Source organism: Eulemur rufifrons, chromosome 28 (assembly GCF_041146395.1).
Source record: "Eulemur rufifrons isolate Redbay chromosome 28, OSU_ERuf_1, whole genome shotgun sequence".
In the NCBI taxonomy this organism is placed as follows: domain Eukaryota; kingdom Metazoa; phylum Chordata; class Mammalia; order Primates; family Lemuridae; genus Eulemur; species Eulemur rufifrons.
This window is the reverse complement of record NC_091010.1, coordinates 29,256,310-29,544,667: the sequence shown is the minus strand read 5'-3', so window position 1 is coordinate 29,544,667 and position 288,358 is coordinate 29,256,310. Positions and strand designations below refer to the sequence as shown.

The window sequence follows — 288,358 nt, the reverse complement described above, 5'->3', positions numbered from 1 at the left end:
CAAGCCTCGGCATTCACCAGAGAAGCTGCAAAGCCCAGAAATGTAGCTAGATGTTAAAGGGACAAAATAGTTACTAATGAGTCACCACAGTTATCTTCAAAACACTTTGGGAAACAGCCTTTCCAATTCAGCAACACAGTTCTTTATTGTACAATGGCACTCAAATTAACTTTGGTTCTGTCTCGTTCCCCTACTAGACTAAATCCAAAATGTATGTTAGGGACAACTTTGTAGTATTTTCCTTTCCTTAACATTATCTGAAGATGGCAATAACCAAGCACCATCTGATCAAATAAATACCAAAATAATGTATTTCATATTTTATTTTAAAGCTCTAACTCCAAACACTAGATCATTTCATCTGGAATTAACATATGTTGTCAAATACTAGGAACATTTTATTCTGAGAAAAATACTACCATCTACTCAAAACTGAAAGCATAGAACTTTCATGTGACTGGACTTTCCTCTTCCCAAGAGAGGAAACTCAGGAGTAATTCCCACAAAACATCAAAGAATTGGTTCTATTTTGGTGCCACTAATCTCACTTCCATGGTCAAACAGGAACCTGATTAGTTCCTGGAAAAATCTATTTAGAATGGACAAATCCATTAGGGAGATTTAGTTTGTCCACTTTCAAGCATGTGGAGACAAGTGTATCCAGGGTGTATTTCAACCACGATGTAAGTTTTGGAGAAGTTTCCACATCTTTTACAGTCTAATCAGGAAAAAAGATACATGGTCCTCAAACACTAGTTTAACACTAATAAAACTTTTCTATCTATAACTAACAATAGCTGGGCTTCCAGTATTTAAAAAAAATGTCTAGTAAAAAGTTGACAACATCAAAATAACTTTAAAAATTATATCATGGTTAGAAGGCAATTTAAAATTTCTAAGCTGTTTTCACATGTTGACACTGGGTTAAAGTGAAAAATTGCAATTAAGTGGCTCTATTATTCCAGGTACCTTAGCATTGACCCAGCATCTCACTGAAGATCCAAGGGTAGAGTTATGTGAACAACAGCCCAGTCAATACAAACAAGGAAAAGTTACTTCAGACCTGATTAAGTCATTAGTATAACAACCTTGATCTTTTCAGAAGGGTAACCTTTGCTAATGTAAGTTTGGGGAAGTTGTAGTGAGGTTAAACATTACAGTTAAAACCCATTAAGTGTTCTAACTCAGAATAATTTTTGTGTAAAAGCATTGGGTAGTTGGTCTCACCAGTTTCAGGTGTTTAGTTTATTCAAAAAGACAAAAATGTCATTTATATAGGCTACAATTTCACATAATCTCCAAGTGGGATTATATGGATCTCCTATAATTACAAAAACACATTCTACAAAAGATACATTTTGTGCATTAAAAATGGATAATTTTTAAATAAAGAACTCATTGGAGATCAACTTGGGGAAAAAAACACTCAGAGTCCGGAACAATTATATTCTTTTCAGTTACCAGAATATTATTCTAGAATTAGGCACACTCACTTGCTCTATAAACTCATGAACACTGTAAAAGAGGGGAAAAAAATTTAAGTACTGAAGAAAGGAAAACCACAGTCCTAATATAACCATCACCACAAAAATGCAAACAGATTTGGAATCCACACTGTTTCCTTGGATTCCAAAACACACCACTGGTCTTTACATTGTCTGAAGGACATGGAGCCACATTCTCTGCTATGGAGCCTAACACATCACTACGCAGATTAGGAAACAGATACTTATTTGTGCCTTAACAAAAAGAACACCGAGAACCATCACAAATTACAGTCTACCTACAGTCCAGATTCATAGCTCACTTATTTACTCTCCAGTGATTTGAGACATAAGAAATTGGCACTCTAGATATCAGTAGCTGAGTTGGAAATACTCAACTGATTGCTTCGTCTCAGTCAGTTTTTGTTTCGGAACTGTGGTTTATAACTTTAGATTCACTTTCACTATAGAAAATTCTCTTCCTTAAAGATGCATTGGTTTCAGCCCAGGTCAGCAAATTACAAGGAGGCCTGAATTGCAACAATCCATGTCCACTGTCTCCCTCTAGTCTTCCTATTAAAGTCTATCTGCAGTGCCAAGTCCCCTGGAATAAGGTCTAGCATAACACTAGGATGACTCCCCTATACTTTCAAGAGGAAGAGGCCTCTTCCAAAATTGGCAAGCCACACTTATTCTCAAACAAGCAAAATCAAAACTCAGAATCAAGGTAGCAATAAAAACCACTATTGTATTGGTTAAGACTTAAGAGTCTTCTTTTGAAGATTTCCCCTTGATTCCCTGAGAATTTTTGGAAATGACAACTAAAAGACATGACAAGACATAGGCAAGAAGATTTGTGTTTCAAGGGCAATTCGACATAATTTGAAACTAGGTAAACTACTGTTTTCAAGGCCATTCACACGTGCATTTTTTTCAAAACGCAGTATACTTTTTTTCCTAAAATAGATAATGCATGCACATGATTAAAAAGTCCCAAAAGGTATGTGAAAGTCTCCCTTCTCTCTCACTCTTCCCTGCCCCCCACAACCCCCTTTCCAGGACAATTACTGTTTCTCAGGTACCCTTCCGTGGGCATTATATACGCATGCAAACACGAGCGAGTGTTTTAAGCCGATGATTCTGTATTACACACACAGTGGCAGCCCCAAAATTACTATTAAACGCCTCCGGGCTTAAAGGTGGCAATCTGCTGTGGAATGGGAGGAAGGAGACTTATCTTGACGCTGCGGTTTTGCTCATCAAGCACCCGGCTTTGCTCTGTGTTTTCCTCGCATGCCTTTAGAAGGCTCTCGGAGATCAAGAAGGTAAACCCACCAAGGCATCCCCTGGCCCTGCCACTACAGCCTCCCTGCTCTGCACTTTCATGTCCCAATCTGTAAAATACATTTTATATCTTCACTGGGTTAAATGAAGTATCTCGACTCACCTCCAAAACAGGAAGAAAAAAAAAAAAGCCTGACTCTGAAGGTAACTTTCAGAACCAGGTGATTTCCTCCCCGCCACACGTGCAGCCTCCTTCGGTCGTGTCCTTACGAAGGGCTCAGCCTGGCACGGAGTTGGAAAGGCGAGCCAACAACAGAGGAGCCCCCAGACGAGAGACAGAGGTGAGAGCGCCCTGAGCCCTGGGCCTCGCTTTTCTTTTTATAGACAAACGTTTGCAAGCAAAGTCTCAAATTTTGGGGATGCTCGGCCGCTGGGGCAGATTACCAGCTCACGCCTCTGTCCCGGCCCACGATTTCGGTCCTTCGCTGTCCCACGCAGCCGGACCCCCACGACCCGCAGGAATCGGGACCCCCTCCGCTCGCCCTCCCGGAGCCGCCGGGCACCCCCAAGAGGACAGGACTCCAGGCAGCACCCCTGCGCCCCCAGGGATCGCGGGATCCCCCGCCCCGGGCCTTCCGCCCGCCCGAGTCCCCGCGTGCCCCAGCCGGGAAGGAAGCCACAGGTAGGGGCCGGCGCGGCGCTCACCTGCGCAGGAGGGGCGCTCTGGGCGCCCGCTGCAGAGGAGGAGGTGGAGGAGGCCATGTTGTAGGGCCGCTGCCGCTGCTCCTTCCAGGAACTCCGCGCTCCCCTCCCTGTCCCGCTCCTCCTGCCCCCAAACGTGGGACTTCTTGGGGAAAAGTTCGGCGGCGGCTCCGGGACGCCAAGCGCGGCCCCGCGGCGCCCGCCCCGCGCGGCGTCTCCTCCCCCTGCCGTGTCCGCGGCGCCGCCAGGTGTCCGCGCGGCCGGTGCGCGGGGGGCGGGCCCGGCCCAGGTGTAGGCGCTGAGCGCTGCTCCTGCAACTCGTGCTCCTGCCGCTCCCCGCCCGCAGCTGGCCCTGCGGGCATGCCCGGGCGCCAGCGCCCGCGGGGCCGCTCAGCGGCGGGGACCAGGGGCAGGAGGTGAGGGGCGGTGACCTTACTCGGACTGGGGGCAGCGAAGGTAGCCCCAGGAAGAGAGGGAGGGCGACTCCTGTTTCCTCCGGGCTGCTGAATAGAGTTCCAGTAGCCATCCCCATAATAATAATAAAATAATATTCTTGGATTAATGGATGTTTATTACAGTTTAAGCGAATAAAATCATCGTTTGGCAATTTTGCTTTTGCTTTTTTATTATTAATTTGTAGCGTGCAATCTACGTAATAGCAATGCTTGCCAGGCAGACAGCTTCGAAGCAACATCCACCGCGTCCCTTCCACCCCACCGAGGTCCCCCCAGCACTCAGATTGCTTCAGCTCTGTGCCCTGTTAAAAAATAAAACCCTGGAGCTGTCCGGGGTGTGAGGTAGGCACTGAGCCTAATCCAGCAAGGGAACAGGGAGCAGGACCTCTGAGCGTCCTTGTTTCCAGGAGCTCATGTGACAAGGGTTTGCAGCGCGCTCCTGTCCTGGGCAAGCGCGGGTTAGTTAGATACCAGGCTGCTGCCCCCATAGAAACTATTCTGGTTGGTGGGGGGTGAAGGGAGCAAGGCAGTTGCTGTCACATAGTGTCTCCCAAAAGGAGAACTTCCCACTGGAGTCACGGGAGATGCGTTTAGTGGGTGCGCCTAGCAGGGTCAGGGCATTAAATTACTGAGAATCACATGGCGAGAAATTTATTCCCTTTCAATTCTCTTTCAGCTGTTCTGTATACAAGGAGAAAGTATTCTCTCTCAAACAGTAGTTAAACTCCCGTTCATTAGAGAGTAGGCCCTAGGCTCAAAGCCCTAAGTACACACTGTTACCTAATCAGAATTTATAACATTGTTTCATTTTCGTTGTTTAGTTTCATTGTTTATTGTTACTGTTACTTTCTGTTTATGGCGACAGAAAGCAGTTTTCTATTTATGATAGGGACCCAAAAGTTCTTTTTTACACAAATATGTAAGTCTTTTAAAAATGTTTAAAGAAGAATAATAGTTTAGGTGGGACTTGTTTTAAAGCAAAATTTCTAAAGTTAGGTAGGGAATGACTAAAGTATGGGAAACTGACAACGTTTTGCCAACAACTGACAGCTAAAAACTGGAATAACTGCATCCCCAGAGACACTGCAGTGAGTTAGCCATGCCTCCGATCTAACACCTCACTCATTTCCTCTATAGCACACATAAAACTGAAATAACATTCACTGGGCATTAGCTCTCTGTTGGTCTCTGGGCTAAGCACCTTATTCATATTATCTCATTTAGTACTCGCCAAATCCTTTCAAAACAGGCAGCAAGATCTGGAAATTGAGTCTCAGAAACATTATTTAGCTGAGGTTACAAACTAAGAGAGCAGCAATGACTCTATAGGCAGGCATGGTAAACTTGAGTTTTTAATAAACCACTTCAGAATTTAACAAGTCCATAAATCTGATGTATTGTTAAACTGTGCTGTTTCATTTGGAGAAGGTAAATAGTTTTGATCAGCTTTTCAAGAGGTTCTTTGTGTCCCTAAAAAGTTTAAGAACCGTTGTTAATTCCATTTACTCAGCTGTCCCATGCCTTGGATTTTAAGGTCCATGAGGGCAAAGGCCCTGTCTTCTTGTACCCTCCTCCCCACTGTTCCTAGCCTAGTTTTTTATCCCCTCAGGCACTCATAGGAATTGGTTGTGCTAAAATTGAATGTGTGGAGTAGGCAAGACAGGCTGCAAGAAACGGGTGCGGGTGGCTTGGGAAGAGTATCACCTTGGTAAATCCTGCACACACACAGGTATTTTACAAGTCAGCTCCCTGGCACTGATACAGCCACAAGAGCCATCTTAAACAAGAGGCGAGCAGCCAACCAGGTAGACAATAGAGGGAGAAAGAACTCTAAAGTTAGCACAAGCAGCACCTGCGAGACAAGCCCAGAAAGAGGCGCTTCCCTGCAGAGCTATTCCAATCCAGTCTGTTTATCTGGAGTCTGTTTCTGAGAAACACTTGTGTTTAGGAGCATCAAAGATACTTCTTCCCCTCCTCCTGAGGCAGGCTGCAACACAGCTGAAAAAGCTGACTGCAAGCAGTAACTGAAAGTCTGGCAGCATCTCTCCTACCTCTAGAAACTAAAACTAAACCAAAAACATTTCCATGTAGCCTGACTGCATCTACTTCTGTCCTCATTTTCTCTGTCTCTCTTTGTACAGCCAAGCGTCTTAGAAGGATAGTGGTCGACACTGGGGGCCCTGCTTTCTCATTTGCACACTCCTTTATTCCTAGTCTTCAGGCCTCTGCCCTTCCTCACCTACTGAAACTGCTCTTCTCCAATCATGGTTTAACTCCTATTTGCCACATCTGTTAAAAATTTTTCCAGATTGCATTTCAGTTCTTTCAAGGCATGTGATAATGGTTGACCATCACCTTGCCCTTAAATATCTTGCAGGATTTTTGACCTCACTCTTCCTCACTCCTCACATCGTGCACTCTCTGTGATCTCATTCACGTTAAAGCTTCGGCTATCACATAATATCTCCCAAATCAAAGTAAAAACAAATCCAACTTGAGACAGTTTCCTGAGTCCCAAACCCATATTTCATCTCATCCAAAATGGAGCACATCATTTCTTTCTTTTCTACCCCTGAAGACAACAGAATCATGTTCCCTAGCCTAGTAGTGGCACCACCAAACAATATAGACCTCAAAGCCAGGAGCGGAGACTCTGCCCTCTACCTCTCAGTCCAATCAGATTCTGAGTCCTAAATAATTTTTTAAAACATTCCCTTTTATACTTCTCACTACATCCCCACCTTGATCCTCTAATTGTTATGATTTATTGAGCAATTACTATGTGCCAAATCATGCCACCTTGCATTTTCTGGTCTCTCACCTAGATAACTACAACAGCCTCCTAATTTTGTGTAGTGCATCAGCTCTGTCTTCCAATATTATGATTTGTCTAAAATTTCAAATCTGTTCACATGACTATACAATGTTAAAAATTATTTAGTAGCTCACTCTATCTTTCAGAATAAAGGTTAAATTTAGCCTGGGTCCCTGTCCATTTCTCCCACTGAATCTCAGTTGCTCTCCATCAGCACTTTCATCTCCATCCCTTTGTCCTTCTGTCTCAGGCACTTCACACACACAGACAGCCATTCTGCAGTACTTGTAGTTTCCCCCATACACCAAGCCCATTGTCTTTCTACAGCCCATTCCTTCCACCTACAAAATCCGTATCCCCATCCTCAGTCCTTTGCCTCCCCCATCTTCTCTGTCTGGTTAACTCCCACTCATCCATCAAGACTCTGTTCAGAAAATACATCATCAAGGAAGCCTTCCCTGACCCTTTTTCTGTTAAAGTGTGGCTCATTGCACTTTCTTTTTTTTCTTTTTCTTTTTTTTTTTTTTTTTTGAGACAGAGTCTCACTCTGTTGCCCAGGCTAGAGTGAGTGCCGTGGCGTCAGCCTAGCTCACAGCAACCTCAAACTCCTGAGCTCAAGCGATCCTCCTGTCTCAGCCTCCCGAGTAGCTGGGACTACAGGCATGCGCCACCATGCCCGGCTAATTTTTTCTATATATATTTTTAGCTGTCCATATAATTTCTTTCTATTTTTAGTAGAGGTGGGGTCTCGCTCTTGCTCAGGCTGGTCTCGAACTCCTGAGCTCAAACGATCCGCCCACCTCGGCCTCCCAGAGTGCTAGGATTACAGGCATGAGCCACCGCGCCCGGCCCTGCACTTTCATTGTTCTTCCAAAACACCCTGCAGCACATCTGTAGTTATTCTGAAAACTATGTTCACACTTTTCTGTAATTTAGAAATCTATAAAATGACAAAAACCAAAAACACCTAAAGAGAATTAATATAAGGCTATTTATAGTCTTTATTCCATTTAGTGTGACAGTTATATGTTTTAATTATGGGGTATTACCCCAGGCCCTTTTATAGATATTATATAATATACAGTTTGTATATCATATTACCATTCTAAAAATTCAGAATTGTGAACACATCTGTCCTCAAGACTTTCAGATAAGGGATATAGACCAGTACCAATATTGTTTTCCTTATCTATGTCCCATTTTAATCTCAAGATTCTTGATGCTTTGGCTTTAATATTTTTCATGTCCAAATCCCCTGTACCTCATGCAGCATCTAGCTCACTAGAGGATTACTGAATAAATTAAGGGTATATTTATGAACTTGGACTGTATTTCATAGAATTGATTCCCAAGGTCGAAACCTGACACTTTCCCTTGCTTCCCAAATGACTATTCCTCCTCTGGGCTACACTATACCTTGCATGCACATCAAATTTCTCACAGTATAATAATTTTTTGCACATCTGTCTCTTCAGTGAGACTGAGCAGGTTGAGAGGGAAGATGATGATGTATTAATCTTTGTATTGCTGGGTTTGCAGTACCTAACACAATTTCAGGCACCTGATACATTGTGAATATGTTTTGTCAAATGACAGAGGATAGAAAGGAAGAAGGGAGAGAGAAAAGGAGGAAGGGAAGATTTAATAAAGATGAAAGAAGTGTGGTAGAATGTGACTTAGCTTCTATTTAAAGAACTCTAACAGTATGTTCCAAACCCAATCATTTCACAATATTTGTCATATTCTTCCATCACCTTTATTACTTTAATCAGATAAAGTAATAAATGTTTTTATTTAAATTAATTTACTTTTTATCTAGACATATTTATTTATTTATTTATTTATTTTTTTTTTTTTTTTTTGAGACAGAGTCTCACTCTGTTGCCCAGGCTAGAGTGAGTGCCGTGGCGTCAGCCTAGCTCACAGCAACCTCAAACTCCTGGGCTCAAGCGATCCTCCTGTCTCAGCCTCCCGAGTAGCTGGGACTACAGGCATGCACCACCATGCCCGGCTAATTTTTTCTATATATATTTTTAGCTGTCCATATAATTTCTTTCTATTTTTAGAGGTGGGGTCTCGCTCTTGCTCAGGCTGGTCTCGAACTCCTGAGCTCAAACGATCCGCCCACCTCGGCCTCCCAGAGAGCTAGGATTACAGGCGTGAGCCACCGCGCCCGGCCGACATATTTATTTTTAAAAGAAATTTTATCTTAGCATCTTAGGGGAAAATCTCTTTCACTTGCATAACACACATAGGATGAAAACAAAATATTGTTATAAATTTCTCATTTTATTTTGTGTTCTGATCGAAGCCCTCTCTCTTTGTTAGAAAGGAAACTTAGTGTTAAAGAAGCATGAAGACCAAAACCAGATGCTAACTTTCTCCTTGAGGTTAACAGGAGTGAAAGAGAAACAGAAAGGTAACAACATATTATATGATTCAATATTACTTAATCTGCCCTGTCCTTAACCCACTGAAATCTCAAAAACCACCAATAGAAGGTGACTATATGAACTTTCTTCTCTCTTTCCCTCCCTCAGTTTCTGCATTTATGACTTTTCCCCATGACTACAATTAGATACTCTATTCCTTCCAGAGTAGTTTCTACTATAATTAAACTCTAACCAACAATTATGTTTAAACAGTAGGATTTTTGTACCTGGCCATTGGCAAGAAAGAAAAGCCATTGTCTCACCTAGTGTCTATGAAATCTCCAACAAACAAGGAAACAAGAGTTAATGCAGAAAGTTTTAGCCTGTGAGAAATGTTGTTTAAAGTTCAGATGAGGGTTAGTGAATGTGTGTTTCTTTCATAAACAAGTAATGGAAAAGCATTTCTCAAGTAGAGGAGATATATTCGTTTACCACTAATCATGGGAACTGTGATCATATGTAGAAATATGTCCCTTAATTTGTAAAATTTATGAGAGAAAACAGCTCACCAAGCACAAAGTTGAACCAAAATGTTTTCTCTCCTGTGGCTTTTGGCCCTTCCCCTCAAATATGGTCTCAACTGGGTAGAAACTCATACTTCTAAATCCACAATAAAGATCATGGTTTAGCAACATTTTTATCAAGGTCAAGTGGAATGAAAGTATAACGTTTATTTATTGAGTTCATTTTGCAATCCCATGTAAAATATGGTTAAGTAACTTATTTTAGTGTCTATTTCCATTTCTTAATCCCTTAAGCTTTTTAAACATTTGAAAGGAAATAGAGATTATTCTGATACCTCCTATGAAATGACAAATACTGTCTGACTCAACATATTTGAGATAACTAATTGTTGATTTTAAAAATCTAATCACAAAGTAGTTTATGAAATGGGATAATAAACTTCACAGTAGAGCTATAGAAGAGAAAAAAAAATCAGTGTGGTTCATTCTACTTTATCTCTATATTTTGATTATAACTTTTTTCTTATCACTTCTTTTTATTCACTTTGGTCTGGGATTTCAAAAACATAAAGTGATGGTAATATAAATAACGGTAATATCAATCCTTAAAAATACACATAAAAAGTTAACATAAAACAAAACTAATTAGCAATAGGAAATTAATAACTTTTGGCCACTTATTAATAAGGAAAAGCAAACTTCCTTTATTACTCCTGTCTGCATTCCCAGTGAAATGAACTGTGTTCATTCTAGTTGAAGGTGCTTAGGAAAGAAAAGGAAAGAGAAACTTTGTTTTGTTCATTGGCATGGCATCTAGGACACAGGGGAAAAGGACTGAAAGAAAGTGACATCTTGAGAACAAAATTTGGGAGAATAAGGAGGGCCAGACTTTCAATTAAAATATTTTCTTCCTTCCCACATAATCCTAGCTCTCTCTTGCTTCACTCTTTACTCTCCTCCATTCTAACTCTGCTAAACAAGAATCAGCCTCTCTTAACTTATGAACGTTTTCATCTTTGTTCTGAACAAAGGGCAAAAATAATCATGAAGCTGCTTGACCCACCCTGAGCACACTTTGATTCTAGCATCAGTGGAGCTGCCTGTTTTAGTCCTTGTGATTGATAACAGTTTCTAATGGCCTTGTGTGGGACTTCTTCACCTAGGAACTCTAATCATATACAACTTATGTGATATAAAACATTGAAGTTCAAATCTGGATTTTTAAATTCAAACCAGGAAGTAGATTTAAAAAATTAAATATAATGAAAATGGAGACATACCAACACAACTTCCTGAGACTCTGTGCAAACCAGCTCCACCCTTGGGGAGTCCCAAAAATGTTTGGTTACTTGGATATCCTATAACTGATCATTTTATTTTGCCACACTCTTCCCTTTTTACACTCTTTCAAGTACAGTGTATAGCTTGCTTAAATTTCACATTCGAAGTTTTGGAAAGCCATATGAAATTCTTGTGGATACCCCTAGAGTGCTGATAAAATCATAACTGGGGACACCAACTTAGTAAAATTTGATAATTAGAGAAATGATCTTCACAATCTTCAGCCCCAGATGGTCCCTTCTTTATATATTGTCATTGCTTTCTGCTCTGAACACACACTGTTGGTGCTTCTGCATACAGTTGATCAAGTTTCTATACTATAAAAGGGTGGCATACTCAAGTGTCATTCACATCATAATTACAGTAGCATTGAATATTTAGATTAAATCATTGAATATGTATATTAAAATTGTTGGCAGATGGCAATGAAGGACCTAAGAAAATTCGTATTTTTTGAAATGTTTTGTACAGATGAAGATAAATTGTCTTGAGGAAAAAGGAGAAAGTCTTTCTTCATTCACACAAAGATATTCATACGAAACTGGGGTCAGTCCTGCAGGCCTTCCCTGAAAGGAAGCATTAAAGTCAGAGTCCCCTGGAAGCAGGGACTGTGACTGTCATGTCTACCATTGTATTTCCAGCACCTAGCACTTGACCTAGGATATGTTTTGTGCTAAATTAATATGTTGTTGACGGCATGGATGAACTCTGTATTTTAGTGATGATTCTTCCAATTTATGGCTATATCTCTTTTCCATTACTTACCCTTTCTTACACTGAGTTTATGCATGCAGAATCAATTATTTTAATAAAATTATTGATGCATATAATGGAATATAGGGACACTATATAAATGTTACATGATAGTATTGGTTGATTTGTATGACAAGGACATTTGAAGTTTATTTCAAATGCTTCCTTTTATTAATCATATCTTTATACCTGGGGACTTCTCTTTCGCAGAGCACTTGAAAAATAGAGTTACACACCTCTAACATTTCTCTGAATGCTCTGCCTCCTCCGTGTACAGGGTATCTCTCTTACATTCCTTCCTCTCTTCATTACAATCTAGATCAGGTCAGCAAACTGAGCACTCTGTTTTATCTCATTTAATCCCCAAAACAAATCTCTGAAAGGACATTATTATATCTTATTTATGGGTGAGAAAATTAAGGCTTAGCAAGCTGATTTGACCAGCTTCACCTAGCTAGTGAGTCAAGTAGCCTGTTCTATGTGACAGCCCCATGCTTGTTCAGCCGCCACCACCTCTCATGGGCAATACTGACATTGCATCCTAACTTGCCTCCGCGCTTCCCTTCCGCCTCTCTACAATTCACTCTCCTCACAGCATCAAGAGTGAGCTTTCAAAAATGTAAATTAGATCACATGACTTCCCTGCTTAAAACCCTGCAATGGCTTCTATTGCCTTTGGAGTTAAAACCAGACTCCATACTCTGCCTGCCAAGCCTGATATTGTCTGCCTGCATCTCTGACCTCAGCCTTTGCCTTGTTGCTTTTCTCCCGCAGGCCCGAGACACACCAGCCTGAGTTCTGTTTCTGAAACATGCCGGGGCCTCTCTGGCGTCTGCACACGATGCTCCTTCTGCCCAGAGCATCTTCCCTGCCCTTCCCCCAGATCTTCCCCCTTTGCTTCCTTGGCCATTCAGGTCTCAGTCCCCAAGTCCCTTGCCCCCTACCCCCAGAAGCCTTTCTTGAACCTCCAGTCTAGGTTTTATTATCACTTTCTTTCTTTGCATAGTAATTATTTCAATGTGCCTTTTCTAGTCTGTTGTTCATGGGCTGTCTACCCCACTGGAATAGAAGCAGGGATCTCTTTTCTCTCTTGTTCACCACTGTATTGACTCAGATTATATAATAGTGCTTGGCATATAGTAATGACTCAAGAATTATTTATAAATATCTGCGGAGTGAACGTTTACTAACAAAACTCTCATGCTCTTCATCACACTTTAGAGCCTCCCAGGACAAGCCAAAGCCACTTTCCATGAGACACATCACAGCGTTTGGTTGGGGAAGCATCTGGTTTCTGTTGTTCCATTCACATTCCTTAAACGTATAGCCCCAAGGATGATGAGATTGTTCTCCATTTAAAGAACAATAACCTTTAAAGTGACAGCCCACCTTGATGTGGCTAAAATTCAATTGTTTAGATAAACAGCCTTGCTAAAATGAGTTAGCTTTTAAAATGCCATTCTTCAAAGGTCTCATTTTAAAAATAAAAATGAAAATAAATGAAAAAATTGTGGTCTAGAAGGGAAACAACTTTTATTTCACACAGAATTCAGGAGAAATCAACAGAATTTTTTAGATAATTATGACCTGCCATGAATAAGGTCATGTGTGTTTCTATGAACCTATGTGATCATAAGTTCTTGATCATAGGTTCTATGAACCTATAAGATCATAAGGGCAGTATCATGTTTCTTTGCCTTCCCCTTGGTGTTGAACACACAGGACATTTAATAAATACTCCAAAGTCTTGAATGTAAAATAAGGGGTTAGAAGTCTGTTGAAGTGATTGATTTCAAGGCACATAAAAGGATTCTGAGCCTGTTAAAAGAAAACGATAAGTATTTGTCTTACACTACGAAAGAGTACAGCTGTGGTAAGAGGCCAGGATCAGGATTTAAAAGAGCTACTCTAAGGCCCTGGACAAATCACTTTAACTTTTTCAACCCCAATTTCCTTATCCACTAAAAATTTTGAAAAGATTGAACTATGTGATTGTTAGGGTGTCTCTCAGTGCTGCCATTCTACGATTTCACTAAGACTTTAATCCCAGAAGGCAAAAAATAAGGCTGAAATTCAGTCAAATCAGCCACATTGCTATTAACATCATTAGTACAAGAAATATGGAAAAGACCAACCATAATATTTGGAGATGTTTGGACCTATCTTCTTCACTCACTTGTTCATTCATTCATTAAATGGTATATCTTTTAATTCTTATAAGCATTTTACTAGATGTTGCGAGAGGACTGAAACTTAGGGATATCTATCAAACACCCAGTACATTCTGAGCTTCCTAAACAGGAGGGAGAGTATGAGTCTTAGAGTACATTTTTCTGATTCTACTCCAGGCTTCCTAGGTAAGTAACTTTATGGCATTTTTCTTTTCTTTTTTTTTTTTTTTTTATTAGGAATAGGGTCTCACTCTATTGCTAAAGGTAATCCAATACCTTCAGCAAATTGAAAAATGGCATGGCTAGGCATGGTGACTCATGCCTGTAATCCCAGCACTTTGGGAGGCCAAGGCAGGAGGAACACTTGAGGCCAGAAGTTTGAGACTAGCCTGGGCAACATAGGGAGACCACACATCTACAAAAAAATAGAAAAATTAGCTGGGTGTGGTGTGGTGCACCTATTTTCCCAGCTACTTGGGAGGCTGAGGCAGGAGGATCACTGGAGCCCAGGAGTTTGAGGTTGCAGTGAGCTATGATGGTGCCACTGCACTCCAGCCTGGGCAACATTGACACCCTGTCTCATTCATTTATTCATTCATAAATAAATAGATAAATAAATGGATAAACAAATAACTAAGAAAGGCAGCTATAATGTTGAAGGGCAGGCAATGTGGGTTCATTGGAAGAAGGGGCCCCATTTGCCATGCCTCCAATTTAGCAACTCCAGCCATCCCTGTTGAAAACTTTCACTTTGGGAACCAGGAGAGTGTCATACAGTTCTAAGCTTGATGTATTTGTTTCTTATGGCTGCTGTAACAAATTACCAGAAACTTGGTGGCTTAAAAAAAAACACAAATGTATTCTCTTTCAATTCTGGACATCAGCAGTTTGAAATGAGTCTTACAGGGCTAAAATCAAGGTGTTAGCAGAGCAGGTTCCTTTTGGAGGCCCTAGGGAAGACTATTCCTTGACTTTTCAGCTTCTAGAGCCGTCCTCATTCCTTGGCTTGTGGCCTCACATCATATTGCCCTTTCTCCCCCTGCTTCTGTCATCACATGGCCTTCACCTCTTCTGCTGTCAGATCTATCTCTGCCTCCCTCTTATAGGGGTACCTGTGATTACAGTTAGGGCCCATGTGGATAGTCCAGGATAACCTCCCCATCTCAAAATCTTTTTAAGATTAATCTTTTAAGATTTGATTACATCTGCAAAGTTCACTTATCACAAAAGGTAACATTCACAGGTTGTAGGAATTGGGATCGGAGTATCCTTGGGATCATTAGTCAGCCTACCACACTTGGTATGTTAAAAGATGACATGAACTGCCTCATTTTGAGCAGTGATGCAGGAGGTGCATTTGAGCAGATTCCTTGGAACAAGTCAGCCGAGTTCCAACACCAGGGCCAGGATCCCATCCATGTTTCTGCTCACGGAAGTGTTTCTAGAATCATAGGACTTGTGCAAGGGATCTCTGAGAATAAATCTAAATCCCTTATCTTCTAAGTATTTTGCAAATACTCAAAAGACTGAGTATTTGCAAAGTGGCATGGGGTGACTTGCCCAGGTTATTCAACAAGACTGGAGCCCAGGTGTTTACACTCCAAAACTCATGCTCTCTCCTTGATTTCTTTAGAGAGCTCTGAATGTAATTGTTAATTAATAAATATCCAAGTTTCCAAATAAGCAAATGTTCTCTCTTTCATAGGAAGGACTGTGGCAAAACATCCCTTTACAAGCCAGTGCAGGTGGAAATTCAACCTGTCTGGTGGCAGAACTGAAGTGGATGTGAGTAGTGTGAGCAGGGCCATGTGTTTTAGTTTGAGCCCACGTGCTTTGTTCTCTGAGGTCTGGAAACTTTCCCATAGCTCTTCTCAAGCTCAACTGGCATTGCTGGTGGGATGGAACTTGTCAAAAAACATAGATCTTTGGAAAAGGGGGGAAATAAACTAATGATTCTGTGCTAGGTGGGCACCCTACCTCAATCAGATTCACCTGGAAGGCTTTTTCCTCTGCCATCGTACCTTACAGTGTGGTGTCTGGAGCAGAAGCATCATCTGAAACTTGCTAAAAATGCAGATTATCGGGCCTCACTCCGGACTGGAAGTCTGTGGTTAGGGCCCAGCAATCTGTGTTTCAGCAGGCCCTTTAGGTGATTCTGATGTAAGCTAGCGTGACAACCACTTCCTTAAGGGAATACCCAGCTTCTCAGGTGAAGAAGGTTGGTGGGCAGAAGGAAAAAGTGAGAGCAGGGCTTGCTTCCCAAGTGGAGAAGGTCATGGAAATGATTATGGTTAAGATGTGTTTTCTACTCAGGTGTATTTGGGTGGAGAGTTCTGACCATGATTTATAGGCCAAAAGGAATTGACTAGCAGCTCACCAATAAAAGGATGGAAGAGTGCGGATAATACTGTGTAATATATTTGGGAAGATTCAGGAGTGTGGTTTTGGGTGAGAACAAGGAAAACAATTTCAACCAGTATAACAGAGGGACTTGCAATATAAAGAAAAAAGATTTCACTTCCCAATAACCCAGAGACCTGAGAAGTAAAATTTAAAAAAAAAAAAAGTTCTATTTTTGGACAAAAGAGTAGGGAAAGGAAGATGGATTCCTAGCAACAAAATCATTAAAAGAGAAACTGGCAACTTCCTGGGTGATAGCAGCAGAAGTTTGTTAAATTGGTGAAAAAAAAAAAATTTAGGAGCCTTAGTACTCTTCAAACTTACCAGAAAGCAGAAATTCCTCCTTATATCTGATGGAACATAGATGAAGAAAAGTGGTTTTCAACTGGGGCCTATTTCTTCCCCAGGGCACATTTGGCAATGTCTGGAGACACTTTTGATTGTCACAACCAGGTTGCTACTGGTGTCTAATGAGTAGAGGCCAGAGATGCTGCTAAACATCCTATAATACATAGGACAGTGCTCTATAAGAATTATCCAGTTCCAACACCAAACTAAAAAGCTTTTGCACAAAAAAAGGAAACAATCAACAGAGTTAAGACACAGCCTACAGAATAGGAGAAAATATTTGCAAACTATGCGTCAGACAAGGGGTTAATATCCAGAATATACAAGGAATCAAAACAACTCAATAGTGGAAAAAAAAAATAATCCAATTAAAATGAACAAAAGACCTGAATAGACATTTCTCAAAAGATGACCTACAAATGGCCAACATATATTTGAAAAAACTCTCAACATCGCTAATCATCGAGGGACTGCAAATCAAAATCATAATGAGATATCACATCATCCCAGCTAGAATGGCTATTACACAAAAGACAAAAAACAACAAATACTGGTGAGGATGTGGGAAAAGGAGAAAATTCATACATTGTTGGTGGGAATGTAAAGTAGTATAGCTACATAGAAAACACTATGTGGATTCCTAAAAAAATTAAAAATAGAACTACCATACACTCTGGCAATCCCACTACTGGGTATTTATCCGAAAGAAAAGAAATCAGTATATCAAAGGGATACCTGCATTCCCATGTTTATTGCGTCTCTAGTCACAATAGCCAAGATATGGAATCAACCTAAGTGTCCATCAGTGGATGAAAGGATAAAGAAAATGTAGTATAAACACACATTGGAATACTATTCAGCCACAAAAAAGAATGAAATCCTGGCATTTGTGGCAACACGGATGAGCCTGGAGGGCATCATGTTAAGTGAAAGCCAGGCATAGAAAGAGAAATGCCGTGTGATCTCACTCAGTTGTGGACTCTAAAATAGCTGACCTCACAGAAGTAGAGAGTAGAACAGTGGTGACCAGCTGGCTGGGGAGAGTTGGGGGAAGGGAGGGAGAGGGACAGATCACTCAACAGGTACAAAATTACCATTAGATAGGAGGAATAAGTTTTGGTGTTCTATTGCACAGTAGGGTGACTATAGTTAACAATGTTATGTTGTGTATTTCAAAATAATTAGAAGAGAGGATTTTTGAATGTTCTTACCACAAAGAAATAACAAATGTTTGAGGTGATGGATGTACTAAATACCTTGATTAGATCATTACACAATGTATACTTGTATGGAAACATCATGTTGTGCCCCATAAATATGCACCATTATTATGTGTCAATTAAAAATAAAGTAAAACTTAAAAAAAAAAAAAAAAGAAGAATTATCTGGTTCCAAATATCCATAGTGCTGTGGTCAGGAAACCTTGGTCTAGGTGACGTGCTCTGCCAGCCCCGTCTCCATCACATATTAGAGATCAGTCATCTTAGTGACAACCTCATGTCAATAGGCAGCATAAGTTGTACCTTTGAGTACTCAGACTGAGTCCAGGTGACTGAGGAGCACAATTTTGGTGGTTGGGAGACCTGAGCATGATGACAGAGACAGAGGTGAGGACTTATGGCTGAACTCAAAAGAAGAGAAAATAATCTCACTGGGTGAGATGTGCAACCCCCAAGATTCTGCATCTCAAGGATGTTGGTACCCTAACATCCAGTTACCTTATCCCAGCTCTTTCCCCGTGTGTGGGCAAGGACTGTCTTCACATGAGCAATTCCAGCCTTGCAAGGGGTGGTAACAGAGGATACATATAGCTTAGGGATGGCAAATGTACTATTTAACCAACCACTCTGAACATCAGACACAAATTACACCCATCCTGAATCACCAGTACTCCTTCGTCATTGAACTAGCAAAAGTAATACCTATTCATTATAAAAGAAGCCTTGTAATGAACTTCTCCATGACCTTGCGTGATGAGAGATCCAAGAGGCTAGTATTTTGCATTTAATGTGTGCCAAGAACGCACGCACTGTGTATTAAACAGAGATCTACCCACTTCCTGTCCAGGATTGCCCAAGGCTACCAGCTGTTCAGTTAAGAGCAATTTGAAAACAATTCAGTAAAGGCATAGAAGAAATAAAAATCTGATTTTACCTATCTGTAATACCTTTTCCCCAAATTGTTCATATGTAAACATAACTCCCCCCCCCCCCGTCCCCCACCATACACCTTTCTTTTGTGTGTGTGCACTTAATTAGATACTGATGATGTAAAACTTCCTTTGCAGGTAAAATGTAAGGTTATTGAATTTCTTTGTAGATTTTTACTGCTCTTCTAATTAGAGTTGGGTAACAATTCAAAGTTTGTTTTGGTTTTTTAACTGCTTAATTAAAAAGTGGCTGGAATTTAATTAACTTCTAATTAATTCCTACTATAACAAGAAAAGTGGTTGAGGTAAAGAAATTTGGGGGGTATGGTTTTCAATAGGTAAGCTAATTAGGCTTTAGAAAGGGCCTTATTAAACAAAAAAGAAGAAATCCATATGTAAGCTGAAATTAAGTCAGTTGTTTTTTTAAAAGATTGGTTCTGGGAAGAGGCTTTTTTTAAAAAAAAAAAAATTGGATGATTTGACTAAATGAACTTGGTCCTCTCTCAGAACATTTTTCCTGGGTCCTCACCTGGTCATCTCCTACAGCACTTGCAATAATTTTGCTTTGGCCTCTGGGTACCATGAAAGATGAGCCCAGTCACTTCCCTTGTTTTAAAGATATTTTTAGAATTAGAAAGAAGATGTTATATATTTATTTGGTTTGAAATAATAAGGGATAAAATTCTAACTGTATTTTTTTGAAAAAAGACATATTTCAAAGCTTGTTAATTTTTTTCCCAGTCACTGGGTAAATGAGTCATAATAAGGAAATTACTCTGACTCTGCACAAGGCTACCGGAGTCAGTGAAAGGAATTCATGTGCCTAAGCCAACGCAGAGGGGACTGGCCTAGTCACAATTACTGCAATTACTGTTAAGAATGTCAGAAAACAAAGATGTGATCTGTAACAAGATTTAGTGTTCCCCTAAATGGAACTGTTCTTTTTTCTTTCATCTTGCACACTCACATAGGCTTGTACTTCTCTTTGCACATAGTTCCTAAATCCTCCTTCTCCTGGCTTCTTTAATTAACCCATCCACATAGAAATGATTAGGATTCTTATCAGAAAAGTCTTTTCTCAAAATTTTAATTGATAAAGTAGGTTTCCCTTGACTTCAAGCTCCTGTTGAAAGTCTTGCCCGGTTCCTCCTGTCCAACCCTTACTGTGAGCCTCATTCTTACACATCCTTTAAAACTCAGCACAGCCACTGCCACCTCCTCTGGGAAGACTTCCAGGATGCTCCATCCCAGTTGGAGGAAGCTATTTCTCCTGGCTCTCTGGCCATCTCTTTTGTAAACATGTTGATGAAGTATACCCACTCCCCAGCTTCATGTTCCAGCCTGTGAGTTTCTTATAGTCATGAACTGAGTTTTTATTTTTGTATAGCAAGTGCCTATGACACAGCCTGCTATATGCTAGGCACTTAATATATGTGTTATCATCACGTTTCCTTGGCGGGCATAGTGATAGAATAAAAAATGACTCCTCAACTACACAATACAGGAAGACATGACTATCAAAGACATGGAATTCGGAGTAACATGTCTGGACCATTATTCCTGATACGAAACATAGAAGAGAACCAACTGATATGATTAGGAACCATCATGTTACACTAGATAATATTCAGGGAGCTGCTAAAGCAGAACAACTTTACCAGCTCAAAACAAATTCATTCACTCATCCAACAAGCATTAAGTTGTGTGTTCAAAGCCAGATTCTGAGCTAGCTTGCAGGAACCCAAAGATTAAAGAGAATGCCAGGGGTGTGTATAGTTACAATGACGTGAGACTAGAGCCCAGTAAAGGTTCCTGTGGAATGTTGCAGCACAGTATGGCAGCCATAAGCCCCAGAGTCAGACTATCTGGGTTCATGACCCGCACCACTGATCATATCCCTGTGACATGGGCTAGGTGATGTGACCTCGCTAAACCTTACCTGTAGAATGGAAATAGAGTTAATCCTACCTTATGATGCTGTTCGGATGATTAAACTATATAATCCTTATGAAGTACTTCCACCAATGCTTGGGACATGGTAAACACTCAATGAATGTCACTGTTCCTACTACTGCTATGCGCTAGCAGTAGGACATCCTACTGAATGAGTAGAAAGGAACAGTGAGAAAAACGAGTACTTTTTTCAACTTTTATTAATACATAAAAAAATTAACTCAGCCACATTAGAAACTAAAGTTTAAATAAAAATCACCTGTATTCTCAAATTAACATTTTGGTGTATTATTCTACAATTTTTTATTTGCATATAAAGAGATCATACTATGCATACTAGCTGGTATCAGATTTTCCCACTACTACTGTTAATAAATATGTATTTACATCATGACTCTCAATAACTCCATGTATCCACTGGATAATTGCACATTATTGTGTTTAGCCAGTTGCCTGTCAGGGTTATTTTCCTTTGTTCTGTTAGAAACAACACTGTAATGAATCTCTCTCTCTCTCTCTCTCTCTCTCTGCCAATTCTCTGATAATCAGTTGTCTGATAATTTCTTTCTTAAATGTTTCCAGAAGGTAACAAGTACGCAGAAATGGTTAAGTAGTTTTATTTTATTTTAATAGATAAAACATTTGCATATTTCAAATAGCAAAACAATATCAAAAATCATAATTAAGGTATCTTGCTAATACCCCTTCTCCATTCACCTTGTTTTCTGTTTCCTGTCATCATAGGAAACCATTTTAATTAGGTTCTTATGTAACTTTTTAGTATTATTATGCAAATATTAGTAAATACTCCATATATATTCTTAGTTTCCTATTTCTTACACAAAAACTAGCATAGAATATTCTCCTTTCTGCATCTTACGTTATTTACATGTAACAATATATTGAAGATGACATCATTTTGGTACATAAAAAAACTCTCTCTCTTCTCTCTCTCTCCCCCCTAACTCCCTCAAACATTATTTTTTTAATAGTATTATAGCATAGGACATACAATTACATTTTGAGGAGATATCATTTATTTAACAAGTTCCTTACAGATGTCAGCTCCCTGCTCTAAGCCCCAGAATAGGTTTGGATGGATTTGACCCTGCCCTTTCTACCCTATTATTTCCCCCTTACCTCAAAATGGCAAGGACAGGAAGAGCAAGTCAAAAGTAAACCACTTAGATTGTTCCAAACCTACAGTCTTTCTCAAGTTTAGATTCTTGACTTCCGGGGTTTCCTTCCAAACAGCAACATACAAATAGACTATAAGAGACACTTCTAACCACATGCTTTATTAGCTTACACTGACTCTGACCAAAAACAGTAGGGAAAACACAGGTGTGTAGCACCACAGAGCTCTTCCAAGTGCAGGATCAAGTTAATCCTGTATATACATAAACCATTTTCTTCCCCTCCATGACTGTGTTTTTTGTTTGCAGCATAGACCCCTCCCAACATCATCCGATGACTTTCTTCTAAGGAAGTGCTGACTAATCTAAGATCTCTAATTATTGTTTATTTCATTTGCATGTAGGTTTTCTCATGATGGTCTGATTGCCATAAGATGATGTTTGCATCCCCAGGTCAACAAAAGTGGATAATGGACAATGGAACTTTAATAGTTCTGTTTCCTCTCCTTGTTTTGCTTCTCACTCTGCAAGGTTACTACTCTGTCTCACATTCTGGTTGACCTTCAAGCTTCTCTTGAAAATACTGAAGCTATTGCTTCCATTTCTACCTGCTAAACTTGAGGTATTACTCTTGCCCGTAGCCAGACCATTGCCGACCCTTTTCACTCAAAGGGTAAAGCAGGTAGACAATTCAGACAGAGAGAATGCAGTATGATGTGTTTGAAGCATCCCAAGTTGTTTGAACCTACTGGAGCATAGAGTAAAGCACAGGGAATATCAAGAGACACGATGGCTCAGATAGATTGGAACAATAGTGTCAACAATGTGGCATTGTATGCTCACAGGTTTAGGCTTTATTATCCCCATGATGGAGAACTACTGAATAATTTTCAGGAAAGTAATGGCCTGGACATGGGAGGGTTGATTTAGGAGAGACTGCAGAGAGGACAACCAATTAGGCAGTTACTGAAATGGTAGACTTAAGAAATGATGAGAGCCCAAACTAGGGAAGTAATAATAGGGAGAATGGAAAGAAAGAAAAAAGTAAAACGGGCATGTTGAATTAGGTATGGCTGGGGAGAAAAAATGGTCAGTCAAGGTCAACACTGAGATTTCTAGAGTGGGTAAAAATGTAACAGTTACTGAGATGGGGAGACTGTATTTGGTGGGAGAAGATACTGGAGGTGAAGATACAAGTGGGAACATCAGGTGGAGAAGTCCAGTATGTAGTAAGTCCGGACCTCAGAAGAGAGGTGAGGATTGGAAATATGCATTTAGACATCACCATTGTGTCGGTGGTAGCTGTAACCTCTGGGCTCAGTGACACAATGGAAGGAAAGAGAACAGAGTGAGAAGAGAGTGCCTGGGACAGAACCCCGGGACCCCTGGTGGAGAGAAAAGAAATCAGCCAGCAAAGGACATTGGGAAGCAGAAATCAATGGTAAGAGGAAAACCATGAGAGAGGCTGGGATTGGAAAGAACTCACCTTTTAAAAGAGTTTCAAGAGAAAAAGTTTTGCCAACAGTATTAAGTGTCTCACAAAGGTCACATAAAATTATATATATGTGTGTATAGAAAATAAGTACTTTTGGTCTGACATTTCTGTGTATATGAATAATGAACCGAATAATTTTTATTTCTGTAGAAACTGATGAACTTACATTTTTTTCAAATTCTCTTTCTAGCCTAAACTTCTATCTTCAATCTTTGTTAAATTGCCAACATGTGTTTGCAGTGGATATGTAAATAGCATTCCTGTGCCACCCTCGGTCCAATTCATCACTATTTCAGGTTATTTCGCTATAAAATTATCTACTGGATTCTTACCAAGCGCCAGACCCTATCCTGGTCCCTGGGGATGCAGAGACAAACAGTCTCTGTCTCCAGTGTCACATAGTTTGCATTCTTGACATCTTAAACAACTAGAAGTCACAAGGGACTGGGGAGAAACGCTGGAGCAGAGGGTGGCACAGAAGAGTTGTGAGAGTGAAAAGCAGAGAGAACAGGTAGGGCAGACTGGTCTTACGCAGTTGCTCCCCCTTGATACTTCTGGGCTCTGTTATACCATCTAAGGAACACTTATACTAAAAACAGCCTCCTCCTGCCAGCCATGGAGGGAGGAGTAATCTATTGTGCTTTTCTGGTGCCTACCCTAGGACTCATCACACTTCCTCAATACCCAGTAAGGGATGGACTTTGGCTTTTCCCAACACATGAAGCAGGTACTACTTCCAGGAGCTAGGAAAATAACCAGATACCTATTTATAAAAGAAAACTAATAAGTGATCACAGATTTCCTTAGAAGCAGTGTTAGAACAGACAAAGAATTTAAAATAAACATTAAACATATATGAAACAAGACAAAGGAAGAAATATTTACAGTATAAAAAAAGGAAACTATTTTAAAAAGAAAAACAAGCGGAAAATTTGTTATGGAAAATACAGCAGATAGGATAAATAGTACACAGTATGTGGGATAAATATTATGAGGATCCAGCCGAGGAAATTAGCATATTGGAAGAAAGAAGGCAGGCCAGGCAAGAGGATCACCTGAGCCAGATCCAGGCTGCAGTGAGCTATGATGGCGCCACTGCACCCTGGCCCCATCTCAAAAAAAAAAAAAAAAAAAAAGAAGAAGAAGAAGAAGAAGGAGGAGGAGGAAGAAAATAGCAAAAGGTAGGTGATATTAAAGAATATGATTGTTAACATCTGGTAAAAAGAATCACCAAAGTAGAGAAAAATAGACACAGGGAGGAGTAAATATTTAAAGACCTAGTGGACACAAAATCTTCAAATTAAAGAAACATGAAAGACCTAGAATGAAAAGACCCACAAAGCCACAAAAATAAGAAATAAGAAAAAAAAAATACTTCACCTAGATCTATTAAGTAAAAATATAAAATATCAAATAGAAAGAAAATTCTAGGCCAGGCATGGTGGCTCATGCCTCTAATCCCAGCCCTTTGGGAGGCCGAGGTGGGAGGATTGCTTGAGCCCAGGAGTTCGAGGTTGCACTGAGCTATGATCAGGTCACTGCACTCCGGCCTAGGTAACAGAGTGAGGGGGGAAAAAAAAAGAAATTCCAAAAGCTTGTAGAAAAAGTAGATTTAAAAAAAAAAAAAAAGGAAAAATAATCAGGAGCTAGAAATTTTTATACAGCTAAAGTATAAGGGCGTGGGAAAGATATTTTCAGGCATGTAAGGCCTCAGAAAACTTACCATACAAAGATCTACCCTGAGAATAGTTTTGGATGAAGCACTCAAATAAAAGGGAAACAAATCTAAAAAGTATGAAAGATATACATGAAGCAAAGCTCTTCAAATACTGGATAAAATTCGTATTTACTTTAAAATTTCTGTATTCGTTTTCTACTGCTGCTGTAACAAATTAGCACAAACTTAGTGGCTTAAACCAACACAAATGTATTACCTTATAGTTCTGTAGGCTAAAAGTCCAATGCAGGTCTCACTGGGCTAAAATCAAGATGTCAGAATGGCAGTATTCTTTTCTGGAGATTCCATTTCTTTGCCTTTTCCGGCTTCCAAAAGCTGCCTCGTTCGTTGGTGCATGTCTCTCTTCTTCATTTTCAAAGCACCAACTTGCTTCCTCCAACCATTGTTCAAATTAGTCACCTCTGACTATTTTGAAGAACTCTCTGGCCCCTTCAAAGACTTACCACAAAAAAAAAAAAAAAAAAACAAAAAAACACACACACAATATCTCATTAACAATTATTATAGTGGTTATATGTTTAAGTGCTAATGTTTTGGGTATATTGGGTTAAATAAAATGTATTACTAAAATTGACTTCATCTGTTTCTTTTTACCTTTTTAATGTGGTTACTAGAAAATCTGAAAGTCTATATATAGGTCCTACATGTTTCCATCAGACAATACTGACATAGACTTTAAGAAAAAAAGCATTATTAAGAAAAAAGATGATCACTACATAATAATTAAAAGTTAAATTCACCAAGAAGATATAGAAATACTGAACATGTAGGTACATAGTAAAGATCCTTAAAAACATGAAGCAAAATTTGATATAACTACAGGTAGAAATTGATAAATCCAACTATTAAACGAGAGATTGGAACACATTTGTCTTAACTATGGATATGTGAGGCTGTCAGAAACGCAACAGTGATAAAAAGAACTGAACAACACAATTAATGAGCCTGAATTTAGTGAACATTGATCATCATCAACAAAGTTTAAATGTCATAAAGTATATGTTCTCTGTTTTAAGTTTAAAAAATTTAAACTAATAAAGAGTCCCTGCCTATTTACAAGTTTTAAAAACATACTTCTAAATAACTCTGGGTTAAAGAAAAAAAAATCATACTGGAAATTTAAAAAATAAAATCTACGACATTATAGGAGCCTCTGCTTCGAAGCTTGGAGTGATAGGTACTGAATCTATCCTCCCACCTCAAAAAATCATAAAAAAGTAATGAAACAGACAAAATACATGAAACAACACTTCTCAAAGCACTGGCCATCAGCGACCCATGAGAGACGAGACTTGAAATCCAACGATTGCCCAGTTTACTATCTTGAGAGAGTCTGCGGTGCGGGGAGGGAGGACCTGGCCCAGCGGGAGCCCTGAGTTGAAGAGGCGAAGCCGAGAACGCAGGGAGGCAAACCAACGAGGCTGGCATTCACAGGACAGAGTCCTGGAGAGGAGAGAGGCGCACAGAGGACCCTGAAAAGATGAAGATGGTCTCCCTGGAGGATTCAGCTGAACAAACGACAGAGGGAGGAAAAGAACCACCGGGTTAGTTCACTTCATGTGTCAACTTGACTGAGCCATGGAGCACCCAGACATTCGGTCAGACGTGATTCCGGGTGTGCCTGAGAGTGTTCTGGATGAGATTACCGTTTGAATCACTAGACCGGGTGAAGCAGACTGTCCTCCCTACTGCGGGTGGGCCTCAGCCAATCAGTCGAAGGCCTGACTAGAACACAAAGGCTGGGTAAGAGGGGCCTCCTCCTGCCTGACCGCTTGAGCTAGAACGTCAGTCTTCTCCTGCCTTTAATTCAAACTGAAACACCAGTTCTTGGGTCTGGAGCCTGCCCGCCGCGTCCAGACTGGAATTTATGCCACTGGCTGTCCTGGGTCTCCAGCTTGCTGACTGCAGATCCCGGGACAGCTCAACTCACGTAATCACGTGAGTCAGTTCCTTCTAATGCACACACACACACACACACACACACGCACGCACGTGCCCCTACACACATCCTATTGGTTCTGTTTCTCTGGAGAACCACAGTGAATGCGACCATCCTAAAGGATTAAAGGGAATAGTACCTGCTGCTCACTCAGGGCCAGACGTAGTGTCTGCTCCCACATGCCAGACTAGAAAACCTCATAATTTCTGGGACAACAGAAAGAGTACCCACAAGGGTCTTGCCTCAGTCACAGGGAATAATTAGCTCTAGACTAAACATAGCTCTGGCCCTATCTAACAAATCATAAAAACAGGCCTGGAAAGGATCAAACTGTTTCCAAGGAACTTATCTGCATCTCTGAACAGTTTGGAAATATTTCTTGAAATACAAAAGGATCCAGCCTCCAACAAGGTAAAATTAATAATGTCTGACACAGTAAAAATTACCAGGCATGCAAAGAAGCGCGAAAATATAACCAATAATGAAGAGAAAAATCAACGAAAGGTGAAGTAAAACACACACATATGTAAAAATTAGCAATAATATTTAAACAGTTATTTTTATTATATGCTCAAATGTTCAAAAAGTTAAAAACCCTTTGTAGCAAAGCTCATTTGGTACAGCAAAAATAATATCATGAGGGACATTTTAGATATTATTAGGAAAGACAAAATGCTAAAAATCAGTGTGGACGAGGAGAGAGATAATACAAATAAAAGCAGAAATCAATGAAATACAAAACAAAGATGCAGTAGAGAATGTTAACAAAGCCAAACATTGGTCCTTCAAAAAAAAAAAAAAAAAAAAAAAACCAAACAAAATAGATAAAATTCTGGCAAGACTGTACCAGAAAAAAAGAGAATAGTCATAAATAAATAGTATTATGAATTAAAACAATCCATTGACCTACTGGAGATGTAAAATGTAACCAGAGAATACTATTATTACCTGTGTGTCAAAAATTTGAAAAATTGGACCCAATGGCCAAATTTCTTTAAAACAATATATAACTTAATAACCAAATGCCGGCACAAGATCCACCTGCAAGCTCATTCACTAGCAGAACTAGTTCATTGCTGGCTCCTGGCAGGAGACTTCAGCTCCTCACCCAGTGGGCCTCTCCAAGGGCCTCTCCTAAGGGTCCTCATGGCATGGCAGCTGGGGGAGGAGAATGAAGACCCACCATACAAGCAGAAGAGTATCAAAGAATTTGTGAACATACCTTTAAAATGAAAAAACTTATTTAAAAGTTACCAGTTAAATGAAGTGGGCAACCTGAGCATGTCACTCTCAATAGAATACAATGTGAAGTGCACAACTTCACTATTAAGTATCCTTGCCAAAAACATTTAACTTGAATTTAATCAAGTCTCTAACAAGTATACAATACACAAAATATTATACAAATACAGGGACATTGGAACAAGAAGACACAATCAGAAATAATACCATAAAAAGACATAAAAAAACTAAAGACAGAGGACTGTTAAAATAGACTAAGGAGATATAACAAACAAATAAAATTAACATATCTTGACTATATCTCAGATTTTACTTCTTTTAAAAATCTAAAAGACATTTTTGGGAAAATTATGGATCTTTGAATTTGGATAGTACATTAGAGAGTACTATGGGATTAGTGTTACTTTCCTTAGGTGTGATGATGGTGTCTGGGTTATGGGGGAAAATGTCATTCTTAAGAAATGTGTGGTGAAGCATTTGGGAGAAAGTTGTGATGTCTGCAATTACTTTAAAATGGTTCAGGAAGAGGAGAGAGAGAGAGAACAGAAGAAGAAGTTGGGGGAGGAGGAGGAGGAGAAAGGGAGGATGAGATAAGAAAGAAGAGAAGAAAAACGAAATCTGGTAAAATGACAATAGGTGAATCTAGGGGAAGGGTATATGGATTTTATTGCTGCTACTCTTTCAACTATTTGTAGGTTTAAATTTTTTTTAATAAAATTTGAGGGCACTTTTTAAGACTATACATTTTTTAAGACTATACAGATAAGACAGAACTAAATAAAAATGTAAGCAAAGGAACGATGATTCAGGATGGCAGTAGTTACCTGGGGTAGGGGCGGAGGCAGAATGAGATGTTGCGAAGAGGAGCACACACATGTAAGTTATCGCTGATAACTTATGCCAGTTGTAATGTTGAGTTCTGGTTTCATGGGTGCTCTGATCATCATTACTATGAATTAATAATTATAGAAATAAGAATGCCCATAAATGCACCAGTGATGAGAGTATGTCAGGAACGAGGATTACACTATTCCACTTCTGTGTTATTAAGGAATCCCCTACCCCTCACTCCCACAAAAACACTGAAAATAAATAATTATGTATCTCAAGTGGAAAATTCTAGTGATGGGAGGAAAGCTGGACCTGTAGCTATTTGAGAATAAGCTCCAAATTTTTTCTTCCATTTCATCTGAAGCTAATAATTGTGTTCCAATAATAATGAACAACTATTTTAAATACTCTACTATTAACCAATGGTTCAACCTTCTCTAATCACATTCTTATTTAAAGAAAATGATACACTTCCGCTGTTCTTTAGAGAAACACGGATGAGAATGAAATTATATTCAGTATAAGAGTACTAAATATATAATTCTTATTTACCAAAATTAGTGTTAATAATATTTCAAATAATTTATCATCTTAATAGAGTGCCATGTATTTATTTTATCACAAGTAAGTGGAACATTGTATGCTGGTAGAGAAGATGGGCTTTGGAGTCAGAAAAATCCTGTGTTCAAGTATCTAGTCTGCCCTTTATTAGCTGTCTGGCATGGAACAAATGATTAAAACTCTCTGGATGTCAGTTTCCTCATCTGAAGCTGACTATGCATCAGCAGAATTATTGCATCTTTAAAGATAGTCCATTTAAAGTTGTTAGCACAGTACTTGGCACATTTTTAAATGTTATAAAAGGTAGCTTTTATTACTATGTTAAAACATTTAAACTGACTTACTTTACCTATTGATACACACACATATATTAATATATATATATTTCCTACTGATAAAGTTACACTGTTTACTATCAAGCACTTAAATAACAAATTTAGTAAGCACATGTAGCTTTGAAAATGGGAGAAGTATAAACGCTTAGTCTCCTTAACAATCTCTTCACTGTTCATTAGATGATTTCTAAGGCTCCATCAACTCTAACATTTTATTATTCTATAATTCTATGATTATTGTTGCCTTTGCAAGTGTTTAGAAGCCGTTAAAATGAAGATGAGTTTATTTTTAGTTTAGGGGTTTGTTGTGTTTTTAAAGGTGAAAGAGGATGTTCAACTTTTCAGACATTTTCATGACTGAACAAGTTTACAAAGCTTCTACTTCCCATAGTAGGACATGCCCATTCGAAATTTAGTAACACACAGTACCTCTGGAATATGAACAAATTTCATTTTAGATTTCTGTTTGCTCTGCTGGCCCCTTTACACTCCCTTCATTAAGCTTTGAGGAAGGTACAAGTTGAACATGCCAAATCCGAAAACCTGAAATCCAAAATGCTCCAAAATCTGAAGCTTTTAGAGCACTGACATGACACTCACAGGAAATGCTAATTGGAGCATTTCAAATTGTGGATTTTCAGATTAGGGATATTGAACTTGTATAATGCAAATATTCCAAAACACACAAAAAATCCAATCTGAAACCTCTCTATCCCAAGCATTTTGGATATAGATATTCAACCTACATTTATAAATTTTTAAAAATACTATAACTTACTCCAGAGATATTTTGATTGTAGATATATTAACAGATGTATTCTAGGAGTCTTGATTTAGGCCAGCTGTACATCTCTCCCTCCCTCTCTCCCTTCCTTCCTTCCTTTCTTCCTTCCTTCCTTCCATTCTCCTTCCTTCCTTTCTTTTAACAATATAAGGTAATTGAAGAAAGTTACTCTGATTAAAAATTTAAGATATAGTGGTCTTTGGACTGTGAGGGCTTTAAAGGTGTTAGTTAAATGGCAATATCTTAAAACTATAAGTAAAATATTACTGGCAGTATATTCCCCTTTTTGTGTGTGGTCATTATAAAAACAACATAAAACTAGTTGGAAGAAATGTTTTTCAATGACCACTCATCCCATCACACTAAGAGAATAATTCTGTGTCTATTTACTTCCAGTATAAATTCATGCTTTTTCAAACTTGCAATCACAGTATGTATGTCTGGGTGTGTGGTATTTGATTAAAGCAAGTATTAATAACACAACTTACCTGTTTAACCACTTCTCTATAAGATTCTAGGTTGGCTATAAGCTTTTATTATTATAGAAAATGCTGCAATTAGCTTTTATTCATGTACAATTATTTCCTTCTAATAAATTAACAGTAGAAGAAATGCTAAGTTAAAAATCACAGTATGGGCATTATAGCTCTTTATTGCTATATTACTTTCCAAAAGAGTGTGTGTGTGCGTGTGTGTGTGTGTGTGTGTGTATGCATACTAAAATATAGCTAAATATATGTAGCAATATATATTTTAGGATATTATCTGTGAATATACCAAAGAAATGCTTTTTCAGTTTAAATTACTAAACCAAGGGAACACATAAGAATTAACTTTTACCAATATTTTTTTCTTTCACTATAATCAGTAAGAAATGTGGATGCAATCCTCAGAATTCAATTGTAAAGAAGAGTTTCAATTCGAGGCCATGATGAGATATTGGTTATTGTAAAAAAGCTAAATGGCTTCTAGTTTTCTGATCTTGTCAATCTAACTTTATTATCTTCTAAAAATTAATATCTTGAATTTACTAAATTGTCTAGAGCTACAACATGCTATATTTATATACTTGTCATATTTTTCTTAGCCATGGAATAACTAAATTTTGCAACCATTACAAAATGTAGACAAGAAGAAAAACACTTGGCTTATAGCAGGTAAGGAAGATAGCAGCTTCATCTATTTTACCAATTTGTCTCTACTACCCTCTAGTGGAATCACAGCCACAATATCCTTATAGCATTGCCTTCAGATTCCTCTCTCTCTCTCTCTCTAGCATTGCCTTCAGATTCCTCTCTCTCTCTCTCTCTCACTTATGGATTTCAGTTTTAGAGAGTTGGTCCCAGCCATATTATGAAGTCCTAGAGGAAATTGCCTTTAACTGGCTTTCTTGTTCCTCTGTCTTTCCACATTAATCCTTTCTGAAAGTACTATCAAATAAATCTGTATAAAGGGAAAATTCGAATCTACCATTCCCCTGCTCAAACAAAAAGAACCTTCTGCTTGAAGTGCTGCTGGTAAACTTTCCAGAGCTCTTCACAACATGGATCCAATTCTCCTTTCTACCCTTCTAATCCCTTTACTCCCTGTACCCACCCTACCCTCCAGGCAAATGCTGCCCCAGGCTTTCCTTTTTATGTCTAGAATGCCAACTACCTAGCCATCTCCACCCCACCAACTTCCCTCTTCCATTTCTATTTGCCAAAATTGTGCTCAGATTTCAAGAATTATTTCAAATGCACCCTTTTTTCAGCTTCAGCAAACTCCTATCATCCATCCCAAGCAAGCCAGGTACATTATGACACTGCACTGTTGTTGCATACGCTGTTCCCTTCACCTGCATGTTGAACCCAGTCCCCCTCTCCATCAGTTCCCATCTAAGTGATAACATTATCTTTCCTTCCAAACCACTGCTAGGATCACACCATGAATGAAGCTTATCTGCCTCTCCCAGAGTTCTTTTCCTCTCCCAGGTGACGCCCTAGCAATTTATGCAAGTTTCCGTTCCAGTATCCATCACTAGAGCTATTTTTTGTGAGAGACAGATACTAATTAATGCGATTCAGAAGAAGAAATCATGTGTGGAGTGCTTAGATGATAGCATGAATTAATTAATTAATTACTTTTTTGAGACAGAGTCTCGCTCTGTTGCCCAGGCCAAAGTGCCGTAGCATCAGCCTAGCTCACAGCAATCTCAAACTCCTGTGCTCAAGCTATCCTCCTGCCTCAGCCTTCCAAGTAGCTGGGATTACAGGTGCATGCTACCAGGTCCAGCTATTTTTTTATATTTTTAGTAGAGACAGGTCTCACTCTTGCTGAGGCTGATCTCAAACTCCCAACCTCAAGTGATCCTCCCTCCTCGGCCTCCCAGAGTGCTAGGATTACAGGTGAGAGCCACCGTGCCTGGCCGACAGCATGAATTTATATTTTTTAGAAACACTGCATAGAAGTTGGAAACTGTATCTGCTAAAATGATAGCATGAATTTATAATTCATGAAACTTTAAAAAGAAAGATAATTGAGTTAAATTGAAAAACCTAGCATTATAGCATAGCTATGAATGCTCGTGGTCTTCTTTATGTTGAATGTAAAATGGATATAATGAATTACTTGCTGTTTTTTCGATTATCTAAATTGAATTCCTTGCTTGAGCCTCTCAGAAAGGCGTGTATATTCATTCATTAAAATCAGTACCCTAAGCTACCACAGAACAGCCTGCATCTCTGCAGCACTTCTCTGGGGCAGTTTTCATTTAAAAAGCAAAATTTGGATTAGAAAAGTAAGTTTTAAAAGTTATTAGGTTCAGGCAGGAGTTCTCAAACCTCAACTTCCACCATGAATCCCAAATATTCTGCCTTTGTCACCTAGGAGCAAAAAATTGTCAAGACTGAGCATTCATGCAATCTATGGGGCCACATGACAGACTCAGTGGCTTATTGTGCAAAAAAGTATTCAACACTTAAATGCATGCGATGTACTAGTTCCACTCTTCATTCTAACACATACTTGTAGAGGGTGAGTTAATCTGTCATATATCTTTATTAGGGTCAGTGCAACCTAAAATCCTTAGTAGGGGGACTCATTATTTCTGATTCTGTTTCACTGTGTTTTGTTTGTTATTTTTAAGATTTAAGAATGATGTTTAAGTACAGAAATCTCTCTTAATCTCTCTCTTGAAGGGCAAGGAAGACAGAGTTTTTGACACTGGATTACTTTAGTATAATTCAGATATTTTTCTCCCCTTGTAGAATTGTGAATTTTTGTGTTCTTTAAAACATTTAAGGCTGGGCATGGTAGCACGTGCCTGTATTCCCAGCAGTGAGGGAGGCCGACGCGGATTGCTTAAACACGGGGGTTCAAAGCCAGCTTGAGCAACATAAAAAGACCACCCTTCTGCCCCATATATAAAAATATATATTTATTTAAAATTCCGTGGAAATATTTAACATTTAAAATATTTTTAAAATTTTTCAATAAATAAAAATTCAAACAAAAATTGTAAAATTTAAAAATGAGGTAAAAACAAAGCACAGCTATATGTATATTATATACTATATATAATCAAAAATTTTTCTTTACATTTTTGCGGATGTCTTTTGAGTTTTCCATTATCTCCCTCTTAAAGTAACTGAAAAGGCCTCTTCGGGCTTAGCCAGCAGATCACTTATTTAGAAAAACGTAACTATACACTCTTAACTTTAAGTATTAGAAATAAAAGTAATGGAATCTCTATGTAAGTATAATATCACTTTTCTGAGGAGCTATTTGAGCGCAATAAATTTTAATTGTGCCAATACAGGGAGAAAAAATTAAAAAGAAAAATAGAGGGAACAGTCGATTCCTGATGACTAGAAACAGTATGACGACGCTCTCTTGATATGAAGGAGAGCGCTTGCGCTCAGATTCAGTTGGCGCCCGCCCGCCTGCTTTTTCTCCAGCCGCCGTTTCCTCTCTCTTTCGCGCTCTAGCCACCCGGGATGCCCTGCCCAAGCGTAGCTGGGCTCTGATTGGCTCCTTTGAAAGTCTACGGGCTGCCTGATTGGTGGACCCGGGACCCTTTAGCGCGGTGAGTTTGAAACTGCTCGCACTTAGCTTCTAAGCTGGCTCTTGGAAGTTGAGAAAGGAGCGACGGTGACGTGGTAGTTGCCACTGCGGCCGCCGCGGGATAATAAGCCGGGTAAAGTTGCTGGGGTCAGCGTCATGCTTGTGGGCCGGCCCGGGGGCCTCGGAGGGCGAGTATTGAGGAACGGGGTGATCTTAAGAGGCCGGGCTGGGGAGCAGGGGGTCTGCATGGGGCAAGGCCGGGCTGGGGAGCAGGGGTCTGCGTGGGGCAAGGCCAGGATTCTCGAGGATGGCTGGCCCTTTCCCTGGGCCCGGGTTCCGGGCCTGTGAGCATGGCCGGGCCCAGCTTTAGAGGGAGGCTCGCGGGGGAGTCCAGGAGTTGTTGAGGCTGCCCTGGCCTCGGAGTTGCAGTCTGGGGTGGAAGGACAGCGGTTCTCTGGAAGAGGCGCCGACCCAGCTAAGGAGGCTTTTGGGTCGTGGTTGAAGCAACATCCCCGCGTTGGTTCGAGCAAGCTGAGCGCCTGCTGCGCACCAGGCTCGGTCCTAGGCCCGCCCCCGGCGTGCTCAGCGTTCCGGCTCCTGGGGTGGAAAACACGACCGCGTTGGGGCCAGGTACCGACGCCAGCCCCTAAAGCCAGGCCGCCTGGAGAAACCCATCAGAAAGCCGTGGGCTTTCTCGGGCTTGCCTCTGTGCCCACAGCCCTTGCCCACTCGGAGCTTTTAAGAACACTTAGCCAAGACACAGAGCCAGAGGGAACATGGGTGTTTTTGTTTTTTACTTGTTGGTTGTTCTATACTATGGAATTGTCAAAAAGTGAAAAGCTAGGAAATGCCGAGAGATGGAAACGTGTGGTTTAATATCCTTTAGTCATTTTTAACCTAATACTAACGTTGCTAGTGTGCATGTCTTGTGTCCTCTTAAAGACCTGGAGGTCTCTGTGGGTGGAGAGGTGAAGCTATAGGTATTTTCCATCCTGCACCTTGTCGTACAGAGCCCCGGAGACATTCAAAAGGCATCCTTTATTTAAAATTGTTAGAACTGGAAAATAGTGGGAGGGTAATTGAACCCAACTTTGAAATTGAGCTAAATTTTAGCTACTGTTCGAAGTGAGCTCAAGAATTTATTGTGCTTTAGGTATATTAAATCTGGTTATTGAGGAAAAAGATAAGTGTCTTAATTGTCTCCTGCCATTTTGTAAAGCTATAAATTCTTAAGATTGACACCACACATGACAAGTGTAGTGCAATTTTGTTCATTAAAAAATTATTAGTCTCCACTTCTTTTTGGATTTTTTTTCTTTTTTTTTTTTGAGGAGGAATGTGAGAGAGAGAACTTCTTAAGGGTCAGTTATTCAGGTGACCTTTATAATGATTTTGTTATCAGTGATAGGTGTGTTAGAAAAATAAAGGTAATTATGAGTGGGCTTCTGAAGTTATGTTGGCAAATTTACCATCTGAGGAAGTCTTGAATGTCTGGTTGTCAGCACTTTTTCACTCTATACTTGATTCAAATATATAGTTTTTTAATTGGTTCTTGACATTGGGTAGGGTATAATTAGAATTTGATCTGTGGATTTGGACTTCTTCTTTTCTTCTAGGGTGCCTAGTGATAATTCCTACTCTTGCAAAACGTACCTTGAAAGTCTTGAGCATGTTTGTTTATATGACTGCAAAAAAGAGAAAGATTAAAACTCACTTGAGCAACTGTAAACACTTTGTTTTTGCAGCTTTAAACAAAATCTTTCTAATGGGTAAATCTAATGTGTGAACACTCTGATCACATTTTAGTTCTGTACTCCTGTCTTTAAAAAAGTGTTTTGAATCATCTTAAATATCATAAAGCAGTACAAATTCAATCAAATAACATTATTTGTTGAAATATTTGGGTCTTAGTTTGTCACACGCTGCTACTACTTAAAAGTGTTACATTAAAAATGTAATTTTGGTTTTTGTTTTGGAAGAATAGAGAAGTTGATGTCTGAATTTGAGGGTTAATTTGATTGAAGGAAGCTAAATACTGGTATAGAATGAACAAATGTTTCCAATGTTTTAGGAGCAAGGAAGGGTGGTAAAGTCTTATTGCAGGAGTCCTTACCCTTGTAAATATAGTTTTAATAACTAATATTTATGGAATACTTAACACTGCAGTAAGCACTGGACAACACTTTACAGATCTCATTAAGACTTAAAACTGCCCTTTTAGTTAGTGCCATGTAATCAAATCAGTTTTTCCCCTCATTTTAGGATCTGCCATACCTATTGATTAACTATGGAAGATTATACCAAAATAGAGAAAATTGGAGAAGGTGAGTGGTTTTAATAATATGTTTATATAATGATTTCATAATGCTATAACTTTTATGACATGAACACATGTAAATACTTATTAAAATTCAACTTTTAAGGTATATTGTACTAATGTGCATTATGTTTTTTTACAGAATAAATTAAACACAAATTGTTCACATTTCAAGAGAATTGAAACTGTAATATATTTTTAGTCTCATAATTATTTTTAGGATGGTAAATATTTTTATCTGAACTTTATAGAGAAGATACCATAATTGACTGTTAAACTAATTTAACTTAAATTTCTGTTTGGTTACCATAGGTATAAATGACCTGTCATGTGTACATGTAAGCTATTCTAAAACTATTTTTGTATATAGTCATTCATTTCCTTTCTGTAGGACTTCAAGGAATATTTAGATCTATGTGGCATAAATTGAGGGGTAAAAATATCCTTTTGCCTGTTCATTGTTTCTTTTCCCCCATCAGGACATCCAAGTTTCTAAGTGGAAGTTTTGGCATTCTCAATTCTCTAGAAACCAATGCTAAAACTTACACAAAATAATTTGCTAATAGAGTCCAGTTTATGTAGGTTCTACTTGAAGAACATTTCCCTCTGTATTTTTAGTATACTCAAAGGCCCTACTTGACAAAGAACATTAAAAAACAAGGTGGAGAATACTGGAAGGATTTAGTACGATAGGAATAACAAGTTAGTGTGGTTGGGTTTGGAGGCATGTTCTTTTTTTTTTTTTTGTAAATAAATTTCAATTAAATACCTTAGTATGCCCATTTTACTAAGCTAATTTTGCTGCTGAATTAAAAATAAGTTTGATTAGCATGTCTAATGCTTTGTGTAGTATGTGTTTCTTAAATCTCTAGAGAATTTAGTGAGTCTTGGTTTTAGTTTGGAGTAAAAGGAGGCATTCTTAAAATATAAATGTATTTTTCTTTAAAACTTTAGAACTCCAAACAGGAGACTTAAAGATTTGACTCCTGAGAAAGGTATTTAATTGCTACTAAAATAGCAGTTAGAAGCAGTTAGAAGTATAATTTTAAATTTATTTTTTTATAAGTATATAGGGGAGTCATAAGACCCCGTTCTTCATTTCTAACAGTGTGACAGTGGTAAACCTTTTATCTGGATCTGAGACAGTGTATGGAAAATATTTGAGTGTTTAATTCAGAAAACCCATTGTCTCCATAACTATCTCTTTACATGATAGCCCTCTTGCCAGCCTCATGTAATGCCGTTAAACTCTAATTTGGATTTCTTTGATATCCTCACATATGCCCTGCTATTTGGCTTATGGCAATGCTGTTCTTTCTACCTGGAAACCACCCTTCTCTACAGCTTCGCTTTTCATCTCACTAGTCCAAGACCATTTTGTAGTCCCTTTGCTTCATCCTTAATATCCTTTTTAATTTCTATGCAGTAAGCTCTGTGAGGCTGGGTGGTTGTCTTGTTTACAACTATTTGCCCACTGCCTGGCAATAGTGCCCAGGCCACAGGTGATACTCAAATATTCCATAATAATACCTGTATTCCTTATGTGATTTTCCTGAACTCTATTGTTTCCTCTCTTTCTGGCTTATATTGTCTTGGCTACTCCAGTGCCTGGTTGTTTTGGATTATGTGCTGGATACTGTTTTTGAAAAATTAACCTGTGGAAATAATTTGAGGCCTAGATGACATTTTCCACACAGAATTTTCTTTTATTTCTGTCAGGTATCTGATCAAAGTCTAGTATTAAAATACTAATTTGAAAGTTTTATGTTTTTTCCTCAACTTTTTATTTTAAACATTTTCAAAACTACAGATAAGTTGAAAGATTTATACAATGAACGGATAATACTTTTACCAAGTTGTTAGTGTTTTGTCATATTTACCTTATTATCTGTGTATTAGCATTTTGTCTGTCTGTCTGTCTGTCTTTCTTTCTTTCTTTTTTTTTTTTTTTTTTTGTTGAGGCAGAGTCTTGCTCTCTTGCTGTGTCGCCCTGAGTAGAGTAGCAGTGGTGACATCATAGCTCACTGCAACCTCCAACTCCTGGGCTCAAGCAATCCTCCTGCCTCAGCCTCCCAAGTAGTTGTGACTACAGGTGTGCACCATGACGCCTGTCTCATTTTTCTATTTTTTTGTAGAGGCTTGCTCTTGCTCAGGCTGGTCTTGAGCTCCTAAGCTCAAACAATCCTCCTGCCTTGGCCTCCCAGAGTGATTAGGATTAAAGGTGTGAGCCACTGTACCCCGTCTATTTTTCTTTTTTTTTTTCAAATTTACACATTTTAATTGTACATATATTTATGGGGTACAATTTGATGTTTCAATGCATGTGTATGTTGTATGATGATTAAATCAGGGTAGTTAGCATATCTATCACCTCATGCCTTAATCATTTTTTAGTGGTGAGAACACTCAATTGGTTTTATTTTAATCCATTTGAAATAAGTTCTAGAAATGAACTTTACCCCTAAATACTTCTTTCTGCATGTATATTCGGAAGATCCACCCAGTCACGCCTTTCATTTGGCAGTTAATGCCTCCATTGTTTCTAATCTAGAAAAATCCCTGCATTTTCTCCCTCTTGACATTTGAGTTTTTTGACAGTCTAAATCATTTCTTAAATACATGCATACTTATTTCAAATATTACAAAGTTGTCTGTTTTCATCCAAATTATAAAAAATCTTAGTGTTGTCATACTAGTCTTTGAACTCCTTCCTGCCTCAAGAAAATGTCTTTTTGGTTCATAAAGAGTAGTTATGTCCATGATGATGGAGCCTTTACCTTGCATTTAGTGGGCAGTCTATCAATATTTGTTGAATAAAAGTTTTCTGCTTCAAGGCCTACATAACCTGACCATGTCCAACATTATTTGTTCCTTTGTTTTGTGGGATAAAGTCTTCCGTTAGTTTTAGACAGATCGCCTTCCAGGCTTTTCTATGTTGTGCTTGCTTTTACTTCTATAATACCATTAAGCTAAAATTTTTCTTTTGCCTCCTTAGTTATTTAGTAATCTCCTTAAAATATTTCTATATTTAGACTGCTTAGGTCATTTCAGAGCACATACCATATTTTTCATAAGTAATTTTTGGTGATTAACCAGTAGAATGATTCTACTTTGTTTAACTAAATGTTGAGTGTTGGCCATTAATTAATCAATTGTTATAAGTTAATTCTGAAAATTATTTACTACTGGATGAGATTGTACACTTGAGGGAGAGGAAAGAATATTAGAAAAAAATTGTTCTGAATTTTTGGTCAAATAGCATTAATTGCTATTTGACCATACTATGCAAGTAAGTAATCTTCCTGAGACTGCTTTAACAGTGTGCCAGATGAGTGTGCTATTGGTGTACCTACTTTTTGTATTGAATGCAAGAATAATTTATAACCCAAAAAAATGTACAGATTGTAAGTGTACAGAAGGCTACCTACTTTTAAGGATGGCTGTGAGGATCAAATATAATCAATTCTCTTTTAATCTGGAATAGTTCTGGTTATTTAAAAGTCACATTTAATCCAAAATTAATTCAAAGTAGAATAAAGTAGTTTTTATGTCAAAGTATATTTTTAGAATGACACCAGTATGTAGGAAGACATAGATTTGTGTAGAATTTCTTTAAAAACAAAACAAACACATGAGAGCTGGGTGTGCTGGCCGAGGTCTGTAGTCCCAGCTACTCTTGAGGCTGAGGCAGGAGGATCTCTTGAGCCCAGAAGTTCAAGGCTGCAGTGAGCTATGATGATGCCACTACACTCCAGCCTGAGTGATAAAGCAAGACTTCATCTCAAATAAAACAAAAAACCCCATAAGTTAGAACAAACTTTATATAACTTCAGTTTATCACTGACCAAACTGCTTAATATTATAACTAAGCACTTAATAATGTGTTAGTGGTTCTTGGCCTTTTTTGAAATATGCTACCTTTGGAGAAACTCATAAAAACCATAAAATAGACCTTCTTCCTAGAAAAATGCATTGTAATCAATTTTGAAGTTAAACCTGTCATCGAAAGCAAAAGCTATTCAACAAAATTTTATGTATAGTTAAGGGGTTCAGGACTTTCCTAAACTCCAACCCGAGTTTAAAAAGTACTTATCTAGGGAATTGAGTGCTGTATGTGTATGATGTTGGCTAACTAGTTTTCTCTCTTATTGCCATTTCTACTTCCTGTATCCACCTCTCCCAACCCCGCTATCCCTTATGTTGACACCGTTCATTATCTGAAGCCCATATATCAGTGTTTTCATCAACTTCTGAATAGGTATGAGGCTTTCCTAGTATGTAGTAGATAATGTGATCTTTATTAGGTTTAATATTTAATAAAAACACATGACCTTTTTTAAATCTCCATTCCCTTCATGGATAAGGATTGTTGCATATGTATTTTGAGATACATATGAAATGTTTTGAAAAGCATAGAGCACTTTGCAGAATTTTCTGAAAGTCTCAAGGTGACTCTTCAGTAGTATTTCCTGAGCCCAAATCTTTACACTGTATTTTATGCCTGTTTTATTGTTGGGTAGGATATTTGGCAGGAGGTAAATTTCAATTTGCAAGAGACCCATTTACTTCTCTAAAATGTGCTGGAACATTAATGGTAATTTAAATGTATGGGAAACTTGTGATGACTCCATGAATTTTATTTCTAAACCATATACATGATAGGTTGTAGTTACTCTCCATTTCTTTTTGGAAGCAATGAGAGTATAATTAGGAGTAAGATACTTCCATTTGGCCACAGCAGACATTTCTATCATGCGACACCTTAGGGGATTCAATCACTAAAAAAGTCTTAGTTTATGGGGTGTGTTACCTAGCAGATATTTACTTTGTTTCAGGTACCTATGGAGTTGTGTATAAGGGTAGACACAAAACTACAGGCCAAGTGGTAGCCATGAAGAAAATCAGACTAGAAAGTGAAGAGGAAGGGGTTCCTAGTACTGCAATTCGGGAAATTTCTCTATTAAAAGAACTTCGTCATCCAAATATAGTCAGGTATGGTATAATATCTGAATTTAAACCATTTTCTGCATAGTATTTCAAATGTGAATTTCAATGGGGAAAATTTTACATTTGCTTAGTTTTTGGTCTGACCTTGCTGAGTTGAACATAGCCCTACTATGTTTGTAAATGAGAATGCTGGGCATAGGTGTAAGAGAATAGGCTATTAAAGCAGCAACAGTTAGAGGAGCTTGGTGAGTAGACTTGGGGCTGGAAAAGCAAGGTAAGAGGCCATGGGAGGAAAGGACGCCCTTTCCATAGAGCTTTGTCAACTCTCCCCCTCTGAGAGCTCTAGTCTCTATTGACTCCTTAATGAGAGGCCTAGGACAGGTAGCTCGGTTAGATGAAAAAGAAAGAAAGAATTGTTTTTTCCTGAAATATTTGGATTGGGTGTTTTGGGGGAGAATTGTCTTCCTAACAGTCAAAGTTAGAATTTAATTGTATTTTGCTGGCTCTGGAGATAGGGAGTAGCTCTGAAGGTGAGGTACTACTTTAAACTTATTTGTGTAATTTACTTCAATGAAAAGACAAAGTCTGAGCAATTAGTAGCTAACCTAGATAGTTCTTTTGGAATACAGACTGTTTATAAGTTAGCACCTCCTTATGAGACTTAATTTTAAATTGCTGCCCTGAGATTCCTTCCTAAAATTTTAGTTTTTTATTAAGGTGTTCTCTATTAGGGAAGCTACCATCTCTTTCCCCAGTTTTTATTATAGCCACTGAAATTTGTGGAAGTAGTTTTATTTTGTGAAAGAGAGGGGTCAAAAATGTTTGCTAGATTTTTCATAAAATTATTTTATTTTTCAGTCTTCAAGATGTGCTTATGCAGGATTCGAGGTTATATCTCATCTTTGAATTTCTTTCCATGGACCTCAAGAAATATTTGGATTCCATCCCTCCTGGTCAGTTCATGGATTCTTCACTTGTTAAGGTAAGAAGCTTACCTAATTTTATGAATACTTAAGCACTGAATGTAAAGGGTCTATATAGAAGTCTCTGTGTTTTGTGGGATTATGCTTGGAAAAAGTGTTAGAAAGTAAAATGAGGAAGAATTTCATATTCCTCCCTCACAGTCTACACAGGTTAGAGTTACCTATTTTATTACCAGATAATGCTTCTAGTAAGTGAAAAATAGTGCCTGAGATAACAGCACTGATGAGTATGGTATTTTATTGTTGGAAACTAGAGTACTCCAGTCTTTCTCTGGCTGTCAAATATGTGTAAAACAGAGTAACAAAAGCCTGGGGCAGGGTGGTGGTAACAGGTCGTTTAATTTTATCTTGGTTTTGAATATGCTTTGGTTAATTTATTGTAGACATTTATTACATTTCAGTTAAATTATAAACATATAGTTTTTTTTTGAAAGTACCGAAGTATATAAAAGTGTCTTATTCTTACACCAACTCTACCAAACCACTCCTGAGGTAGCCATTGTTTTATTCATAATCTTGCAGACACTTGTACGTCCACTTTGTATGTGTATAAATGTATTTTACAGAAATGGGATAATTTATGTATGCACATATATACATACATCTTTTCCTTTTGCATAAAACATCGGACACAGATCTACCTATGTCTGTTTGCATTTTTGATATAATTATTTAAACCAGTTCCATACTGATGGACACTTAAGTTATTTTCCAGCTTAAGTCATTGTTGGTCTTAGGAACAATGCTGTGGTGAATATCCTCTTTGTATGCAACTTTACAGGATAAATTTTAGAACTAGAAAGATGAGTTGAAGATGCTTATTAATATTTAAGGTCTCTATAGATACTGCCAGTTGCCCTCTAAAAAATTGTAGCAATTTATTCTTAAACATCCATGGTATGTAAGAGTTTTCTTACATTATTGCCAAACCTTGGTTTTATCAATTTTTAAGTAATTTATCTATTATGTGAAAAAGGCATATTAGTTAGCATTATTTTAATTTTGTATTTCATGACATTTAACATTTTTAATGTGTAGCCATCTACAAACAGTCTGTATATTCTCCACTGACTTTTCTATATTGAAATTGTCTTTAATAATCTTAATATGACTGTTGAACTTTCTGTTTTTATGTCTTGCTTAAGTCTTCCTTACTGAAAGGTCATATATGATCTTCCATGACAATATATGACGATATTTTTCTGGTCATTTCAGTAGATATTTTTTCCCTCCACACATACTTTTTTGTCTTCAATTTTGGATGGATCAAGATTTATTTTGGTTTAAAAACTGGGGTGCAGATCCAAATATTAAAAAAAAAAAACACCTTTTTTTCCAAATGGCCAGCCAGGTCTGATTTTATGTACAGACAGTCCCTGGCTTATGGTTCGACTTAAAGTTTTTCAACTATAGTATGGTGCAAAAGTGATCAGTATTCAATAGAAACCATACTTGGAGTATCTGTACAACCATTCTGTTTTTTCAGTATGGTATTTAGTAAATTACATAAGGTATTCAACACTTTATTATGAAAAGGCCTTGCGTTAGATGATTTTGCCCAACTGTAGGCCAATATAAGTGTTTTGAGCATGTGTAAGGTGGGCTAGGCTAAGCTATGATGCTTGGTAGGTTGCATTAAATGCATTTTTGACTTATGATATTTTTAACTTACAATCATCGGTTTATCGAGATATAACCCCATCATAACTTGAGGAGCATCTGTATTATTTTCCAATTTTAAACTTTGTCAGTATTTTCTTATATGTACTTTACATTTTTATAATATCCATGTTACTTCAAATGTCAATTACATTGCCTTTGGCAAAAAGTGTCTTGTAAAGCACTTATCTCTGAACTATTAAGCAGCATTTAATTGTAGCCATTTAAATATATAATCATAATGTCTTTGCCATTTCTTTTGGAATCAGACCAGGTTTTCCAATGAGGAAATAAATGTGTAAAGTTGAAAGATAGAAAAGACCAACCTTATTCAAGATAGACATAGAGTTGGTATAAGTATATGGAAGAAAATTCAAGAAACTTTTATATAGAAAACTAACTTGTAACTTAAGGATGAGGGACTAAAACTAAGTCAAAGAAGACTAACTGAGTTAACATGGACATAGATATGTCCATAAGGTGAATATCTTTTTCTTATTTATACAAATATGACATTGTATGCAAATGGGCTTCCCACCCACAAATGTTTGTTATAAAATGGCCTGAAAGCTTTGGTAGTCAAATTATTTCTCTATATCATAATTTCTTATATCTTTGAAACAAGCTAATATTATAGAAAATCATATGTATGTGATATGGTTAAGTTTCTAACTTATATTTCCTTTTTCCAGAGTTACTTATACCAAATTCTACAGGGGATTGTGTTTTGTCACTCTAGAAGAGTTCTTCACAGAGACTTAAAACCTCAAAATCTATTGATTGATGACAAAGGAACAATTAAACTGGCTGATTTTGGCCTTGCCAGAGCTTTTGGAATCCCTATTAGAGTATATACACATGAGGCAAGTAGAATAGTGTTTTTTGGTGCTTTTGAATGTGTGCGATTGCTGAATTATTTTCTGTATTTGTTAAGTGACAAAAGAAATAAATAATATTTCTACTTTGTACCAGTATCAATTTATTGCCTTTCAGCTCCAGATTCACCCTTCATTGTATGCTATGTGAAAGGAACTAAATCCTTTAAGTATTTTTTCTTTGCCAGCTGCTATGAAGCTAAGATCAGTAGAGCGTATTGGAGAGGCATTGCAGGAGGAAGGGGCTTTCCTTGCTGTAGTCACCCCCCCCCAAAATATTAAGCGAGGACAAATGTTTTTGTTACATGAATAGCTTTTATAATGCTTGAGTCAGGGCTATTAGTGTGCGCATCACCTGTATAGTGTACATTATACCTGTTAGGTAGGTTTTTATACTTCCTCTACACCCCCATTCTGATTTCTGATGACTTTTACTTCTCTCTGTGCCCGTGTGTGCCCATTAATTAGTTCCAAATTATTAGAGAGTACATGTTGTGTTTGTTTTTCCATTCCTGAGATACTTCATTCTTGCTATAGTTTTTAATATTCTCCTTATTTCTTACTAGTCAATCTCATCCCATTCCCTGTTAATAGTTTAATTCTTTATATTAAATTCTCCCCATTGAAATCAATCACCATGTGGTTTCTGTCTCCTAATTGGACCCTCCCTGAGATATACTGAGATTGATTAAAAGACAGATTTTGTTGCTTAAGGAATACAATTTCTGATACATTTAGAAACTACTAAATATAATTGTTTTATTGATGTTGTATTGCTGGCTTGGCATTTTTGGTGTTTCTGGAAGGAAAGGGAACATTGTAAAGGATTATTGAAAAACCATGCTGTGGAGTTGCCAACCTTGAGCCCAAAGACTGTCTCCAGATCAAAACTTACAACAGTGCTCATCTGGTTAGAGGTCTTGACTTCTTGTTGTCCCTTTTATTATTTTTCCCATGGCTGTACAAATAAATTAAGATTAATTGGTTCTCCTTGGTTTAAATGCTATTGACCTCATTAGCTTTGGTTAAGGGTGATATTTTTATCATTATGATAGATTAAATATACTAAAATGGTTGGTTAGTTCTAGACCACCATTAAACTTATTTGACTTATTCATGTTTCTTTTTTCTTTAATTTTAAAAATTGTTTTTAGTTGACATATAATTACATATTTATGGGATACAGTGTGATATTTGGATACATGCATACAATGAGTAATGATTAAATCAGTAATTAGCATATCGATCACCTCAAACATTCATTATTTCTTTGTACTGAAAACATTCAAAATTCTCTATTCTGGTTATTTGAAAATACACAATAAATTATTGTTAACTATAATAACCTTTACAGTACGATGAAACACTAGAACTTATTCCTCCATTAACCAACCTCTCCTTCTTATCTTACCCTTCCCAACCTCTAGTAATCATCTTACTTTTTTAGTTCCCACGTATGAGAGAAAACATGTGGTATTTATCTTTTGGTGCTTAGCTTGTGTCACTTAACATAATGCCCTCCAGGGTCATCCATGTTGTTGAGAATGACATGATTTCATTCTTTATAGCTGAATAGTATTCCACTGTGTGTGTGTGTATGTGTGTGTGTGTATATATGTATACACCACATTTTATTTATCCATTGATTCCATATCTTGGCTATTTTGAGTAGTGCTGCAATAAACAAGGGCTTGCAGATCTTTCTGACATAATGATTTTTTTTTTTTTCTTTTGCATATGTACCCTGCAGTGGAATTGCTAGATCATGTGGTAGTTCTGCTTTTAGTTTTTTGAGGAACTTCCATACAGTTTTCCATAGTGGCTATACTAACTTACATTCCCACCAACAGTGTATAAGAGTTGACCTTTCTCCACATCCTTGCCAGCATTTATTATTTTTTGTCTTTTGGTGATAACCATTCCTAACTGGGATGTGATATCTCATTGTGGTTTTGATTTGCATTTCCCTGATGATTAGTAATGTTGAGCACTTTTTCCATATGCTTTTCTGGCATTTGTGTGTCTTCATTTGAGAAATGTCTGTTCAGATCATTTGCCCATTTTTTAATTGGATTATTTAGGGTTGTTTTTTTCTTTTTGCTGCAGAGCTAAGTTCCCTGTGTATTCTGGATGTTAATTCCTCGTCAGATGAATAGTTTGCAAATATTTTCTCCCATTCTGCAGGTGTCTCCTCTGTTGTTTCCTTTGCGGTGCAGAAACTTTTTAGCTTGATATAATCCCATTTGTCTACTTTTTGCTTTTGTTGCTTGAGGTTTTGAGGTCTTAACCATAAATTTTTTGCCTGGATCAATATCCTGAAGTGTTTTCCCTGTGTTTTCTTCTAGCAGTTTCATAGTTTCAGGTCATTACATTTAAGACTTTAATCCATTTTGAGTTGATTTTTGTATATGGTGTGAAAATAGGGATCTAGTTTTATTTTTCTACATATGCATATCCAGTTTTCCCAGCACATTTTTTGAAGAGATTGGCCTTTCCCCAATGTATGTTTTTGGCATCTTTGTCAAAAATCACTTGATTGTAAGGACATGGATTTATTTATTTCTGAGTTTTCTGTTCTGTTCCATTGGTCTATGTGTCTGTTTTTGTGCTAGTACTATGCTGTTTTGATTACTATAGCTTTGTAGTATATTTTGAAGTCAGATACGTTGATGACTCAAGCTTTGTTCTTTTTGTTCAGGATTGCTTTAGTTGGCTATTCGTTTTAGAAATGTTAATTCTTCCAGTTCATGAAGATGGGGTCTTTTTTCTTTTTTTTTATCCTCTTCAATTTCTTTCATCAATGTTTTATAGTTTTCATTGTAGAGATTACACATCTTCATTAAATTTATTCCTGGGTATTTTTTTTGTAGCTATCATAAATGCGATTGCTTTCTTGATTCCTTTTTCAGCTAGTTATTAGTGTCTAGAAACACTACTGATTTTTATATGTTGATTTTGATTTTGTATCCTGCAACTTTGTTGAAATAGTTTACCAGTTTTAAGGGGTTTTTTTGTTGCAGTCTTTGGGCTTTTCCATATGAGATCATCTCTGCACATAGGGACAGTTTGACTTATCATATCCAATTTGAATGCCCTTTATTTCTTTCTCATGTTTCTTATTCATGTTATAAGTCATTTACTGTTTTAGCATGTAAACAATACCTGCACTTTGTACAGTGTCATCCCAAATCTATTATCAGTGTTTTTGGTTTTTTTGCCAGGGGAGATAAGGCTCTGTTTAACTCTTTTGATCCCCTCACTTTAGTGATTTGAAAAGCAAGAAAAGATTTATTTATACTTTTATCTGTTTTTTTCTTCTGATGAATAGAACTTAGAAATGAACTTAGAAATTCATCTTTAATTTTGTGTATTTAATTGACTAAAATAGTATTGTCAGTGGCAATCACAGCCTTCTAAAGGACAGCCCTAATATATAAATGTTTAAGTTTAGGTAACTTAATGCACCACATTTATTCAATGTAAAAATTTGCTTTATAATAGGTAGTAACACTCTGGTACAGATCCCCAGAAGTATTGCTGGGGTCAGCTCGTTACTCAACTCCAGTTGACATTTGGAGTATAGGCACCATATTTGCAGAATTAGCAACCAAGAAACCACTTTTCCATGGGGATTCAGAAATTGATCAACTCTTCAGGATTTTCAGGTATTTTTGTTTTATACCTAAGCTGTTAAAAACTTTTAAGTTAAATAATAAAGATAACATATATGTAACAATGAGATTATATTTATGCTTTAACTGATAATTTTTTGTTTTCCTATGGTTTTTAGAGCTTTGGGCACTCCCAATAATGAAGTGTGGCCAGACGTGGAATCTTTACAGGACTATAAGAATACATTTCCCAAGTGGAAACCAGGGAGCCTAGCATCCCATGTCAAAAACCTGGATGAAAATGGCTTAGATTTGCTCTCGGTAAGGTGTGGGAAATAGGAAGGAAACCAACATTTATTGAGCTAGATGTCTGTTACGTCTATTGTATTACTAGCTCCCATTTAGATATCAAGAAACACTAGTAGTTCTGACAAGAGGATTTAGCATTAGTATTTTTTAGGGTTTTGTTTGTTTTACCGGTAGGTATGAGCACTGAAGGAGAGGCCAGAGTGGGTACACCTTTTTGTTGTTTGTAAGTTGCTGAAATATAGCGGCCTAGAGGCCTTTCTAACTTTTTTGTCTCTATTGATTTATCCTAAACATACATATTTTCCTTATTGCTTGATATTTTTTTTTTTTTTTTTTTGTTGAGACAGAGTCTCACTTTGTTGCCCAGGCTAGAGTGAGTGCCGTGGCGTCAGCTTAGCTCACAGCAACCTCAGACTCCTCGGCTTAAGCGATCCTACTGCCTCAGCCTCCCGAGTAGCTGGGACTACAGGCATGCGCCACTATGCCCGGCTAATTTTTTCTATATAGATTTTTAGTTGTCCATATAATGTCTTTCTATTTTTAGTAGAGACGGGGTCTCGCTCAGGCTGGTCTCGAACTCCTGACCTTGAGCGATCCACCCGCCTCGGCCTCCCAGAGTGCTAGGATTACAGGTGTGAGCCACCACGCCCGGCCAGCTTGATATTTTTAATTATTAAAGCTATTTGCTTCATGAACTCTATTTCTCCCTTTGTGCCTAATTTCTCCATCAGCAAGGTTAGAGGGACTAATTTAGTTAAAAATCTTTACCCTATATTATATTGCTATTCCCAACTAACACTCGTTTTCCGTATAAATAAGACAAAAAATAAAAACTGTTAGGGTAAAAACGAAATTGTCCTGGGCTTGCTTCAAGAAGCTTGTTTTAGAATAGTATTTAAATTTTGAGATTTTAGGAGGAACAAATTTTTATAAATTCCAGCAAATAAAGTTTTGTTAGGTGTAAACAAAAATCTATTGCTATATCATCAAATACATATTTTGATTGGTCTTTGGGCTTCTTTTACAATTAAGAAATCATTATGCCACCAAATTAAGCTCAGATTTCCCAAATATCAGATTCTTCAGTCTAGCCACAATTGACATCTTGGACTGCATAATTCTTTGTTGCTGGCACTGCCCTGTGCATTGTAGCATGCTTAGAAGCATCTTTGTTCTCTACCCTCTAGATCCCAGTAGCACACTTTCCCCAGTTATGACAACAGGAAATGTCTTGCTAAAAGTCCCCTGAGGCACAAAATCTGCCCCAGTTGAGAACCATTACTGCAAATCATAAATTAGACTTGGTTTCAAATTTGAGCTTTACTGTACCATAGCTCTATAAGCTTGGGCAAGTTCCCTTGACAAAGCCTCAATGTCTTCATTTGTAAAATGGGACTAATATCTACCTTTTATTGTGAGGATTAAATAGCATGATTTATGCAAAGCACTTCATACAGTGCTGAGTACATGAGTGTTCAAATGTAACTAATAGTAAAAATAACTCTAATCTTCTGCTTGTTGATTTGGTTTTCTTTAAGCTTAATATTTCTTTAAGATCAAGTACTAAGCTTTATCTAGCTTTTTCTAATGATATATAAATTAACTTTAACATTAATACTAAGTTGTCTGAACATAATTCATTTAGTGACTCATTTTTATATGTTTATAACACATTGTGCTGTGGGTTTTTTTTTTTTTTTCACTTGAAACTTGTTGGGTGCTATATCAGAAACCACTGTAGCTAATTGCCACCATTTCAAGAATGTTGTAAATAACTCAGATGGCCATTTAATTCTCAAGGTAAATGGAATTAACTAGGCATCTTTCCTAAATTTATGTCTTGATTTTAAAGCTATCTCTGAATGCTTGTGTCTTAACATTTTAACAAAAGTTTACTGAGGTATCTATGATTTATGGAGATTATTCTAGAGCTAGAGGTGAAATGTGGGGGGGTGTTTGGTTTTGTGTTAAGCTAATGGAAATGCTCATTTAGTAGATTTTCACTAAAATTATTAGTTTTGGTTTACTGATAGAAAAGTTAAGGCTTTATGGAGATTTTTAAAAAATGGTTTATTTCCTAAATATCTTTTTTCTTTTTTTCCCCCCAGAAAATGTTAGTCTATGATCCTGCCAAACGAATTTCTGGCAAGATGGCACTGAATCATCCATATTTTAATGATTTGGACAATCAGATTAAGAAGATGTAGCTTTTTGACAAAAAGTTTCTGCATTATATTGAGAACAGATAGCTGTATTTTTTACTGTTAACTCTGTCTGTTTTTGTCTTGTATATTTTTCTTTTCTTTGTTTGTAAAACTTAAGCTGTGCTTCATCTTCTAATTTCAAAAGTATAACTTAAAAATGTAAATATTCTATATGAATTTAAATATAATCTGTATATGTGTGTAGATCTCACTGTGACAACTATTTGTTACTATAATAAAACTATAAATCTAATATTAATGTCAGGAATTGGGAAAAATTTGAGTTAGCTTAAGTCATCTCAATCCTTACAACAGTTCTATTTTCCTATAGTCGAAGTACTAAAATTTAGGAAAGTGTGCTGAGTTCAGTTTCATAAGCTTTGAAGTATTTTTATGCTCTGTTTGTTTAAATTTTCTTGTCAGTTTCCTGCCATGTGGTAACTATACAACTGGCCTAAAGATGAGTATTTTTCTACTGGTATTTCAATTTATGACCTAAATATTTAAGTATTAGGGATGAGAACACAATACAGATTTGAGAAATGATGGCTAAATTTACAGGAGTTTTCAATAACTTATAAAACTAACATTAGAGCATGCCAAAGTTTGCTAAGTTTTACAAAGATCAAGGGCTGTCCACAGCAGGGTAAAACAGTTTTGAAAATTTATGAACTATTCTATTTTTAGGTAGGTTATGAAAGCTTTTTGTCTAAGTGAATTTTTATGCCTTGGTCAGAGGTAATAACTGTAGAGGAAAGAGTTGCTAATCTTGGCTTTCAAGTGTGAGTTAAAAATAATTACAAATTTTGACATAGTGTTAGTAGCCTTCTAAAAAAGGTTCTAATGTACAAGTATTTAGCTAAAATCACTAGCTTTAGGAATTAAATTGTTTAATTAATAATGCTGCTCATTGTGATTCTTACTTATAAGCAGCCTAATTTAAATTATTTACCACAATCAAGAGAAATATAAAGTAGTTTTACACTCTGTAGTAGAATGTGTGGGTCACTTTGCTTGGCAGTGGGGCCTATAAAATATGTGATTTGGTTGCTTTGTGCCAGGGTCTTTGGTAGAAGCCAGTCTACTGTAAGAGAATGTAGAGGCTATGGGTGGAAGTTATTTGGGGTCCTATTGTAGAGGGTTCTTTAAGATTTCATGGTAGGAATTTGATAAATGAAAGGTCACACAAAGATTGGAGATAGTGCAATGGCATATCTACAGGATTGTGTTTCCTTATCTGTGAAGTGAGGCATTGAGCAAGATCTCATTTTCCAAATGTGGATTGCAACCCTTTAGTGATTCAGGACGAGCATTAAACACCAACTCATCCCCCACCCCAGTGTAGAATGGAAACTGTCAGTGTGTCCTATGTAGTTAAGTCTGAATACTTCTTGTTACTTTTGTTTCACTAATTACATATTAGTGGGTGGTACAAATGTTCGGGATGTTAAAGATATGGTAGAAGCAGCCTACAACCTCACTGCATTTGTTCCATGGAGTCTATAATTGTTTGAAAAGTCAGTAATGCATCCATTTAGAGCTGACATGGTAGAAGTAAGATAGGGAGGTAAGATAGGATGGTAGAACACTGTCATCAATTGCCATTATGAGTGACCTACTTTTGATCCTGTTTCAACTTTGGTAACTACGTGAAAAGCTACTGAATTAGGTCCTCATCTAACGCATATATTTTTAAATTAGTGTGTGCGGTGATACTTCTGGTCAATTTAATTTTAAAAGAGCTTGACTCTAGGCCAGTGTTTCTTAAGTCTGTTATATGCTGGAAACATGGAGCTAACTCTGGCACTACCCTAAACAATTCTGACTTCGAAAATTGGGAAATGTATCCCAGAAATCTATTTTTTAAAAATTTTTTATTGATACATAATTGTACATATTCATGGAGTACATGTTATATTTTGATACACGCATATAACATAATGATCAAATCAGGGTAATTGGGACATGATTCACCTGAAACATTTATCATTGCTTTATGTTGGGAACATTTGAAAACTTCTAGCTATTCTGAAATATAACAAATTATTGTTAACTATAGTTGCCCTATTGCACTATTGAACACTAGAACTTTTTCCTTCTATTTAACAGAATTACCCCTTCACCAACACCTCTTCATTACCCTTTCCCACCACCCTTACCAATCTCTAGTAGCCACCATTCTATTCACTACCTCCTTGAGATCAATTTTTTTTAGGTTCCATATATGAGTGTGAAAATGCAATATTTGTCTTTTTGTGCTTGGTTTATTTCACTTAAAATAATGTCCTCGAGGAGTCTATTTTTTAGAAAGCTCCCCAAGCTGGTTTTGATGAAGCCAGTTATCAGTTCGGTGGTGAGTTTGACAATTTTGGGCTTATATCTAGTTTTATTTATCTTAAAACTTCATGGCATCATGTAATATCTTTAACCTATTCTATTTTTTTCATTCTGTACTCTTTAGTGTGGGAGAAGGCTGTATATTTCATTTGTAGTCAACAATATAAGACTCACATACTTGAGCACAACACTGTGATAATTGCTCTAAAGAGAAAATCTTTAATGTTATTCCTAGTTCTAGAGGAGAGTTTTTATTTTTTAATTTCAAATACATAGGCTGTAATGATGCAGAGAAGTTAATACATAATGTATTATATAACAAAATCTTACTAATTTATGTGGGCATGGCATATACAAATTAAAAGTTTTTATAAGGTAGTATTTTAGAATTAATAAAATGACCCAATAAATAATTTTTAATTAATAAAATATTTTAAAGTATTTGAAAAGACTTGAAAGCTCTACTGGATGGAATAAATTTTTTTTTTTTTTTACTTTAGTTCCTTTAGCAAACTATAGTTCATAATACGTCAACTTTAGTCTCATTCATGTTTCAATAGTTGCCATATTCAAACGAGTCAGTGAGGCTTCATCGGACTATAGAATCATTCTGCATTGTGGACATTGAGTGATATTTGTGGGATGTCGAGTGAAGAGAGTAGGGGGCATTGTTTAAATAGGTTTGGGAGAAGATGGATAAAATGATGAATGATGAAAGGGAAAGTGAAGGACCCTCAAGAGGGAGAGGTATTTCAGACTTAAAAATAGGGCCCAGGAGAAGGCAAAGGTGGGTGGGATTGTGATGATATTTACAAGGATTGTGACTTTGGGAAAGGAGGTGGCATTTAATGAAGGTTTTGGAAGCAAGAGTAGTTGTCAGTCCCATGCCATGGTGTAAATACCAAGTTTCTAAGACACAAGCTTCAGAAGAAATGTATTTGGGAGTCATGGGCCTGGTCGAGGAGGAAAAAGGCATCACAAGCAATAGCAGCATTACTCTAGAATGCTGAAGGTCAGTGGTTTTCAAACTTGGATTAGGGTCTCCTGAAGAGCTGTTAAAACGAGATTTCTGGGCCTATTCTTAGCGTTTGTGATTCAGTGGTTCCCGTGTGGCCTAAGAAAATACTTTCTAACCAGTTTCCAAGTAATGATGCTGGTGGTTCAGGGACCAGGCTTTGAGAATCACTATGTAGGTGGTTCTCAATTCTAGGGAGCTGAAGAGAAGCTTAACTATTTGGTCAACTTGTCAGGTTTGTAGAGGAAGCACAGAGGTACTGAAGGAGAAATTAACCTAAGGGCATGCCGACGTTTAGAGGTTGAACTGGAATTGGAACCTAAATCTTCCATTGTCATTGTTGAGAAGATTCGTATAATGTGAAGATTCCACGCTTCCGAGCCACACAGATTAAGATTTGGTTCCTGGTTCTGCCATTTATGTCTGTAACTATTTCCTTCGATTGTACAATGGAGGTAATAAATAAAAATCCTACTTTGTAGGATTGTTGGGGGTGGAGATAGGGTTGCTAGGCGTCCTGTGCATATAGGACATGTCCTGCATTTGTCAGGATGGCCTAATGTCCTGTATGCAGCTTTTTTCAATACATTACGAACATGAGGCAGTTAGAGCTATTTTTTTCTGCCATAGTAACTACGCTTAAATCCCTTAAATGGAAAGTAAAGTTCTTGGCACATGGTAATACTTTGAACTCTCATAGCACTTTTTTCCTCATTAGCGTTTATAACACTTCTTTTGTCTTTCATCAGACATAGGCACATTTATTTTCTCCCTTACTAAATTGGAAGTCCAGTGAGAGCAGGGGCTATGTCTTGTTCTTTCATCCTTACTGTCATGGTCTAGTATCTTGAGCATTAGACACTATTCTTTAAGGTTGTCCGAAAGTAGAGGCATTTCATCGTCAATAGTAATAGCTGCTACTTACTGCTCATCTATGAGCAGCTATTATGCTTTGTATGTATTTTCTCTTTTTCACGGCAACCTTGGGCACCATTTTACAGATGTGGAAACTAAGGTGCATAGATAGAGTTTAAGTAACTTGCTGAAGGTCACGAGGCTAGTAAATGCCAGAGCAAGTGATTTCAGAATTTCTGACTTCAGACTGTTCTCTTTCCATGTCATCATGTTGGTTTCCTAAATAAAACATGTATTTAGTTTCCAAGGCTTAAGAAAGAACTGAAGAAACAGGCAAATGCTAAAGCCAGTGCAGCCCAGACAGGCCAAGGAGCACCAAGTTCAGGGTTGTCAAAACCAATACTACAAACCTCCTATTAGCACTGGAGCTCCTGACAGATTATCAGGTACTTCTACCTCAAGGTTGAGAGGACCAAGGTCACCAAAATAAGATACAATATTGAGTCTATCTGCTTTTCCTATCCCACTTAGGTAGCAATATCCATTTTTATTCTGGGAACTCTACCGCTTCATGTGATCCTAGTGGGTGTTCCCCCTCCCCCGCCCCCACACTTCCCACTTAACAGAATTAACGGGGTTAAATTCTGGCTCTCCACTCCTTGTTCATAAAGGTGGCCCAGATTGGACTGGTCACAATAAACCATAACCCAGCATCAGTAATTTATCCAAGGGGTGGTCAAATGACCTCACAAGATCCATCAGGGCCCTTTTGCTATAGAAACCTTGAGAGAATGAAGTTCTCTTCATGCTGACATTGCTAAACTGGGATGACATGACTGGCAAGCCTGAGAGACTTCTGGAGAGGGCTGAGATAAGGATTCTTAGGGCCATGATGTTCCTGGTTTTGGTCCTGAGGCTCTGGTTTCTGCAATACTGCCTTAGAATTTGCTAGCTACCCCATATCCTTCCTAGGTGCAGGAGTTGTGTTCTTGCTTAACCTACTTCGGGTTTCTGTCATTTAAAGCTCAGAGTCACAACTAATACAGCCATCAATACTAAGACAACAATTGGATAAATAATTTTAAAGAAACCTTCATTTTAAACATCCTTATAGTTATGAATTCTTTCAAAATTAAATATCTCTTCTTTAAAAGTTTTTTTGTAGCTCATAGTCATTGTTTTTACTGCAGCTTCTAGTGTTGGTTGTGTATAATGGTACTGATATAAGTATACTATATGCCTATTGACCTTTCGAAGGACCTACAAATCTGAGGAATGTTTATATATGACCCCTACTCTTTACCAGTCAGGAGTAGAAATCTGTAAACTATATACCTTTCCATGGGTAGTCATTCCTTTCCTTGAGGTAGGATTTACAAAACCATGCTATATTTCTCTGTAATAACAAAAAGCAGAATGTATTTGGAGAATTTATTTGCTAATGAGTATTAGTAGTTCTTTATATTTGCAAAGAGCTTTATAGTAATTAAGTAGCATGTGCTATTTCAATAGACAAAAGCTTACTGTACTATAAAAATGCTCTGAACTATAAAACCACAAGAATAATTATAGCATAATACATTCTTTCTAATACAGAAAGAAAAGATACATTTCCCAACTGAACATAGCCATTTGTCTCAATGGTTCTGGTATCACACAAATGTATTTATGTGCAAGAAAATATAAATGTATTCTTCATGAAGTGTTCACTGCTTCTAGGATCCAAATGGGAAGCAGAGCATTTTGCTCCATCTTAAATCTTCTTGCTGGAATCTGAAAAGTTTTAGAAATGTGCTTCATCTTCTTGTTTAAAATACTTCTCATGCACAAGCACTAATGGAAAATGGCTCAGAACATAAAAAGATTGCAAGTTCCCAGATGAGCACAAAATGCTACATTTTTAACCAGTCAACATCAATCTGAAGCCCCATGAACTGGATGACAAATGCAATGTTTGGGAGCTCTTAATTACCCATGCTAACAGAAGGTCATAGCTTGGACAACCCCAAAGAACAAACACCTCATTACTCCCACCACCGCCTGCTTGCCCCAAATTTTGGCGTTCACCATGTAACCCACCTACTTTTGGCAATAAATCTCATTTCCTAGTTAGTGAAATCATAAAATTTTAGAATTGAATCGATGTTGGACGTCATTCAGTTCAATCTCTATTTTCCCAATGAGTCTGCAGATTTTTGGCAACACAGGGAGAAATAGAACCTAGGTTTTCTGATTTCCTATTTAAAAAAGATTTCTATTCTTTTTTAAATTGGCTCAGATAGTGAAGTTAGAATCAATAATGGAGTCAAGGAAGAAATTATGTATTTTCAGGATAAAACATTCAGGCAGGAGAGGACCAGTGTGGAGAAAATATAAGTCAAAGAAAGCTGCACAGAATGGGTTTCAGTTAGAAATCAGAAGTGAAAAGGCCAACAGGGCAAGCAGCTATAGACCAAGCGTATTGTGATGCTAGGTGTGGGGTATGTTCTCTGCAAGAACAACTGTTTTCATTCTCTACTTCCCTTCGGAGGGTAATTGGAGATTTAACTCAGGTACTATAGGTATTTTTAAATAACCCTATTCCAGATAAAGCAACAAACAACAACAAAAAACTATCCAACTGCAGTTTAATTAAAAGCATGTATCAGGTAATAAGAAATATGTTGTGATAATTAATATTACATATTCATAAGGTCTCTCGCACAGAAATATCTAACGTGCGTATAGTAAAGGAAAAAGGCAAAAAGTCAACTTCATCTTTTATCCCTTTTCAAGAGAAATATCTCATGTATTATCATGTTTGGAGTATTTCCTAGCATGGCCAAAAAGCAAGGAATAAACAACAATAATTCAGTGTGCCTAATAGCATAAAATAAAAGGATTATTCACAAACAGAAAACTGGACTTTTGAGCAGATGTTTATTTAAATACAAACAGCAACTCCTACTTTTCCTGTTATCTCCAATTATGTGATGCAACATTTTTACCAGAAGAAGCACTTTTTAAAAACAGCCTTCCAGGGAGTGAATAAACAATACTATATTTGGCTAACAGCTGCTTTTGGAAAATGAGATGTCAGCAAAGCTGAATGTTGTTTAAAGAAAACTAATTATCCAGCTACCTTTGACTTGGATCAAAGTAAATAAAGCACTTCCTGATTTGCACTGAAATGTTTTGTCTAGGATTTAAATATTAGGTATTAGTCAGACATTTCACTTCTTCCATCATTTGCCATGTGGATCAGATGGGCTTAAAGAAAGATTCCTGTGCTTGGTTGTGCTGCCAATACCTCTGAAGATTTTCTGGAGCTGTACAAAGCTATTGCTTCTTTGCTTATTCACCATCCACTAGTTATTGTGTTCGGTGTAAAGCAATGTGTTTATGGATACATTAAAATCTAGATAACCTATGATAATACAGCATGCTTGCATTTGTATGCATTTAATTATGCAAATGTAAAATGATGTAAAGTTTATGAGTCATGTCTCATTCTGTGTGTAAAATTTGAAATAATGCAAATGCCCCCAATTTTTGAAAATTAATTTCAAGGTGGCAAGGCAAATAAGCTATAAACTGGTTTATGCCATTGCCACGTGGCACTTTGGCCGGTAAAGAGAAACACTGCAGCTCTGCTGGGGCGTCTGCATCAGCCTGGGGTTTCCTTGGAGGTACCTGTGGTGTTGACTTTCTACTTGTAACATTTGTGGTTATCATAATCCGAAAATCTTTATATTCTGAAGCCATCTCCTCTGAGTATTCATTAAGTGGGGGTGACAACACTGGTGCTGAAAAGTGGGCCTGAAAATTAGGAATTTCTGAACGAATTTGAGATGAGTTTTTAATGTCACAAAGAAGGCCAAACAAGTCCCATGGTACATTTTAGAGTAAGTACGCCATAAAACAGTGATAACCTTGAGAAAATAAAAAGCTGCATTAAAGCATAAATGTGATACAACAGTTACAGATTTCAAAGAAGTTTCTCCCTACTTAATAATACTTATTCCTGTGGAAAAATCTGTATTGAATTATGCAAGTTCTTCAACAATGCATCCTCTGTATAAAATCTGGTAGATGTTTTTCATGTTATTAGAAAACAATTCTGGGACAAGCACAGATTTAATAGTTCTATGAATGTTTGTTTATCCAATGAGTATTGAGCACCCATTATGAGCCAGAGATGTGCTAGGACATGAGGACATAGTTCTGAACTAAATAGACTAACAGTCCTTGCCTTGGTGGACTTTATGTGCCTTCATAGGGAAGGCAGATTACAAGCAAGTGAATAAATGTAATAAGATTTTATAATGGGACTCTTCCCTGCCTCGGATTTGGCTAAGGCCAATAAGACAATTAGCAGAATTCCATATCTGATATGCATATTTGTAAGGAAATGGCTCTAAGAACAACTCTTAGGCCCAGGGCAGGCTACATAATTTGTGGGCCTAGTGCGAAATGAAAGTGCAGGGCCTCTCGTTCAGAAGTTATTAAGAAATTCCAGACAGCAGCAGCAGAGCGTTAAACCAAGCATGGGGCCCTTCTAGGTGCGAGCTCTGACTGCACAGGTCACACACGCGTGAAGCTGGCCCTGCTTGGATCCTTCAGCGGAAGGAAGAGATGGTTGCCTCACTGTCTATTTGACTTCTTAAGTTTTCAATCCCCAAATAACTTATTGCATGGATTAAAGTCCTTCTGTTTCAATACTTAGAATGATTTTTGTTTTGGTTGCATCCTAATATGTGGGTTGTGTATATCTTCAACTCCAAATTGCTCTCCAAAATCACATACCTATCAAGACCTCGACCAGCAATGTATGAGTTCCCAGTGTTAAAATCTTTACCAATATTAGGTATTGTCAGACCTCATAGGTTTTGCTAATCCAATTGATCTGAAACAGTATTTCACTGAAGTTTTACTTTCTTTTTCTTGAGACTAAGGGTCTTTTTGTATATTATTGACCATTCAGGTTTTCCCTTTGGTGAATTTGCCCATTTTTTGATTGTTTGGTTCTTTTTGATTTCTAGCAGTTGCTTCTGTCTACATACAAATCCTTTGTTCATTATACATGTGGCAAATATCTTCTCCCATTTTTTTTCTTTTTAAAGAGACAGAGTTTTGCTTTGCTGCCCAGGCTGGAGTGCAGTGGCCCTATGATAGCTCACTCTAGCCTCAAACTGCTGGGCTCCAGCAATCCTCCTGCCTCGGCCTCCCAAAGTGCTGAGATAACAAGTCCAATCCATCACACCCACCTTCTTCTCCCATTTTTTGTTTTGTCATTTTTCAATGATATCTTTTCATGGACAAAAGTTTCTAATGTTAGTATGGTTCTCAAATAATTTTAATGTTTCCCAGAGTGGCACAGAACATTGCTGATGAGACAGGATCTGTCAGTCACGAGCTAGGTGGTCAGACCAGACTACCTGTATTGATAATCTTCTGCAACCCAATCCCCTAGACAGGGCATGTGCAGAGAAGTGGTTCACAGCTGGCTAGCCAAGGAACCATAGGTCAGCATTTCCCAGCAGTGCAGATGGCTGGACCCAAAAGAGGAAATATCCTACTCCATTTGTTGCAGAGCTTTGCCAGGAGACTGGAGGGTGCGTGGCTTCGCTGGGAGTACCTCCTAGGCTCTTCTAGCCCAACTTCAGACTCAGCTGAACTCAAGCCTATAATGGGAACATGTTTCTTTCAATTTATACTGAGCCTGGCTTGGAAAGTTTATGGACAGGGAAAGTCCCTGAAACATAACCAGCTCTGTTCAATGTGGCCAACTGGCAGCCAAAAGACACGCAGGGCTGGAGCAGAGAATACACAGGCGCTGTACGGCCAAAGCTTGGCACTGCCGCAGGAAGCAGATAAATCCAAGCACGACTCCTCAGCAGGCTGAGGGATGAACTTGGGACCAGCCTGATGCTTCCCTGGCTGCGCAGGCCTGTGCATTCGTCTCTCCACCAGCAACGGCACCTCCAGCACAAGACCACTGTGAGGACGACTCCCCAGAACGTAGGTCGGGCGATTGTATAACACAATCCTTACTCGCATATGGTATTTTATTTATTTATTTATTTATTTATTTTTTTGAGACAGAGTCTCACTCTGTTGCCCTGGCTAGAGTGAGTGCCGTGGCGTCAGCCTAGCTCACAGCAACCTCAAACTCCTGGGCTTAAGCGATCCTACTGCCTCAGCCTCCCGAGTAGCTGGGACTACAGACATGCGCCACCATGCCCGGCTAATTTTTTGTATATATATATTTTAGTTGTCCATATAATTTCTTTCTATTTTTAGTAGAGACGGGGTCTCGCTCTTGCTCAGGCTGGTCTCGAACTCCTGACCTCCAGCGATCCACCCGTCTCGGCCTCCCAGAGTGCTAGGATTACAGGCGTGAGCCACCGCGCCCGGCCAGCATATGGTATTTTAAAAATTCAAACAATATAACAAAAAGTACACAAAGTCGTGCTTCTTTCTTTTCCTTATCAGCTGGGTTCTCACCTCTTATCCTTCCTCCCTTGTAACATTTTCTTTATACAAATTCAAGCAAATTTCAATATATGTTGTTATGCTTTCCTGTTTTATGCAGAAACAGCATATTATACAAGCAAGTTTTTTTAAACCACAGACGTAAGAGATGTTTGATCAAGAATTTTAAGCTCAGGTTTTAGTTTAATATTTTCTATGAATTGACTGTGCCATTTGGATGATTTTTTCCTTCCTGATCTCCTACAACAATTTTAGAGTATTACAAAAATCTGTAGTCAGCCATTAGTCCAAGACAGAAGTAAAACTGAGGTATAAAGAGGGTGTTTTTTTTTAATATTTCAGAATCAGAAAAAAGTTTGTATGTGTTTAGTAAACAAAATTTGGAGAAAAGAGAAAATCATAAAAAAGGGAAAAAATTTAAGAGTATTTCTACTACCCAGACATACATGGTTATCACCATTGCAGTGTTTAGGACTCTGATACTTTATAATAGATATATTCAATGTCCCAATAAAACACACATACAATTAACATTTTAAACTGTAAAATGAGAAAGCATTAATTTACCATGAAATCACAAATGTTCAAAATTTCCAAGTTCATTGGTGACAGCACTGTGATGTGTTGATGTATGCTCTCTCTATATTTTATTTTTATCTCTCTATATATATTCTCTATTTTATTTTTTAAAGGAGTCTTAAATAGAGGCACATATTGATTGTGTGCCTACTCTAAGGAAGTATATCACCTCTCTATTCAGTTCAAAGTACTTCAACAAGTATGTATTTACTACTTTAATTGTAATAGTATAAATAGTATAATTATATTTGTATCTAGTACCACAGTTTGCAAAAGTCTTATTTGTTCCTCTCAACTTCCCTTTGAAGGAGGTTGTACTATTCTCCTTGGTTGGATGAACAGACTGGGAATCAGAGAGGTTCAATGCCTCAGCCAAGGCCATCTAGCTAGTTAGCTAGAAGAGCTGGGGGTTTGGACCCCAAGCCTAATTTTCATTCCGCCAGACCACGGTGGGGGCAGAAGAAAGCAGAAATACCCTACATTCCCAGGCTTCTTTAGGTTTACAATGTAGTTGATGAGACAAGTCCCCAAACCATCAGACAGTCGGATAAGAAGAACATTTAGCTGCAGAGAGGTCAAGACTTCCACCCTCATCAGACTCTAAGCATGCTCGATTTTGCCAGTTTCTTCCATTTCTCCCTGTTGCTCTAGTTGGTCTTCTTTAGGCATACACATGTGGTACCTGCCTAGACCTTAAAGCCCTTTGATGGAGAGCTCCTGATAAGAAGTGAGGAAGAATTTTAGCTGAGTTCTGGTCCTGGGAGTTCAAGATTGTAGACAAGGCAGAAGCTGTGCGTTGCATCTGCCATGGAGATTTTTCACTGACAGGTGAGAATTGCATCTTAATTGTGTTTTTCCTGTGGCTAAAAATGTTTTTCACATATTCTATCACTCATTCATTCATGTTTGAATTAAACAGGTGTCACTGACGACCCACATGTCCCCTAGGGGACCCTGCTAGCCCTAAAGGGAGACAAGATAAATAAAACATGGCTTATTCCCTTAAGAAGCTCTATTTTCTCACCATTCTGGTAACTTGGGCAACAGACTTCAAGTGTAACATTATTAGATAATATGCAATCCACACTTTTAACCCAGACACTCAGGGACAGCTCCTGAAAGGTAGCACTTAGCTAACACATAGGCCAAGAGTCTTTCATCTCTTCTTGAAACCACAATCACTCTTATTAAGACAAGGTCTCTGTTCTAGGACCAGGATTTAAGGCAGTGGTGCCCAACATGAGATGTATGAGAAAATTCATATGCGGCACAGGAAGAAAATATTCTACTTTCCCGTAATGTTTCTCTTAATGGGTCCTTTTAATGTTTCTATTATTGGGAATGTGTTTTATACCATGTATAATAAATATGTTAGTATAGAAGTGTACACATAGATGGTACACATAGATGATTTATGAATAAATAAATACATATATGTTATGCTGTGTGTTCAATAGCATTCTATTGATGGGCTGGACAATCAAGAATTTGGGGTTTACTGCTGTTAAGCCACAGCAACCCTGCCTCTTCTTTCTGAACAGTTTATAAAACTCTGCCAAAAGGCTCATTTGGGAAGCTTTCCAAAGTCATTGAGATCAGATTTGGCCTGATGGCCGAGGAGAGACTTATACAAGGTTTCTAGAAAGGTAAAGTTCGAATGAGGTCTGTAGGCTGTGCCCAATCTTCTCTCTCACACAGAGGAAGAGTAGATTTCCTCTTACCCAAATATGCCCCTTCCCTGCTGTCAGGATCCAGAGTTTTAAGAACTGGCTTTTTCCCCTTATACTTAGAGAATTCATTTTTTGTTCATTTTGTTGTTGGGGCTCTTCTCCAGAGTCACTTCCCAGCTGTTTTCCCCAGTAAGTGACACACTTCTTCACTGGCCCTGGAGCCTTTGCTCCTCCTCTGGGTGGAGTTAGAGGGGCTCATCATTTGGGCCCTGAATTCTTGTCTACTATGGTCACCAGACATTTCCATTTGGCTATAGCTGTCCAGCAGAGACCCCAGTTGTCAATTCCAGAGCACATCCCACCAAATTCACTGACAAGTGTGACTTCTCATCACCCTGATATCTGTGTGTCAAATGCTCTTTGCCCGCTTTCTTGCCCCGGAATTCTTTCTGTGGTACTATAGTTGATTTCTGGACTGAAGATAATTTTTCACTTCCATCTAAAGTGTTCTGTTATCTTTTTCTTTTCTTTCTTTCTTTCTTTCTTTTTTTTTTTTTTTTTTTTTTGAGATGGAGTCTCGCTCTGTTGCCCGGGCTAGAGTGCTGTGGCATCAGCCTAGCTCACAGCAACCTCAAACTCCTGGGCTCAAGCGATCCTCCTGCCTCAGCCTCCCGGGTAGCTGGGACTACAGGCATGCACCACCATGCCTGGCTAATTTTTTTCTACATATATAATTTTAGCTATCCAGATCATTTCTTTCTATTTTTAGTAGAGATGGGGTCTCGCTCTTGCTCAGGCTGGTCTCGAACCCCTGAGCTCAATCTGCCCGCCTCGGCCTCCCAGAGTGCTAGGATTACAGGCATGAGCCACCGCGCCTGGCCTCTTTTTCTTCATTCTGCCCCTGCCCAGCTCAGTGGAATCATCCTTGATAGCTTCTGCAAAATATAGGTTGTGTTTCCCTAAAAGAAATTCTGAATTCATGATAATTCAAAAAGTGCTTAGGCAGAGAAAGTAGATTGTGATTATTTAAACTGCAAGAAGATCTTTAAAGACAGATTCTTTTTCATCTTCTTGCTATGTGACCAGGTTCATAAAAATCTCAATTTTGTTCACGTGTTCTGGAAAACCATCTGTCCTGTAATGTGAATTTTACTTGAAGTATCCCTTTCTGCTATTTCAGGCCATTACTAAAGCCTTTGTGTGGAGTGTCCATGTTTTGAGACAGAATTTGGGAAATTTCCTCATCTACATCAGAGATAAACTAAATAATCCTTGCTAACATCCACACCTGGCTTTAGAATGGTAAGAATGATGAGCTTATCGACACCCAGGGCCTCCTGGGGGGCAAACGAGGCTGGCAAAATGGTTTTTGGAGAGGTCATTCTGGGGGATCTTTTCTTCCAAAGCAAGTGAGGAATTCCTGTCCTTGATGCCAAAGTGTAATGACATGTTAATAACATTTGCAATTAGATAGGGAAGACTAAGTGCTGTAAGAAATAGACCCTTTGGTGTATAATGGCTCAAACACAATAGAAGTTTATTTCTTGCTTTTGTGACCGCACTGGGCAATACAAAGGATAGCAGGTGGCTCTCCTGCAGACAATCTCAAGGTCCCAGACTGGTGGTGCTCCAGTATCTTCACCGTGTAGCTTCCAGAATGTCCCCAGGAGGTGTCTCCATCCAGCCACCGGGAAGGCGGATACAACATGAAGAAATGGGCATGGCCAGGTCTGAATGTAGCACCCCTCACTTCTGCGCACATTCCACAGCCAGAACACAGTCACACACCATTCCCAGGTGCAAGCGAGGCCAGGAAATGCGGGCCAGTTACACACTGAAGAAGAAAAGGAGAATATGGGTGCTAGTTCCTGCCAGAGCATGTGTACTCTTTTGTTCATGGAAGAATTTATTTCTAAGTCCTCCTTTTCCAACCAGTGAGAACAAATTGTGTATTCAGAGTTTGGGATCATCATAAAACTCTTCCAATGGAGCTAAATGGCTCAGAGTGGATTTGGGTGTTTCACAAAAGGGTTTCCGATGACAGCAGATCTCTACTGGAACAAGCAGGGTGATCTCTCTGGAACTGTACACGCCGGCGCAGCCTGTCTCCTGGCCCGAGCCTGTGATTCAGTGCTGCCGAGTGTCTGGAAAGCCGATAGGCACTGCCTTCTCACTTGATCAGGGACGTTCTGGTTTTATCTTTACAAATAAAAATAATTCTTTTGCTGAAATTGCCTACTTGTTATCTGGAAAGACAGCAGGCATCTCTTAGCGGGAAAGGCCCCGGCAGCCCTGCCTCTAATACGGGCCGAGAGATGGTCTGGGCAAAAGCAGGGAGACTTTCCTCTTTTAGAGAAACTAATACACAGGACATCAGCTGAGTTTCCATTTCAGCGCAACTTAAGCCTGAGTGATAAAGGCAGCGTGTCCTGTGAACCTTATATTACATAACCCTCATGTGATTCGGGCTGCTATTTATAGTTTTCCATTGTGTGGGGCTCTGGACTGGGCTACAGGGACGCAGCTTCCTTCTCCAGCCTCCCAGGAGGAGCTCAGCGTGACTCTGCAGTTGCACCCAGCCTCCGCCTCGCTTATGTCTTTCAAGACTGCTTTCGTTTTATTGTCCAAACTAAGTTTTGGCTTCTATCTTACCCTAAAGTTTGATCATTCATTCATCTATTCATTCAACAAATATTTAGGGAGTGCTCGCTAGTCAGCGGAGATACAAAAGTTGAATAAGACACTCCTGGGGTGGAAGTGAGGGGTGGAAAAATACCGATTCCTAGACCTCATTCCACATCTGGGTGGTGAGTTCTGGGCATAGGTATGTTTTGAAATCTCCCCAGGAGAGTCCAACCACAGCCAGGGTGGAGAACCGCTAGAATTTGTAGGCCCTGAAGCCAAGAGGAATGTATAAAATTTAATGTTTCAGGGAGGAGGACTAGAAAAAGAAAAAAAAGAGAGAGTCCTAAGTGGGTATCAAAGAACAGTAGAGAGAGAATTGGGGAAGTTGCTTGATACAGAGAAAGAGAAATAACTGTGGAGTCAATTCAACCTGTGAATTCAATCAATTCAGCCTTTCTACTTTTTAGCTTTGTGTGATTTTGGAAACGTCGAGGAACCTCTCTGAGCCTTTGCTTCCTCATTTTAAAAATGGGAATAATAAGAATCTTTACATCCTAGGATTGCTGTGAGCATTTAAGCAAAGAGCCTGGTGCACAACAAATCTCAGTTGTTTTTGGTATCATTGGGAGCTCAGGAAGAGAGATCAAGGAGAAAAGGTAGACAATTTAAAGATGAATTTGGGTCCTAAGAAGCTCTCTCTTGCTTCCAAAATTGGGTAAAAGACCATCATTGTTTTTTTTTTTTAATCTTAAAATTAACACAAATATATTGTTAACTAGAATGCAAATTTGCACCAATTAAGATAAAAATGAGACTTGACATGTTTGCAAAAGGCTCTGTTTTGGAGGACATGTTAGGGAGTGCTCTGACCTCCCTGGAGGACCTTTCACTCCCCTGCTCTTAGAGGTGCCCTGGCGGTCAGTGCAGAGCACAGCTTTGAGCATCATGGAAGTTCTCATCATTTGAGTTAAAGCAGCAGATACTGTGTAGGTGGGATATTCAGACATTCCTCTTTCTGCATATGTAACCACTGTTAGCATAGTGACCAACTATGTACACACAAGCAGATGTGTATATTCAGTGTATTCCTTTTTTTCACTCGGAACACTGTTTTAAGCCCTGCTTTTTACCTTAACAATGTATCTTGGTGATTATCCTTATCAATCCATAAAGAGCTTCTTCATTTTTTAAAATAACTGCACAGTATTCTTTTATGTGGAGGTACTATAATTTATTTAACCAGTATTCTGTTGATGGATATGTGGGATGTTTTCAGCCTTTAGTTAGTTCAAACATTGCTGCAATGAATGACTGTGTACATATGTCATTTTGTACATGTGAGCATCTTTTGTACTATAAATTCTTGGAAATGGAATAGCTGGGTCAAAGGGTACGTGCATTTACAGGGTGCCCTTCACAGAGGTTTCCATTGTGTGGGGCTCTTGACCTAATTCCTACTTCCACCAGCAATGCAAGAGAATGCCTGTTTCCCCACACCGACCGCTACCGAACTTTGATTTCTGCCAACGTGTGTGGTACAAAATGATACCTCCTGATAGTTGTGATGTGCATCTCTTCAATTATGAGTGACACTGAGTCCCTTTTTATAGGTTTTAACACTCATTTGAGTTGTTTTTTTTTTTTTCTGGCAAGAGTTGGTTCATATCCTTTGTCTATTTTCCATTTGAGTCATTGGTTTGTTCCTTGTTGATTTTTTAAGAATTCTTTATATTAATATATTTTGGAAAATTAGCACTGTGTCTATTGCAAATATATTTTTCCTTCTAGTTATGTCCTTTTTTTCTGACTTTGATTTTCCTGCAAAATCTTGTGGCTTCTGTGTTCTGTATGTCACAAATAGAAAGATATTCTCTACTCTGAGGTTATTAAATAATTCTTTTATGTTTTCTTACATCACTGGTACTATGCTAATTCTTTTTTCATATTAAAATTTTTTGCAGTATCTGGCATTTTTCCTGGTGTAAGATGTGAGATATGGGATCCAACTTTATTTATTTTTAAATGGCCATCCAGCCATCCTAAAGCCTTTAATTGAATAATCTACCTTTTCTTCATTGATTTGAGATTCTGTTCTTTCACAGACATCAAACCTCTGTCATATACTAAATTTCCATATGCCCTTTTGTCTATTTTTGGACCTTCTATTCTTTTCCGTTGATCTCTGTCTATTCACGCATCAGCACTACACATTTTTAATCACTATAGTTTTATAATACACTTTAATTTCTGGTTTGGAAAAAATCTGATAATTATTCTTTTTCAGAATCTTCTTGTTTATTTTTCCATTTAAACTTTAGAATAAACTAATTTATTTTAAAAAGTTAACATTTTATTGCCATTATATCACTTACAAAAAGGGGCCCGACAACCTTATGTGTGTTACCTTAACGGTGTAGTGGCCCTGCCCCTCGGGTAGTGTGACCCAATGTCACCCATCTGCCTAAGCTAAGGGGCCTAGTGAGTGGGGGGAAAGAGAGGCAACCAGGGTGTTTATCCCCATACTGCCCTTTCCGGGGGGCAAAGCAGAAAACCTCTCCCTTCCCCGGAAACATGAGAAGCAAGTGGATAACAGGCGCTCACCATGATGATGGAAAGTGCGGGCACCTGGCAGGGATTCCGCCTCAGGATATATTTCAGTGGCTCTTAAAGGAATTTGGTGTTATGATTCTGGAGGTCTGGGTCATTACGAGTGGGTGTGGAGCATTTCACCTGCTGAAAAGGACAGTGAGAAGCAAGTGTGGTGTAAAGAGCTTGGGCCCGATGGAACTGAGTTGAAATCCCAACTTTACTAGTTGTGTGCTTTGGGGCACATCATTTCTCCAACTCTCCACTTTTCTTATCTTTATCAAAATCCTTGTCGTTGTCAGGATTAGAATTAATATGTCAAGATTCTAGCACAATGCCTGGCATACATTAACTACTGAATAAATATTAATAGTTAGATGCACATTTTGCCCCAAAGACAAACCTGAATGACTTTATAGTTTCCGTGAAGGCGTTGGCAAACCTCCACTACAGTGTCCTCCTACACCACAGAGAGACCTCCTACCCCTCAGCTCCATGGAGAAGGCACTTAAGAGACGGGACAGACCTTTCTATTTCTGGAATTGCAAGCATTTCAACTCTTCCTGAATGACTTTGCTCTTGTCCTGTGGTTCACTCAGGTTCTCTCATCTCAACGCATTCCTAATGCATCTCATTTGTAGGAAGTTTTTCCTGTTTCTGTGTCATCCTAAAAGGCAGATATTATACACATAAACAAAGAGAACCCTGGTCCTTTAAGAAGCGCTGAGCATTTTTCCTGATTATGATTTTAATGTATGCTCAGTTAAGAAAAAATGAAAAATACAGAAAAACATAAGAATATAAAAGTTATGATGCCATGAAACAGAAAAATATTAATTAGTGTGTATAATTCTTTCTGGCTTTAGTTCTGTGTCTACAAGCTCCCCCATGTGAACCTTGATGTTGACATTTACATCCACACTTGTATAGATGTCTACATCCATGTAGGTGTTCACATTGATGTGTACATAAAATCATACCTTATCTGTAATTTGGTATCTTGCCCTTTTAACATTACATCATATCTTTTTTCCATGTTATGCAAAATCTCAGTAAGCATAATTTCTGATTGTTGCATAATATTTTGTATAGTTTTCTTCTGAAAGTCAAGAATGATGCAAGCAGATTTTATCTCCACTGACACTAGTTAGGGAGGGGAGATAAAGATTGTGGTTATACATTTTCATTAAGTATTAAACAAGTAAAGAAACTATCGATTAATTTCTGAAAGCTTAGAATCAGAATAATGAATGAGAGCCCATTTAGAGCCATTGTGTCCTGTTACTTTTTTAGAGAAAATATACGAATATTTTTCAGAGTTACTACTGAGTAACTTGCACAACACTTTTTACAAGGAGTCTAACAAAAGCCAAAAGCAAGAGTTATGTCCTTCTTTTTGTATCCAGAATACAGCGTGTTTATCCTTTCTATGGGGGCAAAGTTGAACATTTTCTGTAAAGCAAAACAATGTGGAAATCTAGAGCTATTTGAGCCAAATGATAAATAAAAAAGCAAATAAAGTAAATCAAGAAATACTTGTGGGAGAATGAACTATTTTCTCATCCAACCATGATGACTTTTTGCTGTGTCTCTGGCAGTTGACCACAAGATGTCACTATGGCATCTTTAATCCTAGCAGTCCTGTAGCTAGCTGGGGGTGGGGAACGAACAGAGAAAGAAAGAAAATCTTAAAGAGTTCTATGCAAAATGGAATAATACTTTTTTTTTTTTTTCTGGCAAGCAGCCAGGCTAATAAAAAAAAATTTTTTTAAGACCAACACTATGAATTGAAAAGACTTTCAAGAAACATCTCCACAGTGAAACTATTAACTCCAAAGAAGTCCAACATCGTATTTATACTGTATAAATTAAAATGGAAAATAAAAACCCATTTGGGCCAATGTGCAACATCTCCAAAGCAAGAGAAAAATACTTGTAAAGTCAATCCATTTTCAAAACAATGGCATTAAATATGGAGGACGTAAGAGCTGAAAACAACTGAAATCCTGCACAGTGAAGCTTCAAATAACCAGTTTCCAAAAACAAATATTGTTAATTAACCAAATTTCCCTTCACAGACTCAAATTTTAGGAGAAAGAAACAAATCATTTTAAATAGTGCAAGCTCCATTCTTGTTACTTGGGGAAAATGATTTTCAGAGATGACCAGAGCAGTCAGCTGTGCCCCCTCCAGCACGACACATCTACAGGTCAGTAGAGGAGAGTTGATGTTTTGGATCATGGTTCTGAGGAACTGAAAGTTCCTTGGTCATCAAAAAAATTCTATTTCTTAATTTACATAGAAGGCAAGGAAGCCCTTTTAAAAAGCAGCCGCACATAAAATAAATCCCGGGATTTGAGCATCCATCTGTTGGATGGTTGGCCCAGCCCCTCACCTTTATGTCTTGTCTATAGTGCATGCCTCCCTCCACACGGTCTCAGTGTGACTGGCGCAAGATGTGACCCATCCACTGACCTCACCGGTGGCGAGTAGCCCGGCCCAAATCCCTTCCTCAGGAATTTGCAATTGAGTCCGTTGAGTTTCTTTCCAGATGACAGGACAAACTCTGGAACAGCTGGTCACCATATTTGTCATCTTGTGGACCAGGATGCAAAATAATAGGTCTACAGGGAGAGAGAAGATTGAAGGGGCACTGGGGATCATTGAGAGGGAGGCTTGATGGCATCCAGGTGTCTGGTTCCCACTTGTCCTTGATGCTCAGAGGCATCCACTCTTGGATTCCGAGAGAAAGCCCTCACTGGAAATAATCATTTCATTCAACCAAATGACTATGGTGCTTGCAATTAATTGCTACCAAAAGAGTTTTAATTTATGAAGAGACTTTTCAAGATAATCTGGAGTTGAAGTCACTATAATTTTTCCTCTTTTCACCCTGTCTCCTGCCCCCCATCATTTACCCAGACATTTAGGTTATGGGATACTTTATTTGGTCTTTTGAATCAACTCTTCTGGCTTTTTGAGGGACAATGGTAGTAATCTAGAAGCTCCCCAAGGAATGCTCTGAAAGATGACTTTCAACATGATCTTTGGCTGAACTGGATCTGTAAGTCAGGATTCTACGATAGCAGTTCCCAAAATTTGTTCCTTAGAACTGTGGTCTCCAACCCCGGGACCAAGGTTAGGGACTAAGGCCACAGAGCCCCGCCCCGCCCCCCCAACCCATGGAAAAATTGTCTTCCATGAAATTTAGGAATGGGGTGGCGGTGGAGGGTGCACAGCAAGAGGTAAGTAGTGGGCGAGCCAGCGAAGCTTCATCTGTATTTACAGCCACTCTCCATTACTCGCATCACCGCCTAAGCTTCCATACCCAATTGAAAAATTGTCTTTCATGAAACCAGTCCCTGGTTCCAAAAAGGTTGGGGACTACTGCCTTAGAACATTAATTCTTAAAGTATTAAGAAAAAGCATTCATAGTAAAATTAGTTTTGGGAAAAATGCACAATATAGCTCCCTCCTGGGGACTCATAAATCATGTTAATGTATTAAAGGCTCTGACAAGTCCTGCAGTAACAAAAGGGGTCTAAATTTGTTTCACCCAGGATTTTCCAAACTTATGTGATAAGAGATTTATTTTCTTTGAGTTAATCCTTATTTGCAACATTTCAGAATGTTACTTGAGGTGTTCATCTAACCCTGCTTTACAGCCAAACTGAGGCTTTACAGCCAAACTAGGCCTACCTTAGGAATTTTTGATATAATACTGAAGACTCTGAAAAAATCTCAGTCTCTCACTCCTCCTACCTCATAGCCCTTAATTACTAAGGCAATTAGTTACCAGACCTGGGGAAAGCCTCAGACATTCAGTACTGTGGGAAAGACTGCCTTATGGTGGCTCCTTTTACAGTCCCTGCATTTCCCAGAGACCTGGCTTGATGCCTTCATTTTATGCATTTTTCAAAATATAGGATACACAAAGAAAAGTACATAAATCACAAGTGTACAGAGATGAATTTTCAAATTATCTCGTATGCTACTGTAACCAGCATTATATCATGAAACAACATTCCCAGCTCTCATAAGCCCCCTCATGCTCTCTTTCAGTCACCCCCCCCCCAATTCCTGAAAGATGACCACTATCTGACCTGATGCCTTTTTTTCCCAGCTAAATGGATAAATCCTGGAGGACAAGGATCAATCCTTGATTTTCTTGTATCACTTCAGTGCCTGGAATAGGACTTAATGAAGGACAATTAACTGTGTTCATCTACAAGCATGAACCACAAAGGCACAGCTGCCTGTCAGACTCTTGTGTGGGGTGGAAGAAGGCCCTGGAGTCAGAATGCCTGGGTGCAAACCCTGCCTCTGTGACTCGCTACCTGTCTGACCGTGGGCAATTGCTTAACCTTTCTGGATCTATTTCCTGATTTGCAGAAAACAGAAAATTTGTTTTACTGAAATGTTCTACGGATCAAGTGAAATATTGCCGGAAAGCTCCTTGCACAGAGCCAAGCACATAGTAAGTGCTCAACACAATTGTTTCTCAGACCTGTCTCCCATAAATGTTCCTTCAGCAGCCCATATTCCCTTTGTAAGCCAGACGGTAATGAAAGGGTCAAGTTAGTCTCAACTGCAAATTTTGCAGAGGCATGAAGGCAAGTGTCCACATGTAGGGCTGGTGCCAGTGACTCTTCCGGCTGTGATCTTCCTGTTGATGCTCAGTGCAGGTCGGAGGGCCTCTCTGGGTAATTGCTTGAAATGGGGGAGGGGGATGGTGAATCTTTAAGGGGCAGGGGGTAGGGGAAGATGCTTCCTGCTCCTGTGGAGCCTACTATTCAAAGAAGAACCCAGCATAATGATAAATGATACACTTACACACACACACACACACACACATACACACACACCTGTATAGTAAGATATTAGGATTGGATCCATTGCAGTTTTCAGTGTTTCTCAAACCTATTTTGTCTGAACAAAGAAAGCAAAAGCTTTTTAGGAGGAGCCACTCCAGGTAGGGAGCTGAGGGCTTACACGTGTTTGCCAGTACATTTGTTCGTGCCATTATTAGCATGATTTGGAAGAAATTTTCAAGTAGTTTGAAATCAGCTGGGTATATGGAATAATTCATTTATTTAGCCACTACATCTTGGTCACTGTGGTAGGCTCAAAATACCCGCCCCTGCCTCTAAGATATCAAGACCTAACCTCTGGATGTGTAAATGTTACTTTCCAGTAGTTTATATTCTCATGTGGAATACAGACAATAAACAGATACATAGATGCACAACCTAACATCAGATCCTGATGCACATTGTATGCTAAAAATAAAGCAGGTAGCTGAAGCCCAGGGATCCTGGGAGGGGAGCGGGGAATGGTAGGAAATGAGTTGGACCGGCTCAAATGGCTCTGCCAGGGTGCATGGTTAAGGGGTTAAGGGCTTTGTATTGCATCCTAAGTACGGCTTTGGGAATTCTCAGCATGTTTGGGAAGCCAGTGGGTTCCTCCTCAAGATGTCCCAGGGGTTGACTGATATTCCTGTCCTGGTGTAGCCCTTAAATTGCTCTGTGACCTTGAAAGATTTCTTTAACCTCTCTAGATTTTAATGTCCTTAACTCGGGTTAGAGTGACTATAGTTTATAAGGTTCTTGCTCTTAAAAAAACAGGAAACCAGTGCTCATGACCCGACTCTGAACAGGGAAGCAGCAGTCAGAAGCACAATGGCTGCTCTGGCCAAGGCGATCTTGCTCAGGGCCACTAGAGGGAGGCCGGCGAGGCTACCTTGGCAGGATTGAAATGTTAAGACTGAAGGCCTGTTTCAAAAAAGCCCTCGCTCACTCTCAAGATCTCCTTCTAATTAGACATAGGGCGAGACTCGTAGCCACACACGTTTTCAGCCAACCCTAGAAGGCCCAGGCTCCTTTTCCCATCTCAAAGCAGTCAAGCCACAAGCGAAGCGCTTCAGACCAGAGAAAAGGAACGAAGGCTCACGGATACAGCGTCCTGCCCCTCCCTGGCAGCAGAAGCCTGCTCAATTGGGAAGCAGCTTCTGTTCACGGTCCCTGCCAACTGCCCCAGTTCCTGGTGACTACAGAGCTAAGATGTGACTCAAGTGTCTCTCGATTCTTCCAAGAGTAATTTTATAATTACTTTCTTCTCTTCAGGTTCAGTGTTTAGAAGCTGACAAAACATCCTCTTGCCCCCACATCAAAGTAGAAACAAAATAATTTGGAGTTCAGGTGATGAAAACGTCAACTACAGGGGCCTAAAGGCCCTTTTAAGAAAAATTAAAAGGGAGGTAAATTCTGGAGGCATTTTTAGTGCATATTGTTAATGCAATATAAGGATATAATAATAACTATTAAGACAATTTTCTTTTTCCTCTACTTCATCCTTCAACACCTAAATCCAGAAACTAAAGATGGAGTTTCTAGAAAAAGATTCTCTCATGTATTCATTTAGTAAACTTTTTTTAAAACTTTTGACTCTTTATTTTGACATAATTTCTGACTAATGGAAAAGTTACACAAATAATACAATTTCTGAATACCTTTCTCCCGGATTCCAAATATAAACATTTTACATTTGTTTTCCTCTTCTCTCACTTTCATATTGCTTTCTGAGTGATTTCAGAGTGAATTGCAGAAATTACATCTTTTCTCCCATTTAGTGTACATTTCCTAGAAACAAGAACATTCTCTTGTATAACTGCTGTACCATGATTAAAATCAAGAAATTAATATGAAAACAATATATATTCTAATTTACAGAGTTTATTCTCTTTTAAATTAAAAAAAATTTAAACATTAAGCCTCTGTTAAAAATGTATTTCTTCAGCCTGAGCAAGAGCGAGACCCTGGCTCTACAAAAATATACAAAAATTAGCTGGGCATGGTGTCACATGCCTTAGCTAGGAAGGCTGAGGCAGGAGGATCGCTTAAGCCCAGGAGTTTGAGGTTGCAGTGAGCTATGATGATGCCACAGCACTCTAGCCAGGGAGATGCAGAGAGATTCTGTCTCCAAAAAAATAAAAAGTATTTCTTATTTTAGGGTACAGGATTAAAGGACAAGTAAAGAAAATTTACAAGAAAAAACTTGACAAAAGTTTTTCAATAGAAGTATTATAACATTCAAATTTGACTTAAAACATAACAAAAGAAAAAAGATTGCAAACAAAAATGTTTATGGATTTTCCAAACATAAATAAATGAAATAGTGTTTGGGCAGTAGGGCCTATGCTGATGGCTATCAGGAAGTAACAGAGTGTAAACTACTTGGAAAAAAATCTTTAATGTACAAATAACAAGCCCAAATCATGGACTGCAGCAATTTAATCATCACTGCCATTTTGTTTACTTCCAAAATAAAGCCTTGATTAAACCATTCATACCCTGTATTATTTATACCTTTACTTCAGAGATTGAGGAACTGCATACAACAAATGAATTTATTTTCAGCATAGGGATAACATATTGTACCTCTCTGCTAATGCTACTTAAAAACCTTCCATGTCAAAACAATTTGACAGCAGATATAAGCAATTAAATAAATATGCAATGATCTTTCATTACAGTCCTTTAAAGATGCATGTTAATTCATGCTGTTAACCTTAGGATCACAGTGCATAGAATCCAAATATCAACAGTTGGGGTGACTTTCAAAGTAATGTTGGACCCCTCACTTTATTTGTAATCCCACTACAACCAATAAATTCGTTTCATAGGCCCTATCATGTATTAATCATTGAGTAGCAGGAGTTAATGAAAACTTTTCCTGTTACAACGTCCATTGCTGGCAATGAACGTCCCAAAACCTCCAAGGAAGTAATTGTTATTGTACAATACGTGAGGACCTGGAACTTTTCTGAAAGCTTAAAAAAATAAAAATTAAAAATGAAATTATATTTGACATTTCCTGACACCTGCATTCATACTGTGTGACTAATAAAAGCATGTCAGTTGCCTGGACTGAACCAGTAATCAACATGCGCCCAGAATGCTCATGAATAAAGATGCAGTAAAGTGAAGTAGTCTTCATTGCCTATGGGTCACTTCCAGTCAAAGGCTAAAGTTCCAAGACTGAAGGATCTAAGTGCTCATTTTCTCAGTAGGAATACCTTCTGTTAGGAAGATGATGACAGTGGCATCAGCAAGTATCATCATGATACCACCATTTTGTTTCCTTTGGATTCTTGTCGCATGTTTGCACATAAAAAGAATTGTCTGGTGGTTGTCTCTTTTCTTTGCAAGTGGAAAGCATGCTAATAATGCTAAGACAAACTGACTGGACTGAGATCGCTGGGGACCAGTCTTCTGTTAGAATGGATAAACAGATGTGACTGTTGCTATAAACATGAGGATGAACAGGAATATTTTCACCAGTAAACATGACCTGAGGAGAGTCAAAAGGATATTGACTACTAAACTTAAATACAAGTTGAAAATTTTCCCCTTCAAATAAGGTACCTGGTGCACTTTCCTTGTCTGCAATCTACCGTGTAATTGAATTTTGAACACTCTTTTCATTTAAAGTCTTCCCAGGAGGTGGGTCATTTTGCAAAGCCAACAGTTCTTTTTGTAGTCGTTTCTTCTCTTCAATTATACTTTGATACAGCTAGTCTTCATCTGTGAATTAAATTCAGGCTATAGACAATGCACAATCTCTACGAAACTACAATTGTGGTTGCCGTCTTTGCCTGCCAAAAAAAAAAAAAAAACTCCCTGCATCTGCATTGATGCTATGAAGGAACCTACGATTTTTTTATTTGCACTAATCAGCTGAATTTAAGAATCATACAGGCTTTATTCTTATTTTTGCCATATTTGCTATATTCTTATTAATTGCCATTAATATATTTTTTATAGTAAAATAAACTCCTGGATGATATATAGCATTCAGTTATCATATCTCTTTAATCCCCTTTATACTGAAACCATTTCTTGGTTTTGCTTTGTCTTTCCTGATATTGAGATTTTTGAAAAGTACAAGCGAAATATTTGGTAGGATGTCCCTCCAATTGGGTTTGTCTGACGTGTCTTCATGATTAGATTCAGGATGTGCATTTTTGCTAAGTAAACCCTAGAAATGATGTTGTGTCTTTCTCAGGGACTCACACCAGGAAGCACATGATATCAATTTGTCCCATTACTGGCGATTGCTTGGATCACGTGTTAAGGTGGTGTAAACATACTAGGAAAACTCCCTATATTAGGAAATGTGCTAGGTTAGTGGTTCTTAAACTTTTCATCTTAGGAATATTTACACTCAAAAATTATTGAAGCTCTCAAAGAGCTTGTGTCAACGTTAGTTGTATCTATCCATATTTACTATATTAGAAATTAAAACTGAGAAATTAAAAAAATTGATTTGTTAATTTGTTTAAAAGTAATATTAAGCTTATTATATAGTAACATGAATAATATATTTTATGAAAAGTAACTTTTTTTCTTTTTTCTTTCTCCCTTCCTTCTTCCCTTCCTTTCCTCCTTTTCTCTCTTCCTTTTTCCCTTTCCCCAATAACAACTTTTCAAAACAAAAAAAACTAGTGAATAGAATGTCACTGTTTTGTATCCTTGCAACTCTTTTTAATGTATAGCTTAATAGAAAGTAGCTGGATTCTCATATCTGCTTCTGGATTCGATCTGTTGCAATAAGATTTTTGGTTGAAGTGTTAATATATGAAGAAAAAATATACACATGTAATTGGAAAAGGAAGGGGTATTTTAGTAGCCTTTTCAGATGTCTGTGGATAAATTTTTTTGATACTATTCCAAAACTCCAAAACTCAATAAGTGGTAGCATTTTAAAGGTTAGTTGCAATGTAAAATCTGAAACCATATCAATTAACCCCCGCCCCCAAAATCACAACTGTTAATATCACCATGGATCTCATCAGAAAGCACTTAAATATTGGGAAGCTGTGAAATTTACGATGATGGATACAAATTTTGCAAAATTTGAGTTTTCACTTGAATGTCAAATTTTTATTATTGGCAACAAATATTGTTAGTTGTTTTCTTTGAAGTAACAGGTTTACTTGTTTGTTTTGAGAAAATGCCCACTAAATTCCCAAGTCTGAATAACCAATGCTTGGTCTGTCATTTGTTCTTTCAAGTAAAAATGGTGTTAACATGAAAAAAGTGACTAGCTCACAACTCAAACAATTGCATGAGTGCTTTTTTTGGACAACCATCATACTTCCGTATGCAGCAGATATGATTTATGCATACTCCGTATTTATTACACAGACTGTTAAAAAAGTGAAGCTTTCAACAGTCAAGATTAAATAAAATTAATACATTTTAGTGCTTCATCAGGGACATTTTAAAGTAAAACTTGAATTTTTTTTTTAAACCAAAATTGCACAGCATTGAAAATTACAAGAACTACTAGTAGAGTTTAGTACACCTGCCTTGATTTGTGCCTAGGTGCCGGCAGTTTTACACGCCATTGCTTCTGTAATTTGTGCAAATGTCAACACAGTGAAAAAGGCAAGTAATGTCTTCATATTACTGTAAAAATACTTCCGACCTAAAAGTGTCTCAGGGACCCCCAGGGTCTGGGGACCACGCTTCGAGAAGACAATGAGACACTAACGTCTGTGTACTATACATATTCTGTCTTTCAGGAACTCAAAATCAAGTTGAAGACACAGACCAGCTGACCAGAAGCAGGGTGAGGGGAGAGTCCATAAATAGATATAAATTTTTATTGGTTGTGAGTTCAGGGGTTTGGATATACTATAAATCTATACTAATATGATATTGATCACATGAAATGTAAGCAGATCAAATTAAGATATGCTCTAAATGTAAAATACATATGAGATTTCAAAGCTTTCATATGGAAAAAAGAAAGTAAATATCTCATTAATAATTTTTATGTTGATTACATATATAGTAAAAACTTTATAATATAATATATTAAAATTAATTTCATCTGTTACTTTTTACATTTTAAAATGGAGCTACTAGAAAATCTAAAGCTATATATGTGGTTTGCATTATATTTCTATTGAGTGGTACTGTTATACATAAATACACACATAAAATGAAATACTGATTATAAAATAAGGCCAAGCAAAGCAGTGATGATAATGCATTCACTGCAAAACTAGGACTATTTTCAACTGATTTCATGGATTTGAGGTCAAGGGCAAAAAAGGACTTTATTTAAATAGTGTGGCAAAGATTATTTACATCATTTGATACAGACTGAGATCGCCAAGGGAACACAGAGGCATGCAACTAACCCAGGTTTGGGGAGATTGCAGAAGGCTTCCCAGAGAAAGGGATGTGTCAGTTGCAACTGAAGGAATATTAGAAATTCTTCAGGTGAATTAGGTGCAAGTGGGAAGGAAGGAAGAGGGTACCCCAGGGAGAAGGAATAGAATCTGCAAAGTCTCAGCCTTTGCTCAGAGCTTATTTGGAGAACTCCAAAATTTATAGGGGCTTGTAATACTGTTACATCACCACCTGCAGCTATTTACATAAAGTTCTGTTTTCCCTGAAGCACTTGTATATAAAAGAGAAGATTTATTTTACTTTCCTGCATTTCTCAAAAGAACCATGAATTTAAAACTAGATATTTAAAAATCTGGGAAACATCTTGGGCTCATAATAAGAGATACTTTGCAATTACTATTTGGTTTTATAGACAGGCACAGGGTTTTGCTTATCCACATCCTGCCAAAAATTCAACCTTTTGCTTCCAGAATAGTAAGAACTTGACTCCACAATGCATAGAGCTGCACATGGCTCTCAGTGAGAGGAAAAGTAAAAAAATAAAAGCCTATAAAGACGTAAAAATGATATTAACTTCATTCTGCAAAGATATCACATTAATATTACATTTATTGCCAAATTGAGCAGAGGGATCCCAGAGTGTTGGATTGGCAAGGACTTTGATAATTAATGATCCTCCAGGCCAATGACTACCTTGTCAATTGAGGGAACACCCCTGGTGACTGGTGGAGCCAAACTGATCGTTGGACCTCTACCTTGACCTCTCCTCTCCTCTTTAGATGAAAAACATGTCTGAAGTTCTCAGTCTTTCAAAAACTAGAGACTAGAAGATCTTCAGTGTGAACATAGCATATGCAAACCCCAAACCACCTACCTGAGACCCCTCATTTGCCTTTGTAACCATCTCTCTGAGGCTGCACTCTGCAAACATGGTCCTAATTCTCCGTGCTTGTTTGTTTCTGGTTGTTTCTCCTCCACTGGAATGTAGGTGCTATGAAAGCAGGGGCCTCATCTGTCTTGTTGGTGGCTGTCTCCTCAGTGCTGAGGACAATATCTGTCACACAGGAGGTACTCAAAAAGTGTTGTCATACTTGTTTAGTGCACTGTACAGTGTACTTTTTTTTTTCTGGGACAGAGTCTTGCTCTGTCTCCCCTGGTAGAGTGCCGTGGTGTCAGCCTAGCTCACTGCAACCTCAAACTCCTGGGCTCAAACAATCCTCCTGCCTCAGCCTCCCGAATAGCTGGGATTACAGGCGTGCGCTGTGACCACCCCCAGGTAATTTTTCTATTTTTTGTAGAAACGGAGTCTTGCTCTTGCTCAGGCTGGTCTCAAACTCCTGAGCTCAAGAGGTCCTCCTGCTTTGGCCTCCCAGAGTGCCAGGATTGCAGGCGTGAGCCACTGCGACTGGCCCTACACAGTGTATTTCTTGACTGGTAGACTATACAGACATTGTTCCATTTGGCATGTTTGAGAATGATACTGTGTCCACTTAAACCAGATCTCTCTGTTCCCCCGGAGGCTAGATGAGGGCAAGACTTACCAACTGGTCTTCAGGGGTTAAACCATCCCCAACACTGGACGAGGAGGATCTGTGCCTTGTCTCCCACCCCGCCTTTCCTCCTCCTCAAGGGAACAGCCATAGACTCAGCACCTCCTTGGCCCTGGGCATTTTACAGACATTATTTCCAGTCCTGACAATCACCCTACAAGATGGATTAATACTGTCAGAATCTCCGTTTTACAAATGAGGAAACTGAGGCTCAGAGAGTCCACACCACTTGCCCGAGGCACACTGCTAGTATTGCTGGATTTAGCTGCCATTCTAATGCTGCCCTGTGTTCATTCACCCCAAAGTCTGGCCTTGCTCTTCCATCCACGAGGAATCTGGTCTTGGGTTCTGCAATGCGGGCAGCTTGAGGAGGAGAATCAGTGTCTTTGGAGCACCTGGAAAAAAGTGAAAGTGAAGAGCAAGTAGAACTGTGGACCCTAACACCTGAGCACATATCGTGGGCCAGCGCCACACCAACACGTTTCTGGTGTGGCTCAATTACTGGTGGACAGGATTTTCATGGAGAGGGGAGCCTTAGGCTGGTAGAAGTTATGTATTATTATGCACCTTCACACTTTGCTCTTTTCACTTAACGGTATGTAATAGTAACTAACACCGATATGGTCCTTCTCTGCTGTGCGCCACACCCAGTTCTAAGCGCTTGATGCATATTAACTCATTTAATGCTCTCATCAACCCTATAAGGTACATAGTGTTATTTTCCACTTTATAGATGTTTCTATTGAGACACTGGAGAGGTTAAGTGACTTGTCCAAGATCATACAGCTGGTAAGAGGTGAGCCATGTTTCAGACTTGGGCAGTCTGGCTCTGGAGTCTGTGTTCTTAATTTCTACTCTAAGCTGCTTTTCTCAAACTATATATTGTATGTAAAGAAGATACAGGCCAGGCGCGGTGGCTCACGCCTGTAATCCTAGCACTCTGGGAGGCCGAAGCGGGTGGATCGTTTGAGCTCAGGAGTTTGAGACCAGTCTCAGCAAGAGTGAGACCCCACCTCTACTAAAAATAGAAAGAAATTATATGGACAACTAAAAATATATATAGAAAAATTAGCCGGGCATGGTGGCACATGCCTGTAGTCCCAGCTACTCGGGAGGCTGAGGCAGGAGGATTGCTTGAGCCCAGGAGTTTGAGGTTGCTGTGAGCTAGGCTGATGCCACGGCACTCTAGCCCGGGCAGCAGAGTGAGACGCTGTCTCAAAAAAAAAAAAAAAAAAGCAGATACATCATGAATATATAATACAGATCACATATTATAAAAATCAATTATCTTTTATATGTGATTTATATACTTGTATATTCTGTATGTAATGTTAAATATCTACCATATCAGTACATAGAGGACTTTCTCACTTTTTAAATATTTGTATAGTATTCCATTATGTCAATGTTGTGTAATTTATTTAACCAGTCTCCTATTGATGGACATTTTGGCTGTTTCTAAATCTTTTGCTATAACAACAATAATAATATAGAATATAGATTGAAGCTCTGACTCGGGTAGGGCAAGGGCAATATACGTAACCTAAACATTTGTACCCCCATAATATGCTGAAATAAAAAAGAAAAAAATATAGAATATAATTAACATATACTTATATAATATATAATTAAAATATAATTTATAATTTGAATAAAATAATATAAACATTACAATTAACATCCAGCACATGTTTATTTCCTATGCGTACAGGTCTATCTGTGAAATAAATTCCCAGAAGTGGAATTACTGAATCAAAGGCAATATGTGTTTGTAATTTTGCTAGATACTGCCAACTTGCATTCCAAGGGACTTGTATCCTTTACCAACTCCACCAAGTGCAAACATAGCCACACTCACAGAGTGCTCTGTCAAAAGGTTCACTGTCTCCCAAGGACAAATGAGTGGGAAAGCTGTGTGAATCCAAGGAAAATTAAGTTATGTAAGAAAAGGTCAGCAACTTGACCTGAGTCAAACGTCTGGCAAAAAGTATGACAAACCAGAAGCAAAACAGAAGGTACTTGATAATTATACTCAAGGGAAACTGTATCAGGACATTTATACCAATAATTAAGTTCCCATTCTGGGGAGCCTGGATTTTTAAACTATCCTCTTCCTCTGCAGAGAGAGGAAGGTAGTTGAATTCCAGGAAATGCCACCGAATTCCAAACACAGACAGGAAGTGTGTTATCTTCTAACCTACAATGGGGAAGACCTGATCTGGGTGGCCAAAAGCCTTCTGAGCTTACATGGAATAAAATTGCCTTCTCTGCTTCTAATTCTGATGACCTAGTTGAGTGCAGATTTCTGGGAGCTGATCAGAAGGGAATAAGGAGGACCCAGCTTCTCCCATGGGTGGCAGCCTGTACAGGAGCTCAAGTGAGGGTACGGGGTGTTCAGAGTTCTCTTGGAGATGCACTGAGCTGGGTGATAATAATCCTGGTGATTGTGGTTCTTTCTTTATTCATTTAGAGATAATGTTTTCCACATTTTTAATAAGGAACATATATTACTTTTATAATCAGGAAAATGTCTATTCAGATCGATTGCCCTATTTTTATAATCAGATTTTTTTTTTGTCTGTTGAGTTCCTTGTATATTCTAGATATTAGTCCCCTGTCAAATGAATAGTTTGCAAATATTTTCACCCATTCAACAGGTTGTCTCTTTGCTCTGTTGGTTATTTTGCTGTGCAGAAGCTTTTTGGTTTAATTAGGTCCCATTTGTTTGTTTTTATTTTTGTTGTCTGTGCTTTTGAATCTTAGTCATAAATTCTTTGCCTAGACCAATGTCTAGGAGAGTTTTTCCTAGGTTTTCTTCTAGTATTCTGACAGTTTGGGTCTATTGTTTACATCTTTAGTCTATTTTGAGTTGATTTTTGTATATAGTGAGAGATAGGCATCCAGTTTCATTCTTCTGCATGTTTCTATCCAATTTTCCCAGCACCATTTATTGAAGAGGGTATCCTATCCCAAATGTAAGTTCTTGTTAGTTTGGTCAAAGGTCAGCTGGCTGCAAATATGTGGCTTTATTTCTGGGTTCTCCATTCTGTTCCATTGGTCTATGTGTCTATTTTTATACCAATACCATACTGTTTTGGTTACTATACCCTGGTAATATATTTTGAAGTCAGGTAATATGATGCCTTCATCTTTGTTCTTTTTGCTCAGGATTGCTTTGGCTATTTGGGCTATTTTTTTAATTTCATAGGAATTTTAGGACTGTTTTTTCTAATTCTGTGAAGAATGATGTTGGTATTTTAATGGGTGTTGCATTGAATCTGTAGATTGCTTTGGGCAGTATTGCATTCTTATGACATTAATTCTTCCAATCCATGAGCATGGGATGTTTTTCTATTTGTTTGTGTCATCTACAATGTCTTTCATCAGTGTTTTGTAGTTTTCCTTGTAGACATATTTCACCACTTTTGTTAAATTTATTCCTAAACAAATTTTTTGTAGCTATTGTAAATGAGATTGCCCAGAAGAGAAAATCTTGATTACGAATGAGTTGATGAACCATCCAGAGTAATCCACAAACACATACATCAATGGAACAGAATAGAGAACTCAGAAATAAATCCGCATGTTACAGCCAACTGATTTTCAACAATGGAAACAAGAAGATACACCATGGAAAGGACAGTCTCTTCAATATGTGATGCTGGGAAAACTGGATAACCATATGCAGAAGAATGAAACTAGACCTCTATCTCTCACCATATACAAAAATCAACTCAAAATAGATTAAAGACTTAAATGTAATTCCTGAAACTATAAAACTACTGTAAGAAAACATAGGGAAAACACTTTAGAATATTGATGTGGGCAAAGATTTTTGTGGATAAGACCTTTAAAGCATAGGCAACAAGAATAAAAATAGATAAATGGGATTATATCAAACTAAAAAGTTTCTGCACAGCAAAAGAAACAATCAACACAGTGGAGAGACAAAATTCAGAGAGAGAGAAAATAGTTGCAGGCTATTGATCTGACAAGGCATTAATACCCAGAATATACAAGGAAATCAACAGCAAAAAGAAAAAAAAAAAAAAAAGACCCTGATTAAAAAATGGGCAATTGATCTGAATAGACATTCTGAAAAGAAGACATAGAAATGGACAACAAGTATATGAAAAAATGCTCAGCATCACTAAATCATCAGGGAAGTGCAAATCAAAACCACAAGGAGACACCATCTCACTGTAGTTAGAATAGTTATTATCAAAAAGACAAAAAAATAAATGCTGGCAAGGATGCAGAGAAAAGGGAACTCATACACTGTTAGTGAGAATGTAAATTAGTTCAGCCATTATGGAAAACAGTGTGTAGGTTCCTCAAAAAACTAAAAATAAAACTACTATATGACTCAGAAATCTCACTACTGGGTATATATCCAAAGGAAAGGAAATAAGTATGTTGAAGAGCTATTTGCACTCCCATGTTTATTGCAGGACTATTCACAATAGCCAAGATGTGGAATAAACCTAAGTGTCCATCAATGGATGAATAAAGAAAATGTGGTGTATTAGTGGTTACTAGAGGTGACAAAGGGTAGAGGTAGGATAGGGAGAGAGGTTGGTTAACAGGTACAAAAGTACAGCTACATAGGAGAAATAAGTTCTAGTGTTCTATAGCACTATGGGGTGACTATAATTAAGAACAATTCATTATATATTTTCAAATAGCTAGAAGAGAAGATTTTGAATGTTCTCAACACATAGAAATAATAAATGTTTGAGGTGATGGACATGCTAATTATTCTGATTTGATCATTACATGTATTGAAATATCACTCTGTACCCCATAAATATGTACAATTATGTGTCAATTAAAAAACTTTTACATACAGCAGTAAAAAAAAAAAAGAATGAATTGTTAAACCCTCATTGCCGGCAGGAGTTAAAATCAATCCAATCTGGATGGCAGTTTGATAATACAAGTGAAGATTCCAACAATGTAATTCTATTCTTGGGAATTTACCCTGAGGACATAACTTGAAATATGGAAAAAGTCGTTTACCAAAATAATTGCAGCGTTATTAATGAATCTGAAAAATAAGACATAAATGTTCAACAATACAGAAATAGTTATATAAATTAGTGTGTGTACACACAATGCAATATTATGCAGCCATCACAAAATTTAAGTTATAATTTTAAATGGAAAGCAATATATAAAAGTTATCAATTTTATGATTAAAATTATGAAAGAAATATCCACAGAAAAAAGACTACAAGGAAAGATACTAAAATACCAAATGTTAGTCTTTGGGTGGTTGGGATTGTGAGAAATTTAATATTTTTTCTTTTAATTTTTTTATGATGAGTATCAATTTTAAAATATTAAAGATATATTTATATAAAACAGTAGATTAAGGATTTAGCTTACATGTATGTTCAATGACTATATGATTAACTGTATTTCAATGTATGTACATGATTAATATAACTCTGTATGTGAAAAGTGGGCTAATTTTCTGAACTGCTAGTGAATTAGTGAAAGGTTGGCTTAGAGTTCAGTATATAATCACTGAAGTTAATACCATGGGTCAATAAAATGCTTCAAGGGGTTTATTGGAGGTATTTTAAGTAAATGAAGATTCATTTTAATCAGTACAATTTTCACATAAGCAGTAATAGATTCCATAAAGCCCTAACATTTTTTCCCTGGTAAGTAGATTAAACAAAGCCCTGCAAATTCCATTTATGCTGGTATTAGGTTATTAAGTATGAAGTGTCCAATTTCCTTAAGTACTAAGTTTGACAGCTGATATCTCTGACATTTCACTTTGACACTTCTTGTTTTATTTTTAAACAAGAAGTCTTTCAAACACATGGTTTGGCTTGTGATTATCTTTCAAATTTTTTTAGAGCAATTTTTGTGAAACCGTGGATAAGTAAAAAATTCGTGTTATTTTCAAATATGCCTCATAACACAGCTCACCTATAATAGTGGAGAGGTAACCATTCAGGGTTATTTATTGTGCCCATGCTATTTATCAGATACTGTCCACATGCTAGGGATGCAAAGATGATTAGGACATGGTCCTTGCTCAGGGGAAGTGGTTGGTTACAAACTCTATTATCCTGCCTTATGCAGGTAGCATAAATTAGCAAAGTGAGCTGAATAGGGTACGATAGGGAGTCGTGAGGACTGTGGCAAATTGGAGAGGGCTTCCCAGATTTAAAGGCCTTGGGCCGATCTTATCACAGGGTCCTCTGATTTAAAGTTTTTAAAAATACTGTGACTTTGGATTAAGCAAAAGAATTCCATTGGACAACGTTAGAACTATGGGGCCCATATGTGCAAATTCTGTCTTTGAGAATAGTCTTATTGAATGGCAAAGCACTGAAAGATGTGTCCAATAGCAAATCAATATAGTAATAGTTAGCTCACAAGTTTATTGAAAATATTAAATACAGTACTTGGCTATAAAGTACTTGGAAAATGCCTGCTATTAATTGTTATAAATTGCTGATAAAATTCATGTACGACTTTACCATGGGATTAGCTTTGGGAAAAACAAAAACAAACAAACGAACAAACAAAATTCACGTACCAAGGATAGAAGTAATCAGAGGGTGGAGCTAGAGAAGGACAGAAACCAAAGAGTGTTCCCCAGAGGTGGTGTTACATGAGCACTGTTGTTTTGTAACAACTTTACTGGGAGGTAATTCATATACTATACAATTTACTTACTAAACTGTATGATTCAATGGCTTTTAGTATATTCATAGAGTTCTGCCACCATCACCACAATCAATTTTAGAACATTTTTATTGCCCTAAAAAGTAACCCCGTGCCCATTAGCAGTCACCTCCCATTTCCTCCAACTCTTCCAGCCCTAGGCAACCACTAATCTACATTCTGTCTCTGAAGATTTGTCTATTCTGGCCATGGAATGTAAATGAAGTCATATAATATGTGGTCCATCGTGACTGGCTTCTCTCATTTGGCATAATGTTTCCAAGTGTCATCCATGTTGTAGTGTGTATTCGTATTTCATTCCTTTTTATTGCCAAATAATATCCCATTGCATGGATATGCCACATTTGATTTATCTGTTTATCAGTTGATGGCCAATTGGGTTGTTTCCACCTTTTGGCTATTATGAATACTGCTGCTATGAATATTTGTATACAAGTTTTTGTGTGGACATGTTTTCATTTCTTTTGGATATGTACCTGGGAGTGGACTTGCTGGGCTAAGCATTGTTTTGAATGATAAATAGAAGTTTTGAAGCTGAAGAGGCAGGAGAGTCAGAGGAGGGAGAAAGGATAGGGGAGACTTGGGTGGTTACTTTGCATTTTGAGCACAACCATGGAGATATAAAATAAAAAGGCGTACGTAGGAAACTCGAAGTTGTTCTGAATGGAGAAAGTGGTGTGAAATAAGACTAAAGGAGAAAGCAGGGTTTAGGCCACGAGGAGCTTGTTGGCCCATACTTTTTTCTGAAGGTACTCCAGAGCCGGTGAATGGCTTCCAACAAGGCAAGGGGCAGGATCTCTGGAGGACATGCAGAGGATGGGTTTGGTTCTACAGCTGGGATCCTAACTGACAGGCAGCTCTGTCAATGTAATGCTGCTCTTCAGAGCCATCACATGAAATATTTGGGCTGGCTTCTTGCAAAATAGTGTCACTTGGATTTATGATATTTGATACATTTATAACATGGTTAAGGGAGCTTTAAGATAAACCATTTTTTTAAAAAGACATTGCAAAACTAGGCAAGTCTTATTTCTGTTGGTATCAAAGTGTGTTTAAGTTTTTGAAAATGAATGTGCCAATTTGCTTAGATTCTTTTTTTTTTTTTTGCAGTAAGAAATATTCATTTCACCCAATAAAAATTAGAGCAGAATTGTGATTGAAATGGAGAAGATGATTCATGATTTGAACTAGAGTTTTCTGAAATGAAAAGCCCTTCTGCACTGGTAGCTCTTACAAAAGAGCATTCTGAGGGTGCCCCTGGTTTCCTCCAGGTTGAAGAACGAGAGCCTCAGTTGAGATGCTGTCATTCAGAATGAATAGCTTTTGTGTCCCTATGCTATAAGAACTATTAGGTATTATTAAGAATGCTGTTGTGTGTGTCTTCTCTCAAAGCCGCAGATACTAGGCTACGATTCTCTTCTGAGTTTATTAGATATGTTTTCCAGTCCTTTTCAGTCACGGGCCTTCAAAGATAATATTTTTCTGTGCTGATTCCAAATGGAATTTAAGTGTGACTATTAAAACAGCTCGTAGTTGCTTTTTAATTTTCTTATTCACTTGGTAAACAGCAGAAGTGGAGCAGTACGAAAGGATTTGCAAAAGTTGTATGAAACCTTCTGTTTTCTAGCATTTAATTTATTGGATTTGATTCCTTCATTTTGAAATGAAATATAAGCTGGTAAAGTTTAAAATGTTGTCAATATACATTCAGTTCACAAATATTTATTGATTTCTGTGTGTCAGATACTATGGGAGGCACGAGGGATAAGCAAAGATAAAGGCCCACTGAAAGGGGTTTACAACCTACTAAAGAAGGTAAGAGTCATACACAAACGGCTGCTGTGAGATAGAGTGGGGCAAGGCCTGGGAGTGGCATGAGCGCAGTCCTGAGAGATGTAGCAGTGACAGCAGTCCTTTGGGACCACTGTCATGGGTTGCTTAAAGGGATAATTTCTGAGAAATGCATCCTTAGGCGATTCGTCCTTGTGAGATCATAGAGTGCACTTACATGAACCTAGACGGTGTACCCTACTACACACCGAGGCTGCGTGGTATGGCCTATTGCTCCTGGGCTACAGACCTGAATGTTACTGTTCTCAACACGGTAGACAATCGCAACACAATGGTAAGTATTTGTGTATCTAAATGTATCTAAACATAGAAAAGGTGCAGTAAAAATGCAGTATACAAGATAAACGGTACACCCGTGTAGGGCACTCACCATGACTAGAGCTTGCAGGATTGGAGCTGCTCGGGGTGAGTCAGTGAGTGAGTGAAGAGTGAATGGGAAGGCCCAGGACATTACCGCACACTACTGTAGACTTCACAAACACTGTACACTTAGGCTACACTAAATTTATAAAAAAATATTTTTCTTCAATAATAAATTAGCCTTAGCTTACTGTAACTTTTTTACTTGATAAACTTTTAACCTTTTTAAGCTTTTCAACTCTTTTGTAATAACACTTAGCTTAAAACGCAAAAACATCGTACGCTATAGAAAATTATTTTCTTCCTTTACATCCTATTCTATAAGCTTTTTTCCTATTTTTAAAACATTTATGTATTTATTTGTTACTTTTCAAACTTTTTTTCTTAAAAGCTAAGATACAAACACACACGTTAGCTTAGGCCTACACAGGGTCTGTATTCTTAAGATGTCACTAGGCAAAAGGAATTTTTCAGCTATATTATAATCTTATAGAACCACCGTCGTATTTGCAGTCTGTCTTTGTTATACATATTGTTATGTGGCACACGACTGTGTTTTTATGGGTATTTGAAGGGTTATGCAGAAAAGGGGTCTGTGATTGACTATGTTAGGAAGCCCTGAATGAAACAAAATTAAATGGGCAGTGTGGTGCAATGGCTGAGAGTGTCTGGGTTCAGATCCTGTATTTTTCACTTATCCGTGGTGGGATTTTGGTCATATTAGTTAACACTAGATTTTCCTCATCTATAAAATCAATCTACTCCATAGGTAGTAGAGAGGAGTAAATGAGGTAAGACCTGTAAAGAATTCAGAACAAGCTCTCAATAATGAGTATTCTTTGATTGTGGGACTTCTCAGAACCCAAAGTACTAATATGCATTTTGAATGGAAAAGTGAGAGAGAGAGGGAGACATGGAGAGAGGAAGTGGGGAGATGGGGAGGGGAGAAAGAGAGGGATAGAGGGAGAGAAATCATGCAATTTCTTCCAAACCCTTTTGACTGCACAATACTTTTTTTTTTTTTTTTTTTTTTTTTTTTGAGTATCTCAAAGGGCTAATGTTCTAAGGAACAGATCTTGAAAACCCTAGGACAGGGAGATCAGAAGGAAAGAAGGCAGTAGTTGGTCTGGGCCTTGTAAGATGGGTGTGACTTGATCAAATAAGAATGGGGTACAAAGTAAAAAAGAGCAAAAGTAAAACCACAGTGTTATTATAATTGAGAGCAGCAAAAATATTTTGGAGAAGTTATATTTGTTTCGAGGGAAAAAAACCCGACTTACTTATGGAAAGGGAAACAGGCAAAATGATCACCGTGGACAGCTACTGTTTTTGCCTGTCAGAATCCATTCCCCCTTCTCCAGGTGACAGCATCGGAATTTTCCTTGGGGAACCACCAGAGGTGGATACGCTGAGAAACTACTGCAGGTTAAGGCTTCAGGCCTCTCCCCTGTACAGGCCCTTTCTCAGGTCGTGGGCGGGGCCGTGGCAATGCATCACAAAGTCTTGAGTGTTGTAAAATGTGCCAAAGTGGCGTACTTTGACCTTAACTGATTAAGACCGCTGTCTCTTTCCATTCTGATGTTTCCTCATTTATACTTTCCATTGTGTTTGAGATACTTGGAAGGGCTATGGGTGTATTTTTGAATCCATTTGAGGGGAAGTTGAGTTGGGAATACCTTTAGTTTGAATTTTAATGTATATATTTATGCAACTCACAGTCACTCCATGACAGTTCAGTTTTTGCTGGCGTCCTAATGTAGTCCCTAACTTCCAGCGATGCCTCTACTGCCCTGTGATGCCTGTTCTGATGTTGCAACAAGAGGACACCAATAGCAAACTGGTTAACGAGTGTCATCGACTCAAAGAGTATTTAAGATTAGTCCCTGGACAGGAAAACTTAGAATGTCTGGAAATCTTCCAGCTCATATATAGGAGAAATTTGAGAGGTCCCAAATTTGGCCATAATCATAAAAATATACAGAAAAGTATAAATAACAAGTTGTGAATCTGAAATAACATTTTAAAGCTATCAGTAACCAGAAAAGCCCCCAAACGACAACAAAAAAAACAAATTCTCTTCAACCATGGTAGAGGAAAGACTTTCTATTCTCCTTAAAAAATGATATTTTGAAGTCATTGTTGCATGAAGAAGTGATTGAAGAGTATTCACCCAAAAAAAAAATATCGAGGGAGGGAAAAATATTATGGAGATATGCCAGGGAGGATTTTGTGATGATTTCTTAGCTGTTATATATCTGTGATTTGTTTTATTTGAAATATTTCCTTTTAATATCTAATTTTGTACTTACAACTTTCTATTCCTTTTCTAAAAAGGATTCCTCGAACTGAAAAAGAGAACTCACAAAACTTGATCCGCCTCTGGGAGTGACTCTTGCCATCTCGCCTCAGGAGGTTCAGGTGGTGCCGAGTCACCCCAGGCTCTGGAAGGGCAGGTCTTTCCAGGATGGCTGAGAGATCATTGCAATCAGCGGGCCTGAGAGAAGCGCTCAGGGCTGGGCGCGTGAGCCAATCAGAGCCAGAGACTGTTCTCGGCTCCTGCCAGGAGCCGGGTGGCTGGGAGGGGGTCCTCCCCTGACATGCGCAGGGCTGCAGCGAGGACAGATGGAGGCTGCATACTTTGTGTCTAAAAATGATAAAGTATTACAGTAAATCAAGGTACCAACTTGGTAAATAAAATATAATCTATCCTAATGTGACAAATATACCTTCATAATGACAAAATCAAAACATAGGTTTAAAGCTATGGTTTTCATATGATTGAAAATTATCAAACAATCAAAGACAAATGAGCATGATTGAGCATTGTTAGTAAGCTGGTGGTGAGTAGGTGAATAACAAAATAGACACATTTAATCTCATAAATTATGTAGTTATTCCATAAAATGTATTTTTTATTTATGTCAGTAAAAATCACTACTTTATGATCAAAGTTTTCGTATCACTTAGGTTCTATTGATAGTAATGATCCAATGGCTTAAAAAATAAAATTTGCATATATTTTCATAAAAAATATAGAATTAGGGAAATGTAAATTTTTAAAAAGTAACAATACTTTTCAGTTATTTTACTTATAAGGTTTTAAACAGTCTATTAAAATAAAATATAAAATACATATGATAGTTAATTAGTATCAAAAATTAAATCAAAGGTAGATAAATATAGCTTAAATTTTAAATGAATTTTGAAATCTAAATTCAATCTTATTAAATTTAAAAAAAAACCTATTCACAATTCTAATGTTCAATGTTCTTCTAGTTGCCATGACATTAAATCAGGATCACATTTTATGCATGTAACAACCTAGACCCATGTGTAAAAAATTTAAGAGCAATATGAATTCCTTAATATTATTAAATGTATCTCAGCCACAACATGCAAATATTGGAAATACTTCTTTAATTGTTGGCTTGCTATGCAGCTGTAAATTGGGACATGAAGAAATGCAAAAAAAAGAAAAAGAAAAAGGAAAAAAAAGGCTTGGCATTACTGGGAATTAATATTTCATCTGCAGGATTCTATTGCATCCATATTAATTAGAAAATGACTTGACAAATGAATTAATTTGTCTTTTCTCCTACCTAAACTCTCGCTCCTCACACTTCTAAGCAGTGTCCATCTCTGATTGTCAGCAGGACAACTCACAAAATATCCTGGCATTCAATGCAGTTAATTTTAGGACACAGAACAAGAGGTGGGGAGAGGAATTTCCCCGGGGCCTAAACGTTATTATTCACAAGAACCGATGTTTAGGATGCTCTTTACTGAATATATACAGTATGCAGTTTTGTGTGTGTTTGTGATAAATGGCATCCTCTAAAGGCCCAGGGAAGACAGAACTCCCTAGAGGACCACCATTCTGTGGCTACCCAGAACTCCTGGGGCTCAGTCTCCCTGGTGACTGCTCCTCTCCTGTGGGGGCGGGGGGGGGGGGGGTGTGGCGAGTGATCTTACCCCTCACTCTGTTTCCAAAGCTGTTTCTCCTCTCTCTCTCTCTCTCACTGTCTACCCTCTTTAATGACTTCAATATTTTAAAAAGACTTTGACTCTACTAGCTTCAGATTTCTTCTGCCCCAGGCAGTGGGTAGGAATCCCCGAGTCAAGGAATGATGAGGACTGGCTATCTGCTTAAAACAGGAAGAGGGAAGAATTCAAGAAAACATGCACACATTAATATCCCAGTAAATCCCTGCCACAGTGGCAATAGCTACTTGCTTTCTAGGCGGTGGGAAGTTATGTTTTAATTGTTGCCTTCAGCCCTTAAATCACAATGGAAGCCATTCTAGAAACCAGCTTAGAGAAATGGAAACAGATATTAGAGGTAAAACCTGCGAGTCCTCCCTGAGAGTGATACAGCTTTAGAGGTAAAACCTACAAGTCTTCCTTGAGAGTGAGACAGCTTCATTAAAGGCTGTCTGACAAGGAGCGGAGGCAGCGGTTGGGGGGCGGGTTGGGGCCAAGACCTGGAGATTTTCAGTCTGAGAGCTTTTTGCAGAAGCATGGAGAGACTATTGTTTCCATGAAATGGGTATTAAATAGGACAGTGACTTATGTAGCCAGGTTGTGTTTTAGGGAGCCTAGCATGAAAAGAGGGGATGTTTTGCGTAAGACTGAGCAGGCATAATTACAATATGGGTTAGAAGAGTGGTTAAAAAAATTAGGCCCAGAGGAAAAAAATATCAAAAGTAAATTGTAATTTTATGTTGTGAACTAATTGGAAGCTTAAAATGGCAATTGGAATTCTTTCTGGGCCTCAGGGAGATGAGGCGGTCTTCTTCAGGATGTTTGAACTTAATTACCAGGTGCAGCAAGAGCAGAATGGATTTTGTAAAAATTACTTAAAATAATCCTGTTGGGCACCAGAAATGGTTATATTTATCTAAGGGCCTTAGCACATCTTTCAAGTTGAAAGATAATTTGTATCATTGAAAATTTAGTAGAATTTTAATGCATCTGCAGATGAGTGGGAGCAGGGTTTGAAAAATGTGCTCTGTACCCTGTCAGGAATTCATTTGAGTTTAAAAATGTATCTGGATGCTTCTTTAGTGGTATACTGGTATACTGGCAGCAACCAGTTTTTATGGTCTTAAAAATATTTTTAAAAGCTAAAATATAAAACATTACAAAGTTTCAGAAAAATAGAAAAAAGTCAGCTATAATCTTACCAACCTACGGCAAGAACTCTTCTTTTCTTTTTATAATCCTTTGTGGGCATATAGTTTTCATATTGTTACGCAATTTTGTATCATGCTCTTTTTTCTTCATTATAAAATAAGCATTTTCTTATGTTATTACATATCTCACATTTTAATTCAAAATTTTAATGGCTGCATGGTATTCCTTTTAGGAATCGTGCCAAAATTAACTTAATAGCAGTCTCTAGGATAAAACATTTAGATTGTTTCCACTTTTTGCTATTAAACATAAAAATGCAGTGAATACTCATGTGGAAAGTGCCCTCCTTCATGTCTTGTCCTGGGTCCAGGTTTTAAATTATTTTTGTGAAGTGGGATTAGTGGGTAAAAGGAGATAGGACATTTTCTTGGCTCTGGTTACATATTGTTAAATTATTTTGCAAAAGAATTTTTCCAATGACATAAAATGCTACAAATGTATCAGACTGGCACATACATTCATTGTACTCATCAGCATTTTGTCTGTATTTTTCTTTCCTTCCTTCCTTCCTTCCTCTTTCTTTCTTCTTCTCTCTTGCATAAACTCTAATTTAATATCAGCTCTCTTTTATGTTTTTTTAATTATGAGCAGAGCTAAATGTTTTTGCTTATGTTTATTTTTCCTTAGGTCCTTTATGCATTATGTATTCGGGACTTAAAGAATAACCTCTCTGATGTGGGCCTGAATTCAATTGACGATAAATTCATTAAAAGTCTTGAAAACTTGTTAGATGAAAGTAATTATATGCCAACTCCAGTGAATGAAAGGACACTTTTAGTTATATTTAAATCAGAAATTTAATGTTTCTAATGAGAGTTATTTAATACTTTCAGGTAACTGTTTTCTCTGGTTACCTTGAACTAAACTAATTTCCTTCAAAATGTTAATAAGGAGTTATAGAAAAGAGTTCCATGATGAAATAAGTTGGGATATAACACTTAAGAGGATAGTGGGCAAAGAGAGGAGCCTTTTCTCTAATTGACACTAAAAGAGCCTAGACAAATTAAATCATATAATCCAGCATTTCCAGTTTGTATGATTCCCAAACTCTGTTCCAAGGGAACCAGACTCCAGCCTCCTCCTGAGGCTTCCAAAGCACATTAGCTAAAGAAATCTGTTTAACGAATTGCTTGATCATACAGTTTACATTCTTCATGGATGTGATCACGAGAGATACCTAGGACATTTTTCTCTTTGAAAAGAGGAATTCTTCTTCCTCCTTCCTACCCTAGAAAGCCAAATGAGCAGCAAAGGATGTGTACAAGCAGGGGATGCTTATCTGGGACTTAGGGAAAAGACTTCATTGCCTTGGGTCCTTGTATTTTTTCCCTTTTTGTCATTAAATGGTAAGATCTATAGCAGTGGTTAAGGTTGAGGGTGCTCAGGGGTACATAAAAAATCCACTGGATCTTTAAAAATGTAATAGAACCTCTAACACTGTTTATTTTTCATCTTATCTTTTGGATACTTTGATTCCTCTGTGTGTTTTATATTGTAGAGTAGCATATATTTATAATACATAGACATGTATGAGGTTGCATGCTAAAGTTTGGATACCAGTGATCTAAGATGGCTAAGAATAGGTTGTGGATTTAAAAGAAAATAGTTCAAGAGGCTGGTCATTTATTCATTCATTAAAAAAATATTTATTGAGCAAATAGTGAGGGTCAAATATACCAAGCACTAGCACAGAGGATACTATAACAACCAAGGGTCCCTGTCTTCCCAGAGTTGGCAGGACTTGGGCCAGAGGGACAAGAGAAGTTCTGGAACCTCACGTGTGATTATCAGACAAGGACACTGGGATTTGGAGCATACTTTTACCTGGAGTTTCTTCTCTGCATACGCCCATCTCCAACCTGTGGTGGCAGCTGATGATGCATTAAGAATTTGGAACTGCTATTTCCTATCCATCTCTTTTTTTCTATGTCTTTTTATATTAAAGATACACACAATAATGCTTGACTCTAAAATCTGTGATTCTCAAAGCTGGGTGCACTTTAGAATTGGCCTAGCTAAAAGGTTCATCATTATATGACTTGTCCCGTTGATTGATATCAATTGGGGGTCATATAATGGTATATTTGCTGGGGCTGCTATAACAAAGTACCACAGGTGGAGTGGCTTAAACAACAGAAGGTATTGCCTCCAGTTCTAGAGGCTAGAGTCGGAGACGAAGGTGTCGTCAGCAAGGCCGCTTCCTTCTGTGGGCTGTGAGAGAGGATCTGTGCCATGCCTCTCACCTGGCTTCTAGTGGTTTTCTGGCAACCTTTGACATTCCTTGCCTTGTAGATACATCACCCTGATCTCTGCCCTTCATCTTTACATGTTATTCTCCCTGTGTCTGTCTCTGTGTCCAAATTTCTCATTTTTATGAGGACAGCAGCCCTACTGCACTAGGGCCTACCCTAAGGACTTCATCTTAACTTGATCATCTGCAAACACCCTATTTCCAAAGCAGATTAACCTTCACAGGTCTGGAAGTCAGAACTTCACCATTATTTGGGGCACTGTTCAACCATTACAGATGGTTAGAACATGCTAACCATCTGGAAGGATGGGTTCACAAATGCCACCATGACGTACAACGATTCTATACTACAATATTTTAGATTTAATCAATCTGCCTTCCTTACAGGGATCACTTTGCAAAATATACAATTCCAGTCTACTTAGGTAAAGAGTGGGTGTTGATGCGATTTCAATTGCAACTATTTGATAGTTTGGGATTCTATTTGGTGGTGCTTGTAGCAAGACAAATGGCTGCGTGATGCCTGGCTCGCTGCTGCTGCGTGACACCATCCGTGGAGAGGAGTCTGCTCATTGTGGAAGTTCACATTTCCAATCTGACTCTGTCGGTCCAGACTGTTCCTACCCTCTCTAGGTCCAGGCAACCAGTTCTTATAGCTCTAAGTCTTATCCTTTAAGATTTACCTGCCCCCTGGGGAGTTCACATTAACTGCTTTTGCTTCCTCTACCCTGGCCTCCAGGTTGGCCCCAAATTCTCAGAGAAGACTTTATGACATGCTTGAAAACAGAGGAGAAACACACACAGAATAGCAATCTGATAATATGGTTCCTAAATGCTGCTTTATCAGTTGGGTGCAACAAAATCACTGAGGGGAATAAAAATGCTGATTCCAGGCCCCACCTATGGACATTGATTCAGAATGTCTGGGGTTGGGCACAGAAACATGTGATTCAGAAACCAGGAATTTAGGAGAGGAAACAGCCCCCAGTGTTATCAGCGATCATCTCTGCTTGGTGAACTTGCTTTTGTTTTCTTCGATAGAAGTGTCTATTTATTTTACAAGTTTTCTGCCTGTATTTTTATGTTCTGAGAGAAATTGACAGACAGGATTAAAAAAATATAAGCTAAGACGCCCCAGTGAAGCGTTGCAAAGGCTGTTCTCATGGGGGTGGTGGCCGGGGGGGGGGGGGGGGGTGGGGTGGCGGGGGAAGTTAAATGATAAGTAGGATCATTTGCTACTCCAAGGTAAAGTTAGAAATGTGTCCTCAGGACCTCTGGGCCTTAAAGGAACCCTCCTCTGGCTCCTTTCTGAAAGCAACTCCTTGGAATAATCCCACATGCCCCAGGATGACCTGGGCCAGCCTGGCTCTTGGCTCATGAGGAATAGCAGCTGTTTGCAATTTTCCTGTGTTCTCCCTGTTACAGTCTAAGGTGCCTCAAATACCAGAACTCTGTGCAGGGATGTCCACAAGTGGTGGCCTCCCTTCTTTGTCCACCAAGACAGATCCCCTCTTCTGGGGTGTGGACAATCTCAGGGCAGAGCAGAAAACATAATACAACCATGTGCTTGTGCAGGGCAGTCTGTCTGGTCACAGTTTAAAAGCCTTTCATGCAAATGATTGCTCATTTAGAAAGAAAAATAATTACTGCAAAGATTCTTAAATGAGGGCTATTGACACATTCTGGGGCGAATTTAAGCACAGAGTGGGGTTGCAGAATTGACTCTGATAGAGGAAGATGAGGAATGGACTGGAAGCATCTGCAAGCAGAGGTAACCGAGCAGAGAGGGAGAGGAGGCTAAATTTATACTCGGCATCTAGGTCACGCCGGCTGGCTTGGGAAAGGGAAATTGAGCTGGGGGTTGAGCGAGAATGGCGAGGCAAATGCATAAATAAAAGTGGCTTGGGCCAACGCTTCTCAGACTTCCACATGCACACAATCGCCAGGGATCTTGTTAAGTGCAACTTCTGATTCAGCAGTTCTGGGTGGGGCCTAAGAGTCTATGCTTGTAGCAAGCGCCCGGGTGCTGCTGTTGCTGGTCCACAAACCCCACTTGGAGAAGTGAAGCCTTCAGAGCTGGAGGGGACACAAAAGGGGCTCCAAGGGGCTGAAAGGAGTGTGGTTTACTGTGTTGTCTGAGCACACAAGGCTGTCTAGGGAGGGACTTCCTAGGGATAGCAAAAATCATTTGATCAAGCAGGAGGGAGGCCATCTGTTTACAGCCAGTAGTATTTGCTGCAAAAGAGATCAGATTTTGAGTTGCATTGACATGAGTGTGAATCCCACGAATCTTGGTGTTTATCTTGTAGGGAATGGGAGGCTTTGAAGGGTTTAAGCTTCTCCTGGTCAACTCCTTCCTTAGCCTGCTGGCTAAGGGCCTCGTTCGTGCTTGAGACGTGGCTGGAAGTTTCAGTGGAAATGGCCCATTGCCACCCTCCTGGCCAGGCTGAGGGATGCCTCCTGCCCAGAACCACTTGCCCAGAAAGGGAGAAAGGTTCGCAAGGCCAGACCTCTAGCTGCAGTCAGGGTATACAATGGACACTCAGAGCCCCTTCCCATAATGAGGCTGGCTGTTGGTGTCTTGCACCTTGGATGCTCAGAGTCTGGTCCGTGAACCTGCAGTATCTGCGTCGCCTCATTAGAAACTCAGAATCGTTGACTCTATCTCACTCAGACCATCCAAATCAAACCTGCATTTTAACAAGACTCCACGGTGATGCGCATGCACATTAAAGTTTGAGAAGCACTGCCTTACATAACTCTTCCATCAGCACTTTTCAGGCCAGGGAAAGAAACTCAACTAATAAGTTAAACCAGTGCTTACATAGCCTTACTGTGGACCAGGCAATGTTCCGAGCACTTTTCAAATATTAACTCTTCTAATAAGCCATCAGCCACATCGTTGCACTCTTCTCTTACCTAATGCCCGTGTCAGAGCTGCCCTGCAGTGTCCATGAGGGTGGTACATCTCTGTTGTGTAGAACCCCTGCACCCACCTGGCCACCGGGGAGGTGACCACAGCCTCTTTCTGGGGCTCAGCAAAAAGGAAGGCTTGTGGGGGAAATTTGCCTGTGAGGGGACACTCCATCTGGAATAGTCCTTTGTTGGCATCTTGGAAAGTGTTCTGGGTTCTGACAGTGACTGCATTCCGGAAATGGAGTTGGTACATTGGCTTCTAGCCACTGTTTGGACTCCAGAAGGAGAGAAAAGATAGCTGTTTGAAATCTTGATCGAGCCTCTGTGGTGAGTCTCTGGAGGGGAAAAGCTAATCAGGCACTGCCAGCACCTCTCTCTCAGGATGTGGACTTTTTGCCACTTAGAGCAGTGGTTTAGATTTTGGACCCTGGAGAAAGACTTCCTGGTTTCAAATCTAAGTCTTCCTCTTGCTAATTGTATGGACCTTGGATAAATTACCTAATGTCTCTGTACCTCAGTTTTCCCATCTGCAAAAGGGGGATATAAGTTACCTACTTTATGGGTGTGTGGTGAGGATTAAATGAATTGAGATGTGTTAGGAGCCCTCAATGTTACCTATTGCATGGTTCTGTCTCAAGTTAGACTTAACCTTTCTTTCATCCAGACAGGGCTGGATGGCCCTGCTGTTCAGAAGGGCCAGAACCAGGCTGGGGATTCCAGGGATGTCCCAAAATTGAGGAGGTGGGGTTGGCAGATCTTCTAGGGTGGAGAGGAATTAAAGGCTGTATTAGTTTCCTATTGCTGCTGTAACACATTATCACAACACGGTGGTTTAAAATAACACAAATTTATGATGTTACAATTCTGGAGATCAGAAGTCTGAAATGGGTTTCACTAGGCTGAAATCAAGGTGCTGGCAGGGCTGAGTTCCTTCTGGAGGCTCTAGGGGAGAACCCATTTCCTTGCCTTTTCCATCTTCTAGAGGCTGCCTGTGTTCCTTGGCCCATGGCCCCTTCCTTAAACCTCAAATCCAGCAGTCTAGCACCTGCAAATCTGTGTTGCGTGGCCTGATCTCTGCTTTGGTCTCAACCTCTCCTTCTCTGACTCTCCCTTCCCTGCCTCCCTCTTTCACCCCTCAAGACCCTGGTGATTGCAATGGGTTCACCTGGATAATCCAGGCTCACTTCCCTATCTTATGAGCCTTATCTTAATCACACCTGCAAAATCCCTTTTGCCATGTAAGGTAATATTCATAGGTTCTGGGGATTAGGATGTAGACATTTTGGGGAGAGGGGTATTACTCTGCCTACTACAAGGGCCAAAGAGATTCAAAAACAGTTTAATTTGCCCTTATTAATGCTTAGAAGAGGTTGGTAAAAAGAAGAAGCTCTTGGTAATCGGAGGGCACCACTGTTACTGGACATTTATTTGTGCCAAGGCCTACTGGAGGTGCTCCTGTGGTTTTACCATTTAATTTGCACACTAGCCCACTTTGCAAAGGAGCAAACAGAGGCTGGGAGAGACGGGGTTACTGCTGCAGCAGCAGGGCTGGTGTTTGGACTCAAGTGCATCTGGTTGCCAAGTCCATCCTTTTCCCACCACACCATGCACTTCATTCGGAGTAAACAGAGCCCAATGGGGCATGGCCATTTAGGAGGCTTAATGTCCACAGTGGAATCCATTTTTACAAATCTGGTTAGAGTAGTTCTGTAGCTGGGAGCTGGCCACAGTGGAATTGGCAGTAGCCTTTGGAGTCTCATTTACCCACTCCAGGGGAAGGCTTGGGCGCGCCCTGGGCCAGGGTTGTGGGGGGCGGGGGTCAGTGTGCCCCGAGCTCTTCTTGGGCCTCAGCTCAGCGCACTATGGTTTCCAAGGAAATGTGGCCCAGAAACCCAGTGCCCTGCACTGCCTGGCCCAGTGCAATGCCCAGCCCAGGGTACAATCCTTTCAGATAAGTAAATGAGAGCATCTCAAAGTGTGCAAACTACTCCACAAAATCAATTCCATGCTTCTGGCAGCAAAGCTTTTGGCATTAAGAAAATTAGAAGAGTTCATGAATAATAGAGCTCACACTAAATGGCAAGGGAGGGAGAAACATGGTCTAGTGGAAGTGCTGTTTTGGTCATCACAGCCCTCGGAAGTGGAACATTCAAGAAGACAAATGCACCCAGGCAAACAAGCTCCCCGATGGGAATATGGGCAGGGCAGAAGCCCCAGAGGTGACAGTGCTGGAGGGGCTCTTGTCCTGGGAGGGGACAGTGTTTCTTTCACATATGCTTACATCAGTTTTCTTATATTCTTTTGAATCATCCTGCTTGTTGATGTCACCTGCCTCCAAGTTCCTTGAGGAAGACACCTCACGCCCATTGCTGCTGCTGGTGGCTCCATGATGATGTGCCTGACTGTCAAAAGCTTTATGTGCCAAAAGTACTGTATTCCCAAAGAATGGGAAGAAGGCAGTAGGGTTCTGGTAAATGTTTACTCACTGGCTCTCCAGAAAATAAAAAAGAAAGAAAAGCTCTGATCTGTGGTGTTTTCCAGTTTCCAAGGTATAAATACTCCCACCATGGCTGAGTTCAAGCTGCCAACTTGGTGTCTACCGTCTTGCAAATTCCCCAAAATGTAAGAATTTGTTCTCCTAAATTGGGGCAGGCCAGCACCAGCACAACACTGGAAGTAAGTTTTCATTTTGTGTCTATCATTCAGGGGCCCTGCTACTTGTGGCCAGAGTCCATTATGAGAGCAGCCACTTGGTTTCTGCACACTTTCCCACAGGGGACCAGACCAAAGTTCTTGGGGGCAGGCTGGAGATTTACACGGTCCCCTTCCTTCTTGCTCACCACTGCACAATGTCCTGACTCCAGGCAGCTGAATATGAGCTCACCATTTCAGGAGGGACCTTCCCACATGTGTATCAATTGTGCAAATAGATACCTTGTAAAGTCTCCAGATCTTCCTTCAATTTAAGTTTAGCTTGTTCCCCACAGTGGCCCGTCATCAGAATTTAATGGAGAACTTTTAAAACATGTAGAATCCTGGGCTGCCCTTTTCTCCAGAGATTCTGATTTGGAAAATCTGTCATTTTCAAAGTTCCTTGAGTGATTTTCATGTTGATATATATAGGGAGAGTCACCACACCTTTCTGCTTTGGGAAGGAGGTTATTTAGTGGAAACCTAAAGACCAAGCAGACCAAGCTGTCTGCTGCTCTGCAGGGGCAGATTTAGGGGCAGAGAGGTCCCTGGAAGAGGGTCCCCAATACTCCAGCATCGTGGAGAGGGTGTTATGGACTGCACGTTTGTGCCTTCTGTCTCTGCCCCAGTTCATTTCCAATGTGATGGTACCCGGAGATGGAGCCTTTGGGAGGTAATTAGGTCATAAGGGTAGAGTCCTTGTGACATATTAAGTCATCTCTGTCCTTTAAGTCTTAGCTGAGGCTCCACACGTTGTGGAGTAGAGTGTGTCCTCTCCAAATTCTGACTCACTTAATTCAGGTCTCTACTCAAACAAAACCTCCTTGGAGAGGATATCCCTGACTACCTTTTTGTCTAAAATGGTATTCCTAAAAAAATAAATAAATAAAAGGTATTCCTTTTTGTATTTTATAAAGATAGGGTCTTGCTATGTTGCCCCAGCCTGGACTTGAACTCTTGGGCTCAGGCAATCTTCCCACTTCAGCCTCTGGAGTAACTGGAACTACAGGCACGTGCCGCTGTGTCTGGCTGAAATGGTATTCCTCATCATTTTCTATCCTCTTCTTTTTTTCCTTCATAGCACTTATCTGATAATAATACATATTTGTTAGTTAGTTTTCATTGCATGCCTCCCACAATGGAATGTAAATTTCATAATGATAGGGACATTGGCACTTTGAAAAGTGACTAACACAGGTTAGGTAGGTATCAGCGTAATAAGTATTTGTGGAATGAATAAACCCCTGACAAATATGTTCCTCGTCCCTTTTTCCAGAGCCACATCAGATGCTGTTAAGCAATCTTAGTGCTCTTTGTCCTTGGACCTGGACTGTGCCTCGGAATCCCTCACAACATACTCACATATTACTGATCTGAGTCAGCAGATGAGACGAAACCAATTTTTCGCACATGGTCTATAGGATTAATTTTGGTATGTTCATTTATTATCTTATTGTTATCATTTGGGTGTTTGCAACCAGATATTAAATGTCCTCTGAAGCCAAAGACAGAGTCTCATACTATTTTTGGTACATAGAAGTTCAAAAAGTCCTAGATGAATCGAAATGATTTGTAATAATTTTCAGATCAAGCCTTTGGAAAGGCAGGAGGAGGGCTGAATAGACATATGATCACCAGGCTTCCCAAGATAAGAGGTACGTAATTGGTACCATGCTGGTTAAAGAAATTTCCAGGACTGAAGGAAATGAAGTTCCCTCCTGGCAAAATAGAATGCGTGAGAAAGTCAGTTCTGATTGCCAGAGATTTTGGGTCATAGGATATTCAATATGAACCTCTGTGAGATTTGAAAACTGGACGTTTTCTGCCTGTCCCATCGCAAAACATCTAGACCTTCATTTGCATCACCTGTTTGCATATGGTGTGATGTTGGTCAAATGGAATTTCTATGGGGCCAGGCCTGGATGCAGGGGTCAGGCTTGGGAGTGGAGTGATGGAGGGGGGTGGGATGGAAAAATGACAGCTGTAATGTGTTCTCCAGACTTAAAGAGCAAAGGGTGGTTTATCAGGTGGGTTGTTTTAGTAGAAATGAGATCTGAAATTATCTTCCACCTGGAAGGCCTTGACTTCCTAGGTAGATTTTGGGTCAAGACACTCTTAATGGGTGTATCTTTTCATGGCTGTCACCTGCGGGCCTTGCTCATACCAAGTGTTTTTAAGACAAGTGAGAGAGAGATTCTGATTGGTTATGAATGCAATCATTTCTGCTAAAGCAGAATGCATAAAGGACATACATAGTTGGGAAGAGCATCCCAATGAAACTGAGAGAGGAATGCCGTTTTTGGAAGGAGCTAGTTTAAACAAAGATTACCATTACACATAAAGACATCATTCACCCCTGTTTCCAACCAATGCATCCATCATTCAGAAACAACCCAAACTATGAAAAAATAATAAAAAAATACCCACTAGGATGAGTTCAGATGTTTATTCTTCCTATCTTCCTTCAGCAAGTTGAAAGAAGATCTGTGGATCAATAAAACCATTCTGCTCCCTACATAATTGTATGAACAAAACCAGAAAAATGATCCAAGGAAAGATGTTGCTGTGTGTCGCAGCTGGCAGGGTTGCTTAGGGTTTGGACAGTTAGAGGAAAGCTCCACTGATAAAGACCAGGAGTCAGGTCTAGATTCCAGTACCTGGGCTTTGAGCAATGACCTTTTTTATTTTATTTTATTTTTATTTTTAGGTCATATGGTAGGTGAAATAAAAATCAGGCAGTGAATCCCATGGAAATCAGACAGTTGGTCTTTAAATAAAAAATTTAAAAGTCTACCTCAAATCTCTAATTTTTGATTAGTTTCTCCTGGACTTAATTGCTTCTGTGCGTGTGTAGGGGGGTGATGTGGGTGATGAGGGAGAATCTGAATTGCCATCCTGAGCCTTTTTCAGAAATAAATCTGTGAAGGTCTATAAAACGTTGCGTGGCAGAAATTTGTTTAGGTTCCAGTACATCATTGCAAAGTTTGATTTCACAAATTCAATGATGCCCTTTCAAATAAGTCTTGTGTACATTTGGGGGAGGAAAAAATGTTTGAGGTTCTATAATTTTGAAAAATTAATTAAAATGAATTTTCTTGATGTTCTGCAAATGGATTTGAGTTTTTATTGACACAGCTGCAAAAAAAAAAGATGCATTTTTTTTTCATCCATATTTTCCTGTTGGTACACAAAACTTCCATCAGTGCACCCTCATCAAATAGTCCAGCTTGTTTTTCAGAATTTCGAAATAGAGGTTAGTGGGGAGATCACTCTGCGCTCCTTCCAGGTGTCCTTACATTCTTTTTACTTTTCTGGGTGCTCCTTCCCAGCTTCCGTGTTCTTTGGTTTGCCTTTAAGAGATGGCATCTGCGACTGTCATTGGAGGATGTCCCCGTCGCTGCTGGGGCCACTTTCCCAACTCCCCAGCCTGAAATCCCAGCGGTTACCTTATCCCCTCCCCCTCCACTGCCTGAACACCTACGCTTTGACCCCCAGTGCAGGAATATAAAAAGCAACTCTATGGTGTGGTCGTGTTTGTATTCCTCCAGAGCACCCCTTGAGACCACGTTGAGTTGGACTTCCCGAAACTTACCCCCCTTCCCTGTACCCACTGCCACCCTCCTTCTCCTCTCATCTAAGGGCACTTCCTAAATAAACCACTAGCTTGTGAATCTTCCCCGCGAGAGTCTGCCCTGGGGAACCCTTATGCTCCCCAAAGATGTTGTGGAAACTCAGGGAGAGGAGCACATGCCAAGTACTTACAGTGCTTGGCCACAGAATATTTGCTCAAATCTGTGAACTCACGGTTCGTGCATCCGTGTTTTCGACTCTGGGAAAGTGGTGCCAAGATCCGTTTGGAACATTATGGATCCATCCAGTCGGGCATGGAGACATTTGAATAAAACGGAAACGTTTGAATAAAACTGAAAGAGCATGTATGAAGGTGCATCTTACTATACCCGAGGCCTCACCCCCTGGCTAACTATGCAAATGTTATGCAAAAGAAGAGCCCAGCCGCTGGCAGCATGCGGTTTGCTGGGGAGATAGTGCACAGCAATTTTCCCTGCCTTTTTTTTTAAAGATTGGTAAGCCTGTTTCTCTAAGAGTTGAGAATTTCAAGTGTCTGGCCATTTATTACAATTACTTATTTTGAGAGAAATCTCTCAGGTATATATCTCAGGGATGGTGGCAGTGGGGTCCAAGCATGTTAATGGGGGTGGGACAGAGAGAAATCACGGCAGTCTGAACACCCGCCATCTAATTAGGTGGTGGTGAAGCTAGGAGAGAGGGAAAGCTTTACGTTCAAGAGAGGGTTTGTCCAGGACTTGCGAGACAGTTTGAACAATCCACAGAATTTATACTGGCAGGTTACTTTTTCTTTAGATTTCATATGCAAAAGAACAAAATTAGAAGGTAACCTTCAATGCATGTGCACAAGCTCACTAGGGAATTTTCCCTTCCAGCTTTATTAAGGTATAATCGACAAATAAAAAGTATATATATTTATGGTATAGAACATGGCATTTTTATAGTTGAATACATTGTCAAATGATGAGATCAAGCCAGCAGATTTTTTTTTTTTTTGAGGCAGAAAACTAGGAATTTTAGTATTCCAGCGGCTCTTAAGAAATCACCTTGGCCTCTTGTCTTGCATCAGATGACACAAAATGCCAAGGCCAGATGGGATGGAATAACTCACACTAATAGCCGATTCCTTTCATGACCAGGAAAGCCTCTGTAAGTCTCTCAGGTGACAGGAAGCTAAATCTAATTTCTCTTCTTGCTGGTCAGAGGGCAGCTAGAGTCTCAGACTCTCGAATTCTGTCCAATCCTACTGTCTTTGTGCTGGGGTAGGGAAGGATTTTCATCATGGAGTTCAGTGTCCCAACACAAGCCCATCAGCTCAGGAGGTTTGGTTCAGTACATCTGGAGTGGGACCTGGAATCTCTTTTGCATCTGCCCCCCCCCCCCCAGGGCATGTACAGGGAGGGTCACTGCAGGGCCAAGGAGCCAGGATTGACTAGTGGTCCTATCACCTCCAGAATGGGAGAAGAGAATGTGGCAGATGCCATTTAGGGGACACTAAGCCATGGACAGGCATATTGTAACGTGGTTAGATTTCCAAAACAGTGTGGAGTTAGAAAAGCAAATCACAAGTCACAGAATAGAATTTGTTGCATAACACCATTTGTGTAATGATTGTGCTTGTGAGACAACACTGTATAAAGGGAAGCCCACGTGCTTAAAGGCATAGATTGAACACAAGGTGGGAGTGGATATTGTGGAAGAAGAAGATGAAAAAGGGAGGGTCTTCATTGACCGAGGGTGGCCATGTGCCAAGCACTGAGGAGCACGGCTAACTAGACTTTTTGCATCTAACCTTCGAAAAAAAACGAAGGAAAAAAATGATTGGGAACAATAAAGAAGAAAGTGCCCCAAGTGGATCAGAGGCTCAGCCAAGCTTAACCCTGAGGTGGCCCAACCTTACTCAGTAGCACAAGAGAGGCCCAGTGAGGGGAAATGCCTTCTTAGAAAGTGCCACCCTCCTCTGCCCATTATTTTTACTATTTTTACCTTCCCACAGCTCTTAGTTTCTAATTCTTTAACCACTGTCATGAAGCACTCAGCAGCAAGGTTGGTGCTTAGTTGAAGAAACTGGCAGCAAAAGACCACATTGTTCTATTTGGTAACATGCATGGTTGCCTTTCCTCTCAGATTTCTTGCTTTGGTTTTCGACGTGCTAAGTATACAGGTTCACCTTCATTTCTGTTTAGCTTCCAATTACTGAGTACTTACTATGTGCAAGGTACTATGCTAAGTGCTTTACCTAATTATCTCATTTAACCTGTACTGGGAACTCGGTGAAACCTATTCCCATTTTCTAGATGACTGAAGCTTAGAGAGTTTGTGTATCTTTTCACACAACAGTCAAACTTAACCTTCCATGGGTGTATCAACCCAAATGGGACTCCATAGCCACGAATTATCAAATCAGGTGAAACTCCTTTCATCAGATTGGGAGGGAATGAAAAAAATGCCCAAATTTTGGTTGGCATCTAAGCAGAAAGAAGTAAATCAAGTTCTTTTCTCATTAATTGCTTATAATATCTAACCATTCTTGTCTTTGGGATTGAGAATTTATTCAGGCTCAAAGAACTTAAATATTCCTTCCATGGGGGCACATTTAGGTAGCACTCATTACATCTGTGTTCTACTGGAAATCCATGGCACTAAGGTGTTCTGTTCTGCGGAAACTGTGAGCAGTGGGTGAGGTGCTGGCAAGTTGCTTCATGTCTGCTACTGTTTATAACACTCTGTCTATGGGTGTGCAACTGCATGATTTACTGGTTTCCATCCAAGAGTTTTCTGTTCATAAATTATTTCCTTATCTTATAGACTACAGTGTGTAAATATCTGATGAGCATATTAACCCAGTAAAAAACGATGTATCTAAATAGCTTAAGTAAAAATATCCAATTTACAGCATGGGGTGTAGGGCGGGAATTTTCAAATACAGCCAAAGGGAATGGCATTGCTTCTACAGAAGCATTGCTTTTACAGGAGGTCACCAGTGATCCCACCATAGTATATTCATGTCTAAGTCTAAACCTTTCATGTTGCATATATCCCCTGCTTCCTAACTGGAAATTCAAGAGAACAAAGTCTTTATCAGAGAATGAATTAAGTCATGAGATATGTGGTAATCTTGTAAATTAGCACTTTGAAAGAAAGTACATCCGTGGCTCAGAGTGCTTAATTCAACTCCGTGGCTTTGCTCTATCGACCTTCTCCTTCCTGCCTTCTTTCCCTGCCTCCTCTCCCCTCCCTCCCTCCTTCCTTCCTTCCTAATTGTCTTTAGCCTTTTTTCCTTTGTTATGCTGTTTTTTGATTACTTACACACCTATACACATATAATGCATTCTCCCTGGTTAACTTTCACCTCTACAACTTTTATGCACTAATAACATTTTTCTAGATAAATGTTTGTTACTTGTCCACTAGCAACCATTAAGAGATATTAATATAACTATATCTATATCTCAATTCATGAGATATCTAATTCAAGAAAAGGGCTGGCAGATCTTCAGCTTGCAGACAAGCATTCATTTCAGAAATGCCGTGCACACAAAACAGTTTCCAAACTCCGGATTCACTTGTTTTTCCCTATGACTAGTAGAATTCATTCTACTTAGCCAATGTCAGAGCGATGAAAGACTGAATCAATTCAACAACCGAGAACTACCCTACGATGGAAGCACATGTGATAAAAAGTTTTGGAAACATTGGACTTTTCCTTTTGAGTGTCCACAATGAAAACATTTGAGTTCTCTCTAGACCAGTAGGATTTGTGATTCTCCAAATGCCAATCCAGGGGTGTTGAAGTCCCTGATGATTTTCCAGGCATCACCGTAGGAGAAACATAGACCAAGACTTTTAACAGAGACTCCACTGGTATGCCTTATGTAAAGGGTGCCATAAATGGGACCACCCACCTTGAAATGGTGTGGGAATGTGTTGGCAATTGCATTGTCTTCTTTTTACAGCTGTTTCATAGAGTGGTCAATTCCTTCCCATTGGAGTTACAGCTATTAATACTTGTCACTCAGAAGTGCCCCTGTGAAATCTGAAGACTCTTTCCCTCTGAGCTTGGGTAACCATTGTACTATGTAGGGGTCCTGATATTGTTTACAATGTTTTCCTAAAGCCTTTCTCAGACCTTCTTCTGAAGAAAAGACTTCTACATGAGCCCACCAACTCTGACCTTTCACTTAATTGCTGGCAGAATTGTCCAAACCCAGATTATAATAAGTCCATTAGGATAGAGGCGTCTATCTCCCAAGGCTGCACTGTGCCTAGTGATGTGTGTATTAGTCAAGAGCAAAGAGCCAGACACCTTGTTTACATTATGGCATTGGAATATCTGCTGACAATACTAAAAATGAAGATGACAAGTCATTCAAACTGCTCTGTGACTGGCACACACACAAGCCCCCATGACCCAGTACCAAAAAGCTATTAAATTACAGGCATGATATGATGGAAGTCCTTAAAACAAAACTGGAGGCATTTTATAGCTAAACAATTTTATTGGCTTTTTGTGAAATAAAAAACACACAAGAAACCACCAAGGTTAAAGGCCATAATCAGCATCAACCAAATGAACCAGCCACTTGGTTACAGCAGCTGATAACAACGCTAGTGGATATTATTGCTTATACCCCAAGTTCACTTATATGTCCATGACATTTTGGCAAGATTACAATCAAATGGGAGCTTTGGTTGTAAAAAATTCACCTATGACTACTCATTGAAAACTCAACCTCTACTATTTTATGATGGGATACATGCCAATTCTTCCTGAGTCTTGACATTTATCCTCTCATTCCATCTCCTTTCTTCTTGCATTAATGATTTACAACCCTATTGAAAAAAAATTAAGGTGGCTGCATTTACAACTATCTCTACTCCACTGCCACCTCTTTTGTCATGAGAAGGTGACACATTTCTGGGCCTCTCCAAGCTCTCGTATCTGGTATGTTTCCACTGCCAGTAATAGAGGGCCACCTGTAATCTAAATAGATTTGCAAATGCATACGGCTGTCAACATTGGGGTTTGGACTCAGCTATCTTTTTTCCATCTTCTCTGAAAAGTTAAACAAACGAAAAAAAATAAGAACAAGAAACAGCCCTTAGCATCAGTAAGTTGACCTTCCAACAGAATGAGCAGCAGCCCTCGTCACACAACGTCCCACGGCAGGTGTGGAGCTGTGGCCTTAAAATGCTGTGTGTGTGTGTGTGTGTGTGTGTGTGTGTGTGTGGATGTGTGTGCTGTAACATTTTACTTTACACAGAAGTAATGATTGACTGCCTCATGAAAGCTCCCCTGCCCTACGCTTTCTAGTTTAACACTGAAAACTCAGAATGACAAAGGGTCAGAACTAACTCACAATAGCACCATTTCTTAGACTCTTGGAATTAGAGTCCTTTCTGTGTTGGAGAGTGCAGGGACCCGGCCTCCAGCTTTGTGCTTTCACAGGCCCTGCTGAATTGCAGCAGGAGTGGGTGGTCTGCCTCAGCCTACTTCTGCGGCGACATGGATTTTCCCTGGGAAGAGTTAAAAAGATGGGTCTTATAAAGTGAAGTTGGCCACAGGTGAGAGACCTGAGGAAGCCTGTTTTCGGTGGTGAGATGTGACAAGCCTGTAGATGGCGGGACGGAGTCGGGGGACTCTTGCCCATCTCAGTTCAAGTCAGTGGAGAATCTGCATGCAGAGGCATGGCAAGATCAAGGAACACTGAGAGACACAAACCCTGACACGGCAATCCAAACACCAGTGCTCTAATGGTATCTTACGTATTCAGGTCCACCAGCGAGCTTGCCCTGGATAATGCTGGGATTTAATAAGCCCTTCTAATGATTACAAAGATTATCCTTTTGAATCTAACATTTGAAACAACAGAATATTTGATATCACTATATTTTACATGGCACGTATAACCATATAATTAGTAGCACTTACACGGCAAATATTGTAAATACACATTCTTGGAGTTGACTTGGTAATGATACCGATGTTATTCAGCAGAACAAAGATTAAACACTCTCCAGCTTGCACTTTGGGGGGATGTAAGTCCCACCCTTTACTTCACAACAAAAGGATAACCCTCTAATTATGTAACAATGCTTGGTGGTCACGTGGGCAAAGAGAAATCACAGGGCGACTTTGTAGTCAATTTGTGGCCTGTAAAATAAAGTAATACATAGTATTTTCATTTCAACAAAATACAAGAGACCATATAAAAATATTTTCCAATTTGGAATCAGAAACATGAAAGCTGGATTTTTTTTCTTTGTATAAAAAAAACCCAAAATAATGGACTAAAGTTTATTAAGCCTCCTAACAAAAAAAATATATATATACATATTCATTTAAGGAATGCAGTGAGTCAGCTTCCCTTTTTGTCCAGGCTCATTGATGGTGAGCTTGTGCTTTGATCCTAACAAGATAAATGCACAAAAGTGGAGGAAGGTCAGTGCCTGAAACCTGAACTACATCATATCGCTAAGAAGAAGACTAATTTTACAGTAGTGCTTTGAAAAGTGGCATATCAGATTACGGATTTGTTTTTTTTTCCTCTTCCTCTTCAGGCGACCGCTGGAGATGAATTCCAAAAGCACCACTTTCGTCTCGAGTGATGTTTCTTTAGTGCAATATCTTCCTTCTCCCGTTCCCTTTTCACGCGCTGGTAGTGGTCTTCTTCCTTCAGGTACCACACGGGGGGCCAGCGGTGCCGCTCAAAGTATTCCTGGTTGTCTGGGGAAGCAAAGACGCAGATGATAACACCTGCTGCTCATTCATCGTTTCTGTGTGCTAGGCCTTGGGCTTAACGCTTCTCAAATATCCTCTCACCAACTCGATGGGGCAGTGACTATGATTAGGACACATTTGCAAAAGGGGACATTAAAGTTCTAAGAGGAAGAATCTCTTGCCTCTAGTCATGCAGTTGGGCACAAAGAACCTGAACCCCGGGCCACTTGATTTCGGAGTCTGAGTCTGCTCCCATGCATACCTCCCCAGACAAGGGGCAGCACCGCTACTTCAGCATGCTCTGCGGCGGGCACCCTGAGCCCCAGCCCACCCAAATCCCCAGGTCGACAGTTCCTTGTGTCATATCACATGAGTATGTGACTGCCCACCAGTTTCAAGGACTTGTCCATGAGCTGTCTGCTAACCACGTCCTTCCCAGGGACATGGAAGGTAAATGCTTCAGCCAGAGGGGAGGAAAACTGGATGAATGGGGGGTGGGGGAGGGGGAGGGGGAGGTGTTGTTCTGTGCATAGTCTCACCTGCAGATTTTGATTTGATTTCCTTGCGGAACTTGGAACAAACGCTGTTGTAGTTGGTGCAGATGTGGTGCAAACACCAGGCAGCCAACTGGTGGGCATTGTGAAACTGCAGACAAAGTGACCAAAAGGGGGTCAGACTGAATTTTCTAAAGTGTGGCTACAAAGAAATTGGAAGCCATTGTAGGGGTGAAAAGAAATGAAGGGCTTGTATAATTAATTCAGTAGACCTTTGTTTTGATCTCACTGTTTCGACTTTGGCCATGGCTCTGATGACAGCCAGTGTCATGTTGGGCACACCCTTCCCTTCCCCACTGTGATAGATGCACCTAAAATAATCACGGTATCAGATCACCAGTTTAAAGTCAACCTCGCCCTCCCACCCTCCCCCATCACCTGGCCCTCTAGTGATAAGCCACTTGGCCTCTGGAAGGCACCGGCCAACAGCAGAGAGCGGCGATGTCATCTCTGTTTAAGGAAGCTCGGCAACGGAATACTCCGTGTCGCATGTCAGAGCTCGGCTTGCTGGGGCCAAAGATCCGAAAGAGGAGACTGTAGTATGTGTGACTGTCCTATACCTGTCCTTTGGTTACATAAGAGCAGGCGGTCTGGGCAGGATGGGAGGGATCCAAGCGCTCCACCCTTTCTGAGCAATGCTCAGGAAGGTGGCGGCTGAGGTAGCTGTGACTAAAAAAGGCCTGATGCTCAAAAATCAACAGTCAACTCCCCCTTCCCTCCCCAGATCTGGGACTCTCCTGACCCCTCACCCTTTCTGTCCACACTCATCTCAGGCCTCCCTTCTGTTATCTGTTGCTCTTGATGTTTCTTTGGTCAAGTGAAACCCTGGAGTCTACAGCATGGTTCCTCTGTGGCCCGTATCTCTACTGTGAAGGCCAGTGGTTGCCCGGGCTAGAGTGCCTTGGCATCAGCTAGCTCAAAGGAACCTCCAACTCCTGGGCTCAAGTGATCCTCCTGCCTCAGCTTCCCGAGTAGCTGGGACTACGGGTGCGTGCCACCATGGCCAGCTAATATTTTAAGAACATTTTTTGTAGAGATAGGGTCTTGCTCTGTTGCTCAGGCTGGTCTCAAATTCCTGGCCTCAAGTGATCCTCCTACCTCCGCCTCCCAAAGTGCTGGGATTACAGGTGTGAACCACTGTGCCCGGACTCAACCTATCTTGATGTTAGATTTCTTTCTGAAAGCAGACGGGGCAGTGGTAAGCCAGGTTGGCTTGTACTTGCTCCAGAGAGTCAACTGTGTGTATTTCTTCCCTGTTCTGAGTTCAGTGACTTCATGTTGTTACATTGGTTGTGGTGGGAGTATTTACACCACAGAAATTGAAAAATGCAACAGATCAGATTCCCACCTGTCCCCAAGCTGACTGTTAAACACTTGTCAGCACATCACTGGGCTAGGGTCTAATAAATGAGCTAAGATGTGGGAGACTCTACCCTAAACTCTTCCTGCCAAAGGTCGCCAGGGATTAGCAGTACAGTAATTATATTATTTTCTTGCAGGGCGTGTGTGTGCGGCTGGGTGGGGGAGACAAGGCAGAAACACAGAGCAGACAAATAGACACACCACAAATCATTACCCCAAGTGGACTGGCCCTCTGTGAAATTCTGTGTCATTTCATTTTTCTCCAGGAAGAGTCCTTCCCAGAGGAGCACAAGTCAGTCATAAACTGTCCCCCAGGCCTGTTTCAAAAGACTGAAAATTCCAAATGTGGACAGCCAGTTTTGACGGGGACTTGATGGTTTTACTGCAATACCTGTCTGTTCTCACAACTTCTAACTTTAACAATTTGTGTTCGTGTCTGTTTCTCTCACTTGCTTATGATTGCCCCAAGGGCAGAGAATCTACACTTGTATGTACTTGTCCTCTGCCTAGGGTACTTGGGGAGACAATAACAAATATTTGTTGAATGTTAAAATCCGAATGAATAGGCCGCCGTAAAGTTCTACTCTACCTTCCCTCCTTTTGAACCTGAGCCGTCTCCTATGGCCACAGTTGGAAGGGCCTGAGCAACACCTGCGATATGCCACCTCCTCACCCTTGATTGAGAAATATTGGTTTAAACTGCCTGCCCCAAGGCTTCATAAGCCACTGCCCTACCCAAGAGAGGGAGCAAAGGAAGCCAAACCCAGCAGGCTGAAGAAAAGACTGAAGAATTTATTCTTAGTTCTCTCAGAGTGCAAACTCATTGTTAATCAGTCTATGCCGGGCACTAGATAATTCCACATTAGTGGAATTCCACATTAGCTTCCACTCTTTAGTGCTCTTTCTTGAACATTCTCTCCCTCTTGATTCTCACAATAATCCATAAGGCCGGTGGGGTGTGAATTGCCTCCCCCATTTTTTATGGATGAGGAAATTGAGGCTGTGTGCTTGGAGGAAGTTATTCAGTGATGAAGCTGAAACTGCATCTTGGACCTTCTCTGGAAGAAGAGGGCAAGTGTGCACTGGGATTATGGAATTACGATCTCAAGATTAACAACTACTGACTTTAGAAAACTCCAGCAGGGGGGCATTACAGGGCTTCACGGAATTCTAGAAACTGTCTGTTCTTGGCCAAATACATGTCCAAGAATCCAAAGAAGGAAGAGAGACAAAAACCTCCCCCCTATCATGCCCCAAGTGGTCCTCCCACGAGTGAAGCTGGTGCCTTAGGGGACAATGGGACTGGTGTGGGGCAGGGGTCCTTGTTGTTTTTTCAAATGAAGCCCAGCAGGCTGAACGGTGCATGAAACGTAAAACTCTCAGATCTTCTTAGCGTACACAGGGGGCCTCTGTGACTCAGTGGTGACATCTTTATTTAGACAGATGCAGCAGTGGAATGTTTTATCAGCATTAAATGAACTGATTGAATACACTTAAAAGGTGAAAAGCAAACTGTTACAAACCTGGGCCAGTTCCAAATAAGAGAGCACTTCCCCGTCAATGCCCACGCCACTCATCGCGGCCTTGGTCAACTCCTGAACAGCGTGCTGCTCTGGGGAAGAGAGGGGGGCGGGAGAATGTTAAACCACACCCTGCAAGCAGATATCTTGCCTGGAGGGGTTGCTCTGGAACCACTTAAGAAAGGAGGGACTATGGGACATGAGCACACATGCAAATTGCATCCAGGGTCTGTTCTGACCGCCTTTTTTGTATGCGGAGTCCTGGTCGCCAGCCATTGTACCGACATCTCTGCGGACTCTTGTTCGTGCTTCTGAAATAGCCAGAATCCTCCCATCCTGTACTGTCCTGTCCAGGATGATAACCACTGGCCACATGAGACTAAAATTAATTATAATTAAATCAAATTAAAAGTTCAGTTCCTCAGTCACGTTGCCTGCATTAAGTGTTCAATGGCCACATGTGACCACTCTACTGGACAGATGTAGGATGTTTCCCTCAGGGCAGAAAGTTCTGGACAGTGTGGTTCTGGACAGTCTACCACCTTCCTGGAATCCTCTAGATTCTAGACACGTTCCTGTTCGACAGTTTCCCACTCACATTGCTCCAATTCTCCATAACCTCTGCCAGTGGAGAGACTGAGTGACAGAGGAACAAGTCTATTTAGGGAATTAGAAATGGGACTGCGTACGTCTGTCTCAACAGCTACAGGTGGATGCCGTATTGTTCAACCTCTTGGATTCCAAAGCCTGGGGAGACCTTCAGTCAGAAGGAACAAAATTCCAGCTGGGAGAGCCATGTCTGTCTGGGAGCTTGCGTTCCAGGCTTCCAAGCCGAATTTAAATTATGGTCTGAGGCTGAGCTCACTGTCTCTTGCCTCCGTGTGGGCTGTCACCTGCCTCTGGGATAGACATGTGTGGGTACAGTCTCAGCTCAGCATTTTTAGCTCTTTGATGTTGATGTCATCTCTAGCATTGCATTTGTTCTTCTAATCCAGTATATTGTCCAAAGCATGCTTCCTTTTTGGTCTGGCTCCACGTGCTTGTAAGTCAGCGTGCCTATATCTGGTCAGTATGGCATCTGGAATTGAATGGTTTCTTTGGCACAACCCTCATCAGCTGGCTTGACAAACACAGAAACCACATTTCCCAGAGCAGTCACCTGGCCTTTTTAATTTTAAGTAACTGCAACATTTCTTGACATTCATTTAATGCTGGCTCGCAAAGCATTGTCACCCCAGAAACTGATTTTTAAACATCATATTCTAAACACTCTACGCTAGACAGTATGAAACGAGGACTAAAAATCATTAAAGGAATCATCTTGGGAAGCTGTTTTTATATTAAATGATCATAATAGTAATAACAGCATTTAGTAACAAAACTGTATGTACATAAAAGTCTGGAGTTCCCACAAGAAGCTTTATCTGGGTCAATTAAAAAATAAAATTTCATGAAGAAATCAATGCCATGTTTTTATTGCCAGACTTCATATTTTAGCAAAAATGGTACTACTCTGAAATTGATCACAAACATTTTTTGACAGATTTGGCTCCACGTTACTTTTGACAATTAGAAAAAATCAAATTTATCCTGAAAGGGCAAATATTATAAAACCTGTGGATAATTTAAATGGATTGGAACTCATATTTCTGAAAAAAGTAATTTTCCACCGTAGCCTCCTAGAGTTAGTATTTAAAAAGTAGTGCACTCACTTGGATCTATGGCTTCAGGTATATTAGTTAAAAAGTTAAAAAAAAAAAAAAACAACTAATAGGGATTTAGAGGAAGAAGTAGGGCAAAGAGAGAATTTTGATCTCCAGGTTGTTGTGTGTAGCAGGAACATGGAGGACAGATAAATTAGTCTTTTTTCTAAAGACATTGCCAGAAAGTCAAGTGCAGATACGACTGGTTGGTTTGTTCATACATTCACTTGCATTCATCAATTATTCAACAACTATTTATTGAGAACCTAATACACTCAGGCATTTTTCTATGTGCAGGAGAAAGGCCAGTGAACAAAACAGGCACTGTCTCTGCTTTTATGGTGATAGTTAGGAATCAACTAAATATAGTGATAAACACCCAAATTGTGAATTAACACCTTCGATAAATGATATTGAAGGCTTAAATTCAAGAAAAAGGTGTTTAAATGAATATATTTTATTTAGACCTGTTTCAGCTTACCAACTGAACAAATCCAAAAATGATACAAAAGATTTTGTGAAGTTAAGCCAAGTCTCCCTTTTCTCTCTTTCTCCCAAAATGAACTTGACAATGTCAGAACACTTTCTAAAATAGCTTTAAGAAAACCACTTACATAACGCTTACTATGCGCCAGACACTGTTCTGAGGACTTTATATATTCCAGCTCATTTAATCTTCATAACAACTCAATGGTACAAGTAACATTATCCCCATTTTAAAGAGCGAGGAAGCTGAGACAGAGCTAAGGTCAAGAAAAGGACAAAGTCACCTAGTCAGTAAAAGGTGGAGCCAGGGTTTGGACCTAGGCAGTCCGGCTCTGTTGTCTCTGTTCTTAACCACTGCGTCTACTGCCTCTTTCTTAAAGACTGTGTCTGCGCACATATTAAGGGGATAATGTTGACAGAATAGTTTTATTTCAAATTCCGAGGAGCACAAATGATTCAGCATGCACAGAGCGTGTGCCTCCAGGGCAGGGGTCATGCATTGCTCAACTTCGCATGTGCATCACCTAACAGGGCCTACCACAAAGGAGGTGCTTAAGCAATATTTGTGGAATTGAATTGGGCGGTCTGATACAAGTTGATCCACTCATATCACCCTGTACGAGCCAGTCCTATTTCTGGTGATAAAAAATAAATCTTTATTCCCTGGAAATCTTATTTTTATTTAAATGTGATTCTGATAAATATGACAGACACTGTATGGCCCCGAGTCATCAGCCTTACCTGCAAGTGCAACCAAGTGTGGCAGGCAAAATCTGTTTGCCAAGGCAATTAATTCCAGTGGGTCCAGGTCCAAGTTAGGTGACAACTGCTTGGTATAGAGATAATCCAATACCGCTTGCATTGATATCTTGTTTATGTTCGGGAGATAGACCTGAAATGTTATATGAAAAGCTAAATTCTGCTGAAGAAAGCAGGGAGTGGGCACATTTTCAGGCTATGCTGCTTATAAATATCCCAACTGTGTGATTCCATATTGATGAGTCTCGGACACCTGCTTTGAGGCTGTGCATGGAAGTCATTCAGTATTTATGGCTTTTAGACATAACAGTTTGATTTGCAGATGACAAAAGAGTGGAGCTGCCTGACAAAGCCTGATTTGGAATTTTTAAATGGCCATTTGGACATATAAATCAGACAAATGGGCTGGAAATGTACGATGGCATTAGGGGCCCTCCTTGCCAAGCACCTTATAATACCTATTGTGGGGAAAGAAATCTCCTAGCAACATGACAGGTGGCGGGGGGAGCTGCAAACCACACTGTGGCTGACACACGATAGAGCCCAGCTCCCTACCGCATCAAAACAGGATGAGCAAGCGCCCTGGCTGCCACAGCGACCTGCCACAGTGACCGGCTTGATTTCCATGTTCTGTCAGGATATGCTAGTGTGATATATACCCTGTATTGTGTTTTCCTCCAACCTCAGAAATTCAGAACTCCTGGTACATTATCAGGTATCAGTAGATTCAGAGAATCCAAAGGAATCCTTGCCTGGGACATCTGGGGGAGTATGACTGAGTCTGGGGAACTGTCCTCTGTAGGATTCCCCCAGCCTCCCTCCCGAGTACCTGCAGTTGTTGTCCATATAAACGCACACTAGAGTTTGCTAGAGAGCCAGGACTGCCTGGGACGTGCAGTTCTGGAAGGGTGGGCATGAATCAGTGGGGACATGGACTGCACAGCAGCTACTCGTTAAAGTCTCTAACTCACTCCACGAGAGAGGCCCTGGAGTAGTATAGAACGGTACCGCTTGTGTTTATTGTTAGAATGCTGATTATAAAATTAACATTCAATTAAGGAGGCCTTAATTGAAGGCCTCCTCTGCACCAGTCACTGAGCTAAGCTTTCCACACACATCATCTGACTTGATCCTTGTATCCACCATAGGAGGAGGAGACTTTTATTTTTGCCATTTTACAGACAAGGAAATTGAGGTTCAGGGAGGTTAATCAGGTCTGGTGTCTAAGGTCACAGAGCTAGGAAGTATTGACTTGGATTTAAACCCAGGGAGGGCCAGGCATGGTGGCTCAGGCCTGTAATCCTGGCATTCTGGGAGGTGGAGGCGAGAGGATTGCTTGAGCTCAGGAGTTTGAGACCAGCCTGAGCAAGAGTGAGACCCCCCCGTCTCAAAAAAACAAACAAAAAACCCCCCCAAAACCCTGTGAAGTACTAGAAACCCTTAATGCCAAGGAAGGAAAGGTTTGGTTTACAGAACAATAAAGCACCATATTTTACTATCAGTTTTTAAAAATTAGATCTCTAATTCAAAAGGATGAACAGTTATAAACTTAATTCTGGTACTTACTAAACCTCTATATAGCATATAATGATATACATCTATATATTATATATGATACATCTCTATATATATATGATTATATCTAAATAGCATATGATTACATCTACATATTACATATGACTGCACCTCTGTCTCTCCATAAATACACACACACACACACACACACACACACACGTATACAGTCAGTCCTCCATATCCATGGTTTACACATCTGTGGATTCAACCAACCATGGATCAAAAATATTCAGAAAAAAATTGGATGGTTGAGTCTCTACTGAACATGTACACATTTCTTTTTGGTCATTATTCCCTAAACAATACAGTGTAACAACTATTTACATAGTATTTACATGTATTAAGTATTAAAAGTAATCTATAGATGATTTAAAATATATGGGAGGGTGTGCATAGGTTATATGCAAAAACGATGCCATTTTGTATGACAGATTTGAACAACTGTGGATTTTGGTATCCAAGAGGGGTCCTAGGACCAATTCCTCATAGATACCAAGGACAACTATATGTGTGTGAGAGAGTGTGTGTGTATATACATACATACACATATATACACAAAATAACCGCACACTCTACAGGGGGCTCATGGCTTAAGCACCCTAGCGGTGTGGTTCCAGAATTGCTTAAGCTATAGCAACCTTCTCTATTATTCTCCTGTGCAGCCACCAGCCACCTCAGAGAGGGAATGTCCTTTTAGATAGGTAGATCCATCCCTTAATGTATCAGAGGGAAAGCTGAGAAAAATTCCTAAAAATATTAAGAAACTTGATCTTCCCCCACCCTTTCAGACACAGTTGGTGAAAATGACGATTATGATTCCATAAATAAGCCGCATGGGTCATTATCATCACTGATTTGACAAGTTTCTACCACAACCTCCTATAACGGATAGAACGTGATGAGTAGAAACTATTACTGATATTATTTTAAAATAAAGAAGCTGTTGTACATGCTGGGTCATCTGCAATATTCAGATGTTACAATGTTATTCTTCCCTTCAGCCAGCTGTATCAACATATGAATAATTAATTTCTATTCAAGCGATTCTAACACCTGTTACACTTGTGTGTATGCTTACATACTTGTATGTTTATGTATACTTGCATTTATCTTATATAGACAATGAGTTTATTTACAGATACACAAACTTGTTTCTGTGTGTATGAACACATGGTAAAATTTCATTGCTTTAGAATGATGTTTGGATTAGTACAATTTTCTAGATAATTAAAGGTTAATTAAGTGGAGGAGCTTTAAAATTTGAACCATTTTGATAGTGAAAGTACCCACATTTTACAAAGTGCTAAGTACTATAAAATGTAAGTCATTGTTAATATAAGGAATCCCAGAGCTTCCTGTGAACGTCTACTCTCTCAGAGATGGGATGTCTGCTGCTTCTGAAAACAATACCGCAGGGGACTGGAAATGCTGTGTGACTTTTGATAAGTCACTCACCTTCTCTGACCCTCATTTTCCTTATCTGTTATATGGGAGGAATTTGGAATAGGTACTATCTCAAGTTTTTTCTTCTTCACAGAGACTCTGAGTTTTGAAGATCTTCAGATTACCTTAGTATTTTTTGGCAAGAATGTGTTCTAAGTCATTGCTTAAAGAAAAAAATTCCCACTAGAAATACAAATAGCAAAATGGACATCCTAAATAAAAAGTTATTTCTGGCAGCAGGAGATGACAGAGCCCAGTGAATGATCCTGCCCCAATACTCCCAATGTCCTCGAAGTGTTCTGACGTTTGTAATCACCCGTGATCTGCTGTTTCCTTTTAGCTTAACATTTTTTGAAGTGATGGCTCTTTTTGGCAAATAACATTATAAATAACTGTCAAATAAGAACAAACTAAAACCACTTTCAGAATATGAATTTTTTTCATCATGGCTGATTTTTAAAAAAAGCCTGTTTCTGTGATTTCAACAGTTATAATTAGCTGTATAGCAACAGAGAGACCCTTTTATAGCACTTTAAAAATAAATAAAGCTACACAAGAAATGGAATAAAAAATTTTGCATCTTACCTGCTGGATATAGCTTTAAAAAAAGTAATGAAAGAGAATATAATGCTCCCCTAAACAACATCCTATATTCCAGTTTAGTTGGTTTAAAATTTTAATTGCAAAGATTAGCTCAGACTATTAGGCTTATAATTAGAGATAGTCTTACAGAGAATGAGAAAGTATTCCAGATCCAAAGCATTGCTTACTATAACCCGGGCATGCATTTTTAATGAACCACTTGCTGAGTACCTCTGGGGAGAGAATTATGCTTACTGCTACATTAAAAGTAATGAGAAAAAATATAAGTAAAATGCAGTATCTTTTTGAATATTAAATGACAAAGAAGTTAAAGTAAAATCAATGAACCTGGACATATTTTATTCTTTTCTGGATATACACACACAAAAAGGCTGAATTTCGTGGGGCAGTCAAATTTTCAGATTTTTCCTGAGATAATTAAATGGTGGCCTTGAAAGGCCAAGTGTGAACATGCACCTAAGTCAATCATGGAGCATTTATTGAGCGTTTAACTGAGTGCCTCATCCCTATACCTGTAAGTACCTCCATCATAGTTTTCTAATTTAGAAAGGGAAATGGGAGCTTTTTACCTTAGGGCTTTCAGGGGAAAGAGACTTTTAACCCCACATGGAGAAAATTTAACAAGAATACTCTAGCATAAGAATCACTAGTATTTATTGAGCATTTGTTATGTTCTCGGCACCAAACTCGATGCTTTACACATGTAATCGCATGCCTTCTCCGCCCTCTGGAGAAGGTTCTCTTGTTATCCCCGTTCTGTAGATTTTACAGAGAGGGTCAGTCACTTGCCCAAGGTCAAGCTGAGACCTGAGTTCATGACCCCTATATTGTAGTCTACACTGGAAGTAAAGAGAAGGAACAGGAGAGGGCAGAAATGTCAACAGCTCATGGCATTAATATACCGGCTAAAGGAATTTTGGCAGAGACCTTCGGTTGCTTGGTTCCCCGGTCTTTGTCTTTTGATCTGGTGTGAATGTACCCGTACCTAACAGCCTCAGCTACGGTTCTAAGCGCCGAGTGACGGAGTCTGTCCAGGAGGGTGTGCTAAACAGGTGGCCACGTCCAGGAGAGGCTATTAAACAATCATATACATGTGCACTCACATTTGCTGCCAAGTTTTTGTTTTGGTCACCTCTCCTGCACATTTTAATCTGGAGACGATTACAGTCCATTCTGGGAAGGGATAAAGAGGATTAGCATCCGTGAGGTCAGCTCTGACAGTGTCCCTTTGTGCCTGGGTTCCTGACCTCGATCAACTTCCCCCTGCTCACTACTTAATAGCAGGTTCTCTGCCGCACAGTCAGCGTGCGCTGCTGGGAGCTGGGGAAACGAGGGGAGCAAGCCTCTACCTCTCCGTTTCTGGAGATTACTGAAGTCGGTACAATACCAGTTGGATGAAGTTTTGAAAATCAGTGGCTACCCCAAATTTTTCGTGGAAGTAAGAGGGGAAGAATACCATCACCACCAACAACCATCAAAACACCAGCAGCAGCAGCTACCATTTATTTAATGCTTATGCAGGTGCTTTGCAAGTATTGACTCTTACACCCCCACGATAACACTATGGGGAATTATCATGTTTTCCAGGTGGGGAGACTGGAGCTCAGAAAGGTTAAGTCACTCTCCCAAAGCCACACAGCTTGTAAGTGGAAGAGTTGTGATTTGAGCCCCATAGCCACTTAACTGGGAGGCCTCCACTCCACTGCAGTCTTCTTAGAAACAACGCTCCAAAACACCTTTGACTGCACGGGAAAGACTGTCATGAGTTACAGGTGAGAACCTTCTGGTTTATAAAGGCTGATAAACAACAGAAGAGGTCATCGAGATAATTCTAGTGTCTTTTCCCCAAACAGCAGATAGCCCTTTGCTGGGGGTTGGTTTAGGAGCAGCTGCAGTTTGTTCTGGAAGCAGGAGGGTGGCCTAGTGACCTTTTCAGCCTGAGCCATCCCAGGCTTGTGATTCTAGGATTCTGTTTCCCTACTTGGGGATGCAAATGTAGGCTCCTGGGTCACAATGGGAGTGCTCAGATTTCTCATGTGAGGGTCCCTTTTGAAAAGTTAGCTATTGTTTTCTGTATTTCTTTTAAAAGCGTGGAGAGATGCTGAGATAAGCAAAACAAGCCCCCTAGGACAATAAACTTGATGGGGTGTCCCCATGTTTTCTATAAAAAAAAGATGCTAAAAAATACTTGCAAAACTGAACAAAAGTGCTTGCTTACTCCTAAAGTTAGAAATGCCTGAATGGAATTTTTTTTTTTTTTCCAACTGAGCTTGTAAAAAGATAAAGAGATTGGCTGCACCTCCACATTCATGGCAGCACTATTCACAACAGCCAAAACATGGAAACAATTTACATGTCATCAACGGATGGATGGCTAAGAAAATGTGGTATCTACACATAGTGGAATACTATGCAGCGCTAAAAAGAAGGAAATTCTGTCATTCAAGAAAACATGGATGAACCTAAAGAACATTATGTTGAGTGAAATAAGCCAGGTACAGAGAGACAAATACTGTATAATCTCACTTATATGTGGAATCTATAATCACTGAACTCATAAAGCAGAGAGTAAAGTATTGGTTTGTGGGAGGTGGTGGGGGAAAAGGAAACTGTTGGTCAATGGGTGCAAAGTTACAGTTAGACAAGAGGAATAAGTTCTGGAGATCTGTTGCACAGTGTGGTGACTACAGTTAATAATAACGTATATTTTAAAATAGCTAAAAGAGAGGATTTAAAATTTTTTCACTATAAAGAAATGATAAATATTTGAGGTGATGGATAGACTCATTAGCCAATTTGTTCATTCCACAATGTACACATGTATCAAAACATCACATTGTACCCCATAAATATACACAATTATTATTCATCAGTTAAAAATAAAACTGAAAAAAAGATAAAGACATAGTGTCTCCAAGATACTGTTCGCTTTGCTCCAAGAATATCCCTCTTTTGGAGACAGAGCCAGTGGCTGACAAGTGACTCAGCTGCTTCCACTACACCTAAGTACGTTGAGAGGTGTGTTCAGAGGAGTAACCATTTGCTCCACTACTGTTTCCCTAAAGTTAACAAACACTTATATCCCCTAACACAGGCAGAGGGGTCAGGGCAGAGCCTTAGAGAGTGTGGTAGCTCATGGTGACCTCAAGGACAACCCAGTGTATCCCTCATTTTACAGATGGGGAGACTGAGGCTTCTCAAGGTCCCCCGTATGGTTAGGGGCAGAGCTGAGTCTAGGACTTCAGTGACTGAAGAACTCTTTTCACTTTCCTGAACTACTGGAAGAGAGGCTCTGCTCCTCTTGTATGTGATTTTGATGCACCTTGCCTGGTGCCATTTGTTAACAAGTATAGCTGATTATGTCTTTATAGACAAGGAGAGCGGTGAGAATGAAAGGATATACTGCATGTGATGCACCCAGGGGCTCACAACAAGTGGCCAGTAAACAATAGCTCCCCATAATTAGAGACTTAAGAAAAGGGTGACCTAGCACTCAAGCACTACTGCTACAGAACTATTTCATGAAAGCAGTAAAAGAATTGAAGTCATTCAGTTAATTAAACGCTTTATATAAATACACATGCATATGCACCCTCACAAAGATAGGACTAGGCTCTTAGGAAGGCACATACCTCACTGTTGGCACTTTCCACAAATGACCCCCCGAACATGGCGGCCATCCATTCGCAGCTACAGATCAGCAGTGGCTTGTGGGCACTGATGGCTCCATCATCCAATTTAAATGTTACGTCTGTCAAAGGATTGAGGGAACAGAACTGTCAGCTGGCTTCACCAAGAGCTTCCACCAAGGCTTCTGCTCCAATGTGTCCGTCAACCTACACCTCTTATTCTCTCTTCCATGTCTTCACTTGCTGATTTTTCGTCAATCCTCACCTTTGGCACACCCAACTCGAGCATTGAGGAGCAAGCATTTATGATTACACATAGGGTCACTACACAAATCCTCTGAACCAGAAAGTAACAGGAAGGAGAGGAGTATTTTCTCCTCCTTCTTAGGAAAAATTTCAAGCATATGCAGCAGCAGAAAGAATAGTATAACAATCACTCATTTATCCATTGTTGACATTTTGCTATCTTTGCGTTAGCTGTATGTGTATTTTTATCTATTTTTAGATACGTGTATAGACTTTTTCTTTTAACAGATAGCATGACACCTCACTCCTTTTTCACTCCTACTTTACCATAAATTTTCTAAAAATAAGAACATTCACCTAAATAACCATAGCATGATTATACCTAAGAAAATTAAAAATAATTCCCTACTATCATCTACTATCTAGTTCATATTCAAATTTCTCCAATTATCCCTAAATTGCATATAATAGATTTTTCTTTTGAACACAATCCAGTGAAGACTCCCACCTTGTATTTGGTTATTATGTCTCTGCAGTAAGGAGAGGGTGATTTAATTAACTTTATTTAAAGTCCCCTGTTTAATTTACCATAGGTTTGTAACATATTCTTTTCATTAACTTTCAAGACAGTTTCTATACCACGGTGGCCAGTGTTTGGAGTAAATATTACTCATAAGCTTTAAAATTAATGAACAGATTCAGCAGCTGCTTACTAAATGTGTAGGACCATGGCAGGGATCATAAAAGGTAAAGACAAAAATGGAGCCGTCCATGTAAATAGAAGTCAGGAAGTCAACTTACAATGAAATTACACACACTCACACATGCACATGCCCACCAAGAGGATGATTTCAGAGCAAAAATAGTAAAGTGTGTAAGACAGTACCAGCATGGGTCAGGAGCCCATACTGGGTGCAGACCACCAGTGTGCCTAAGCCGTTATGGAGGGGCGCTGTGGGCAGCATACAGCTCAGTTACCAAAGGCAAAGGAGGGGCAAGGAAACCATAGAAGAGCAAGGCTAAGGAGCACATGGACAGAAAAGGAGAGGGGATGGAAACAGAAGAGACACCCCTCGTGGGAATGTGGAGGGCCACCAAAACTGCCTCGAGGACTTCAGTGGCCTCAGGACCTGGGGTCACTGATTTTTGTCATGGGAAAGTGCTGAAGGGTTGATGGATTAGAGAATCAGGGAATGGATCCTGCAGGGGAATTGTAAGCAACAAGCCCACCAGAGATAGGCTCAGGTGTACCCGATCTGTTCTTGAGAAGCAGCATGGTACCATGGTGGTTTAGGGAACAGGTTTTGGGAGCCACTAAAGCTTGGGTTCAAATCCTGGCACTATGACTTATTATCTGTATGACCACCGGCAAGTTATCTAACCTCTCTGTTCCTTGGTTTCCCCATTTGGAAAATGGAGATAATAATATTTAACCCTTAAGTCTGATGAGAATTAAATAAGTTGATACCTGTAGCTTAGAAAGGTTCATAGAAAAAAAAAAAAAAAGCACTCATAATGTTAGCTATGGTTATCCTTTCCCCTGCTGTGTCTGGCTAATGTTTGATAAAACACAACCAAAGGTATCGACGGCTCTGCCACATGCCCGGCTCACCTGAGAACGTCCCCTTGCTGAGACACTCTTTTATCCGATTGGCTTTCCTGACATGAAAGGCTTTCGTAATCTCCTGGTTCATGAAGGCTTCCTTGTTCATGATGTTTTCCACCATCATCCTCAAATCAAACATCTCCAGGACCTCTGCGATCTGAGCCAGGCCCACCAAATCCTTTTCCTTTTCATCCAGTTGCCCCGTATAAAGAAACTGGAGCAGGGTTCGGAAAGGGCCCGGCTGGACCGAGGAGTCCATCCTGACCACAGTCACCGGGCCCACCCGCTTCGAAATGGGATTGACTTGCATTTCCTTGTGCATGCCAATGAAGCCCTTACTCCAGCCCGACAACGTCTGCGTCTCGGGGACCGAGCCCTCGGCTTCCAGACCCAGAGTCTCCAACAGGCTCCTGCTCGAGGACTTCCACTGCTCAGCCTGCGGGGTCCTAGGGGGGCCTTCCTCCCTTTCCTCATCTGGGTTCACACTCAATGTCCGCCCCTGCAAATCCCTGCTCTGCTTCTCTTTCTCACAAGCTCCTTCACCCCAACTTGGGGATTCTTCACATTCCATTAGAAACAGATCATAAAATTTGGAAGAAGAGGTAGCGAGGTAAATTCGATGTGCAAAGATGGGTTCCTGGTCCTGAAGGATGAACAGGACATCGGCACACAGAGGATTGTCCAGTAAACAGGCAGCTTCATTTGTCCCCGTGGAAGGACACGCTGGAATTTTGATGACCGGTGGAGGGGCTTTTGGAGGTAGGAAGGGTGCCTGAAGTAAAGGTTTCTGGACTTTCTTTAAGTGGGATTTCCAGAACTGCAGGTGGCGGCGGGAAATCAGCGCGGCTCGGATTGCGTTGTCAAACACATCCTTGATTCCAAACTGGTCAAACACGCTTGTTTCATAGTAAGGTATGCCAAGTTCCTTTGCAACCTCTCGGCCTTTTTCTGGGGGCAAAATATCCCCTCTCTTTATGGGCCTGAAATAGAATATTTTAAAAATTATAATCAGCCTTAATTTAGGAAAAAAATAGTAACCAGGGCCTAAGCACCTAATCGAATTATACATTTAAAATCCTTTTCAAGCTTTTACTAAGCCTCTGGAAAAATCTACCACAACCCTCCAGTCTTTCAAATGTAAAGGAATTATGATTGCAGGAAAAAAATGCTTTCAAATATTTCATAGTTTCAGTGCACAGATTTTATACACAATTTGTGAAACATCCATAAATATTCATGTTTTTATGTTATAAATGGTATTGTTTTTTAAATTTTATTTTCCAATTGTTCATTTCCTAGTGTATGAAAATACAATTTATTATTGTGTATTGACCTTTTATCCTGTGGTTTTTGCTAAATTGCTTTTTTGTAGATTCCTTAGGACTTTTCATTGATATATGACCATGCATCTGTAAATAGGGACAGTTTTACTTCTTCAAAAAAAAAATACATTCAATAGTAATCATAGTAACTGAAGTATCAGCCGTTTACTGGCTCTTTGATCTTAGGCAAGTTACTTAAACCTCATTAAGCCTTGCTTTTCCCATTTCTATAATAGCGATAATGAGTACCTATAACCTTAAAGGACTATTGAAAGCTTTAAATGAGATAATACACTGAGCATAGTACTTGGGCCACAGTAAGTGCTTGATAAATGTCAGCTGTTATCATCATCACTACCATCATCATCGTCTTCAACTTCATTATCAACATCATGACCTTATGCTTAAATTTTGCTTTGTAACTTTAAAATGCATTCATATACATTTTTTCATTTGAGCCTCACAATAACCCTATGAGGTATTATTTTTGTTCTACATTTGGAGGAAACTAAGGCAGAAAATTTAAAGGGTTTGTCTGAGGTCACATTTGCAAGTTGTTGAGGGACCTCTACTAAGCAGTTAAGAGTCGAGACTTTCCCACTTCTCGTTACACAATCTATATCCTGCAGCTCATTTTAAGTATCCTCTGTTGTATTCAGGAATATCCTTTCAGTTTTCCCCTTCACGTTTCTTCCCCTGCCTTCATCAGGCCCTGGTATTAGAAGGAAAAATCATCTTTTGCTTGGTCTGGTGCATTAGCCTCTTAACTGGTCTTTCATCACACTCCTCACATTTGAGCCCACAGTCCTTATTGCTGCAAGAAAAGTCCCTACCTAAGTATGACTTGGTGGCAGTTCTGATTTAATTTCCTCTGATTCCACAACACCCATGGAATAAAGACCACATTCTTTAGGCTGGCACACGAGGCCCATTTATAGTCTCATTGAAGCCAGGGAGGCCAGATCTTTGGAAACAGCATAAGCAGTACAGTGCTATGGTTACGGCAAAACCACGGTAAAGGAACAGGTGGATTCCAGAACATGGGAGGGATGTGATTGGTCAGCATACTCTTCACAAGCACATACTTGATTCTGAAACATATTCTCAGGAATTTGATCTTAAGTAAATATTTTGCCTTCAACACCAAAGGTAATGTATGACAGGCCCTGGTCTTAGAAGGAAAAAGAAGATACTGGATAGAATTTGGATTTGAAGACTCGGATGCAAAAGAGGAAAAATTACAGAGTGTTGGCAAAGGAGGAGGGGAAGTGCAGTGAAGAAGGTTTAACTTCCCGGGTTCCTCCTGTGGGCATTGTGTTCCTTTTTCCCAGGACTGACTTGAAATTGACCAATTGATGAAACTCTTCAAGGCTTAGCTCCAACACCAATTCCTTCATAAAATCTTCTCAGAATTGCTCTATAGAAGAGCCTGTCCCTTCCTCTGTTCTCTCCTACTCTGTAACCCTCCTCCAGTCCTTCCCACTGCCATGCTTGCGAGGCCTGATCATCTTAACCTATTATTTTATACAGAAAGTTCCTGAGGCCAGGACAGTCTCTCATTCTCTGTGACTTTTCTTTCCCTCTATGAGGCTCCTAATATTTAATTCTTAGTCCATACATTTAAGAGTAGGAGGACTGTGAAAACTGAACATAAAATGCTTTTAGAAATTTTATGCAAAATGTACCTAGAACTTCAGAAATTGTCTAAAGAAAGTACCATTTGCTTTTGCTATGAGAGTATCAAAAGTTGTATTCATATAAAATGTTGTAATAAGCCTGTTAAGCAAACATCAAAGGAAGGTTTTAATAGCAAATTTTTTTGAAAAGCTATGTTCTCCAGCAAAAAATGTCAACATAAAAAACATGCAAAATTGTTTTTTATAAAGGGAATTATAGGGAGCACACATTTTTAAAAACACTTCTTTTCCCCCAAATTGGTATCCACATTTTATATATAGTGAAACAAATTCTCCTTCAAGCTGTATTTTAACTTTGTCATTCTTTAGAAACATAACCACTAGAGACATTTAAAAAGCAGTGTTTGTTTGTTTTGCAACTCTAGGTCCAAGTGATTTTTAAAAAGTGGACACTGTCATCTTGGGCATGAAACACTCCTGCAGTTTGGACTGAGGAATATGAGGAAGATTAAAAACACTTGGGTATGAATGTTTTCATGAATAAGATGTTCCCTGGGACCAAGAGCCCTCTGAGTGTTAATTACCTTTATTATAATAATCATAATTTCAAGGGTAACATTATTATAGGTGTGGGTAGTCAACATTTTCTCTAACACTTCACAAATTTCAAAGCGCTTTTATACACATCATTTCATAATTAGATGAATTTACTTCAAGTGCTGGCTAACTGTTTTTACAAAAATGAGTTGACATCAGAGACGATAGTGCATGTGAGAAGGGGTCAGGGCATGCCCCCTGTGACCCACGGGCTAATTTAAGGCCCTGGCTGATAGATGGGTTCCCAGAACCACTGAAGAGCAGAACTCCAGGCTACAGAGACACCTGCTACCTCTAAATTTTAATTTGGCCAGGGCAGGGAAACACCGAGACCCTTGGCTTACCTTGCTAATGGGCGCCTGGCTCGATTAACAGCTTCCAGATCGGCGTAGCGGAGATCAAGCTGGCAGCCAACGAGTACAACAGGTGTTCGAGGGCAAAAGTGCTTGATTTCTTGATACCACATGGTTTTCACATGATTTAGGGAATTGGGATTAGCAATGGAAAAACAGAGGACCACAACATCGGACCTAAAAGGAAATCACAAAAGCAGCTTGTATTCCCTTTTAACTTTTTTCCCTACCTTTACGGTTCCTCCCCACTCCTCCCCATCTAATACCGTATCATGTCACCATTAAACCCCCCCAGCCCCCAGATATTAAAACACATCTTGGAGTCATGCAAACAGCCTGAGAAGCCCCCACATTCCAGCACCGACAGTTCATTTCCATATGGCACTGCAGAATGCTTATGCATTGAGAAGTTTCCGATGAAGCTATCTTACAGTAGAGATGGTCACCCAAACTCGACTCAGTCCTGGAACCACAACATGCTGAACTATTTCTGTTCATCACAAGAAATAGTTTCGAGGTAAAAGAAAACAATAAAGACTACCTTTCACCGGTTTAAACAACATAAAGGTGACGATGACTCATCCCAATGAGATAAAGCAAACAGTTTAAACATTACTGAAAATGTAACAAGTATTTGCTGTACGGGGTCAGCAAATACGCAGAAGGATTACTGCCCTTCTTCCCGCTTATGCACACATGTAGAGAGCACAACCACTTATCTGTTTCCGAAAAGAAAAATCCTGAATTTGCAGCAATTTTCACTCTTTACTAGGTAAGGCAAGAAGGTAGTATTTAACATATAACTAGGCAAGAGCTAGATTGATGGCTAATAAAATGAGAAAATATTGGAAGCAGGTTTCTCAAATGTTATATGAGACACAGCAGGTATATGGGGAAAAGAAAAATTGCTTTATAGTCAATTTTGACATAAGGGTCTTCTATTTTTACATAATAACTTACCATTCTAGAAGTCAAAGAACTGTTTTACAAAACAGTTGTTCAATTATGGTGTTTGATGGATAGCTGCTAAAAGGTATCTTTAATAGAAATTATAAATCATTGTTCTAGGTTAAAATGCGCTGAATGATAACTTTTAAAACATTGAGGCAGAAGGATATAAAAGAATAGGAAAATTTATGCCAAAGTATTCAAAACCATCTCGAGGCTAAATTCAGAAATAAACTCTTACAATTTATTACATGTTAATTTATTGCCTTGATTGTTTATGTAATGAGAAGAATCAAGTCGATGAATCAAAACACCTTCTTTTTAAATCATTAATGAGCGTTTCCCCCTACATATCAATGAAGACAAAACAAATATATGCAGGCAACCATAAAATTTCTAAAAATAATCATTTGCAATGCAGAAAACTGCAGGGTGCTTACATTAAATGTAATTCACAAGTTGAGTCTTTAAATTTATATCGAAGAAAACCTGCAGCAGACCACAACAAATAGAGGGGAAAATCCTGAGATTAAAATATTTCCAAATTATAAAAGAGGACCTAGGACTCAAAGTAGATGAATGTATTAATCTGAATGTTTAGCATCTTCTTGAAATAAAGATATTATCAAAGATTCTTGGATGCTGGAATAATATGAGTGAAAATATGTATAAATATATAAATGAAAAGGAAGCATGTCTTGCCTTTGGGATTCTGATTTAGTTAGTGGAATATTCTGTGCTCAGTCTTACTTCCAATCAGCATAAATAACAGTATTCAGTAAAGCCAGGAATGCTTTGAATTTTACATTTTTTACGGGCTGAGTTTTCTATTATTCATAATCCTATTTATATCGGGTATCTGATGAAGCTCTGCTATAAGCTTCGTCCTGATCATAAAATAAAGCCACCATGAATTTTGGCACAGTGAGAATAGTATGACAATATCTGAGGTTCAATATCGCAGAGAAAGAATTGAGGAAATATATCCAGCACCAAAATGTGTTATAGTAAGTATATATATATATATAATTGTTCTAATTGGTGCCTTCCATTTCCATATTAAGGCACATGGCTCTAAAGAAAATCATTCTCAGAGCTTAATTTATATGACAGACATGTAGCTAAATGTCAATTCTGTTCTCTAATTTTATGATACAGCATGTGAGGTTTTGAAATCAGAGCTAGCCTGGTTGCCAAGGTTACCGTGATAACACTCATGCCATTGAACACATACTAGTTACTATCCAGATGACCTGTAAACAAGTACAGACAGGACCTTGGGGGTTGGAAAAAATGGAATCTTGTGATGATAGTAGCACAATGCCATCACACAGCACAGGTCCGGAGGGCCCAGCTTCTAACTGTGCCACGTCAATATCTAAACGCATGAAATGCCATTGGAAAGCTAGAAAAATAATTCAATGTTCTGGAAATATTTTGCCTCGAAATAACGATTTAAAGAAAAGAGGTTGTACTGAGAGCAACACTACCTCTAAAGATAAAATAACTTACTGAACCGAAATTCTATTTGTATCCTGTAATAAAGCTCTTTTTTTTCCTTTTGTGTTCACATTTATGTGCTATGAGAATCTGTCCCCATTATTTTACATTGAAAGCAGTTATAAGATCATATTTTTTGATCAAAAGACATTTAAACAAGTACCAATCTGCCTAAATGTCTCTTGTTTAACCCTTGTTGTTTTAGATACAAATGCAAGTTAAGAAAACATTATATACAGATTATACAGAATTCTATTTTTAAGGTCTGCCAAATGAATGTATTAATAGTACCCTAAACCTGATTTTAAGCAAAAGGCCGAGAATTAATGGGTGCAATGATAGAGCTATGGGAAGATGCTGCTTGCACACATCTCTCCTTACCAATATTCTTTTCTAATTCCTAATTGTCAACACATCAGTATTCTCTGTGATAAAAACACGTATACAATCAAGTAACTATTCTGGGAATACCATTTATTTGTTCTAGATTTTGAGCATTTTTTTTTTTTTTTTTTTTTACCTAGTCAAAGAAGGCATAGGATCTGCAGCTAAGAATATCTCCAGCTTTAGGCAGAATTCCAAGGAACTAGAGATATTAAATAATTTTTAATCAAAACATTCATTCTCATGTGGAGACTGTTCAACGTCTGACATAAGTTCGTGTTTAAAATGGCATTGCTATGCAAGATAAGAAGAAAAAGGCAAGTTATAGCATTTCTATTTCTATGGCTCTGTTAGTTTTTTTACTTTGTGGAGTGAGTTTAAAAATAATTGGGAGTGAGGAGTGTGATGAGGACATTCTCACATATTAGGCAGTAGGGTTAGTCTGGAAATGACCTCGGGCGTCCTATTTCAGCTGTAAAAAGAATCCAATAGGATTTAAATGGAATCCTAAGGCTATCTGGATAGAAAGCATAAGAATTTGAGAATGCAGAGGCAAAGTATAGGATAGACAAGAGTCTAAACTCCAGAACCTGAATGTTGAGAAGGGCTAGGAAGAAGTTTGGAACGTTTACTTTATTTATTTTTATCAAAATAATTTTTTGACTGGATTAAACAGCTTTATTAGAGAAAATCAGAATTACAAAGGACATAAGGGTGTCTGGTCTTAGTTGCTTGCCTATGGAATATTTACTTTTTCAGGGAAAAATAGGATTTCTTCTTCCTAAGTGGAAAATATCAATAAAAGTTTCAATTGGGTACTAACACATCAAATGATGTCCATGAAATTATGTTTTGATTAGTTAAGTAAAAAACAATCCAAAGTGAATTGATGTGTGGAAACAATTGGGAATCTCCAGTTTCACAGGGGACTGGGAGTGGATTAGAGAGACAGAGTCATCCTAAAATGCTTGAGCTGATAAAGCCAACCTCAGTTCCATCAGTTTTACTTCAGATATGAAACAAACAAAAAAACATATTTTCCAGTTATCTTTCAAGGGGAAAACTGACCAAAGACAGGATGTGAAAGATAGGCAAAGATATTTGGATAACATAAGGAATGCATGCAAAGCTGGGAGCAATCTTTGTTGGAGGATTAAAGAAAAAAAATCTGAAAAAAGTGCATCTTATCCACATATCTTGGCCCGAGCTAAAATCTGAACAGCAAATACCACACATGTTCTCAAAACCTGTATTTACAATGTCTGCAGTCAAATATAGCAAAGTTGGTGGGAAAAGATCGGAGAAGCAACTAGAAGCGAAACTCTCTCTCCAATCTGAAATACCAAATTCATCCTTTGAAGAAGTGGTTGAAAAAGTTTAGATCATCAGCATCAGACTTTTATTGTTAGGAATATGTTTGCTAAGTTCTTTCCTATCACAAAAGTGCTGTCTGTCTTCTGAGTTTATCTTCCCTTTCCTAGTCCCACCTACTTGGTTATTATTGTCCAGCTGAGGAGCTGTGGGCCTTGGGTTTTCTTATTTGGTTAAGAGAAAGTATAATTCTGAACTTATCCTCTATGTAGGAGCATCACATCAGGTAGACGTGATGGGCAGTATGAAGGACAACAGATGCCACCCAGTCCTCCAGAAAGCTGTGAGTGGGACAGCCCCGTGCCCTTCTCCAATGTGCCCAATTCTGGTTGGGTGTCTTGCTACACTAACACTTGGTGACCAAAAATAAGCCAACAATTATATTTACCTGAGTTCTGCTTGGATGTATCTCCTTTTTAAGGTACATTTGTACTTTTAAATCTTTTGTTCTATGGTAGGATCCCACCTTTTATATGTCATCACTAGCTATTATTATTTATTTTTTTAAGGAGACACTCCTATATCCTTTATATTAGTAGAGTCCATGGTCACATTTTAATGGGCTTCTTTTCTTTGTCAATGTGCACAAGTCCCCCTCTTGCAAAGGATTCAAGTAGAAGTCCCTGATCTCCACCTATGGGGCTTCAGGCTTCCTTTTCCTTGCTGGTAACTGATGAGGTAGGCTCTTTACAGAGACATTTTCAAAACCATTCATATCGACAACACACCTTTCATGCATATAGTCTGACAGTGCTATGCAAACACACAGATCAAAACAGCACAAAACAGCTGGGGAGCATGGCAGAGAAAAGGAATGTGTAACACGTGGCTTTGGAAAATTTTAGTAGGGGAGCAGCCCGGTGTGTATGAGATGCAGAGGAAGTTGTCAGTGATGGTTGGTGCACATAATCACCCGGAGATGAATGGCCGTGTAAGCTCATACTCATGGAGGATGGAGAGGCCTGTGGAAGAGCGCCTGGCAGGGGATCTGGGACAACAGGGCAGAACCATGCAGCGCCCTGAGTGTGAGCAGAGAAATCAAGTCAATACTTTACCAATAGCATGAGGCTTCTTAAGTACAGATGTTATGTGGGGAAAACTGTCAAAACATCCTGAAATATATCCAGATTTGGGAGTGATTAGCATGCGCAACTATTTCTTCCAAGCCCATAACTGTATGTTTAGTAGGAAGCAACATTTTAAACCAGTCTTCCACCACCCTCTGAAAATGGAGTCAAAGCAATGCACACTCGTATGCGCAGGAAAGCTGCATCAACATCCCACCAATGCCACCAGACCCTAAGATACATGACACCTGACTCTTAAGAACCGTTGGTTCTACCACCATAGAATAAATATCACAGGTGGCAATGGCCCTGCCATGGAAGGTTGTGGGTTATCATTCAATGGAATCAGGCTGTTTTTCACGAGACATTCCATTTTCTATACTTGGTAAACTATGCTCCCTTTACTAAATTCTTCCATCTCACACAATCATCAGAAGTTGAGTGCATGTGAAATTGAATGAAGCACAATTAATTTATTAAAAGAAATAGTTTAAATGATCTCATTGAACTCCTGGTCAACGAACACAAGAAGCATTGACAGAAAGAAGGCTTGCTTAACAGGAGGAGGTGAGCTTGTGGTGATAAATTCCCTCCCAGCTCCACCTCCAGTTCTCACTCCTCTTTGGCATTCTTTGAGGCTAAATCACTGAGGAACTTCCCTCTTATACTTTTCATGTTTTCTCCTGAGGGCAAAGCTAGCTGTAGATATAAGAGAACTTCAGTGTCGGGTAGAATGCCAGATGGGGGAGTCTCTGGGATTCAACTCCCTGACTCCTCTGAGACCAAACTGTGTAAACCAGCAAGATCATTTGACTCCAGTGAGAAAGAGACTTTACCCAGGACTCCTGGCAATCTTCTTTGAATCAATAAAGGTACCACTTATCTAATACCAATAAGCAATCATCTAATCATTTATTCCAGAAATAGTAACTGATAACCTACGTGTACCAGGCATTCTTCTAGACATCGGGGATAGAGCAATTAATGAATGACACAAACCACTGTCCTCGTCGTGCTTACATTCTAGTGGAGGACAGAGATAGTAAAGATAATACAATAAAATATGTAAAATAGTAGTACGCTAGGTAGTGACAAGTGCTAATGAGAAAATAAAGCAGAGAAAGGGGATAGAATATTGGGGAGAAGTTGCTGTGGAAAATGAGGTGGCCAGGGAGGGCCTCCCTGGGAAAATGACATTTCAGTAAAGCCCTGAAGGAAGGGAGGGAGGCAATATGCTGCTATCCGGGGGAGAAGCACTGCAAAGGAGCAAAGGGCTAGTGCAAAGGCCCTGAGGTCGACACATGCCTGAGATGTCTTCCTGAAGGAAGAGGCCATGTTGCTGGAGCAGAGTAGTGAGGGGGAAAAACAGAAGAAATGGAAGTTTTTGAGCAGAATGTAATGATGGAATTTATATTTTAATAGGATCACTCCACTGCTATAATGAGAACTGACTAAACTGGGGCGAGGGATGGCGGCAGGAGCGGCGTGGGGGGGTAGTCAGTGGATAGGGAGGGAAAGGCAGACAGAAGCAAGGGGCCATGAAGAGGTAATAATTCCAAGAGAGATGATGGCCTGGGAGGGGTACGGTGCAGGTGGCAAATGGTCCCATTTTGTGTACACACGATGAGGGCAGAGCTCACAGGGTTTGCTGAGGGACTGGACTCGGGCACGATCCAGACAGGTCAAGAATGATGCTAGATATTCTGGCCTGAGTTATTCTTTCTTTCCTGTTCCTGGAACTGACACACCTTCAGTTCAGCATTGTTAACACTGAACTGTAATTATTTATGTTGCTGTCTTCCCCACTGCACTATGGCGTCATTTTCAGGGATTTTGCCTTGTTCCTATTAGTTTCTCTCCCATTGTAAAAAACACAGTGTTTGTAACAAAAGAGGCCCTCAATTGATGTTTATTAAATAAAAAGGCCTTGTAGATATTGGAAGGTGAAAGCTGCAGATACAAATATGTCTGCAGACTTAAAGTCTAAAAGAAATGAATTTAAGCTTAAAATCAGTTAGTGGAGCAGTTGGAGTTTTAAGAAAGCATGAAAACAGAATGTGAGCCATTATGTTTTTTCCATACTATTATTGCTGTAAGACAGCCATATAATGTCTCTGGTATATAGCAGGGGTTAACCAGTTAATATATATTTTTTAATTATTTGTATTGATCTATTAATAAAAAATGCATTTACCCCATTTAAAACACCAGAATAATAATGGATTAATGATTTCTTCTAGGAATTAGATTATTAATATCTCCAGAAGCAAAGGAAATGTAACGAAATGGACAGGTGACTTTCATGGCTAATTCTAGGTAAGTTACAACAGAATTAAGGCTTAAGGAGGCCGGGCGCGGTGGCTCACGCCTGTAATCCTAGCACTCTGGGAGGCCGAGGCGGGTGGATTGCTCAAGGTCAGGAGTTCGAGACCAGCCTGAGCGAGACCCCGTCTCTACTAAAAATAGAAAGACATTATATGGACACCTAAAAATCTATATAGAAAAAATTAGCCGGGCATAGTGGCGCATGCCTGTAGTCCCAGCTACTCGGGAGGCTGAGGCAGTAGGATCGCTTAAGCCCAGGAGTTTGAGGTTGCTGTGAGCTAAGCTGACGCCATGGCACTCACTCTAGCCTGGGCAACAAAGTGAGACTCTGTCTCAACAAAAAAAAAAAAAAAAAAAAAAAAAAAAAAAAAAGGCTTAAGGAAACCCTCTATTTCACAGACCATCTTGCTTTTTAAAAAACACACAAAGCAAATGAGCAAAAAATCACTAAAAAGATAACCAAGCTGATCAATTTAAAAGAGAATTTGTTAATGAGCTTTATCTTTCTGCAATTCAGAACTTTGTCCTTCTGACTATACTGCCTAGGCTGCGGGCAGAGGCATTTTGGGGGGAGAATAAAGTGTTGAGATAATTTTGGAAATCTAATCATGGCCAATATTAAAAGTTATTGGTAGGATTGTTGCTAAGATTCACTGAGAAAAATATCTGTGAAAACATTCTATAAACTGTGAAGTATGGTTAATTATATCTGTCAGACAAATATAATTATGGGTTCCAAAATCACCAAGGACGTATCGTGTAAGTTGAAGCTAACAAGAATGGCAGAACATTTCATCAAGAGATCTTTTCCTTTTGGCTTACCAGCTGCATCCTTTATCGATAATGGAATGGCTGAAAGGTAATAGAATTATCCACTGAAGACACTGTGGAATTACTTAAGTCTCTTTCTTTTTACCACCTAATTTAAAAGGGAAAACTGTATGGGCTGAAATATATTTCTTCATCCAAAGGTTTCAGTACAGAAATATCACAAAGTGATGTTTTCACTTCTTCCATGATGAAAAGTAAACACGCTTGGCTATATTTGACCCAACTTGTCAAGCTTGCTGTTATTAAGTAGTAATAGGGGGAAAAAAAAAACATAAAAGGCAGGCAGAACACACTATGTTAATGCACTGAACAATGAGCATGTTCCTTATTCTCTTTGCCCATCGTGGTGGCCTCATTATTCATACTCCTGTGGCCTCTCTTGGACCCATCAATGCTTTTCTGGGCCGAGCCACAAAGGCCCAAGCCATGTGACCCGTGTTTGGGCAGCAGCCAGAATCCTTCCAGGTCCTGGCACATGGGTGAGCCTCAGGCATCAGTCAAGCCCTGTTGCTATCTCATTTGGCACTCCTGCTTTCCAAGGACGATTTCTTCCTGGGGACAGGGCTGGGTCAGGCATGGGAATCTCAGCTCTTCTGATGTTCTTTTCTTCTGGCTACAATATAAGACGTACCAATTCATAGCAGGGAGGGCGATGTGGCACAGGAGACTGAGGGTGGCCCAGAGCATGGCACAGTGATATCTTCTGTGTGCCAGATTATTCGGCTCCACTGCAATCCTATGCTGGACTACTTTAGTACAGAATCCATACATTTCCACCCCAGATTTAATTTTTTGAATTATTTGTATGCATTTAGTCTAATGTATTTTTGTTTGTTTCGGATGATCACATAACAGTAATAATCTACTTTTAATTGTTCCACTTAATGCTCCGATCTTTAGGTAAATGGATTAAAAAGATATATAATATATATATATAATTATTCTTAAAAATTATTCTTATAAAGATCTTGGAAATGATACCCAGAGGAGAAACAACCTATAATTGGAAAAGCATTATTAATACAAATAATTCTCTGCTTAAGAATACTCATTCAAACAAGGCACTACCAAGAAAATTTACAAATCTAAAAACTGGGGGAAAACAAGGGAGGTTTGGAGGGTGTGGCTGAGCGCATCCCTCTCCTTTTTCTCCTGGCTTCACAGCTCAGCTTTCTGTTTGCTAATTCACTAAGGCAAGGCTGAGCACGGTGTTTTGCATCTTCATCACCTTCAGCTTGGTATGCCATTTGTTCCTCTTACAATAAAAGTACACACATAAAATTCAACCTAGTAAAATATAATAATTTGGAGTTTGGTAGATTTCCTTGCGAGTGCCTTAGAAGATCTTGGTATATATGAGAGATCTATCGATAGATTCATTCACTCATTCAACTAACATTTATCAAGCTCCTATTATGTACTGGGCCCAGGCACTCAGGCTATAGACTAGAGAGACAAAATCTCTATCTTAAAGAATCTGGGAATAATAGGATAAGGGGAAAAGGAGAACATTAAGGAGCCAGTTTTCACACAGTGCAGTCATTGCTATAGTAAAGATCTGCAAAGGTGGGTCATGGGAACTTAGATAAAAGTCACTGCACCTGGATTCCGGTGGTGACAGGGAGGGTGGGAAGAATGTATGGAGGACATCTGGGAGTATGTGGCACTTGTTCTAATTTGTAGACTATGAGTAGTGATTAGCAAGTTTAAGAATAGGTATGGGGAGGGCCTAATTTCTATATGGACATAATGCATGTTTGTGGGACTGCAGGGTCCAGGGGACCTGGAACTATAAATATTTTGTTATATCTGGAGCAAGAGATGAGGCTGGAAACGCAGGCTGGGACTCAACTCGGAGCAACCAACAACGGTGGAGTCTCATGCCTACGATGTAGCTGCCAACCAAGTGAGAGGACACACCCAGTCACTTAACTCTGCGCCCAACTCCCAGCTAGGTGACTGCGTACAAAATGGGGGTCCTTCGCCTACTCTCAGAGGTCATGACCACACTCTCCAGTTCCAGAGCGAACCAACCACAAAGGAGAAAATTGTTACTATTTGACGGAGAAATGGAAAACTTTCACAGAACTTGGTGTTCTCTATTCGGCCATCACAAGGTATGTGGTGAAACGTCTCTCTTAGAAAAAGATCTAAACTTAACCCCAGGCAAAGAAACAGGCCACATGGTCAGACTGTGACCCACTGGGCTGGGGGTTGTTGTCTCTCTGACAATAGGGAAACAGGGTGATTTTGTGTCAGAGCATGACAGTGTCCCATCATTAGCTTTGAGATTCTATAAATATCTCACTTCTCCTATTAAGCTATCAAGGATCTGGTTCCATTTTCTTTTCTAAGTTCACATAAATGATTTATGTTTTCAACGAGAACTAACTTAAAGTCCCATAAATAATTAAAACATAGCTAGTCTAACATGCAAGCTTTTCCTCACATATCATAGACTACTTTGAACATAAAGATATCTCTCTTCCTGAAACAATTTTATTAAGATGTAATTGAAATACACCAAAATTGCATATGTGTGGTATTTAATTTGATTTGCTTTGCCGCCCATAGTCCCCCTGAAACCTTCATCGCAATCAAGATAACGAACATGTCCATCACCCACAAAGCTTCTTTTAGTCCCTTTGTGTCCCTCTGTCCTCTTCTCTAGGCAACCAGTGATCTATTTTCTGTCACTATGGATTAGACTGTGTTTTATAGGATTTTATAGAAATGGAATCACACAGTATGGGCTCTGTTTTTTTTTTTTGCCCGGCGTCCCTTAGTCAAAAGCTCTCTCTCTAATTGTCAGGGATTCTTTCCTTTTGGCTGAGGTTTGGTAAAGAACATTGTGATGATCCCAGGATGGTGTTTACCCAAGTGTGGCCTGAGCCCCGCCTGCTCCATGGTCAGCCAGGGCCTGGCTAAAATTGGCCTCCCCGCCTCCCCCCAGCACTCTTACCTCAGAATAACTGCTATGCTGAGGCTTTCTCGAGCATGAAAGCTAACGGTTTCCATCTGACCTCTCAGGGAACAACTATTCCTGTCCCTTGGTTTCAAATCGCTGCTTTTCTTATGTCCTTCCACTTTTTTTTATGACCTGAGCAATTTTTAGTTCTTTTTGTTACAGCAGCAGGCAGGACTGAATGTCTTCAGGACATACGCTGCAATAATCCTCCTAGACCTTTTGGTGCCACACATTTAAAAGTGTGGGTTTGAATTGCTTTTCCATAAAGTACATGCATGACTCACTTTCTTCCCTTTGCTGCTCTGCTATCCATTTATAAAGTTTAACATCAGGGCTAGGACTTGAGTGAAGAAAACAAAGCACTTGCCTCAAGTGCAAAATGTAAGGAGGCATCAAAAAAAAAAAAAAAACCCTCAGTAATCCAGATGAATAATATTTTTTTAAAAAATCAAAATTAAGGCAAAAAAAATCCATGAAAGACAAAATATCAACATTTTAAATAAAGGCAGGATCAGTAACAGTGTCACAAGTCTGAGGTAGAAGGAAAAAAACCAGTAATATGGCTGGGCGAGGTGGCTCACGCCTGTAATCCTAGCACTCTGGGAGGCCAAGGTGGGTGGATTGCTCGAGGTCAGGAGTTCGAGACCAGCCTGAGCAAGAGCGAGACCCTGTCTCTAGTAAAAATAGAAAGAAATTAGCGGGCCAACTAAAAATATATAGAAAAAATTAGCCGGGCATGGTGGCACATACCTGTAGTCCCAGCTACTCGAGAGGCTGAGGCAGGAAGATCGCTTGAGCCCAGGAGTTTGAGGTTGCTGTGAGCTAGGCTGATGCCATGGCACTCTAGCCCGGGCAATAGAGTGAGACTCTGTCTCAAAAAAAAAAAAAAAAAGAAAAAAGAAACCATAATAGTGATCCTGTCTTTTAAAAGTTATTATTGTTTCTTTCTATTTTATGCCCAAGGTGAGTGACTTATCAAGTCCCCTGGTCCATTCCCACTTGACATTTTTCATTGTACTACAGGCTGTTTTCCATCTTGAAATCATCATTAGAATGTTACTTCTGGCCCAGCATTTAGACTTTGCTATGAACAATGAGAGCTAACTCAAAATACTCTATCTAGATACATTCATTGTTCCTTACTGTTTCCTATGACATAAACTACAAGCACAGGCAATCCTAGGCAAAGACACAAACACCAGTCACCATAGTCCTGAATTTTTTAAAGGGCCTCAACCAAGCATTCAAGATGGGGTGTGTCCATGCTGTGTCTGATTCCATGTGCCTACAACATGAAACTAGACTCATCTTATCTAAACAGACACCCAGAAACCACGGCTCTGATTAATGTTATCATCTAAAACACGTACCACACTTCTCATAGGAATTAACAATATTTGAGAAAAATAAGTGTGTAATAATAAACTATATAATAAATGCATTCCAATTGGACTGAAAATATGTCTGGGAACTCTTGGGGATAAGGGCAAGTGCAGTGGTTCTGAATGTTTTAGTTAAATGTTTTGGGTGAAACATGCCAAACAAATTACTCAAGATTCCTATTCACTCTCAAAAAGTTTGCTTGGATGTGTCACTTTTACTGAAAGTGAAAGGACTCATGTTTAGCTACTTATGGCTGCATATAAAGAATTAAGTTATCTGCTACAGATTAAGAATTTAAGAGGGGCACTGGAATATCGGAGCTGGTGACAGATGGTGAGTGCTGGTCTTCAGGGTCCATATGGGACCGTGTGAGATTTAGACTGTACCACGGGGAAATTTAAAGTAAGTTTGTCATCCATCATCATCACCAGCCACAACAGCACGGTGGAGTTGGAAGATTTGGGCTTTGGAGCCAGACAGACACAAGAGGAAAGTTCAGCTCCACTCTGCCCTAGCTGTCTGACCTTGGCCCCTTTTTTGTGCCTGTTTCCCCAGCTGTGAAATGAGCCTACTTTGCAGGCTTACTGCAAGCGTGAAGCAGGACAGGATACACGGGGCACCTAGCACAGGCCTGGTCATGGGGCACTTTGATTAAACTGCAGCTGTTGTATCACCACTTTTGCCAACCTTGGCTTTTTTTTTTTCTTTTTTAGTTTTAAAAAAACTTAATACAAAGTTTAATTGTTAATATCACTTTGATCCATCTTCAACAGCCTAGCAACAGAATAGCCCGACGTTTTACTGGGGTAGTTTAAGAAATCCATTCTGTACAGATACTGTTACGTTAATCCCCCTAGAGTTTAAAACTTTACAATCAAATCACTTTAGCTTAAAGAAAACTTTTTAAGGCTTGCATAATATCCTGCAAAGGACTATTTTATGATGTATATCAATAAAACTCAACTCCACTTTCTCCAATAATAAAGAAATGTTTTTTTGAACTGTTACTTTTTAAATGATGTGAAATTCTTTATTAAGTGTCTGAAGGTTATGTGACCCTCACACTGATCAATGAAGGAGGTTTTTAGGAAAACGAAACAATAAAATCTATAAGTATTTCCATGTGTGTGACTAGAGGAGAGGGACTGAGGGACCCAGATGCCCTGTTAAAGGCAGAGCCCATCCTATTTGTCTACATTTTCAGTGCCAAGTATCTAAGTGTAAATATTTCTTTCTTTTAAGGGTTCCAGGGGACAACTCTTGAGTGATATCCCTTTAAGAAGAGATTCTTTCCTTGCCAAAAAAGAGCAGCTGATCACAGTCACTGTTGCTATGTATGGTTTTGTTCCTGACATTTTAAAAGATCCAGAAAAGAGCTTCAAAAGTTCATCCAAAAGTGGATAGAAAGTAGGTGGTGGGAAGAAAGACCACGAGAGAGTTGGCATCATTCACTCCAGAGAAGAGAGGGCCTGACAGGTTTGAAATCCATGAGGGGTTACGATGCTGATGGTACACTGTTCCCTTCATCTCCATGGAATACAAGGGCTCCTACTGATACTTTTTCTTAGATGGATGGATCATTTCCCTTCCTGAAGAAAATGGGTCAACCAGATGACCTTTTGAGATCTGGTTCTAAGCCTTTGCACAAATATGGAAGAGCAGATAGAAACCCAACTCACCAGTGTGGTGTAGTTTTCAGTCGTATCCTATTTAAAATGAGGTTGAGGTACCTTGGCATGGCAGAAAGAGAAGGAGCCAGGAGAACGGCAGAGCCAGGTTTGAATCTGGCCCTGAATCTCACTGTTGGGCAAGTTACGGTGGTAAAAGAACTTTACTCAGTTGTAGTATGAAGACAGCCTCTGCCTCCTAGGGTTCCTGAAAGGGTTAACTCATGCTGGCAAATCACTTCATACATTGACTGGCACATAGTGGGTCTTTGATAAATTGGAGCAATTATTCTAGTTAGCTGAAAACATGGGCTGAATCGTTGCTTTTAAATCATGAGGAGAGCAACGGCTTTCTGATTAGAGTTATACCACACCAGGAAAACTGCAAATTCAAGTGGGCAGACTGCCTTCCACTGACACTGCCTTGACCCCCAGAATCCACTCTGCAAGATAGAGTTTGTCCGTGCCAAAAAATCTTCGAGGCAGCAACTTATTAACCACCTTTTTGCTAAGAAACAAAGGAAAACTGAAGGCGAGGTCTAAGACATCTTGGTATAAATCTGGTTTCTCTCACTGTCACCACCAGATTCAAGTTAATTATTTGAAAAAGGTTTCAAATATACTTCCAAGGATAGGGAATACATTCCACATGCCTAAAAGTTATGTCCGTGCACATCCCACTGACTTGGAATTCATACCAAGTATAGTAAAAACATCAGTCAAAAAAACAGGTTTGCAAATCAGACTGATTGGCAGAGGCTGTAATTAGGACTTTTCTCCTTTACAAATGATAAAAAGCCAAAAATGGAAGTCAATAAGAAATTAAGCAGCTCTCGGGGCAATGAAGTGCACTGGTCAGAGCCCTATACTGAATAAAAGAACTACTGCCATCAGATTTTTCCAAAAAATGTAACTTTTTGGTACGGCACCAATGTGGTATTATATATGTAGCATGTGTAGAAAGACGCTGGAGTCCGGGAGAGAGTGCTCTGGTTTTTGTTCCTTGCTAGAGGTGAGGGCTGCGGCAGGACACCCAGAGGCTGTGGAGAACTGGGAGAGACAGAGGAAATACGAACATGCACACAAAGTGAAGGTACAAGGAGATGTGGCCAGAAACACAGGAGTGTTTCCTGAAGCCCCTCTGTGTCGCCAGAGGATCAAAACAGGCTTGGGGAGCACTTCCTGTTTCCATCAAAGGGGGAGTGGGTTACAGTTGACAGAACCAAGCATTACAGACAGGAGAGCAAGAACAATGCACTTTGAACCAATGGAGCCACAGGAAAGAGCAGCTTATTTTTGCTGGAAGGGAACAAACACAGGCATGACGTGTTGTAAAAATGACCCCGGCTACGTCAGGGAGCTGGCCGAGGCCCAGTGTACATCTACGAAGGCCATCGCACCATTAATTACATAAATGCTAAGCAGGAATCTCACATGATAAGGAAGCAGCCCTTCTATTACTACAATACAAGTTTTACGTTGTTAAAATTCGTTGTTAAAAGTCACTGTTTCAAATGTGTACATTTCAAGTGGCAACAAACCACTGAGCTGTTGAAATATTTGTCAGGGCCTTCCAATGGCACCTTTATTAGAAGTGGGGATACAAAAAGTCCTTTGGAATCTATTGCGTCTAGCCTTACATGGCTTAAAGTCATCATTTTAAAATGATGCTTCGTTAAAACCACCGATATTAGAAATCTGACTACACGGTATTGACAAGCAGTTTCATTTATGATTATTTTTAAATGTAGAACAGTTGGGCAAAAGATAAAACCCAAATGGCAATTAAGATAACAATCAAGAACATCATGGAAAGAAAAAAAAAACCCCAGGAAATTTAAAGAGAGAAAAGTATCTATGGTGCTAGATATTAAGTTCAAAAGTCCTTGTTACCAAGGGGACATTAAAATCTTGCTTTACTTCCATATGTCTTTTTCTGAGTCCCCTTGAAAAAACTGGTCTAAATCGTAGATTCTTTCAGTGTGTGAGCTACTCAGTATTTTAGACCACTTGGATAAATGCCAATAAAAGTCTGTTCAGAGAGCTAGTGGCTTCGAGAAATAGAGGAACTTTCAGAAATGCTTATCTCAATATCAAGGAGTAACTCATATGCTTGGAGTATCTAACTAGTCCAACCCTGGCAGTTAACATGATGTTTGGACAACTAAGCCATGACATCTAAATTCTAAATTTAAAATGAAATGTGTTCACTTACAATTAAGCACTTAAAAAAAAAAATCTCTGCTTATCCGGATTTTAATAGCTATAACCCCTTCACTGAGAGAGACTTTAAGTTATGGTGAAAAGGACAAGTTGCTAAATATTTTAAGGCACCATTGACCATGTTCCTACCCATATTATTGTCCTTCTAGATTAATCTTCCTATGACTCGATTTTTACTTCTTCTTCTTCTTCTTTTTTTTTTTTTTTAATAAAAATAGACATTCGTGCTTCAGTTCATTTTGAAAACATCCTTTGTGAAGGACTTCAGAGATATTTTTCTTTCTTTTAAAAAATGACCTTCAAATAAAAATAATAGACTTTTCAGATAACACAAAGCACAAAGCAAATAACAGTAGACGCTGCTAATATGGTTATGAAGAGACCAAAGAGACCTTCTGAAGTAGGGTGACCAAGTGCTAAAATAACTTAAAACAGTGTAAAAGAAGGCAAATGAAGTATCATTCAGGAAACCAGCAATCAAAGCAGCCCAAGGCTAGAGGGCGTTACAAAATCCTCATCTAGCAAACTTTCCAGCCTAACTAGCACTGTTTGTTTTAAACAAGGATCTTTTTCAGTAGCAAGGCATGCTCTGCTTTTTTTTTTTTTACATCAGGAAACCATACCGCCCTTTTCTTTCTTTCTTTCTTTTTTCTTTTCTTAGACACAGTGCAGAACCCAACACATTTCAAGGCCATATGATGTGGTTTTTGTTGATTTGTGGACCAGTTGCTGGTTTTGAAAAGGAAATTGTACTCGAGCTCAACCGTGTGCACTGGTCTTGGTTTACCTGCCATATGCAAAACGTCTGTCTTTGTGATGATCGCCAAAAGTGTCCCAAAGCCTTAGAGAAACGCTCACTTCATCAACGACATCCCGGGAACGTTCCAAGACCTGCAGGAGAGAGCGAGCATCCGTGTTAAATCAGAGGCTCCCCAGGAGAGCACATCCAAGTCAACTTGCATTTAATTTCCTTTTTCCATCTAACAGGACTTAACTTAAGTCCTAATTCTCCTCCTGGAATCACATGACTCAAACTCTCATGCAGGATACCAGAGCCACACTCCCAGGTTTGCATTTTGCTTTTGTTTTCTCTTTGGGTACTAAAAAGCTTAGTTTTGTTTTGAATGTGAAATTTATCCACGCTCCTCGGCCCTGGAGGGGCCGACAGCAAGGATATGCCTTAAGAATTCTGAAGACGCTCTGCACATCTTACCTCCTGGCAGACACGGTACTGGTCAATCGCCCACACGGTTGGGACGTGGGTGGCCAGCAGCTGATACCGCGTGAGCGTGGTATTACACGCCCTGGCACAGATCAAGCGCGTCTTCCCCACGGCGTTGTCGCCCACGACCACACACTTTATGGTTTCAACGTTGGGTCTTTCGTAGTCCATGTCAGTTTCCATTTATAAAACTCTGTAAGAAAAGGGTGGATACTACATTAAAGACACCACACTAAAGACACTGAGGCTTTCTAGAGCAAAGAGGTGAGGGGGTCAGGCAGTTTTGCCCTTGTCCGGCTGCTTCTTTGGAAGTGCCCAAGCACAGGCAAGAAGTCTGGAAGTTCACACTAAGCCCAATGAAAACTCAAGTTTTCTTTTTATATCTCACCCAAGTACAAAAACACCAGTCTGTTATTTTGACCCCAAACGGTTTATTCCAGTTAACGTGTTATTTTCTCCTTGGTTTTCTCTAAACACAACCTGCCTGTTGGAGCTGCATCCGGGCGCTGTCAGGACAGCTGACACACATTTATAGCTCACTGGCTACTCGTGGTGACCCACTAGCAAGACCTGTCACCTGTAGGGCTCACCTTTGACACCGGGGCATGAGCTGCCTTGGCAATACCAGTGTCCGCGCCATCGCAATCTCTCAGTTACCCAATATCTGTTGTTCAAAAGTAGTTTTCTACAGGTTCAAAACTATTACGGTGACTTAGAGGAGAATCAAAAGTGCAGGCTGAAAGACTACCTGTCTTCAAAGAAGAGTAAACTGTAAGTCTGAATTTAATCATAAAATACTTATTCATTCTTTTAAATTAATTGAATTCATAAAAAAGGTATTCTCAAGAGGGCCCAATATAAAGCAAGATTTTGAAAAAGAATTCTCTTCCCATCTGTGTTTTCATCAAGAAATCTGGAGCATATGGTAAAGAATGATTTCACCAGGAAAAGGAGCTACTTTGGAATCTTCCTGAAACCATCCAAGAAGGTTTAAAGAGGGTTTCTGATAAGGGGTCGAGAAGAAGAGAAAAAGCTATTGCCAGCTTGGCATCCCCAAGGACAGGGCCCCCATAAACTGGGGCACAGACTGCTTCCTAGCAGCAGCTGGACAGGAGACCAACCATGTATGATTTCACGATTTTAATTAATTGTAATTGCCCCTCTGAGGAAGTCTAAACAGATAGTACACTTCGTCTTAGCCAGAAGGCTCAGAAGTGATGGAAGTCTTATTGTTAAACTAAGAAAACTGGTTAGACGGTCATTTTTACAGAGCTGATAATGATTTTAATGGCCACCATAAAGAAACTGTTCAGAATAGAACCTAATACATAATTGGGACCCCATAGGTGTTTGTTTAATTCAACTGATCTGAGAAAAATGATAACTTTTATAATATGAGATTAAGGGCAGAGCCAGAGAGCTATAAGGGAGAATATTAAAGAGACTACTTCTTCACAGTTAGGACTATTTGAACACGGACTTTTCTCAGAAAGCGAAGGGTGTGGAATTGTCGACTGTAACGCCGTCACCGGAGGTGTTAAACCCGAGGCTGGAGAACGATTTGGCAGGAACGGAGTGTAGTGATTCAAGGAACAGATGTGCAGTTAGGGTAGGATTTGATCTGTAGTTCCTGCACCGTGGAGAGGCTTAAAATAGACAGATACCTGTCCTCCACCTGGCAAATGCTGACTCTGAACATCTTGGGCAGGGAAAGAGAGCCTTAAAAAATCTCCAGTTCTGATGATCAGCCAGGTGTGTTGATACTAAAATTGATCTCTTTAAAATTTAGTTTTAAAAGTGTATGGTTTTATTAGTTCCCTGCTTGGTAGTATAATGTGGCTGGGCATGGTGGCTCACGCCTGTAATCCCAGCACTCTGGAAGGCCGATGTGGGAGGATCTCTTGAGGCCAGGAGTTCAAGACCAGCCTGAGCAGCACCCCTATTTCTATAGAAAATGAAAAAAAATTATCTGGGCGTAGTGCCACATGCCTGTAGTCCCAGCTACTTGGAAGGCTGAGTCGAGAGGACTGCTTGAGCCCAGGAGTTCAAGGTTGCAGTGAGCTGTGATTGCACCAATGCACTCCAGGCTGGGTGACAGACTCTATCTCTTTAAAAAAAAAAAAAAGTATAATGTGGCAAAAGCATGAATTTGGTGTTAGATTGGTGGTTCTTTTTTTTTTTTTTTTTTTTTTAATTTTTTAATTTTTTTTGAGACAGAGTCTCACTCTGTTGCCCGGGGTTGGGTGCCATGGCATCAGCCTAGCTCACAGCAACCTCAAACTCCTGGGCTCAAGCGATCCTCCTGCCTCAGCCTCCCAAGTAGCTGGGACTACAGGCATGCACCACCATGACTGGCTAATTTTTCTATATATATTTTTAGCTGTCCATATAATTTCTTTCTATTTTTAGTAGAGACGGGGTCTTGCTCTTGCCCAGGCTGGTCTCGAACTCCTGAGCTCAAACAATCCTCCCGCCTCGGCCTCCCAGAGTGCTAGGATTACAGGCGTGAGCCACTGCACCTGGCCAGATTGATGGTTCTTAAACATACCCTAGGGAACATCTGGCAATATCTGGAGACATTTTTGGTTGCCACATAGAAGGGGAGGGGGTTCCTATGGCTTCTAGTAGGTAGAAGCCCAGAGATGCTGTTACACATACTGCAATGTGCAGGACAGCCACCCACTACAGAGAAATATCTGGCCCCATAAGTCATAGTGCTGAGGTTGAGAAACTCTCCCTTGGATGGGAGTTTGAATCCTGGCTCCCCCATATTAGACTCCTCCACTTTCCATCCATTTGACTTTAGGCAAATTTTGTTTGTGCTTTTGGAGGCTTAGCCTCCTCATCTGTTAAATGGGAATTATACCACTACTCATCTCCTAAGGCTGTTGTGAGGATTAAGTGAACTAATGTTTTAAGTCCCTGGTGCAGCACCTGGAACATACTGATGGTTTCAAAAATTATAATCATGATGTTGAAGATGAATGTCTTTAGATGACAACAGAATTGAGTCATATGGGAGCTCAGAATTAGATGCAAACTCATAAACTTAATAGTAACAAAGATCTATAAAAAGGGTAAAATTTAGAAGAGCTAACTAAACGACAACTCATTGAAAATCGAAGAACAGAAATATAAGATGGAGCATAGCTGATCTTAAGCAAAAAACACAGAAAAAATTTTGGGTGAAGAGGGAGGGCCAGGGAAGAGGTCATAGTTAACTAAAAGATAATAGAGTTGGGAAGGTGGGTTAAAAATATTTTTATGGGGCATTTCTAGATTCCGGAATAAAAATGGTAACACTTCTTAACACTCTTTGACAAGTGTCTGGTGATACTACCATGGCATAGCCTAAATCAGAAAAACAGGCTCAGTTTGGAGGCTTACAACTTTGGAACTCAAAGTCTGACTATCCTAAGTGGTATAAAACCTTATTCTTTCAAGAGTAAATTTTATTTTTCAGATAGATAAACATCATAGAGAGTCAATCCCTAAAATTTGGGGGAATGTCTGGACTTAGTCAAAATTGGGATAGGACACCAAAAATATAGAACTGGCTTTTATGTGGGATTGCAAACTAGCTCTGATAACAGCCCCCTAGTGAGGAATCCCCCAAATAATTTGAATCACGACAGCATTGATGGAATAGGTGTGTAGCTTTTACAGAAGACTATTTTGAGAGGAACAGGAGCCCTCCTAGTTTTACATTAAGGCTATGATTACAAAAACTATCATTACTCCACCTATTTTTAGACACATTTCATGCATAGCCCTAAAAAGAATTTCTGTGTCAAAGGTGAGAATAACATCTCTGGGTCCTCTAATCCCTAACAATCTGTAGAAGGCCAAAGTGCCTGCCAAAGGTGCTGAACCTTGTGCAAAGAGGATAATGTGTAAAAGAAAATAAAAGTCAGGACAGAATTAAATATTCATAGCCCAGATCACTTGCGGCCAATATGGAATTTCCAGGAAGCATTTGCTGAATTTCCAAATACTAAAAGTCTTCTACTTGGGGTGGAAAATTCTTTTGTGGTACTCTAAAAGGCGTTTTTAGGATGTGAAATCAGAGCCAAGGATGTAAACTCATGATTACATTTGTATTGTTGTAAATCAGTCATTCATCTGTTACACATAAACAAATAAACATTAAATTATGGCAGTAATTATAAAAATATGCAATTTTATCCTTCTCCACTTGTTACAGGCTCTAATTTATTCATATCTAGCACTCATATGGTTGAGTGAGCTCTTAGGACCATCTGGATAATGACGGTCTGGTTTCTGATTTTTATTTACCTTGAATGAGAGTAATAAATATTATTCATTTAATGCTGTTAATAAATTTCACTGCCATAAATCCTGCTGATCTATGTGGATACCCTTTTTCCTTTACATACATACCTGAGGAGGCAAAGAAGGTAGAAAAGGAAAAGGTTCGAGAGAACGGGATCTGGGAACCTGCTACTGTGGCCGCTCTGTCATCTCTTTACTCAAAACCAACTTGAACTTCAATGGACACTTTCATGGAACCCCCAGGACATGGGTGGTAATAGTTCAAATGATACCTGAAGAACCTATTGCTACACCATCTGGAAATCATAAGTGGTCAGTTTATCTGAAAACAGGCAAGTGAACAAGAGGATCAGAGGCTGGGAAGTGAAGGGTGTGGTGAAGTGGTCCTGGGTGCCCACCACTCACAAGGCTGACTTAGAAAAGTGTGATCATGACTTTCATGGTCTCCAGAATCACCTCATCTGGTCTGATTATCCCTTACCTGCCCCGCTAGCATCACTGTCATCTTGGGGACTTCAGGCCACTCTGACACATTCCCCACACTCCCTGCCTACTCAGTGTTCTTGTTGTGCCCATGGATAATGCAGCCCACATCCCAGCCTCACAGTTTCTTCTCTTCTTCAAAGCCAGTGATCTTCACCACACTCTGCTTGAGCCATTCATCCTTTTGGACATGTGCTGGATATTGTTGTCATCCAGAGACATTTTATCTCTGAAATCTCAAATTTCATAGTTCCACTCTCAGCACAAAACTCTGATCTTTACAGCATGTATTAGAGGAAATGAGGCCATTGCAGCAACTCCCATTAGGAGGTGGGATCTATTTCTTTTCCTCTTGAATTTATGCTAAGCTTGTGACTCCTTGGCCCAAGGGAATATGGTGGAGGTGATGCTATGTGAGTTCCAGAGTCTAGACCTCTAGAGGCCCTGCAGTTCCACTGTCATGCTGTTGGAATGCTGCCCCGAGGCTGCCATGTAAGGAAGCTTGACCTAGCGCAGCAGAGGATGAGAATTCACATTGAAAACAACTGAAGCAACCCCACCGATGGCTGGATAATGTGAAGCCATCTTAGATCTTCTAGACCTACCAACCCTTCACCTGACTCAGCTTTATGAATGAGCCCAGGAGAAACTAACAACGGAACCACCCAGCCAAACCACAGAACCATGATAAATATCATTAATAAATATATCATAAATAAAATCATTATTGTTTTAAGGCACTAAATTTTGAGGTGGTTTGTTATGGAGCAATAATTAATGGAAACACACTCATTATACCTTAAGAAAATCTCCAGAACCTTGACTCTTCCATTAAAAAAAAAAATCAGATGATAGGCTCCTCTTGGGTGGGTGATCTTCTCCACTCAGGGCTGAGGGGTCATATGAACTTTTCTCTGCACCATTACCCTCAACTTCTTGCATTGCATGTGTGGCAGGCAGGATAATGGCCCTCTAAAGATGTCCACATCCTAATCCTTGGCACTGGTGAATATGTTCTGTTACATGGCATGGGGGAATTAAGATTATAGGTGGAATTAGGGTTGCTAATTAGCTGACCTTAATATAAAGAAATTATCCTGCCTTATCTATGTGGGCCCAATGTAATCATGAGAGTCCTTTAAATGCAGAAGAGGCAGGCAGGAGGTGAGAGTCAGATAGAACTAGGAAGATGCTATATTGCTGGCTTTGAAGATGGAGGAGAGGGCCACAAGCCCAGGAATGCAGGTGACCTCTAGAAGCAAGAAAAAGGAAGGAAACAGAGTCTCCCCTGAGTCTCCAGAAGGAACATAGCCTGCCAACACTTTAAGCCAAACGAGACCCACTTTAATCTCTAGAACTATAAGATAATAAATTTGTGTTGTTTTGTGCCACTAAATTTTTGCTGATTTGTTACAGCAGCAATTGGAAACTGATATAGCATGCTGTCACCACATAGAATGGCTACTCAGAATTCTAAATGTCGTTTGTTACCTCAATGCCTTCACACACACCGTTCCCTCTTGCCAACCTTCCTCCATCCCTTGTCTGCCTGGCAAATTCTATTCATTTCTTAAAAGCTTATGCAGCTATCACTTCCTCTAAAAAGCTTTCCTAACTACCCCTCCTCCCCACAGATTACTTTCTGCTCTGTATCAATAAATGGTTCCTGGAGAAGCAATTGTAAACAACAATAAACACACTCCTACAATTTCCAGTATTAGCAAATCAGGGAATGGTGGCTCGTGTCTGTGTGTGTGTGTGGGGGGGGGCGGTTATACCTTCAAAGTGCTCACCTCATGCACTTAATGAATCATCTAGTGTTTCTCGGGTACGGCTATGTGCTAAAGTGCTTGGAATATATGTGTATACAACACTGCTTTTCTCTAAAATCTTCCCTGACTACCCCCTCTGGTGCAAAGGTCCCCTAATTTAACTGTGACTCTCTCCTAGGACCAACCATGAGCAAAACAGTGACACAACCAAATGCGACTTTAGCTGCCCTGGTCCCCTTTTTAAACACCTCCCTTCCTATGGTGGCCCCCCACCCCCACCTCCAGTCTTTGCGCTGATGGCCTTCATGGTATTCTAGCCTTTTCTTATGAAACAGGCTCCCAGGAAGTGCTGGGCACATCTACTCCTTCACTCACATTATGACTAGATGACCTTTAGAGTCCTGCCCCATAATTCAGGGCACTGTGGCTGATGAAACCCAAGACGTGCCTGTTTTCTCTGGATAGGAGCATTTAGAAATCAGGCTGGGTGGGCAGGGAAAACGTCCTCATTTATCTAAGACACTTCACTAGTGGTTTCCTAATTGTTCTCAATCACCCCACTATTGGAATATGCTGCATCTTACAACACTTTTGCTGTTTTTTTTTTTTTTTTTTTTGGTTATATTTGCTATTTCAATCAGGACATGGCGAGCAGTCTGCTCAAAGACAAACATCTAAGTCCCACGGAGGGGCCTTTGTACTCCTAGCTCCATTCAGCTGTTCATAGACAGTCTGAATGATGATACTGCATAGCTACTAAATTTTCTTTTTTTTTTTCAAAAAGCATATAATCTGAACTTTAAGAAATCATTTTGCGTGGTCATTAAAAAAATATGAGTGCCACAAATTTTAGTGTATTTGAAGAGTTAGCTCTGAAATAAAAACTGAGAATTTTATATTATTGACAGAAACAAAAGGGAAATGTTAAGAGTTGCATAATAACTATAGCCAACAGCCAAGTTTCAACTGCAGATTTCATTATCCTGAGCTTTTAATCACCAGTCATAGGCAGGCAGGAGCTGTTTTATACATAAAATAAACATCTCAGCTGGAATAAAGAAGGGTCCAGAGCCGGGAAAGAGACAGTAAGGGCTAGGCTGGACTTTGCTAAATCAAAACGTCCCAGAATTACATCTCCAGGATAACACGGCCTTCAATCATTAAAATCAACAGAATTCATCATTTAAATCAACATTGTTTCTTCAATGGAATGTTTTGATTAAAAAAAAGAGATAAGTAATAGAACACTGCATAGAAGTCCAGGGATGCAAATAATGAAAGCCACCTTCTGATAACACAGAAAGATTTTTTTAATATCCATTCTTCATCCTGCCCAGAACTCTGTGATAATGGAGACTCACACAAGATCATGCTCTCTACTTTCTGAAACTCAGGGTAAGTGGAGGAGGTGAGCCAAGAATAGAAATAAACTTTCTCTTCTACCTATCTACTGTCCTTAATAAACACTGACCTAATTAAAAAAATCAAGAACAGATCCAAAACTTAAAAGATGCATAAAAATTCCAGGGTGGACTTCAAAACCACTCTAAGTGAACTGTGTGCTAGGTTATTGATACATGGGTCTTCTTTCTTCTGCCAATATGCCAGGGAGCCTCTCCTTTGATGACTTTGCCTGCCTGTGCTTCTGTTCCAATGTCCTGTCTCGTGCCCTTAACGCACCTGCTGAAATTGTGCTCACCACCTGTAGGACTCAGGCAGCCTTAACTGAGGAATTATATGCTAAGCGCTCCCTGAGCAGGCCTGTAAATGTCCAGAGGTGAACAAGCCAGGGGTGGTTCTTGCTCTCTGGGACTCTACAGTCAGGTGGGGAGGAATAACTACACAGGTAGACAAATACGTACTCACAGATTTGCTAAATTCCTTGAAGAAAAGCAAAAGGGTGTTGGGAGAAAATACCAGGTAGGAGGCCTGCAGGACAGAGCAGAGGGCCCCTCTGAGGAGGCCCCACTTTCTTGCCAACTGGAGAAGGAGAAGGGCCTGGAGGGGCCTGAGGAGAGGGAAGTGTAGAAAGGTAGGTAGGAGCCAGATTATACACAGCCTTTTAGGCCATGGTCAAGGGCTTGGATTTTATTCTGAATGCAGTGAGAAGCCACTGAGGTGTTTAGGCAAAAGTGTGAGAGGTTCTCATTTGCTTTTTAAAGGTATCACTGACATCACTGAGACTGCCCTGTGTACAGAGAGCATGTTGTAGAGGAAGGTGAGCAATGGCAGAAGGACTGGTTGGGAAGCTCCTAAATTCTCCAAGAGAGAAAAGGATGGTGGCTCTGACCAGGGCAGAATCAGCAGAGATGGAGCAAAGCAGACAGATTCAAGTTACATTTTGGAAGAAGATGCACTTAAAACATCTTTCCTTTATACCATCTCCCAGGCTGCTTATCAAATTCTGATTTGTAATACAGATTATTGTGTTTACATGTATTCAACTTCCACCCCACCGAGATTATAAATTTTTGGCAACAGAAACTGTTATTCATCTTTAAATCCTCAAATCTTTTCACAGTGGTTGGCCCATATGAGGCTTTCAATAAATGTTGAATTGAATAGAAAAATACAGCCACTCCACCTTTCTTAGGAAACCTTCCACCTGGGGGTATCTCTGGTGACTGACCACTGAGCCCTGTGGCCTCGAAAGCAACAGCATGTGGCTAAGCCTGCAGTGGGTGAGAGGAACACCTTGAGGGACATCTGTGCGGACTGTCACAAGAGCAGTGTCTGACAGATGGCATCGCACCCACCATTGCTCCCCAGCGGGAAGAGCATCAGTAACCATGGGAACCACCAGGGCCCTAGGACCATGCCCCTCCACCAAGTGGGAAGGCGGACCGGGGGGAGGACAGCCCCAATATACGCAGGCAGCAGGGGCTCAGGGCTGTATTTGATTTAGAAAACTAAAAGAACGTGATCTTTTATTGTGCTCCAGTTTCTAGACCCAATTTATAACTCTTAATAATATTTACATAAAAGGGTCTCATAAAGTTCTCATCCATGTGTGGACTTTAACATTCTAATTCAAGGGATTCCCAACCCCTTTTGGCGAGTCACAACTTGACTGGAAAAGAAAGGGAAAAGAGAAGCAAATGTACCCACTACATATGGAGAAGGATTTATAACTAATATGAAAGTGAATCTTGAATAAAGGAATTCAGTCTATGCCTAAAAGAACCACATCACAAAATGCAATTAGCTGGACTTCCAGGCAAGACAGCAATGGGAGCGCCCATGCCTTGGACCCCCTACTAATGTCGCACCAAAATTAGCCTTATTCTACACAGACAGCAGACTCGACAACAGAACAGAAACTACAATAAGAAGTAACCACATGCCAGAAACTGGGAGGATTTCTGCCAAATTCATTTCCACGGAGCCAAGTGAGAAAGTTCACGGAAGACCAGCAGACTGCCCATTTCCACAGAGAAAAGAAATGGCCCTGGAAGTAGGCAGGATGTTCTTCGCCACAGATGCTGTGATCTAGGGTAACAAGAGCCAGGCTGACTTGGAACAGGGTGCAAAGAGAAGGTTGTGGAGCCACTGGGAGGTCACTGTGGACCGGCACACTGCCATCAGCATGGAGCAATCCCAACTACTGTCCCTGCTGAGGATCGACCAGGGAGAGGGAACAGAGTATGGAACAGACTTTTTTCTTTTCTGTTTTTGCTTCCTCCAGCCCATTCAACCAGGCCCTTTCAGTTTTGACATTGTGACAGAAGTGACTGACCCTGTGGGGTCAATGAGAGAGAGAGTACAGTGAGTGGGAGCTGTCCCTAAGACTGAACATTAGTATAACTTCCATGGTCACATTCCTCATTGTTGTCTTTATCTCACCCTGAAAGTTTCTTTATCTCACATCATCTTGAGTAGCTCTGCTTGTCTGCTGAAACTGAGTGGTTTCCTGGGACTCTGTCACAGAGCCCTACCGTGGTCTCTGACAGAGCCTAAGGCTACCCAGACATTCAGAATATACTTTGATTTTTGGCCATCCTGAATCCTTTTCATATGAATGGAGAAAACACAGACCACTCAACATATGAGCTAATAAAAGCCCTGAAGCACAGAAATGTACAGGCAATTATCTAAAGGTGTAGAGGAAAGGTCTTCCACGTAAATGGATATGCTATAAGAAATAGTGGAAGAAAAAATTTTTCAAAAATCTCATCATGTACTTAATAATGTATAAGAAGATAATGCATATATATATAAACTAATAGCAGATGAGATTGTAAGTAGGTAATGGGACAAGATAAAGACCATGTATACATGAAACACAAGGTGCCAAATTACAAACCATTGGCAATGATAAATAGCAGACTTGAAAACGTAGTGAAATTAGTGAGGTACATGTCAAGCATGAAGAGTTCTCTCTAAATAGAGAAGTGAGGGCCATCTGAAAATGATGTGACAGAAAATAAGAAAGAGACTGACTGTCAAAGTGCAATCTCCTGGACACTGTGTATTCCTAAGGAACTGAGGGAGCAAAGTGCGATTTAATAGAACAATCAGTTCCCACTGCAGCAAGGAGGGAGGGGCAGAGGGAAAGAGGAGAAAAACAAAGGAAGATTCCAAACCTATGCATTTTTCCTTTAAATACCAATGGCAAAAATAAATTGTACAAGAATACCATAAGTATCTTACCAAAAAAATCTTCTAAAACTAATGGCCAAAAGCACTCTCTATAAAGAAACAATAATATGGATGACCATAAACATCACCAATACACTATTTGAAGATAATTTTAAAAACACATACAGAGACTTGAAAGAAAAAGGACATAATAATAAATTTCTGAAATGGGTAAAATTGATATTTATGTGAAGGCATAAAGCTATTTTTAGATATCAAAGACTCAGGGGGCCAAAACTCAGGTTCCCTTAAGGAAACTGCTCAAAGATACTAGCCAAAACACCCAGAGATAATTGAAAATTAAAAATTAAAAACACACAAACAAAAGGTACTAAAGCTCTAAAGAACTGTGGAAACACAAACCAATGGAAAATATGAGATCAGTCTACATAGTTATTTCAAATTTGGTTTAAAATTATTTAGAAAAAATATCTGCAAAAGATAATGTAGAAGATAAAAAGAAAGGAAATTCAAAGTAAAAGTAATAATGAACCTTCATAGAGCAAAAGGCATATAATAAAAACAAAGAAAACTTCAGAAATATAAGGAGAAATTCACAACAATAACTGAAACATATGGGATGAAAAATCAGAATAAATCAATGTCAGATTAAGAAAGTGAAAATGAACAACACTACATGGAGGGTTTGAAAAACAAATAATAGAGTTAAATTAATAGATATCCCACATTTTTTTTAAACCTATAAAAAGGGACTGTACTTTCTTTCAAGTACTCTTGGCACATTTACAAAAGCTGACCACACACTGGGCCATAAGGACAAAAATCCCCCAAAGCATAAATTGTATCAACCAAATTCTCTGACCACAAAGAAATATATGAAACAATTGAAAGGAAAAGTTTTACAACAGCAACAAAAAATTACCCTTGGAAATTTAAAAAATGTAGTATATCCACCTAAGGAAATAACTTTATAAAAGGAAAATGTTTTCAAAGTAAATATGTTTACCACATCTTTATTAAGAATAAGAAAAAAATGAAAACAACCTAAATCTATGACAAGTGATGGAATAATTAATTAAGGACTTGGTATGTGATTTTAGGTAAATTACTTAATCCATCTGAGCCTATATTTTCTTATATGTACACTGGGGATAATTACTTCCTTCCATGGGTTGCTGGGAAGATTAAATTAGATAATGCTTGTAAAATATTTTAATCTCTATGCCTGGCATCAGGAGAATACCAGTAAGTCTAATCTAGTAAGACTGTCATTAGAGTTATGTTTGTGATGAGTTTGCAATAATACAGAGAAATGCTAATGTTAACACTGTTAAGGGGAAAGTATACAGAATAGTAACCTAAAACACAGCAGACAGAAACTACATCAAATAAACATGTGTAACCCAAATAAAACTGGGCCTCATTCACTCACATGGAGCACCATCTTAGCACAGTGACACAGCTAAAAGAAACACAAACACAACTCTTAGAAACCTGTGAACAATGTGAGTACTTAAGAACAGAGAGGCATGGTTTACAAAACATATCATGCATCTTGCAGCAAAACTCCTAAAAAGTCTCTTTGGAATCTTTCCTCCTAGAGTTCCACCACTCGTGGCAATGGCTCAAATCTGTCTTTCTGCCTCTCAGACCCAGGATCTTTTCCCTTTGGGGTTTTCTTCGTGCCCTCCTACAGGGCTAGCCAAAATTCTCTGCTTGTCTTATTTGCATTCCCATCCATTGCTCCCCTCTGCCAACTAAATGGATCTTCCTTTGGAGCCACCCTTTTTTGGGGGGAGGATGAGTGGGTATTAATATGTGACTACTTAAAATTTAATAACTGTGTCTCTGTCATATAATGGGAAGCAACAGCAACCTCTTGCCTCTGCAACAACAATATGTGGAAAATAAACTGGAAGGAAATACACTAAACAGGTAACAGGTAACAGTAATTGTTGCTGAAACAGGCAACAGTAATTGTTGATAAATAATGCTATAACTTGTTCCTGCCAGTTATCTACTTTTCTTTAGTTTCCAAATTTCCTACAATGCACATGTATTACTTTAAAAAAATTGATATAAAATTCACATGCCATAAAACTCACTACAGTTCAGTGGTATTTATTATGTTCACAGTGTTGTGTGATCATCCACTATCTAATTCCAGAACATTTCTATCTATCACCTTGTACCCATTAGCAGTCATTCTCCATCCCCTCCCCAACTCTGGCAACCACTAATCTATTAAATACTTTCTGCTTCTATGGATTTGCCTATTCTGGACTCTTCATAAAAATAGAATCTTACAATATGTGGTCTTTTGTGTCTGTCTTCTTCCACTTAGCATAATATTTTCAAGTTCATCCATGCTGTAGCTTCTATCATTGTTTTTTTACAGCTGAATAATATTCTTAGATGTATTACTTCCAAAATGGAAAAAATGTTTTAGCTTTTAAAAAAAGTCATGGATACCTAAGTATAACCTTGTTAATTGTACTAAGAGTACACTGATACAATACAATAATAATAAATGATTTTTGATAATGTACAAATTGTTTTTCAAAACCATATATTTATAAAACATAATGAGCCTGCTAAAACTGTTTTTGTTTGACTCAGGCTCTCAAAAAAAAAAAAAAAAAAAAATACCCAAAAAAACCCCTAGGAATCCAAATGATATTTTGCTGAATATCAGACGCAGAAATTGACTATATAAAAAGACTACTGTGGATACCCAGGACAAACACGTACAATTCCATTTCAAACAGAAGATGAACAATTCTTGGCCTTTAAATCTTGAGCATTTAAACGGAATACTTATGATAACTGAAATGAGCAATTTAAAAAAACTGGAAACAGAACACATGAAATATTCCGTGGCAATCAATTGTAGGCAAGATATTTTAAGCTTGGATCAACTGATATAGTATAATTCAGCTTGACATTCATTAAAGAAGAAAGTAGTTTCAAATTCGTTGGTATGCACATGCACTGTATGTATCTGTGGACCTGGAAATCACAAACACATAAATATTGATGTACACTCAGTGTCCAAATTTAATGTTGTAACCTTTACCTGGAAAGGCAGACTTCCACACACTTTCAGTTACAAGGGAGACATCTTGATCAAAGCTGACAGTAGCTACTTCATATAAAGTAATGGTTCAGTGAAAACTCAAATTCTGTAAATGAAGGACTTACCCTGCACATAAAGTTTAGAATGTTTCAAAGGCACTGAGGGTGCAATGGAGTGGTGACCAGAGGTGGGTACTGGTGGTGTGCTAGTTCTTGATCTAGGTGCTGGTTACTACATATGTAGGTTCAGTTTGCAAAAACTTATCAAGCTGTACATTTGTGATTTGTACACATTTCCCTATGCTTTATATTTCAATACTTTTTAAAGTAAAAAAAAAAAAAAGAAAGAAACAAAAACAACGTATGCATTTATTTTGGAGGCCCCTGTAGTCCTCACGTGGGTGATGCTTAGTGAAGTGCTGGATCAGGAAGTTTTGTCGAGAATAATTAAAATATTGGTTAAAGTCTTTACAGATGTCAAAGTTCTAAGCGCTTGTTTGAGAAAACTAATAACAAGTCTGTAGACTACAGGTGTTTAAAAATCCCTCCTCGTTTGGCCGGGCGCGGTGGCTCACGCCTGTAATCCTAGCACTCTGGGAGGCCGAGGTGGGCGGATCGTTTGAGCTCAGGAGTTCAAGACCAGCCTGAGCAAGAGCGAGACCCCATCTCTACTAAAAATAGAAAGAAATTATATGGACAGCTAAAAATATATATAGAAAAAATTAGCCGGGCATGGTGGTGCATGCCTGTAGTCCCAGCTACTTGGGAGGCTGAGACAGGAGGATCGCTTGAGCTCAGGAGTTTGAGGTTGCTGTGAGCTAGGCTGACGCCACGGCACTCACTCTAGCCTGGGCAACAGAGTGAGACTCTGTCTCAAAAAAAAAAAAAAAATCCCTCCTCGTGAAGAAAAATCTCTACAGTGCTCTGTAGTAAGTTACTCATTGAAAGCATTCTCTAAAGATGTCACTAGGTTAGCTTCTGTAGCACCAGAGACTGCTCGCTGTGAGGTCTTCAGATATGGTGACAACCAAGCAATTGCATTTAAATATTTACAAGACTATAATATGCCAGTTAGGATTAGGTTATGCTCTGATTTGGGCACATGAGGAAACTTTTTTTTTTTTTCAGGATTTCATAGTGAAATTAGACCATAAATGCAAAAATGCTGGTGGACAATTAACCAGGCTTCTTAAAATTTCATATTTTATTTGAAGTCATCGGCTAATAGCAATGAATAGCTTCTAACTAGTGTTTTTAGGACATGTTCCCATATCCTCCAACTTTAGGTAGAAATTATTACATGAAAGACTGTACAATTTTAAAAAGCAGTATGAAGAAGAACTGTTTGTGGAAGTGGAAAACAATTCCAATCTGGAGTGAAACTGGAAATTTTAAGTCAAAAGACTTTAAAATGCCCATAATTTTCATCCAATTATAAGACTTTATTTATAGAAAAATAATAAACTGTATAAAAAAGATTTCATTAAAACAATGGTCATCACATCTCTATTTGTGGAAACAAAAGGTAGGAAATAACTTTAGAAAGCCAGTCACAGGTGATTGGTTAAAGAAAACCTAATATATGTCCACATAATGGAAGAGTTTATGGCCATCAAAATCACGTTTGTTGCAGGAAAATGTTCATGATAAGTCTTTAAGTTTAAAAAGATTACAAAATTTACACAATGATATCACTCCTTAAAAATTATGTACCTAACTATATACAAAAAACATGAGGGAGAGATATGCTAAAATATTAATGGCAACATGTTTTATGGAGTAGGATTATAATCAATTTTAATGTTTTTCTTTTTTCTTATCTATATATTTCATCTTTTCCTTAATGAACATGTGTTATTTGTGCAACAAAGACATTTTTACAAAAAAGAGGGTAAGAAAACCAGGGAATAGAATATTTCTGTGTGTGAGAGCACATTCTTCTTTCATTATGTGAAATTTGTGTCTATTCTTGACCTTCTCTCTCTGTACCTTGAGAGCTTTATGTGAAGTGCCTTTCATATGGCAGGAAACAGCCCTGCTGTTCCCAGAACCTTTCTTTCAATCGTGAAGACATTCCACTCTTCAACAATATCATCTTGGAATCCCTGGTTACTCAGCTCCTTTTACTTATATCAAAGGAACTAACATCTCAATAGGCCCAAACACAAAACAAAAAAACTACACAGCCCCTCAGACTAGAACAGTGCAACAAGGATACATCTGCTAAACAATAGGTGTAGGAACAAGCCGATGGGAAAACACTCTAATCTTTCCAGATCAAGTCATGACATTTTGACAGATTTCAGTTGTCATGTCAGGGGAGGGTCCTTGATCTACTTCAAATAAATAGAGTTTTAAAAATATTAAAATCTGAAAATTTCTAAGGGTTCATTGTTGATTTTTGTTTGATACACACAAAAGGAAATAATTTCCCTTATTTGAAGCCTCTTTCCAGGAGCTTTAATGATCAGCTACCAAATTTAGCTGCTGGCTGCACGTCTACCATGTCTATTATTCTCAGGCTTATTGATGTGAGGCCAACTCTCTTCCCTATTTAGAGTGCACAAATGCAGATGTCTCGATGAAAGGGGGAGTTGGTGGACCTTTATTCAAAAGATCCAGGAGGACATACTGTCATGAATGGAAGCACATGGCTTCATGGCATATGGTACTAAAAGTATATTCACACGAAAGAATCAATGGCTTTGGTTGTTATATGAGAAATGAGGAGGGGGAGTCATAGGGAAAGCATTCAAGAGATTGGCTTCTCAGTAGAATCCCTGAGGGATTTGTCTTGTTTTGAACACTGCAGTCTGCACAAGAATGTTCTTGGCAGTACTATTCATAATAGCTGACAACTGGAAACGACCCATCAACAGGCGAATGGATAAAAAAATAATAAATTGAGGTCTATTCATACATGGAATACTATATACCCCTAAAAAAGAATGAACCATGGCTACATACATTATGGATGAGTCTCACAAATACAATATTGAAGCCAGACGCAAACAAGTACATAGTTTATAATCTCATTTATATAAAGTCCAAAGGTAGTCAAAACTAATCTATGGTGTTCGAAATCAAGATAGAGCTATGCTGGTTGGACAGTGATTGGACAGGGGCATGAGAAGGGTTCTGGGTACTGACGATGTTCGGTTTCTGTATTTAGGTGCTGATTATGTGAGTGTGTTCAATCTGTGGAAATTCTTTGTTATAGACTTATGACTTGTTTATTTTTCTTTATATACTTCAATAAAAATGTTTTAGGTTTAGATTCATAGGCCCTAAAGTGGATCTACTAAAATTTTAGGCTATAAGTTCTTTGAGGTATTCCAACATAAAGCATAGCTGAGAATACTGAATGGATATTCCCTCAGTGTATCTTAGTATCTTGTGATTTTAATTTTTATTTCCCTGATGACCAAATATGGTGAGCACTTTTCCATATGCTTCTTGGTCATCTGGCTGGCCAATCACTGGACCAAGATGATCTATATCCAGTGGTGTGCAGGAGCCAGTCCCCACTAGCCCATGAGAATCAGCTGTTATTTTTTTAGGAATTCTACAAGCCCATTAAAATAACACCAGTATTAAAAATTAAATTATGTAAACTTAAATAAATTAGACTAAAACAAAGGCAATACTCAAAACTCATCACTATCTAACTTTTTACTATATTTTACTATTTACCTCTATACTTTTGAGGATATTTATGCCAATTTTATCTGTATGGTGGAACTACTATATAAAGGTAGGATACTGTGCCATCTCTTGCCAACTGCTCCCACATTGGCCACGGCGGGAGTATTTATACCACAGAAATCGGCAACCACTACAAATCAGGGCTTGCTTTATTGTTCTGTTGATTGTCTAGACTTAAAAAAATGATTTCAAAATGTTAATCATGCAGAATAAGATTAAAAGTGTGCCATATGGGTGACTGTTACACTGTGAATAGTACATTGAGGAAATATTCAAAAACAATTATTTGGTTCAGCAAAGAAATCATTCACATCATTGATGAATGAGTACAGTTCTGATATATGCCTTTGCTGTTTCATTCGTCTTACTCATTAATATAAAGGAAAATATCAGCCAACATTTATATGGGAACTATACCCCTTCTTCAGTTGTACCATAGGTTGGCCGATGGACGGTAGAGTTCCACGAAGACCAACAAAAGCATTCTGTGAGACCCACTTGGCTATACGCAATTTATAATAATGAATGTTGTATACTTTATTATTATTTGTAAATTGTGTACTATACATTCCTTATGTCAGTAAAATTTATAATCTCATATATCCCCGTATATGCATTCTTTTTTTTTTTCCTCCAAGAGAGCTGGTTGATTTACCAGCCCACTATCTACACCTCTCCCATATTTAAGATTCCATGACTCTCTATTATGATTTAAGAAGCAATCAAACAAAATCAGGTGGTCTACTTATAGTCTACAAAGCATGAATTTCAGGATAAGATGTGGTAACAACTATACTTTAGAACCTCACTACTCCAAGTGTGGTCCTCAGACCCGCAGCGTGGGCATCCAGCAGGCGACTGTTAGAAATGCATCATCTCAGGCCTCCCCCCAGAACTCCTGACTCAGAATCTGCACTTTAACAAGAAGCTGCGCTTGCTGCATACACATTAAAGTTTGAGCACTGCTTTAAAAATAATTAACTCCTTGGTAAGAACTGAAACTTATATTTAACCGATTTGAGATCAGTAATAAGGTTAGGGACAATCTAGAAACTGGTCATTTTAAAGCTTCTAGTCCCAGTTTAGACATTTTATGGCATTGGGGAAAACACATAATTGCTACCCCTAAACTTAAAGAAAAGGACATACATTTTGCAATACACATTTTCCTAATACTAAAAGGGAAACTACACCACCAGGAAAATAAAGTCTATCCTAGGCCACTTGGATTAGTACTAAAAATAGAAAAACAGGTACAAGTATAAAAAATAAAAATCACAGCAGTAGCTTTCCTCCATGTATGTGATGAATAGGACGCGTTGCCAAGACTTGGTTCTAAAAGTCCAAAGCAGGGCAGCCAAGTGCCACATGACAAAGTGTGGCAGCTGGGGAGAAGAGTGTGACAAAACACTTCCCAGAGATGTAATTTAGGCCAGGGTAGTTATCAAATGCTGAGGGCGAAAGGGGGAAATTGCAGTGTTTATGCTTTTCCTGCCAATATATCAGTCAGCAACACATGACAAAAAGAAAAAGACGGGACCCAACACACCCAAAATACTCTATACTAAAGTTACTTGAAATGAAAGTAGGAAAGTCTTACGTGTTTCAAAATTGAAAGCAAAAACTTCCTACTGGCAATAATATTCTCTGGAAATATTTCTTAGTTATTTGGCTGGAAATACGATAGTTGCTTCGAGATGCAAAGGTCCACGTAGAAAACACCTTAGATGCTTAGGAACAGTGTCTGGAAGAAAATAAGAGCCACAGATCTCCAAGAGGAGCTTGGTATCACTTTGTAGTAGAAACTGAAGCAATAAAATAATACAATTCAAGTAAACCTTGGCAACCCTAGAGTGTGAAGAAAATGGTTGCAATGGTGACTGGGCCACTGGTACCCAGAGAGACCACTGGGCCTGTTTTTACCCAAGAAAAATGATTACCACAACCATCCCTTGCAATATCAGAATTCAAATAACTCCAGCAAATTTAGAGGCAAAAATGATATGACTGCCCTAACGTGTTACAACAGTTTCTTTTGAGATACTCTAGGAAGAAAACTAATGCTTATTGAGCACCTACTGTGTGCTTTACACATGCGATTTTATAACATCTTCATAATCCTCTCAGGGAGGTGGACGCTTTTCCCATTTTACTAGATGAGAAAAGTGAAGTTATATTTCACCTAAGTCACATAGTTAATAAAAAGCCAGAGTTTGGTCAAAATTAAAAAGCTCCAAACAGATCACTCAACAAAGACAGCTTGGAAGGGATCGGAGTATGGGTATTATATTCTGAATAAGAGAAAAGGACTGTTCTATCTCGGTGCCATTGAAGATAAGTGAGGTAACTCTGAGCATCCGTCATATCTTTACACTGCTGGAATTCTCTTATCACCCACTTCTGGATGTGCCTTGGGGTTCAGATGTATTTTGTACTTGTATTTCTGGCTCAGTTGGAGGGTTTAGAAGCCTTGGCACTTTTCAAGCAGTGTTATGTAATGGAACTGAGCCCTGGCTGGGACTTGGAAACCTGGGTTCAGCTCAGGCTGTGTCACTTATTAACTATGAGAGTGGTCGAGTTACATCGCGTCTCTGGGTGCCAGTGTTTTTCATCCATTCCAGGGTGGACTAAGTATCCTTAATAAGAACTTTCCTGGCTCCATGATTCAACCCTCCTTGACTGAATGCTTTCAGATCATGACTTCCATCAAAATATATTAGAAATGACCTGAAGAGTCAGCAAATTTGTCCTGGCAAAACTTCTACATAGTTCAAGTTAAATAAAAAACAAATATTAAAAAAACTCAAACACACAAGAATAATTATTTAACGTCTATGCTCCACCATTTGCAAGAGTAACCTGGAATGAAATAGTTTAAAGTGTGTTTTTTCCTGGGAGTTTATTTAGAACACATATATTAATATATTCAAATTCTTAGACAGACTTGGGTGCAAGTAGCTTTCTAGTAGCTCTTTAGCTTGACATCTCTTCCATTTTTCGCTTTTGTGAAATTGGAACAGATGATGAATATTAGCTGTAATCTGGTTAAAGTGTCTGGCGTCTAGTAGGAGCATAAATGCTAGTTATTGTTACTGCAGCGGTCATGAAGCGTTTGGTATACGGTTGGATTGGGTAACAACTCAAAGGAAATTTCTCCACAGAGGGATGGAGCCTAAGATGATAACCTCATTAATGCTGGGAACTTGCCATTAACCTGTGTCTATGCAATAAATAAACTCAGGTACAGAGTGGAGAAACATAATTGCTTTCTTCCAGACCTATTGGTGTCTCTTCCTTTCTTTGTAAAACTTGCTAATTTGCCCTTTCATGGACAAAGCCTGATCAGAGACATGCCGATGTATTTGATGGCACCGCTGGAGACAGCATTTGAAGATGGGAGTGTCTGGGACATCTGGAAAGAGCAGCAGTCATACCCACACTTCATTTTCAGTGTCTTTACTTGCCCATTTTTTAATTTCTGCCTTAATGTGCACAAGGAACAAAAGGTGCCAGAAAGAGAAGGCGGTGGCTTTAATTTGTTCGTAAACTAAAAAAAAAAAAAATTCTGATGCTGACAAATATTAATAAATAACCAATCTGTAAATATCCCGTCCATTTGAGTGACTGCTTCCTGTTTTCCCAAACGTTTTCTCTTTCCCCCTCCCCTCCCACACCACACACACTCTCCCACCTCTCACCCTGTCCACATACACCTTTCGTGACTCATTTTCCAGCCCTCTCCAAGTTTTGTTTTGGTGTTGTGAGGTTGGGGGAAAGCTTGGGTGGAGAAGAGAAGATGAACACAAGAATCAGATTCGAATCACCTGTGCTCTTTAAACACTATTACATGAAGCCAGAGGGGAGGAAGACGGATAGAAGGATTTACAAATTCCTCTCTTTTCCATAGGTAAATTTCCTGAGCAGAAAAACAGCAAAATTTCAAATGTTTCTAGCCATTCTTAAAATGAAAAGTCATGCATATTAATCAAAGCCTTCTGAAGTTCAAAAGAGAAAACAAATGATTGCTAATTAAGTGATTATTATTAGAGACACCATGCTAATTCCAAGATCCCTTTTGGCCATACCATTATATGATTCAGAGTGTAATTTTACTGCTTTAAATAAATTATAGGTTCATAGTTGTTCTATTGATATTTTTACGACATACCATTATCACAACTAACCATCAATCAGTTGATGATGAGGTCTTGGCCTATAATTGGGATCTTACCAATAATAATAGTGCTTTTATGGAATATGACCTATTTTGTAATGATCCACTATATAACAACTTTTACAGGACAAAGCTGTTACAGAACAGCTTATAACACAACCCCTTAAATGCTTAAAAAATTCTCTTCACTAATTAAGATTTTAGGGCCACTAGCTTGAATTGGGAGTATCAGTGCTTTAAAAAAAGATGATATCTTAAGGTTTTCTTTAATAATTTGCTCCCCATTTCATATTTTATTACCCCTTTATATAAAACTACAAGGATTAACAACTGTTACAAATTATTTTATTTTATAGAAGGGCAGGGGAGGAGGTGAGAGAAGGCTGTCAATTCAGGCAAAAACTGAAAATGTCCTGCTTAAACTTCAGATATTGGCTGTTTTCAGGACTTTGGTTGGGACTTATCTATTATGTACCCAAATCTCCGTGGCACCTTTCAGACAAACTGAAGTTCCAGAAAAAAATCCAGCACTTTTAAGCACCAGGCCAAAGAAGCTTTCTCAAAGATGCTGTGCAGATTAAAACAGCTCACTATTTTGTTACAATGCTTTTGAAGCAATAATGTCTTTTGAGTTTGAGATACTGTAATCTAGTGGTTCTGAATGACTGCATAATCCCTCCCTGTTGGGTTGAAATTCTACTTTCTGTCCTTTCTCAAACTCTTACCCATTTATCATCTATCCAGACAAAAAATTTTTTTTTCCTCGCATACATGGAACTGCAAAGTAATCCCACAGGGGTGGAAAATGCTGAACTTCTTGTAAATGTACTGCTGACTCCCAGTTCAGCCTTCTGGCATGTGTGATCTTGATTTATTCACTAACTTTTCATGCATGTTATATTTAATATCTTACCTTTTAAATCTGTTTGTAAATCCTTAAGTTCAGAGACCCCATGATAAAACTTTCTTATATTTTTGACAGTGCCATGCCAGAAAGTACACATGAATAATTATAATTTCACTGTTTTACTTAAGAGAATGAAATTTATTCTTTTGCAACAGCTGGGCCATTGAGTGTTATTATATGAGCTGTAATAATCAAGTTCTCTTAGGCAAATCATTTAACTTTTCTTGGCATCAGTTTCCCTATAGGAGAAGAATTTTTCAACCAGAAAGTTTAGGTCTTAGAATAAGACAGAACTTTAGAAAAAATCCGGTTTGTGCAATTTAGTAGAAGTAGGAATTGAAATGTATTATGTAACCTCTCTGAACTTCCAACTCCTCACCTGTAGTTTGAGACTCAAGAAAGTGATGTCACCTTACAGAGGTTTTTTGAGGCAGAATGAGGATATAAATGTAAATAAAGAATGCAGTCCATTACCTGAACCTTGATTCATGCTCAATAAATGTCAACTATTATTATATCAAGTTTCTTCCAGTTCCAGAGTGTTAGGATTAAGACAGAAGTAAAACCTCAATTACTGAGCACCCAGATCTCCCATATCCTTAATTCTATAGCACCATTTTGATGCTTAAAGTGAAAAAAGAAGTCTTCTAGAACACAAACTGATTCAAGGCCTATTTTTTGTACCACTGTACACACAGAGTAAACAATAATTTTAATAATCATTGAACTTGTGATGTTCATAATTGAATCCCTAAAAAATGACAAAGACAAATTCTTTTAAGACAAACGACTAGGAAACCTGTTCTGAAATGCATGCTCATAATTAGACACAGGATGTCATCAATCTACGGTCATGGGTTTGCACAAAGACACTGACCTGGCTTGCTGGAAGTGAAGAACAGAACACCCTGCTCACAGCTGGACTTACCTACATAAAAGAGAGAAATACTTTATAAATCCTGCTGCCTGTCAAGAACACATGGGGAGCCACTAAAATTTTCAACATATGTTGTTTTCTTATTTTCCCCCTGAAAAAGGGCAGAATCTACTTTACTTTTGCTAAGTTCCAGTGTTAAAGTGGTATTTCTTTGGGTCAAATACATCTTGAAATAGCTAGGTTAACATTTTGTAGCATTTATAAAAATACATTTCTGAGCACTTGAGAATGATACAAAAAAAAAATCATTTGGCCACAAACCCATGGATGGGAATAATGAAAATTTCACTGCATTTTACAATACAGAAGTCATAGAAGTGGGCATGTTATTCCTCCAAAATAGCATTTTTAGACAGTATAATCATAACTAAAAGGCCAAAACATTCTGGTTTTTCCTGTTATTAATATATTGTATAGTTAAAAAGTTGTATTATTGAGCAATAACATCAAAGTGAACATGTGTTTCTATTTCCACCTCTGTGATCACACACAGCTCTATGTACTTTGAGTTTACACTACCTTCAAAATCTGAGAACATAACAATAATGGGTAAGTTTAGAAGAATTCACTGATGACAATATCATTGCTTTCTAATGATTTTCCAAAGCCTTCCACACTAGGATCAACTGGTGAAGCCTCTTTCCCACTAATATGTCCAGATATGATCCAGGAATCTCAGAGGAAAACCTTACTTAATATAATAATTTACGGCTCATCCACCTGTGGAGCTGTATGCAGACATTATTTGTACTGAAAAGAGCTTGTGTTTATTTTCTAGCAACCAGTGACTCTCTTAGGAATCTACAAGGTTACTGGAAATGAAATATAATTCCAAATTTCTAAATAGTGTTTGTAAACAAACTTATCAGAGTATGTTTACAAAAGTCTAAGGCTTGCCAAGATCAAACAAACACAGCCCACTATTTACTAACTGCTAAGAGTGAGAGGACTTATACAAAGATGAAAACCACTGACAGCTTAGTATTGTTTTTGCAGTTTAGTGTAGAATATGCAGCACAGCCCGGGTTGGGGGTGGGGGAGCCCCAAACCAGTGAAACCTCAAGCTCAGCATCTGGCTGGAGTTCAACAGGGCTCCGTGAACAGCACAGGTTGGGGAAGTTCAAAGTTACAGTGACTCTTCTGGTCTAACTTCCTCAGATTTTCCTAGATCTGAGTGTCTCTGTGTATATATCAACCCTCATGCATTTTTCCCCCAGCAAATGTGTACAGTCAGCTCCAAAGGCACAGCTTGTGTGCTGACGTGCAAAGCCAAGTCAAAACCCTGTGCTTGGCGCTCCCTTCTAACTTTCTGGCTTGTCCAAGTCTAAATATTGACATTGCTCCTCAGTTGACATGTTAGATACTGCTGGGGATGGAAACGGCTCAGCTAACAGTAGGATCTAATGATATATTTTTACATAGTTGTGCCTTCCTTCCACTTCTTTTTGGGGGGCGGGGGTTGGATTCTCTTCTCTGCACGTTTCCCCCGGGTTATTTTCCCCGAAAGCTGAGCACACAGAGACAAAGTAAGGTGTTTTGCAAGCCCCTCATGGCAGCTCCTACTGTTGTCACAGCAACTCACAGCAGACTCCACAGACTTGGGGTTGGGGGGAGGGGCGGGGAGCGCCAAACTGCGGGCTGACCAGTCAACTCTCAAAGGGGTGCAAACACCAAAGGGGCTAGCCTAGTCCCCTTTTCAGGTCCTCCGGTTCCCCACCACTGTCCTTCGAAGGAAAAGAGCCTTCCTGTCGACGCGGCACCACCCCCTCCCTGGCGCAGCCCGCCTGCTAAGGGTGCCTGTTGTACATTTCCTCAGCTCCAAGTTAGGGGTGCGGCTGTGCGGGCGCTCCTAGAAATCTCTTCTTCTTGCCTCTGATGTGAGGGTTCCCGGCCTCGCAGGGAGGCGAGGGCAACCCCCATAGCAGCTCGGTCCCCACAACTCTCTCTCGGGGCGCTGCTGTCCGCTTGGCACGGCCCCGTGGGCCCCCACTTGCCACCCGCTGGGGCCGGGGCGGTGGGGGCTCCGCGGCGGCTGCTCGGAGAAGTTTCAACCATAGAGCACTCACGACACAGAACCTACCCTGCAGCCGAGCGAGACGCGAGCTCTCTCCGCCTTCAAGGGCCGGGGGGAGCGGGGGGGCCCCCGCCACTCAGCAGCAGCCACGACTGCGCGCGGTCGCGGGTGTGCGGGGCCCCTGCGCGCGGCGCGCCGCCCGCCGCCCAACTTTGCACAAAGGCAGCATGGCACTGCCTCGCCTCGCCGGCTCGCCCCGCGCCGCGGCCGCTCTCGCCTGTCCGGGACGAGAGGGGCTCGCCCCTTTCCACCCGCGAGCCCTCCCCTCCTCCTGCCCCCACCCCGCTCCCAGGCGGGGCAGCCGGGCGGAACGCAGCACCCGGCACCTAGCTCCGCCGCCGTGGCGGCCGCAGCTCGCACTGTGACGTTAGCAGCCTTCGCGGCTATTTATATCCACACGATTGGATTTCATTCATGAAACCAGGGCCTGGTGTGTCTGTGCTCTGGGGCGCGGGTTGCAAAGGTGCCTCAGCTTTACGCAGACCCGACGGGCCCGGGCTCGCAGGCGGATTGCCCGGGACAAACATGCACAGAGCATGGGAGACCCCGACTCCCTTCCCAAGCTGCCGGGAGGGGAGGGTCTGGGCGATCTGTGCCCCGGTCCCCCAGCCCCAACATCCCACCCACTCCCGTACATCTGCTGGCCCTTTGTCCCAGGCTCTGGAAAAGTAAGTTGGGCCACTAACCGGCTGGGCAGCATGGCTTTCTTCCCCCTAGGAGCTGACCGGCCGCGGACTCCGAGGGAGGACATTGGCTTTTGTTTCAAAACCGAGCCCAGCTGCTGACTAAGGGCTGCGTTAGCCCAGCCTCCTCCTCCCCTGGGCGGCTGCACGTGCCGGCTGGCTCCCCCCTCTGGGTTACCTTCCTCTGCGACTTGGCTCGAGGGGTCCCCGCAGGGGGCTTAGGGACGCACCGCTGACCCCGGCCCGAGTAGGGAGGCGATTTACAACCTCTTGCAAATGGCTGAGTGAGAAGGTGAAATTGACTTCTGGCCTCTGACGGGTTGTCAGCATTCTTGGAAGCCCAAGACAGCCCATCCCTCCTCACAGATACTCTTCTCACTTTTCCAGGCTGACTGTGAGTTCTCAGGGCAGAAACAGGGGGCAGTTTTCATGCATTCACATAACAAATGCTTAGGGAGTGCCTACAGGATGTCTGGTACCCTGCCAAGCTCTAAGGTGACAATGAACAGAACCAACCGGGTCCCTGCCCTCAGGGAGCTTTCACTCTGCCTGCTAAAACTAGTATGCCTTAACAATCCCTCACTCCCGGCCTGAAAAGAGGCAACTGGGGGAGAAAGGTACTGTTGTGTTCAGCTACCTTAAGGAATTTATTCATTTAATATACTTTTACTGAGGAGCTCCTGTGCTAAGGGCTGGGGATGCAAAGATGACAACAAGGTATCCTTGGCGTCACTGAGCTTCTCAGGTAATGTGTTTCTGAGATACTGAAGGGCTGGGCAAAAGAGAGCCCATTTTATTGTGTTATCTTCCAAGAAATAGGATATGTGGAAAAATTCTAAAAGCAAACAAACCTCTCTGTTCCTTAGTTTCTTCTAGGAAACCATCTTCAGTTTCCCCAGTGAATTAATCTCTACCCAGGGTTCCCAGATGAATTTCAATCCATTAGATATTTCTACTTTTCCCCACTAGTTTTCTTGTAGGCAAAGGCTTGTCTGCTGCTCTCTGAGTCCCCCAGAGACCCCAGGACACAGTAGAATTCAATGTTTTTACCAGGAAAGATATCATGGGCGATTTGCTTTGTTTAAGCCATTCTCACTCCATTGTTTTTGGAAATGGAGTTAATAAGGCCCTAATCTTTGATACTAGACAGAGAGCATAGTTGAAAAGTCAAGTATAGGTGTCTACTCTGAGAACTTCAAGATAGATACATGAGGGGTGGTCATTTGCTGGCATAAAACTGACTTCCGTTAGTCTATTTAAAAATGACTCCATTTTGAAAGGCTTAATCAATATACATTTTTCCAGGAACACATTTCTTGGGAAATGTTAATTAACCCTGTTCACTCCTAGCAATCAGTCCTCTTCATTGCAAGACATTTCTCTTCAGACTACTTTGGCAGCTCAGAAACAGGGTACAAATTCAAAAGAAATGGGAATTAACATGTATTGGGCCCCTCATATGTGGCAGGAACAGGGCTAGGTTTTAGGCTTAAAACACATTTTCTCATTTGATCTCCTCAACAATGGATGACGGAGATGCTATTATTATCATGATTATTTGATAGGTGAGGTAACAGGCATGGAAAAGTTAATTTTCTGAGGTTGTAACAGTTATATTTGCACCTGGGTTGGCCTGTGGCAAAGTCTTATTTTATCACTGACCTGCTTTTCAACATCACACCTTTCCTCAGTTTCTTCTATTTTCTCAGTTATAAACTAAAAAGAGGTAAGTGGCATGCCTCTCCCAAATCACAGGCAGGTGCTGAGACCAGAAAGATATTCACACAAAGACCCCAGGTGGCAGGCTATAGATCTTCAGCTATAGAACTCTCTACTCCCAGGGGGCATCAAGGCTTGGCAGGCCTCCCCAAAGATGCTCCTTCCAAAGTGGGTAAAGAACAGCCAGTTATCTTGGAATTGTCTAGTTGAATGCCTAAATCTGAAGGAAATTGACTGGAAGAGTTAAAGAGTCAAAGGAAAATAAATACGTATCAACAGTAATTTAGATATGGCAGAGGAAAAGTCATTGTTCTGTAAAGTCCGTCCGAATAAGGGGAATGATCTGAGGAAGATGTTGCCACATGGTGCTAGATAGCCCCAAACTTTATGTATAAAATCTCAAATTCTGGAAAAGTTGGAGAAAAACAAGCAAGTTGTACAGACGGTATTTAAGGAGAGAAAAGGAACAATAGCAATAACCCCAGAATCACTGCCCTGAACACAGCCCTCTTCTTGTAATTACCACAACATAATTCGTTTTTGTATGCTAAAATTGTTGCTTGTTTGCTAATAAAATCAGTACTATTTGCTTTAAATAAACATAAAAATTAGTACCCAAGTGGCATTAAACCAACATTGTATCTTTAAATATTTTCATGTTTGTACTGTACAAATCTATTTAAAAACTCTAGACTAGCTTTTATGGTAAATATTTTACCAAAGTCATAGGATTAAGAAAAAATTCCCCAATCTAGATACAGAACTGTTCTATATGTTGTGTTCCATTGTGATATTGTGACAACTGTTCCATTATCACAAAAGAATCCTCTCCTACTGCCACTTTGTATTTGCATCCCCCAACCTACCATTAATCCATTAATCAGTTCTTCATCTCTGGAGTTTTATCATTTTGAGACTGTTATATTAATGGGAGCATACAGTATGTAATGTTTTGAGATTGATTTTTTTTTATTTTACTAAGTATAATGCCCTTGAGGTTCGTGCAGGCTGCTGCATGTATCAATAGTTCCTTCCTTATTATTGCTGAGTAAATTTCTACTGCCTGGATGTATCAGAGTTTGTTTATCCATTCATCATCCACTGAAGGACATCTGAGGAGTTTCCAGTATTTTGCTATTACGAAAAATACTTCTGTAAACATTTGTATATAGTTGTTTTTTTTTTTTTTTTGTGAGACCATACGTTTTTATTTCTTTGGGATGAATGGCCAAGAATGCAATTGCTGGGTCATATGCTAAATAAGAAACTGCTGAACTATTTTCCAGAGTGGCTGTACCACACATTTCCACCAGCAATGTATGACAGATCCACATATCCTCACCAGCATTTGATAGTATCACTATCTTTTTACAAAATTTCATTTGCTCCAATAGTTGTGTAGAGACAATTCATTGTGATTTTAATTTGCATTCTCCTCACGGCTAATGATGTTGAACACCTTTTAATGGGTTTATTGGCCATCCTTATCTCCTCTTTGCTGAAATATCTGTTCATGTCTTCTGCCTATTTTATAATTGGATTGTTTGTTTTTAGTGTTGAGTTTTTAGAGTTTTTAAAATATATTCTGGGGTCGCAGAATCTTCAAATTGCAAATTAAGTACTACTACCTCAAGATAACTTCATTTTCAAATCAAATACTCTGTTCAGCATTTCTACTGCCATCACTTTTATCGAGAATATTCACAGGTATGGTAAGTACTTACATAAAACTCCCAGAGAAAGGGTCTTTTCAGGTTTATTGGATAAGCCTGCATTTCAGCGCTCGGTAACGGACACGCAGACCCGAGCCACACGGAGCCGTGGCAGAGCCTTGAGCGCAGGCGCAGACGCGTCCCCCTGTGGCCAAAGCAGCTGGAGGCAGCCAGGGCTTCCAGCGACCAGGCCTAACCTAAGAGGACAGTTTCATGCTGTCCGTCTCTCCGCTCTGGGTGCAGAATTTGATGCTGCCATTGGTTATTTAGAGGCTATTATCCTGGATGATGAGTTCCAGGTGTTAAAGAGAAATTTCATGGACAAATACTAACAGGTTGGCAGGCATGGAAGAGAATAAACTCACGTACGGGCCTATTTTAACGAACAGGTGTTTGGCAGAAACCGAACAACCGCTGTCGGAGTGGAGTCCTAGAGTTAACATGGTGGCTTTCACAACAGCCAACAACTTCGCGGTACCCTGACGATGAAGAGTCTGGGGACATATTCAACGTGCTGCTCACGTTTATGGATTTTCTAGCTTTTAAAGTAACACTTCTGGACCACAGAGCAGAAGAAGAAGGCTGGGCACCGGACTTAAGCAGTGGTTTAGTGGCAACGTCACTGTACAAATCATTTTGCACGCTAGCTTCCAGCAGTGGGGCAGATCCGGACAGCACAGGCCTAATAGGCTGGGCCTGGCTCCGGTTACTGATGACAGGAAAGACTGACTCTGCTCTGAGGCTCTTCATTAATGCTAAGTATTGATGGGTCAAAAAGAAAATGACTTGACCTCCTGGGACCTCTGTTTCTACTGAAACAGCTTTTTGTATTCAGTTACTCTAGTTCTCCAAGGTGCTTCGGAGTCAGGCTAGTCTAGGGCAAGATAATGTCCAGCATTCTATCTGGGGGGAGGGGGGTCCCTTCTCCAGCTTTTATGTCATTTATATTTCAACAACATGGAATAACCTACCATCAGTAACCCTTTCTGTCCCACATACCACAGGCAGGTTTTACATAAATCTGTGTGTTCACTGCTCTTACACTTGGGTAAGAGTGAAATCGTTTTAGCTTAAGTGGCCCTGTTGTGTGGGGTTTTGACTACTTGGGAATTTATCTCAGGTATTAGTCAAACCAGCTCTTAAGATCTCTTAAGCTCCTATTTTTTGCCCACTGTTCTGGGAAAAATTGGAGCTAGTTTTGGCTGTGGGAATCAACTGGAAGTGATGCCTTTTTCCTAAAAGCTACAAATAGGAATTCCTAGTCTTGGGGTTTGTAGTCTAGTTATCACTGTTGGTCTTGATGCAGTTTTCATGAGAAGGTGTTTTTTTTTAAAGTACCATTTTAGAAAAAAAAATTTTTGTAGATAAATGCTCAGGCTAACCTAGTGTATATAATCTTGGAATTTCTACAACTACCCATTTAAAGACAGAAGGATTAGATACTGTGTGTTTTTTATTGTTCTATGAAAGCAAAATATTTTTTTTCATGGCAGTTCCTATTTTCCTGGGCACCAATGAATGTAGTCTATGTGCTGAAAATAGACAAAAAGGTATCTTTTTCACATAGTATGTTAAATTATTTGTATAAGTGTATATAAAATCCTTTTTGTGTGGATCCATTCATTAGGTTTTCTGTTGGGGTAGGGTAAGGTTGGTAAAAATGTGATTTTGCAAGCTCCACAACTCTAACTACATTCTTAAATCACAATCTCTCCTACCAAGGGTGTTCCACTGGTCTAGCTCAGCATGTGTTAAGATGGGGTAGCAAGCAACTTTTAGGGTCATCTGCCTTTGTTTAGGTATGGCCTTACAGATTGGAAAACAAGTGTAGCACAACTCTAGAAATAAGAAAAACACAACAGTTTAATGTATAGTGTGTATCTCTGACTTTTTTAAAAGTAAAAATATGATTCTGTACTGGAAAAAAATCTGCATTTAAAAGGGACATTTATTTCAGGAACAACTGTTATTAATACTACAAAAGGTCTTAATGCTAGACTTCAACTCTACCTAATTAAAAATAAATTATACTTATGTGTCATAGCATGTTTAAGGCTATCTTGCTGGACCAACTGTTTCATATAATAACTGTTTCTCTTTCCTAAACAAGTTAAAACAACAACAACAACACCACCACCACCACCACTACACATTAAAGGGAGCAGAAGGTAGTGGAAGAATTGTGTTTTGGCTATCTCACTAACTAGCCATGTAATTCTGTGCTAGTTCCTTAACTTACTATACAGGAATGTCCCATATATCAAATGGGGACAAGAATAATAATCTAAAAAGTTGTTAAGAGGACTAAATGAAATAATGTTTGTGGAAAATGTCTCATAAAATGTAAAGCTCTGTACATACTGGTAAGTATAAAAATGGGCCGATTATGAGGCCATTTAAAAAATGGCACAAGATACCATTTGATCTAGGAGTACCAAAGACTAATTATATAGGAATTAGATCATTCCCCAAATTCAACCCCCAATGCTGACTGTAAGCAGTATACATAATGGCTTCCACCAAATTCTCTCTGTGAGGTAGAAAGTTTAGTATTTGAGGTTTGAGATTTTGCACTGCCATTGACTTCTAACTGCTGTGTTTTCTCCCCTCTGTAGGAGTAAGCTGAACTACATACAGGAACTAGAAAAATAAGCAGACTACAAATACACAGTACATACTCCCCCATTTCAGAAAAATAAGTCCACCTGTGTTCATATCACATTTTCCTGCTTACTGAGCATCTGTAAACATACACGTTATTTAATCTTCATGACAACCTTGAGAATTATTACACCCAATAGGGGAGATGGAAAAATGATGTTTCCTAGAGGGTGACTTGTTCTTTGTTGGCAGAGGGGGAATCAGCCTTCTGACTAACCCAGAATTCTAATCCTGATCCTCTAACCATGCAGAAGTAAATATTTTGAAGTAATTTAGTGTATAGTACACTAACTTGTATACAGATACCCTTTAAAAGGAATCACAGTTTTTTTTAGAAACACAGTGCCCTGGAAGAAGACCTACCAGTCAGTCCCTTGCCTTACTTGGCACTACTCCTCCTGTCCTATGGCTCCTAAACTAAAAGCGCAGATGACCTGACTTCTTGCACTGGACTCAAGAACACCCATCTCTATGCACACAATTTCAGAGTCTCTCCTTAGCTCTGTAAATATTTACATTGACTTTAATATTTCACATGACCTAAATTTACCACTTGGTAAACTCCCCTTTATGGGCAAGTAGTTAACTGCGTCACATGTGAGTTACATAAGTGGTTAAACACTTCGGGATCAACTTTGAAGGCTCCCAATCCCTTAGCTTGTAAACATAAGCCGCTGGCTCCTGGGATCAGAGACGAAAGCTCACTTCCCACCACAGCATCAATCATAGAGGAGCCTGAAGTTTGGTGAGATGCACGGAAGCTTCCTTGCTTCTCCAACCCCCACAATGCTTTGAACAGCATTATGGGCAAGAAAACCATAGTAAATGGCTTTTAATAATAGAGAAAACTTTTATGGGACAGCTCAGTTGTAATTTTTTTATAATCACTCATATACCCTGGCCATCTGCATGACTTAGGACAAAGCTGCAGTTTTAAAGGAAAACTGTCCTTTATGGTTTTATTTGTTCTACTGTAATCACTGCCAACATTGATCACCCATGAAAAGGCACTTTGAGATCGTGAAAATGTTTCTCAAAGATTAAAGGGTCATACACAGGTATGGTACTAGTGTGCATGAATAATAACATTAAGATCACCGCCTGACTTTTTAACCTATAATAGTACTAGTTAACATTTAGTAAGCACCCACTATGTGTTGGGCATGGTGCTGCATGCTTTTACACTAACTCTGGCTTTATGAGAGAGATACTACTACCAGCCTGATTTTATAGATGAGGAGACCAAGGATCAGAAAGGTCAAGTCATTTGCCAGAGATCAAATACTTGATAAAGTATTATTCATCTTAAAGTAGGAAATCTTGACAGAGAAGGGTTCTGCTTTTATATAATTAGCATTTTATATTTACCGTCCCTTAATTCAGTCAAAGTATTGCTGGTTACAGTGCATGACAGAACACTGTGTACTTGGAAGACTAATGGGCTACAGCTCCTCTTAATTTCTGATATCAAACTTCAGGTAAACTACCTTAATATTTTATATCTAAAAACTTCAGGTAGGTTAGAGGTTGAGTAGAATTGAAGAGAACTGATCTTTATGAGGTGACAACTTCAGGACTCTCAGGGTCCTTGACAAGTGGCTAAACCCTGTGGATCAGGTGTTGATGAGTGATATGCTCTCACTGCTACCAAGTCAAGGAAAACACATAATTTGTGGGAAAATATACCATGTGATCTTTAGTTTATTTCTTGCTATTTCCTTAAGAAATGAAATTATTGCTCGACTTCCTAATGAAACAGGCAGGATACTACAATGATTTCACCTTGTGCCAGCAATGTCAGGTTGATGAGATAAGACAGGAAAGCCATGCAGAAAAAACACAGTCCATTTCAACAGATGGAGTTATTATAAAGTTTGGTTTAAATATATGGGCAACTTGGATAAGGTACAGAATTAGGCTGTTAGTGCATGTACCATGCGTCCTCAATTATTCAAGCAAAGAATAAGTGTTTTTTGGTGTTTAGGTATCCATATCTATCTTGTGGGGGAGTAAGCTATACACACAAGAACCCATTAGTTAAAAAGTGGTGATGCTTTGTTCTTAATTCTTGGCCAATCCAATAACCTTGTTGAAGACTCTAGTTCTTTCACACCTTTCTCTAAGTTGCATGGCACCTGAAGAAACAATGGCATTTGTGTGGGGTGAATACCAAATGAGACACTCACAGGAAACAAAAAGTACTTAAGTGACTTTTTTTCTTAACAGTTTTCAATACCTCAATCCAGATCATACTCTTTTTAATAATAAAGGTGATATACCATGTACTGTGAATATAACAAGTTCTTCTGCTTTCTGTAGAAATGAACCTATCACAACTGTTGCTCCTATAAGCATTAGTGTTTGTACTGTGTGATTATTTCTGGGCTTGATGTTTCTTGTCAATAAAACATTTGAGGTGGCTAATAAAAAACAGCATATATATGTTGAATAATGGTTTATAAACAGAAACACAAAGATATGTGAAAAACACTCTGGAATTCACTTTAAATTTATGTTCTTGCATACTATACATTAATGAGGGACTGAGATACTGGGAGATAGTGAATGCCTTGTTAAAACAGACATTAAGTATAATCCATCCAGTATAATTTAACATCCACTAAAATTTAAGCTTTATATTTATTTTATTGTATTCCATTTTATTGTAATTTAACCAATTAAACTGGTATATTTGACTAACAATATCTATTACCTTTTTTTCTTTTAATTTTTTTTTTGGCTCTAAAATTACATTGAACATTAAAGATAGCTTGGTGGAGAGTCCAGGCCATTGGCTTGAGAGTAGACAAGGAGATTCAAGCCTGGCAGCATCTGCTCCTTGTGGGAGAATTTCCTTGAGCAAGGCAAGTCACTACTCTCAGGATGCAGTTTCCTCATCTGCAAAATAAAAGCGCTCAGACTGGAGTAAAAGAGTTTATGGAAGATTAGAGTCCTGGGGTGATGACACTATTTATAACAATACAGAAGATATAGTGGTCTTACACTTTTATTATGAAAATTTAAAAAAACATATTCAGCAAGCATTGAATAAATTCTTTTCATATACTTATTACTAAATTAAGCTGACAGTTTCATTAATTACTTACTGATGGCTCTCATTTGACTTGGGTTTAGGGTTGCCAGATAAAATAGAGGACACCCAATTACATTCGAATATACCATGTAATATTTTAGACATACTTATATTAAAGGATTCTTCACTATTTGCTTAAAACTCAAATGTCAGTGGTGTCCTATATTTTTATTTGTTAAATCTGGCAACTTACTTGTGTTGGAAAAGTTGAGGAGAGAAGGGAGAAAAGTTGGATGGAAGGAAAGTAGACAAAATCATTTTTGGAATTATCCAAATAGTGAATTTAATAATAAATAGAAGGGAGATAAGTTAGTTAAGTAGCATTTCCCAAAGTATGTTCTATTGGACCAGCCCTGAGTGAAACTGTAAATAAATGGTCAAGTTTGGGAAACAGTTTGAATTTTATGTTCTTAAAAAACGTCCTATTTCTTATTGCAAGACTTCTTAGGGCATTTATATGTTAAAGTAAATTGTGCATTTATAAGAGGGAAATAGTCTATGTTGAGCTGCCCATGCTTATTTGCCAAGTATGGGGATCCTTCTTCATGGTCTCAAAATGCCCATCATCAGTTCATGATGTTCTATGGAACACACTTTGTGAACATCAGAGTAAATAATACAAAAATGGTGCATGGCGTGGATCAATCATGGATCAAACGATGAAACAAGGATGCTTCCTTCTGATTGGGCAGCCATATGGGTCACTGTGGTTATTTATTCAAGGAGTGTCTGTCTTGGGTTACCCCAAACCACAGATAATGCCAGTTATCATTACATAGCACAAATACTTCCATTTAAATTGTCAGTCCAGTGTGAACAAGCAAGGCTGATTATAAAACACAGTAATTAGGGCAGCATAGAAGCAGCTGACTCAGCATTAGAAAGCATTCCTGTAGCCTAAATTTGTGGTCTATATAATGTGTCAGTGACAGATACTCAGTAGGGTCCAGAGTTCCACTGCAAAGGAAACAGGAACCCACATACGCACCATGCTGGTTTACAGCTTGAAAAATAACATGTCACTGTCTTAAAAATTAAGGATGTGCTATCATGATTGAGGAAATATTTTTCATTTAAACATTTGTTAGGCCGGGCGCGGTGGCTCACGCCTGTAATCCTAGCACTCTGGGAGGCCGAGGTGGGCGGATCGTTTGAGCTCAGAAGTTCGAGACCAGCCTGAGCAAGAGCGAGACCCCATCTCTACTAAAAATAGAAAGAAATTATATGGACAGCTAAAAAATATATATATATAGAAAAAATTAGCCGGGCATGGTGGTGCATGCCTGTAGTCCCAGCTACTCGGGAGGCTGAGACAGTAGGATCGCTTGAGCTCAGGAGTTTGAGGTTGCTGTGAGCTAGGCTGACGCCACGGCACTCACTCTAGCCTGGGCAACAGAGTGAGACTCTGTCTCAAAAAAAAAAAAAAAAAAACATTTGTTAAATTTATAACAATTTTTAGTCATTAAATTTCTCAATTAATACATGGAACTACTATCACGTGGTAATCTGCAAAAGTTTTACAGTGGGCCTCTTTTGTTAACAGGCTGGTAATACTGTCATGCTTTGCTTAACGACAGGGATACATTCTGAGAAATGCATCCTTAGGTGATTTTGTTGTTTGAACACCACAGAATGCACTTACATGAACCTAGATGGCATAGCCTACTACGTACCTAGGCTCTATGGTATAGAGTTTTGCTCCTAGGCTACAAACCTGTCCAGCATGTTACCGTCCTGAATACTGAAGGCAGTTAAAACACAATGGGAAGTATTTACATATCTAAACATAGAAAAGGCACAATAAAAATATGTTATAAAAGATAAAAAAGGTACACCTGTATAGGGCACTTAACCGTGCATGGAGTTTACAGGACTGGATATTGCTCTGGGTGAGTGGTGAGTGAATGTGAGGGCCCAGGACGTTACCGTACACTACTGTGGACTTCACAAACACTGTACACTAAGGATACATTAAATTTATAAGACAAGTTTTTTCTTTGTTCAATAATAAATTAATCTTAGCTTACCATAACTTTTTTACTTTATAAACTTTAAAATTTCAACCTTTTGACTCTTTTGTAATAACACTTGGCTCACAACACACAAATATTTTCTTTATATTCTTATTCTATAAGCTTTTTTCTATTTTAAAAAATTTTATTCTTTTTCTTACTTTTTAAACTTTTTTGTTAAAATTTAACATGCAAACACACACATTAGCCTAGTCTTACACAGGGTCAGGACCATCAATATCACTGTCTTCCAGTTCCACATCTTGTCCCACTGGAAGGTCTCCAGGGGCAATAACATGCACGGAGCTGTCATCTTCTATGATAACAGTACCTTCTTCTGGAATACCTCCTGAAGGACCTGCCTGAGGCTGTTTTACAGTGAACTTTATTTTTATATATATATATATATATATATATATATATAAAAGTGGAAAGAGTACACTCTAAAATAATAAAATATAGTATAGTAAATACATAAACCAGTAACATAGTCATTTATTATCATCAAGTATTATATACTATACATAATTATATATGCTATACTTTCATACAAGTGGCACACAGTAGATGTGTTTATGGCAACATAACTACAAATACATTGTGTTAGGATGATGTCACTAGGTGATAGGAATTTTTCAGCTCTATTATAATCTTATGGGACCACCACTGTATATGTGGTCTCTAGTTGACCGAAGCATTATTATGCAGCACGTGACTATCCTCTTTTTCGTGACTTCAACTGTTCCCAAACAATTTGATGCAGTGGTATAACTACCACTAAGCCTTAGGAGGTAACAAAAATTCCCTTCTTCTCCCATCCTCAAAACCAACCGACCTGAATCAAATACTAAAATGATATTGAAAGTGATAAAAGGCAGATGCAAGTGAGCAAGTAGACGGGAAGAAAATAAAAAGGGTTTTGGATAATCTGCAAATTTGGTATCCACTTCTGAATACCTGAATGAATGTTCATACCAATTTGTCCAATGGTAGCATTTACTGAATGGTTACTCCATTGCTTTGCATCCTTCATCTTATTTAACGCTCACAGCAATCCTGTGAGGTACCACTATCATTCCCATTGTACAGGCAGGAAAGCAGAAGTACAGCAAGGTTAGGTCACATGTGCAAGATCACACCCCTAGAAAGGAGAATTCAAGTATTAAAATTCTAAGTCTAAATTAAACCCAAATCACAACCACTCTATAATACTGCTGAAAAGTGGAAGGACTTACTGTGAACAGACATCACTTGTGAGTGGGTATTCTGTGCTTTGCCAGAACAGATACAGACCCCACTGTTAAATCTAATTAAAAAGTCAGTAATTGGGTCCTAAGAACATGTGGTTAAAAGACCCAGTACAGGGAATAAAAAGGCTAATGCCAAACTAAAGGAGGTAGAAAATCAAGCACTTCTAAAGGGAAGAATCACAAGGGACTTGGCTTGATCCCATTTTTATATACATAAAGTTGAAGCCTGAAAAAATTTAGTTTTGAGTAAAGCATGTTATAAAGAATGCTAATGGGATCCTAAGTTTCCTGAAAAATTTGACCAGTATAAAAATGTCAAACTCTCTTTTCCTTTAGAAACTCAAAGCTTCTGAGCCAGCTCTTTTACAAAAGAAACTCAGCAGATTTTGGTTTATAAAAGGGTTGGAATCTTGATATTGCACAGATCAGAGGAACTAAAATTTTTCTTTTTTATTGGATGAGTAAGCATAAACAGATCTATAAGGCAAAACTTGGAGGTAAAACATTGTATAGACATGGATTTCCAAAACATTTTTGTTTCACGGAAATCTCACAAAATAGTAACCATCAACCACATCTTCAACACAGATGACAGAGTAGAAGTTTTAGATAAAAATGACTTCATTTTTGTAATGAATATGATAGCATCCTCACTGTGGTCAATGATTACTTTAGTGGCCTCTAGTGAACCCTTCCTTCTAGCATGTGCAAAGGATAGTACATCAAGACCAAGTGGAATGCAAAGTTGGCTTAATATTCAAAAATCAATAATGTAAATCACCACATTAGTAGAATGGAAAACTGTATAATTATCTCAATAGATACAGATAATCAGTTGATAAAATTCAACATCCATTTATGATTTAAAAAACTCTTATTGGAGTGTTTAATGGGAAAAGCATGGCCAGATCTATGCTTTTCAAAGTGGAAGGTTCTTTAAGAAACAGTCACATTTCCTGTTCTCAGAATAGGGACCTACAGTATGTCATTCTCTGGAAGAAGTTTCCAGAGATACGGGAGAAAGCTAAATCTACAGATACCTATTAAATAACTCCACCATTTGAGGAACAACGCCAAATGCTGATTGCCAAGTGGGCAATAGATTTACTCCAGATCACTTTAAAAGCTACGCAGACAAGTAAGGACTCAGACACAGAGTCCATTAAAAATGTAATTGCACTGCACATCACAGGCAGCAGTGCTAATGGATATGGCTTACATGTCTCCTAGCCTGGCTGCTATACCCTGAAATAAAAATGAAACTAAAAAAAAAAGCTGAACAGCTCAGGCCTATATAGTGATGGCTCATGGCAATAAAAACATCAGGTAGAAGACAGGAAACCTGAGTGTTAGTTATGTCTCTGCCATTTTCCAGTTATGTGCACTTTGGAAAGATTGTTTACCTCTCTGGGGCTGTTTTTGCATCTATAAAATAGCTAGATGGGACTTGGAATGAGTCAGAACTGGGATTCAATCCTGGCTCCATCCTTTATCATCTACATGACCTATGCCTCAGTGTCCACATCTGTATAACGGAAAGAAAGCTCAAAGTGTTTCTCTGAAGATTATGTAAGAGGAGCACTTAACATATTCACTGCACATATTGCACACTCAATAAAGGTAGAGAAGTATTAATGTTAAGAATTAGCTATTAGGCTTTAAAATGCCATAACAATAAACAATAGACTGGAAATACTGATTTGTTCTGACATGGAGATTAGTAGGTTGTGGAAAGCTTTGAAATTCTGCATAGCCTGCCTATCATCACAGGTGGTACTGTAAGAAGCTTGATAATTTTAGCAGGGAGGAAAACAGAAGGGTACACATTCTTGTGTGATTTAATCTTGGTAATGTACCAATGATTTCATTACCATGTGCAAAAGCTATGATGACATTTCTTATACTCTGATAAGTACTAAGTGAAAAACCTAATTAAATGATGCTTCCATAGAATTTCCATAGAATGTAATTAATGTGACAACCAGAACCCCCTACTGATTATGCTGGTGAATGTAATCAAATACAGTATGTTTACGTAAGTAATGCAACAGAGTCTGACGTCCATGGTCAGACATATGGTTTTTGCCAGTTGTAAATAAGCTACTCACACAAACAAAATACTCCCTTAAAGAACTGGAAATTTAATAATCTGCATTTGTAACGTAACATATTGTGTCAAATAAATGACTGCTTTATCCGAAAGTCATATTCATAGTAGCCATCTGAGAGTTTGAACTATTTGGTTGGACTGAATTATTTATACTGGAAATAATCATGAGAGGGGCTTAAATTATATTCCTTTTGGGTCATGTCCCCACCATACATCTGCTGCTTTCTTATTCATGGATGATCATAGTTCAAGTCAGAAAGAACCTGGAATGATTACAATTGGATTGCATTTTCTGTGGCCTTCTGGGCCATACTGGCAGCTTGGCCACCCCCACTGGCCTGTACCCTTTGATGGCAAGGGTGCTGTCTTATGGCTGCCACTCTATGGCTTATCACCTCTGCTATCCATGAACTTGTTATTACCACTTCAGGAAGATGCTCTGTCACCATAATGTCCGCAGGGCTTAGGAGAGGATTGTGGTCTTTGTCACACTCTTCCCTTCTATAGCTCTTATCTTTTTTTTGACTTGGGATTGAGTGGGTGGGTGGGGTTATCAATTACTCTGTCCTGTACTCAGAGAGTCAACTGTGTTTTACCCAGCCCCTCTTTTTCTTCCAACCCTTTAACCAACCAAAGAAAGCGGGCATGGGGCTGTCATTCCCCAAGGGCCCTGGGGCTTCCCAGATGACTTTGGTTGGTCCTCTTTTGATGTTCAAGAGGCATGCTGTGGCATGATATGCAAATGGCACTCAAAACAGAGAGCCTACATCAGTGTCATTGGGAGCATGCAGAAAAGCCTGTATTCAATAAAAACATACTACAACAAGACAAAAGTCAACATGGAACTACCCAATAGGTTTTTTTTTTTTTTTTTTTTTTTTTGAGACAGGGTTTCACTCTGATGCCCCTGCTGGCCTCATTGTGGTTCACTGCAACCTCAAGTTCCTGGGCTCAAGCAATTCGATTCTCCTGCCTCAGCCTCCCGAATAGCTGGGACTACATGTGCATGCCACCATGCCTGGCTAATATTTCTATTTTTTGTAGAGACAGGGGTCTTGCTCTTGCTCAGGCTGGTCTTGAGCTCCTGGCCTCAAGTAATCCTCCCTCCTCAGCCTCCCAAAGTGCTAGGATTACAGGTGAGAGCCACTGCACCCAGCCCCCGATAGGTTTTTAAAATAGAACAATGAGAGGAGTGATAGCTGAGTCTAGAATAACGGTGGCATTGGAAAGAAAGTGTCTTTCTGGGCAGTCAGCGTGGCTTTGGAGCTGGACACACCTGGATTAGAACTCTGGCTCTACTGCTTACTAGCTGTATGATTTGATTCTGGATGCATTATGTAGCCTTGCTAAGGCTCTGCTTCCTCCTCGCTAAAGAGGGAGTGAATAATACCTGTGCATTGAGTACATTGCCTGGCACACAATAATAGCACCATTGTGAATATTTTATATCAACATATAAGTAGGCTGCCTTGTATAAAAAAATGAATACAACAGTGTAGTAAATACAGCCTCACTAGAATGTCATGTAGATGTAGATTCAGAATGAAAGCTTGTCTGAGAACCAGCTTAGCAATTTTTAAACTATGTGACCTTGGGAAACTCCCCCAAGCTCTTGAATTCTTAGAGATGTTTGGAATGGACTTAACTGCACCCACCAATGATTACCATGAAGTTCAAATGCGTTGCTGTGCATGTGAAAGTGCTTTTATTATACAAGCTATAAATTCCAAGCAAGATAGGTTATCATTTTATTATATGTTATTGCAATGCTCTTAAATGTAGTGATCATTTATAATGTTTGTAAAGGAGGTGGCCATTTTTTGCACCTGAGATTCAGTAGTAGGGCTGTTGTGAATGGAAATTTTCAAAATGAACCACAAGGTAGAAGATGTCTGCTGATTTTAAAGCTTATATGCAGTTAGCAGTCTGTAGTTCTTTGTTAAAACCCACATTAAAATCATCTGGTTATCTGTGGCCTGCACTATAACCCTTCCCAACTGAAAAAAAACAAAAAACAAACAAAAAAAAACCCACTTTCCTAAAATAGATAATATATCAAAATATGCACAATGACTATATTTTCCCTTTAAATACAAGTGCACAGAAATGACAGTGGAGAGAAATGATTGTTTAACAGTAGCCATTTATAGGTTCATCTTAAATTGCAAATGCAAAATGAAGTTGGGAATATATATAAAGTCCAAACTGGTGCTTATAAATAAAGTATACTCTTTATACAAAATGATTTTTCCTTTTTTTTTTTTTTTGCCTTTTAGAGGAAATTTCCACACCTCATGAAGAAGCAAATTGTATAGTAATTTTTTCTCCCACATAAATGTCTAGTCTTTTCCAAACAGTCATAATTTCTGTTTTCCTCTAAATAAAATATGTTTTCTACTTAAGAAGTATTTAAATGCTTCTGACTTTTCGTAAAGTCTTAAGATGATTTACTATAGTCCTGGAAATAATAGCTGGCCTAGTCAATTGTGGGCAAGTAGAAATAGTTTTAAAAATGCTATGGTTTCTGGTCCAATTGTAACAATTCTGTCTCTTTCCAGAATCAGTCTTGGTTTCATAAGCATAACCTATACATTGACAATAGTATGATGTGCCTATGTTAACTCTTCGAAACAATGCCACTTAAAATATCCACCATTAAGAATATGTCATTTTTAATCTAGAGTTAGACCCTCATAAATAATCACCAGTCATGTTGTTAGGACTGAAAGTCTATTTTCTAACATCTAAATAAAGCTTTGACTGTAATGCAGACCATGGCCATAGACATGATGGCAGAATTTTCCCAAGAAATATTGCAAATATGTATCATTTCAAGCTAAAGTAATCTGCATTAAAAGAGATCACATAAACACACCACACTATTTGGTTTGACCAAAAGTTATGGCAGGAATGTTCTCAAAGCCACTCATTGCTGTATGGGTAGACAGTTTTCATTGCCCTCTGTGCCGTACAGAAACCCAAATGGCTCAGCAAATATTGACTGAATTATAATTTTGACATCGTTAATCTTTTTTCTTCACATTCTTGAGGTTTGTATCTTGTTTCCAATTTCATAGGATTAGAGTGAATAAAGAAGTTTAATCAGCAAATAATCCGAATACAATAAAAGAGATCCCAGAAGATAAATTCACAGGTATAATAAAAGCCTTTTAGGGCAACCTTGCAACAAGGCTCTTTTGAAAGTTGCACCCTTTGCATAAAAATGTCTCTGAGCAGAATAAAATAAACAGTAACGTTAACTAAAACAGAAAACCTCAGCATTAGAAAACTGCATACCCAGGCTCTTCCTTTGTCTACCTAGGAAGCTTCCTGTGGTTCCTCATCACCTTTTAAATATAAAGTCATGTGCACATTGGAACAGGAAGAAGATTTCAGATCCGTGCTCCTCCAAAAGAAATCCAAAACATTTGTAAAAGGATCAAAGATTTTTGTTAACACTGCTACCAAAATCCACAAGTTGGGTACCTTCCTGTGTCATCCTTCCTTATACTTGCATAATTTAGTATCACTGTCTAAATTAGAAGCTCCTTGAAGTAGTCTCTTTGTTCCACATATTACCAATGACAGCATCTAATACAATCGTTCTTATACATTAGGTAACTCCTGGGTGAATAAATGAATCATTAATAGGCTTTCAGTAATGCTTATGGATTGTTTTATACCAATTTCCAACTGAAGGAAAACCTTGATTTCTTTGCCTTGACATGTCTTGTCACCTTTTCCCAACTGTCTCATACCATTCTCTACCCCCAGAATGCACGAAAAAATGCATGAAAAGGACCTACCAGACTACGTGCATGTGTTAAGTCAAACAGGATACGCAAACACAAAATATATAATCTTCCTACAATGTTTTTTTCTTTTCAATTTTTGCAAAAATAAACTTCATGCAATGTTGTTTTCTACTATTTAGTGCTTCTGCTAGTTAGGTACTTGGAGATAAACATGTCATTGCCAACTTACTTGTAGAAAACAGATTCGTGAGGTGAAATAGTCACGAGGCTGAAGAGAAGGTTGGCGCCAGAGAGGATACAAGACCGTAAACCCTCTTTTGTGTTTTGGGCCACTGCTGCCCTCTAGGGGACACAGGGAAAATAAGCAAAGTCTCCCGAGCTTCTAGAAATTTGCGAAGACCCTGAAAAATCATCTCATCCCTTCAACTTTTATTAAAGAAGACAATTTAAAAAGTAATTAAGACTGCTTCAAGGATAGCTGTATAACCCTAAAAAAACCTTTACACTGCGTGTTTTTCTTAGGGTCACCTAATTTTGAGTCATTTTTGGCAGATAAAATGTTCCTTGTCTACTCTAATTTTCCTGCAGCATTTTAAACATGTTATTTCTTGTCCTATTAGAAAACAGCTGCTTACTATGACTAATGTGTTAGTCACTGTTTATACTTCCAGCTTTTAGCTTCCAATGCCCCAGAAACCAGAAACTCCATCTCCTTCAGTCTTTCTTTATGAAGTTAGTTTGTACGGAGGAAAATATGCAAACATTTCCAAAGCTGCCAAATTGTTACTTATTTTTGGGCAAAGAAGCTTCACTAATTTCAAGTGAACAACAAAAATAAAATTGTGATTTTACATGGTAGATCCAATTTCAACTTTATAAAAAACTTGAAAAATTAGGAATAGTATCTATTGTAATCCTACTTCATAGGCAGAAATCTTAAAATCTTAAAGGAGAATTTAAATGACTAACACTAAAACAAAGTCTTTGGAAGTAAATATTCTGCCTTAGGGAGAGAATTCCATGACTTCAGGGTGATACTGTGGAAGAGTGAGTTACGTATAAGATCTCTATTTGTTCATCCATTTAACATTTGTTGAGTGCACCATTACTCATCAGATACTATGTTAGGGATTGTATGTGTACAGAGAAACTTGCCATTCAGTAGAGAAGATAAGTATTATAGTATCTCATTTTGCCACGTATTGTATTTAAGGTTATTCAATAAGTATTATTGAAATATTTAGCTTTTATGCATATTATCTATTAGACTTCAAGTGTCTTGAGAATAGAGAATTTATTTTGCTCATTTTTGTATCACTAGTACCTTGGATGATTTAATTTTTTCAAGCCTAATAAAAGTCCTTTAAGTGGGTATTATCCTCAGTTTATAGGTGAAGAAAATGATTCAGCAATTTATAAGCTAGCATGTAGTAGATTTATTTTTTTCCAAATTACTTCTCGTTTGAGAACATGTAGTAGATTTGTTTGCTAGAACATGTCTAGCATAGTGCCTGGCATGTAGTAAGTGTCCAATAAGTATCTGTAAAAGAATAAATTAGTGTGCTTTTCCTGAGCAGTGTGCTCTTTGCTTCTATTTCAGTATTTCAAGTGTCTCAAACAGTGTTTGGCACAAAACACTTCAATAATCACTGAATGAATGAATAAATGCAGATTTCCTGGGAAGTTTTGAGTAGTTTTCCATTACCTTAATTCTCATAGTATATCCATAGTGGTGGAATAAAGTCATAAGACAAAATGAGACAAGTGTTTTTATGATGGTGGCCTCAAACCTGGACTTTATTTTCAGCTAATCTCAGGACATCTGATAGGCCATTGAATTGCCTTGTTGGAAAATTTCATGGTCTAAAAATTTGAGGAAATGAAGGGAGGAAGTAATATTAAAAAAAAAAAATCAAATTTTAACTCATACAGGGGAAGCTGTTGGCCACGCAGAAGTAACAAGAATCTTATAGACAATAAACATATAGTTTCTAAAACTGTGATGGGGATAGGTCTGAAAAAAAGCAGACAAATATGGCAAATTTATGAGAACAGATTTTTAAAAGTTCAGAGAACAGATTAGAAAAATTCTATAGCAAAAGAATCCGAAAAGTAAAATGCCTTGAAAAGATTCAGGTTTGCAAAAATCCTAAACATGCAAAACAAACTCTTAATATTAGTTTTCTCTGGTGTCGAGATTATGAATAATTTCTGTTAAATTTCATCTCTCTACATTTTTAAGCTGTCTATAAAGTGATTTTTCAGACAGTCAAAGCACTTTTTATTATATTATAATCTAAAAAAATAAAACAAAGCTTACTATAAAATAAGCAAGTTCCACCATGTAGTTGCACATAATTTTTAAGTGAAAGAAAGCTGGAGACTGTGATGAAGAAACTGCTAAGGTGGTCATTATGTGACCTTCATTCCAGTTTCTGTTCATCTCTGCTTTAAATAATCTTTAAATAATTTATTTTTGCTTCATTCATGGAGCATGTGTTTACTGAGAAACTTCTATATAGCAGCACTGTTCCAGGCACTGGGAACAAAAGTGTGAACAAGACAAAGTCCTTGTTCTAGAGGGCTTATATTCCAGTGAGGAGAAATACAATAAATAAATAAAGCATATGTTAATTCCAGGTAACAGTGGTGCTTTTAGGATAAATAAAATTTTAAAGAAAGGGGCAATGGAGTAATGCACTATGGTTGTTTAAGACACAGTAGTCAGGGAATCTCTCTTGGAGGAGGCATCAACTCTCGATCAGAGGCCTGAATGTTATGCATTGGCCTTATGAAAACCCAGGTGAAGCGGCCAGGCAAGGGAATAGCAAATAAAAAGAAAAACACTCAAATGATCTGAGACCAACTAGAAAAAAAACATCTCAGGATACAAGTATGTCTTTGTTTGCTTTCTTGCATTTTAAGTTCAAGGAGCATATTGTTTCCCAAAAATATAAACTTGCAGCTTAGAGATGATGGTAGCTTTGATGGGTGAGAAAGAGAACAGAACTGTTAATTTTTCTTTGTCTATGTCAAGGAGAGAATGATGTTTGGAATGGAAATGATAGATTGCTGCTGCAGAGAGGGAAGAGAAGATGAATACAGAGAGGATGCCTCATACTCTAAATACCTCCAAAGATTCTGAGTTGATGGGAGCTGTGGTCCATGGGCATCCATTTGTTCATTCTTTAGAAATGATTGCAATCCTGGGGCAAAGAGACAATGTTGGTATGTCTATAGTTATTCTGATTAACCTCAATTAACTACCAGGATTTTACTGAAATGGTTTGGTCAACGTCACTTTCTACTTGTTGTCTTCAGAAGTTGTTCCACCTGAAATTCCCTTGTCTTCTGGCTTAAGTCTCCTTAAGGAGGCTCATGAAGGGAGAGGTGCAAGTCATATAATGCTGGTGGAAAATGGGTCAGGTCTTAGGAGAATTTGGCTCTGGAGAGAAAGAGAGGAGCAAAGAGACTCCAGTACTGGGAGAACAGAGGGACTGAATTGGAAACCTCCCTCCCACGGCACGCCTCCAAACCCCTGCTTTTTGCCTTTCTCTTATTTTCTTTAATGCCCTGTGCTTTCCTCTCCTTCCTCTCCACGAACCACTTCAAATATAGCTCCATCTGAGCCTCCACAGGAAAACTGGTGCTCAATGTGTCTCGGAAGAAATGCAAATAATCTTTCTGGAAACCTAGAGAATGTCATTTAAAACCACAGGAAGATAACTTGGAAGGGTGGTCAGTGGGTGTGGCATGTAGTCAGAAGTAGGAGTAGTGCTTTGTTCAATTCAAAACCCGAATGTAGTGTGTAAATGAATTTTGTCTCCACATATAACTCCCATTTCAATGTTTTAAAACAGGAATATAGGTAAAAAAACATCAAGTTTTGACTATTTTGATACTTAAAATTAGCAGGATACCTCTTATGATCACAACATGGTGCTGGGTGCTAGGGACATGAAAAGCTGAGGTCCCTGCTGTCAATGAAATCTACTGAAACACTGCTGGCCATCCTTGAAGACCTGCGGAAAGCAGGAGAGGTGTACACAAGCAAAGGATTGGTCAACATGGGTCTGATTTTCAAAAGGAGGAGAGAAGCAGATTCTCAAAACCTCATGTAAGTGAGCCTCAAAGCAACCATGGTAAGACTGACAACTGGACACGAAATAATTCACTAAGGAACATCATTTCCTTCCATGAAAGGGTTACTAGGTTAATCAATGAGGGTGATTAGAATATCTATATTTCTATAGAATATTTGCCAACGCATCACATGGCATGCTTGTCGCTAAGATAAAGAAATACAAGCTAGACATTGGGGGTGTTGGCAGCTTGTTGAATGGCTACAGCCAGAGGATAACAACAAATGGCAGTCTAGAAGGACACATCTAATGCTGATGCCCGTGGTCTTGTTATTGTCAACATTTAAAAAAATCAGGTGTTCAAATAAAATAGAAAGTATGCTTAGTCAAATTTGCAGATGACACAAAGTTGGTATCTCACTTAGTGGATAAGTGAGATGACAGAATTAGAATACAATCTACACTCCAAAAAATTTTTTTTGAAGTTGAGATGAAACAAATTTAATGAGTTAACATTAATGGAAATAAATGTGGAGTCTTCTATGGAGGTCCAAAACAAAAAGACAAAAACCCAACTATGCAGGTACAGGATGGGGTGCATGTGACGTGGCTTAGATATGTGAGAAGCTCTTAGAAACTGATGTTGTTGCCACAAAAGGAGCTACATCAGGATAGTGCTTGAAATGAGTTGTTGCTAATTGTTTTATCCTGTGCTGGTCAGCCTATACCCCAGTTTGCAAAACATTAAAAAAATCAGAGTTTGTTTGGAGTAGGGTGTTGAAGGAAGGAAACCAGAGGAAATGAAGAAGTGTTGGAAAGGAACTTGTCATGGCATCAAAGAGGAAGTCAACAATTCATTAGCCCCAAAGGTTACATCTAGGATCAGAAAGTAAAATTTACAAAGAGACACACTACAGCTCAATTTAAGGACTTTCTACCAATCAGAACAGCCCAAATTTGGGAGGTCAACAGATTCCCATCACCCCTGGTGTTTCAGCATCACTTCAGTTGTCAAAAGAGTTTAGGATCATCATTTATGACCTTTGAGGTCCCTTTCAATGTTGAGAGTCTTTAGTTCTAGAGTTGTTTACTAGGCATTTATTGTACCATGATATTGACTTAGCTTTTTGGATCACTTTTAGGCTATGCTTTTAGGATTTGGGGAAATGGAATAATAATACCTTGGATAATATGGAATATGAGACCATATGCATAGGATCCCCTCCCCATTCCAAGGTGAACACCCTAGAGAGAAGGCTACAGGATTTTAAACACATCGACCCATCTCAGTTCTGATGTCAGCAAGGAAAGAATTGGTAAACTGGGGCAACTGCTTGATTGATACATAGAAAGACAACTGGATAAAACCATCACCTGGAAACTGGGTTTCCAGTGTATTCTCCAACCATACCTGGCTGAGAGATCATCCAATGCTATGGATAAAGCTTGCTGTCACTTAGCAAAATGTCATAGTGACCAGTGATCATTTACCTGTAATAGTCAGCAGCAACTTTTCTCTCAGTGGTATAAAAACACCCCACAGTTTTTGACTGGTGGCCATGACAAATCTATTGCAATTATGCTTATTATATAAAAATTGCTTCCTAGTTTTCAATACAGTGGGGCTTAGGTGATGTGAGTCATAGTCACAGTTTATATTGAGCATAATCAGATCCTACTCTCTTCAGGTTTATAAACTCACTATTCCACCCATAAGTCATATACTTATTCAAGAGACAGGAATATTAATTATAATATACATTTGTTCCTTTTTAGTGCCTTGTATCAAATATTTACTGATCCATACAATTCAGATTTATATTGAATATTAATTCTATATTTCATGGCTTTTGGTAATTGTATTAAGTTCAATGCTGCTCATTTACCTAAGGACCTAATAAATTTTTGATAAAAATAGTTCACTATTAAACTTCACAATCATTTTTGACACTAACATAATTCTTTGTGCACTTACAGTACATGCAGTAGAAAAGTTACTAAACAACAGAAGAGTTAAATATTTTCTAACAATACCAAGCTCTGAAAAGAGCTTACATAGCATTTTTTCTGCTTGCTTTACATTTATATTTGTGTCACAACACAAATAGGGCTTTTACAGTCCAAGATTAATGCTATGGCTTTCTATGTTCATTCTATATCATCCAAACTGCAGTTGGACCAAACAACAACAGAAAATAATCAACCGAATGCTGAACAACTCATTGTAAAAATATTCATGGGCAGTCAAAGTCAAGATCAGAGAAAATGTCTCAGAATATATGTGTAACTCACTATTTTTTATTTTGGTAAAACTTCAGAGAACTGTTGTGATGATTCAATGAAAATTATATATGTAAGGCTTTGCCGGAGATTAGCTCAGGTAGCTGGTTTCTATGGAACACTCTTATCATCATTGTCCTCATCATTAGTAATAATGTAATTAATAAGAAATCTGAATCTAAGAGTCAAGCAGATCATTCATCTGTTACACGAGAGGTTTATTTTTCACTTTATATTTGTAGAAATTATTTCTAAAGTTTTCCACTGGTTCAAAAATAGCTGGTTAAAAGTAATGAAAACTAATAACCTAATTGTTGTGCTTCTAAGTATCATCATTGGCTTAGCACACAAAACCAGCAGTGGTGGATTAAATGGCAAGCTCAAGGACTGCTTAATCTAACCACTGCTAATCTTCACAAAACAGCCTTGTCAGATTTAATTTGCTTTATAGCAACCCTGCTTGGAAAGTAGCCTCACTTGGGAGTAAAATATCCACTGATGTTAACAAAGCTCTCCTGTTTAAATAGAAACAATTGCAGTGTAGAAAGCAAGCATGATTTTAGGTTTAGAAAAACAGAGTTCATGAATCCTTTCTCCATGCCTATAGGAGTAAATACTTCTAATGAGGTGCAACAGAGGCAAAAGTCAAGAAATGATTGCATCATTCTATAGCATGTCTGCTAATTTTTCTTTTATGATTTTCTTTGGATTTAATGATTCAATATAGGCTGCCTTGAATATAAATGTAAGCAATTATTAAGAAAATTACTTCTGAGAAAACAAGCAGAATCTTTCTCCCATTAAAAGGTTTTCATCTGTTAAACACTCTCATATTTTAGGGCAGATTAGATTTTAGTGTTTGGAGAAAATGAGATGCCAGAAGCTAAGATTATCACAAAATCACAGAGCTGGGGGATCGTTAAGAGGTCGTTTAGTTCATCTTCCTGTCTCCATTCAAAACAGCATCCAAGAGAGGAAGCTATTCACCTTCTTCTTTAAAATTTTTAGCATAAACTGTATTTGAGCCTTCTCTGAGCAAACCCTCATTGTGTGTATGTGTTTTTTTTTTAGTGAGTACTTCATTTCTGAAGGAATTTTGAAAAAGTTATTTGGAGATTATATCATAGAAACAGCGCTAAAATGAGGAGGGCAACACCCACTGGGTTTTATATTCAAAAGAAACGACACTGACAACTGAGATGACACCATCAGTAACACGGAGGACACGTGGAGAAACACGAGACTAGAAGACACCTGCAGGCCTGGGTGAAAGGGAAGAGAACATAGATTCAAAACAAACATTAAAAGGCTGAAAACTCAAGAACAAGCAAAATGATTTAGTATTACATCACTTGCAGAAAAGAAGATATGGGATATTTTTGGGTAGACTTGAGTTATATGTTAGGAAGAATTTCTTAAAAATGACACTAAACACTGAAATGAGTTCCTGATGTAGGTTATACAATTTCAATCTTTGATGATGATCTTTTCTTGAAGAAAATGTTCTAATGTTTGAACTAGTTTAGGCAGTATATTTAAAGATGGAAGGATGATCTTGCTAAATTAAATCAAAATGACTTACGCCAGCCTGTTGGTGTCTGTTATTCTTTAAGATGAAAAAAATAATCTTCGGAATTTTCTATCTACATAACATGAAATATAGTACTCATAATACCTAATGTGCATGGTCAAAATCCAAAGTATTTCACCTGCGCATCCCTAAGCTTATAATCAGTTAGGAGTGTCCTCACCCTTCTCCCGACAAGCTTCAAATAAATTGATTTGAAACTGCTTTCAAATTAGTTATAGAAAAATAATATAAATGTATATGTGGAAACCAAACCATATTTCAAGTGGCAAAATATAATAATAGAAACAGAGCTCAGAACTAATTTTTTTCTTTTTTTAATGGTCTTTTGTCACAGCACTCATAACTAATTACATACCCAGACCAAATATAGAGATATGAATAGACATTGAAAGACAACTATGAAACTGCTTGATAAAATAACTATCATTTCTCTTTGTTTTTCCAATTCCATGATAAGGTACATACAATGAATTCTTAAGTTCACTGTGAACAAAACATCTTTGTGTTGTCATTCATTTTAAAATCAGACTACAAAAAATATATGTAGCTAAATTATCAGACAAAGTTTTTCTACACATCCACAGAGAACAGAGTGTCAGCTTACAGAGCACCCATTTCTTGGGTGTGAGATTTGGGTTTAAACTTATGTAGAAAAAGTAGCCAATGGGATCAGTATTTATTCTCTAGCAGCCAAATAACTTTTATCTATTTCTCCCAGTAAGGGCATGTTGCTAGTAGTAGATTCTAAGTGAAGACACAAGTTTAGTTGAAAGGACATCTGTCAGACCTGAATTTTAATGTCACCTCTAATTACTTACTGGATGGGTAAACCTGTCCAGGCAACTTTATTTCATTGAGGACAGTGTTAGACTGACATAATTTCTTACAAACATTAGTTCTCTTTCCTGAGGGGTAGGGAAGGCATTGTGATAACAAGTATGGGAATAACCATATTTTATAAGTAAACAAGGGTGAGAAATGATTCTCTTGTCTCATGTTCCAGAAATGGAACTTTTACTTCCGTGTGTGTGGCTGAGAGTTGTATGATCTTAAAATGATCTCATTGATAACATCCACATTAATTAAAATGTTTCCATGTTTCCTTATAGCAGAATGCCAATATATTAATTTACAATAAGAATATATCCATCAAGCTAATGAGCTATATTGATGGATTACTGTATTGTTCCCTAAGGTATAGATATAGGTATAAATCTAATCATATGAGGAGAATTATAATCAATTAACTGGTTACTGAGTAAGTCTGGGTTCAGAACCAGCCGAATAAGTTGGAAAGTATAAATGGCTGATGTTTTAAAGCCATCACAACCTAATGCATCTCTCTCTCCAGGAACACATTTGCTACATGGTCAAGAGACTTGTGTTCCTGGGCCAGGATCTTCTTATTCTATGAAGTACTGGAAAGACACTACCCATATTTGCCCTTTTAATCTCCCTTTTCTGTACCTCCACTGTGGAATAAACTAACTTCTGATGGATAAGCATGTTTACTCATAAGAGTTTTAAATTATGTGTAGACTAAATGCTGAAATTTTAAGCTGAAACACTGTTTATTAGCTTGCAAAGAAATGATAAGTAATAATTGTGTAAATGCTGTGCTGACTTTATTTGGAAGCAAGACTGAGTTTTTGCAACATTCTCCATGTGCTGTTCTGAAAATTCATGAATACCTGATTGTATATAAGTTCTCTCTTTGAAAGGGAATACAGTGTTTTTACTGAGCATGAACACTATTTTTCAGTTTTCCCGTATAAGGATCCCTTTTTGAAATGTTTCATTTTGGCAAAAGCTAACAGAATTATATACAAAGACGACAATCAATGAAAACAGAAATGCCGCAATAATGGTTTCTGGGATTACAAAACTGAGAACCTGGGAATGAAGCCCAGTTCAACATTTACAATAATGGGATGGTCACTTGTATCTCATGATCTGGGAGAGGGTGGTGGGAAATGAGGAAGTGGAAGGGACTCTTATCTGGTTCTCTGCCCATTCAATTCATTGTTGTACCACAAAGTGATATAAATCCAGAGTTTTCCTGTAAGGGTAAGGAAGGACATAAAATTCTCAGGGGAAAAATGATATAACCAATTTAGAAGCTGCAGTGCAGGTCAAAAAAATGTAAATGGGAATAATAAATACCATCAAAAAAAGTCGTGGACTGAGAAAAGCCTGGAGATACTAGATATTGGAACTGTGGCACATAAGGAAAGCCAAAACAGCATTTCATGAGGATATTTTATTAGGTGGAAGGATTTTTTTAAAAGGATGAAATTTCTATACTTTATATATTTAATCTATACTCCAATATTTGAAACATTTCTCTTGATTATATGTATATTTTTTCTATTTTTATAACAGAGAGCAAGATGGCTGAAATCTCCCTATTGATATGTTATTAGGTTTTTACTACATATCATTAAGTATGAAATGTCTGATTTCCTTAAGTACTAAGTTTGACAGTTGATGTCTTTGACATTTCACTTTGACCCTTCTTGTTTTATTTTTATTGTAAAGGTACCTCCTCAGTCTTTCAAGTGCATAGTTTGGCTTGTGATTATCTTTCAAACAATTTTTTAGAGCAATTTTTGTGAAACCACAGATAAGTCAAAAATTCATGTTATTTTCAAGTATGAGTTCTGTCGTGGAACTAATGCTGTACAGACAGCTCAAAATATCAACAAAGTGGGAAGAATGTGGCTGATGAATGCACAGTATGTCCATGGTTTGAGAAGTTCTGTTCTGGTGATTTTAATCTTGAAAATGAACGAAAATATGAAAATGTGGGCGACCTGAGATCAAGGTGGATAACAATAAGCTGAAAGCTGTAGTGGAAGTGAATCCATCTCAACCTATACATGAATTAGCAGCAAGGTTTAATGTTACTATTCCAACAATATTGGACCATTTGAAACAAATGGGTAAGGTACAAAAGCTGGATAGATGGGTTCCGCATGAATTAAATGAGCGTCAGGAGAGAAATCATCCCAAAGCTTGCTTTTCTTTGCTGTCACGACATAAAGGCAAACCATTTCTACACCGTAGTGTTATGTGTGATGAAAAATGGATTCTTTTTGACAACACAAGAGTTTGGCACAATGGTTGTGTAAAGATGAAGTACTGAAACACAGTCCAAAACTGAATATTCATTAAAAAAAGCTAATGGTGTCTGTTTGGTAGTCCAGTGCTGGTATTATCCACTACAGCTTCATGAAACCTGGTCAGTTGATTACAGTGGATGTCTACTGCAACCAACTCGATGAAATGATGAGGATACTTGCTACTGAGCAGCCGAGATTGGTCAATAGAGATGTCCAATCCTCTTGCAAGATAACGCTCAACCACATCCCACACAAACAACGCTGCTCAAACTACAGAGGCTGGACTTGGAAACTCTGTCATCCACTGTATTCACCAGACCTTGCACCAATGACTACCACTTCTTTCAGGTTTTGGACCACTTCTTGCAAGGAAAAATATTCAATTCTTAACAAGCTGTGGAAAATGCCTTTTTCGATTTCATCGCTACTCGTTCTCCAGGCTTCTTCACTGCTAGCATAAACAAGCTACTGTTGAGATGGCAAAACTGTGTTGACAGTTTAGGCACAAACTTTGATTAATTGAACTCCTTCTTGTTTGAGGTATAATAAACTAATCTTTTGATTCGAAATTGGACATTTCATATTTAGTGACCTAATACAATAAGTCTTTGTTATATGAAAATAACACACAATGGCCATTCAAGGATCAATAACTGTGAGTTAGGAAATTGCACACTGGAGTACTGACCCCTCTTGCTCCTCTTACAGCTGATCTCTAAGCAAGAAGGCTGAGGAGAATATTTCAGTGACACTCCTCTGCAGGAATTCCCCTTGTTTTAAAAATTAATTTTTAAAAATTTCTATACCCTGATTAAGCTGACCTGATAGTAAATCACACAAATTTAAAAATATTACCTCATAATATGTTGTATTATTGGTATATCTAATGTAATGGATTTTAGATTTCAATATGTACAAAATTTTTAATAATAAAAATATTTTCATAAAATTCATATCAGAACATTCCCTGATTTGTAAGTACTTCTTGGTTTCAAAATTACATTTTACATTTGAAAGAGAATTTCTACATTTTGGAAGAGTTTAAATACCCAGCACACATAATGTGTTTTAAATCATCTGCCTTTGACAGCTCAGCTAACATGCCAATATTTAGATTTTATCAGACACTTTTGCATGTGGAATTAGGGCAGGGACTTCTTCACAACAAATTTTTAAAATCTTAGATTTATTGGTTAAATTTAAGAGTCTTGAGATCTGTAAATTAAGGAGAATTATATATTATAAATTATGAAAAGAAAGCACATTTCTAATTAATTAAAAAAATTGCCTTAGAATAAAATGCCTGAATTTTTGGGTGATTTTCCCCTCTATTGTTGTAGGATTAAAGTAGTAGAATTATATTAGAAGGTTATTAGCTGAGTCAGTGCTTAGGGAGCATTTTGAGAACCTGGGGCTTTAAGTATCACACACATTGAGAGAAGCAATTTTACCTATAGCTCAATATAATGCAGTATGGAGAAATAATGCAAACAAATAGTTGCAGGGGATGTTGCCCTTTTTATTAAACCTTAATATTAATATATCACTACTGTGTGGTTAGTTATGTTCCTCCATAAAAGCAGCCAAAACAACCATTTTACTAATGCAAAAATTGATAAAGAAAATGAAAGGAAGAAATGATGGCAGAAAAAGAAAGAAGGAAGCAACCAAGAAAGAAGCCTCACAGTCACAAGTCATTCCCTGGGCACAAATGATCACATTTTTTTACTCTTCCACTTTCACCAAATGTAAATATACACCTTTTGGTTCTGTATTTTATTGTTAATATTTTAAATTCTGAAAATCTCAATACATGTTTTCTGTGTCACTGCCCAGGGCCACATGGTCATTTTATAGAAGGACCATTTATCACCCACATGAACCAAAGGGGAGAAAGGGGAATGGTTGATTTAAATACCCGAAGTCAGAATTTACTGTGGATTTAAAATCTCTGACTTAATGTTGCATTAACTACTGGTGGCTGCTTTACTGCCTTTAAAACATGCATATATAATTGGATACTGTAATACTTTGCGGGTAAAATAAATACTGACTCACACTAAAATAAATACTCTGCATGATGAAGTTCATATAGACATAAATTAATCATTTACCAGTTAACCAATATGCACAGGAAAGAAATAGATCACTTATTAAAGGTTGCCTCATCTATAAAATGGGAAAAATAAAATGCTGATATATTTTACTGTGCTGCTGTGAGGAAAAGTGTATAAAATTATTGCTAAGCAGTTTATAAGCCATAAAATGCAGTATGAACATTAAATTAATAATATTTGTACTAATTCAGATTCAACACCCTCTGCATTAAATATGTCTTTTTGCCTATTGAAGCATACAGAAAACCAAGCTGAGGCTTTTTATTTAATTTTTAATGGTGTCTTCAGAATTCTGCAAAGCATCACATTAGTTATTGGCTATGTTAAAAAACCTTTCCAGTGGCTCCCTCCCACCATTTCTAAGACAAAATTTTTGGCTATTCACATCCTCAACCTCATTGTTAAAGTCCTCTCCCAAAAGGCTTTATGTCTTTCATGTGCATAGATGTAGCAGTTACAAAGGGAACGTGGGTCTGAATTTTTTTTAAGCAGGTAGAAATTATTAACATGCTCTGGGCTTTGCTTTATTCTAAGTTATAGATTGAGATAAGGAAGTAATGTTAAACTGGGCAGGTATGTTGGGTCTCTGCATATTGTATCAAAACGATCTGCAGTGTAAGCCTTCTGTGCTGGGACAGCAGCATGGCCATGAATCAGCAAGGTCTCAAGGCCATGATGCTGCTCAAATGCTGTGGGCTCTAGAGATAAATCAAGCTTCTGTTTCTCAGCCCGAATGCAGAAATGTCATTCAAGGGCACAAGAGAGACCTAAGCAACATAGAACATAGTTCCTTCTTCTACTTCTGCTTTTTAATAGAGTCTTATTATTTAGAAGACCTACTTGTACAAAACCTGTAATCCACTCAGCACATTTTTAACACTATCAATGTCCCTTTGACTCTCAATGATAAAACACATCAGATGTTTCTCTACTCGCTTCCTTTTATAGAGGCCATTAACACAGAAACACCTCCTCTTCTTCTACTATGAAATGATAAATAGCTGGCTGGAGATGTTTGAAATATTGCCACATCGCCCCCTATGTATCATGCGTCACCAGCAATAATAAACAGTGATTAATCTTTGGTCATGCACTATGTTTATGGCTTTCTTGTCATCAGTAGGTAGGTATTTTCTTGAATCAGGTTTAACGCTCTAATGTTTATGCTAGGAACATGTGTGCTAGGAAAAATGTACCTAGGTTCAAGGGAAACTAATCCTCACATTTTCTTTCATTTAACTATTTATGGAGGTTGGTATTTCCATCTGTATCTCCCTCTTTTTGGCCCAGGACTCAACCAGGAGTGTTATGATCAGGAATCTAATTTATCCCAGTAAATTCACCATTTTGGTGATAACAGTGTCCTTGTCCAATAGGAAAAATAACAGAAAAAGGAATATGGTTAAAATGCAAACTCATTCCAGTTATTAAAGCTCACCAGTGGTCAAAAGAAAACACAGTGAAACTGTTCCCATTATTTCCTAAATCCAGCCAGGGCGGGTAGAGGGATCAAAGTTTTCCTCAAAGAACTATAATAAGGGCAGAGCACCAGAATATACAGCCAATAGAAGGCAAATTAAGGCTTTCAGGGAAAAGGAATGAGGTCAATAAGGGTGCAATTCTACTTTAATTCAATTTAACTAATATCTTTCAAGTGCCTGCTGGGTACGAGGCACTGGAATAGGTGTTTGGGATACACCAGTCAAAACCAACAAAAATCGCTACTTTCATGCAGATAATCTTCCAGGGGAGGGAGACAGACTATAAATATGAGTAAAGTATATAATTTATCAGAAGGTGGCAAATATTATGGAGAGAAAGAAATCAGGAAAGGGAACTAGGAAGTGTGGGAAGGGTTGGGATTTTCAGAAGGGTGGTCAGTGAAGGTCTTATAGAGAAGGTGACTTTTCTTTTTTTTTTTTTTTCTTTTTGAGACAGGGTCTTGCTCTGTGTCCTGAGCTAGAGTGTAGTGGGATGGTCATAGATCACTGCAACCTCAAACTCCTGGGCTCAAGTGATCCTCCTGCCTCAGACTCCTCAGTAGCTGAGACTAGAGGTATGCATCATCATGCCAGGCTAATTTTTGTATTTTTTGTAGAGATGAAATCTTGCTCTTGCTCAGGCCAGTCTCAAATTCCTGACCTCAATCGACCCTTCTGCCTTGGCTTCCCAAAGTGCTGGGATTACAGGCGTGAGCCACCACGCCTGAACAGAAGGTGACATTTGAACAAAGACCTAAAGGAAATGAGAAAGCAAGTCGTGTGGATTTGAGGGGGAAGAGTGTCTCAGAGAAAGGAAATAGCAAGTGCAAAGGTCCTGAGGCAGGAACATACCATGTTGTGCTGGCAGAATCCTAAGGAGGCCAGAGTGGCTGGAGTAGAGTAGAACGGGGAAGAGAGGAACCAGAAGGGAATGAGATCAGGGAAGTCATCATTGAGTGACTGCATGAAACAGGGAGTCACTGAAGGGTTTTGAGTCAAAAGGATTCAAAGGAGCAAAATGACCCAACTTATATTTTATTGCAAATAGACTGTAGGGGGCAAAGGTGAAAGCAAAGAGGTCAATTAACTTAATTAAAATATTTCAAATCTCCTCTTTGCATAGGTTGAATGAATATGAGCCAGATATTAATGATAGACAAGAGTTTAAAATTAAATGCAAACACACTGAAGTTATAACTACACAAAGCTAAAACTAGCTGGAAGAGAGAATTCAATTTAAAAAAATCAATTAATTTCCACAGCATCAAATGGTAAGCTAGAATATGTTTTTAACTGAAGTTATGAACATATGGTAAAAAAAAAAATAATCATTAAGGTTTAGGAACTTCAAGCATCTATTGCTAAGGAATATATTAAAAATTTCCCATCTTAACATTAGATTGTGGAATTAAGCAAGTGCCTATCATGATGTTGAGATGGATTTCTTAGGTACCCTTCAGCCCTTTGCTTCTTGGGAGGTGGAAGTTGGAGAAACGTGAACAGTTAAGAAGAAAGCATATTGCCAAGAAAATTGATGGGACCCATAGTTTGGATTAATTGTAAGTGTTTTTATTTTCAAACTTAAAACATATGAATGATGGGAACACACAAAAAGTTGGGTCTTCTCTAGGGAATAAAGAAAATAAAGACATCAATGAAAGGTAAATTTAGCCTTATATTCTACCTTCCTGGCAGTTGTAACGATTGGGCTATGAAACAAGAGCTCTTTCCCCCTATCTTTTGAACTCTTCAGGCTTCGAACAAATTAGGGCTGAAAAATTGTCAAAATTCACAGGGTGCCCATTCAGAGAGTCACTTCCCTCTCTGAAGTAGGTTACTACACTCACCTAGGGAAATTTACAATGAATTATAGTTAGGTAGCTAATTAAAAAGTGAATTATCGACTATATTAAAATACGCTAGAAAGATGTACATTCATTCATTCTTTCATTTTGGAAATCCACCTTTTCTTTAAAAAAATCCTCACTGGGAAATTTCATGTTTAATATGTAAGTCTTCTTTTTGCTTCTTAAATCAATTTTATAAAAGCAAGTCTAAGATTTTTGTTTATTGAGGCAATGGATGTAATTTGAGCTTTCTCTGTCAGTGAAAAGTACCTAACATCATAGTTTTTCTTCACAATGAGAACAGAAAGCCATGCTATCGATCCCAAGGCAATGCAAGGTCCCCAGAATTACATCTGAGTCAAAGAAATAATAATGATGAAAATAATAACTGCTACCATTTATTCCCTGCTAATATAGGCCAATGTTTTACATCTCATTTAATTCTCCCAAGCACCCGTTGAGGTAATTTTACGCCCATTAAACAGATGAGGGCACTGAGCTCAGACAAGTTAGGTAAATTATCAAAGGTCACACAGCTTGAAGGTTATAAAGCTGAAATGCAACCTCAGCTCTGTTTGATCTCAAAACTCTTGCGTTAAGCAAGATTTTTCCCTCCTTAAAATAGTTTAACATTAAGTCAGAACTATTTTGTTGCATTCAACTGGTCTTGAAATCGATAATATTCATGTACCATAGAACCAGTTAATCGAGAGCTTATATTAATCAGAAGACCATATTTCCTAGCCATATGCCCAAACATCAGTTTATTTTATAAAGGAAAGCATGATCATTAGGAGACCTCTGATGCATTATTAACAGCAGATGTTAAAAAGTAACAGTCACCTGGTACTGTAAGTTACTTTTTATAAGTTTTCCCCTGTTTTCATCTAATTTCTGAGAAGACACACATTAAATGATGGCCCATGAACTTTGGTACAATCCTATCCACGGGCCTGCTAGACTAGTCAGATATTAAGTGGGTCAGTCTACTCCTAAAGGCACCTATAAATTGGCCACTTCAGGTAGATGACTTGGCAGCCAGGCATGACTAACTGTGCTGGGTTGGGCTTCTTGAGTTACAGCACTTAATACTGATACTGTGTGGGTGATTTGGAGTTGCTTCTCAAATAAATAATGACAACAATAACAACATAACTATACTAATACTTTTTGGGGGGCTATTGTGTATCAGGCACTGTGCTCATTACATGTATTACTTCACTCTACTCCCGGGTTTCTCAACCTTGATACGATTGACCTTTTGGGCCACATGACTCTTGTTGTGGGGGGCTGTCCTGTGCATCTAAGGATGCTCACTTAGCAGCATCCCTGGCCGTTACTCACTAGATACCTGTAGCACACCCACCCCCTCCGATTGTGACAGCCAAAAACTGTCTCCAGTCATTACCAAATGTTTCCTGGTGGGCAAAATCACCCCCTGTAGAGAACCTCTGTTTTACTTCCTCAACAACTGGAGGAGGTTGGCATTATTAGACTAATCTTACTGATGAGGAAACTGTGGCTCTAAGAGGTTTAAGTAAAATGCCTAAGGTTCACAGATAGTAAGTTACAGAGCTGGAATGCATGTAGACTGCCTCACTCTTGAAGACCCACACTGCGGTTGAAATTCACATGTGAATTTTATCTGCCCTCTCTCCCCTTCCCTCTGTCTTCACTCTTACATCTCATCATGGGATTTAACAGTAGGAGGGAAAGGGGTGCACATGACATATTGCACAAAACTTTTATTGTACCATGGTCTTTTATTCGACTGATTAATTCCATTTTAATTGGAATTCTGGAAACTAATGAAAAAATATTACATGTGTTAGAGGGTCTATTCTCAGCGTTCTTGAATCTGTCTGATTTAATTCTAACCAATTAGCATCCTATTATGGAGGAATATTATGTTGAGAATCAATATTATGCTAAACACTAATATTTTATTCAGTATTAAAAATTTATACAAACGGTAATACAAGTGCTTTATCCCTACTTTCTCTAAATGAGAAGAAATGCTTCCTTAGGGCGATTCCAGTGAAGATGATATCTTCTTCGGAGACTATTGTTATTATGCTTTACACAGATCATTGCTTAAATGAATCAATAAGATTTAATTGAATGAGATTTGTTTATTTTATTATAAGATGTATGAGTTTTCAGGGTATCAAAAATTGTTTTTCTTTTTATACCTATAGTATAATCCCATTTTAAGATGATAACAAATGTACCTTATTGTTCAATACTACACTGTAAAAAGAACAAAGTAACTGTCATACTTATCCTGATTTTAGGATATAATTTCTTTTCTTTTTTTATTTTCTAACCACTAGACAATATAGGAGATATAATTTCTTTCTTTCTTTTTTTCTTTTTTCCATTTCTATACTTTGCCCTTTTTTGATTCAGATATAATCTTAGGTTGGAATCTGAAGTTAAACGTATCCGGATTGTGCATTTTATGTCTTACTTACAAAGAGAACTACACCTAAATATACTCTAATACCTAGATAAACGTGAACCTAGATAAACATTTGAAAACCACCTAAAGATAGTTTAGTTAGGCATGATTTCAAAACTGGATTTCAAATCTGCTTTCTAAATTGTGCCCCTATGTATATTTCCCAGTGCCTGGCCTTGCCAGCTCTTTGATTTTAGACCCCTGGGCCCACTGCAGGGGTCCCGTGGAGCTTCCTGGCCTCTCTCTCCTCCTGGCCTGTCCCTGTTCCTTCCACCTCCTAAGGTCAGTATCTTTTTCATGCTTCAAAGCTAGGCTAGCTCTGAAAGATTTCCATAGTTTGGATCTAATGAAGACATTTACAATTTGTATCACTTATGTACTTTAATTCCCAACTTCCATCGATCAAATATTTGAAAACTACCTGAAAACTGTAACTTTGAAAACATTCCTGACTTTGCGGATTATCATACTCTGTTCCTCTGTATTAGAATTAGAAAAGTTTTGCTCCATATTTTTACGCCATTTGGGTAGGCAAAGATCAATCAGTTAATGTGCATGAAGCTTAAAAAGGTTGCTTGTAATTCTAAAGGCATATTACAAGTTAAAAACTGACATGCAAAACCAAAGTAAAAAAGAAATCATCAAATAAATTAAGCTAACTGAAACGTTAGAGATTGGAAGTATGTTCAGCATAATAATCACCATGACAAATAGGAAAATTTAAACTAAAAATATAACATTTAATGGGTTGACTTTTCTGAAATATTGATAGGATTTCATTAATAAGTGTTTTATGCATATGGCTATTCTGAACGTTCCTTTAAAAATGAAAGACTAATGCCTTAATGAGAGGTATTATTATGTGAACATATTTGAATCTGGCTTATGAAAAATAGGACTTGAGAATTTGAAATGTGTGCATAAAATGCAAATAGATTTAATTAACTGAAAACCCATAAGACAGAACTTCTTCAAATAAGCAATTACTTTGGGGACTAATAGTGTAAATAGCATCCTGATTCATTAGCACAACTACCCATACGAGAGAAGGATCAGCAAATTTTATTCTTTAAGTTATTTATGCACACATGGTAATATCTCATTAATTTGAGGCTTCGATAAATTTAAAATCTTTTGATAATTTTGTTCATGAGCTGGGCTGACGTTTACCTTTGCTTTGCAAATACTTTATTTATAGGTAGATAATATATGGTGTTTTAAACATTTATTTTCAGTCTTATGTACACTTTTTAGACACAGAATAAATAATTTTCAAGGAACCTCAGGCACTTTACAAGCTCCTACATACATCCAATCTATATGCTAATAACAAAATGTTCATATGATTTATTATAACAGGTCTCCTTAAGGACTTCTACTCTGTAATGTTTTGAAGTTACTATATGTAGTTAAAGGTAATAAAAGCCACGTTTGTTTAAAAGTTATCTATAATTCAGCCTTCTCACAAATTCAGATATGCCCACCACCCTAATTCATTGGAATAAATGAAATTTTATAGTATTCGTAGCTATACACAGAAAGAGTTTTTCTTTTAAATATGCATTAGAACACAAAAACATATAAAGAAAAATAAAACACATTGAAGTCTGAAAATAATTAACAATGTTATGGATGGACAAAGGAGAGAGTAAACTGTCCACTTCAAATCATTTTAAGTCCTTTAGGCACAATACCCGGGGGAAAAAATTTAATAATGTGGCCCTTTCTTCAAAAGTTGATTTTGCTCACTTGGTTCTAATTATGTGCAGAGCGATAATAAGATTTTCCAATTAAAGACAGTCAGTGCCCAGGCCAAAATCAGTGGATGCTCCAAGCCAGGGCATGTGGGAAGAAGAAATACTACTACGCAGCAATCTGGCCATTTCTAAATCTTCCTTGCATGTGGCCATGACTTTTCAGAGCCCACATGTCAATTTTCTGCACAAAATGCTATTCACGAAAGAATTTTAAATGTGTATGAAATGGGTGGAAGAGTTATGTTATTTTAATGATCAAAATTCATATGTAGATCCAAATGACTCAAATTCTAAACTAGATAAAACATATTCAACTAGAATTTATAAAACCCACAACTGAACTAAATCATGGAATATTCCTATTTTTTTATGAAACATTCTGAAGACAAATCGGGACATTATTCGTAAGTCATGCCATCTTCACACAAGAAGCATTTCCATTTCTTTGTTAAATATTGTAAGAAAATTATAAAGAGAGGAAAGCCAATTCTGTTACCCAAATTAGTAGCTACTCACCATACGAAGGGGGAAAATAAGCTTCAATTCCATTTTCATGACTTAATCAAGAATGCCTGATGAAGAGCCCTCTTTCGTGTGCTGCTTGATTGTTACAAAACCTAGGAAGGGGATATAAGCACAGAACGGGTCATTATCAGGAAGAAAACTTCTCAAACAACATTGGTTTCTCAGGTCGGTGATTATTTCTCATCAGAATGAGAGCTATTCCAGCCAACCACAAGCCATTGACAAATCTCCCACTTTAACAAGGAAGGCTGAAATGAGCGCTGCCGCCGTTGGAGACAGAAGACCTGGGGTTGAATCTCACTAACAGGATTTGTCTGAGCGAACTTGAAATCCTTAACTTCACCAAGGCTCACTTTCCTCCTCTCTCAGTAATAATGCCAGCTATTCAAGGGCATTGTTTTGATGATCAAATGAAATGATGTGTGGAAAGATATTTAGTTAACAGTAAAAGTATTTATTTATTCCCTGACTCTTTAGCTTAAGGATTTGAGGTGGCTTCCAAAAAAATACTAATTAAATATAAATAAAAATAAGAAAATAGGGTTGAGAGTAAAAAAACGAGGAAATAAATATATATAAATATGTATTTTTATATATATGCACATATAAAACCTATATTGGTCAACACAGTTGAAGTGATTAAAGTTATACTTTGGATTTGAATTTTAATTTAGGTGAAAAACCCCCAAAATTTAGGAAAAAATACATTGTTTCCTCCAACAGAAACAAATATTTTACCCTCTTGATATAAAATTCATAAAGAAATTTTTCATGTAAAACCTACTCTAGGGACATTGAGATACAATGGACTATTTTGTGAGTAAGACTAACAACCTAGTATGAAAACTGAGGGGCAAAACAGTATTTTTACTTGGAGCTAGTAATTCTTTCTATGAAAACTGCATTATTCCTTGCTTGAATAAGTTGAAGACAAAGTTGAAGCTTGAATCAGGAAAATCCTAAATATAAACCCAATTAGTAAATGCTCCGGCTTTCCTCCCTTCCTGTGCCTCCCCGACACACGCACAGGAGCTTCTCCACCCAAGTCATCTTCTCCAGGCCAGTTGTTGCTCATCAGGGACAGGGGGCAGAGCTGCAAAGATGAGGTCCGTGGACCAGATGTGAAACCATCCTGACAGCTGCACAACCCTTTTCCTGGGGCCATTCCACGAGCAAAGGAAGAGAAAGGTAAAAGTTACAACCAAGTGATTTTATCACTGAAATAAATCTCAGCATGAGGCTTCTTTCTTGAAATCCACATCTTTTTCTTGGCTTCCATGAAACTTCTCTTCTCATCCCAGGAAGCTCCCCTGAAATTTCCACTTCTGGCTTCTCTTCTTCTGCCTTCCCTTCAATATGGGCCTTCCACAAGGTTCTCCACTTGGTAGCAATTTCATTCCCATCCACAGTTTAAATTATGTCCTTTTGGATGCTTTTCTGGAGTAGAGCCTCATCCCCATCCTCTCCCTTTACTTTTCTTTTCATACCTAAAATCAGTGGAATCATCATTCTCCCTGGCTCAATGCTTGGTGTCATCTTCATTCTCCCACTCCCCTCAACACAGGCAGCCAACCGATTACGGCCACTTTGCACACAAAAACCCCTATTTCCCATCTACATGTTCAAGGCCAGCCTCACCATTCAGAAACTCATCCACCACTCTCATTTAGGCAATGACTCCCATCTAATGTCCTCCTGCTTCTAATCTCCATAATTTCCCAGCTTTCCTGGTGATCTCAGTCTTTTTTCCTGAAACCCATCCTTCTGTCCTTGCTTGAAAACTTCTAACAGCTCTCCAACAGATCCTTACAGGATCAAGTTCAAAACTTTTCAGCAGAGCTTTCCAAGATCTTAAATCAATACATTTACCACTTTCTACACAACCTCTCCAGTCATACCAAACCATCTGCCCTGCCACCCCCCCGCAAAGTAGTTTCCTGCCTCCCTGGCCTTCGTTAGTAGCTTTCTGGTGTCTGAAATATTTATCTTTTAACGCCCAGTTTAAATACCACCTCCCCCAGGGATCTTCCTGAATCCTTGAGTAAGAATTCATTACACTTTACTCTACAAACCAAGGATCTTTAACTATGCCGTTACTATGAAAATCACATTTCTAGTACTCTGGCTTTATTGTGAAGAGCAATACATCCAACAGGACCCTTGCTTTCAGAACATTTATAATCTAGCTAGGGAATCCCTGTTTTTATTTACATTTCTAACTCCCATGGGACAATATTAAAAACTTAAGTACTATGGGTGTTGTATAAATAATAGGCGATAAGATGATTTTTAAAAGTCAAATAGCACCATGAAAGGCTCTGAACATTGGGCTAAAAACACCATTTTAGAAAATATTTTCTGAATAATAAGTGACAATATCACGATTGTCCAAATTTGGAAGACCAAAAAAAAAAAAAAATGAAAGGAGAGAGGTTGAGGAAAAAAAAAAGTACAGGTGGACATGTGATTTTTTGAACACAAATTTGTTTGACCATTTTATAAAAACCAAGTAAGTATTCTCATCTGAGGAAAAATGTTGCATTTGTTTTAATGAATCAGATAATAAAAAGCATTTGAGATTATCACAGGAATATATATGACATAAATTTATGTTATGATAGATTTTCTATGAAGGGTGGAAAATGCCTTCCTGGTGCCTATCCTAATGTCTGGTACATATACGATGGCTTAATATGTGCTGAAGGAATAAATGCTATCTCCACCACTTATCTCTCTCCAGCTGCTCCCCAATTTCTCACTTCCTCTTCATGGTTGAACTACTGCAGATAATCACCGATGCTTGTCTTTCTTCTCTTATCTCCCAATGGCAGCTCACACCACTTCAATGGGACCTCTGCTTTACCACCTCACCCACAGTGCTGAGATAGGTGACTTCCACCCTGCCTCTCCTCTGAGTGGGTTCAAACTTCTGTGTTGCAGCAGGAGCAAGGAGGGAAATTGAGGCTGCAGCTCACTGCACAGAAGTCACTGAACATGTGCTCTGCTGTGACATCTCAGGCTCTTTCCTCCACACAGCAATGCCAGCTGGTGGGACAGGCGAGCCAGCATTGCTTCGTCAACCTTTTGTTTTTTTACCCCGGGCCACAAGAGCACCATTGACTGGAGGAAGCAGCAGGGCTGTGCTCATAAAATTGGAACGGGGTTCCAATTTTCTCTCAAACTCAGACCCCCAACCTCAGACTGTTCTATGCTCAAAATCCACCCTAGTTGCACTCTCTTTCCCATGGTCACCAACATGTCACAATGACTTTCCTCTCTATCATGCCTGTGCCCCAAGTTTTTTCTTAAGATAGATAAAGAAATATGAACATGTAAAATATTCTCACACAGGCAGGACTACAGACAGAACCAGCTCCAGCTTTATTTCCCATACATATCACTTAGCAATTTCTCTTTATTTTAATTCAAAGCCACTTGTCTCCTGACAAGTGTTCTCCATCCTTGCTCAATAAAACGAACATTTCTCAGTCTTCTTCATTCAACTCAGCTGGGTGACCACACATACCTTCCTGAACCCCTGGTTCCTCTGCCCCCCATGTCTCAGAAATCTCTGGGTTTCACTAATCCTTCTTTCATCATCTGTGGGCTCATCCTTCACTACTGGGTCATTATGGGTTTGGTTTTCTCAAGACTTAGGTCCCTGTATTCTTTTCTCCTGCTTACTTCATAATCTTTCCCTAAACAATCATCTCCATCTGTGAAGACGAGTCACAAGTTTCTATCCCAACATCAGTCCTCTTTGACAAGCTCCACACCCATAATCCCATGTCCACTTGCTCTCTCCTGTGATGTCCCAAGACATCTCAAACTTGACATGTCCAACACTGAACATAGCATCCGTCTTCACAAACACGTCCCTCTTCCAGTGTTCCCTGACACCTACCAGTGGGCTCTGCAGAAATATTGCAGAAGATGGCCTGTCAGTTTTGCCTCCTATATATATCTCTTAAATCCCTTTACTTTTTTAGAAATCACTAACACCTCATCTTTTCTCCCCTCGGTGCAGTTACCACTATCACTTTGCTGAAATGTCCAACTGGTTGACATAACTTTTGCTCCACATTGCCCCAATTGTAGCCAGAAATATTTTTTCAAAATATAAAACTGATGTTGTAACTGACTACATCTCCCCAAAAAAACTCCACAAAAACAAAAATCCCCACCCTTCTCACTAGTCCTAGGAATAAAGGCATATTTTTTGAAATGGCTAAAAAGGCTTTCATGGTGATGGCCTCTGATTACATCTCCAGACTCAAGACATTCATCCTCTCTGTGCTCCAGCCACTACGGCCTTCCTGCAGTCTCTCACGTTGCCCATGCTCTCTCCTGCTAGAGGGCTCTCCCATGTATCCTGCCTTCTGTCTGTGGTCCTGGTCTAGTTGACACCTATGCATCATTTAGATCTCATTTTCTAGAACCTTGTCTTGTATATCTCTTGTGTAGCACTTAGAAGAGTTTCCATTTCATACTTATTTCCATCATTCTTTTACTGTCTGTCTTCCCCACTAGGCCACAGGCCAAATGCAGGCAGGGAATATCTGATGCACTTCATTGTATCCTAACAGTGTCTGACACACAGTAGGTCATCAACAAAGACAACTTCATTGAAAGTATGAGTGTTTGGGATGAGTATGAAAATAAACACAGATTTAAGTTCAGTGAGAAAAATGTACCCATAGCTTACAGTTTTAAAATCCTAAAGATAAGCACAGAGTTGGGATCAGTCACAAGAACACTGACTTCAGAAATTAAAGTAGGAGGGTTTCCTTTCTCATTCAGATTCAGTAGTGGGTGGATGGCAATGATAAACGATTTTTAAATGAAAAATTTCACCTGGGCAGAAGCCATTGGTTTTATCATATAAAAGATATGCTAAGATATGAAGGTAGTACTTTCCAACCCTATTCTCACCATTTTTGCCACTGTGTATATTGAGCAAAAGCCACTGAAAAGGGAGGAAGGGAGGCCTAGGACCAGAGGCATGCTGGGGAGGCAAAGGAGAGATGAGATTTCAAAAACGTTTAAGTCTCTGGATTATGGATATTTTTCTGGGTATACCTTTTTATATCCTAGCTTCTAAAATCCATGTCATCAAATGCAATATAATTGTCTCTGCTTCCATATGGGGACAGAATTCTAGCAACTGTATCAGGATCTCAATAAATAGGAAAAACTGAAATGTTGCATAAGTTGTTTTCCCTCAGTTACATTCTAAATACAGCCCCCCCCAGCCCCCCCAAATCATAAAACACAAATTTTGTAAATTAGAATAGTATCAGTTATGAAGGCACTTTTGCAATTATGAGTAAAAACATTCCACATTGAAATAAGAAATGCCATCTGATTTCGATTTAACACAAAGGAGAAGAAACACATTCCATTTAAGAATGACAAATAAAGCTGTCAATGTGATCCATTTATAGCCCCTCAGAGAATGCCACAAATCCACATAATGCTCTGGGAAGCTAGTTATTGTATTTGCTCTCTCAAAGAAAGAAGGCGTAGAAGTCCCGGATGGACTTCTATCCAAGGAAACCAAGGTTAGCTGGAATCACTTGCGTTAGTCACTGTCCTAGCATGCCCCTTTAAGGGGAGGATGACAGCTTCAGGCATTTTATTAAAGAGCGTGTAACAATGGAAAGGGTGGGCTCATGGAGAGGGGGTGAGGCAGAAATAGGGACTGTAAAGAAAGAAGCCCTGTTGTCTTCTTTGCCCCCTTCATCCCCTCCCCTACTGGTTTAATGAGGCGTCTTTCCAAAGGTCTACTGCTGACAAAAATTACGATAAGCCATAAAATCTTAATTATAAACACCCAAAGTGCTAGTCATTTTTGAGCATTTTTTTAATGGGTTATTTCAGGCTCAGATACAAGGGCACATGCCAAAAACAAAACACTGGAAATATCTCTTTATTCCTTATTGTTATACTCAAGCCTCCTTCTTTTAAGAAGCAGTTTTCTATTAAATATATATGCATATATTCATGTGTAAGTATATACAAAATATGACCCTCTGCAAGGCATAACTGATTTTTTTTTCTCCTTTGCATTGGCTGCTAGAAACTGAGAACAAAATTTGTTACTATCTTCTAGCAAGAGTGTTGAATTTCATGGCATAAATTCTGAGTATGAATCTCTCTCCTGGCCCTATCTTATGTTTTTAGCCTTATTTTTTTCCTTTGACTCATTTTTTCCTTACCTATTTGGAATATATTTTATATTGCTGTACAGTATATATTTTTATTAGCCTTTCTCTGTAAGCCTTAAATCCTTTCCAGGGTATAAATAAAATATATAACATTTATAAATAGTCATTTTTTTTCTTATGGAGCATTGCAAAATTTTCCAAAGGAAACATATAATTGATTACCATAAAAGTATTAACGTTAAGATACTAGCATTCATAATAATTATTTTTTTGTGATACTTAGCTCAATAGTCCAATTAGATTTTCTAAATATTTATACATACATTTTCAGAGCTGAGATTCTTAGCTTGAGATCCATGAACTCAAATTATATGCAAAAAATAGTGCATGTAAATTTTTATTAAGGAAGAGTTTCAAAATTTTAATTCTGAAAGATGAATGTAACCCAAAAGATTAAAAATTACTACTCTGCAGTAGAATAACTCTGAAAGGATAGATCTTGGTCTTTATTCATTCGATGAATTGACACAATATTTGTTGAATACCTCCTAAGTGCCAGACACTGTAGTAGATACCGGGAAAACAACAGTAAACAGGTAGGCTTGACCTCTGACCTTTGGGTGCTGCTAATCCAGTGGGGATGAAGGTAAATGATAAAAAATTATGAGAGAATCAGATGGTAATATACCATAATAAATAAAACAAAGGGATGCAATAGAAGGTGAGTGCGATTAGGTGGTTAGGGAAGACCTCTCTGAAGAGGTGACCTCTCAGCTGGGCCAAGCAAGATCTGAGGGAAGAACATTGCAGACAGAGAGAACAGCTAATGTAAAGACCCTAAGGGAGACACAGGCTTGTTAAAATCCACACCTCTTCTAAAAAATGTAATGGTAGATCTCCAAATTCACATTTTCAACACTTCAGTCTTGAAATATCTACGTGATCTTTCCTTTTTTTTCCTTTTCTTTTTTTTTAAAGTCAGATTTTCTAATGTGAGGGAAAGGTACGCTCAGGAAAAAAAATGCAATGCATTTTATGATATATTGAATTCATTCCATCTATTTTTGAGTCTACTATCTTTAACACACTGTGAGAGACACTCCCAAGGTGCTTAGTACAGACCAAATAAAAAATAACTGCCATCCATGTAACCATAATGTACCTTAAACCAGTTCCGTATTGTTCTGTATCATAGGTCTATGGGCCAAGTCAATTCTAGGGTCCACATGCTTTAATGCACAGTTTGAAACCCAAAGCTCTTTAGAAAGGCACCAATCACCTTGTTAAAGTTGAACTTGGATGAGTAGGAAAAAGGAACACATAATGAAAATTGGGACTAAAAATTCTTTGAAATAGGAACATGAAAACTCTGTAAACAGCTCTGGCTGCATAAATCAATAAATTAAGATGTGACTAAAGATCATAAATAGCTCCTGTATTATTAGATGATTTCCTGAATTAAATTCTGTACTAATATATTAAAGAAATAATATTCCAATAAGATGACTAAGACGCTGAGGTCACAGGATTCTATGTTGGGAAATTCTTACTTGCTGGGAAGTGCTTACTGTGTACCTGGCATCTCACTGAGGACTCTATGCACTGTACCTTTTGAGGTAGGGACCATTATTAGTTCTATTATACTAATAGGGAGACACTGAGGTTTAGAAAAGGACAGTGACTGGCCTGAGTCACAAAGCTAGAGGGAGGAGCCACCAGGGGTTGGAACCTAAGCAGTCTGACTCCAGAGCACCCAAGATACCATCTGCAGCCCTATCACCTACTCCAAGGAAGCCTAGCTGCTTTGTGAATTACCTCTGATACACTCATCACTCCATGCTGTTTTAAAAGGCTGTGGGAAACAACAATCATATGCTAATTAATTTAAATATTAGCCCCCCAAAAGATGGCAAATTTGCCATTACAAGTAATACTACAATTAAATAAAAAGTTGACTTGGCTTTGGATCAGAGGAAATTATTTGGATTAACCATAATATTCCCTCTTAGAAGAAATAATGAAGGATTGAATATACTTATTTTAAAATTCTCTTAAAAGTACAAACATTATTTTGCTCACTTGTTCCTGCCCTCATTGTTTTTGTTATTGAAATTTCAACTTGGAGAAGGTAGATTTTCAAGCTATATCCAAATCTAGAAACCAAACAATTTTCCTCTTTTTTTCACTTCCCCAAAATATTTCATGTAGGTTGCTGGGAGATTAATCCCCCTGGAATAATAATAGGGGCAGCAATAGCATATCATAATACTTAGGTGCCATTAATTGAATATTTATGCAGTATCACACACTGTGCAAAGCACTGTACAACTTCATTTTATCCTCACAACAATCCCATTAGTAGTTTCTATTATTATTCCTGATTCACAGCTCGGGAGGAGACAAAGACTCACAGAAGTTGCTGACCTGTCAATGGCCTCCCAGTCATAAATGGCAGACCTTGCACCAGGCCAAATGCCTCTGGGGCTTGGGCCCCCACAATTTCCCCATACTATTTCCCTTTGTTTGATCATGTTCTCTCCCCTAAGCTACACATCAGTCAGGCACTCTATTTCCCAACATGGGCAGTCTAAACCGTTTAGAATTTAAGGCTTTCCATCCAGACTTTTTTTTTAACCTGCCTTCAAGGCCTAAGGGTATGGGGAACCTGCCTCCTCTCAAAGCTTCAGATGTCACCCCACCCCCACACTCCAGCTAAATTCTACTGCTCTTAAAGGGCCACTTCAAATCCACTTTTTCAAGACATCTTGCAGACCTCTCTAGCCCAGAATAAGTAACTTGAAGATTCTGCCTCTGCTGTCTACCACTGCAGATGACCCTGGTGTCCCCAAGAGCTTCCTGGTGTCCCCAAGACAACCTGGAGCCGCAGCAATGGTATGAGAGTTCTGTTGGAATGTGCCACAGGACATTTTTCTCAGGAATATGTACAAAGCTTTTATTCCTTTCTTAAAGCTTAACAACCGCTCAGCATCCCCCAGTCCCAGAACCTAATGACATTAAATGCAAATGTTCTCTGAGCAGTATTGCCAGATTTAGCAAATAAAAATATTATATGGGACATACTTATACTAAAACATGACTTACTGTGTATCTGAAATTCAAATTTAACCAGGCATACTGCATTTGATCTGCACGCTTGTCCTGAATATTTCATGGATATTAACCTCATCTCTCAACTATACTGAATGTAAGCATCTGGGGGGGAAAGGGACTTTATTATTTCTTCACAGAACTTAATAGTTAACTCATTGCTAATTACTAATTTATTTTTGTGGTTCAACAGAAACATTTTGGAATACTCTTGATTTGTAGCCAATATCAAATCCAGTAGCTATATCATAATTATATATATATCATAATCATATATACATATATATATATATGTATGGCTTTTGCTACCAGGAAACAGATGCCCATTATACCTAGCAAACCAATTTTGATCATTTCTGCTATTTACCAGATTCAAACACATTGAACTCCTCCCCAAAATATCATTGTTTTTAAAAAAGTCTTCTCAGGAGGAATCCAGGAAAATTAAAAACACACAAAAATTATTACTGGACCTCAGAGTGAGGTCTTCAGACCATTTGATTGAAAAATCACTAAAGGTATTGTTAAAAATACAGTCGTCTGGCTGCAATCTCAGACCTATTAATTCAGAACTGTGCAGAAGGCCTCCAAGCAATCTGTGATTTTAAAAAGCCTTCCAGATGATTTTTATGCCCTCTAAAGTTTAAGAACTGCTTGTTTATGAGATGTAATACTATAGCAAGGATTGCTCTCTATGTTAGAGAAGGAAAGTTATCATTTTAGTCCTTAAAGATAAGCCACCAACATTTTGGAGTTCAAAATATCAATCATCTTTTAAATGTGTCTTGAATCTGTCACACTAATGTTAAATGCTCAGCACTGTAAATTTTCCATTTGGACCTTCCAAGCATTTAAAGAGAATTGGTAAACTAATGATAGGTATTAAAAGGCTGCTTGATGGATCATTAAAATAGTAAATGAGTCACTGGAAGTTTACAGAGGCCAGAAGAAATTTTAAAAATAGGCTATCCATAGTAGGATGTTTTAATGCTGCTTCCCAGGATTTGTCTGGGCAACGTAAGGCTCTAGGAATTTCTGAAAGAAAGCATCATTTTCCAAAGTTCCCTACCTGTGTTTATCAGGTGGACCTCAGGATTTTTGATCTCTTGGTGAAAAGAATGCCAGTTTGTAAGTCACGGTTTGTAAGTTCTACACTCTGGTTTCCTCATAAATAAAACAATTGCCAGATCCAAGTTACTATTATCATTCTGAGGTTCACTTTTCTCTGCTCTAAAATAGGGGGGCTGCAATATATGCAGTGTGTCCATTTGGTCTATGTGTCTGTTGTCTGTTACTATATTTGGACCTCCATTCATAATTTAGCCTCACTCTCTCTGAAACAGTGTAAGATCGATGATGCTTCATTGAGGTTATCCCCAGGAAGGGACACTACATTAGCAATTCACACATATCTTTTCAAAAATATTATTATTATTCATTCATTCAAATAAACTTATTGATCAGTAGCTACGTGCCATTTGTCACCATACTAGGCCCTGGGAATACAATAATGAAAAAGTCAGACAAAAAGGACTCTGGCCTCATTCAACCTACATTTTGATGGGGAAGAAGATAAAAATAATAACCATATATAAACCGAGATGAAAGTAAAATAACTTCAGTTTGTGATCAGGGCTGTGAAGGATCACTAAGGGCTGAGACAGAGAATAACAGAAGAGTGTCCAGGAAAAGCCTTTTGGAAGAAGTACAATTTACTTAGATCTGAAGGAAGAAAAAAAGATAAAGGCGGGGTGGGGGATATGTGGGCGGAGAAAGGGGCAGAAAGATCATATTCTGGAATCCCGTGGGAGAAGTTGCTTATGTGCTTGGCAACCAAAATCCTGGAACAGTTTCTTCTATCTCTGAGAGATAATTTAATCCGAAACTAGAGAAAGGAAACCAGAGGCCCAGAGGGTTTAAGGGACTTATCCAAGGTCAAACAGCCAGATAGTTAATGGGAGAACTCTTCCACGCTTCAGTCCACAATGTGAACTCTTCTTAGTCAGAGATTACAATGCAGCAGGAAGTGCCAGACTATCTTGGTTCAAATCCTGGCTCTTTCACTCTTAAACTGCTCCTCCTTGGGCATGAGAGCTTCTTTGAGCCTCAGTTTCCTCTTAAGTGAAATGCAGACAACATCTACTGCATAAAATTATTACAGGGATGTAATGAGATATTGTGCCTAATATGTCTTAGATGCTCGATAAATGCAAGCTCTTTTATTTTTCAGCTTGTGCCCTTTCACCCACAGCAACCTGTTGGAAAGTCCAAAGTAGGGCAGAGGTTAAGCTACTTGGCTAAAGGAGGAGTGGTGGTACAAGGAACGTTCTGGAATATTGGGCTGGAACCTATTTAGCAGCTATCCATCTGAGAGTGGAAGACATACAAAGAAAAGGCCACTGACGTGGGAAGGTGTCAAGGAAAAACATCTCCAACTTCACGGTTTTGATCACAGTTTAATCTGCTAGTGGTGAATCTAGAGTTGTCTTCAGAAAACAAAAAAAGATCACTCGTATCAGTATTTATACTTGAAATTAGCATATAAGAAACAGGTTTTACTCTAGGATACCAGTAAACAGAAGAATGACACACATTATTAAGAACATGCTAAGAGAAAAATGTTAACATGTCACTTGATCAACTGGGAACAAACTGATTATCTGCAGGATATTAAAATAACTAGTGTTAAGGATGCTTAGAAACCAAGTCCATGATATTGGAAGAATCAATAATTTATCTAAGTAACAAGGAAGATTTTTTTCATGATCTAAGGACAAAACCATAGATTGAACTTCAGCCTTAAAATACCAAGAGGCATATTTTGTGGATTAAAGAGGACAGCTATGAGGCTGTCCCACAAAATCTGCATGTCCTCCCTGTAGGCTTACCCAAAATGTTAGGGGAAGTTATTGTCCTGACACATATGAACCTGGGCTGAATATTTCTTAGTTTTAGAAGTTTACTTGGTCCCTTTTCCCCCAACCATAAGGTAAATGCCATTCCATATATAGCTTCTGGAAATGCTGCTTTCTTTATGATTCTCTACCGATGCTGCCTTATGGGAGAAATTTTGTTTGAAAGTTTCATAGGATGTGAATTGAACTCATTATTTTGCTCCAAACTCATTGTTTAATTGACAGGAAACATGAATCTAAATCATCTTGTATGCATGGCAGAAGCAGCTACATAAATTTAACAATCGGTGGATTATTACTATTTAGCATATTTATGGAATTTTAGATTCAGGAAGCATTTTACAAATCTTTTATTAGTTAATCCTTACACTTCCGAGTGAGTCTGACAGGTGGTAAACAATGCTTTGGGTTTTAAATTGACAATATGTGAAAACTTTAATGGGGTAAAAAAAAATCTCCAGCATTCCTCCTTGTTCCCAAATGTCCTAGGGCACATTTTTGATGCTTTTTTTCCTTCTCACCAGAGACCAAGGCTAGATGCCCAGGAAGCAGAGTTGCATACACCTGAAACACCATTAATAAAAAAGGAATAGTTCTGTTTCAGGTCAGGTGACCAACATCAGGGGAGACTTCACCAACAGCAAGATGCTGTGACAGAATTCTCTACACAGATCCCTCCCAGTAATACAGCACATAAAAAGGAACATAAAGAAGCAGTCAATTTTCCTAAAACTATACAGTAAACTTAGTTTTAAATTCTAACAATGTCACACCTGCTGCACTATTTGAACGACATCATCAGTTATCAATTCTCTTAAAATACATGCATATATATTAAAAAATAAAACTCAGTTCAAACTAAGAGAGTTTATATCTCCATTTTTTTTTTTTTGAAAATTCACACGTTTAAAAAATCAAGCTCCCTTGAATACCAATTCAAACTTTTTAGGAGTCCTCCAATCTTCCCCTCCTCCAGACACCACGAGGTGTTGGAGAGCAGGGCAAAGAAAGCTCCAATGAATATAAGTCTAATTCTTGACTCAAACCTTTTAACAGTCCAGGGCTTTCAGAAAGAACAAACCAAGAAAAATCAACCCCGCATCACCTGAGGGCCAGACAGGAGGAGCCGCAGATGCTGTGCCTACTTCCAGAAGACCCCAGTGTTGTCACGTCCAGCCCAGATTCTTATCTCTCCTGACTGACAGTGACTTTATCCCTCTAATCCCTCTGGCCACCCGCCTCCTCTGTGTGTGTGTGTGTGTGTGTGTGTGTGTGTGCAACCGTTTGCCAGGAGGATGCTGACAACATCCAAAGTATCCTGGAAGCAAACACCCTCTGGCGCCCGGTGCTTTGCCAGAGCAGCTGGGCAGCTGTCAGGAGGTCAGCATCAGGTAACCAGGTCATTCCCCCTCTTCCAGGGGTGCAAAGAGATGCTTCAAACCCTTGAGTCCCCCTGAGTCTGAGGGTTGAGACCGGCAGAGAGACCCCGTGACCCCGCCCACCGCGCCCCGCCCCCACCACGCCCGCGCTACCTTGGCTCGCCGCGGGCCCCGGGCGGCCGCTCTCCGTCCTGCGGGCGGCCGAGGCTGGCGCCGGGGCTTAGTAAAGCCGCGGGGACAGCAGCCGACACCGCCCCGCCGACCTCACCCTCTCCCATTCGGCCACCACCCCACACAGCTGTCCCCGCCTGCCACCTCGCTCCTGTCCTGGCCGCCGCCGCCGCCCTGAGAGGGCGGGGGCTGGGCTGCGGGTCCCTCCCAGTCCTCGAGGCCCGCGGGACAGTCATCCGGGAGGGGCCCCGGGCCGCCTACCCGCCCCCGGAGCGGTCAGCACCGAGCGCTGGCCCCTCTCCCGGCCCCGCAGGCGCCTGCGGCCCCGCCCTTCTCCGCCACCCACCTCTGGGACGCGCGGGGGCGCCAGGCGCGGGCAACGCCTTCTGCCAATGGAGGCCAAGTCTGAGGAAAGTTTCTGGCGGTGTCAAGGGTCAGCCTTGTCTGGTAGGGGCGTTCTGTAGCCCCGAGATGGAAACTCCAGCGAGTCCATCTGCGGGTTCTGCTGACATCACAACCCTCACATCGCTTGGTGTCGTCTCAAGTAGTTCACACACAGACTCCATCACTGCTGCAGCCTTCTGCACGTTCGCCCCTCAGAGCCCCAGGTTAGTGACACTTCAGCGACAGAGTTTGAGGAACTGAATTTTAAAATTAAACAATTAGTATTGCAAAGCTGCACATTTATATGTTAGCTCTGCACCAAGCTTTAAGTATGGTCCCCTCTGAGTACTCCAGGCCTTCCAGTGACCGAGAATATTTAGGCCGCGCGCTACGTGCACCTCCTCATCTCCAGAACGTTCGGTCTTTTTACTCTTATTTTTCATTTCTCCTGTGGTGTGAAGGCGGGGTGAAAAGAAGATGCAACAAGATCAATTTGAAGAGCTTTTAACGGCGGGCATAAAAGTTTATGGGAGAGGCAGTCTGCAATCATTGAAAATAAGATTAGAAATTTATCTGTAGACCTCACTTCAGTTTTACTGTTTCTGCTTGATCTTGAATAAGGAAGAGCTAGAGGTATCTATTATTATTTTTTTTTTAGCAGAAATAATACTTTTCTAAGAATCACTAAGTAGAGTAAATGTGTAATATAGTTATGATGTCAGATGGGGTAAACTCTATTGACATAAGAATGAAGTGAATTAAATGGGCTGACAGTGGGAGACCCAATTCTCTGACGTAATATAATTGGTTTTGTTTTAAGAGTTTAAATAATACAAGCTAGATAACATAGGATCTTTATAGTCCTAACTGCCATTTAATGAAATTATTTCATTTTCAATATCTCTATTTCCTTCAGCTATTTCTGTTTCTAATAAGATATAATTTCAAGATTGCTCAAAGCTTCGACATCCATTCTTTCTTTAAAGTATGTAATGGGTGCTCAGTAAGTGGCTGGCAATGAGCTTGGTGCAGTAGTATGAAGGTGAACCAGATAGACAAAGTCCTGCCTTCCAGGAGCTAATGTTCTGACAGGGGAGAGATACTTACTAAATAGACAAGTGCAAAGATAGCTAATTGTACCTATAAGAAGTTGTATGTGGTAGTACGGAGTGCTAGGAGAGCACCCCCTCCAAGTGGTTTGGCTTTTAGATTCCTTTTTTGGCTTGAACCCTACAATTATTTTAAGGCTGAAAATTTTTTTTGTCATCCTTTCATTCATATTCTACATCCAATCCATTAGGAAATCCTGATGGCTTTACCATCTTTAGAAGATATTCCAAATCCTACCTCCACCACTACCACTCTGTTCCAAATTAGCATTTTTCACTTGGATTTGTGAAAAAGCCTCCAAACATGTCTTCCTGCTCTCAGTCTTGCCTCTATGGTCTATTATCCATATAGCATTTAGGGTGACCCTTTGACATATATAATATAATATAGTTATATATATACATGTGTATGTGTGTGTGTATATATACACACATACATACTTATGTCAATCCTCTGCTTGCATGCAGAACCATCTAGTGGCTTCTCATTGCTCTCAGAGTATGAAACAACCTTGACCCTGGCCTCCAAGGCCTTGCCTACTTGCCACCTCACCTCTCTTACCTCCTTCTCTACCACTGTCCCCTTCCAAACCCTGTTACAGCCTCTCTGGCCTTTCTGCACCTCTTTCAACATCATTCTCCTGCCTCTTGGCCTTTGAGCCAGCACTCAGCAGCTTGCTCCTCAGTTACATCAGATATCTACTCCTGTGTTCTACATCAGAGAGGCAGCCCCTGACCACCCATTCTAAAATGACCCCTATCTCAACTGCCCTCACTCTATCTCCTTAATTTACTTTAATTTCCTTTTAATACACACATGCATGTGCATGCGTGCACATACACACACATATGCATTTATTGTCTGCTATTTTCCCTTTACAGTGAGAACAGCAACTTGGTTATAGTGCCAGGCACATAGAAGGCACTCAATAAATATTCGTTGAAAGAAAGTGTATAAATCATGCTAGAGACTGTATGTTTGTTTTCCCCCAAGATTCATATGTTGAAACCCTAACCCCCGAATGTGACTGTATTTGGAAATAATGCCTTTACAGAAGTAATGTCAATGAGTTTGCACGGGTAGGACTCTGACCCAATAATATTACTGTTCTTATAAGAAGAGACCCCAGAGAGCTTACTTGCTCTCTCCATATGCAATATACCGAGGAAAAGCCATGTGAGGTGAGCAGGTGGCCATCTGCAAGCCAGGAAGAGAGCCCTTACCAGGCAGCAGCTCAGCTGGCACCTTGATCTTAGACTTTCCAACCTCCATAACTGTGAGAAATACATTTCTGTTGTGTAAGCCACCCAGTCTATGATATTTTGTTATGTCAGCCGAAGCAGACTGAGACAAATGACAAAGAATACAGTGTAACAGAAACAAGGAGTTTAGATACAATCTACACTCACACAGTACCACTAATCATTTCAAGATGACTAATGCAATTGAATGATGTAATTGTGTGACCTTTAATCAATAAACAACCTTTGCAGCACCTCCCAGAATAATTAAGACTTAAAGAGTAATCTTATCTTAACCTGAGAAGAGAATAAGTATTCAGGATGAACAAATACCTTTTACAACTTTTTTGGTGGTGGTTTTTTTTTTTTTTTGAAGTCATGAATGGTTGAAGCTCAGAGGGGAAAGAATGATCCGGTCCCTAAATGCCCCTACCCCAAACGGTGCCCATGAAGGAAAAGGAATCTCTCTTTGATATTTGTTTATTTTAAAATTAATAAAGGGGGAGAAGAGACCTTATAGATTGTTTTATTTTTCTGCTCAGGGTCTTAGAAATTAATTCACCACTAAGCCTCTGCCAGCTACTGTTTTCCCAATTAGAAATTTAGCCCTCACAAAAAATATTATTTTGGTAAGATGGTTCTAATGAAAAAAATAGTCATAAAAATACCAGCAAGATATAGGCAGGCAGACTACTTTAAACTAGTTGCTGGGGATTATTGGTTACTATTTAGCAATAACATCTGATGATCTGGTAGAAAATTTTTAAGGAGAATGATGGACATCTAATTTCCTGAGGTACTTAAAATAGGACTAAATAAAAAAGTGAAGAGTGTATTGTAGAGATAATCTAGTTCCCAGATGGCCTTTCCATAGTTACAGCTTTTATTGTTCTCAAAGTGTGTGTGTTCTTTATTCTTTTATGAAAAAATAAAGATTTTCTTTTTCCCAGGGGCATGAAGTTACCCTGCAGTTTGGTTGTTAAAATACACTGAATATTTTTTCTTTGTTACTTCTAGGACATTCATATTTTTTCTGGAAGTCATCTTAGTTTCTTTATTTTCTCTCTACATTTGAATTTCTGGCTCTACACTCCAGATTTTAAGCTTTTTAGCTATATTTCTTATGATATTCCTGATAAGCTAGTTAATATGAGATTTTATGCCATAGATTAAAGAAAAAAATTGCTAAGATTTAGTTATAACTTGTATCTCTAACTTTGATACATTTTCCCCCTCTAACCTTGGAAGCTGCTATAGGGTGAGATATTTCTGAAAGGAATTTGGAAATTTATTTGTAGTTCCTACAAAGAACTTGTAAATTCTGTAACCAAATTCCCATGGATTGTGCAAAAGATTCATTTCATTTTCTTATTAGCGAAGTCTGAGTTTGAAAAATTTGTATTTTTATAGTACTATGCCTGCTGGATTTTATTACAAAAGAAAACATTGAATGGTAAAATGACATCTTCATAAAGTCTGTCCAGATGGATTTGGTACATGTGGGCACCATATTTTTCCCTTCCATAAAAGAAGATAAGTCTTTGATTATAAGGACTCTGTCTGTTTTGCTTTCTCAATATGCAGTGCCTAATAAATTATTTTATGATCGTAATGTATTCATTTTCCAGCTATCACATGCTTTGTGAGTAGAAACTCTAGACCTTGGAATTTATTTCAGGGGTTACCTAGAATTCTGAAACCACAGCGCTAGAGTGCCAATATGAGAGTGCGTATTTGACCTTGGGAAGATATCTAAGCCTGGAGAGATGACACCCACAAATATTATTAAATATTATTAAATTAAAACCTGATCCAGCATCTCCCACATACTCCATTATTTCCTGAGATAGAACTGGTTGCTGAGGGCGCAGAAAATCTGTTTCCTTTTAGCCTTCTTATGCTTCGGCCTTTTAACCTTATGTATGCATATCTTTCTAGTCCCACTCTCCATATTCATTATTAAATGATGCATTATCTGTGCTTTAAAAAGTTATGTTATAATCATGCCACCTCCCTCCTTAAAATGTGGCTCCCATTGCAACTAGAATTAAATTCTCTTAGCATAGGTGACAAGGACCTGTAGGACTGGCTCTGTCTACCTCTCTTATCTCTTCTGCAAATCTCCTTCCCCTGAGTCACTAAGCTTAGTAACACTAGACAGCTTTCTATTTCTTGAAGACAGCATGCTCATTCCTGACCCTGCACCTCTGAACTTGTATTTCCCTCGGTCTGGAATGTTCAGGGCCCAGATTTTCAAATGACTGACTCCTTTCCTCGTCATCTATTTAATTTTGCCATGCACTTCTCTAGTCCCTCCTCATCACTTTAACCTATTTTCTTTCCTTCACAGCACTTACACCACTTTTAAAAATGATATTTTGAAAAACAAATTCCAGAGAGTGGAGCAAGATGGCTGACTAGAAACAATGGTTGCCAGATCGTCTCAGCAAGAAGGAAAAGTTTTAGATGAAAAAAAAATAGCTCAGGTATAATTCTAAGGTAAAAGTGTCAGAACCTACTGGAGATTCCACAGGAAGAAATTGCAGAGCAGAACAAGAAGGAGCAAGATATCAGCTGAGATCAACCCCCAAAAAACCTGGAGTCCCATGGAAAGGGTTGGTGGGAGTTTTATTTCTCCTCCCCTCATACCTCTAGTAGTCTGTAGGCTCTTGAGCTGTTGGATAACTTTACCTTCATGAACCCAAAAACTGCTGCCACCAGTGAACTGGGAGCTTCTTGAAAAGCACCAGGGTGCCAGCCCCCTTGGGTCTCTCCCCGTCTCGACGGACCTGAGCCAAGGCAGCAGACGCCATACTGCCTCTCCACCCATTGTGTGCCTTTGTCCTCCCCAGGGAGCTTCAGCCCTTCAGTTTTTGTGTCACTGGTCCCCACACAAATAATTTCCAACTCTTTATATATGAAAAGATATCCTTATATATAAACAGAAAAAAAGATATTATTTATTTGTTTACATGTTTATGACATGATCTCTATTAGCATGCAATAGCATGAAATTAGGGACCCTGTTTATATTGTTCACATTTGTGTAATTATTATTTAGCACAGAGCTTAGAACAAAGTAGGTGCTTGGTAAATAAATATTTTAATGAAAGTATGGATGCAGTGATGATGGTATAAGTAGTAGTTAAAAATATTTAATTGAGATCTGTGATCAAATCCTGGTTCTCAAGTTCCTTGGTTGCTTCAATTACTATAAGGTGATAAAATTACTGATCAATCAGGCCTGTTGTGGATATTAGTTGAAGTGATGCATATTAAGTGCCTAGCACATGGCTAACATATAGCAAATGCTTACTAAATAGTAGCTATAATAGTTTTTTTCTCAAACAGGAAGGGAACAGGATGGTCTAGAGGCCATGTACACTCGGACTCTGGGGATATGCTAGGGGTCAAAAACCAGGAAACAAATTTTTTGATCAAGTTCAAAAGCACAAACATCCAAAGTTCAGAATTTGAGTAAAGCAAGTGAGAGCAAGAAGCAAGGAAGAAGCAAAGGGAGAAGGCTTAAGATAATTGCTCCCAGTGGGATTGAAGTGACCTGAGCTCATTTTTCTTGGCCGGGTTGCACATGCATAACCCTATTTGGCTTAAAACCTCAAAAGCAAGGCTAGAAACCAATTATAGCTAAAACTTACATTACTTTGTTGGTTAATTCTTGAAACTATTTTAGATATTATATATATCTTGTTCTAAATAATTTAGAAGAGCCTAGTTTGATTAATCTGTGATATAAACTATCCTCTTTTATATGTATTATCCTTCTTAATTTCATACTAGAACTTGAGGACTAGATAAACTTTATTTGATCACTTGATGGTAGTTGGTTCCAAGTTAATATAGGCAGAGTACTTAGGGCACTAGCAAATAATGGGCGAATAAAAGCCCTTTTGAAAACAGTTTAATCTTTGAGGGTTTAAAAATAGGAAAGAGAAACAAAGAACAAGTGTAATTATGGGGAAAAATAATCAACTTTATTAGAATTCCTTACAAATATTAATGACTTTGCTTTGCCATATTGAATTACATATGGTTAGAAGGGTCAGGATCAAAGAAAGCATTTCCAGGGCTTATTAGGTATAAAAATAACTATTAACAGAATAGTGACATTTCCCTTATTTTACCCATTTGTCTTGGTATAACCCTAATTTAGGTCTTCTAATGGTATCTTTGAGCTCATTTCATGTAAGAAATTTTGTACATAGAATTTTGTATTGTTAGAATCATTGTTTTACACAACCTCTTCAATTATGACCAAAGGGTTCACAATATGACCAATGGTTAATTTTAGTGAATTATTTAACAAGTTAATTATCCACAATTTCCTCAGAGCATGTGGTTCTTCTTTAGGTCAAGTATTCATTTCACATCTTTTAACTGCATAACTTATGGTAATGAAAGATACGTGAAGTTTATTTCCCCCCCCCAGCTTGATTGAGGCATAACTGACAAATAAAAATAGTATATATTTAATATATACAATGTGATTATTTGATAAATGCATACATTGTGAAATAATTACCACAATCAAGCTAATTAACACACACATCACCTCATATAGTGACCTCTTTTTTATTTTGGTGAGAATACTTAAGATTGACTCTCTTAGCAAATTTCAAGTATACAATACAGTACTGTTAATTATAGTCACCATGCTGTACATTAGACATTAGATCCCCCAAATTTATTCAACTTATAACTGAAAACATCTCTCCATTTCCTCCTCCCTGCATCCCCTGGAAACCACCATTCTACTCTCTGCTTCTGTGAGTTTGACTTTTTATTTACTTCACACATAAATGATTTTATAAATTATTTGTCTTTCAGTGTCTAGCTTATTTCACTTAGCATAATGTCCCTTGGTTCATCTATGTTGTTGCAAATGGCAGGATTTCCTTCTTTTTTATGGCTGAGTGATATTGCATTGTGTATGTATTTCACATTTTCTGTATCCATTCACCTGTCAGTGGACACTTAGATTGTTTCCATGTCTTGGTTATTGTCAATAATGAACATGGGAGTGTGGATATCTTGTTGAGATGCTGATTTTATTTCCTCTGGGTATATACCCGGAAGTGGGATTGCTGGATTGCATGGTAGTTCTATTATTAATTTTTTGAAGAAGCTTCATACTATTCTCCATAATGGCTGCATAAATTTACATTCTCACCAACAGTGTACAAGTCTCTTTCTTCACATCCTCACCAAGACTTGTTATCTCTTGTCTTTTTGATAATAGCCACCCTAACAGACATAGGGTGATACCTTATTGTCATTTTTGTTTGCATTTTCCAGCTCATTTTACAAGGCTAGCATTACCCTTATACCAAAACCAGATAAGGACACTGTAAGATAAAACTACAGGCCAATATTCCTGACAATTTGAGAATTCCTGAAAAAATTCTCACATAATACTAGCAAATTGAATTCAACAATACATTAGAAGAATCATCCACTATGATTAAGTAGAATTATTTATCCCTGTGCTGCAAGGATGGTTCAGCAAATGAAAATTAATAAATGTGAAATACTGTATTAACAAAATGAAGAATAAAAACCATATGATAATCATAGGTGATGCAGGTGATGCAGAAAAAGCATTTGACAAAATTCAACACCCTTTCATGACAAAAAATTTCAACAAATTAGGTATAGAAGGAAAGTATGTCAATATAATAAAGACCAGGTATATAGGCCCACAACTAACATCATACTCAACATCATACTTTTCAGTGCATTCTGAAAGCTTTTCCTCTAAGATCCAGAACAAGAGATTTTCCACTCTTGTCACTTCTATTCAACATAGTACTGGAAGTCCTGGCCAGAGCAATTAGACAAGAAAGAGAAATAGAAGGCACCCAAATTGGAAAAAAAGAAGTAAAATTGTCTCTGTTTGCAGATGACATAATCTTATATATAGAAAACCCTAAGGACTCTACAAAAAATTGTTAGAACAATAAACAAATTTATTAAAGTTGTGGGATATAAAATCAACATCAAAATCAGTCATTTACACTAACTGTCTGAAAAAGAAACTGAGAAAGCAATATCATTTACAGTAGCACAAAACAGAATGAAATACTTAGGAAGAAATTTAACCAAGGGAGAGAAAGGTCTGTATAAGGAAAGCTATGACATTGATGAAAGAAATTCAAGAAGGCACAAATAAATAGAAAAATATCTCATGTTCATGGATTGTAAGAATTAATATTGTTAAAATGTCCATACTACCCAAAACAATCTGTAGTTTCAATGCAATTTCTATCAAAAGTTCAATGATATTTTCCACAGAAATAGGAAAAACACAGTCCTAAAATTCATGTGGAAACACAAAAGACCCTGAATAGCCAAAGCAATTTTGAGAAAGAAGAACAAAGCTGGAGGCATCACACTACCTAATTTCTTTTTTCTTTTCTTTTCTTTTTTTTTTAAGTTTTGCCTTCTTTCTTTTTTCTTTTATTTTTATTTCAGAATATTACAACAGTATAAACGGTTTGATTACATAAATTGCTTTTGTATCATTTGAGTCAAAGTTATAAGTGTGCCCATCACCCAGATAGTGTACATTGTATCTGTTAGGTGTGAACTTACCCATCCCCTCTTCCCCCCTGCTTGATTTCCAATGAATGTTATTTCTGTATGTGCATATAAGTGTTGATTGATTAGTTCCAATTTAATGGTGAGTACATGCAGTGTTTGTGTTTCCATTCTTATGATACTTCACTTAGAAAAATGGTCTCCAGTTTCATCCAGGGTGATACAAGAGATATTAGTTTACTGCTTTTTTATGGCTGAGTAGTACTCCATGGTATACATACACCACATTTTATTAATCCACTCATGTACTGATAGGCACTTGGGTTGTCTCCACATCTTTGCAATTGTAAATTGTGCTCTTATAAGCATTCGAGTACAGGTGTCTTTTTTATAGAATGTCTTTTTTTGCTTTGGATAAATACCCAAAAATGGGATCACTGGATCAAATGGTAGTTCTACTTTTAGCTCTTTGAGGTATCTCTGTATTACTTTCCATAGAGGTTGTACTAGTTTGCAGTCCTACCAGCAGTGTATGAGTGTTTCTATCTCTCTGCATCCACACCCACCAACATTTGTTGTTTTTGGACTTTTTGATAAAAGCCATTCTCACTGGAGTTAAGTAATATCTCATTGTGGTTTTGATTTTCATTTCCCTGGTGATTAGAGATGTTGAGCATTTTTTCATGTGTTTGTTGGCCATTAGTCTTTCTTCTTTTGAAAAGTTTCGTTCATGTCTTTTGCCCACTTTTTAATGGAGTTGTTTGAATTTTTTCTTGCTGATTTGCTTGAATTCCTTATAGATTCTAGTTATCAGTCCTTTATAGGATATGTAGCATGCAAATATTTTCTCCCATTCTGTAGGTTGTCTATTTGCTCTAATGATTGTTTCCTTGGCTGTGCAGAAGCTTTTCAATTTGATCAAGTCCTATTCATTTATTTTTGTTGGTGCTGTGATCGCCTCAAACTATATTACAAAACTATGGTAATGAAAACATGTGGGCCAGGTATAAAAACAGACACACAGACCAATGGAACAGAATAAAGAGCCCAGAAATAAACTCAAGTGTATATAGTCAACTAATCTTTGATGAGGTAGTCAAGAATACACAATGGGGAAAGGATAGTTTCTTTAATAAATGGTGTTGGGAAAACTGAATGTCCACATTCAGAAGAATGAAATGGGACCTTTATGTTAAACCATACACAAAAATTAACTCAAAATGGATTAAAGACTTAAATATGAGACCAGAAAAAATAAAACTCCTAAAAAAATTAAGAAACAAGCTCTTTGACATTGCTCTTGGCAATGATTTTTTGGATATGACACCTAAAGCACAGGTAGCAAAAGCAAAAATAAACAAGTGGGAGTACAGCAAACTAAGGAGCTTCTGCACAGCAAAGGAAACAATCAACAGAAGGAAAGGGCAACCTACTAAGTAGGAGAAAATATTTGAAAATCATGTATCTGATAAGAGATTAATACTCAAAATATATAAGGAAGTCATACAACTCAATAGCTATGTGAATGAATGAATGAATACTCCCAATTTTAAAAATGGGAAATGGACCTGAATAAATATTTTTCCAAAGAAGACATACAAATGGCCAACAGGTACATAAAAAGGGGCTCAACATCCCTACTCATCAGGGAATTGCACTTCCTCTTCAGTCCAATACAAACTTAGTTGCTTTGCAGTAATACACCAAGGAAGCATAGACTGTGAAGTAAATTCTTGTTGTTATGTTTTTTCACTTGTTGCAACATCCCTGAAAAATGACATATTACCTCTTCCTCCCCAGTTTACCTCATTTCCAATAATTATGAAGATGACTACGGTTTATTGAACATGTGCTTTGGTTCTACACTGTGCTTAGTGCTTCACTTACATCATCTAACTCTCCCTAATAAAACTCTATTAGGGAAATAACACAATTATGTGTATGGATTGTGGATGACGAAAACTTACCTAAGTCCATGTATCCAGTAGGGGGATTGGAATCCAGCTCTGTCTTCTACAGACCCTTATTTAGTTTATGACTGTGACCACGTTTTTCTTGCTCTCCTTCATCTTCTGTTTCTTCTGAAAAGCAATGCAGCTCTTACAAAGGCACTCATATAAAATCACCCTTATACTTAAGTATCGTTTCTATTTCAATGGGAGGGAAATTTTAGTAGATAGTTTTGTAAACCTGAAATACAATAGTACCATATGTTTCAGAAGGTCTGGGTGTACAGAATTATAAGTGAAAAATTGAGTTGTACATATTGTCCATCTGGATTTTTATATAATAAAAATAGGGTAAGAAATATTTAACCTTTCTTAAATCTAGCTGTTGTGGAAACAAGGTGCCTGTTTTATTATTTTCATAGTTAAAAACAAAACAGTCCAAAAGATAAACTCATTGATGACATATTCCATAGAGTATGCCTCAAAGAGTCTTGAAAATGATAAACCCTCAGTAAGTTTTTGACATGTGACTAGAACAGTGGTTTTGAAGTAGACAACAACCAATACATTGTTTTGCTCTAAAGGCTATTTGGGTGAGATTCTCATGTTCTCAAGGTACTTAATTTGCTTTCCAGCAAACTTTTAAACTTTTAGATTTTCATAACAAATTTAAAAGCAAGGAACATTTTGGCTCTTAAGTTTCATATAGTTTCAGTTTCAGATAATAAAACCAGGAAATATTTTTGAACAGTAAGCTATCTTTATTAACATAATATTATATGTTAGGTATATTTTCTAAAAGGCTCATATATTCTTTAAATTTTCAGAGAGAATGTGGTTTCATACCTATTTTATGCACATAATCCTTATGAATAGGATATTAATTGGACTACAGCAAATGGAAAATAATAAAGGAAACAATGAATATCAGATTTTGTATATTTGCTTTTTTACAAAAATCAATTCATAAGTGGATGAAATGTAATGTGGTACTATCAAAACCTTTGTGGTTAAATTTACTTTTAATCATTTTTGCTTTATTATCTTTTGGCAGCTAGAAAATCTTTGATTCATCTTTGTGAAAAGAAATTAAACTTTAAACCTTACATACTAAAAAGAAAAAGCTGCTAAAGTACACAGTGAATAAGCCTATTAACTTTAAAATTAATCAGTCAACACTAGCAAATTCACAGTTAGAAAACTGTGCTGATAATTATATAATACTTATATTATGCTCCTATTTGATTTACTCTATTTGCTAATTCCTCTGTAATAATGATTCATTATATTTTTGATAGCCTGTAATTTCTACTGCAAATATTTCAATTTTCACTCTACATACTTTTGGTTTTATGACAGAATTTTAAAATGATATCCAAACTTGAGCTGGGAGAAACAATCACACAGATACAAAACAGTATGATAACTTCCAAAATGAGCAAATTGGTCCTCACCATCAAGCACAATAACCTGGAATGAAATTGTCTGGATTCCTTTCTAGCTTTATCACTTACTAGCTGTACACATTTGTGCAATTATTTAAACTGTTTAAGCCTCAGTTTTTTTGTCTGTAAAATGAGGATAATTAAAGCTTCTACTTCGTGGCATCCTTGTAATCCACCTTAAGGCATTTAGTGCTAGCACAGTGGCTGGCACATGGCAAGTGCTCAATACATCTTAGCTATTATTTTTATTAACATGTCAGTCATTTTTTAGAGGTAAAGGAGTATTTGGTTCTTTCAAAGTTTATATGGACATGTCTATGTGGATTATGAGAGACCCAATGAAACAAATAGTAAATACATAAAGGATGTTTTAATAATTATGGTTTATTGGTAACATTTATAATAGTATAAAATATTGCTTGCAATAATGAAGATCCCCATGTATAAATTATATCTGTAATAAGCATAATTACAATGGATTAATAGCATAACTAGAATTGTGATGACTATTTAAAAAGTGAGTTAGAAAATATTAACATTATGTATGTCTTAATATAGATTGTTTATGCCAGTAAGGAATTGTGAATGTGTAAAAGTTACAAGATAGCAATCAAGAAACTTACGTTACCTGTGAGAAGAACTGCATGTAGGGAAAACATCCCTCAACTAGAGAAATGGGCCCCGTCTGAGAACAAAATGCTATCTTCCTAAAGAAAATACCCTGGAATCACATGATAATAAGTCAAAAGAGGGCAGGACATTTCACTGGGAGTCAATATTGTGGTATTCTTCCATATCACGCAGAGTAGTGGACTATTAACATTTGACAAAGATTCTATTGAAGCAACACAGGTAATTTGCATGTGAGGCAGAGGGAATGCTTATGCCACACCACCATATTTTACATAAGCTGAAATCATGAAAATACAACGCTACTAGGACTGTTTTGGGGAATCACAACTGAAGTATCAAGGACCTTTCATGCTTCCTCTCTTCTGTGAGATCTTATTAGGTATATTAATTATGAACTGACCATATGTGAAGAAGAATAACTTTACCTGGAATGAATGATTTTTTTTTTAGGGATGAAATTTTGAGATTAATAAAGGGTAAAAGGGTAAAAAGTCAGAATTTTATCATCACAGATAACTTCTTCCAAATCTTTCTCCCTGAGAAAAAAATTTACTGTGTTACAAATACATCATTTATTTTATTTGGCCACTATTTTAAATTCATTTAATCAGTTAAAATTGATGGAAGACCTCGTAAGTGCTATGAATAGGTATGAAACGGAGAGATGAATCAAGCACACGGACCTTGCTCTCAAAAAGTTTATGGTCAAGACAGAAGGTTAAAAGCATAAAATTAGGCAGGAAGAGATCAGGCTATAAGAGATGTACTGTGAAGTCCATTATGCTGTAAACAGGCAAAATTACATATAAGTGCTAACTCTTCTGATAAGGTTCAGGATAATGATCTCTGGGCTATTTACAGAGATAATGTAAACTCATACACTTAAGCTCTTCTTACTATTATGTTGTAGGAATCATCCTTCCATCCATCCATATATCAAACATTTATAGAATGTCAGCTCTGTCAGGTACCTAAGCCTATAAAAATGAGTTAACCTTTCATGGAGTTCATAGTGTAGTAAGGGAGATATCACACTTTGTTGTAGTTTATTTACTTGTCTCAGTGCTAGGACTGAAATATGTACCAGGTGTTTAGGGGTAAATGAGATGGAAAGTGTAGGGTACAAACATAATAATTATTGCTAAGGTTGGCTTAAAAATTATTAATTTAAAATACAGAATTTTAAATCTTAGGGGTCATGAAATTGACCTCCTTCATTTTACACATGAAGAAATGTTCAGAGAACATAAATGATTTGCTCAAGGTCACACAGCTTATTATTGGCAATGGAACTAAGAGTTGGATCCACCCCTGGCTATTTAAGCTCCAGTCCGTTCCTCTTCTGATCAAGCCCACTGCTTTAGGATGGTTAATAGTTAATATAAATGTTTTATGTAGAGTCTGAACCAAAGAATTGCTATATAAAAGGGAAATAAATTAGTGATATGAGTGGCTTAATGGCAGGTACCAGACTAGAAATAGATTTACTCTGCAAAGACCAACAAAGGAATTAATGCAGCTTTATGAAGATATTGTCTTACAGATTAGGGAGTTGTCGATATTCCACATGACTCTGATGTGAATGAAAAGAGACATTTTGTAGAACATTAAAAAATGTAAAAGCTGGGTGCAGTTTCATAAATCCAATAAGAAAATATCCATACCTACTTAGAGGTGAATATAAATGAAATTTGGTTTTTTTTTTTTTTTGCAAACTGCAATTCTTTGTGATAAGGCTGAAGTAGGCTTTTAATAAATTAAAGCTCTTTGTACACAATTTTTTCTTTTTTTGCCATATAGGAATCTGTAGGCCTATGTTCAATAGCTACTACTGAAATAATGTTAGGACTCTAGGATGTCTACTGTAATAGAACAGCCTGGAAGCATGCCACTTACTCTGTCATTGACTAGCTATTGACTTAGGACAAGTTACTGACCTCACTGAGCCTCAGTTTCCTCATTTATAATGTGAAATATGTAATATGAAACTACTTAGGATTCATTCTAGCTTTAAAACTCTTATCTTTGCAATTGATAATACTTGCCTGTTCAAAAAGTACCACCACAAATGGTTAGCTGAATTTTGTGTTCTACTTAATACCCACTGGTAAATAAAGTTGCTGATAACTAGGAATAGAAAGAAAAATGATAGCTCACTCATTTTAATGAGAATGCTGCAAGCATTTACAGTGGTTTATTATTAAACTATTCCACTAGTGGAGAAATTGGAAATATCACAATAAAAATTTTCAATTTTCCATTTCAGTAACTTTATTGAATTGCCAAGGCATATAACAACAGCCAAAGTTGATACATTAAATGTGGATGTTTAAGAACAAAGTTAATATGTGATATTATTGTTTCTCATTTATGTCCCTTTCTGCCAATCCCCTCCAAACTTAAATAAATCATCTTCCTTACTTGTTGCCAAAAAATGTCTTACTATTTCTGATAGTTTGAATATTTTTTCAGTTAATTCTTTATTCTTATGTAAAGGTAGTAAATCACTATGGATTTCTATTTCTTCACTGCCAAGTATAATACAATGTCAATATTCTCTTCTTTTCTAGAGACTGTCTTCTGGTTTCTATTTTCAGTTTATGATCCTTGTGTCTATATTTGGTAAAAGTCTGCTTATGTTTTTCAAATCTGATGTAAGGCAATCTTTTAACAAACTGTTTCTGAGTGGAACCTAAAGCAATCTGAATTATTACAATTTTAGATATATGCTTCCCAAGAAAGCAATGTAATGCTTTTTTCAAGGAGAGAGTTGCTATTTGGTTTCAAGTATTGTTAAATTTTATGTATTTACACTGTATTTAATAACATTCTCATCCTTTTCCTTGATGCTAATGTTACAATGAAGAGCTGCCTGCCCCCTAACCCAGAGTCCCTCTTCCTGTTTCTATGCCAGGACAGATGAAATTTCTTCTGGGCTCCAGGCTGGGGTTGCTGCATCAGCTGTGGACCTTTATCCTGGCCACTAGGGGTCTTTGGCTTTGATCATATTCCAAAGATCTAGCAGTTAATTAGTAAGAGCAATTTTGTTAAGAAGTTACACAAAGAGCTCATAGCTGGTCCTGTTATTACCTATGTTTCTTTGCCTTAAAACAATTCTGAGTAAATGAGTGTGATCCACAAGGGCACATGATCAATAAACTCTAAGCATGATCACTGATAGGGCATTGTCTAGCTTCTGCTGCTGAGATTTCCCAAATCTCAGTCCCGTCCTTGTCCTTTCTGAAGTTTGGTTGGTCATTGTCTTTAATTCTATTAATATAAGAAACTCTTGTATTCTTGTATTTTTTCCTTTAACTTATCTTTTTTTTTTTTTTTTTGTGCTTGTAGTCCAAGAATGCTCACTATCTTTGTCACCTTGGGCTGCTATTAATATAACAAATTGCCATAGATTTGTTGGCTTAGGCAACAGATACTTATTTTTCACAGTTCAGGAGGCTGGAAGTCTGAGATCAGGGTGGCTGGGTTCTTGTGGAGACCCTCTTTCTGGCTTGTAGAGAGCTCTTCTTGTCCCTCTTTATAAGGGACTAATCCAAACATGAGGACTCCATCTTCCAAAGGCCCTACCTCCAAACACCGTCTCGTTGGGAATTAGGTATTCAACATATGAATTTTGGGGGGACACGAACATGCAATCCATAACAAATGACTATGATAAATTTGTGTGTTATTTTGCTCTATTTGTATAATCTAGAATAACACAGTACCTGTGCTCAGATAATACATCAATTCTGTTGTTAAACTGCAAATGCTAAGAGGAATGTGTTTGACTTCTTCCAACTCTATCTCTTCAGGCATGACAGTAGAATTGCTATTCCCCTGGTTTCTAGGTCCAGAGGTCATCTGAAGAAAAAAATGGTATCAAGGCATCTCTTGGTGTCCTCTGCTTAACTGTCTGTGTAGAGGGTGCCTACTCAATTCAAGGGTAAAGTGTTTTTGGGAGACGAGGACACGATGCCCATATTTAGCCATTCTGGTATGTTTTAGCAAGCTCGGACTCCCTCTTTGTTTCTGAAACTGATCTAGCTATGATGTTTGCCTTAGCTAAGCCGGGAGCTGTACTCACACAGACTCTTCATGCGGACAGTTAAGTCTCTGCCCATTTACTAGGAAACTTCTTGTTCTCCCGTGAGTTTTCTGATATCTGACTTGTACATAGATTCTCCTGATGAAATGATGCCTGTATGGCTTTTGATTTGGCTTTTCTCCAAAATGATGCCTCTTACATTACCCTTCTCACTTTCTTGGGCAAGTGGCACTGTCCCCTTACCCTAATCTGAACTACAGGATACCACACCCTGGCCACACTCCAGCACCTGGTAAGGCCCCTTGTTGAGGCATGGTAGTGTTTTTATATAAACCATTCATACGGAAACTTTCTAACTATACAAATCCTTTATATCTGCTGAGTCTTCAGTACTCCTTCAATAAGAAACCTCATACCCCAACAGGTCATAGGGAATACACTATGTGATTTTGAAATGTATAACATTTAAAAATGTATCAGTGGCTTACAATATAAATTCAAGGCCCTTTCTTGATATGAAATTATATGCAAAGATCCACTATAGAAAGTAAAAACAAAAAACAGAGAAACAAAAAAACCTGAGTTACTGTGGTGAAGGTAGAAAGCAGGATGTGGGGCCGGGCTTAGGCCCCACCTATTTCATATTTTCCTTATTTTCTGCTGCAGCTCTGAGAGCTATCCTATGCCCACCTCCAACACTTGGGGCTGCCTGGAGCACAGTTTGCAAACCACTGATCTCAATATTGTTCAATCAGTGACTATCCTTTGGTATTTCTTGTATTAATGTTTCAGCCAGATTATTAAATTTTGCATCGTTATTTAATTTTCTGAGTATATGTTTTGATTTCCCCACTAGATTGTAATCTTCTTGAGAGTAGGAAGAGTACCTTGTATCTCAGAGAGGAGCCAGATCAAAATGCACATACAGAAAAGCCATTACTCAGCTTGTGAATGTGGTGTTCTGTCAAGAATTATTAACTGATTGTTGGTTCCATCTGGTCCTTAGCACTCAGGAGAGAAAACCATTCAGGAACCTGGACATGAATAAGTAGTAAGTCTAAGTGGCACAATCAGGTGGTAAGTTGTGCTCTTGCTCTGTAGGGTCAAGATATTGATCCCATGCCACTGACATTCTTCCAGAAGAATGTTATCAGGCACAGTGATTCAGAAAACTGTGTGTACTTTTTACTGATGGCAATATTTACTTGATATAACTAAACTGATAGGCTTATAAAAGACTCAGGATACGTTTCCACCTATTCCAGGTGTGACTTTCATGTGAACAAGTTTTAAATCACAAGTGGAATTGAGATCAGATGCTGTTCTTATCCTTCATAGAGCACTGTTCAGTACTGAAGAAATCAGAAAAGATATAGGAAACCAAGCTCTCTTATCGAATCTAGCAACGTGACTAATTATGTGAAGAATGAATGGGCAACACTTCAATAGTCAGCTTGGGATAAAATTTTTCATTCTGTTCATTGGCGTTACCACTGATTAATAGCCAGCATGACTTAAAAAATATATTTGTATCCACAGTAGTTGGCTGACTTACATGATTGAGTGTTATTTATCCAACGTACACTATCTGATGATGGTTGTATTTTTCAATACACTTTATAATCAGAAACCACTTGTTTCTCTCAATGTGAACTAAATGTTTTATAAGGGAAGAATAAACTTACATACAACAGAAAGGAATTTCTTTAATTAATAGCTATTATAAAGCTCTAACTTGTTATTTTTTTAAAAAATTAAAACTGGCTTGAACAAGGCTGTTAAAAATATTTAGTAGAGAGTGATTATAGAGTGACCTCCTGTTGCTTAAGAAAGTACCTTCACATTTCCAAAGCCCAGGTAGTACAAAGGACTGGTATAATTACAGAGGAATTGTATACTCCTGGCCTTTTGACAAAAGTGTCTAGGCAGAATTTTTGAATTTGATTTTTATCAATAATATAAGGTATGCATACATTCTCATCTTCTGAAGAGTGCCTCTATGCATGTGATCTTATTTCCTTTTACAAGGAGCCTGTGCAGGAGAAATGAACAGAAATGGCTGTGATCCTTTTACAGGTGGGGCAGCTGAAGAACAAAGAAGTGGGTGATTTGCCACAGTCACAAAGGGAGGGGGCTGAAATGAAGATTTCTGGTCTCCTAGCCCAGTGCTCCTTTCACAGCCACGGAGTCTCAGTCTTGCTTTCCTACCACATCACTCCTGATGGAAGACAGACACTCCTGTGGATAATCACAGATCATGATCCTAGTGATTTTCCTGGGACATGCGTATGTGTATTGCAGGGGATGATATTTCAAAGAGAGTGTCTCAGAGTTTTTACGGGGTTACTGAGTATAGTTTTAAAATGTTCCAAGAAGTCCTCTACTCTTTAAAATCATAGTACTATTATGTATTTTCTGTACTTTTTTCTTTTTTCAAATTTTTTCATCCATACCTCCTAAGTCTTTCCCTGGGAGTCCAGAAATCTTTATATTTTAGAAGCTAAAATGCTTCCTCATTAGACTTAGTTTTTATATAGCGCGTGTTGGCTGCTTCATTTATATAGTGAGCCCTATGCCATATTGGTAATTTTTGGTTTGGTTCAAAGCCAGCCTGCTGCCCAATGAAACCCAACCTCTCTCTTCTGACAGATTGTGTGACCCAGCTCCTGGCTGTACATCTCCCTACACCAGGGGTGGGAAACCTGTGGCCTGAAGGGACATGTGGCCTTGTAGGTCCTTAAGTAGAGCCTTTTGACTAAATCCAAATTTTACAGAACAAATCCTTTTATTTTTATTAATACATTTTTGTCTTTTACATTTTTATTTTTAAAATGAACACATTTAAAATACCAAAGAATAAAATAAGTTTCATTGAAATAATCCTCCCAGATTGACCAGCACAATCAGAACATTAGTAAGCCACAGGGCTAGAGTGACGACTGCTATGCTTATGATTTAGTTCTAACTTCCCCCACCTGACTGGCGCCACTACCGCACAAGGCTGGTTGGTGAGAGTTTATGGGAGTCAAGTACGCCAGTCTGTTAACAGCTTTTGGCAACGGTGCACTGTGTTTCTGTTTGAAGTGGAATTTGTGAATAGTTGCACAGATCAACAGTATTTTTTAATTCTGTCTGCTTAACAGCCTTTCATGTCAAAGAAGACCAAGAGAATGTTGAAGGAAGAAAACATATTTTTTCATGAGAATTGAGAATTGCAGTATTATCTTGTTTCTGCTAAAGATAAGTTGGTTTTCTTGCTTTGTGATACTGCAATATCAACATTAAAGAAATTCAGTGCTCATGAGCATTATAACACTTATAAGGGCCGCAAATATTTTAAATTCGAGGGAGAGGTGCAAAAGGTTGGATTGTGGAAATTAAAAGATGAAAAACAAAAGCAAAGATAGTTCTTTCAAGCAGTAATAAAACCTGGAAATAACACTACTGAAACAACTTATAAAGTAGTTTACATACTTGGGGGAAAAAAGGGAAGCCATTCAGTGATGTAGAAATTGTGAAAGAATGCATTGTCAAAGTTGTAGGATGTTTACACCCTGATAACGTTTAAAGTACAAACAAATGCCTCTTTCAAGGAGAAACATAACTGATCGGCAACATGAATTAGCCTTCAGCTTAACAGAACAACTTCATGCAGTACTTCAAAAGGAAAATATATATTTTATTCAATCACTTCGAATGAATCAACTGATACTACTGACTCAGTGCAGGTTTTATACTTCATTCAGGTCGTAACAGAATATTTTCTTTGCTACAAAGAGTTACTCACTTTGGGCACTCTTACGAACAGAACACTGTCCAACAACTTTCAAGATATAGTCAGCAACTTTCAAGATAAATGTTGTGAAGTGGGACTGAATTTGGTAAATTTAGTGAATGTATTTACAAATGGTGCACCTTCCATGAAAGGAAAACATGAAGGATTTATTGCACAGATAATGTGCCTCATCTCATCATCTGTAAAGTGGCAGTAATTACAATACCTACCTCGCAGACTTGAGGGGAGTGTTAATGAATAAATACACACACACACACAAAAAAGAAAAGTATTAACAGATCCAGATGCTCTCATTTCTTTTCATTGTATCTTGCATCAGCAAAACCTCTGTGCTAAAGCTACTATTTTAAGTGACACTTGGCAACAAGTTATAACTATTGCTAACTATATTTGTGCAAATGCAACGTAACATCTTCAGTTTCATAATACACTAAAGTTGAAGGACGAGGAGAATTGGCTATCCCAGGGACATGTGTTGGCCAAAATTTTATCTCCGTGAGAACAGATAGTTTAATTTTATAAAGAACAGAATGAGCAATGTGAATTATTGAAAGAAAATTTCTATCGAAATGCAGCATTTCTGTGTGATATTACATAAAATCAAAATGACTTGAATATTTCTTTGAAAGGTAAAACTAAGTCTCTATACGATATGTAACAAAAAAATCCAAGCATTTTGACAAAAGCTATCTTTTTTCAAAATACTTCTTCAAAATGAAATTTTGGATGAACATTTTCCCCAGTTAGCAAAGGTCATTAATGAACAGGATGATATTAATGTATGTGAGTCATTTGAAGAATCTGCTGCTGTCATATACCTATTAATTGAAGAATACAATGAAAGGTTCAATGACTTTGAGAATCATGACATCACACTCAAATTAGCATTTCAGCCTCACCGAGTTGATATCATCAAGGTGCCTAAAGAACTACAAATAGAATTGATTGAGTTCTCAGTAGATGGTATTTTAAAGTCATTGTTTGATGCTAAGAAAGACCCAATTGAAATATGTAAAAATGCAGTAGAATACCCACGCTTTTGGCAACATGCCCAAAAAATGCTTTCTTGATTTTCACTACTTATTGCCATGAATCTACATTCTCCTAATTAACCCAAATCAAGATTCCCTAAGGTCACAAATGACTGATACCCACCTAGAGGATCAACTGAAACTGTGGACCTCCGTGCTGCAACCAAATATTCAAATGCTTTCCAACAAAAAGCAGACACAACAAAGTCATTAAAAGGTTAGCTATCTTTAAAATTAACAAATAGGTTTCATTTGTTGAAATTATTAAGTACATGGTATTTAGATTTTTACAAAATACTGTACATTTTTAAGTATATCTAATTGAAGTTATTTGAATGCAGCCTTATTTGATTACAGCTACATTAATGTGGCCTTCCAAAATGAAAAGTTTCCCCACTCTTGAAAGAGGACAGTGTGCTCTTCCCCTTTCTGTTTACTCTTTGAATCCTGGCCGAATCAGCTAAATATTTCCCATGGTAACAGTAGTAATGATTATGAAGTAGCCCAGTCTTCCTGAGGAGGTAGGCCAAGGGTGAGGGAAGGATGTAGAGAATGTGACACTGTCTATCATGGGGACAATGAAGTGTCCTTCTGCTCAAGACACTCCTTGGTGGTATATGGAGACGCCAAAGGAATATGACTGGATTCCATAAGAATGTAGGAGGGTGTGAGTGTAGGATGAGGATAGTGGATGTCTTAGTCCTTTTGGGTTGCTGTAACAAAATACCATAGGCTTGGTGGCTTATAAACAACAAATTTATTTCTCACAATTCTGGAGGATGGAAGTCCAAGATCAAGGTGTTGGCAGTCTAGTGAGGGAACATCCCCTGGTTCATAGATGGCTGTCTTCTCACTGAGTCATTACATGGCAGAAGAGGTGAGGGAGCTCTCTGGGGTCTCTTTTATAATGGCACTAATCCCATTCATGAAGCTTCCACCAACAACTTAATCACCCACCAATGCCTTCACCTCCTAATATCATCACAATTGGGGGTTAGCATTTTAACATAAATTTTGGGGGGTCACAAACATTCAGTTTATAGTCGGGGGGGTAACAAGATTGTCATTTTCATTACTCCCTAATACCTGACTTCCAGAGAAAAATACCACTAGTAACTGTCAGAAACTGATAGAATTGTCAAAACTACATGAAATTATTTGTTAATTCAACAAATATTTGTTGAGGGCCTACTAAAGTAGTAAAATTAATGGTTAACACATAAAATGTGCTGACAGTGTGTCTGGTGGTGTATGGAAAGCCTTGCATCCATTATTTTATTTAATCCTTGCAACAACCTATGAAATATATCATCATTTTGCAGGTGGGGAAATTGAGACTCAGAGAGGAAGAGTAAATTGCCTAAGGTTACACAGCTTGTAAGCAGAATGCGGATTTGAATATACATCGTCTGAACCCCAACCCCTCCCATATTTAACCAACACACTCCATTACTCAGGGACCCACAATGGAAGTGCTCCAGAGTGTAAACAGATAAGGTATCTGCCTTGTGAGACTTCTCTGCTATTAGGGTGGCCAACTTTCCTGGTTAGCTTGGGACCATCCTAGTTTTAGCATTGAAAGTCTCACATCCTGGGAAACCCCTTAGTGCAAGGAAAACTGAAACAATTGGCCACCACTACTGCTAGTGCAAATCTGTATCTCCTTTGGGCATGGACAGGCCCGTCACTACTATGTCCAGTGGATCAGATGCCTCCGCTGTCATGCTAGTTCTGTGACGCCCAACTGAAGGGGGTCAGTGGTATGAAAGCACCCAAGACTCTTTGGAGTGCACTTTTTAGACCTCTTAGGTGCCCATGAGGACGTTAACATAGCACAGAAATGTGGCTTCAGGGCAGGGAGGACTGGACGTGGAGCATAGTCAGAGGGATTATTCTCTAGCCTCTCCTCATTTTCCCCTCTCCCTCTTTCATAGTACATATTATCCACTTCTTTCTCCATTTGTGTTTTTCTTTTAAGGAAAGACTTCACTGTTTAATAGTTAACTCTCTTTGGTGATATGGGTAAATCCTCCTATAACAATCTCAGCACGTACAGATACAAGTGTATTAAAAGAGACTAACTCTGGACATGATTAATTTTCTAGTAGGATATTCTTTGGTGAAGAGAAGAATAAAATACCTGTGTTCTTGCCAGCAGCAATTCTGGTTGCCACCGGTCACAAGCAAGGTTTAAACTGATGGCAACTTTGAATTTTACATCTGTTTTACATCTGTTCTTTTCCTTCATCTCATTCATCACATGCATTCTAATCACGCTTTATTTATAGCTTGAGATCCTCCCTACAAGACTGTAAACTCCTTGAGGGTAGAGACCATGACTTTTATTTTCCACTATTCTTCATTATGCATTTGACACAAAGCACAGCATATGGTATGCCTTCAAAAATATCTCTTGAATGAATAAATAAATCCTATATCAGAAAAATAATAACATTTAATTTAAATTCAACTTTTTAGGCTTGCCTTGTGCAAAGCAATAAGAGAAGAACTTACAAAGTAAAGTGGGACCCTAAGCTGTGATTTAGAGACTTTTCCAGTGAGAACAAAGCAACATTTATTCAGTGTATATTATGTGTCACACACATAAGCACATAATTTGTCTACACACATATATGTGTAAACTCATTCAAATAATTCTTATCTTGTTTCATGAATGAAAAAAAAACAAGGCAGAGAGAGATGAGATAACTTGCCAAATAATTACATAATAAGTGATCTGAACTTATTACTGACCAGAACTCAACCCTGAGAAACTGAACTCCAGTTTTCTAACCACTATGCAGAGCACATACTTTGTGGCTGACTTTGTGAGTGCCACCCAGCAATCTGACAAGGGGCCATGTGCCAGCTTCTTCATGAGGTCATATATGGGTCAGGAGGTGCCCTCTTCCATCCCTGAAGAGCTCTGCAAATATGCTTATATAATCCAATTTGTTATTTTCTCATTAACAAGAAGTATATTTTTGGCTCAAACAAAATTGATCATGGCATTCGTTTACTCCATATCAGTCTTTCAGGAAATGAATGTTTATGCTATGATATAAAGTATCCAAAAGCACAGACTTGTTGACAGTTGTAGAAGGAGGAAAGGTTGGAGCCATTTAAAGAAGGGAAAAGGCTGCTTAGGTGGAATTATTAGAAAGAACCATGTGATTAGTATTTCAAATTTAAACTACATTAAACCTAAATCCAAAATTATGATGGAGACATCAAATAATATCTTAGTTAAAAGTGTTCCCAGATGTCACTCCAGCTCAGGTCTTTTCTGGGCTTTAGTGATCTAGTGTCCCGATGTTTTTTGGAGCTGATTACATATCTTGGCTTTAGAATTGCAGGTCCCCCTGTGACCATGTGGCTGATGCTGCCAGGTATACTCTTGTAGCAAATTTCATACTTGCCTCTTTCTTTAAAAATTTTTTTTTTATTTCAGCATATTACAGGGGTACATATGTTTAGGTTACATATATTGCCTTTACCCCACCCCAGTCAGAGTTTCAAGCATGTCTATCCCCCATACGGTGCACACTGCACCAATTAGGTATGTATGTACCCATTCCCTCCTCCCCCTCCTATCTGCCCAGCACCCAATGAATGTTATTACTATATGTGCACTTAAGTGTTGATTAGTTAATACCAATTTGATGGGGAGTACATGTGGTGCTTATTTTTCCATTCTTGTGATACTTCACTTTGTAGAATGGGTTCCCGCTCTATCCAGGATAATACAAGAGGTGCTATATCACATTGTTTTTTGTGGCTGAATAGAACTCCATGGTATACATATACCACATTTTATTAATCCAGTCATGTATTGATGGACACTTGGGTTGTTTCCACATCTTTGCAATTGTGAATTGTGCTGCTATAAACATTCTAGTGAAGATGTCTTTTTTATAGAATGTTTTTTGTTGTTTTGGGTAGATGCCCAGTAATGGGATTGCTGGATCAAATGGTAGTTCTACTTTTAGCTCTTTGAGGTATCTCCATATTACCTTACACAGAGGTTGTACTAGTTTGCAGTCCCACCAGCAGTGTAGGAATGTTCCTATCTCTCTGCATCCACACCAACATTTATTGTTTTGGGACTTTTTGATAAAAGCCATTCTCACTGGAGATAAGTGATATCTCATTGTGGTTTTGATTTGCAATTTCCCTGCTGATTAGAGATGTTAAGCATTTTTTCATATGTTTGTTGGCCATTAGTCTATATTCTTTTGAAAAGTTTCTGTTCATGTCCTTTGTCCACTTTTTGATAGGGTTGCTTGATTTTTTTCTTGCTGATTTTCCTGAGTTCTATATAGATTCTAGTTATGAGCCCTTTATCGGATGTGTAACATGTGAATATTTTCTCCCATTCTGTAGGTTTTCTGTTTGCTTTTGTAATAGTTTCCTTGGCTGTGCAGAAGGTTTTAATTTGATTGGGTCCCATTTATTTATTTTAGTTTTTGTTGTGATTGCCTTTGAAGCATTCAACAAAATTCAACACCCTTTTTTGATAAGAATGAGTAACAAAATAGGCATAGATGGGACTTACTAAAAATTATAAAAGCCATGTATGACAAACCTACAGCCAACATCATATTGAATGGGGAAAAATTGAAAGCATTCCCACTTAGAACTGGAACCAGACAAGGTTGCCCTCTACCACCACTTCTATTCAACATAGTTCTGCAAGTGCTAGACAGAGCAATCAGACAAGAGAAGGAAATCAAGGGCAACCAAACGGAGGCAAAAGAGGTCAAACTATAGCTCTTTGCTGATGATATGATCTTATATCTAGAAAACCCCAAAGATTCTGCCACGAGACTACTGGAATTGATAAACAAATTCAGCAAAGTCTCAGGTTACAAAATCAATGTACAGAAATCAGTGGCATTCCTATATGCCAACAACAGTCAAACTGAAAACCAAATCAAAGACTCAGTACCCTTCACAATAGCTACAAAGAAAATAAGATATCTAAGAATATATTTAACTAACGAGGTAAAAGACCTCTACAGGGAGAACTATGAAACACTGAGGAAGGAAATATCAGAGGATGTAAACAGGTGGAAAACCATATCATGTTCCTGGTTTGGCAGAATCAACATTGTTAAAATGTCTATACTACCCAAAGTGATCTACAGATTCAATGCAATCCCCATTAAAATACCAACATCATTTTTCACAGATCTAGAAAAAATAATTCTACTCTTCGTATGGAACCAGAGAAGATCCTGTATAGGAAAAGCAATCTTAAGCAAAAAGAACAAATTGGGAGGCATCAATTTATCAGACTTCAATCTATACTACCAGGCTATAATAACTAAAACAGAATGTTACTGGCACAAGAACAGAGACATAGACCAACGGAACAGAACTGAGAACCCAGATATAAAAGCATCCTCACATAACCATCTAATGTTTGACAAAGCAGACAAAAACATACACTGGGGAAAAGAATCCTTATTCAATAAGTGGTGCTGGGAATATTGGATAGCCACATGTAGAAGACTAAAACAGGATCTGCACCTTTCACCTCTCACATAAATCAACTCACAGTGGATAACAGACTTAAACCTAAAGCATGAAACTATAAGAATTCAAACTTGCCTCTTTCATAAAGAGCCCAGGTGACTAGCTATGAGCTAAGGAATGTACATATACATTAAAAAATTCCACATCAGGCCGGGCACGGTGGCTCACGCCTGTAATTCTAGCACTCTGGGAGGCCGAGGTGGGCGGATCGTTTGAGCTCAGGAGTTCGAGACCAGCCTGAGCAAGAGCGAGACCCCACCTCTACTAAAAATAGAAAGAAATTATATGGACAGCTAAAAATATATATAGAAAAAATTAGCCGGGCATGGTGGCGCATGCCTGTAGTCCCAGCTACTCGGGAGGCTGAGACAGGAGGATCGCTTGAGCTCAGGAGCTTGAGGTTGCTGTGAGCTAGGCTGACGCCACGGCACTCACTCTAGCCTGGGCAACAGAGTGAGACTCTGTCTCAAAAAAAAAAAAAAAAAAAAAAAAAATTCCACATCTAAATTTTGGCTATTAATTGCTATAACAGTGGGTTATTCCACTTGATGTATTGGCAAAAGGGTCTTAAATATAGTAACGGTGGGAAAGACAAAAAAATGAGTGAAATATATATGAATCAGTATAATCTGAAACTCCATAGGAGGCACTGAAATTTTGATTGCTGGTATTTAAGTATATTTTTATATATGTTCATAATTAGATTAAAATGCCACATGACACTTAGCCTAAATAGTCCTTAAAATGGTAATATGAAGAACAGAATAAAAATCAGTCAACCAAAACTTTGCCCAAATCTTCAATTGATCAATTGATGTAAACTTGCAAATAGTTAAAAGAAAAAAAATTTAAATAAATTGATAAATTTGATGAGTTGACTTTTTGCTTAATTGATTTCTCAGCAAAATGATTTTTTGAAGACTAGATCAGTTCCCAAAAGGCCTCCTTTTCCTAGCTGCCATCTGAAACATGTCATGTATCATCTCAAATGGGCATTGAAAGGGAACTGCTAAAATGGTCTGGTATTACCAACCCCAGGAGAGACTTAGATGTCTTTCCTTTTAGCCATGCTGACAATAGTTTTTCCCCTGATAAGCCCTATTAAGGAAGGGTGTGGGCTTTCTTGTCCATCAAGTCTTCCATGCAACATTCCAGAATTTCCTTATCTGTGCTTTATCCCTTAGATGCCCTTTCTTCTCCCCAAAGCTTGCTTCTTTTACATTTTTATCTAATTCTCAATAAATTTCTTTACATTTCTTTCCCTTCCTAGGCCTATAATCTCATTCAGTTTTCACCCATCCTTATAAACTAATTTCTTCTCACTCCACGCTCCATTGGACACTCCTGAAGCTATTTACTGTTTCTCTCTGTATCTTCCTGTGTCTTGAGAATATTGTCCACTACTCACTATTCTGATTAACTACTTTTTATTAAATTCTTAACCAACTATATTTGGCTTCCAAAATTCCACTCCACTCCACTGAAACTGTTCTTAAGATTATCAATGTCTTCTTAATTTCCAAACTCTGTGACCTTTCATGGGTTTGCATTCCTAAAGGTGTCTGTGTAGCATTTGAACCTCCTTTTTCTTTTTTCTCTTGACATCATTCTTAGTCTTCTTGCCTTCTGCCTGGCTGTTCCTTTTCAGTATCTTTGGTTGGACATTCTCCCACAGTTCTCCTCTTTAAAGAGCTGTAGGGCTCTACGCCAATGTAAGTGAAATTATTGTCATTGATTTATTGATGCTTAAATTCAAACAAGGGAATTCGAGGTTTGTTTTTCTTAACAAGAAGCATACACACACAAACATGCACAGAGAGATGTAGAGCAAGCAAGTCACTCAGAATCCTGTATTGAATATCCTTCCTTGGCCCCTTGTTCCTTTGGCAGCAGTAGAAAAAGAAGCAGAAGTAGCTACATGACAGCACCAGAGATACCATGGCCGTGGGATCAGAGAGGCCACAGAACAGGCATGGGATTCTAAGCCTGACCCTAGAACAGGTTTAGCCAGAGGTGGTCAGTGATGACAGGGATTTGAGACAGTAAACGGTAAAATTCCTGGATTTCTAAGTGTTATGGGATGAATTGTGTACCCCCTGCCCCTTCCCCAATTCACATGTTGAAGTTCCAATCCCCAGTTTCTCAGAATGTAACTGTATTTTAGAGATAAGGTCTTTAAAGAGGTGATTGAGTTAAAGTGAGACTAATGCAATCTGACTGGTGGCCTTTTAAGAAAAGGAGATGAGAACACACAGAGAGACACGGGGGATGTGCGTGCACAAAAGCACGACCAAGTGAAGAGGCAGTAAGAGGACAGCCGTCCACAGCCAAGGAGAGAGGCCTCAGGAGAAACCAAACCTGCTGACATCTCCATCTTGGACATCCAGCTTCCAGAACTGTGAGGGAACAAATTTATGTTGTTTAAGCCACCCAGTCTGAGGTATCCTGCCATGGCAGTTCCAACAAACTCAGTTACTGGATAATCAGTTTGGTACTTCAAAGCCAAGAGGTTTATTAGTAAGGGGATGTGCCCTAATAAGGTGTCCCTGCTTGGAGTAAGTCAAGTCCTTTCTCATGAATATTTCCCTCTAATCAGGAGGTTGGAATTTTCTACTATTTCCAGAAGCGTGAAGTAACCCCTCTCAATATGCTATTCGCCTCTTCTGCTGGAACGGCTACTAGCAATGTATGACCTTCACATAAAGAGAATTGTTTGTGACAGTGATCTAGCAAACATTAAAATTTGTCTCAGCAAAGAGCTAAAAAGCAAAAAAAAAAAAAACAAAAATCCTTGATGTTTGAGGAGCTTGTGTCCCTTACTAGAGAAAAAAATTTCTGCAACTCAAACAAGTTTTCTGCATTGGGTTTTGTGCTAGCTTCAACAGAAGATATACTAAATTGGAATAGGCCTTTAAATTGGTTTCATGACAAAGGCTATAAATTATACTAGGTGACTCAAATTATTCATGAGAGAGAGGAGATCTTGATTTATGCTCTAGTTTTGTGTAAATTTCATTTTTGTAAAGTAAATCACTTTTCCCATTGACTCACATTACAATTTGAGATACTCTTTATCCTCTTTTCTGAGTAATCTTCTATTGACAGAGGCTTTTTGCACTTCTGTGTAAGCATTTAATAAATGTAAACCCTTAAATGAAGCGTAGCTATTCACAGAAACTACAAGAGAAACACATATTCATCCAACAAACATAACAAACACTGATTGCCAACTATGTAGATTCAGAGGCACAGACCCCTTGTCTTCAAGATGCTTATTGTCTTTGGTATGTGGAAAAATCCTTTTGAGAAGCAAACAATCAGCTCCCACATATATTGGATGTTCTTAAAAATTGAATTGTATAACCACCAAAGATAAACAAGCCAGACACTATTTCAAGTGGTAAGTACAGATTTTTATCAGCAATAACTATTATAATAGGGAAAAATGTTCAGCCTGAACTGAACTCAATTTCAATTTGTACAGAGATGATGGGGCATTTTAAAGGGAGTAGGGGACAGTGAGCAGGGACTCAGGAGAGTCAGGGACATGAAAAATTACAAAAAGCAGAAAGTAGGGATGTTGGTCCACATGCATCCCGTCTGGGTTTGCTAAATGTAGCTTATCCAAGTTAGATTTTCCCCCCACCCTCCCCACCCCAGAGACTGAGACAGGGCATTGAGTGGAAAAAACAGTAAATTCTTCTGGCAGCCTTGAATTTTCTCAGGCAGGCATTTTAAGAAGGGCTGGGGTCATCCTAGGGATGTGGCCTTGAGCTGTTAAGAACTATGTTAGTGCTTGTTCGAGTCTTTCTTGGCCAAGGTTGAGGCCTAGTCCAGAAGAGGGCTCAGAGGATCCTGCCTAGATTTTGGTCAAGGAGAGAATCTTTGTCAAGCACTATAAAGAATTTTGTCATTGTTTGCTCAGATCTGGTCTAGTATATATCACTAACATTCATGTCATGTGTATCACTAGCATTTCCATGATCATTTCGTTGCTTTGGAAGAGCAGGATTGTTAACCTGGAATCAAGTGCTTTAAAAGATTCACCACCCAGAATTGATGTAATATCAAATGTGTGTGTACATGTGAATTTTTCTGGGAAGAGAGTTCAATACTTTCATCCATTTTACAAAAGGATCTGTGACACTAAAAATGATTTTTTAAAATATTTATATATTGTCATTTTCCATAGATAGTATTTCTGTGAATCAAGCTTTACTACAAATGATTTTGAGAAAATGAGCGACAGTTGTTGGAGAGAATTCATTTCTATACAAGAAGCATTTGCAGAGCACATAGCATGTGCATTGCATAGTACTAGGCCTTTTAGGGTCGATAAGCAATGCTAACAGAGCTGAAGAAGGCATAGCTTTGTGGTGTGGGATGGATAAGGCTAGCGGAGTATGGGATCAGGGTGGACAGTTGCCACGAACAGCTAATAGCTCCATTAGGGAGTAAGTAGGAAATATCTGTGCAGAGAATCTCATTAAACATCCATGGCCGGTTATTTAAGGGAATTTTTACAATATTGCACCAGCCTATAAGTAGTAAGCAAGTTATTGACTTGAAATGCTTTATTGCATGGAAAGCATTACTCACATAGAGTGAGTATTTTCCATTTTCTATTCATGTTTTTCCTCATTATTTCTCTTGGGCTAATACTGTTTGGACACAATGAACACGTTAATAGTACCCACCCTTGAATGCTCTTTAGAAAAACACAAGTATTTATTGATTCTTTATGGGTTTTTATACCTAATTAAAGCTGGTTAGAATCAACAACTTTAACAACAATGTGTGTATTCTCCCTGCTGCTAAAAAACAGCAGGAAAACATTTTTTAAGCAACAGAGTCATGCTGCAAGTTAGAAGTAAATGAGCACTTTCCAACAATAAGATCTGCAAAATTACTGCATTTATATCCTTTCCTTAATCCCTATTATGAAGATCACACAATAAAGAATATCTCTGTATAATAAAGACTGTTGCTAACTCAAATGCAATAGCACAAAGCAGGATGCCATCTGTTAGAATAATGTTGGAACCTCTAATTTTACAATTGTTGGGAGCCCATCATTACTTTTCTATTTATTTAAAATATATATTCAAAAACTTAATGTTTCAAGCTTCATAATAAGGCTTTGGTGATATGTTCTATAAAAACATGTCACTATACTTTTCTTTGTGCTTGTCAGGCAATGTCTTTTATAACGGAACAAAGGAAACCTGTAATATTGAATCCAAGACATGCAGAACTCAAAGAACACAGATTGACAAAAATAGTCTATCAGTGTTATTTATTGTGAGTTCTGGTACATGGAATGGATGTTTGGACTCTGTTATAGGCATGTGGATTTGGATTTTAGAGAACTCTTCCATGTTGTAGCATCTTGGTCTTGAGTTTTCAAGCCTTGTGAGCACTTTCACCTTAGACTGTTCTCAGGCAACTCGTGGCCCCAAAGACATGGTCAGACAGATGGGAGCTCAGTTAGCTCAGAGAACTTGAAAAAAATGAAAAATACCGGTTGAGCTCTAGGGGACTTATTATGCTGCTGATATAGCTGCTGGCTAACAGAAACCACAGGAAGTTGATCTGTCAGCTGTCAGAAGGGAGACTTCCTAAAAGCTCAATTCTGCTGGGCCGTTTCGTTAAAACATCTTTCAGCTATGGACAGAGGTTGAGGTCAGAGTCAGAGGGGGAAGGGACATCCATTCCTTGGCAAACAACTTCCGAGGCAGAAGAAGGCACTTCAGCAACTTGCTCATGGTCAGATAGCGTTGGGATTAGAATCCAGGCCCGCTGGGCTTTCGGTCCAATATTTTTGCCCCTTTGTGTTACGGTGCCCAATTTCAGATGTCATTCTATTCCTTCACTTCTGAGTTCTTGGCTTTTCCCAAAGAGCTCTAACCTCAAGGTTTTACACAGCACAGATTTGTAGTTCCATAACCACAAGTTTGACCTTCTGGTTTTTATGCCAATCTTCTCTCTCCCTTCTCCTCCAAATTTATCTTACAACACCTCCTCCACTTTTCTTTTCTCATATTTCCTTCCCAGGATATTCTGTAGAAATGGGTAAAGTAAGATGGAAGAAGAGCTTAAAGTACCATTTTAAATTACCTTGTTCTCTTTCTCAAATTCTAGGGATCAAGATTTCAGAGGAAGTAATGCAAACGTACAGGTCCTCTCCCTTTTGGCTACAAGGGTGACTCCCCACAGCTCAGCTGGCTGGTCCTCATGCTTTATCTCTGTTTTAATTTCTTCATTGTTGAGGTGGAAATAATACTGTACTTCTTGGTAGAGGGGCAGAGAATTTTAGTGATGGTGACCAACAATCTTCTTTTCTTAGCTGTCATCATCATTCCTCTGTATTTCAGGGGTGAGTTACAATTTAAAGAAAATAATGACATCATCTGACAAAACCGAAAAGAAATATATTCTGTACACAATGCATTTCCTTACACACAGAGGCATTCTCCTCTCAAAGGCTGTTTATCTTTCACAGCCCAGAGGGTTGTGCAGTTGAATTTCCTCATGTGACAACTGAGTGTTCCAATATACAGATGTCCTGGGAGCCAGGACGGTGGCAGAATGAGGTGAGCTGGGTTCTAGGGACAGGAGGGAGCAACAGTAAATATCCTTCCCAGGTGCTGGGGTGGCTTGGATGTTGCATAGTCTGTCACCTTCCCAGGCAGAGCTGCCTCCAACTCGGGAATATCATAAACATTTCTGAACTGCGCATTTTGAGGTGGTGAAATATTACAGTAAACATGTGATTTTTATTTTTCTAATATTCCTTGTCTCCCTGCTGCCGTCTATGTCTTCCCTTCCACACTCAGCCACATTGGTTCCTGTTGCTCATTTGGCATTGCTGGCTTCATAAATATAAATTTTATGGTTTACTTCCTTGACTCTATCTTAAATGCTTCCCACTCTGTCAGTTTCCCATGCATTTTTGAGCTACAGCCAGTTTTCTTTAACAAGCTGTAAGTTCCTTCACAGTCTGTTAAAAACTGCTATTTCTTTATTGCTGTCCTATAGACTCTTATCAATATTTCAAATCTCGTGATCACCAAGTTGCCCAAGAATAGCATCTGCAGTTAAATTAACAGGGATAAAATTACAAGATCTATCAATCTTTATGCTTCAGGATGTAAGGAGGTCATTAACTGAGGTCAGGAGAAACTTTTCCCTGACAGCCAGCTCCTTCAGAATTAGTGCATTATGGGAGCATTTACAAATTAGCCTCATTATATTTAGGAGCATCTGGTATGAACCCCTTGTCACAATCATGATTCTGGGAAGGCAATTAATAGGTTCTTGTGAATTCTCAGTAACCTCCAGCCTCATTTGAAAAAGAAATTTTGGATGAATTTCAGCTATTTTATCCAAAAAGACTTTTTTTTCCCCCGCTCTCTCCACGGTTGTTAATCCAGTGGCCAAGAATTCCATCATGAATCGTGGGGCTTGCTGTAATTGCATAAAAGTAACGTCAGTTAACACAAGATGACAATGCCATTACTTGACTTGTAGTTGCATATATCCTGTGCTTTCCTACTCATGACTGGTCACAGAGTCACAAAACGCTAGAGCTAGAAGAGACAACGGAGGTCACCTTGGCTACAGTGGCATTTTCCAAAGCCCCTTCTGTGGAACACAACTTCTCTGTAATGCTATAAGGTGTGACTGAGGGGGAGGGGGCAAGGATTTGTGATCACGTCATTGGGTTAAGCTAATTCAAACCACATGACTTTTCTTCACCACATGACTTTTCAGAAACTGTAGGGTATCAACATGCTCTGAGAGTGTCCCAGAGAGGGGCACAGTGTGCAGACTTTTTCATGTGTATTTAAACGTGAAATACTTTTTTCATTTTATGTGTTTTGTAACAGGTACTTAAGTAAATGCTGATCCAGTTGCACCTCCTCATTTTGCAGATGAAGATTCTTAGAACTAGAGGAACTGAGGCTCAAGGTAACACAACAATACATGGGAAAGGGAGCCCCAGAAGTCCTGCCCCCTGACTCCTGGCCCAGGGTTCTGTCTGTTACTCTGTGCATGCAGAGTAGGTTCTACCAGAGCCCTCTCAAACAGTGAGGTGTCTCAGGTCACACACTCATTTTTATGCATGCTCCCACCCCCACAGCATGGTTTCTTCCAGGTACAGTGGGGGGGACCACTGGCCTGCCACTAGCACCCACAGTCCATTTTAGAGGAATGAACTGAGCTGCACTTAGGGTGACCAATCACCTCATTTTGCCCATACCAGAGGGGGTGGTTCCTGGTATGCAGGACTTTAAATGCTAAACTAGTAAAGTCTGCAGCAAGCCAGGACTAGTTGGTCACCCTAGTTATGTTTCCCTCTTAGTTACTTGAGGGGTCCCTAGGTTGGATAACTTCCTTTTGCTCCTCAAAGCCCCAGATCCTCTCGACACCTTTCTCTACCCTACTCTGTATCCCCAAAAGTAATTCCTTACCCTTTGGCTTCCAGATGCATGGGATCAATGGGTGGTCTTATTGGGAAGAGGTTGGGGTATTTATTCTTCTGCTTCCTCCTTGCCATGGCTGTCACAGGCTGTCTGCATCCCTCATCTGAAGGCCACAGCTCCTTGTCAGATGGCCATCTCCCTGCAGCTACTCCCCCTGCACCCCCTCCCCCTGCATTGCTCTGGAATCTGGTTTGGTGACCACTAGCTCCTCTTGCCCTTTTATGTCTGGGTGGTAACAGATCCCCACTATTACTAACTCTGCGCTATTCCTGTTTTTGTTTCCTAGGCTCTCCGTAATTTTATAAACAATCCCTTTATTTAATTTTCTTCAATTAACCCAGTTTGGTGTCCCATCTGTTTCCTGCCTGGACCCTGACTGATAACAGTCACTGGTTAATCAGTGTTGCTTTGGGTTAAACTGGCTTTGCCCAAGCAAAGTGATGGCGTGGCTTTGGGAGATGCTGTGAGAGCCAAAAGATCCCATACTTAGGGAAACTTTACCTCTCTAGCGTGCTGGACTAAAAACCAGGTAAAGGAACCTCTGATCTTAGGCAAGGCCTACTGTGCCAGTAATTAGAAATAGGAAAATCTGCCCAACATAACTTTTTAAATTAGTGGTTTTTCAATTTGGAAGCCTAGAAAAGATAATTGTGTGATAATCTTTTGAAACATAAAAATTTTTAGTTTTATCATCATTCCAAGGTTGACAGAAATAGTTGGGGACCTATTTGCCTGTGCGGTACCAAACTTTTAGGTAGACTTTATTATAGAAGTTAAAATCTGAAGCCAAAACATATCCCTGTAGGCAGCACGAGGGGATAGGGGCTGCAAGATGAGATCCACTCCAGCCCAGACTTCTTACTTCTAGATTTGTATAATATTTACCACTTGCTTAGTATGTGTGTCCAGGCAGCATTTGGCAGTTCATGCTGAGTGCTGTAATGGGACTATTGCCATTTGCAGGAAAACAGATGTCTAAAAGGTCTTGAGATTGGACCTAGATTCATGGAATATGCTAGAGGCATGTTTTGTAAATACCCCTAATCCAGAATCTCGTTTCTTGAATCTAGACCTAGAAGTAGCTTTAGTTTAACCTGAAAGTTATCTCAAGGAGGTGATTTGTCCAGACCATGTAGAGAGTTCTTCAGTGTTCATTCTTTAATTCATTCAACATATTAATAATTGACTCCCATCATGAGTCAGGTATCATGCTTAGTGCTGGGGCTACTGCATTGAGCAAGGCAAGCGATGCTCTCCTGGAAAGAATGTTCTAGTGCTAGAATCTGAGAGAAACAAGCTGACTAATGAATAAAATAGTTACAAATTTTGATGCATTTTACACAAAAGATACAAACAGGGAACACACAGAGAGAATGATAGGAAAGGCCTCCTAAGGAGGTGGCATTTAGGCTTAGAGGGCAAAGATGAGAAGGTGTCAGCAGGGGAGGATTCTGCAGGCAAAGAGGACGTGAACGAAGTCAGCAGGCTGGCAAGGGCCTTTGAGGGACTGGAAAACAATGTCTGGAGTATCAGCAGCAAATGGCTTGAGGTGGAGAGGTCATACAGACCACAGCTGAGCTGTCTAGGTTTGAATCATGGTTCTGGCACGTACCAACTTTGTGTTCTTGGGCAAGTCCCTTAACCCCTCGTACTCAGTTTCCTTATCTGTGTAATACTATCTACCATTCTTAATATTAACTAACTTTGTTAAGTTAATATTTGTAAAGTCCTTAGGACTTTGTCCACAGTATAAGTAGTCTTACTATGTAGCCAGTGCTGTTAATATGAAGTTGCATAGAGAGAGGCAGAGAAATACCTGAGTCCAGACCATGTACAGGACTTCATACAGAGAAATAAGTCACAGCTAAGACATTAAAAAAATAAAACATACTAGAATATCTTTTTTTTTTTTTCAATTTAATTTTACAGAATCAAAGAGTCTAACAGTATATCTTGTTAGATACAGTATGTCCTCATAATGTATACATTATTTCTTGTACAATGATATGAAATAATATGGGAAGTATTCATGATAAATTATTAAGTGAACAGTGCAAGTTAAAAACAATAGTTTCATATTTTTTTCCCCACCCCGCCTTTCCCGAGTCAGCACCTTCAAGTGTTACCCCTCCCCAAACGGTGCGCAATGCACTCATTGTGTAGGCATACTCCCATCCCCTCCCCCACCCCCCACCTCAGTCTGATGTCCAATTGGTGTCGTTTCCAGATTTGTATTTAGGTGATGATCAGGGAAATCAATTTTCTGGTGAGTACATGTGATGCTTGTTTTTCCATTCTTGGGATACTTCACTTAATATAATGGGTTCCAACTCTCTCCAGGAGAACCATAGAGATGTCGTATCTTCATCATTCCTTATAGCTGAGTAATATCCCATGGTATACATATACCACAGTTTACTAATCCAATCATGTATTGATGGGCATTTGGGTTGTTTCCACATCTTTGCTATTGTGAATTGTGCTGCTATAAACATTTGGGTACACATGCCTTTGTTACAGAATGACCTTTTTTCCTTTGGGTATATGCCCAGTAATGGGATTGCTGGGTCAAATGGCAGGTCTACTTGAATCTGTTTAAGATACCTCCATAATGCTTTCCACAGGGGTTGCACTAGTTTGCAGTCCCACCAGCTTTCACCTCTCACAAAAATCAAATCACGGTGGATAACAGACTTAAACCTTAGGCGTGATACAATCAGAATTCTAGAAGAAAATGTAGGAAAGACTCTTACAGACATTGGCCTAGGCAAAGAATTTATGAAGAAGACCCCCAAGGCAATCACAGCAGCAACAAAAATAAATGAATGGGACATGATTAAATTAAAAAGCTTCTGCACAGCCAAAGAAACAGTCCAGAGAATAAACAGACCACCTACAGAATGGGAAAAAATTTTTGCATACTACACATCAGATAAAGGACTGATAACTAGAATATCTTTTTTAAGGCACATCATAAATTTTGCCCGATGATGAAATGTGTAGTGCCTAAGTTATAGGATTTATTTTTAAAGGCAAATGGTCTTCTGAATTCATCAGATGTTTACATAGGCAAATAGGGCTTTCTTTGACTCCCTGTCTAACCCCATCCCATCCAATAATCCACTACGATATGTGTGTGTGTGTGTGTGTGTGTGTGTGTACACCATCATTTTTTTCTCAAGGACATTTGAAAGTACAGAAGTATGGAGTACTATTGATTATTTTAGCAAGTGTATCATGCCTGTCATTTTATCCTGCTTTTATACCTCATCAGAATTTAAAACTATTTTTAGTTCCATGTGGGCATAATTGTACATGATCTAAAAGGATGGTGGAAAGAATAGGGTTGGGAAAAATCTCAGATGCTCCTTACAGCTTTTTTGCCAATAGAGTTCATTGCAAGCTTTTCTTATAAGTTCTTTAGGGGTGCCACTTGTTAGTATATTTTATTTTCTAATTTTCCCACATTTTGAAGGAAAAAAAAACACACACACATTATTTTCATATATGTCTCTACTTATAAAACTGGAATACAAGATGGTGAGGGAGACAGAAAGATAGAGAAAATGTCCTCAAGCCATATGTTCAAAAATCTGCTCTATAGAGATGAGGAACCAGAATAAATATTTTGGTGAAAATTAGAAATGTGGTTGCACACCAGAAGTTTTCCAAAGCCCTTCATTTTTCTTGGTAGGCTTTCTGCACACAGCCCTAAAAAAGTTATTCTTCCCACTGCAAAATTACTTCTTTGGAATAGATTTTAGAATTGGTGTATATTCAGGCAGACTGCCTGTTCCTAATTCAGAACTTGGGATGAATAGTTTAGAATATTGAATATGACACTCCTTCCAGTGTTGGCCAAGAGAACTCATACTCTAAGGGCCTTGACCAGAAAAGCCAATTGGAACAGAGTTGAAACAATGCCTTTTACTATCTCACATTTTGAAAGTGCACATTTAATAATAGATGTTAGAGATACGTTGTCAGGAATGAGTGACAGCATTTCTCAGCAGTTTTTAGAAGAATGGAGGGAAAATGTAAGATTAAATAACATGTTGGATACTGAGCTTTGACAAGCGTCTTAACCTTTGTGCACAGATTGCCATGAGGCAAGGCACTAGTTGGCCGGGCAGAACAGAATGACCATAAATAGTATTCTTGGATGTTTTCTAATCTTCTTACCCTGCCTCTTCACTCGCCGGTTCTACCTTGCTGTTGTTTTTCTGCTGTTTACAGTGTTCTGTGAGGTGAGAAAGAAACCAGTGGCCATCAGGGGCAGAAAAATGTATTCTAAAGCCTTGACCTAGATTTACCTCACATTCTTGAACTCAGAAAAGAAGAGTAATGTAAAGTTCACAGGTGGCTATTGAATAATTCTTCACTTAAACATTTTTCATTTCTTGTAAGTGAACATTATGTCCAAGTGAGTCAAACTGCAGGTTTTTGAAAAAGTATATCTTAGGGTGACCAACCATGCTGGTTTGTTTGGGACTGAGGCATTTCTCAGAACATGGGATTTTCAGTGCTAAAAGCAGAATAACCGGGACAGTTGGTCACCCTAGTAGCACCATGGTATCATAGGACATTTTTCTCTTCCTTTCCCACCCTGATCTTTCTTCCTCCCCAAAACTGCTATTTGCCTTTGTACCGTATCTGTTAGGATGGAGGAATTCTTGGCAGATGCTGTCTCTCTTCCCCTCGGGCGTTCAGAATTCTCTGGCTTTTAGGTCAGTGGAATTTGAGAATCAGTATCCTTAACACTTCTCACAGCAATTTCACATTCCTCATAGCCTTTGATTTTCACAACAATTCAGAGAGGCAGCAAGGGCAAGTAGAAGCCCCACCTGACCAATGGCAAAAAGAAGCTCAAAGGAGTTGCTGGTCACTTCCTAGGTTGACACAGCTAGACCAGACGCCGGATCTACTCACACAAAGGGCAGTGGTCCTTTCAGTTCACAGTACTGAGTCATCCAAGTTTTTGTGACATGGACAGCTGTGAAGAGTCTTAAGATAAGACTCTGAGCTATTCTTGGGGTTGGTAAATTGGATAGTGGAAAAGAACATTAGCCTGGAAATCATAAGATTTAGGGTATGGTCCTAAGCTCTGGCCTTAGAAGTTCTGTGTCACTGGACAAGTCGCCATCTCTCTGGGCCTCATTTCCTTCATTGAAAAGTGATAAAGTTGGACTAGATGAACTCTAAGATTCTTTCTAGTTCTAAATTATACCCTATACCCTCTTCACTGCCCTCTGCTCCCTTTTGGATCCCCTTGAAAATCATTTTAAAGTATTTTATGTGGATATAAAGATAGGGGATGATGGGAAGCCCATAGCTGACTGGCAGCCAGACTGGCAGGGTTAACGGTCTAATCCAGGTCTATTGGGCACATCCCAAATATCCCAGAACTCCACCTTTCAGGAAATAACTCTGATAGGAGGTTTTAGCTAAGTGATCTCTCAATGACACCACTCAGCTGGGGGCCAACTGTGTTGAAGTATTAGAAGGAAAGACAAACAAAAAAAGGTGAACACAAAAACCAGAAGAGCAACTGCCTTCAAAAGAAATGAAAGGTCCATATTCTTTGGTATCAAAAGTTGCACACTGTAAATTCAGGTTAGGTATTCTACCTAGAATATAAGATCTAAAGTCTAAGCAAACTGATGTTTGTATATGTTCCTTAGAGCTAAACAGATCTCTACTGAGGAGAAAATGGGTCTTCAAACACACTACCTGAAATAGCTGTCACTCCATGAAAAAAGGTTACAAGGACATATTTTTCCATAACAAGACACTGTATGAGATCTTTGATGAACTTTGTAAGTATGGGGTTTTAGATCTGTGCACCAGAGTTAAGATCATGGTTAAGGGCTTTCCAAAGGACAGTTTGCAGTTTCTCTAAAAAGGGAAATTTGGACAATTGCCTGCCCTCTCACCTCCATCTTGAGGTGTCAGTAAAAGAAAGCAAGGAAGTATAATAACTCAGGAAAGGAGATACTAAGGCTCCCTTGAAGCTTACATATGGTCTACCTATTTCAAATAGCAGTAGCTTCAGCCTTTGGCATGTGCTCATACCTAGAATTGCATAGCATTCATTGAAGGGTTACTATGTACTTCTGGGCTAGGTACTTTCCTCAGATCCTTTAATTTAACCCTCACAACACTAAGGGCAGGTGCTTTCATGCCCTTTGTACACAGGAAGAAATTAAGACTTAGAAAAATGTCGAGGTTATATAGTTTGAGCTCATATGGCCTGTAAGTGGTGGAGCTGAGATGATTAAAATCCAAGTCTCTTTGCTTCCCAGATCAGCACTGTTCAGCTGTCTCACTAAGGTCATATTGAACCACAAAGAAAAAGCTTGCTTAAGGTATCTAACAAATGTAGTGAATGAGATTAATGTTTAATAACTAAGAGGAAGAGAGCAAGGGGAAAGGGGATTCACAATTTCTTCCTTCCTTTCTAAAATTGAGCAATGTCCTAGTAACTTGTGCTGCCTGAGGGCAAATGTGTTTCCCCAATTCTTGATCAAAAATATTTGATGGTGGTGATTGCATTTTTTCAAACTCATTCCTCTTTCTGTGAGCCACTGAGCAATCAAGAACAGCCTGGGAGAAGAGTCATAAAGACATTGCCCATTTGTGGGGAAGTCTTTTTCACCTACCTTGTGTACTTTGGGTGAGGATAAGAGAGAACAGACATGAAAAGAGCCCTGGCTCTGAGACGCAGAGATGGGAGCTTCAATCCCCACTGTCTCTCCCATGTTGGACAGCCTTGGGCAGGTCCCTCAAGTGGTCTGAGCTTTAGTTTCTTCATCTGTATAACGGTCACCCTGCCACGATTTAGGTATAGAAAGTGTCATTGTGAAGATTAAATCAGGTAATATATAGGACAGTTCCTGAAACAATGCTTAGTACCCCATAAATACATTATGGGGTCTAAATAATACTTCTGGTAAACTTGTGTTATAAATATAAGAATTTCAACATCCAGTAAAAACAAATGTTCCACGTCTACATCCACCTCAGAGGATTTGGACCTGCTCTTCCCTGCTCCTGGGCCATCCTTCTCCCAGATCTCTGGATAGCTGCCATGACTCATAATTCAGGTCTCAGCTTAAGTGTCACCTTGGTTAAAGATCTTTCCTGACTTTCCTATCTCAAGAAAAATATTCAGGCACAATTTCCCATTTTGTTATCTTTATAGCACTGCTATCTGGAATTAATTATTTACTTGCTTGTTTATTCTTTCCAGTCTCCATTGGGAGACGTGTCTATTTCTCTTGCTGCTAAGCAACAAGTGCCTAGATCTGGGCTGTCCAATAGCGGTCGAATGTAAGCCACATATGTAACCTGGACTTTTCTGTTAGCCACATTAAAAACAGTAAAAATAACGAGGACAATTAATTTTGATAATACATTTTATTTAATCTCATATATTCCGAATAGTATCATATCCACATCAATATGAAATTGAGATATTTTGTATTTTTTTCTTACTAAACCTTTGCAATCTGATGTGTATTTGACACAGCACATCTCAAGTGTTCAATAGTCATACATGCCTCATATCTACAGTATTGGGCGGTGCAGGCCTAGAAAACTAGCACGTCCAGGTATTCAATATTTGCTGAATAAATATGTGTGGAAAGGATTTGGTTGGGATCCAGGGTTTTCTATCTTTGTGTCAATTGCTCCAAACCCTTTGTTTTCAAATCAAGGAACTTTAGAATTAGAACTTTAAAGATTATTCCCTCCCTCCCTCACAATAGAGATGAGAAAACTTTGATCCAGAAAGGGACAATGTTGGTTTCTACATTGTCTTGTTCAAGGTTACACCAGGCCTGGAACCCACGTTCTCCTATTCTAAAATGAATACTGTTTTCAAATACTCATGCTGATCTGGAGATTAAAAAAACCATCTTCTTTGATATATACTGCATCATTTTGTTTCTGAATACACCAAATGATTGTGTGCAATACTTCTTGAAATAATTGGGCATAATATTCAGAGTTTGGCATCAAACAAGTGATCAAATTTTAGTTGCCATTGTTATGAGATGTCTTCATTTGTACCTTGTTTAATTAAATCATTTAACCTGGATCACTCTGAAAACTTCTTAAGAACTTTAGCTAAAAGCTTTAAAAACAAAACTATTCATTTTCTTTCTAGGATTTTATATTTCAAGATGTTAAAAATTCAAATGTCACCCACACACTGGCAGACCACGTGGCCACCTTATTCACATTGCTTCCTCTCTTGAATCACTGGGAAGAAAGCGAGCAGCTGCTTGTGAGGTGGTGTAATATTGATTAACGGTGTCTACAGGAAATCAGCTCAAGACAATTAATTTTTACAGTACCAGCCCCGTACTTTCAAGCATTCTATTAAAATTATGCATTGTTAATTGATACTGCTGGGAATTAGGAGCAAAGACCAGTTTGCCAAAAGAAAAAAGAGGACGCAACTCTATTGCATATTCATATTGACTTTCTACTTAATAATCCAGTGGGGAGGGGAAATCAGAGCTGTGATCTATCCAACACTGTTATAGATGAAAAATTATTGCCCCTTTTCTTTGCTTTTTAAGTCATGAACATTAGGGATTGTGTTAGAAGATAATGAGTTGTCACTTCTGCCAACTGAAACATGGAGCATACTTTGTCAGTCTCCCATTTTTGAACCTCTAGGGGCAAACAACACGGTCCCTGGATGGCAGTGTGTGTTTGCTGATTTAATTTGGGTATCTATTTGCATCTCCAGAGCGTGGGATTACTGCCATCTTCCCTGTGTAGTGTCTGGAGAATGAGACTAAAGAGAGATTTCCACAGTCGCTACCCACATCTCCAAGGCACTAACCAAAATGTATTACAGAAAGGATCAAGTTGAATGTGGATCCTGAGAATGAGAATTTTCTTAGCTTAGAGAAAAATCATTCTTCTTTGTTTTTCCTTTTGTGTTTAAGTAGTTATGTTTTCCAATATTATTCATAGGCTTATTGCTCCATCCTTTTGCAAGAAAGATTGTCACCCTCATATAAACCTGTTCATGGATCTTGATAATAATGTGGCTGAGAGAACGAAGAAAGGTGAGGCTTTCTAGAAATTTGTTGTATAAAGCAACAACAACAACAAAAAACAACTTTAGGCATTAAAGAATTAACTTTAATAGCTCCATTAAACAAGGAAAAAATATATCTCTTAAAGATGGAGGAAGTGGATTAAAAACCGAAATGTTATTGTTGAACCAAAATGCCTTTATTTTGAATTGGGAATTTCAGCTTAGCTGTTTTAAATTTCAAGCTTTGCTTTTACATTTTAAATTCATTAATTGATCATAATTCAAGGCCATGGAGTCTAGTGGACTCCCACCCCTTGCTAGCTGTGTGATCTTGGACAGGAGACTTACTGTCTTCGAACTCAGCTTCTTCGTTTGTAAAATATGAAAGAGTTACAGGGAGGTTAAATGAGAAAATACATGTAAAATTTCTGGCATGTTCTAAATGTCCAGCAAACATTAATGACCATCATTATTATTGCAATTTTCATCGAGTAAATATGTCTTCCACAGTAAAGCAACTGATGTCTGTGTACTGAAATAACTGTATATTTTTGAGATATTACTATGCAATGTAGGCCTTTTGACATTTTTTAATTTTCTTAATTGAATTTATTTTTAGTATTCAGTGTGCACAATATTTGAAAATAATAAAGCCATCTTTTAAAATAATTTAAAATATGGCTTTCCACTGACTCCTTGACTTTTTTCTCCCAAATTTCTGAGATTTATATGAGACTGTAGTGATTCCACGTCATCTCAGAATGACAGCCTGAATATAATTGCAACATACGGGTCAAGGCAGAATGTCACAAATTTGTTGTCTTCTGTAGGCTCAGTCTAAAATTCTATGTGCACAGTACCATGACAACCAGTTTGAACGAAAAAAATTTAGTTAATCAGGCAGTTGTTTTAGCTACATGAAACCAAACAACTGGTTTCAATCTTATTTCCTTCTGCTTCATTGCGTTGATGAGATTCAACCCATACTTCTGACATCATGTGTGTGACCTAAATCACATTCTTTTACATTCTGGAAATGGCTTTAATTGAGTATTTAATGAAGTATTTGCTCCATTTGAAAGACCTTCCTTTGCATGTGTGTGTGAGGAGAATTGTAATCCAGTGATTATGTGCTCTAGAGAGGCTCTGCCTTAAGGCAGTGTTGGTGCTTTAAAACATTTTTCCTGTGGTTGGATGGGGGGTGGGTCGGTGGTGATTTTAAGTCAAGTTCACCTGTTTTGGTGAAGCCTGTTTACACATATTTATTTTCTTGTTTCAAGTGCTACCCAGATCTACCCATGACTAGTTGTTATGTATTGTGTTAGAGTGGAATGAATGCTCTGAAGTTAAGTAGACTCCGCTGAGTCTGAGTCTAGGAGGAAAGACTCTTAGATAGTGGCTTCATGTTTTTAAACTTCTGCTTTCTTGTCAGTAGAGTGTTTTGTTGTTGTTGTTAAACGGGAACAAAGCAGTGCTGCATGTGAAAGCCCTTAGCACAGTGGCTGGCACATTATGAATATGCAATAAGCAGTACCTATTTTTATTTTTTCTGTGCTTATACCTATGACCTCAGCGTGCAGACTACACACATCAATCTTATTTTCCTATTCATATGTTCTATTAATTAAAACTTTAAAAACTCTTCTGTTCAAAGGGAAATGGAAGCTGCTAAACAGTGTCAATTTTCAATTAAAAAATGCTCAGCTGCCCTTCCTGTGCTAGAGATTTTGGTTCCAAGAAGAATTCCATGTGGATCTTCTGATCGTGTGTGGCAGAACAAATATGGAAAGCTCCTGGAGCTGGGCTGAGGAATGACACTGCAGTTTTTGCTCCCCACTTCTCCAGGATTTGGTGGCAATGACAAATGGCAACTCAGAGCAGTTTTCCAAAGGCTTCTTTAAAACAAGCCAAACAGTTCTTGTTTGATTTGGCTGTTTACTGTCATTCTTACATGAAAAGAAAGACATGTTTGGCAAGAGCAGACTTCAGCATGCTGCCAAAAGGGAGCTTCCAAGAGTCAGTGTGTCACTGGGCATTCATTCAATCCACCAGGGGAACATCATTTAGACTCAGCTTGACTAGTCCTATTTCTCTGCAAACTGCATCCCTGATAACAGCTATTAAGATTCACACATGGATTTCAGATGCATTCACACCTTTATAATTGTTTCAACTTTTTATTTTGAAATAATATCAGACTTAGAGAAAAGTGGCAAAAAATAGCATAGAGTTCCCATTACCCTTTTCCCACCGAAACATTGTGTCTAACCAAGGAAAATTTCATTCTCATTAATTCCATACCTGTTATAAAACTTGCAGTATTATTGGTAATGCTATTCTTCCCCCTTTTCAGAATCTTACAAGTGGGTAGAATGACCATTTTCTTCACATTTACACAGGTCATAAAGCCAGTTGGGGCTCAGTCACAACTGAACTTGGTGCACTAGATTCCCATCACTGAGGTCCTTTAATCAACACTCATTATTTTTTATTAAGAGGTAAAAATAAATAAGTGTTCAGAGTGGAAGAAGTCATTGTGTGTGTGTGTGTGTGTGTGTGTGTGTGTGTATGCTATGTAAGTTATCATTTTGATTGTTGTTTGGCTGATAAAATAGCTCCCCCCTCCTCTGTATTTTTGTCTACTCCTTTTCTCCCAAATATCTCCAGAACCGGCCGGGCGCGGTAGCTCACGCCTGTAATCCTAGCACTCTGGGAGGCCGAGGTGGGTGGATCGCTCGAGGTCAGGAGTTCAAGACCAGCCTGAGCAAGAGTGAGACCCCGTCTCTACTAAAAATAGAAAGAAATTATATGAACAACTAAAATATATATATACAAAAAATTAGCCGGGCATGGTGGCGCATGCCTGTAGTCCCAGCTACTCAGGAGGCTGAGGCAGTAGGATCGCTTAAGCCCAGGAGTTTGAGGTTGCTGTGAGCTAGGCTGACGCCACGGCACTCACTCTAGCCCGGGCAACAGAGTGAGACTCTGTCTCAAAAAAAAAAAAAAAAAAAAACAAATATCTCCAGAACCTATTGCCTGCTTAAAATACTACTACTGCTACCTGGACTTCAGATGTTTCCCATCTTTTACCTATATTTTTGCAAAAATAAATTCCCTGCTTATCTTTCTGACTCCACACTATCGCCAGAGTATTTTGCTAAACTACTAATTACATCAATCTATTGTGTAAGCTCCTTCATTGAGCTCCTGTGTGAGGTCCACTCATTTCCAAGTACCATACAGGGCATTTAGCACCCATCGTGTCCTTTAATTCACAAGATGACTGTGTGGAGTAGGCATTATGTCATTACCTTGGTTTGACAGGTTCGGGGTAAGAGCACACAACAGCTAAATGGCAGAGCCAACATTTGAACTTAGGACCCTAGAGACAATCACACCCTCAGCCTTCCTGTTGCCTATAGGCTAAAGTCCAGATTCCTGAGCCAGTCAGCTAAGATTCAGGATTGACTTTAGGTCACCTTACAGTAACTTGGTTTCTTGTATCCTGTGCTTAGCTACATCAAATTTCTTGCCCTACCTGGTTTTCTTCATACTACCACAACTGTTCAAATATAAGACTTTTCTCTCTGCCTGAAATGACTGTCCCTGTTTTCCCTATTTGGCAAAATCTAGTTCAAATTCACTGTGGCATGCTAGGGTGGGGAGGGTGGTGGTGGTGGAAACGGTTCACCTGGGTGCAGGGAGTAGTGAGTGAATGCATGCTGTAGAGAGCTAATATCAAAATTGACTAAAAGTCATGTGCTTTTTATTAGCACCATATAAGAGCAATTGTAAATAATGTTAATGACAAAAGATTCTTCTCTGTGGGGGGTTATAGCTACCCCTCCCCATGTGAAGCTCCTGCAGATTCATTATTTCCTTGTTTCTACAGTATTTAGTGTGGATCTCTATTAGAACTGCTGTCAAATCAGGTTACAACTACTTAATGGTCTCTTCCTCATTCAGACCATGTGTTCCATGAAACCATGACAACGTCTTAAGACACCTTTGTATTTTCAGTGCTGAGCACAAGGCCCAGAGTAGGTGTTTGTATAAATGAGTTTAAACAGATCCCAGAATTATTATATTTATAGCCTTTCTTGGAAGTACTTTCTTATTAATAATGAATATGTATACCTTTTCATTCTGAAGAAATTTTGTGAAGGAGCATCCAGTATTTTAAAACCATATAATTGCACATTACAACCAATGATTTAAAAATTGTATGGAGCAATTTTTAAAATTAAAATCTGGATACTCTAAAGAACCTAGTCTAAAGCTCTAGTTCAGTAGCATCAGAATGACATATTCTATGAGACTCCTGATGGCATCATTATGATGAAAACTGGCTTTGGAGCTCTGAAGACTGGAGGCCAGCCCTGGCTCTGCCCTACTTCACAGACAGGGACCATGGACAACTTACTTGTCATTCCTGGAACTTAATTGTCTCATGTAAAATGAGTGCTGTGAAAAATGTATAAAAAACATAGATGGTGTTTAACAGAGTGTCTGGCACATAAAATTACTAATGATTATCAATTCTTGAAATTTTGCCCAATTATGACTATTTCAGAGATTCATTATAACATAGTTCATTTTAGATAATATAAAGTAATTAATATTTTTATCTTAATTATAAAGCAAACATAAGAGTTTTTATGAGATCAATGAGAAAAAAGCAACTTCACAGTGGAGAATTTTGCATAGGCCTTACCCTGATTTTAGTCCATTAAACTGTAAACTTTGCAATAGACTGTCATGTTAGCATATTAAGGCTGAGGAGATAAACTCTATGTTGACAAAGATTTAAAACCCAAAGCCTACAAACATCAAAGATTTTGGTAGAAATGTTACTTTGTTCATATTGAACATAAGGTTTACTTGAAATGACCATAGTAGAAGTTCTGCTACCTAATGTGCTTGGCCAATAAATTTGTCAGTAAATTGAAAAGAGATTCATGAAAATAATATATACATATTTTAAATATTTCTGTTATTTGCTAGTCTTTTGATCAGAAGTCAGTGCATTTCCTTTGAGTTAGGTACATTGATTGGAATGCTCAGTCATCTTTCTTGTATAAACTGCACCCACAGTGCATTGTCTAATATTTCTACTAGTTTCAGGTTATTACAAGGAGAGCTAGAAGTTAAAGACAACTGTGAAGCTGTCTGAGAGCATAAGCTGTCTAGATTTTTACAAATATTTCCCACTTTTTCATGGATATCTCACCCACATCTAATTGATTGATTTTGTTTCAGACTTGCTTTTATCAGCTCTTTCTGAAGTATTCCACTAGGTTCGAATAGAAACAGAAAATTATCTTTTCACATTCCTATTTCATCAGTCTGTGTAGCTTTAGTTGTGTAATTCTAATAGCAAGTACACTGGCATAAATTGACTTTAGAAAAACCTAGGCGACTCATAGCAATTTATGTGTAGGCATTCTACAAAGTAATCTACTAACTGTAATTGTCCACTGTAATGTCAGTCAAATATCTTAAGGAGAAAATGGAGACCATAGCTCAGTCAGGCGGACTAGTTAGGTGCAAATGGCTGGGAGCATCAGCTGGATTTAATCTTGAGAGCTTAGCTCCCTTCTATGAATTGAATTTTACTAATTAGAAATGCTGTGGGATTTGGAGCTTTTGACCCTAAAATGTTTTAAACTTTTACAACCTTGTTGTTAGGTTATTTCAAAGCAATTCAATTTAAGATGTTGCTTGGTGTTTGAATTTTATCTTTTGCCAACCAATTTCTCTTTTCATGATCTCTTCTAATCCATGTGCCCCAATAAAAATACTAGTTTAATTTTAAAATTTGAGATAAATGAAGGTACTGAACAATCATATCCTGTGGAAACAGTGTGTGCCAAACACTTGCTGAGGAAAAACACCACTAATGTCCTAATGCTCAGCGCCACACTCATATCCCTAAATCCTCCTTGAGCAGTCAAGCTTTAAGAATACTTCCTGACACTTTTACCAAATTCGATGTCAAAAGTTTTACTGCAAGTCACAGAGAAATGATCTTTTGTCAACTCACATAATTCTCTTTTGGCCTCCTGTAAGTACAAATATTTTCTTAAATAGAAAAATTCAGTATTCTTTATTTAGGCTAGAATCCCATATTTCAAGGGATTATGAAATAAATGTGTTTGATATATGGGAGATAAGATCCGACATTTGAAAATATTGATATAATTGATCTGATAAATTCCTAACTCCTGCTGACGTTGATGAGAGTGAAGTGCATGTGTAAACAGCCAGAGGTCACGTTTGAAGTATTTGAAATTTGGAAATGTCTCCAAGAGGGTTATCCAAACCTTACTGATGTTAATACCATACTCACTTCTTGAAGAGCCATTTGGCTGGGAAAGATAATGACTCTCTGTAATGTGCATATATTAGATTGGTTTATGTTTACAGATTTTTTTTTCCCCTCTAGTATTTTAAAAGGTGGGAAATTTTGCTGTTAAAGAGTGAAACAGAGGTTGACACTGGGCTTATATTGTTGCGTGACAGCAAATGGCTGAAGCTAAGCTGCAGCTGCCCCTTGGGCAGGGCTTTCCTTCTCTAATTCTCTATGCTTTTCCTCACCCCCACCCTTACACATGGCCAGTCATTTTTGTTACCTCCTGACAAATTTCCTGTAGGCAGTGAATTTGCAGTCCCTCCCATGGATTTTAACTACTTCATAATGGAAGCTTTGTGTACAAAGATATGTTTACTTAGAAGGGTTAGGTTTTTCCAGCGTAATGAATTGTTTCCTCTGCTATCTGCAAGAACATTTTCAGGCTATTGGGCTGTACCATAATCTACTGCAAGCACTCAAAGCAGAGGGTGCCTTCCCAAGACATTAAGAATCCCAGTTTAGCCAGATTTAAAAATTTACAGCTTTAGTGTGGATGCAACTTCTTGCAAATACATCTTTAAACGAATATCTCCTTAAACTCGAGGCTTATGTGGTCATTTTGCTGTTCTATATACTCCTGGGTTTCTTAATTCTTCAGGTGGCATGTAATTTGGACTGTACTTTCCTAGAGACGGTACTGAAGTATGAGGGGAAGCCCAGGATTGACTCTCGCTTTTTGTCCTGATTTCCTGAAACATCTGAGCAGGTTGCCCTTGGCTAATGTCCTTGTCCCTAAGACTTGTTGATGGTGCGTCCCCAGTGGCTTGGAACAGTAGGATTGGATATCATCCCGGAAGGAGAGGGTATCTGAGGACAAAGACAGACCAAGGATGGTGGGGACGCCGGAGAAAGTGTGGTGAGTAGGAAAGGGTTGCAGGAAAGGTACAGCTGAGGACAACAACTAGAAGTGCAGCTAGAAACTAGAGGGAAAAGAAAAGAGGAAGAAGAGTTTCTTGGTCACCTGTTTTATAATCACAGTTTATAGTTTGGGAATTCACTTCTACTAGATGTGAAATGTGTCACCAGCCTTGATCCTTGGGATTATTTGGAGGCTAGAGAGAAAAAAAATGATTTCTCAGGATATACACTTGTACTCCCCGTTACTTCACACATGTGTAAGCTTTTATTTTTGGTCATTAGCAAATACTTACATGGCTTCTTACTCCTTAAATTCTCTTAGTCTGCAGACCAATGTGTCCCCCTACGGGAGATGCCAATATTAGCAAAGGCATTTTCTTATTCCCTGTTTACAACCTCCTTTCTGGGCCCCTGATTAGTGCATGTGATAAAACTGTCTAAAAAGACATCTGTGCATGAAAGAAGGTGGGGGGGTGGGTTTTGGTTTGACTGAAGGAAGCACAGCTTATTTGACTAAGTAGCCAATTTTAAAATACTGACATTTATAAAATGTTTTTCTAAATATTATTGTTTGGCTCTTTTTACAGGTAAGTACATAATAAACCGTACATCTTTGACTGTGGTTTCGAAATATGGATTTTCATCTAGCAAGAATTTAGGGTCATAGGTCATAGATCCTAGGTTGTTTGAGCTGAAAAAAGATGTAGTGATCTGCTAGTCCATTCCTTTATTCTTTGGATGAAAAAATTTATTCCAGACTCTGTCATATTTAAATAACTGTTAATAAATTAGAACATATGAGGTTATATATGTATATATATGTTTTAATGTATTTTTTTTTGAAGAGGGAACTTCTGGGGAGGCCTCTTTGCTCCTGTTCCAGTTTGATTAGTGATTTCTGGGCCTGAACACAGGTGGGGCTTCTCTTCACTAGCATCCTAGGACTTGCCTTGCCCCCCTCTTGAGTGGGGTCTTGAGTTCCTTTGTTTCTATTTCTTTCTCTTTTTTGGTTTATACTTTCATTTTGGTTCGTTCATTATCCTATATCTTTTGGCGTCAGGGGGCACTATAGGTAAATTTTTTGAGATATTGCATGCTTAAAAAGTCTTTATCCTCACACTTATTGATAACTTGTGTAAGCATAGAATTTTGGAGATCATCTGCTCCCTGAATTTTAAGACATTGTTTCTTTTGGTTTTAGCTTCTAGTGTTGACATTAGGATATTTGATGCCAACCCAAGTTGTGATTCCTTCTCTATAACACTTTTTTCATTCCAAGAGTTTTTATTGCCTGTGTACCGATCATGGATCTTCAATTGGTCTTTTGCATTATATAGGGTACTAAGTTAGTCCCTTAAATCTGCCAACTTTTGTCTTTCAGTTTTATCAATTTGGTATAAATCACTAATTTGATGATTTCCTCACTTCCATTTTTTTTTTTTCTTTTCTGTGCTCTTTCTGGAGTTTCCAAACTGATCCTCTAATTTTCTGATCCTTTCACATTTATTTCTATATTCTTGTTGTTTTGTTTATTTTCTCAGAAATTTACTCAACTTTATTTGCCAGCCCTTCAGTTGAATTTTTTATTTCTGCTATCATAGTTTTAAATTCCAATAATTCTTTTATTTCTCTAAATAGTCTTCCTTTTCATGGCAGCCTGTTCTTTGACAGTTGCAATGTTGACTCGTATCTCTGATGCTATAATGTAACTTTCTAAGTTTTCTTCTGATAATATTTCTATAAGTTTTCATCCTTCATTATCATTTTTAATACATTTTTTCACCCTCTTTCTTGCATGTTAGAAGATTTCCTTATGTTTCTGGTAACCTGGATTTTTCTCTTCCCAGTAAGAAATGAATTAAAAAAGATTCTAAAGTTTGTGACCATAGGTGAAACTTGTGAACTGCTGGGCTCATGTGTTTATAATTCTTTATTATATTAGTAGGCTTGGGGAGAGAATGGAAATAAATGCTTGTGTTTAATCCACAATGTTTAGCTGGATGTTCTGGTTGCTATACTCTTAAACTAGGTGCGACATTACTAGAGCCTAATAAATCTTTGGTGCTTCTCTCAACGTTCCTCCCTTTACCAACTGCTCATCTCTCTCTTCTTCCTTATGTATCCATGTACATCCCTTCTACCATATTCATGTCATGTTCCAGGGACATTTGTTCAATAGATCTCGTTTTCTTTAGCATCTTGAGCAATTTGGAAAAAGGCAGTATGGAACACAATAAAAAAATAGTTGCATAGCTGTCAATCTTTATCTAAGGCCAGAGCTTTTACTTAGGATGATATCACCAAATATCAGGACTTTTACTTAATTTCAAAACTATGTATTGAGCACCAATTCTGTGCCTTGCATGTAATTGTCACTGAAAGAAAGTAAACACAAAAAATAAAATAGTACACTCTATCTCACAAGGCCTATGTGCTAATACAGTCATGCATCACTTAATGATGGGGATACCTTCTAAAAAATGCATCCTTAGGCGATTTCCTCATTGTGTGAACATCATAGAGTGTACTTACACAAATTCAGATAGTATAACTTACTACACACCTAGGCTATATTGTATAGCTTATTGCTTCTAGACTACAAACCTGTACAGCATGTTACTGTGCTGAATACTGTAGGCAATTGTAATGCAATGGTAAATATTTGTGTGTCTAAACATCGAAAAGGTGTGGTAGAAATATGATATAAAAGATAAAAAATGGTAGACCTGTCTAGGGCACTTATGAATGGCGCTTGCAGAACTGTTGCTCTGGGTGAGTCAGTGAGTGAGTGGTGAGTGAATGTGAAGTCCTAGGACATTACTGTACACTATTGTGGACTTTATAAACACTGTACGTACACTTAGGCTACATTAAATTTATATTGTTTTTCCTTTTCTTTAATTATAAATTAACCTTAGCTTACTTTTAGTAAATTTTTTACTTCACAATATTTTTAATATTTTTAACTTTTTAACTCTTTTGTTATAACATCTGGCTTAAAATACAAACACATTGTATAGCTGCATAAAAATATTTTCTTTCTTTATATCCTCATTCTATAAGATTTTTCTATTTTAAATTTTTTAATATTTTTTACTTTTTAAAGTTTTTTGTTAAAAACTAAGACACAAACACACACAGTAGCCTAGGAATACACAGGGTCAGGATCACTGATATCATGGTCTTCCCCCTCAACATCTTGTCCCACTGGAAGGTCTTCAGGGGCAATAACACATGGAGCTGTCATCTCCTTTGGTAACACCGCCTTCTTCTGGAATACCTCCCGAAGGATCTGCCCAAAGTTGCTTTACAGCTAATTAAAAAAAATTAATTAATTATTCTTCATACTTAAATTAATTTTATTATTATATTTTTATATTCAACAAATATTTATTGAATACCAATCATGTGTTATGTGCACTTCTAGGATCTTAGAATGTATCATCAGCAAATAAAACAAAGACCTGTGCTCTTCCAGCTTTCTTTTTTTCTTATTTAAAAAAATTTAGGGTATACAAGTGTTTCTCCTTATGTGGGTAAATTGTATCATGCTGAAGTCAAGGCTTTCGGTGCACCTGTCACCGGA

General features: G+C 38.7%; 2 protein-coding genes and 1 pseudogene across 14 annotated transcripts; 1 reads left to right on the top strand and 2 right to left on the bottom strand.

Moving 5' to 3' along the window:
• The first annotated feature begins 37,143 nt into the window (after positions 1 to 37,143).
• CDK1 (cyclin dependent kinase 1) lies at positions 37,144 to 51,764 on the top strand. 2 transcript variants are annotated; one of them, XM_069460650.1, is made up of 7 exons: positions 37,144 to 37,180; positions 42,009 to 42,165; positions 42,979 to 43,102; positions 45,455 to 45,625; positions 49,139 to 49,302; positions 49,428 to 49,569; positions 51,666 to 51,764. In XM_069460650.1, exons 1-7 carry the CDS (start codon positions 37,144 to 37,146, stop codon positions 51,762 to 51,764), a joined length of 894 nt encoding a protein of 297 aa, XP_069316751.1. The 2 variants fall into 2 exon arrangements, with proteins under 2 accessions (XP_069316751.1, XP_069316752.1); XM_069460651.1 differs by lacking the exon at positions 45,455 to 45,625.
• A 23,873-nt stretch (positions 51,765 to 75,637) lies between these two features.
• On the bottom strand, positions 75,638 to 102,185 carry LOC138376133 (ubiquitin-conjugating enzyme E2 W-like; annotated as a pseudogene).
• A 10,505-nt stretch (positions 102,186 to 112,690) lies between these two features.
• On the bottom strand, positions 112,691 to 231,887 carry RHOBTB1 (Rho related BTB domain containing 1). Of its 12 annotated transcripts, none has more exons than XM_069460814.1 (13): positions 231,790 to 231,887; positions 218,486 to 218,586; positions 176,102 to 176,152; positions 152,208 to 152,409; positions 151,782 to 151,885; positions 139,586 to 139,642; positions 134,319 to 134,504; positions 130,425 to 131,398; positions 128,570 to 128,688; positions 121,299 to 121,449; positions 118,372 to 118,460; positions 115,472 to 115,577; positions 112,691 to 114,938 (listed from the first exon to the last, which is right to left on the bottom strand). In XM_069460814.1, the coding sequence occupies exons 7-13, from the start codon at positions 134,438 to 134,440 to the stop codon at positions 114,769 to 114,771; spliced, it is 1,731 nt and encodes a 576-aa protein (XP_069316915.1). In that variant the 5' UTR covers positions 134,441 to 134,504; positions 139,586 to 139,642; positions 151,782 to 151,885; positions 152,208 to 152,409; positions 176,102 to 176,152; positions 218,486 to 218,586; positions 231,790 to 231,887; the 3' UTR covers positions 112,691 to 114,768. The 12 variants fall into 12 exon arrangements, with proteins under 12 accessions (XP_069316915.1, XP_069316920.1, XP_069316923.1 ...); XM_069460819.1 differs by lacking the exons at positions 218,486 to 218,586; positions 231,790 to 231,887 and adding an exon at positions 178,242 to 178,456 and having other exon boundaries at positions 112,691 to 114,621; positions 114,742 to 114,938; XM_069460822.1 differs by lacking the exon at positions 139,586 to 139,642.
• Between the last annotated feature and the right edge of the window lie 56,471 nt (positions 231,888 to 288,358).

What these genes read in the sequence shown, in the direction of transcription:
- CDK1 (XM_069460650.1), top strand. Translation starts at nt 37,144, where the DNA reads ATGGAAGATTATACCAAAATAGAGAAAATTGGAGAAG. An exon ending in AATAGAGAAAATTGGAGAAG is followed by an intron (nt 37,181 to 42,008) that starts GTGAGTGGTTTT and finishes ACTTTGTTTCAG; the next exon opens with GTACCTATGGAGTTGTGTAT. An exon ending in CAACTCTTCAGGATTTTCAG is followed by an intron (nt 49,303 to 49,427) that starts GTATTTTTGTTT and finishes TATGGTTTTTAG; the next exon opens with AGCTTTGGGCACTCCCAATA.
- RHOBTB1 (XM_069460822.1), bottom strand. Translation starts at nt 152,399, where the DNA reads ATGGAAACTGACATGGACTACGAAAGACCCAACGTTGAAACCATAAAG. An exon ending in GCCAGGCGCCCATTAGCAAG is followed by an intron (nt 131,399 to 134,318) that starts GTAAGCCAAGGG and finishes ATTCTATTTCAG; the next exon opens with GCCCATAAAGAGAGGGGATA. An exon ending in ACACTTGGTTGCACTTGCAG is followed by an intron (nt 118,461 to 121,298) that starts GTAAGGCTGATG and finishes TCTCTTCCCCAG; the next exon opens with AGCAGCACGCTGTTCAGGAG.